Source organism: Semicossyphus pulcher, unplaced genomic scaffold, assembly GCF_022749685.1.
Source record: "Semicossyphus pulcher isolate SPU_LCO1_2020_fin unplaced genomic scaffold, fSemPul1.0.p SCAF_7, whole genome shotgun sequence".
NCBI lineage: Eukaryota > Metazoa > Chordata > Actinopteri > Labriformes > Labridae > Semicossyphus > Semicossyphus pulcher.
Window position 1 is genome coordinate 29,365,146 of NW_027211748.1, and position 288,358 is coordinate 29,653,503.

Below are 288,358 nucleotides of genomic sequence, written 5' to 3' on the forward strand. Positions count from 1 at the left end.
GAGTGCGTTTATATCATGAGGTCGAGCCGGACGGTTAAAGTCAGCATTAACAATTTGATCATTTACAGTGTATTTAAGAGCTGTGATCCAAATGTCACCTAAATGACTGACAGGTGTTTTAATACTGGAATAATTCATGTTTGAGTGCCCGGTTGGATGCTGATGGCGCTCACTTGGACTGTTGCCCTTCCTCCCCAGCTATGACATGCTGTTGGCTTATTATCATGAAGACAAAAAATTAAGAGGGAATGTTGATAACTGAAGTTTGATCAACAAAATTGCTGTTACCAGCAACCAAATGAAAGTTCCTTATAGCGGTTTTAAAATGACACTAGTGCAAAGAAAAATATGTTTTGACATTAAATTCAAACCTTCCAAACATTTGGGTTTTCATCCTATTGTCAATCAGTCTCGCACCACTATGAGGACGTCCATCCATCCATCCATCCATTATCTTCCGCTTATCCGGGGCCGGGTCGCAGTGGCAGCCTACTCAGCAAGGTGACCCAAGCGTCCCTTTCCCCAGCAACATTTTCCAGTTCCTTCTGGGGGATTCCGAGGCATTCCCAGGCCAGACAGGATATATAATCCCTCCAGCGAGCTCTGGGTCTGCCCCGGGGTCTCCTCCCTGTTGGACGTGCCCTGAAAACCTCCAAAGGGAGGCGCCCAGGAGGCATTCTAACCAGATGCCCGAACCACCTCAACTGGCTCCTTTCGACGCGAAGGATAAGCGGCTCTACTCCGAGCTCCCCCCGGATCTCCGATCTCCGGCCCTTTCACTAAGGCTGAGCCCAGACACCCTCCGAAGGAAACTCATTTTGGCCGCTTGTACCCGCAATCTCATTCTTTCGGTCACTACCCAAAGCTCGTGACCACAGGTGAGGGTTGGAACGTAGATCGACTGGTAAACAGAAAGCTTTGCCTCAGGCTCAGCTCCCTCTTCACCACCACAGTCCGGTACAACGCCTGCATTACTGCTGATGCTGCACCGATCCGCCTGTCAATCTCATGATCCATTTTACCCCCACAAGACCCAGAGATACTTGAACTCCTTGGCTTGAGGCAAAGACTCACTCCCCACCCGGACCACCCTATGAGGACGTGACAAACAATATAAAACTAATTATTATTAATTATTACTAATTATTAAGGTGTTTCATCAGTCTCTCTTTCCCTCTTAAATTACTTAATCCCTATTTGGAAGGAAGAAGTAATAAAAGTGGTCCTCCAGTGATTTAGAACTTGCCCCCCATAAAGCCTGTGTTTCGTATGGTGCGTTCACACATGATAAAAAAATCTGCGTTTTACTCATTTTATTTTTATTTGTAAATTTTTTTTTAATTAGCATTTTTAGGAATTATTTAACAAAAAAGAGAAAATACATAAATACCTATACAAAACATAAAGAAACAAGGGTAGTAAATAAATAATGATAATACGTTAAGAAACGTATACATTATTTCATAGGATATTATTAAATAAACCCATAGATATAGATTTAAGTTAAAGGATACTTTATACAACAACTAGGTACATCATAAGCACACACAGATTTAATACCCATGATACCAACATAATCATACATGCTCACACACACATTCATGTGAATGGTATATAAAGAGACAACACTTCTATGCTGTCAGTCACATTATTTCAGCTGTCATCTAATCAAACATCATTAGGAACATCATCTGTTATATAGCTCAACCATTTTTCCCATCTTTCTTCAAAAACACGCACTTGGTTTCTAACTCTCATGGTAATTTTTTCCATTTCATACATCTCCTCCACAAGATCCTTCCATTTATCATTGGTTAAGTTATCTTTTAACCAGTTCCTTGTAATCTGTTTAATTATTGCTACCCTAATTATTAAAAACAAGTGAGAGTCTTTCTTATCGATCATTTATCACTTTACAAGACCAAAATATGTGAGTGTGGTTTGCTGTCTGCTCGCCGCATTCTTTCCAACATCTCGAGGTTGTGTTTTCTTTATACTTACTTTGAATTAGTGGTGTCTTAAAATAACGAATTAATACCTTCCATGAGTATCCTTTCCAATAATTTGAATTAGTTGTTTCATGTATATTTTTACACATTAGTGTATTTTACTCATTTTAATGGCATTATCTCCCACGTGATAACAAAGCTCTGCATGAGATGTGATTTCTAATGTTACTGATAAACTAAGAACTGAAAATGCTGCCGTGCACTTCATCCACCTCATCAGCCTTCAGATGTGGCGCTTCTTTCACTGAATCATTCTGTAAAGCCAGGTGAGCCTTTTCAAATTGATTTGCAACCAAAGCTGTCCGAACTTCCATTAATAATTTATAACACGGCCGCTGTTATCCTGGACCAGGAGAGAGAAGGAGAGGCGGAAAGAAGGTGAAGAGGAAACGTACAGAAGAAGCACGACCATAAATCAGAGATGTCAGTTTGCATGAGACTAAGAACATCGCATGACCTCACGACTCTCAGTAGTTTAATGTTTAATGCTTGCACATAGAGACCAAGTTAAACCAGAGGCAGGTTCCTTGTGTGTGTACATACCTGGCCAACAAAGCTGATTCTGACATGTTGGGCAACATGGTCGGCAATCTGTGGTGGAATTTTAGCTTCACAAATTACAGACATGCAGATTTGCAAGCGGATGATGATCACAGAAGGCCTCAGCATGTCATGTATTTAGTTTTGTGATTAATTGATTTCATTGTTCAGAATCACTTCCTGTTTGATTTTGTCATTCAGACTTCCCTCGTTTTCTTATTGTCCGCTTCGTCTCACCTGGTGAACACACCGTGTGCATTTAGGGTCTTTCTCGTTACATAAGTTTGCACATCCCGCGTCCCTCACTCGCGTCGCTTCACTGTGTCTCAGCTCCTCCCGGCGAGGAATTACATGAGAGACTTGAGGACAGAGGAAGATGCACCGTTAGGCGACTTATTTTTCTGACGACGTGCTGCTCAGCTGTATCAGCTGTCAAACCGATCTTTAGGAAAGTTCAGAGAACCGCTTCCTCACTATCTGAAACCCTGAAGTATCTCTGATAGACGGTCGGACAGGCAGTAACTTGTCATCATTTAATCTTCCTTTAAATCGTCTTCATGTACAGATCAGTGTTTTTATGATTACTGACTCTGTTTTATTTTGTTGCATTTTTATTATCGGCACAAAAATCCAGCAGAGCTGCGAGTTTATTGATTTCAATGTAAAATAAATCATAATTCAAAAGAATAAAAGACCTGCTGGTGCTTTATGTGATGCCACAACACACTGTTAGTAAATGAACCTCTATCTAGTGATGCAGTTATAATGTGTGACATATTTTGCCATCACGGTGCATTAAACTATATTTTCTGTAGAGCCGCGCTGTGAGAATAAACTGTGTGAATAAAGAGTGATCACGTCACATCTTTGGTTAAAACTCTTCCGGGTAGGATCCACCTGTGTATCCTCGGTTGGATCTCCTCCTGGAGCCTCCTCTCTCCTCGTCTCATCCAGGTGCATTTTAGAAATTGGAAGATCCTTCATCGGGAAAGGATTTCCAGGTCAGCTGAGGAGAGAGAGGACGCGAGGATGTGCAAATAAATGTAGTGAGAAAGACCCCTCGATCTCACAGGATCCGTCTCCGGCGCGTTCCGTCAGCCCTTGCCCGCAGGTAGCGTGTCTGGTCCGCAGCGCAGCGGAGCGCTGGCCCAAGCAGCTGGATTCGTGAGAACTACATCATCGCGCGAGAATTGAGAAATCACGCGATAACATCAATGTTAGCCGCGCAACACACAAACTACAGTTCAGCTTGCACCGCCGAGGTTGATTATCTGCTCATTTGGAAATAATTCCGTGATTTTTGTGCTTCTACAAAGGAGTAATTAATTAAAAGTGTTCTTTTTTCGAGATTTCAGTGTGTTGATCCTAAAATAAACGAAATCTGTACATGTTTTTTTTTATTTGAAATGACCGAATGCTGTATGCTGTTTTTGTGTGTGACTTCCTGTTTGGAAAGATCTGCTCTGTTAAGCTTGACGCGTAAATTAGTGGAGCAGAGCAGAGGCACGCTTCTGGGACGCGCCAGAGACAGACCGCGGTGCGTGCTGTGGAATCACGATCATTGACTTGAACGAGCGCGATCGACTCCCGAGGTTGCGCGACACAGAACACGCTGCCTCCGGAGTCCTGTGGAATCAAAGGGTTAGGGCGCTATCAGCGACCCGGCGTCCAGCCCAAGTGTCATTGCTATCTTCCACTCGGCGCAGTCGTAATTTTCACACCCAGCGCCCACACACCCACGGCCACCATTAGCGCCCGTGGGTGTGTTGGTTTTGATATGAGGTGTGGTCAGGAAAACGGGTGGCGCGTTGCTATCTTGAGGACGCAGAAAGCGACTGTGCCACAGACCAACAAAAACCTGGTCTACAGTTTAAAGTCTATTGCGCAATCTGTGTTTGCTATTTAGAGGGCGCAATATGGACGTACATCGGCAAGTTTACCACACGAGTGTGCTTGTCACTCACATGAAGCTTTGGTTTCCCTCGTCTCCTTAAATCATGATGCTGCTTTCAGTTTGTTACCGATCTGCTGACAAGTGCAGGAAGACCAGGACAGCTCACCTGCCTCACCTCAGGGAGATTCGTGCTCGAGCTGTGCACGTGCCAAAAACTACTAAGAGCGACACAAAGCTCTCCATACTGCGCGCTCATTCAGACGCACGCTCTCTATGATACAGCAGAAACCGAGACACACTCACGCACGCAACTAGGAGGTAAATGAATTACCATACTCAAACATAACTACCTGTGGCACCGACAATCGTGCCCACTGATATTAAAACACTGTATTGTTACACATGAAAACACAGCCATGTGATCCAGCAGCAACAACAAGTAAATAAACATTTAAAGCCGACCTTTCTTTGATGGTCAGCACACAGAACTTTAATAAACAGAAGATCCTTTCTGCAACCCTGCTCCTCGTGTGGACTTTCCTCATGGCTCTACATGTGTGTTTCTTACATGTTTCTTACCTGTTTTGTTGGACCGTGTTTTTCCTTTGGATGTTTCAAGGCCTTTGTTTTTTTCCTATTTGTTTGCATTAATCAACGTCATTGACTGCATTTAGGTCTTGTATTGTTTGTGTAAACCCCAACACTTAACAGGTTTCCCCAGTTAGGGTGTTAATCACACACAAAGTTTCATCACATGGATTGTAACAGCCTGTTTAAGATGTTCAGATTTCACTTAAGAGGTCAAATGTCAGAAAGCAGGTTCAGAGGTTCACAGGCAAGAGGAGATGGATGGGGAGCTTTCCCCTCTGACTTTCACAATAATAAATGTCAATAATGACCCTCCTGTCTCTTTCTTTATGTATCTTTTCATTAAGAGAGTGCTGAGAGGTCAATGTCACGCTTGGTATGCATCCCACAGGCAGCTGAGGCATTACAAACACGACGGCGTGCTTCATCGCTCGACTCAACACCCAACAGCAACCCCCTCTGCTCCTCCTATGAGCCATTGATCACACAATCAATGATACATTATCCTCGCAGTGACCTGAGATCATCGAGGAGGCGCGTATACATCGACTGGCACAATAACAAGTCATTACCAGACCATCTGACATTCACCATCAGGCCACCACCGAAGACCCGGGGGAAGGCCAGAGGCTGGGGACACTGATTGATACACACCGTCTGTGTCGACGAAGAACAGCCAAGAGGAGATAGAGAAGCAGAGTCTCGGCTCTCCAGCAACCCCAGGCCCTGTTTCAAATGTCACTTCTTTAATTAGAGACGCGGCACAATGCAGCGAGGATGAAGAGGAGGAAGGATCTGATCTAATCAGGACAGCTGCCCCCGATGACCCGCTATCTGCTCGCCACACTCAAGCGTTTTGTTCGCCGTCAGGTTTGTTTTCAACCGGGTGTTCCAGCTTCCCTGAAGAATAATTAAACGTCCCAGGCAATTATTGTTAGGTCGATGTCTTTCCTCTCCATCTTCATCAGTGAACACCCCCCAAACCGTCTAAATTCTTGCTTGTATGAAAATGTTCTTCTTCATATTTTCTGTTACATTCTCAATCTGGGATTTAATAATCAACCTGATGGTTTGATGTGATAAATGTACTGTGTTCATGTTTAATGTGGTAATCTGATGTCACAGTGTGACTGCTCAGCCTTCGGTCAGCTCCAACACGTCACTGTCACACAGAACAATCCTTTTACATTTCATTAAAGAGCGACAGTCACAGTCTGAGCGCCTCAGCTGCTCTCTGATTGTACAAAGCTCTCCGTCACGCATGGAGCCGCTGACCTTGTTTTTAAACTTGTGGAATTAATATGTTGAGAAGAACAAGACTTTTGATTGGCGTGCATATGATGAATGAATTATCCACTGACGCAGCTCTCCAGAGTGACTGATTGTTTTTTTGCTGCTGAGCTGATGAACAATCTCTGCAGCTGAAGTGTTCGTAAGACAACAGAACTACAGACGTGGTTTTCCATGATGCTGGTTGAGTCAGGTGAAGTATATTAGGGTATAAGGTGGTGTAGTGCACCCCAGTCACATGTGTTAGCATGTCATATAACACAGACAACAATGTAAATGGAGACATTTCAATCAGTGTTTTTCAATTGGGAGTATATTTTGTCTGCTCGACTGCATTTAGTGATTTGGTGCCAAGCAACCGTCAGGGTTTTCTCTTTGATTCAGGAGGTCACTGTCTGTGTCCCGTGTACAACCACAAGTCAATACCTGACAAAATACAGTCGTGGTTCGGTCGTGTTACGTCACAACTGCTTGGAAAACATTGGACAAAAGGAAGTGAAATATGGTACACCAAGGAAATTATAAAAAGGACAGCAGTTAAGTCCCCTGTCATATGGTTCCACCCGAAGACTGTCTAAAAGATGGCCGACAGGACAGCTCCCTTAAAGCGAAGCCAAACCCTCTATCGCCCCCTGCAGACTGGTTGCAGTATAGCTCATAAAGCCCGCCTCCTCCATGTTAACAGATGGGACATGAGTCAAACTGTAAAATCAAAATACATTTTTCTCACACATGGTCGTTATAGTTAGTTCTTATCATGCTGATTTAATGTTTACTTTTAATTAGTTATTTGATGCTATAAAAAGGGGGTGTGACCTCATGATTGACAGCTCTGTGGACAAATGGGGCTCCTGCAGCGTTCTGTTCCCGAGTAGCAGAGTAGAGGAGGAACGGCGAGAGGAGACGTCACTAACACTAACACTACAGTCATTGAACTTTCCATTAGCGTGAATATCTGCTTCAGACCGACACAAGAAGCTGTTCTGCTGCAGACTGAGCCCACCTAAGGGCTCCAACACGCCAAGGACACAAGGTAAAGGTGTGTGTCGGGTAGAGGAAGGGGCGGGACGTCAATGGTGCGGCTCCACCAGCCGATCTCTACTGCATGCACTCTGGATACAGATGAGCAAGATGGCAGCGCTTGCTACTAGTGTCTTTTGGCTTCATTTTATACAATGAGAGGAAGTGGAGACGCATCGTCCATCTTTATATACGGTCTTTGGTTTCATATCACACTGTAGTGACCCACTGTTGGTTTACCATGCTGCTTTTGTAGGATTGTACAACATTACCATATCTATTTAAATGGCTGTTAAAAACAATAGATTTACCCGTTTAAAGTTGGCGTTAGTATTAAAAGACACAATTTTACTTCATCTCAAAGAGCTGTGCGCAAATGCGAATCACTCAGATTCAGCCTCAAAATTCATGAAGAGGAGGATTTGTCTAGTTTCACCTTTAAATGTGCCAAAGTCAATGTTATAATAAGGTGGTGTAATGTTTTATGGTGCACAGGTGCTTTCATGTGTCGGTGCTCAGCCTGCAGTATCAGCAGAGGTCTGCAGAGGTTAAGTCCCAGAACAGCTGAATAAGTCTGCTGGATAACAATACTTTCTCCTTTGATCAGACCCACCAGCATCCTTAATGAGGCGGCGGCAGCGGTGGCTACGGTGCAGTCAGCCGTCTCCCATGGATACAAGTGGCTCTAAATCAGCAAAATGAAAAAGTCTGACACAGCAGGGTGGGGGCTGTAAAATCCTTCCTCTCACCCTCCCAGACGGCCGAGTTGAATCGCAGTGAACAAATTGCAAAAGTTCAAACACAGACACCACGAGGAGTTTTGAGGGGAAGATGATTGGCGCTGTATTAATGATGAAGCAGATGGCCCTCAGAGGAAACTGTCAGAGCCACTACTCGTACATACATTTGTCGATATGGCCTGCATCCTGACATAGCAGTGTTAATCTCCACATTGTCTTTGCAAACCCCCTGACAGATAAGCATCACATTCTTCATGTCAGGCTGTTAAGTGTAACAAAGCAGAGAGTGGCCCAGCTGTGGAACAGAACTTGGAGTTCACTAAATTCAGCACAGAGAGTCATTTGTAATTTGCAGTGATGGAGTTTGAATCCAAAATACAGATCTGATGCTGTGAAAGCAAACAGTTACTTTGCATGAGCACTCACTGGTTGTTCATCTGCACTTTCATTCAGGCAGGAACGCAAAGCAAAAAATACCTTGTTTAGGCTTGATAAGAGACCTGATACCCATCAACTGTAGTTCAGTCAGGACCATTTTGTCAAAATAATCTTTTGATTAAAAACACTTTGTACAAGCTATACTTGGCGGTATGGTTCTGTTCTGGGACCCCCTGCTCTTCCACGCGCTTGGGTGGAAAGCCCGAGGCAGGAAGGGCACACCTTCCTGCCCTTCATGAGCGGCGAAGACCCCGAACAGAATAGCATGAATGACTTGAGACACAGCATGATAGGAGGAGCTGCGGAGGAGGTGGGTTGCAAATTGGCCAGCAGAGGAAGCAGCAAAGGAAGCTTACATCCATACCTTTATATTAGCCGTCAACAGTGAGCCAAGCTAATCCTGATGGCTCAGCTGACTTCCCTTATGCTAACAGATTTTCCGTCAGTCACCTGTTTTTACAGTAACCATTATTTGTGATTTAGACACATTAAAAAAACCTACATTCTGGTTCATCCAATTGTTATCAGTCATTATCGCTCACATTCACATTGTATTTCAAACTTTTCTCAAAGTGACCCATTGTAAAATTGTAAGAATTTATCCTTTTCTTTTATGTAGGTGTCAGAAAACACTTCAGTATCTCTATCATTTTATTGGTTCTTTTGATGTTCTTTTAAACGAACAAAGATGTTTATATCTCACAGGAAATCATGTAAGTTTTAATGAATAATGTTAAATTAATGAGAATGTGAGGATAATACCACCAAAACTGTTTGATTTCAGAGTATGACTCTGAAAACTAGCTGAAAACAAACAGTAAACATGTATATTACATTATGATATTCTTCACCAAATATTAATTCAATATACTTCTTTTATGACAATAAAGCATATTAATTTAACAAATTCCTATGTTTGACAACAGGTTTTTTTTTTAATAACTTCACTGTATTCATACTAACAACCTCATTAAACCATTTATGCAGAAATGTAATGTTTGAATTTGTATGTATTTATTTACTCCAAATTTAAATTTTGCCAATTTATTTCATGTAAAAAATGCGTGGGGGAACCAGAGCATCCTGGAGAAAACCCACAAGGGAAAGGGGGAAAGGGGGGTTGGGGTTGGGGGTGGGGGGGACTAGATGGGGGTTATGGAGGAGTCAGAGCTATCCGGGTGAGGAGTTGAGGATGAGTTCCTCTTCCACCTCTGTGGTTTCCTCAACCCCAGAAAGTCTCTGAACCTCTTCCACAGTGACTTCTTTTTAGTCACTGGGACTGAGACAACATCCTCCTGAAATTCGAGGGTTGTTCTATCAGTTAGAGGTGTCTCCTCCTGGTTGTCGGTTTGCTCTGCAGAGTCGTCGGTGTGCTCTGCAGTGTCATCGGTCTGCAGAGCAGAGTCGTCGGTCTGCTCTGCAGTGTCGTCGGCCTGCAGAGCAGAGTCGTCGGTCTGCTCTGCAGTGTCGTCGGCCTGCATAGCAGAGTCATCCTTATGCTCTGCAGTGTCGTCGGTCTGCTCTGCAGTGTCGTCGGCCTGCATAGCAGAGTCATCCTTATGCTCTGCAGTGTCGTCGGTCTGCTCTGCAGTGTCGTCGGCCTGCATAGCAGAGTCATCCTTATGCTCTGCAGAGTCGTCGGTCTGCTCTGCAGTGTCGTCGGCCTGCATAGCAGAGTCGTCGGTCTGCTCTTCAGTGTCGTCAGCCTGCATAGCAGAGTCATCCTTATGCTCTCCAGTGTCGTCGGTCTGCATAGCAGAGTCATCCTTCTGCTCTGCAGTGTCGTCAGTCTGCATTTGCAGTTCGACTGCCCGTAGATCAGGGAGGGATGACTCTTGATTGTTGGACTCCTCAGAGTCTTCAACCTTCTCCTGAAACTCGAGAGTTAGTACATCAGGGAGGGACCGTTCCAGTGTTGAGGACTTATCTTGACAGTCTTCAACATTCTCCTGAAAATCTAGTGTCACTACGTCAGGGAGGGACCACTCCAGCGCCGAGGAATTATCTTCAGTGTCTTCATCACTGTCCTGAGAATCGAGTGTTACTGCATCAGGGAGATAACCATCCAGCGGCGAGGACATGGAGGAGTCAGAGCTATCCGGGTGAGGGTGAGGAGTTGAGGATGAGTTCCTCTTCCACCTCTGTGGTTTCCTCAACCCCAGAAAGTGTCTGAACCTCTTCCACAGTGACTTCTTTTTAGTCACTGGGACTGAGACAACATCCTCCTGAAATTCGAGGGTTGTTCTATCAGTTAGAGGTGTCTCCTCCTGGTTGTCGGTTTGCTCTGCAGAGTCGTCGGTGTGCTCTGCAGTGTCATCGGTCTGCAGAGCAGAGTCGTCGGTCTGCTCTGCAGTGTCGTCGGCCTGCATAGCAGAGTCGTCGGTCTGCTCTTCAGTGTCGTCGGCCTGCATAGCAGAGTCATCCTTATGCTCTGCAGTGTCGTCGGTCTGCATAGCAGAGTCATCCTTCTGCTCTGCAGTGTCGTCAGTCTGCATTTGCAGTTCGACTGCCCGTAGATCAGGGAGGGATGACTCTTGATTGTTGGACTCCTCAGAGTCTTCAACCTTCTCCTGAAACTCGAGAGTTAGTACATCAGGGAGGGACCGTTCCAGTGTTGAGGACTTATCTTGACAGTCTTCAACATTCTCCTGAAAATCTAGTGTCACTACGTCAGGGAGGGACCACTCCAGCGCCGAGGAATTATCTTCAGTGTCTTCATCACTGTCCTGAGAATCGAGTGTTACTGCATCAGGGAGATAACCATCCAGCGGCGAGGACATGGAGGAGTCAGAGCTATCCGGGTGAGGGTGAGGAGTTGAGGATGAGTTGCTCTTCCACCTCTGTGGTTTCCACAACCCCAGAAAGTGTCTGAAAGTGTCTGAACCTGAACCGTCAGGGAGGGACAACTCCAGCGCAGAGAAATTATCTGTGTCTTCATCACTCTCCTGAGAATCGAGTGTTCCTGCATCAGGGAGGGAACCATCCAGTGCTGAGGAGATATCTTGAGAATCTTGAACACTCTCCTGAAAATCGAGGGTTACTACATCAGCTAGGGACCCCTCCAGCGCCGAGGACATATCTTGAGAGTCTTCAACATTCTCCTCCCGCTGGCGTGGCTCAGTGTCATGCCTTTCCTCACAGCTGGCGATTGTTTGAGGAGGCAGATGTTTCTCTCTCTCAGCCTCGAGCTCAGTGGAAAGCTCAAGGTTGAGTGAGGTCTGGATGCTTAGCTGAGTTTTCAGCTCCTCCAGCTCTCTTGCATAAAACTTCTCCTTCTCCAAAGTGCTTTGCTGTAAGGTACTTATCTCTGCCATCTTCTTGCAGAGGGCTTCATGTTCATCAGTCAAATTCCGGATAACTTGCTGGTCCTCCAACACTGTGTCTGCATGAGACTTGACTTCCTTCTCAAGTTCGATATGAAGGATGTCAAGCTGCTGTGTGACAGCGAGGATCTCAGCGTCTTTCTTTTGGCTGACTTCATGGCATGACACTCTGATGCTCTCCTGTTCTTCTTTGAGAAGCTTGTATTTCTCTTGCTCCTGCTGGAGCTGAGCTGTAAGCCTCTCCTGGATGATTTTCTGTGCCTCTTTTGTGTCCTCATATTCTTTTTTCTCAAATTTAAGCTGAAGCTTTAACTGTTCCAGCTCTGTCAAGAAAACACTTTCTTTTTCAATGGCGGATTGCTTCAGGATGTTTATCTCCTCCGCCATATTTTGACGGAGGTCTTCCTGTTCAGCCCTCAGGTTAGAAATTACCTCCTGGTACTCCAAAACTGCAGCTGCATGAGTCTGGGCTTCCTTCTCTAGTCCTTGGTTAAGGAAGCCACCCTGCTGTCTGACAGTTGGGACCTCAGTATCATTCTCTGGGGCGAGGCCATCGTTTTTTCCTGTGTATTTATCCAGTTCTTCCTGGAGAAGCTTGTTCTTTTCTCTCTCCTGCTTCAGCTCCTCCTGGCCGGCTAAATGTTCCCCATGCAGCTGTTCATACTCGTCAAGAAGAAGTTTCTTTGTCATTCTCCTGACGGATTCCATCACGTCATTGTCTTCCTGTATGACTGCCATAACATACTCTGGACTGTCTGTGGTACTTAGCAGCCTCTGTTTGGCTTTTTTTGCCTTTACTTTGGATTTCTTGTTTTGCTCCATTTGGTTTAGTTTGGAGAAATTAGTTAAAATAATGCTGCTGTTTGTAGCTGTAGTTTGTCTCTGTTTAACAGATGTAGTCTGTATCAGTGGTCAGACTTTGTGATGATCAAGATTTCTCTTTCTTTCAAAGCTGTCATCGCTGATGGCTGAGCTGTATTTATAACTTTCTGCAAATGACCAATGACATCATTCATTTCATCATCATTCCTTTGATGATGTGTTAGGCTTTGATCTTGAGTTCTACACAGTAACGTGCGGTCAGGAGAGGCAGGGGAGGCAGAGCCTCACCTGTCATCATAAATAAAATATATAATAAACAGATAAATTAAATGGTTATATTTATCAAATGGTTTGAACTATAAACTGATTTTCCATTTAGCTTAAACAATTTGAAACGTTTTTTATTAAAAATCGCTGAATTTTCACATTTCCGTTCAAATACGGGGAAGAGACGCACAGTGAGGCAGCAGCAAGCTGAGCCTCACCTTGGATTGCGCAATCCCTCACAAACTGTGCTCTGCCATGCAATGAGAGCGTGTTACTGTCTCTCTGTATGTCGCCAATAAAACACTTTCAAACACTTTTAATATATGCCCCCCTGGCTTTCCATAGTTTAGCTGATGTATATAATATATGTGTGTAACCTGTTTAGTGTGCTCAGCGATCTTACAACGGCAGTGAAGAGGCACTGGGTGAGGCAGGCAGTTTTCTTGCCTCAACGTAGGGGGCGCTGGTGAGCCCAGAAATGTTTATGCTACTCCGCAGCTGCAGAGTAAGTGGCAGGTCAGTGGCAGCTGCCTCAGACACCGGCAACTGGAGTGGAAGGCAGGAAGCAGGAAGTGCCACTACTCGCTGCCGCTGCCACGAATTGAGCCAGCCCTTGCTTTCAAATGGTGAATAATCTACTCTGTTGTTGGGTTCATATATTTGTAAATCTGATTCTGATGGAGTCAGTGCCTCACCAGCCATGAACCTCACCGCACGTCACTGGTTCTACATTCCATTTTTTCCTTTTGTTGTATCACATGTTTACATTCAAAATCTACACTGTTTGGTTGCTATTATGTAAAAAGTATGGTGAAAATGTAAACCACAACATAGAGCAACATATAGAACTGAACAGTTTTAAACGGTTATAATTAAAAGGAAATGCATTATAAATGTGTAGGTATAACAGCCCTTTTCTGCTGAAATAGCATAACCACTGTGTTGTTAAACATATCCTTTCAGTGAGATTTACATGCATTGGCCCCTTATTGTACATTGAATCATTTTGCTATATCACATACTGAATGAATTGAGTTGTTTGGTAGTAAAAACGTCATTATATGAATGTCATTTAACACATTTTTTCTGTGAAGAATGTCATTTAAAGGTATAATAAGTAGGAATTTCCTAGAAAAATAAAATATAGACTTTTACAAATATGATATAATATAAATCATCACTTATAGGCCCTTTATACATGTGTGTTGGTGAGTGTGTGTGCAGACCCTTGTGAGACCCTTCACTCTGCATCTGTTCTGTCTTTTTGCTTTGCGGGGGACGTTTCCAGGAGGGGCGCTGTAGTGGTTCCATGAACCAATCACAGCGTATGGGTGAGTGTGGGAGTGGTTCAAATTAGCATCTGGGTCCCATTCAGACCAGTGAACATGGCGGAAGAGCGATGCAGAGTAGGCCTTCTTTCTGTTGGACAGGTAGGTGCCTCAAACCGGGTAGAACAAGCTAACCAGCGGTTAGGTAACCGCGATGCTTTCGGTGTTACCTCAGCGGAGTGGGCGTGTTCTGGCACGAGAGAGTGAGAGTGAGCTTCTGGTGACGAAGAGCCCAGGAGGAGGGAGTTTGAATGTGTTGTTGACAAAATGCAGGAAAAATCCTACTTATTATACCTTTAAACTGCAATGCCTTATTAAGATGTTTGAAGGACTAAAAAGATCCAGTCCAAGACTTGATTTACTTAAAACCGTAGACCATCTGCCATATATATATTCAGATTATGCATTTTTCAAATATAAGAGTGGCGCAATTGACAAATTATTTATTATCTTATTGGAACTATATGAGTAAAAAAAGGGGGGGGGGCAAAAGAAAAAGTGTAAAAGGCAGAAGGGATGCGAGTTTTTCGGAAATGCAGTTAACCAGTTTTTAATAAAAGTTTTGTACTATTTCAGCTTGTTATTTTTTTCTGTTTTATTATTTGATGGGACTTCTTACTATAATGTGTTTTTTTGCTTGTTTGACCATGGTTCTCTCAATTTGCTGCTTCTCCTGACAGTGACAGAATGAGGTTTCACAAGCTCACTGAAGTATTACTCTAGCTTACATCAAGTTTCAAACCAAATTTGGCCTGCTGCTAAACCACATATTAAACCAGTTTGACACCAGTGATTCAGACTTTGAAAGCTGATCATAAGCTCAAACTTCAACATTGTACAAGTTTATCAACATTAAATTAGATTATCTCTAATTTCATGTGAAATCAAAGAGTGATTGTGATGTTTCCAATAACAGAGAGCACATCAAAGTAGACAGTACCTGAGGCATTTGATTCCAGCTAAAATAGAAACTGAATTTGTGTTATGAAATAAGTAAATGTAAGTAAAATCATTTGAAGTAAGAGTAATGTCTGAAGTCTTTATCAGCACTATTCATTTATGACCACATATTTAGACTTAGTTATAAAAAAAGAGTGCCAATAATGGGCCATAAGTCAGATTTTATAAAACACTAACCTTGTGTTGAGGGTTGGTGCCATCTCAGACATTCTCTTGTCTGGGATCTTGTGCGTTTTCGGTGTCTTCACCTCTTCCAAGAGTAAAATAAACTTATAGCAGAAAATGATGACTGGTTAAGAAAACCAAAAAATACAAAAAATGTTTTTCAGACCTCGAATAATGAGAAGAAAACAAGTTCATGTTCATTTTTAGTATAATGGAAGATTCATGTTTTAACCCAGGAAGATTTCACAAATCAGTATTTGGTGGAATAACCTGGTTTTTAAAGTTGTAATCTCAAAGATGTCAGTTTCAGTCTCTTTGGCGGCACCTATGGTCCACGGTTGGTTCCCCTTGTAACTCTTTCACTTATTTTTGGCTGACAGGGTCATCCCTTCACATGGGTCTCTATGTGACTGACTGAGTAACTGACTGAGTGACAGTACTTTCACAGCTGTAGAGAGAGAGTTGTGACATCGCAATGGCAGATCATGGAGCATATTGGACCTTCACTGATGCGACTCTCTGCCTATACGGCTCTGGATACTGTGTTCGGGGAGTAGGCAGGGCTGCTCCTCCGCTGCTCGTCCGCTGTCCTCACCTAGATCCGCAGCGCGCACCTGCTTTCAAGCAAGTTGTCATCGGCCTCCTAAGGACAGTCCTTGTAACACATTTCCTACAAAAGTGCGCATTGACCTGATGCAGTCAGCCACATACTAGGTTTTGACCTAGTCTTGTTGAAGTTGTATCTGCAGTCATTCATCTTTTCTTTGTTTGTTCAGCCACAGTAGATTACTACTTGCAACACAGCCGCTTTACACACAAGTGTGTTTTTCAGTTACCACGCTGTGCCACGCACGCACACACGGTGTCTCCCCGTGAGACGCACTCATCGTTTCTGCTGCTAGGGGATCACTGTAAGTATTTAAGCTTTAAATATGTTCACATTTGAGAAAATGTCATGAATATTTTCCTCATTAACGAGATGTAATTTCACTGAGCGCAACCATCCACCAGAAAGTTACATTTTATTTCCTGACCCTGACCTTGATTATCCGCTTGTCCGTGGATATAACTGCAATCAACGCATCACAATCATATTTAGCACTTGCATACAGTAAAACCCAGTAAGACCAGAGGAAACTCTAAATGAAAAGCACATTACAGTGGGCCTACATTCAAAAAATGTTGTACAACTGCAAAGTCAAAGTCACTGAGGGAATCAATGCACTCTGAACTGGCTTATATACATTCTGCTCAATTGGTTTGATCACATCCAGAAAGAAGACAAAGACGAGGAAGAGTGTACAAGAGTTAGCCCCTCTCAAGTAACAAGCAGCATACGAGGTACGATTAAGTGCAAGTATCTCACCATCTGACGACGATGCTAACTATCCTAGCCACGTGCTAACAATGATCATATTCATATGCAAATTGCCATGTGGAAGTTGTTTTTTAATGCTTTATGTCAAGTGTAAATTATACAATTTGTATATAAAGTGTTTAATAAAGTGAGCAATTTATTTAAATGGTGCTCCCGCTTGTATTGCGATGTGTGTGTTAGCAATATTCTGTACTATTGTTGGCTTAAGATGCTATACTGTAAAGTCATAGGGTCTTAGATTGTAAAGACAACCCTTTAAATGTTCTTGTGCCTGTTCTACCGAAAAAACTACACCAAAATTAGCGCGTTGATGCGGGTTTTTCAGACACGGGAAAACTCACTCACAAGTGCCGATTGTCTCTTTTACCACTGCCAGTGGAGTATACGCCTTTCTCTTTTCTGCTGCGTCACCGTCTGACGTCACAAACGCGGCGGAAACCTGTGGCCCTATTTTTTCTTCCCCTCTCATGAGAAGAAGCTCTCTCACCTCGCTGCCTCACCTGTGTTGCTGCATCTTGCCAGAAACAAAAAACAAATTTGTCGTTGTATGTTGTTCTACTGTATTAACGTGACAGCGGACGGAACGTTAATGCACATCATAGAATGGCGCCAGAAAGAATGCTGATTGTAACCTTTCCCACAGGATCCGTGTCCAGCACGCTCCGTCTTCGCTGCGGTTCTGGTCCATCAGACGGCGCGAGCCCTTGCCCACAGGAAGCGCGTCTGATCCGCAGCGCAGCAGAGCGCTGGCCCAAACAGTTGGATTCACAAGATCACAAGGTCGGGGAGAATTTCGAAATCACGCGATAACATCAACGTTAAACAGAGCAACACCCAAACAGCTGTTCAGTTTGCACCTCCGAGGTTGATTATCTGCTCATCTGGAGCTCATTCTGTGATTTTTGAGCTTCTACCATGGCTGAGTACACTACTTTATTAAAAGTGTTCTTTTTTCAAGATCTCAGTGTGTTGTTGTTGTGAAAACGGAAAAAAGGAGTCTGTCCCGGTCTGTACGTGGTGTTTTATTTAGAAATGACCGGATTCTGTATGCTGGTTTCATGTGTGACTTCCTGTTTGGAACGATCTGCTCTGTTCAGCTTGACGCGTGCTTGAATCGGCCTCAGTCACAAATAGACCTGGCGCGTATCTTTAGCGGAGCAGAGCGGAGAGACGCTTCTGAGACACGCCGGAGACGGGCCGCGGCGCGTGCTGTGGAATCACGAGCATTGACTTGAATGGGTGCTATCGACTCCGGAGGTCGCGGCGCACACGGAACACGCCGGAGACAGATCCTGTGTAATTTTAGGGTTAGTGGGTGTTAGCGGGTTGTTGACCAGTGGGAAAGGGGCTTTACTGGAGGTAGCTACAGTCAGCGATGAAGTCCATATGTAAGCAGGTACAAATCTGAATCGAAAACCACATCAAGTCCAAAAAAACTAGGAAACATGAGGAAAAAGATACTGGAGAAGACAAAATGGCACAGAAACATGGGAAGACAAAAAAGGTTGGGAGAATTAGGGCAGAGGTAAGAACACCTACTGTGGGGCACACAATGGCAGGAGGTAGAGCTACAGACAAAAGGTAAATGACAAAGTGAAACAGTTTCACCAAACAAACAACTCATATTGGTAGTAGATCATTGATACTGCCACAGGTGAGATGCAAATCAGCACTGATGGAGCTGCTATCACAATGTAGCACAGTTTCAGACAGCACAGAGTCATCCTGGCTGGAGCCGCATGGTTAGGGCATGTTTTAAATGCTTGAGTGAACAAAGGGAAGACAGCAATCTCTCCAGATGTGACAGAACACAGGCGTATTAAAAACATCCTGGTCGTTCAGCCTGGTTCCTCCAGTTTTTAGGGCTTTTACAATGTCAGATTATAATATGTTGCAAAATAAATCTCTTCCATTTGTAGACACAATAACAATCAGAGAAGAGGCCGGAGCTTTGCTAATGATGGCAGGATTTGGAGGCTTTCAGCAGAATTGCGATGGTTCAAGGTCATGAAGAGCAGGAAGAGCTTCAGTTTGCTTCAGTGCTCTTCACCGCCCTGAAATCAGGTCATTACCAAACTGAGGGGGACTCTGTTTCCAAAAATCAGCCAGTATTCACACAGGTCTGATGGTAAAGAGAACATCAGAAACATTCACTAGAGCTTAAGCTGAATTTTAAACCATTAACATGTTGAACACAATCCGTTACTGCAAGCTGACACAAGCTACTGGATCGGTTTTAAAACATTTACTGTTCATATAGACTGAAAAACATGTTGGGTCAATGTTTAAAAATACTCTTTACCCTTAAGGAATGGAGCTGTAAGCACGCGGTGATTAGCTTAGCATAAAGAGTGCAAGCAGGCACCCACAGCTAGCTAGATCCCAATTAAGACAATCACATTTTTTTTGTATAATCTAACTCAGATGCCTCTCTGTTGAGGTTTTCCAGGCACGTCCAGAGCTCACTGGAGGGATTATATATCCCACCTGGTCTGGGAACACCTTGGCATCCCCCAGGAGGAGCTGGAAAATGTTGCTAGGCAGAGGGACGTCTGGGCTTATTTGCTCAGCCTGCTGCTACCGTGACCCGACCCCAAAAAAGCGGAGAGGAGGAAAATGGATGGCCATTTACATCTGTCCTCACTCTGGGTGTGAAGTTTCATTTGTATCTTTGTGTTCCAGGTTCCCCAAATCCGGGGGGAGCTCGGAGTAGAGCCGCTTCTCCTTTGCATCGAAAGGAGTCAAGTTGAGGTGGTTCTGGTTAGGATGCCTCTAGGGCGCCTCCCTTTGGACGTTTTCTGGGCAAATCCAACTGGGAGGAGACCCCGGGGGGAAATGCCTCGGAATCCCCCAGGAGGAGCTGGAAAACGTTCCGTCTGGGTCACCTTGCTGAGCCTGCTGCCACCACGACCCGGCCCCGGATAAGCGGAAGATAATGGAAGGATGGAAGGATGGATGGATGGATGGACAAGTGTTCCAGGTTGCTAATCGTATGAATATGGATAAAATGACAAATCTTTTTCATTTCACCGTGAAAAATCAGCAACTGAAAAGACTATAAAAAGTTAAGATCTGGTTGACATCAAGACTATTTTTCAATGGAAAACTACCTACTTGGTAACCGCTTAGCCACTGTTACACAACTGCTAATATTAGCATTTAGCCACTCCCTAGCTAACCTAACTGTTTGTGCACAATTTCTAGCCCCCTCTGTAGTTATTGGAGTCAGGATTGTTGTTGGCTTTCCTGTAGAAAAGACGGCAGACTGTACCGATGAGAAGACCAGATCTTAAGTCACATAGTTTTTACATTTCTCTCCCATGCGTGATTTGTTACGTGTTTGTTACGTTCGTCATATCTAATTAGCCGGATAATGAATTCGCCCTAGCCCTAGAACTTTGATCACTTAGGGTTGCTGAAAAAATCAAGATGGCGGCGGCCACAATGCCAAACTTGAGGCTTCGAAATGTCTACAAACCAATGGTTGAGGTCATAGTGGCTGCATCCACGACAGTCTTTGTAGAGTGACTACCAACATTAAAGCATTCGCCTGCTTTCAGGACTGAACAGAGACGTCATGAGGGTAGTTTGGATGTTTGCACGTCCATGAAGACAAATAAGTCGAGTACCCTTTCTTCCTTGTGTCATAGGACCCTCTCTGCCTTGTTGAACCCTGTTTGTCATACTGTGCAGCTCCTCGTGCTCACACCCTGCAGCCCTGCACATCTTTTGTTCGCTGACATTTCCTCGAGAGCAGATTTATTGGCCCACATAATTAAAATGGCTGGCGTCACATGCTGCCGCTCTGCTACCTGCTGCCCCATAAACGCTGTCAAAAATGTGACGGATGGGACACCAGAACGTGACACCGAGGCCCAAAACAAAACATCTGCAGCGTAAATCTCTGAAACGGTGACAGAGCGCCAGCAGCCAGCGCACATACATCACGTGGCTGATCTGCATCGATGAACGGGGCGCATGCGAGACAGAGCGTCGCACACAGCGAGGATTTACTGCAGGGAAACAGATATAGTTTGTCAGCCACAACATTAATCTCAATTTGCAGAGCATACATGATTTTAATCTCACTTTGCAGATAGCATGTGTGCCGTTAATCCATCTTTAACGCCCGAGCCGTGTGGAAACAAGCGTACAGTAGTTGGGATCAAATTTTCCTCCAGCTCAGGATCTGACGTGGCGTTCTTCTGTAATGTGAACAGATATGGTTTTCCCTCTGAGGATCATTTCTGTAACTTTGTCACACATTTAAAATGACAATCTGAGCCTGTTAGTAGAAAAACAAGCACATCATTTGCCTGAAGGATTACATTGCAGCCATTACAGCCTGATTGGCGGCTGCTGGTTGAAGCGATCTACTGGTGCAATCAAAAATGGTTTCAGCCTACGAGTCATTTACACACCAAAAAATGTCAAAATAGTTTAAGGCTCAGGTTAGAAAGTGTTTGAATTCCCCTTAAAGTGTCATGTTTCGTACCTGTTTTTTTGGTTTTGTTTTTATTTATACATTTCCTGTTTTAATTTTGTCTCCTTTGTTGTTCCACTTCCTGCCTTTGTGTCTTTTTCCCTCTTGTGTCACCCTTATTGTTTGACCTGTGTTCAGATCGTGTGCGGCGACCTCCAGTGTTGAAATGCAGAAGTGCAAAACAAAATATACATGTTTACAGCCTGGAACAAAAAATGTGTGTTTATCAAACGTTTATTTATGCGTTGGCCAGTGCATAGGTGGACCGTGTTGATGAGAAGATTGGTTATTTTACGCTTCCCATTACGTGTCGTTCACCCGCAGCTATCTCACCGGGTGAGTGAGCGGCGAGTCCGCTCCTTCTTTTGTCTGATAAATGAAACACCTGCAGTCAGTCACCGTCACAAACAGAATCTGTGGGAAACACGACGTTGAACTAGCTCGTTCACCAGCTAATCGATCAGCTACGGGTGTAGAGGCTACTGTTTAGCTTTGCTAACCTGTCGCTCCTCTCCAGCTCCATCCACTGATCCAAAGATGGTCTCTTCTGGCTCCAGAAAACAAACATGGCAGTGAACAAATCCCAAGCTCGAGGCTTTGTTACGCAGTCGAGTAACCAACTAGTTACTGCTAGTTCATCTTTCGTCGTACCTCGTAGCGTGTAGGACGCCTTCCTTGTGTTTTTTCCTTGTGTTCCTTCTTTTCTAGACCTTGTTAATTTTTTGTTTTGGATGTTCGTTTCTATGTTAGGCGGAGCTGGTTTTGAGAACACAGAGGCTGAGGCAGGAAATAGATTCAATGAAGAATTTATTGAAGACAATAAGTTTCTCTTGGCGGGGGGAATGCAGGGGATGAGCTGTGAGCCAGGGAGTGGAGCAGAGCAAAGCAGGTTGTAGGCGGGGGGTTGGGTCCAGAGGTCCACGTGATGGCTGATCCAGGTGGTGTCCACAAAGGTATAGGTGTGGAAGAGAGACAGGAGTTGGGCAGAGCACAACTGCAGGCAAAAGAAAACAGGTATAAATAAATGATGAAACAGGCAAGATAATAATCAAAGGATTTGCCGGAACAAGACTAACTGAAGTATTGGCAATCTGGCGGCGTGGTGGAGTTGAAGCCCAGTATTTACAGCAGAGTTGATGAAGATGGTTTGCAGCTGCAGCCCAGCCCCTGCACACCTGAGGCCACTCCTGTAATCAAGCACACAGACAGAGAGACAAGCTTTTTGTTACTTTGCCTTTGGTGTTAATGAAATCTCCTGACGTCTGCTTGTGGGTCCTCTCCCTGTTTGGTAAAAGTTTGTTCGTCCTTCTTGTCTGGCTTTTTGATCCACACCTGGATTGGAAACTTCCAGTCGCAGTGTGGCAATCCTCCAGCTGAAAGAAACTCTATTAATATTCTATTTAAATCCACTGCCTTAAATCTATTTTCCTTTCTACGACTATAGCTTTATTTCTCATTCACATATACAAAGAAAGGCTGCCATTGGATTGGCAGAGCATTGACGCGTCAGTAGGATTTAAACACCAGTGTTTGCTCTTCTGTGTAAACGCAGATTCCTTAATTATTTGCTCTAGAAGCCGTTCTTCTCACGTCAGCGCCGTGCAGCCTGTTGCCTTCATCTGTTTGACAATCAGCCACCTGCTCGCTGGCTCTGACACAGTTTGACTCCAACCAGAACAAAATGTGTGTGGACAGATTCTCTCTCTCAGCTCTCTGGAGACGACAGCAGAAATATGGAGGAGCTGTGGGGGAGCATGGGGTGCATATCAGAGCTTTGAAACGGCTGCCAGCAGTCAGGAAGAACATTGCTAACAGTGAACACGCTGTGTGACACGAGGCGACAGAGAGTCATGAGTGTGGGGACTGAACTTGTGACCTCTGGGAAGCAGCTCTGTCCATCTAGCGACAGGAAACACAACAGTAAATGAACCTAAATGATATTGATTTTTACTTAAACACCCTCTTATTATCTTTCTGCTGCTCAGTCAATCAGAGACGGATCAATCAGGTTTTCTGCTGCTGACCGCTCATGAATATCAAACAATCAATTACAGAGACGAGCGATGTGGGAGGAGGAGATGATCATGTGGACGCCACAGAACTATTCCCATCACACAGTAAAAATAATCTACACTTATAGGAAGTGTTATGTTTATTATTATCCTTTTTTTGTCTTTTTAATGAACATAAAAGTTTCTTTTTAGGAGACTTGAGTTGCACGTTATTTTCAGATGTTAAATGTATTTATGTTTATGACTTTTATTTCTGAGATTTAAACAGAAAGATCTTTTTATTAAAGAGTAAAATGCTTTTGTCGAACTAGAAGCTTCAAAGCCACAAGACTGCATTTACAAAAACAGCTATTTTGACTCAAGGAACACATGAGTTGCTGGTCTACCACAGCCTCGTCAGGTTTGTTTATCCGTGTTATTGTGTTGTATTAGAGCTAACCCTTTAAAACACCCAGGTTACACAGACATAAAAAACAAACTAAGGCCTGGCACGAAAAGATTTTTCAAATCTTAATAGAGCTTAAAAGAGCCGGAAATCTCACTAAATCTCTGGCGCTCAAACGAGACTTTAGCGTAAACAAACATGGCGGACGACGGGCAGGAAGAACTGGTGATGATAGTTTTTGGACTTTTTACTGAAAATTCAGGAAGAAAAAAGAACAAACTGTGGATGAAGTGGTGGAGACGGCGTGAACACGGGCTGTACACGTTTGCTTTTCTCGCCATGGCTGCGGTTGTTGTGCTTCCTTCTTCAGTTAGCTTGCTTCCTGATTGGCTATCGTTTGGTTCCACGTGACGATCCACAGAGCGCGTGCTCGGCTGTCCTCCGGGTTGCCCCCACGCACAACAGGATACCACGACGTTCTTCCGAGCAGATTGGGGAAGTAAAATCACTCTTTACATCCCTCACAGCACAGGAACATGTGTCATCTTTAGAACCATCAAAAATCGGGACTTCACTTACGATTGTCTGAAGGGGGGAATCGGGCCCAAAATCGGCCGATTATCTTGTAGTGTGTATGCCGCTTACCAGAACAGGCATCTGTAGACCAGCAGAGAAACTGTTTTCTGAGGTAACACTGCTGTTTTTATCAACGGAGTCTGGAGGCTTTGATTGGCTTTGTTTGTGTTCATTTATAATGATCTTCCTCTGTAACACAAAGGTTTATCTCTGTCAGGATCCTTTCTGTAATGATGTCAGACACTATACTATATAGTATACTATAATAACGATCTGGAAAAACAAGAACTTTTAGTGGACAGACATTAAGCGAGGATGTTGCAGCCATTACAGCCTGTTTCAAGGCAAAGTTTTTTGAGGTTTTTAGACATTTACACCCCAAAGTATATAAAAAGAGAGCCCTGGTTGAAAATACTGTGACGATATAAAGAACAATTGTCAGCTGCAGCCCAAAATGTTTTCATGAGGAGCATGGTTTGTTTAGCAAAACTGCAACTTCTTCCAAAAACGTTTCAAAGGCGACGAACAGATGTGGTTCGTTGGACACTTCAGGCTGTCATGCACAGTTTAATTTCCATCTTGACATCTGGTTTCAGTGTAACAGGCGCGCTGGGCTTTTGCACTAGACGGGGGTTTGTCAGGTAAGGTCCTGTATAAGTCACCTCATAGAGGTTAACGCTTCCTGTCTGGATCTAATCATAGACCTACCTGTTCCACTTGTGTCCCGGCTCCCCTCAGGTTTAATTGGCTGACTGCAGACACCCTGAGCAAGCGGACTCATGGCCCGTCAATCAAACCAGCAGGACACACGCAGTGAGAAAAAACTAGGTCAATGCAGGAACAGGAGCTTTTAGATGTTGACTTTGAAAGCTTGATAATGGCTGTTCTGTGTAACGCTGATGGCAGACAAAGTGCAAGAAGAGTGTCGGCTTTCAAAATCACTCCACAGAAATAGAATGAGAGGCTTCTTCCACTTTCCTGCAACACGTCGTGTTGCTTGACTTGAATTGTAAGTTTGCAGGAGATGCTGACTCGTCCTCAGCCCCTCTAAGTGGAAAGCTTTGCCAGAGACACTTTCTTTAAAACACATCACCCACGCACCGCGGCGCTTCAAGCTGAGCTGTGGGGCTCGGGGCCTTGGCTCTGCTGAGTCGAGCTCTCCTCTCTTTTTTGGGAGGACGAAGAAGAAGATAAATTAATGTCCTCTTTGTCTCGCTTTCTAAACTTGGGTTAACAAAGAGGGATTTGGGGTTTTTGAAGTGTACTCCATCCACTTCTTGGTGTAAAATTAACACATTAAGTTTTTGGACTGAGATTAAAAAAAAGCTCTACATATTTGGTCTGATAATGTCAAAGATGCAGAGAGCTGTGTTGACTCTCTGATATAAAACTAACAGGATAAAGGTCCTCACCAGAGCAGACATTAAATGTTATTTGAAGTGTCCACTTGGACTTCATAATGAGGGTCGATTGCACAGGATCATGCAGCTTTTGTGGACGTTAAATTGCGCATATGAGTCACAAAGAACGTCTAATTTCTGTAAAGGAGAAAACGTACTCGTAACTGTGCTGCTAAGAAAGCAGCGCCTCAGTGCTCTGCTGCGGTGTGAAGGTTTTTGAGTCAGCCAGCGGGCCACCTGTACCAACAAGTGTCTCAGGAATAAGTGCAAGATCGTTTTAGTCTCAAAAAACTGGAAAGGTAAAAACTAAGGAAATGGCTCGCTAGCAGCGTGCTAGCACCTATGGAGCATGCTGGAAGTTATGTAAATACTGAACCTGCAAGACACCCAGTGTGTGTAAAATCAGCTGTTTTTTACATTTGTATCTCAGCTATTTGATTGAGTTGAAATCAAACACTTTTACATTTAAAGTGTATTCCTCGACCGCTTTAGAGTTCGCCATCTTGTTTGAATTGGCGCCCAGTGCATCTTGGGATACACTGGGCTGTGAAGGATGCACCCGATGGATCCTTCATGGCCCGGGGAAAGGAGGATGCATCTGAAGGAGGCTTTGAAATGAGACAGCCTTCGACGCGCCGCTGTGACGCAATCGACCTTAAAATACGTCCTTTGAGGGATGCAGCCCTTGAATTGGGACACAGCTGTAGTGTGTGACTAAAATGTCTTGAGAATTGAGTGTTGTCACACTTGAAAGTGGTTTATTGTGGGTATCAGTGTCTTGCACTGGTACAACTCGGAGCTCAAATATAACAAAAGGAAACGTTAAACAGCCACTTTATGAAACTCCGACCACAAACAGTGAATCCACATGTCCTGCTCTCACATCCTCTCCAGGTCTCAGTCATCAGTATTCCTTTTTTAATTTCACTGCTGGATCCAATTTGAACGGCGGCCTGATGTTCCGGTCTCCAGTTCAAACTGAGCCGCACCTTAATTCACCTGACAAAAGCGAACAAAGCGCGCGCTCCCCCCGGGTCTCTTTATCTTTCTTACTTTTAATTGGGCCACTCGATCAAAGAGAGATGTCTCGCCAGTGAAACACTGTGTCATTTTAATTTTGTCTCATTAGCTTTTAAATTACTCAGCAGTCCTCCGACGGGAGGCGTTTTAAACATGGAAATGAAAGAGCGGCTCAAGCAGAGGGGGGAAAAGAGGGAAGACTCAGAGGGTCTCTGCAGAGCTGCTGTATGCCTGCTGATACCCAGACCGCATACGGAAGACCTTTGACCTTTGACCTTTGGATTCTCAAGAACAAATGGATGGATGAATGAGATGAAGGAATCTTTTTGTCTTATTTACAGACACTTAAAAAGAAGTCTCCTTTTATACTCAGTGCTTTGTTTTGTCACAATGTTTTTGTTTCTTAATATAGCAAACAAATAAAATTACATAAAAGCTGCAGAAAAAAATAAGAGAGCACTCCAAATGTTCCTTAAATCAGCATCTCTCTCTGCACGTCACGGTCGGCCCGATCCAGGTGAGAACCCCATTAAAACCTCCTGAATGTGATCACGAGGAAGATGGACGGTCACAAGACATCGAACAAAGCCGAGCTACTCCGAGAGCGGCCGAACGTCACCCAGCAGCTCTGAGACATACTGGAGGAGAGCGTGCAGAGAGCTGTGATTACAGACCAGGTTATCCCACCAGATATTGATCTGCAAACTCTTCCTGAGTTAAAACATGAGTGTTGTGTTGTTTCAACATGAACGTGAACTTGTTTTCTTTACATGATTCAAGCTCTGAAAAACATCTTTTGGTTTCTTCACCATTCATCATTTTGTATGTGTCTGCAGTGGTCTCTCAATTTTTTCCAAAGTTGCATGTCTTTGGACTGAGGGAGGAAGCCCGAGTACCCGGAGGGAACCCATGCATGCACGGGGAGAACATGCAGACTCTACACAGAAAGGCCCACTGCGTCTGCACCGGGATTCATACCAGGAAGCTTCCAGCTGTGAGGACAACCCAGTGTTTCCCATTAATTACCTGGAGGCGGCCTGCCATAGTCTAATTTGTCCGGCTGCAGTTTCATAATGAACCGAAGATACTTTTACACTTCAGTTCTGATGTGCGCCTGTGCAGGACGTATCACAAACGCCGGACGAGCGATTGTGAGGCAATTTAACTGAAACAAGTAGAGCTGCTACTTTATTGTTGCTCGGTGCAAAAAGAGTACTCGCCACTGTCTCGTTTTCCGTCACTAATCCACAACAGAAGTCAGTCTGACATCACATTAGTTCATCCCTTCATCAGAGCACAGAGTGGACGGACCGCTGATCTGCAGTCTGTGTGTCACCTGGCTGCAACCTGTAAACATGCACACGCTGCTACTGTCACAAATAATGTCGACGGGACGATCAGGCTTGCTTTTGAAGCAGGCTGTTAGTTACGCGTGGCGACTTTGGAGTGCGTGCCGTTATCAGCGGCCCCTCGGGATGCTCGTTAACGCTGTGCTGATCACACTGATTAAACTTACATTTGAACACCATTAGAAATGGTAGACGACATTACAGGTAGGTTACGTTACATTACGCACTAGTCCAAACTCAATTAAATCATTATCAATGTACGACAGAAGTCATCATCTTGTTTGCTTTGTCATCACCATCTATAAAAGCAGTTTGTTTACAAGAGCACTCATTTCTAGCCTCTTAATTTCGGTCTCAAAGTGCAGCAGATTGTTCCATTTCACTTTAAAATGTACTACATTCCTCCGGGGGACCATTATAAAACGAGGCGTACTATCGCTGAGTTGATCCAAATGATCCGACTCACTGAAAAGAAGCAGAATCCCCATTTTTACCCCCATGATCAGTAATAATCGGTGAGTGCGTTACACATGAAGAGGACAGACTGGCGAGTGTATTTTCAGCTTCCTTGAACCAGTTTATATCATTTAAATCCTGAATACTAACAGAACAAAACAATCTGTGTAACTTAAACCTCTCTGTGATCTTTCCCGTCAGAACTCTGACCAGCAGCGACACACTCTGCAATCTGAGGTCACGCTGGCAAACTGGGATCTCAGTTAAGAAGCTTAACTTGGGCCCAAGTATCATTCTCTAGAGTTTTATTAAGCAAACGGATCATCAGCTTATAGAGAGGAGTCTTTACCAAATCTAGTGGAAAATAGTTCAGAGGGGGAGGGGGGGGCTTTCAGGGTGGTGTGTGTGGGATTAAAGTGCCTGTGCCTGAGGAGATGTTGGCCCTACAAGTAAAACTGCTAACAGGCTTGTCTGGGCTGAAGCTGCGGGCTGAATCTGATGCTGAATGACACAAAGTTGGAAAGATAAGAGATTTTGTCAAGAGGAAGAGGAGACATGCTCATTGAAAGTGACTGAATCGAATCAATCCCAGCACACAAAGACTCATCTTTGGAGTACCTCGCAGGCTGCAGGTCCTGATGGAAAGCAGATTATACAAAGAGAATCTCATCCATCCATTTCCCAGCGTTTTCCAGCTCCTCCTGGGGGATTCCCGAGGCGTTCCCAGGCCAGGTGGGCATGGCTTTACATTAGCACCCGCCAACCCGCCAAATGCAGGGTGGCATTCTATTTATCTTCAATAAGGAGACTGCATTTAAGTTTTTAATATGGGACGATCCCAAACCGACGCAAGGGAGAGACGGATCCCGAACAGACGCGGGTCAGAGAGAGATGATCCAGAGTATGATCTACAAGCTTAGAATTTGTAATCATGTGATCCAGCAGTGACGTGTCCGTTGGCTCCGTCTGCACCGCGGTTCTGGTCCGTCAGACGGTGTAAGCCCTCCCCCACAGGAAGCGTGTCTGATCTGCAGCTGGATTCATGAGATCAGAAGATCGCGGGAGAACTACGTTTCCACACGAGAATTGCGAAATCACGTGATAACATCGACGTTAAACAGAGCAACACACAAACAGCTGTTCAGTTTGACCTCCGAGGTTGATTTTCTGCTCATCTGGAGATCATTCAGTGATTCTTGTGCTTCTAGCTGAGTACACTACTTTATTAAAAGTGTTCCTTTTTCAAGATTTCAGTGTGTTGTTGTTGTGAAAACGAAAAAAATCGGGAGTCTGTACCGGTCTGAACATGGTGTTTTATTTTGAAATGACCGGATGCTGGATGCTGTTTTCGTGTGTGACTTCCTGTTTGGAACAATCTGCTCTGTTCAGCTTGATGCGTGCTTGGAGCGGCTTCCGTCACAAATAGACTCGGCACGTATCTTTAGCGGAGCAGAGCGGACAGGCGCACACGGAACGCGCCGGAGACGGATCCTGTGGAATCTGAGTGTGAGCAGCGCAGTGATGACATCGCTCTGTGTGTGTGTCTCATGCTCTGCCTCTGACTCAACAGGCTCGCGATCTGTCCCGTATTTCCGTGAACCTTTACAAAGTATAAACTTCATCTCCGCTGTGAATTAGATGAGCCAGAGGTGATCCACGCGTAGGTTATCATTCTTTCAGTCACTCCCCAAAGCTCATGACCACAGGTGAGGGTTGGAACGTAGATCGACTGGTAAATCGAGAGCGTTGCTTTCAGCCATGAGACTGGGTTGAAATGTCCCATCATGTCAAACAACAGTTTCACTTGTAGCAAAGAAAACTACAAAAACTCTCCATCTTTCATGTGTCCAAATGTTTTCTTTTCTGCCTGCCTGGAGTCTGAAGCTTCACCGGCTGCCAGTTCTTATTTTTAGTTTTATGTCTCCCATGAAACATAATAAAGAGGAAGATGATATGCAGTGTGGTGTGCTACTTTCCTTCATTGGAAAGCTGATTATAGCCACTATTGATCGGCTAACTGAGGACAAAAGAGTTTAGTGATGAATAATTGAGTCAGGTGCTCTCGTGTGTCTTGGTGTTTATCGACGTTGTAGCAGATCATCGGCTGATCTGAAGGCAGGACAGAGCTGTAACCTTGGCGCCACATCTCTGTGAACACACACACAGATACACACACATATTTACTGTATATGCTTTTGTTTTGTAAACCAGTGGCGGCTGGTGAAAAATATTCTAGGTGGGTCTGTGCTGTGCCATACTCAGTTTTTAACAACCATCCCACTACGACAGTTTTAAAAAGTAAACACGGGAAGCAAATAGTGCATTTACATGGCTACATCCAGCTAGCTAAGCCTTTCTGGGGCACCAGTTGCAAGAAAATCCTCTGGTGTCGGTTTTACCTTTTTCACTCGCTTGTTGGTTGATTTTAAAATCTGGCTGATCCGGTCCAGTTTCTTTAATCCGTAATTTTTCACTTAAACTTCTCCTCTCGAACGGATTTACACGGAGGGTGCTTTTACGGAGCTTGTTTGCAGTGTCAGCGTCCATCATTGTCATTTCCATCAGTCATAGACTGATCAGACTTCAGGATTATTTTCTACGACGTTGATTGGCCAAATTCACGTTGATATGCGTGTATCTTGCCCCAGCAACAGTCCATAACGCTTGTTTCCCACATTTCCAATTAACTAATGTATATATCTTTTTGTATATATACATGTGTATATATTTCATATTTTATTTTAGTAAATTTGTTAATTAAGTTTATTAAAATAAAATAAATAAAAATAAACACACACTCTCCTCTAGGGAGGGCGGCGCCCTAGCGCCCTCTATGGGCCAGCTGCCACTGTTGTAAACTGTTCTCTGCAAAACTTTGTAATCATTTATAATCCTTCCCCTTCTTCCCATTAGTTTTACAAAAATTATAGTATGAAATAGAAGTTAAGCGTCTTTCTTTTGCTTCCAGAACAAATGCACATACTAGCCAGGAGTACCACTTTTGTCCACAGGGGGCGCCAAAGTCGAGACATAATGAAAGTTCCTCTTTACAGCTTTAAATGGGGATTTACAGTGTTACTGTTATCATACCTATTTTATCTTCACTATCCAACTAAAATTACAAACCTGCTATTTTTAACATTATGTATCTTTTTTATAATCAATTATCACAATACATATTAAATTAATAATTAAACATTATTAAATCAATCCTTGGAGATATATCAGAGAGAATTAGAAGAAGACAAACTTTATTAATCCCTGAGGATTCAATGTTTTTCACATGGAGTGATGTCGGAGTCAGGGCACGTGGACATGCGGCCCGAGCAGTAGTGGGATTCGGAGCTTTGCTCAAGGGCACCTCTCCAGCTACCTGTACCAATTTCCATGCTTGGTCTGTCCGGGACTTGAACAGGCCCAAGTCTCTACGGACTGAGCTACCGTTGACCCCAAAGGTTCCTTTCTTCTTCTTACTGTTGAACTGACAACTTCGCCTTCTGGGTTGGAGAAATTGTTGCTTACTTTGATAGCAGTGTGATAAAAACACAACATATGAATTCCATTTTGCAGCTTCAGTTTGAGGGTCCTGGTGTTGTACATGCAAGCTCATGGTCACACTGTCAGGGCGTACATTGTCCAAGGTTTTCGATTGTATATGTTGTACGTAGCTCACCTCTCAGCCTCTCAGTGTCTTTGCTGCTGTAACGTACATTATCCCTCAGAGATCAATGAAGCTTTATGTTATTAATGTGCAACATATCCTCATGATCGAGGACCTCAGTCCTCCATATATTGATTATAAAAGAAGATTAATACCTCAAAAAAAGCGAAATATACCAGAATATATACAGTATTTCATTCTTTTATTGAGTGATAGGAGAAAGAACAGGACGACTTCCAGGTAACGTCTACATTAAATGCAGGTTATCACTCTAGCTCTCATCCCTTACACACACACACACACACACAGACTAAGTGCTCACACAATGGGAGGTTAAATGGAGCTCAACAAAGCCGTTGATCTTCCTCAGAGAATATCTGATGACCCGTGGTTTTTATTTAGACGACACAAGGACGAGGCTAAAAACAGCCTCAGACAGGCCGAATGCAGCAGCGCTCCACATTTGGAGCCTTTAACTGCCGACGAATACAGAGCTGCAGTTTTATTCTGAAAGGCCAGCAGCTTCCTGCTTACACAAAGTTTTCTATCCGCTGCGTTATCGTTTATGACGTGTGGAAGTACGTAACTTAACATGTGTGTTGACCTCTGAGTGCGATAAGGACGTTGCTTATACACAGTTAAGGACTTGAGCATACTGTGAGGAGGTTCAGATGTTCTCTCAAAGGAAAGACAACAGCGGAGAATAAACATGCAGTTTAATTAAAGTGCAATTAGAGATGAAGCCGAGGAGATAATCATGTCACTTTGACCTCTGACCTCTGACCTGGTTGCTCATGATGATCCAGGAATTAACTATTTCTCCGGGCTGTACGAGAAGAACTTGACTACATCCGAGCCACGTGTTCATGTCCTGCACCGGCCCTTTAAGAGAGCAGCAGGTCCTGAGTTTATTTACTCACATGGCAGAAGGTAGAGCACAAAGAAGTATATTTACGAGACAATTATACATCAGGCATTCTACCAACAAAATCAAACGGACACAGTCTGAAGGGACAACAAAATAATGCAACTCAACAGAGGCCATTTAGTAGAGTTAATAAGTTAAAATAGAAGTTAGAATGTAATTTATTTTCTTGGTATTTAAGTTTCATGTGACGTACAGGCTGCGTAGAGACAACACGTTGTGGAGATCACTGCAAATATCCCTGCATTCACAAAATAAACAGAATGACTCTCCGACTGGGAACGTTTGTGTGAACGCCCCCCCGAGGTCGGAACAGAAATTCAAAAAGACGTCGAATCAATCGAACAAAAGTAAACGTTAAGTTAATGGTAAGACTGTTAATGGTGATATCGTCATATGCATGCTGGGTAAATACCAATATTACATGACAGCTCCCTAAAGTGAAGCCAAACCCTCTCTATCGCCCCCTGCTGACTGGCTGCAGTATAGCTCATTAAGCCCGCCTCCTCCATGTTAACAGATGGGACATGAGTCAAACTATAAAATCAAAATACACGCCAAATACATTTTTCTCAAACATGGTTTCTGTCATTATAGTTAGTTCTTATCATGCTGATTTACGTCCCAAGTGTTCATTTCTCTCACAAGTTTACTTTTAATTAGTTATTTGATGCTATAAAAAGGGGGTGTGGCCTCATGATTGACAGCTCTCTTGACAAATGGGGCTCCTGCAGCGTTCTGTTCCCGAGTAGCAGAGTAGAGGAGAAACGGCGAGAGGAGACGTAACTAACACTAACACTACAGTCATTGAACTTTCCATCAGCGTGAATATCTGCTTCAGACCAACACAAGAAGCTGTTCTGCTGCAGACTGAGCCCACCTGAGGGCTCCAACACGCCAAGGACACCTGAGGGCTCCGACACGCCAAGGACACCTGAGGGCTCCGACACGACAAGGACACCTGGTAAAGGTGTGTTTTGGGGCGAGAAAGGGGTGGGACGTCAATCTCTTCTGCACACGCTCTGGATCCATAGATTGCAGCGGCCACATTCGGGTGCATTTTGGCTTCACTTTTGAACAACAAGAGGAGGTGGAGGCGTCGTCCATCTTTACGTACAGTCATTGGTAAATACTTACCTCTTAAAAACAAGATGTTTAAGTCTGGGGTTGCCTACCATCTTCTTTGACCCTTAAAATGAAGTCAAAATTCAGAATAAATGGAGCAGGATTAGACAGGAGGATGTGTTGGTGTGGACCTCTCTGACCGGAGGAGGACATCGCGCTGCTGGACCGGCTCTCACGGCTTTTGACACGTCGTCCTCTGCAGCTTTGTTCTGTGAAAATGACACATTTCACTGAGCAGCTGTGTCGTTTCTGTGCTGAACAAACAGAGACGGAGGGCTGTTAGCTTTCATTTTGTTTGTCTGCTTTGTCATTTGTCTTTTTTGTCTCCGGTCGACAATAGAGCAGGACGAGCTGCGGCTGCTGGCGGGCTGCCATGGTTCAGCTAGCATGATTTCAGCCTTCGTGCCTTCACACACACACACACACACAAGTTCACATCAAAAGTGATACAGACAGACACACACACACAGTGGCTTATTCTCGCTAATCGTCTTCACATTCGTTCTCACAGTAAGTTGGAAAAATATGGAAGAGATTTGCTCAGCGCAAAGCCACATGTGATAATACTGATCCAGGAGGGCTGAACAGGGGGATGGGAACGTGTGTGTGTGTGTGTGTGTGTGTGTGTGTGTGTGTGCGTGTGTGTGTGTGTGTGTGTGTGTAAAGAGAGGAGGGAATATCACAGTGGGCGACTGTCTGCCTCCCCTCTTTGTAAATGGAAGCAGAGGCGACAATCTGTTCCTCTTTGTCTTGCTTTCCAGCAAAGCCACAGACAGATTAACAGCATTATCAACATCTCACAGTGCAGAGGTCAAAGGTCAAAGTAACTGTGGCGATCAGGGAGCTAATCTGCTTGATGGAGACCACCTTTAAAAACTCGGGAGAAGTAAGTAAAAGGACTCAACTGTGTCAAATCATGTGAGATGATGATGTGTTGCACTGAAGCTGTGCTTTTTTAAAGACGTGAGCGAAGAGTTCCTTTAACTCAAAACATTTGAGGAAACCAACTCTTTCATTTATTGTTAAGGTAACTTAAATAAATGAAGTCAACAGGACCCATTTCATTTAGTGTATTGATCTTAAAATTAGTATTTGGAACTTCAAACTCTCCTGTGTCGACTCATTTCATCTGAGGAAACCCATTACTTTAACTTTGAAGCTGCATTAACACAAAACAAATACTGTAAAATTCGGTCTGTAAGACGCACTTTTACTACATTTTTTTATCTTTTCATAGAAACATTTATATATTTTTTTTTAATAGCTTCCATGTCATGTGACCCACTGTCCTCAGATCAAAAGCTGCGTCCCAATCCACGACCTGCAGCCTTCGAAGGAGGCGGTCCACGGAGGATGCTCAATTGATAGCCTGCGTAGACGTTAAAGCCCAACTGAAATGGGACGGTCTGGTCTACCCTTGCGTCACCAAACGCCGCTCCTGTCACATAGCAACAGGTAGTTAGTGGGCTAACTAGCTTCGACGTGCTTCGACGTGCTTCGACGTGCTTCGACGTGCTTCTGTGACGCAGTCGGCCTTCAAATACGGCCTTTGAAGGCTGCGGCCGCTGGAATGGGACACAGCTAATGTCAGATGTTAACACTCACTTGGACAAATAAGACTCACCTCATTACATTGGATTACATTGCTGCTAACATTTTATATTAATATTTTTAAGTTAAGTTTTATGGTTTCCACGTGACCCAGTGTCCTCAAATCAATGCAGTGTTCATTTTGGCAGCTATTGTAGATTTTGTCTTCGTCCTCAGATGGAAAATTTTTAGCCTTTATAGTTTTAGTCCAGTTTGACTCAATAAAAAGTCATCACATTACTTTTAGTCAAAACGATTTCTCTCTTGAGAAAATATGACACCCCCCACCCTGGTGTCCCTCTTCTCGTTCACCTGTTTGCTTCAGGTAGAATTAAGAATTCCAGCAGATCGTCCATCATCATCAAAGAACGATGTAGACACAGCATCTAAAGATGACTTTTCATCATCGCTTCTCATTTAACCCGTCTGACTGAAGCTCCTTTTTGTGCAGAAGAAACGTCAAATGACGCGTAAATCGCTCCCTTTTCTGTGAGTGACACAGAGATAGTTCACAACCACCTTCGTGATACCCGTCACCCAGTTACTGGAATGCATTGCCATGAGTTATTCTAGTTTAGTTATGTTGTTGATTTGTATTTTGGTGTTTTGATATTATTTCCTGTGTTACCTGGTCACTTTGTCTATCGTCATGAGTTGTCATCGTTTAGTTTTGTATTTAGTTTATTCTGTGTTGTCAGGATTTAGTCTTGTTTAGTTAGTCTTGTATTTGTTTCATTGATTAGATCATTTCCTGTTTTACTTTGTCACCTTGTCTCTCGTGTTGATCCACTTCCTGCCTTTGTGTTTCCCGCTTGTTTGATTATGTGCCCTGCCCTGATTGTTTTCACCTGCCCTTGATTGTCTCACCTGTGTCTGATTAGCCTCACCTCCTAAGTTTATTTAGTCTTTGTGCTCCCCTGTCTGGTTGCTGGTTCACTGTCATCTGTCCATGTGCATCCACGTGTTAGTTTTCCTCGTAGCTCCTCGTGTTCCCTGGATTTGTGTGTAAGTGTTTTTTGCTCTGCTTTTTGTTTTTGCATTTTTGCCTTTTGTTAATTAAACTCATAATATCCAAGTCTGCATCTGGGTCCTCAACATTTGTGAATAATAAAACCTTGACATGCATAGCTTGTACTTTGACTTGATGCTATATAGCAATGTTTCAGGAGCAGGATCACACCTCAACCGCGCCTCTTCCGGCATTCCCATAAAGTCAAACCTAACCCTCTCCTCCTCTTTCGCTCTCATGTCCTGCACCCATCCCTCCCCTGGAACCTTGTGTGTCAGCCCACCTGACCCCGTGTAACCCCGCCTCTCACCCAATGACAGCTGGGATAGGCTCCAGCCCCCACGCGACCTCGAACAGGGTTAGTCTTAAAGCCGCATATATTTATATCAAATGTAGCTTAAGTCATTTTGAATGAAACAAACAATCACGTCAAACAAACAAACCTCACACTTTCATTAAAGTGTTGCCAGAATATATTTGTTATTTGCTCACAAAGCAGGGTTTTGTCTTTCACTCACATTCCTGGATCTGAAAGGTTTCTGCCTACAAGCAGACGTGAGGTGTAAACATGTAAAATGTCTCCCCTGCTATAAATAGCTGCACTTTTCCCTCCAGCCTGCGGAGGGTTACGGGGAAGTCGCGAGGTGTCAAAAAAAACGCCGGCAGGCGTATTATCAGGGCGACGATGAGAAGCACCCGCTGTGATATCCTTATTCAGACCTACTAAGAAACAATTCCCCTTTAACAAACGACAGCGTCTGTTTGCAGGGAGTCAATCTGAGAAAGGTTAAACACTTCCTCCTGTGAGATCTGTGCGAGCCCGGGACATCTGTTAGTGAGTGATAACAGAATAATGTGATTCATATATAGAGCTGGTTGAAACGTTGTGGTGATGGGATGTATTCATAGTCATAATTCAGGTGTGTAATGAGATGTAGCAGCCCTTTGCAGAGGAACCAAAACAGCCTGAGATGTGTTCAAGGACGCGTCCAAAACAAGATATAGGAGTTTCACATCATCCCTCCCTCGATGTCCTTTAATGCTCATTATTTGTCCTGCATTCAATTTTGAATCACAGGTGATGATGTGTCCTCAGATGTCCTAATGTCTTTGAAGGCACCACAAGGACGTTCATGTTTAAAATGACATGATGATTTCACATGATTTAAGAGACGGGGTCCTGTGAATCTACAGATTCCAAATGTTTTCTGGGGATTCATTCCTTCATTCATTCAAGAGCCATTTTATTCTTGAGGAAACAGTGAGAGCAGTAACGTCCAGAGTTAATTTAAAACAGAATAAATACAAACACAAGAGATAAAATAAGGAGTAACAACAGAAGAAACAAGAAACAATGCAGAGTACAGTTTAAAACAGTTACATTCATGAGGAAAATCCTGGTTTTACTTAGACTACTTGGGACAAACTGCAGGCTACATTCACCCCATTCACACGCACGTTTATGCAGCGGCTGCCATGCACGGTAGAGGTCGTCGAAGTAAATCAACATTGAGCGGCAGAGCCATGTGGTGCTGGAGTAGGGATGCAACGATTAGTCGGCATTGTCGTCAAAAATCGATGACAAAAGTTAGTTGCCAACGAATTTAATTGTCAGTAATTAGTTGGTTAAGTTATCTTGAGTGGTTTTCACGCTGTGCGCAGACATCGTCTTCTGGAGCTGAGCTGCTGAGGGGTGAGCGGTCTCACATCCTTACTATCTCTGCTCATGCAAAACAGCGACCGGGAAGCGACAGGTAAACACAACATAGAAAAATGACGGCGGCCGATGCAACACCGTCCTGAAAACGTGTAAAGTCTACGAGCATTTCAGCCTCAGCGCTGCAGAGAGAAGGATCGCCTGCAGGGTCTGTGAAGCGGAGCTTGCTTGTGACGGGAGCACAAGGTTTAAAGAGATGAACGATGACACTTTGTCTGTCGTGGTTTTTAAATGGACAAAAACTTGATGTTGGATTTTAAAGCTTATTAAAGACATATTTCTGAATGAAGAACTTATTGTCTGTATTGTTAGTGAGCACATGCTGAAAAGAACCTCCAACTACACTTAAAGCTGAGAGCTCAATAAGAGACATTCAGTCATTGTGCAATTAATTATCTGATTAGTCGACTCTCTGATTAGTTGCAGCTCTGTGTTGGAGGCAGCGAAGCGGAGGAGAGATGGATACCTTCTTTCTTCCACAACTTGCAATGGCCTGGCGCAATTTGGGGCTCAGTTTCTTGCACAAAAGAAGGGGAGGGGAGATGGTCCACTAATTAATCAATCACACATGGCTTCATATTCTCACAATTATAGATAATTTATTTACAAATAGGAATAAGAAATGCTAAAATGGGACAAAACACATACTCTGTTGGCTTTTAGTAAGAGATTTGTAGGAAACACTGACTGTAAAGTATCACTAAAATCCACTTAAAGATCCTTTACATTACAAAAACAGCGGCATGGCCCTTTAAGCAGCTGCTGTATTGTATCTGTATCACTGTCTCCGCTGCGTAACGCCTCGAGGACAACGCCACGGCTCCACAAACAGACTGCAACATCTAATTCATGCCTTCACGGCGCGGCCCCTCAGACTCGTGTCCCATGCATAGAGCGAGTGCTCTGCCTCCAGGGCTCTGCATTGTGCCATGCTAATCGTGTGCATGTGCCACAAAACGGCGTCTCATCTTCAAAAGAGGCCATATGTTCCCGCTTCAAAGGCCCTCAGAGCCATTCATGTCCGTCTCCCTTTCCAACAAATGGACGTCACAAAATGCAATCAATAAACTAACTGCTGCATGTGTGCCCGGACCGCTGGACCGCTTCAAATGAGTGGGTCGGGGAGGCTGCTGGACTCATCCACATGTGCTGCTGCAGGGAGAGAAACACAGGATGTAAACCAACAGATCATTTACAGGACCGGAAGCATCATAGAAATCCTTCCACTATTGACCTGTTGTTTCTTTGCTTCTGTGTTGACGTGTAACCTTTGAACTCTGGGTCATGTATTATAATTTACTATTTTAAAACATCCCTAACTGTTCCTGTTCTCCTGGTCGTCTGTATTTGGGTCCTTTCCTTACTGCCTGGACTTTTGAGGCCATTTGGCATTATGGCCACCGCCATCTTGGTTTTTTTTTACACCTAAAGCAACCACATCCAGACTAGAGGATAGACGACCCTCTCTGCCTTTTATTTTTACAGGTACAGGAAGTGGGCGTGGAAGAAGGCTGGCAACACCTGGGCCCGGTTCACAGTTCACCCTAGGTTTGGAGTTCAGATAGTTTGGATTTTTGGACACCAGGTTGTATGAATGGTAAATGGACTGTACTTATATCCAGTCCACTTATATACAGTCCATTTAGTCTCTGCGACCACTCAAAGCTGCTTTTACACTACATATCACATTCACCCATTCACACACTGATGGTACGTAAAGTGCCCAACTGTTACCACATACCACCAGTAATCTGGGGTTCATTTTCTTGACACTTCGATATGTAGCCTGAGGGGATCGAACCTCCGACCTTCCGATTGAAAGACGACCGACTCCACCACTGAGCCACAGCCGTCCTATGAAATGCTTGCTCGTAGTGTAGTGGATGCAAAGCTACTCGCTTTCTCACCGAGTCCTGTGGTCAGAGTTCTGACCGGTTCTGAATGTAGAATAAGTAGTTCCGGCGAGATGCCAGGGTCATGAAGCCAAAAAGTTTAACCCTACAAAAACAACACGCAGGCACAGAATCCTCGTCCTACGATTTCATATACTGCGCCGTTCTTTTGGCACTATTTTCTCTCTTCCAGTATCACTACGCCTGCGGGAGTCAGAAAATGTTGAGAGAAGTAGACTCAGTTGCTTGTAGGCTTACTTACAATCAGACTTCTTTTGGCAACCAGTGGAGTCGCCCTCTGCTGGCCATTAGAAAGAATGCAGGGTGAAGGCATTCCAGCTAAGGCTTCACTTTTCAAACCTGGACGTTTCGTCCACTTATTATAAAATGGTTGAAGCTCAGAGTGTAACTGATTTCCGGACGTTTGATGACTTGATGTTTCCAGGTTTTTAGGGTCTTTGGACTTAAGAACACTCAGACTAACAGACCTGTGTTTTATATCAGCAATTGCTTTTTCAAAGTCCACATCACTCAACTCAGAGGGAGGATGTATCTTAAGTGCTGCCAGACAAAGAGATAAAGAACAAATGCATGAAAAGAGCAGGTGCTGTAAATTTCTAAAGACTGACAGACACTGACGACGCTCCTCTTTCCTCATTTATTCCAAAGAGTAACTCTTCAGCTCTGCTCATTAGCCATGCAAATTCACCGCTAACTTTCCTTTCACCCGTTGGATTTCTTATTCTTCTGCTGTGTTTCTTCGCCTGTGATAATTATACGCTGCAGTGAACAATCTATTGTCCCCCGCAAAGGTTTATTCACTGTCCAGTTGTTTCGACCGTGCATTTGAATATCACCCACACACATTTCAAAAGCCATCCGCTGTCATACCCCGTCAATCAGGCTATTGTGGCAGGTTTTTTTTGCTTCACGCTTGGTGTAACCTGTAATTACACTTCATCCATGCAGATAAAAAAAGGGGATACAACGGCGGAGATAAGAGATGGTTCAAACAGTGCACACAGATAAATCGGATGTGTTGACAGGGACACTTCAGCAAGTCTGTAGTTTAACCCCAAGATTTTGGCCATCAGTAACTTTTTCCAAAGGTGTTAATTACAGCCCCACACACCTGTTTCACTTCATTCATTCAGACTGAAATTGTGTTAAAGTGGCAGAGAGGGAGTTCTGTTCTGTTATCACTAATCAGCAACACGTGTTGGAGCTGTCGGGCTACTGTCATCTGTTGAAATAAAAGCTGTGTTTCGGGGTTTCTGCTGCTTTGGGGTCTAAATGACTTGTAGTTTTAGAATAGCTCGAGTAGATTGACTCATAACAGCAGCCTGGAAACAGGCTGTGATGGAAGCAAACAGGCCTGCACAATATATCGTTTAACAAACGCATATGCGATTTGCGCAAGTGAAACATGTCAAGCTGCGACTTTATTGTTGCTCGGTGCAAAACGAAAACTCGTCAGTTTCTCGGGTTTTTTTGACTAATCTACAGGAAAGGTCCGACCTCAGTGCAGCTCTTCACCAGAGCACACAGAGACCTGACTGCTGAGCTGCAGAGACTGTTTGTCACCTGCCTGTAAACTTCTTACTGCAAGCACGAAAAATCACGTCTCCCACTTCCTGTCGGCGCACACACAACCTCACATGGTGTGAACACTCCGCAGCATGTCAGCTCCGTGAACGGTTCGTTTATGTAGCCGCAGCGTTAACGAGCACCGGGACGAGGTGCCGCTGTTAACGGGAATACACTCACTTATTAAGCCACCTCGTGTAATGGAGCCTCGATCATCTCGCAGGAACGATCTGAGACGGCAGCAGCTCCAGGTTTGTAGACAAACGGAGAAACATAGGGGAGAAAGTGAAACTAAAAGCGTCTGATGTGACCCTGACACACAGACCTGCCTCAATTCAACAAGACCCTTGATTGAACATATGGACAGGGCCCAACAGAGTCCTCGAGTCAGGTGTCACTCTCGATAACCTGTGTGCACCTCTTATTGTGTAACAGAGTGCATTTACTTGAACAGAACTTGACAGCATTGTGTGCTTTGAAATGTGACTGCTTCAGTTGACTGTGTTGTATTTTTGTACCTGCATTGTGCCCTGTCTCCCTTATCAGAGTGTTTTGTATCACAGCGATGATGTACCAACATGATGCCATTGTGCACTTGCACTTAGTGTGGTTTAACACACCACAATAAGGCCACTGAGGGGTAAAGTGGCTGTGCAGCTGCCTGTGAAAAGGAGGAGGAGGAGGAGATCCTGTTAGTCTCCGCTCCGCATGATGAGCTGAAATCACGGAGGGGAGAACAAACAACCCTGGCGGCTGCCTCCAAAGCCACGATCTGAGCCTCAAGCAGGTTGGCCCTTCATCTGCATCTCAATGAGGAATTTGATCACAGCTCAGAATTCAGAGGCAACGGCACAATGTGAGGCTACCGGGGCCGCCGCTTTCAGATATGAAAATACGTCTGGGAAACAAATTAAAGACGGAGGGGGAAAGGGGCCGTGTGACGCTCTAAACCAGCATGTAGGCTGTGTTTGATTTAAACTCTGCAGTGTTTCTCCCTCCAGGTTGGTTTGTTTTTCCCGGTGATAAAGATGACATTCAAACTCTGCTCTGAAATGTCTACTTAGTCCCCTGACAACAATTTAGTCAGCGCCCTGAAACTGTAAATATGAATAATCCTTTTTAAGTATTGGGCCTATTAATCTCTTCAGAGACATGCTGGTGTGCTGTAATAGAGCTGTGGTGCAAACAAGGCAGAACATAAAAACCCTGATGTTGGACTGCTGCTCAGATATGCTGTGTTTGTGTTTACACCTGAAGACAAAGGTTGTTTTTAGATCTTTAAACAGACACTACAGCCAGAACCTTTCCCCCCAGATGCCATGAAATCTATAGTTTTAGAGATGCCACCACAAGCTGTGAATAACCTGAATTATACTCGCTCGCATCAACACATTTGCAGGCTTAAGCCCTAAATGCACGGGACTAGTATCACCTGGGGACCTGGAGTAATTTGTAATAATTGCGGAGGTCGTATGTGATCTTAATCGAGTGCAAATCGACCATGTCCGTAATTTGAAAAGTAAAAATTCCAGCGCAAATTGACTACTATATTTTTTTTTGCGAACACAGAGGTCATCTGATAATATTAGTTCCTTGCGTACTGCGCAGTAGAGATCGGTGGTCTGCCAATAGAAATGGCCGGTGAAGCGGCCGTAGCCACTTCCGCTAACCCAAACACACACTTCCCCCTGTCACACGGATCCGGCACGCCGGCGTGTTTGACAGCAGAACAGCTTCTTGTGTTGGTCTGAGGTTACCGTTCACAGGTATGGAAACTTTTTTGTTACGGTTCCTCTCGCCGTTCGTCCTCCACTCTGCTAATCCAGAACCGATCGGCTGCAGGAGCCGGATTTGAGCTGTCAATCATGAGGCCACACCCCCTTTTTACAGCATCAAATAACTAATTAAAAGTAAACTTCAGAAAAATGATCATAAATCAGCATGATAAGAACTAACTATAATGACAGAAAATGTGTTTGATGTGTATTTTGATTTTATAGTTTGACTCATGTCCCATCTGTTAACATGGAGGAGGCGGGCTTTATGAGCTGTACTGCAGCCAGTCAGCAGGGGGCGATAGAGAGGGTTTGGCTTCACTTTTAGGCAGCTGTCAGGTCGTCCGTCTTTTTATACAGTCTATGGTAAGTACACACGGGGTTACCAGTCACAGGTGAGGCTAACAAAACTCAGGTAAGGGGCGTGGCACACAATCACAAAGGCGGAAAAACAGGAAGGCAGGAAGCAAAGCAACACATGGGTAGTGGATGACAGAATAAAACAGGAAATGATACAATACATAACTAAACAATAATCATCCATGACACTTTATACACTTTACAGTGTTTTTTGAGAGGTTTATGGTTTAAACAAAGTGACTTTAGTTTGTATAGTTACAAACAAGCCAATATGAGTTTATATGTTTCTCAAACATTTACAATGTTTGGCTTCTTCTGACCGTGCACTCCTGCAAATGGTTTGCAAGTAACTGCAACTGGACAAGTACGAGATGGTGCTGCACGGTGGTGCAGTGGTTAGTGTTGTCGCCTCACAGCTAGAAGGCTCCTACTTCGAATCCAGGTTCGGCCTTCCTGTGTGGAGTTTGCATGTTCTCCCTGTGCATGCGTGGGTTCCCTCCGGGTTCTTCCTCCCACAGTCCAAGGACATGCTCGTTAGGTTCACTGGCGACTCTAAGTTGCCCGTAGGTGTGAGTGTGAGCTGTCTCTATGTGTCAGCGGTGTGACTGACTGGCCTAGTTTACGGACATAATGGGAAAAAATACTTTTTCTGAGTGTTGAAAAAGTTGAGATGTGTTTCAACATCGTTTTGGACACCATCGAGCAGCAGTAACTGCACTGCAAAACGTTCACTGTTAATGTAACTCTTTAAAGATTCTTTCTTCAGTGGCTAGACAGTTTGCAGAACACCTGAAGCTTTGAACAGGTGCAGAAGCTGAGAGGTGTGCAAAGTGTTTCTTAAACAACACACACACTGCAGCAGCCAGAGCGGCGGGGAGTCGATGAGTCATCACAGTAGCTTTTATACAGGCGCTGCATCAATCACCTTCTCCTGATGGGAGCAGATGGCGCGTGCCGGCTCAACCAGTGTGCAGAAATGTGTGTGCGAGTGTGTGTGTATTAGCGAAGGGGGTTGGCGCTCAAAGTAGCAGCCAGCGAGGGAGAGGGCTGATACAAACAGCAGCGTGGAGTCCGCCGGAGAGCCGCCGCACAGCGCTCAGTGTTCGCTGTTGATCCGGCGGCAGAGAACCAGCGACGACCACAGAAGAGAGAGAGAGAAAGGAGGGAGAAGAAGAAGAAGGAATGCGTTTCTTATCAGTGGAGCAGGAAAAGAGGAGGATGAGGCAGAGGGGCTTCAGGTCATCGTGGTGACCCAGGTGTCACAGCACTCGGTGGTTGGTGGGAATGCAGCTCACCCTGTATTATCTCCTCGCATCACGCTTTGATTTGCCAACCTGTGATGAGCTTTCTATTTTCATTGCATCCGCCTAATAAATCAGTAACCTTGGTCAGGTTTACATAAACACATGAATGAAGACAAAACCAAGAGCAGCTCCTCCCTGCAAACACGCGCACACACAGTGAACACAGACCTGAAGGCAAACAGCAGCACACACACGTATCACCCTCCTCCTCGGAGTGCGACCTCACACTCGCACATGAACGTATAGAAACAAACCAACATGTGGTTTTCATCCCTGCAGCCCTCAGCCTCAGTCCGTCTGCTCGGACGTAATTCAAGATGCCAGTTTTTGTGTCTCCTTTCTCCTCGAGTCAGATATCAGAGCGTGCAGGGCCTCTGGTGTGCGTGCTACACCACAGAAAAATGTAGAAAGAAATAAGAGGAAGTGGCTGCTGGTTGGCGGGCTGCATGTCGGGGGCTTGTTCTGATAGTGTCACAGCCTGATTGAAGCTCTGAGAGGAGAGAAACCTTCACAAAGCTCCAGGAGGGGCAGCATATACTGTGAAATGTTGCTTTGTTTTGCCCTGAGGGTAAACTTCTCGCTATAATGCGTTTATGATATCAAAGTGATTATGTAATGTGCAGCCGCACCGCCAGGGCTGATGGGTTTTCATCATACGATCCTCAGGCTAACAGATAACATCAGTGATGCTGAGAGGAGAAATATAGACGTTGTCTCCAGTGGTGAACTCACTCATGTTTGTGTGTTTCCCGCAATAATATTTTGATAATAACAGTCACTGCATCTCTCCATGAATCAGTGCATGATGCCGAAAGAAAGTAACGCTCAGAAAGCTGCAAGACTCTGTTGCCAAGGGCAGTTTGAAGACAGCCGGTTCCAGTGTGAGAAAGGAAACCTGACGACATTTTCTCATACATATGACTTCATCACTTAATATAACTGTCAATAATGGATCGTATAAATCAAGACAGTTACTCATTTTAGCACATTTTCCCCTGTGCCTGTCTTCAGTCTTTTGTCGATTTGTTTCCCTGCTGTTTGACCATAATGCTCCTGATCTATCTGCCTACCAAAAACCTTCAATATAATTAAAACTAATGTGGACTTTTCTGAGAGAGTTCCAACATCTGGAAGGTCAGAGAGACTGAGGGTCAGTATCAGCAGGTTAGATAACATTATGGACGTATAACAGCTGCTTCCGGCAAATTAAAGAGCATCAAAGAAGAGCAGATTTGTCACATCACAATGACAGACAACAACAGTGCGGTGCTTGTTGAGAATGAAAGTTAGTCAGAGAATGTCAAAGAATGTTAAAAACACTGAATAAACCAGATTAAATAAGTGTTTCTTCCTCTTCCTCAGGTCTTCGACTGTTAGATACGTTTGACTGCATATGTAGTTGCGACTAGACTTGGACTTGCAAGTTAATGACTTGACTCATGGCATGATGTCGGATTTCTTGCGTGTGTTCATAAGTTTGAATGTTAGCTTTTAAATATAAAATGATTAAATTCAAAGTTTCTGTCTAACTATCAGGTATGTGTGCAGATTATGAGTGGACAACTCAAAAAGCTCCCCGGTATGTGATTGTCATGATTGGATGACCGGCTGTCAGTCAAACTCCTCGCTATGGCAACACGCAACATCAAAGCCCCCAAATAGAAGCCTCATCAGTCGTACTCGTTACTACTCAACGCGCTCTCAGAGCAGACCATCATCATGGCTGCGTCTGTGCCGAGATAACACAGATACAATTCACTGTCAGACTTTTTGAACAGGGTATGTAAACTGGCCAATAATATCATTATGAGACGGGCTGCTAACACCTTGTGTTTTCTCTTTATAAAGACCGGATACTACAGGTAAGAGAGCTGGATGTTGGGTGGAAAAAAGTGACTTGACTTGCCTTACCTAAGGACTCGACTTGACTTGATTTAACTTGCCCAAGAAAAAATGACTCGAGACTTGCTTGAGACTTGGACCACATGACTTGAGACGAACTTGGGACTTGAGCAAAGATGACACTGTGTAATGGACATAAAAATGTGCACTAAGTTTAAAAGGTGTATAATAACATTATGCGTTAAAAGACACTGATTCTGATTCATTAATGTTGTAGGAAATTCTCTTTATATATTAACGTTTGTTTAATTCCCTAAGGTTAGTTATCAGTTCCTATCTGCCATCCATTGTTTTTGTCTCATGATCTGTTTCACCAGTAGGGGGAGCATGTTGCTTGCAGCTCGTCCATCACAAATTGAACTTGAAGCCAGGAACACCGTGTCCACTTCATTTCTTTATATTTCTCCCCTTACAGGTAAGAGCAATGTTTGAAATTAGAACTGTGTACAAATGTTTCTTAAGTGACTCGGCACGTTCTGCTGGTGATTTAACCGTGTATAAAGTCATTTAAGCAAGTTCATTCAGTTACACACTGTACATTCTCAGGGTGTCCTCTTACCAACATTCTCCCTGCCTTTCTGACGCTCTCCGCGCTCAACTTACAAAACGTCTGATCTCGTTAATGCCGGCATCACTTCAAATGCTTCGAACTGCCTGAGCTTTAAGAGCAGAGACCGCACAGCACTCAAAGCAGGCTATAAGCCGTTTCAGGTCAGCCGTTCTCTGGTGGAGAAACTCGGTCACATGTTGAAAGAGAGGCTGCCTGAAGTCTTCAGACAGAAGGTGAAAAGCCCTGTTCACAAAGTGTGAAACCTGTGTGGTGTGGAAGAACTAAACAGGTCTGCACAGAGGCCTGACAGGCCTGATCACCCAACATCAGTGTTTACCTCCAGCTGACCCCTGCAGCAGCTTCAACATCGGGAGAGAGGAGGCCGTTAACGAAGCATGTATCTATCTATCTATACATCTATCTTATCATCCTGTCTCGTAAGCTAATAAACCATGAGTTCTCCCTCCTGGCTGTCAACAAAATGATATGTATGTTCTATCTTTGAGATCACAGAAGAGCTCTCTCTGTATCTTGTGTGGGAATACCGACAGTTAACACCCAGCTCAGGTGTCACAATCAGAGCTTCTGAGGTTAACCCTGAATGACAACACACGTGCTAACAGACTAACACCTCGCCAAGTGTTAGCTCCTGCTCACTGCTTCTCTCCCATGTTACATTTCATCGGGGTCTATTTCTGGATCAGTTTATTATCACTTCACCAGCCGACGTCTTTCAATCATAAACACAGGGAGGCTGTGAGAGGAGAGGAAACCCGACTCACACTGAGAGAGAGATGCTGCTTCTCTTTCACTGAGCTACTGTACCAGTTTTAAGAGCAGTGGACGCGGTCAGTGTCGTCTTCTACTGATTTGTAAACCACGTTTTGATACCTCAAGTTTTCCATTTTAGCAATTGCCATCTTGGACAAGTATTTGGCAAGCGGGTAGAAACGCATTGCTATGTCTCTGATGACAGGTTGCTCTGGTTGCAACTCGTCAATCACAGGTAGCACCGCCCTAAACCCTCCCCTCTTTCTGGACTCTGTGACTCTAAATGGGAGCATCACTGACTAAATGAACGTCGTGCTGTGTTGAAGAAGAGAGACTGAGACCATAAACTCATGAGGAGCATGTTTACTGAGGGAATAAAGAGAGAGAGACACACGACCATGGTTCCAACTGGAGTCAGACAATCAGACTGGTGTTCACAACACAATTGCTGTATCAATACACCAATACAAATACAGGCCAGAAAATTCCACATCAGTGGCAGCCATGTTGGTTGTTTATTAAGAAAGCCTGATTGGCACTAAACCCGCCCCCTGTTAGATTAATGTTTGTGATTGGCCCTACCAGAATGAAGTCGAATGGAAATATGTCTGAACCACAGACTGTATAAAAAGATGGACGACATGACAGCCCCCTTAAAGTGAAGCCAAAACATTTCGGGCGCCCCCTGCTGACTGGCTGCGGTATAGGTCATAAAGCCCGCCTCCTCCATGTTAACAGATGGGACATGAGTCAAACCTTAAAATCAAAATACACGGCCTATAAATTATTCTCAAACATGGTTTCTGTCATTATAGCTAGTTATTATCGTGCTGATTTAAGTCCAAGTGTTCATTTTTCTGACAAGTTTATTTTTATTAGATATTTGATGCTGTCAAAATGATGATTGACAGCTCTGTTGACAAATTAGGCTCCTGCAGCCGATCAGTTCCAGTGGAGCAGAGCGGAGGACGATTCGCGAGTAGAAACGTTACTAAAACAATCACTACAGTCAGTGAAGTTTCCATACCTGTGAACGTTAACCTCAGACCAACACAGAGAAGCTGTTCTGCTGTTAAACACGCCGGTGTGCGGGATCCTTGCTGTTTTTTCGGTGAGTTAAGTGTTTGTTTAAGTTAGCGGAAGTGGCTACCGCCACTTCACTCGCCAATCTCTACTGCACAGACTCTGGCTCCGTATGACGTCACCTATCGCAGGGGCTATTTTGGCATCAATTACGTGAGTGGGAGCTTACAATGGGAGCAGATGGAGACGCGTTGTCCATCTATATATACAGTCATTGGTCTGAACAGGAGGGAACCAGACGCAGCTGCCAGAGCAAATTACACATGAACTTGAAGTTTTGTTTCCTGCGCAGAAAATCCCCTGAATTGCAAACATCTGTGGAAAATACGTGTAACCCCTGGTTACTAGTACCCTTATAATGAAAACTTTCCCTACTTTAATCATTCAGACCTTGTAAATGGTGAAAAGAATTGATTAAAATAGCTGAAAATATGAAGATATTGAAACTGAAATGGATCGTAACCGACAGATTTACTATAAGCACACATGTTGTGAAAAACAGCTATTTCGTATTAAACGTAATAAAAGTGATGTGATTGATTAAATCACCTGTCAATCTTAATATCATTTGACTAACCTAGCCAATCACAAAATAGACCCGCCCCCACTCCTCTGTGTCTGGGCAGAGACTCAGTGCGCAGTTCTCTTCAAATGAGACAGAACGGTAGCGGCTGCGTGGCGTTTACTCTCATCAAAAAATTTGTTTTCAGTGGATTATTCCTGTGCCACGAGTTCCGAAGAGCACTGTCCTTTAACCTGATACCCTTGGTGAGTAAAATTTTTAGAGACTTTACAGTAATGAGTGTTAAACTAAACAGAAATAGCTGCTAATGTTAGCCGCGTCGAGTGGCATGCTAGCTTGTTAGCATCTTGTGTGTCGGTGCTGCTTTCATGTGTTGTGACTGACGTGCGGGAGGGAGTGTGGAGCTTGTTGCTGGAGCCGCAGCCTCCATGCGGGCTGTGGTTTTGGCAATGAACTTAGCATTGCCTTGTTGCCTGATGTTGTGGCATGTTAAAGCGGCGCCGGTCACGGTAAGATGTTTGTTTACCTGTGGTGACTAACGCGATTAATGCACACTGTAAAAAACAAACGGTTAAGCTAACTGTGAATAATTATATGTCCAGTATGATTTAAAAAATGGGTGCATGAGAATAGGATGACAAAGGATGTGATATTTAATGTGGTTTATTGAAGAGAATACATGCAAAAGTGTGTTTTTAATGTCTTAGATGACAAAGGAAAAAAAACTAATTAGACTTTTGGCTTTGTTGTCATGGCCGGGTTTTTTTTGTGTGAGTTGAAGAGTTGGATTCCTGGATCCCTGTTTGTCTGCAACCTGCACCATCTTCCTTGGAGTGCTGTGGCTGGTTGTAGTCTGGCGAGCCACCCATCTGAGTAACCCGAGAGGAAGGAAAGACTTTGTTTTATCCTATCGACGGCAGTGGTAGGACAACTGCATTTGTTTTGTTTTTTCTACAATTTGAAGACCCAACATATCGGTTTCAGATAACCACAAGGACTCAGTTAATAACAGATTGGACTGAAATCTATATAATTGTTTTGAATGATGGTTGAATATTTGTGTGTTTAAGAACATAGAAGTGTTTAAGAATTTAAGAAGTTCCTTATAGGAATATTTTGTTTTCGTGTGGGTAAGTTTTCTTTACTGTCTTTGAAGAGTCTGAAATAAGAGTTGAGTTACAAAATAAAGGTCCTGGTTTCAAAATAAAATACCTACAGTAACTAAATGAAAACCACTAACTCTAACTATTTAAATACTGTTAAACACAAAATATAATATTAAAAACAAAACCCTATAATATATTATTATATTAATAACATAAATAGCAATAAGTAATATTAAAATTACAAAATAGACAATAAATAAAACCTGAAAGCTACTGGAACCAGAATACTTTCATGTACAAAACCAAAGGAAAAGGTGTTAAAGGGATTTTATTTCATAAAAGCTTTCCAATTTCTATTTGTCTGAACATTTATACTTGGAAAAAGAAAAGAAAAAAACAAGTTGAAACTAAATGTTTAAAGTGTGTTTTCCCTTTAAATGATCCTGAGTCTGTGTCTTGTTTCACCTCTGCTGTTCAGTATCCGTTTTCTCCTGAGCAAATCTAAAACTTGTCATCACTTGGTCCATATTGAAATCCCTCTTAATCACAGTATATAGAGGATTGATAGAAACCGATTATCGCACACATCTGTGCTTAGCGCTTAGCTAGCGCTGCTGAATGTTACATACAGACTTTTTTTTTGTCACAGTGTCGGCCAAGATTGATCAGAATTTGTTGATTTATTGGCAGAGTGAAGGCGTCAGACTGACACTCTTTGTTTTCAGCGCCAATTTGAGTTCAGCAGTTGGAACCTCGATTTCTCTCACCAGCAGACACTTCGACCATCCAGCTGCTCGGTACAAAGGCTGCTAATAGCAAAGTGCTGTGTGTGTGTGTGTGTGTGTGTGTGTGTGTGTGTGTGTGTGTGTGTGTGTGTGTGTGAGGACAGGGGGTTACCAGTCTGCACACACAGCGCTCACACAGGGAGCCCATTTCCAAATGTCAAGTGTTTGTGAAGTAAATGTCAACTAGCTCAGGGATGAGAAATCAAAGGGCTCCTTAGCGCCGGCTGCAGCCGATACGACACGAAGGGGAAAACGACTGCAAGAAAAAGAAGGAAAAAATACATCATCGATTCTTTCCCCCCCGACGTGTCCACAACAGAAACTAAAGACAGCAGACAGCGTCGTCTTCTTTGGAAAGCGGCTGGAGGAGAATCTTTGGCATTGATGGACTGTCAGGCTGCCTGCCTCGCTCAGAGGATGTCAGCTGATTCAATTTGATGCTGGGAGACCATTGTGACATCGTTTCTGTGCAGCAGACGTCCAAGGAATTCCTGCTTCATTCAGCCTTCAGACGGAGAATATAAAGTGTGCAGCATCTGATTTTTAAAGCTCCGTCTGTTCAACCAAGGGAGAACAAAACATGTGACTTCTGTTGGCATTAAATCACCAAGCTGGGGCTCTTTGTGTTTTTAGGTTCCTAAGTAAAGGTGTGAAACATGTAACACTGCGTTCATGGACTGAAAACTGCACATAGGAAAAGATAGGCTAGCATATGTTGAATGAACCTGCTATAGGCGAACTGACTCCAGCAACTTGAAATAAGCTAAAGTAGGATTTTACTGTCAACGAAAGCGAACCGATTTGCCAGTCACGTTAGCCAACTTTGCCAGCTGCTCCGCCTCACGTTAGCTTGCTGGTATATGTAAAAGGCCTGCAGATGCTGCTGAGTCTGCTCATCTAGAACTGCGGGGCGAGGTTTCACACACGAAGTATGGCTCTCACACCGCTCCTCTTCCTGGAATGAAGCCGAGCTTGATAACCCCTCCCTCTTCTTCCTGCTCTCACACACAGCCAGCTCCACTCAGACTCAGATCCTTCCTTGTTCCCTCCCCTTCAGATCTACAGTTTGAGGATGGGTGTAACCAACCAGAGCTGACACTCACTGTACAAACACATGATGTGTAGATCAGAGCTCAAACTAGTTTTAGTGTTGAGGAAGTGAAACTCAGACTGTCGTTGTCACTGAGAGGTGAAATGGCGCAGAAAGGAGTTCAGCTGGACCGAGAAACCTTCTCTTGTTCGATCTGTCTGGATCTACTGAAGGATCCGGTGACTGTTCCCTGTGGACACAGCTACTGCATGAACTGTATTAAAACCCACTGGGATACAGAGGATGAGAGGAGAGTCTACAGCTGCCCTCAGTGTAGGCAGACCTTCACACCGAGGCCTGTCCTGGTGAAAAGCACCATGTTAGCAGCTTTAGTGGAGGAGCTGAAGAAGACTGGACTCCAAGCTGCTCCTGCTGATCACTGCTATGCTGGACCTGAAGATGTGGCCTGTGATGTCTGCACTGGGAGAAAACTGAAAGCCTGCAAGTCCTGTCTGCAGTGTCTGGCCTCTTACTGTGAGAAACACCTGCAGCCTCATTTTAATGCAGCTCCTTTAAAGAAGCACAAGCTGGTGGAGCCCTCCAAGAAGCTCCAGGAGAACGTCTGCTCTCGTCATGATGAGGTGATGAAGATGTTCTGCCGTACTGATCAGCAGTCGATCTGTCATCTCTGTTTAATGGACGTACATAAAGGCCACGACACAGTCACAGCTGCAGCAGAAAGGACCGAGAGGCAGAGAGAGCTCGGGGTGAGTCGACAAAACATCCAGCAGAGAATCCAGGACAGAGACAAAGATGTGAAGCTGCTTCAACAGCAGGTGGAGGCTATCAATCGCTCTGCTGATAAAGCAGTGGAGGACAGTGAGAAGATCTTCACTCAGCTGATCCGTCTCATGGAGAAAAGACGCTCTGATGTGAAGCAGCAGGTCAGATCCCAGCAGGAAGCTGAAGTGAGTCGAGTCAGAGAGCTTCAGGAGAAGCTGGAGCAGGAGATCACTGAGCTGAAGAGGAGAGACGCTGACCTGGAGGAGCTGTCACTCACAGAGGATCACCACCAGTTTCTACACAACTACCCCTCACTGTCACCACTCAGTGAATCTACAGACTCATCCAGCATCAAGATCCGTCCTCTGAGGTACTTTGAGGCTGTGACAGCGGCTGTGTCAGAGGTCAGAGGTAAACTACAGGACGTTCTGAGGGAGACATGGACAAACATCTCACAGACAGTGACTGAAGTGGATGTTTTACTGCCACAACCACAGCCCAAGACCAGAGCTGAGTTCTTACAGTACTCATGTGACATCACACTGGATCCAAACACAGCAAACACACAGCTGTTATTATCTGATGGAGACAGAAAAGCAACATTAATGAGTAAACAACAGTCTTATTCTAGTCACCCAGACAGATTCACTGATTATAACCAGGTCCTGAGTAGAGAGAGTCTGACTGGACGTTGTTACTGGGAGGTGAAGAGGAGAGGACGAGGAGTTTATGTAGCAGTCGCATACAAGAGTATCAGCAGAGCAGGGAGCGGGGATGAATGTGTATTTGGAAACAATGACAAATCTTGGGCGTTAGATTGTGACAACAACGGTTATAACTTTTGGTACAACAATGTGAAAACTCCTGTCTCAGGTCCTCGGTCCTCCAGAGTAGGAGTGTACCTGGATCACAGAGCAGGTATTCTGTCCTTCTACAGCATCTCTAAAACCATGACTCTCCTCCACAGAGTGCAGACCACGTTCACTCAGCCTCTCTGTGCTGGACTCACGTTTTACTGGTGTTCTCCTGGAGACACTGCTAAGTTGTGTAAAGTGAAATAGACAGAAGTCATGTAAGGGACAGCGGGTTAACTTCTGTGTTTTAATTCTTCAGCTTGATTTTTATTCATGTTTGTTGCTGAGAGCTGATTGTTGTCACATCTTTGTCACCTGTCAATCAAACTTGATGGGCGGTACTTTGACGTCTTCTCATGTGTTCTGTAAATGAGCTCCTTTAAGTGACGCTCCTTCCTGTGTCTGTTTAGCCATGGAGGCTTTCACTGCTCATGATGATCGATGTTCACCTGAACTGACATTTCTCTGCGTGAAAATAGAAACTTCTCTCTGCTCTAAATGTTTGTTGATTGTTTGTATTGATGCGTTGATATGCTGTTGTTTCTGTTGTAATTCATGAGTGTGAAGAGAGAAAGCATCAGACCTTTCTTTAACGGACACATTTTGTTTTCACCACTTTGTACATTTGTAGAAAATCTATAATCACATTGATATGAAAAAGTTTTGTTGCTTTTTAAACGGATGAAAAATGTCCTCTGAGGTCTTTTAAACCTTCAATGATCATGATGAAATCAATAGTTCAGATTGTGGTCAAACAAACTGATGGTGTGGATGAAGTGAATCTGTTGATGAAATCAGGAACAAGAATCATTGAACAGACTTTACTGATGTGATGTGTGAACAAACTGAACTTTGACATCATGAATAAACAAACAGGATCAAAGTGTTTCCTTCTCGTCGTCATTGGTTGGAAGCTGTCCTCGATGCTGTGAGTCTTCTCTTCACAGGCGTCTCTTATCAGTTATCTCATCATGACTAAAACAGTTCTACAAGGTTTAACCCTTTAGACCCCAGCACAGTTTGTATATGTATAAGTGAGATCAGATCACAAGTGGTCACTGAAGACTCATTCGAGGGGCTGGTCAAAGCTAGGTGTGAGCTGCTGTGCTTAGAGCTGACCACTTGTGATCGGATCACCCAGGACGCCAACGATGATGTGGATAACACCAGGTCTGAACAGGTCTAATAATAAGGATATTTGTTTCATAACCAGCTACAAACTCAGAGGAGGTTTCAAACTTCACTGCTGTGATGAAAACTTCACTTCCTGGAGACTTCTTCGACGACAATTGTGACGAAACTAAACGAGCGTGTATAAAACGTCTACATTTTCCAGATTCATCCAGTCAGGACAGTCTGCAGGTGAGCTGCAGGACGAATCATCTGGTGCATTCAGGTCCTGTGGAGATCAGAGCTTCAACCACTTATTTGATAAATGTGCTTAAATGCATCTAAAATAAACCTTTTACTCAAAGTCACATGTTGAATTTAACATGTTCTTCAAATATGCTTAAAGGACTTTATAGGTGAGAAAAGGTTGAGGACGTCATTTCTTCTGCAGCATTCATTTCTCTATTTGTCTTCTATTGTTTTAAATTATCATCATTGAGCCAAACTGTACTTTAAGAGCAGCAGAGGAGCTTATTTTCAAACACAAACCCTGTGATTCAAAGAACAGTTTCCCTCCTGAGGTTGAAATAAGTGTTTTTAAATGAGAAATGAACTCGATGGGAAACAAACACAAAGTATGGCTCTCACACCGCTCCTCTTCCTGGAATGAAGCAGAGCTTGATAGCCCCTCCCTCTTCTTCCTGCTCTCACACACAGCCAGCTCCACTCTGACTCAGAGTCCCTCCCCTTCAGATCTACAGTTTGAAGATGGGTGTAACTCGGGCTGGGTGATATGAAAGCTCCTATGTCACGATATTGGAGCTTTCATATCAGTAATAGACAAACGTTAAACCAAATGTGACTGTGTGAAGGGTGGGCAATAGGCTACTTAAATACAGGCTCAGATAATTAGTATACAACCACATGTACTTTACATATTTCAATAACAATATATATCACAATATGTTTGTTTTCTGGTAATTTAACAAAAAATGAGTCCTTGAATGAAATGAAATGAAAAATTTGGATAATCCTGTGTGAACTGCAAACTTAAAAATTTCACGTACATTTAAGGATGAAAGATATATAAAATAAAACCCTAGCCTTCAATATGAAAATGTAATGCATTGATCTCTGACAGCACTATAAACATATCTTCTGTAGAGTCTGTCAAAGGCTTGGAAAGTAACACTTCAGTATGTTTTTTCAAAGTAAAGTAAAAGCCCGATCTAGCTTTCTGACTCATAGACTGTACAAAAAGATGGACGACATGACGGCTCGCCTCCTCCGTGCAGCCAGGCAGTTCTGGGTGAGCCGAGCGGAGGACGAGCCGCGAGAGGAGACGTAACTAAAACAATCACTGCAGTCACTGAAGTTTACAGACCTGTGAACGTTAACCTCAGACCAACATGGAGAAGCTGTTCAGCTGTTAAACACGTCGGCGTTCGGGATCCTTGCTGTTTTGTCGGTAGGTTAAGATCTCTACTGACTCTGGCTCCAAATGACGTCACCATTGCAAGACCACGCGTCGTCCATCTCTTTATACAGTCATTGTTCTGACTCCCCTCCTTTGTTCACAATGCTTTTATTTTGAAGTGTTTTTCCGGAGCAGCTGTTTATTTATTTTTTTACTTTATTTACATTTCTAGTGTTTGGTAGATAAAGTGTCTCACAAAGCTCCTTGCTGCGGTTCCTGCTTCAAATGAATGGAATAAAACTCACGTGGGCCTTAACCTACATTATGTTAGTAAAACATGAATAACATTACAGACGTAACTCTCTCTCTCTCTCCCTCCGTCTCGGCTCATACAGTTGTTTTCGCTGTGTGTTAATTAAGGTCCCGTTTCTTCTGTAAATAAGATAGTTTTCTGTTTAGACCAACCCCCGGAAACCTGTTAAACCAACACCCAAAACGACCCCTGGATATGGCAAACAGCCAGGTCAAGTAAAGAGTGTTGAATGTATATATTTTATTTATGCTTATTAATTATTTACAGCGGAGGAGACGCCTCTTCATTCTTACCTGTATGTAATAAATCTAAATGACTTTTATGAAGCGAACATATTCAAATTGTTTATGGTAAAACTCGTGTAGAAAGACAGGGCTGGCTGGAAAAGCCCAGCTGAAGCCGCAGCAGACACGCAGTCGACATGCACCCAGCCGTCACGCTCAATTGCCGTAAATCGCGACAGAGGCGACATAGAAAAACACACGAGCTGACACCCAAACAAACGCATGTTGTGTAGGTCTGAGCTCAAACTAGTTTCAGTTCTGAGGAAGTGAAACTCAGACCGTCGATGTCACTGAGAGATGAAACGTTTGGCTTTGAACGAGCAATGTTTTCTCTTAATAAACTTACTCTTGGCTGCATGTTGATGTTCCATGTGAAAAGAAACAGCTGAAACCAAAAATAAGTAAATAAATAAAGGTGTCCCTGTTTTTACTCAGAGTTTCTTTCAGTCCGACGCCTGAGAGATCATTCACCTATTACTGCAGGCTGCTGCTGGATGAAGCTTTTATACACACATACACACTTTGCAGACATACTACATGCTACCGCTGAACGCAGGATGCAGTAAATAGTACGTAGTATGTAGTATATAGTACAGCATTTCGAACACAGCCACACACTGCAAAAAAAGATTCACTTCAAGAAAACGTATGGCTGCTTTCACGCCTAAAGCCCGTTTGTTTGGTCTGAATCAAACACCAAATTGTTACAAAGTTGCATTTTGCCTCCAGTTTGGTTTGTGTTCAGACGGCAGATTTAACCAGCGGACCAAAAGTTTTAAATGCGCGAGGAAACTGCTCTCTGACGGTCTGAATGTCCACGTGGGAGAACTCCCTGAATAAACAGAGAGAGAGAGAGCACGCTCCTCGATCGCACTCAGCACGATCGCAGACTTTAATGTTTATTTTTTTTTTACTTTTAACCGTCATTGTCCCACAGCTCGATCACTTCCATCTCCTTTAGTTGTTCACTGAACAGTTTGAACACCTTCGTGTTCTTGTTTCTCCTCAGCCCATATTTCTGTCAGAGCCCTCGCCTCGTCGCTCCCCCACGTCTGTCCTCTACTCATCTTGCTGCCTGGCTGCGTGGCTGTCTCTGCAAGTGCCAGCATCCGTTAACTTCCCACAATGCACTGTGTTTTGGTTTCCTTCCTGTATTACGTCCTACTTTAAGTCTGATGATGTTCTCACCTAAATCGAACAGGGCCGTGGTTCGTCTGGAAACGGACCGAGTCCCGTCCGGTAGTTTGGTCCCGACAGAGTTGGACTGCGTGTTCTCACCTGTCCAAAGGAACCTTTGCAGGTAAAGTCCGAAAGTGCAGACCAAAGCTATCTGGTGTGACTGCACCCTTTGTCTCCTTACTCCTCTTTAAATCTGGATGCATTTGCAAATTCACCTCAACTTTCAGATTATTAACATGTTACAGAATTTCACCCGTCAGTTTGTGAAAGGACAGACATGTTTTAGCTTGCTGCACGTCTTTCATTTGATCCTTCTTTGGATTCATGCTACGAGCTCGTCATTTATTAACCGATACTCTGAAAATATTCGTTTGCCTCTTTGTGATTTTGTGTGTCAGGCTCCTCCCCCTTTTTCTCCACCACCACCTGCCCTTCATGCCCTACTTTCACTGTAATCCCATCACAGTAAAGACTTCTGTTAGATGTGTTTGTGATGTGATGCAGCGACTCCCAGCAGGACAGCAGCTCAACTCTGCCCTCTAAGGTGAGAAATGTGGTAACTGTCGGTCTGTGCAGGAGCGGGGAGAAGAAGAGGGGGACATCATGACTGAGCAACATTACTGCACATAAACAAACTGCAGGCTTTATCTTTTGGTTAGATTCTCTCTGTTCCTAATCCAGAGCTTTTTTTAACATCTGAAAATCCTCATGCAGCCAAATATGAAGAATTATTTCATTTGTTTCATTAGAACAACATCATGATTCACTGGTGCAATTTCTGCAGCACAAAGACGTCCCTCCGGCAGCTGTTTTCAGGGGATTATGGCACCGTGATTGCTGTTTCTGAAAGTGTTGAATTTAAGAAATCAGACAGATAAAAGCCGGCCTCTGAGGGACATGAGAGTTTGCAGAGAGGAATGGGACAAACTGCAGATATCTGTGGGGAAATCTTAAATCTCATCCACATTTTAAAAAAGATTACAGAGTGCAACACTTTGTTTTACTGTTTGCTGGAGTTTGCTTTCCATATTCTAAGACAAATATGCTTTAAATGCCTACTACAGACAGAATGCGATTAAGTTCCCCGCACAGGAGGGGGAAAAACACACGGCTCTCCGGTTCCTTTGAATACGAAGGTGCTTCCTCGTAACTTTCTTCTGCTTGGAAACAACAGAAATTCCTGAAAGTCTGTGTGTGGAGGGATGCACCAACAATAACCCTGAACCAGAAAGGATCCAAATAAAAAACCTGAACCTTTTTAAGAAGTTGATAAAGGCAGTAAGACACGAGGTATCCGCAGGAAGAAGGGCAAACTAAGAAAGGATTGCACCCACTCACCCTGAGCCGATGAGACAGAAAGAAAAGGCTTATTAAAGGACACACAAAGGGTTAAATGTACCCCGACTGAGGCCCTCTGTACTCCTGTGCTGTTTTTACGTATTCAAATCATTTGGGGTAAAATTGGCCCCTTTTTTTTATTCAAATGAGCCTAATTAAAAATGATAATAATGAAAAACAGCCTAAAAACACACGCAGAGTGAAATTAGGGGAATTATTGCATCCTTAGAAAGTTGGTACTAACTGGAGTGCATGGCAACAGTTCAACCTTCAGAACGCTTAAAATAAAAGTATTTTTCCTCTTGTAAAAACACATTTCATGAAGAGTCTCTGCTCTCCAAAAACATGACATGACTTCTTTCTTCTTTATCTGAACGTGTGGAGAAAACTACACGACCACTGAAAGAGACGCCGTGAGCTCTTGTTTCCGGGCTGCATCTCCTTATTTCATTATTACACAACTAGATTCTTTGATCATTTTCTCACTTCTAGAACAGAACTTCAATTTCAGCTCGCAAGTTTATCCTCTTCTTTTGTCCTCTAGCTGTATATACATTCTGCATGTAGCAGAAATAGATGGCTGAGTGCAATTTTGGGATATTTATCACCCTGAACTGTTAGGATGCTCAGATGAATCCACACCGACCATCAAAGAGTTGACCGTCCTTTTAATGTGCAAAATGTATTCATGTGTTTGTTTTTCATTTTTTTAAACGTGTACTTGACGCTGGTCTTGTTAAAGAATTAATCTTGAAGATGTTCATGTAAATAAAGTCTCTCTCTCTGAATGAGGTAACACAATGGTGACTGAGCCTGTGGCCCACTGATGAAAGCCTTTGCATTTGCAGTATATAGTGTTATTATGGGCTGGGTGTCTGTGGCGACGCGTTCTCCATCAGCCAGCAGTGGTTGGTCTGCCAGAGAGGGTAGGCGGAGCTAAGCGGCTGCTTTTCCGCTCTCTGCAAGTGTTGCGAGTAAACAGTAATCTACTATGGCTGAACAAACAAAGAAAAGATGGATGACTACAGATACAACTTCAACAAGAAGTGAAAATCCAAAGAAGAAGAAACAAACTCGACGCTCAGATGAAGCAAACAGTCTGAAAAGGAAAGCGACCGTCAGCCAGGAAAATCAAGAGTTACAACCGGAGCCGACCGTGGACGTCACACATGCAGCACTGTCTGGATATCTGGGAAGTGTGCTCTTGTAATTACCGTTTATCACCACAGGTGTCGCCAAAGAGAAGGAAACTGAGATCTTCAAGATGACCATTTTAAAGACTTTCTGTGGCATGGTAAGACAACTCAGAGTAACAGTGATTCAGAAAATGAAGCTTTCTGTAAAATGTAATTACTTTAGTGTTTCACTTCATCTTTGATCGTTATTCACTTTCTTATTCATTTTATCTGCATGTTATGTTTGTTGTAAGAGCTTAGCCCTAATAAAATGAACGGTAAAAACAGATTTTGTAGGATAAAAAATACCTCATCTGACTCTTTTTTTAGAGGCACATTACCCTGTAAGTAGAGCACACATGCTTTAACAAGTGAAAGTCCTAAAAAGTCATTCAGATCCTGCCCACCTGAGCGTGGGTGTGAAACAGTGTGACTCTGCAGGTAATCCAACACCCGTCGTCCCTCCACCTGTCTGTTTCAGGACTTCTATCGACACGCTCTGCCATCCTCCCCCCTCCCTCCCTCCCTCCGTCTCCTTGTTCTGTGGAGGATGACTCACTGTTGTCAGAGTTTCCTCGACTCACTCACTAACACACACACACACACACACACACACAGCGATAGGAGTGTGTGTCTCGCTCTGTGCAGTGGGACTCTTCAGCTCTTATGTCACCGATCTGTTTGTCACACTGAGCCGCCTGGGAGACAAAGTCTGAACAGCAGCTTCTGAAAACCAAAACTCTCATAGAGACTTGCCTAAAAAAGCCTTAATACAAGAATACGTTGTTACTGTCTCCTCCTCGGTGTCTATGAGGGGGAAAAACTGCGTCAGACTTGTTGGACTGTAAATAAGTCACCAAGTAATCTCCACAAGGCTCCAGCAGCACAAACACGGCCCAGAGGTTACGTTCAGTGACTGAATTAGCTGAGGGGACACCTAGCAGACAGCTAGCAGACAGCTAGCAGCTCCCAGCTGTCACTCAAAGAGGCCACGCCCCTAATGCTGCATCACTTTAAGCCTTAATATAACCTAAACAGGTGAGTTGTATAAAGATTCTCCCCGTACAGTTGCCCTGAAGAGAGAAATGAGCTATAGAGAACCAAACAGTTTTTTGTACCAGGCTGTAAACATGTTTATTTCTGCTGTAAAGTTTAACATGGGGCTCTATGGGGACTGACTCACTGCTGGAGACAGCCTCAAGTGGACACCAGAGGAACTGCAGCTTGTCTCATCTGTGTTGGCTTCATTTCTCCGCCCAGGAAGATGCTGCTTGGATATCATCTCCAGTAAATGTGAGAGAAGTTGTACAGGGGGGAAACCAGCAGCACATTTTTCATCTTTGTAATTGTTTGTTTACATTTCCTGCAATGAAAATATGCATGTGCTTGTGTGCTCCTTGACTAACACCGCACTTCCACTGGTTGTGTGTCCGTTGCGTAACAGCTGCAGTTTGACTCCGTGCTCCGCTGTCCGTCAACACCCACCGGCTGCGTTTTCAGTGCGCAGCACGGAGCAGCATCGCCACACAGCTGGAGCCGCGACACCAATACGACATGTGCCATAAAAACAATTACCGAGGTTATTGATCCCAACTGAAGAGTTAAAGAAGGCTGGACCTGCTTGGATTTCTCTCTTTTTTTGAGATTTTTTCGGCTTCTTCCAATGCGTTAATAACCCATTTATAAACATGCACTTAAGTCGTTAAGTGAAATGCGACCAGGCGTCAACACGGAGTATTTTATTCTGAAAATTACCCGGATGTTTTAATGTGGTTTTGGTGTCTGATTTCCTGTCTCGCCCGATCAGATCCGTGCTGAAGTTAATTGAAGAAATTTAAGCCCTGCGTATCAGAGCGGCAGAGACGCAGCGCAGCGGAGCAGGTGGAAGCACTGTCTTTGACTAAACTGAAACCTATCCGCTCTGCTGCCGTAACGGAGCGGAGACGGACCGAACAGAACGTCTGGTGGAATTTACGGGTAACAGTTGCACTTTCCAGTCATGAAGCACTAAAGAAATATCAGCCAATATAATTCAGTGTGTAACCCTGCTTACTTCACTTAGAGTAGCAGGCCATCGTACAGAAGAGTAGGGAAATACTTATTATTATAATGATTAGACTATAATGCATCATTAGGCTGCACAGTGCACAGCTAGAAGGTTCCTGGTTCGAGTCCCGGTTCAGACGTAGCGGGCCTTTCTGTGTGGACTTTGCATGCATCTCCCCGTGCATGCGTGGGTTCCCTCTGGGTACGCCGGCTTCATCCCACAGTCCAGACGTGCTCGTTAGGTTCACTGTGACTCATAAATTACCCGTAGGTGTGAGTGTGAGCGTGAAAGGTTGTCTGTCTCAGTCGCCCCTTTTACACTGCCAGTTCATCGTCATCGGTAGTAAGAGAGGTGAAACGGCGTCTGTGTAAGCAGAGGAGCCGGTGTTTGTTTACACCTCGCGCACGTTTTGCTTCCGGAACGCTGTAAAAACACACTGGTTGGCTTCACGCCGGCGTTGCTTGGTCCAATGTAAAATGGCAAAGGCTGCATGACGGCGGAGCTTCGTCACGGCGCTGAGTGTAACCCCGCCTCTCGCCCGGTGACAGCTGGGATAGGCTCCAGCCCCCCGCGACCCTGAGCAGGGGATAGACGATGCATGGATGTATCGATGATTTCGAGGTCTGTTCATCGTTGGATGTGATGACACAAAGACCACGTGTCAGTTAAAATACAGAGAAGGCGTGTGTTTTCATTGCTGATCATTAAAAGTCTAAACTCAGTGCTGCATGATTCAGATTATCTTTCAAACTGCTGTCGCTAAATCTTTCATTATTTCCCATCTCAGGCTCGTCAGCCATTTTTCCTTGTCTGAGGATTTCCTCCATGCAGAGTGTCTGATCTCACACTTACTCTGCTCTCACTCCTCCAGTCTCACCTTGATGTAAACGCTGCTATTCTTAGCCGACTGATGAAGAACGAGGCCCACAGCGGAGAGAGACAGGTGCTGTGGCACCTTTCACATCTGATGGAAAAGGAATGACAGCCTCGACGCCGAGTGCTGCACGGTTTTGTTCTGTCATTACGCTGAAACTTCTTGGGAAGTGTTGGCGGGTAAAGCGAGGTTACTGTCTTTAATGCATTCTGCTCTGCAAGATGCACCTCGCTGCAAAGTGGTCAAAAAGTTGGATAATACAATTAGGAAAACAATCAGCAGGTTAAAACCACCCTTGTTTAAATGATCTAATACAGACGATGCTCCTTGTTTGTCTCTCTGTTTCCTCCTCTGCCCTGCACACCCACTGTCTCTTCTGTGCCCTGGGTGTAACTGCATTCTTATACGGATGAAAATATGTTGAGTTGGTGTTCAGGTTTGCCAGGTCAGGTTCAGACATGACTCTGCACTCATGTGTGACAACCTTAAAAGACATCAGATGTACAGGGATGTGATATTCCAGAGATCTGTGACAGAGAGCGTGTGGACATGAAGAGTGTGTTAGTGAAGCCAAGTGTCCAGATTTTAAAAGTATCTCCAAAACGGGATCTTTTAATACAATGAAGTTACTTGAAACCTGAAATTATTTTGTGCCCCCATTTCCAAGATGCACAGCGAGGGCATCTATCTCTGACGACGATATATCCTCTGGGAGTGAAGTTTTCGGGCATTCCGCTTTATCCAGAATTTAACGTCTTCAAGCGAAAACCTTCCTCCTCCGTGCGCTGCATTGTTTACAGTCCAGTCAGCAGCTTGAGAAGCGACCGTGTGTTCAGATCAAAGGTAAATTCTCCCTCCAGATGTGTCTGCTAAATAAAGCTGTCATCTCTCGGTTCGTCCCATCCCCCGGAGGAGCGCCCGTTCATCTGTCTGTGCTGAGTCTCAGTCTCACTGTAAACAGGAAGTTACACAGAGGCTGCACTCTGGCTTACTGCAGCGGGATGAAGCCCAAACAGAAACAGATTTTCTTGTGATCGACTTTAATTAACGGCTCTTCAGTTTGCTGAAAGAACAACATCATGATGCAGATTAGGAACAACATGAAGCTTTGTCAGGTCTGTCCTCAAGAGGAGAAGAAAACTACTTTAACATGAGACGGAGGGCGGAGCCATCATTTATGATGCATTTGAGGAAGTCAGGAAATCTAATTGCTGAGAGGCTTTCGTGACGCAGCGTCAAGCAGATTTATCTCAAGTTGAATGTTAGCTGCAGATTGTTAGCTGTTAGCATGCAGATGTCTGTTTATAGAGATGAATAAGAAGCTAAATCGTCGTCGGATGAAGCTGATGGGAGTCAGGATGTCATTACGGCGGATTGCGTTACGCCTGCTTTTGCTCTCCACACGTACTGTCCCCTGCATACACCAATGCCTGCTGATACCTTATTGGTCAATACTACTCGGTTACAAACTACTACAAACGGAAAACCGAACATTTCCTGTAATAAAATCCAGTCCCACACTTACAGATCAGTATTTTTATGCGGATTCTGTAAGTTATAATAACCAGATGGAATAAGAATCTTCCACATGTGCAGCAGCCATCGTGCTTGTTTTTGAAAACAGGCCGTGCACCTTTGTGCTGTTATCGTGCAGTCAAACCCCGCCTATATTAGTTGTGATGGGCTCAACCTCAACCAGGTGCTGTCAGAACGAGAGAGGGAAGAGACGCCAAAGAAACAAATGAGCTTGTAGATTGAACAGGTTCACAGTATTTATACACGAGAGAAACAGCAACATTACTGAGGAACAGTTTGGTGGCTTTAGTGTCCTTTAAAGTCACTCTCATCTTCGTGAATCCCCCCCGCTCCTGGTCAAACACATAAAGGTTCGACAACATATTGATCGGAACTCTGGGACCGTTGACCTGTCCATCAAAACGCCCGGCCTCCTGCAGGCTGGGTGTGAAACATGTGTCAGAGTTGCTCTTGTGTTTGTCGGACGCTGAGGTCGTTTGGGTGGAGGTTAAACTCCAGCAGCCGCTGCTTTCATGACTCTGCAGCAGCTCACAGCGGGCGCCTGCCTTCCTCCCACACAGCCCTTTGAAGTGCAAACTGAGGCTTTCGACAGCACTTTTCACCTCCACCTCTGGGCACTGCAGAGACGAGTGTGTGTGTGCGTGTGTGTGTGTGTAGAGAGATTTATAAAGCGAGAGACAGATTGATTAAATGCATTATAGAACGCACAGTCTTCTATGCCCTTTCATGTGTTTACAGGTAAACCTTTGAAGAAAATACGTGTTGCTCTCCTGACAAACACACAAAGTGTTTCAATAAAGGAATGAATTGCGGATCACTCTGATCATGCTTGTCTTATTTCCTCTAATTAATACAAATTGAGGCTTTAAAGTAAAATTGTCTCTTTCACCTCTTTTAAAGAATAAATCCTGCAGTGTCCTAAAGTTCTTTGCAGTAAGGATCACTACTTTGTTACTTCCTACCCCTCACTTCCTTGACTCCACTTTCTGACCTCTCCTTTCCTCATTGATTGGTTGTTGTCTCCACTCTTTGCATTCTATCTAACCCGATGCCCATGATGATAGCTAACCTGTAGATTGAATCTCCTGCTTAACAGTCTTTCTTCCCTAAAGTTGTTTTAACTGAGCTGACAGGCCCTGACATCTCATCAGTCATCATGTCAGGTCAGGACAGTTCGCCTGTACAAGTTTGGAGCATGATCTGCAGCTTCAGTAGAGAAATATATGTGGTGAACATTGTGGTAAATCAACACTTTCAGGAATGACTCACACATAAAGTGATAATCTCAAAGATCTCAGTTTCGTTCTCTTTGGCGGCACCTGTGGTGATAAACGGTAATTACAGGAGCACACTTCCCAGATATCCACACAGTGTGTGACGTCCACGGTCGGCTCCGGTTGTAACTCTTGATTTTCCTGGCTGACGGTCGCTTTCCTTTTCAGACTGTTTGCTTCATCTGAGCGTCGAGTTTGTTTCTTCTTCTTTGGATTTTCACTTCTTGTTGAAGTTGTATCTGTTGTCATCCATCTTTTCTTTGTTTGTTCAGCCATAGTAGATTACTGTTTACTCGCAACACTTGCAGAGAGCGGAAAAGCAGCCGCTTAGCTCCGCCTACCCTCTCTGGCAGACCAACCACTGCTGGCTGATGGAGAACGCGTCACTAACTGGGCGCCGCCACAGACACCCAGTCCATAATAATACTATATACTGCAAATGTAAAGGCTTTCATCAGTGGGCCACAGGCTCAGTCACCATTGTGTTACCTCATTCAGAGATAGATAGAGACTTAACAGACATTTATTTACATGAAAATCTTTAAGATTATACCTTTAAAAGTAAACAAACAAGTACAGGGTTAAATGTTTATAGTTTTAATAGGTTTCTACGGAAGCCCTAAGAGGACATGCATAAATTAGTTTTATTTATTTTTCTCGAGATAACAAGTCATTTCTGGTTGTTTTCTCGATTCAACTTATCTCAGCTTATTAACTCATTCATCTCCAGATAACAAAGCTGGTATTGTCGTGATAACGGGACAATTTTCTGTCGATGTAGAAAACAGAACAACAGGCTGCTCACGGTGATGTTACAGAGCAGGACGTGCCATGCTGCCATCGCCCACGCTGATGAGGTCAGTTCAGCCTGTTTTATGTTTGTTCGGTGCTTTTGCAGCTCTGAGGAGTTGTGATCGTCTGACGTTACAGTGGTGCAGCGTTGTTATCTCGAGATAATGAGAAGTCGAAAACAACCGGAAATGACCTGTTATCACGGGAAAACGCAGTAAATAAAATGTATGTACCTGGATGTAGTCACAACCAGCGCAAGCTAAAAAGCTCCCAGGGCGCTGAGTAGGAAGGATGATGGTAAGACTGCTTCATCCGCCCATTTCATGGAAGTCTGCAACATGGATCTCCTTCTGGACTCCACTCTCATTTAAATCCAATCCTGGCAGCGAGTCTGGTCTAACAGGTCATCAAACTGACACTGGTCAGCTTCATGCTGCTGCGATAACGTTCATTTAGGAACACTTGTGTGCTTAGACATGATGGTGTTTGATTTTCTGACATATCTGGAAGTTTGAACGCAGCTTTACGACTATCAGCTGTTCTGTCTCTGATCCCTAAATGAAGTTGGCCTACAGAAAGCTCGTGGAGATGAAGAGCCTGCCTGGTGTCAGAATCCACTCATCAACAGGTAAACTGGTTCAGACTTAATGCACCAACAATCCCCACAGCAGCCAAACAGTCAGCAGCCATTTTCCTGCTAATGAGAAAACTGTGCCTGTCTGAGCGTTTCATTGACTTCACCTGTTCGCTGATAACACTCGTCAGTGTTGTGCTGAGGATCAGTGCGCACCACTGAACACACCACTCCGAACTGAACGAGATAGTTTGTCCTCTCTTTGAGTTTATATGCATTTCTTACTCATACACGTTCATATCTTGATGTATCACAGATTTTTACTCCATTATGGCAGTTATTGAAATTATAGCTGTCTGAGCGTTTCTTGAAAGGCCTCAAAGAACCCGAACAACCACTGTCGTCATATCACAGGTGTTAACCTGTCATAATCATAAACAGATAAGAAACCTCGCACTATGCTTTCTGCAAACAGCTTCAGAGGTTGTGTCTTTCAGTTGCTTCATAAACAAAAGCACAAGCTCGCCAGATCAATTTCTTCATGTGATGAGGCTACCGTTTTTGTCCACAGGGGGCGCCAAAATCAACACAAAATTAAAGTCACCCACAGCTGCTTTAAGCTGTGTGTAACAAGCGTTTGTTAAAAGTGCTATGAGGAGTTTTTAACAGGTTTCGAACTGACTCAGTTTAAAGTCGAGCTGAAACGGCATTTCGAGAGTATCTAGCTTCCGTATCGTGACGTATTTCCGAGTGAAACAGGACGTGCAGGCGGGACATATCATTAGAGGGATTTGATTTGATCGTTGAGAAGTGGGCGTAGACAGACGCTCTCCACAGTGCAGTAGCTAGCTAACTGACCGAGCGTTCTTGGTGCTCTGCGGCTAAATGTTGCAGATTGATTGGTTGAAATTGTTTTGTGCTAACTTACGTAAGCACGCGGGAAATTTAGTTTTACCGGAAGAAAAAATGATCTGATTTTGACATAAGAATACGAAGAAATGGATTTTCTGTATTTTTTTTGGCCTATATTGTCAAATAGATGCACAATATTACCGGGGATGTGATGTAAAAGGATTTAAATGACATTTTTAATTTCACCTCGACTTTAATACCGATGCCTCTATATGACCTTATAAAGCAAAACAGAACAGCTGGAAGTTTGACTATTTCTCAGTAGTTTCCAATCAGCCTTTATTTACATTTTATCCAACAAAGTTTCACAGAAAGTAGGACAATAAAAAGCAGGAGGAGATTTTTATTTAGAGAATAAACACATGTATACAGGAGAAAATCAGCAGATATAAGATGCATGCTTTGTCCACAGGGGGGCGCCAACATGGAGACAAAATAAAGGTTCCTCACAGGAGCTTTAAGTAACATTTAGTAACATAACACGTTTGCTGTCCACTGACATGTGCGCTACGTTGCAATATTAACTCAGGTAATATACTATTAATCTATGTTAATGCATACATTATACTTACACATAAAATTGATATGAAAAAGTCTACATATATTCACACAGTGTCGCATCCTTTGCGGCCCAGCGTATCCTGAGATGCATTGCGTGCCAATTCAAACGAAATGGCGGACTTTTACGCGGCCGAGGAATACACTTCAAAATGTAAAAGTTTTTGGTTTCAACTCAATCGAATAGCTAGCTTTACACATGTTTATAGTTAGTTCTTATCATGCTGATTTATGTCCAAGTGTTGGGGTGTGGCCTCATGATTGACAGCTCAGTTGACAAACCGGGCTCCTGCAGCGTTCTGTTCCCGAGTAGCAGAGTAGAGGAGGAACGGCGAGAGGAGACGTAACTAACACTAACACAACAGTCAGTGAACTTAACTTCCTTAACTCTTTCTGATATCTGATTGATTATAAATTGAAATGCCCCCCTCCCTGTGTGAATCCCCCCCTCATCCAGTTTCACAGTAAATATACATCTCTTCAGGCTGATTGAAACACCTCCCTGGTTACGTAACATGACTATGACAAAAAAAAGCCTCTGTGTTCCTGTCTGCTGGTTTACAGTGAAGTGTTGCTCACTGCTTTCTGCTGCTTAATCTGTTTATGTTTGCTCATTAGACGACAACATGTCCCCTCCCCCCTCTGCTTTATTTTAAGCCTGTGTACAGATCCACTTCATGTGAACATCCCTGCATTAAAGTAATAACAAAAACAGGATCTTTTTTTTACCCATATGTATATATTTTGTCATGTATTTGTCGTCAGGCAGGGGTGCCGCTGGCTGCTCTCAGTTGACTCTAACAGACGCTTGGCATACCATCTGTGGGGCCAAAGCCTTTAATCAGCTCTAAGTCCACTGACCGGCCCGGCAAAGGTCCTTAAGAGCTTAAAAAGCACAGCCAGCACTTTCACACACATTCAGACACGTTCAAACATCAGCTCTGAGATCAGACTTTGAGAGTTTTAGTTATGTTCTGGATAATTAGCGTCTGCTAGACACTTTCGGTGTCACTGCCGATCTTAATGACAACATATCCTCCTGTGCCTTCATCAGTGATGTTGCAGCCTCATTTGTTTTCTTCATTAAACTAACTGAGTATGATTCAGTCCAGTGGCCCTAATGAGATTAAATACATCACAAGTGTGTACAGCTTTAACATGAGCTGCCTTAACATGGCAGTCTGACTGGTGTGATTGACATGCTGAGCTACAGAACAGACTGCTACACAACGAAAGAACTTGAAACTCATCAAGATGCATTTCTTCATTTTAACCTCAGATCAGTGTTGCACCAAAGCCTTTATCATCAAACAAGGTGACAGATTAAAGTCTGTTCAGGATGTTTTTGTTTGTTCGTTTAGCTCAGCCAAACTCAATACTCAGAAAAGAGACATGAAGATCAGCATTAATGACGTAAGCGTTCTGATACCGCCCTGGGTTGCAACCGCAAGACAGAAGGCTTTACCTTCATCATAAGTATAAGTCTATTCTTTATTTTGAACATTTTGAAATTATTGTTAAAATGCAAAAATAAAAAAAGAGAGAAAATTGTCCTCACACATTTTTTTCTTATACCATAAACTTATAGGCTACTGAATTTCTGTCTTGAATCATGACATTACAATTCTACTACCTTTGTATTTTGCCTGTCCCTAACACCCAAATTGCTCTTGCTGAGTCTCTTTTTTTTAATTCAACACAGTTTTAAGTAGTCTAATACTGTTATTTACCCCTTTCTATTCTACTGCTAAAATACTAGAATTAATGAATTCCTCTGGAGATCTATAAAGCACTATCTTCATTTTATCTTGAAAATATGATAAATTCACAAATACTTTTACAAAGAAAAGAAAAGGTTTTCAAACATATAGGTAAATGTTTTCATTATTGACACCTTCGCAGTCACAGTGAAGGTAATCATATTGGCAGTACACCTTGCTGCAGGCAGCTATAATTAGCTGTCTCTCGGCTCCCTGTGTGTTCCACTGAAGCTGCTCCGCTGCTGCACACACTTCCGTGTTGTCTGTCACCGTAAAGCAGGAAGCACTGTAGTAATGTGTGGGAGTTAATCAGCCCGTCTGCTGTTTACCTACAGGTATGTCCACCAGTTCATGTCTCACTAATGTCTCTATTGTGTGATTTTACTGTGACCGTTTGGACTTTAAGCTGTTAGCTTCTGCGGCTAATTCCTCTGTGTAACGTTCACGGTCTGTCCGTTAGTGTCACAGCGGACAGCTTTAGCCCGTTAATGAGGCTTTATATCTCACTGCTCTGACTTAAAACAGGTCTAACACGAGTCGTGTGAACTCATAAACAGGTAAATTTAATGTTAACAGTGTCGTCATTCCGATGCCAGGTGAAGAGAGACAGCAGAAGAAGCTACATGGAGGCTAACTAACACAGGACCAATCGGGGCTCAGCACACAAGAGGAACTGCGGTACATTAGCAGCAGGATGCCAGCCGGTAAGCTGTCAGTGAGTGTGTGTATGTGTGTGTCAAACTGACAGAGGATGTGTGTGTTGACATGTTGAAGAAATGTCACAACAGGTTGAGTGTGTGAGTGTTGCGTTTAATGTCACCGAGTTAAGGCTAATTACATGGACACGAGGATTGAAGTTGAAAAAAGTGCAGTGATGCGTTCACTGTCACTGCTGGCATTTGATGCGTTTATTGTCTCTGTGTCGCCCGTAGTCCTGCAACGAACAGATCGATTCATGTACATAACACTGTCTTTATAAACTGATTAATCATTTGGTCCTTAAAATGTATTTTATTACAAAGAAACAGTTTCTCAGAGGTCTTATTTAATTAAACTGTCAGACCTACAGACCAAAACATGAAGATATTTAGTTTATTATTACAGAAACAAGGCAAGCAAACTTATATAAACATTTGAGAAGCTTCAAGAATCATGTTAAAATCAATTAATCTCCTATTTATTTGTTGCTGTTTGACTTATCATTAAGTTCTCTAATCATTTCAGCCTGTTACCTGTGAGCCCTTCAAGGAGAATGGTTTTTCTTAACTTTTCTATTACCCCAGAGTTTACGGACAGAGAAAATATTGTGTTTAAAAGCAATAGCGCTGATATAATTTCTCAAATGTGATACTGATGCAGATATTGATTTTTAGAGGGGAAAAGTTCCCTGAACACCAACATGGTGAGCTTTTATAGTATGTTGTTGTGGCTTATTGCTGCTGGTGCCACAAAAACAAGACTTTTAAAGCTGTGACTAAAGGCTTCGGTGTTGTGTTTTTTCACTATTTCAGTTTATCACTTGATAGACTGAACATTTTATGGATTAATCAAAGGATTAGTCCATGCTGAAAATCTTTGTTACCACTTTGGACAAACTGGATAAAACTCACTGTTGTGCTGCATTAAGGGGCATTTGTAATTTTGAGCGTTCACTATAGAGGCTTTTCAGAGTTGCACAAACATGCCTCGTAAACCTGGCGCTGATCTCTTCTGCTATTTGTGGGAAATGAAAGTATGACGTCTGTGCTGAGTCTGCAGCACTTTGCTGTCACTTGTTGTAAGATACAATAAGACCAGATTTGTACAGATGAAATTTACCCACGTTCCCCGGTGAAACGTGGGTGGCACTTTTGTAAACAAACAGAGGACAAATTATGCAGCTTCTTATCAAACCGTTTATTGTCATTCCTCTATCATAGCCCTACATGCACTGCCGTCACACAGCCCCCCCCGCCCTTGTAGTTGCTGGTTTAAGTTGACTGTGCAGGTGCAGGTCATGTGATTCTGAGTGGGATCAATCATTTGTGTCATTGCATGTATCTTTTACAGTACAATCTGTTTCTCTGTATCAAACAAACATGTCTTCTCACATCTGGAGAACAACATTTGAGGCGTCTCTGCAGAGCTACAGTGCTTTATTATAACAGCGTTATGTCGCACTTAATCGAACATTTTAACTTCTGCTGTTTAGATATTTCTCTTGGTTATATTGCGAGCACAGTCTTGAGACTGCACAAGTCAAAGTTCAGTCACAGTTCATTTCAGTGAGAGGATCCGTTTGAGACGAGCAAGCGATGTTTCTCATCACTGAAATAAGAGGAAAGCAGGTGTACAAAAGTGTGTGCAAAGCTGCATGCTGTGTGCCGTGTGCCATGTTAAAAGACACTTGAAGGAGGGTACATATAAGTTAATTGTTAATTAAAAGCTCAGTGCTGCGTTTATGGTCACCTGTTGATGCGGCTGTTTGTGAATCATTAATTTATCACGTGTCATTAAATAGTTGGTGTTTGTGTTATGTGACTCACGTGCAGTAAGATATTAAGACACAAAGTCCTTCAAGGAGCAGCACACTTGTTTTTACAGGAAACCTTCATTTGAATTCTCCAGTGTTTCCGTCACTGCTCTCTGCAGCTGCTCGTGAACTTGTGAAGTTTGCAGCAGTTTGCATTTAAACCCATGAAGTGAACATTTGAAATCAATCTTTTTTTTTACGCTTTGGAGCAGCTGTTGACATTGTGCTTTTACTGCAGCTGGGCAGTAGTCCTTCACACACATTATTCAGTCATTTACACATTGTATTCTGCAACGCTCTGACTTCCCTCTGTTTAACACAGCTGCAGACTGCTTTACCTCCTGTGTGACGTCTTACCTGAACACACACGCCCTGCATTCACCTGCTCCTCACATGAACTATTCCAGATATCTTTGCAGTGACATCATCTAATGGTAACAACCTAATACTCTAGTGTGAGCTAAAAAACTGTATGGAAACCGACCCAAAATGTACTTTTGCACGCCATGTTTCTGCAGGATTTGACTTCAGGTTCATTAACTTCACAAGTCATGAACCAACATTTCTAAGAGACTGGAGTCTTTGTTCGGCTTTGAGGGGAAGTTTGCATCGAACATTTTCTTCTAGCAGGAGCAAGACATTGATATATCAGCGTTATGATTCTTGTTGATGCATCAGAAATCATCTATCCAAACTCCATTCAAAAAATGAGCATTTTTAGACTAGTTTTCTTGTCATCTTGCAGACAGACCTGACGAAGCATGAATTCAGCCTTTTCACAAACTTGCATCATGATGTAGTTATTTCTGCAACCTTTTAATTGTCATTTAATCTCAGTAAAACAGTTTACCTTGGCTTCATAGCGCTGTAGTAAGGCAGATCTCAGCCCACGTGTGACTTGATAGATATAGTGAAACTGCCACTCAGCGGAGACAGATGGACAGGCGCTCCACAGCTGAAACAGAACGCCGGTAGTTGGTGTCCATCAGAGAAATCCTGGTACTGATCCGAGCTTACAGCTCATCACACTGGGCACTGGTCAGCCTCGAGGAGCTGGAAGCAGCAGGAGAGTTCATCAGACACAGCTCAGGAGGAGGAGGGAGGTTAACACAGCTGTGTGCACCTCTGATGTTATACTCAGAGAAGACAGCGTGTGTCTTTTTTACTTATATTTTTAAAGGATGCATATTTCCAAACATTAGTAACCCTGCAGTCTAGGTGGCGCTGGTTACGAGAGGTGAAAATGTGCTTCACTTTCAACTGAGCGCAGCTTAAGCAGCATTGCAGTAGATTTATACTGGAGCTTCTCCAAGTGCTATAAAAAGCCTGTGATGTACACGCCTTTTGTTTTTACATCCAAACCCCTTCCAAAGAGAAAGATCAGTCACATGGAAAATGTGAAGCTTCAGTCTCAGGGAGACCACCTGACAGCAGTGTTGTTGTCTGTATCGTGTAGGTGGAACCAGTCAAAGTCTTTTTAGGTAATGCTGTGTCGGCTGTGCTCACTGCAGCTGTATGACATTAGAGGCTTAATGAAAATCTAGCATTTGTCAACCTTCTGATAACCCGTGCCCCTGTCCTGACTTTAACCTCTTTAATCTTGAACCCCTGCCGAGTAAGACGTGGGGTTAATTAACCAGATATGAGGCTTCACTATGTGTGTGCGCTGTCATGTCTGTCAGTGTTTCTATTTTAGGAAAGTTGCACTTTCGGTGCCCTCGTCTTTCTTCTCCTCCAGCAGCTGCTCTGACAGGTAACCAGCTGCTGTGTCCTGGAGAACGATGCTCCTCCTAATAACGCCGTTAGCTGCTGAGGCCCGATGAGAATCAGAGTCTGCAGACCGAGCGGTTATATTCTGGAGCGGTTGTTGGAGATGTTTCAGACTGCAGATGTGTTTCGCTGCAGGAGGCGTCTGCAGCTTCAAGGACTCTGCAGGCCTCCTGTCTGCTCTGTAATTACTCCCAGTGGTAAAGTGCTGATTACATTAGCGGTAATGTGACACCTTCAACATCGATCGCTGATGAGCCGATGCGACAGAATGGGGCAGTGTGTATGCATGTGTGTGTGAATATGTTGACACTCATGATGCGAGCTGACTGTGATTTTGCAGGTTTTATTGGACTATTGCTACATTGAATAATTTGTGCACATTTTATTGTTACACATTGCATAGGGATGCTGATGAATAAATGTATTCGTATTTGTGAAACCCTAAATATAAAGCTGTGTAATGTGCTTGCACATTACTGCGTGTTATACGGTAACACAGTCTGCAGCTAAACCCAGGAGACGAGCATGTTCTCGGAGGTACATAGGTGTGTTCAATAAATATAGCTGTGGCTGAAGTTGTTTTAAACCGCCTGCAAAAGTTATAGCTTCCTAAGATGCTCCGCGCTCCGCACTTTAGCGCAGGCGGCTGGCTGCTGATCAACGCAGAGCAGAACTTGAGTGAGAATCATTTCATCGTTCTTTCCAATCAGCAGAAATGATCATTCAGAGCCGATACAGATATCTATTTATAAAGCTTTTATCGTGCATTGTAATAATAAATAAATATGTGTTTATTTATGATAGAAATAATATAATATTTAATTTGTTGCTGTCGTCTGATTTCCTCCTCTTGCTTATTAAACGTGCACAGTACAGGAAGTCTGAAAACACTTACAAATCTGGAGCTTTCAGTCCTGCGACACACTCCTCCTCCCCTGATACATGTTGCACATAATCACAAATGAACATTAAAATATTTAAATGTTGAATATCCAAATGTAACTTTCCCTGAACCCTTTGAAAATCCTCAGACACCTGGCTGTTGTGTTCGCTGTCACTGATGGATACACGTCTGTTACTTGAAAATAGAAGTGGATTTGGAGCTTTCGGTTTTTGTTGCTGATGTTTAAAAGAGTGTTTTTACAAATATAATGAACATGAAGCGTCCACCTGAAGCGATGAATGTGGTGTGTTTGAGTCACGCAGACAGACCTGCAGCGACTTGGTTGAGTGCTGCGTTTAGTGCCGCTGCTATTAATAATCCACACTGATTTCCTCTGCGTCTCTCTGCGTGTGTGTGTGTGTGTGTGTGTGTGTGTGTGTGTGTGTGTGCTGCTCCATTTCGTAGCCCTCACTCCTGGGTCTGTTGTGGTCTAGAGGCTCTCATTATCCTCAAAGTGTTAACCACCTCAATTAAGTCATTATGTAGGACAAACCCGCCGTCTCTGCCGTCACTCTCTCTGCTGCTGCTCCTTCAAACTGAAGGAGAAGTCAGATAAGCACATGGTTACAGATATGCACGGATTAATGGATGGATGGAGCGAGGCCTGCTGGGAAATACTCTTTTACTTTCCACATTATTGTGCTGAGACCTTTATGTTTGCTTCACGTTGCAGCAATCTACGAGGAGCCGAACCGTTTACACTCGTTTCCATTTGCATCCTGAAACTGTTCCCGTGTTTCCCACTGGGACACTCAGTCTGCACAGTGTTATAATTAGCACTTAAAGTGACACTTTACTGACAATACACGGCTCTACTTCATTCACCATTGTGTCATTCGTATTGGATTTGGTTCCTTAAAACAAAGCAACCGGATTTGAATACAGGAAGTGTTCTGGTTTCCGTTTGTAGTAGGCTTGTGGTCTGAGTAGTATTGACCAATCATGTATCAGCAGGCTGAGGCGTATGCAGGAGAAAGCGTCCGTGTGGAGAGCGAAAGCAGGCGTAACGTAATCTGCCGTAATGACATCCCGACTCCCATCAGCTTCATCTGATGATGAATTATCTTCTTATTAATCTCCATAAACAAACATCGGCATGCTAACAGCTAACAATCTGTTCTAGAGCTAACATTCAACTTGAGACAAATTCCTTTCACGCTGTGTCACAAAAGCTGTTCGGCGTTTAGATTTCCTGACTTCCCTGAATGCATCATAAACGATAGCTCCGCCCTCCGTCTCATGTTAAAGTAGTGTTCTTCTCCTCTTGAGGACAGACCTGACAAAGCTTCATGTTGTTCCTAATCTGCATCATGATGTTGTTCTTTCAGCAAACTGAAGAGCCGTTAATTAAAGTCGATCACAAGAGAATCTGTTTCTGTTTGGGCTTCATCCCGCTGCAGTGAGCCAGAGTGCAGCCTCTGTGTAACTTCCTGTTTACAGTGAGACTGAGACTCAGCACAGACAGATGAACGGGCGCTCCTCCGGGGGATGGGATGAACCGAGAGATGACAGCGTTTATTTAGCAGACACATCTGGAGGGAGAATTTACCTTTGATCTGAACACACGGTCGCTTCTCGAGCTGCTGACTGGACTGTAAACAAAGCAGCGCACGGAGGAGGACGTCGGGCTGGGAGTCGCTAAACGCTGGCTACACCAGAAGCCACGAAAACTTCACCGTCACTCCCAGAGTCTAAATCGTGGTCAGACTATAGCCGATGGGTTCTGAGATTAAGATCTGCATCACTCCAAACTTCAGCCTACACGAGTCTCATTTCTCATTCAGGGAAAGTTGCAGCGGTGTGAACTGGTTAGTTGCAGAGCGTCTGAAGCCGTGACGTGGCGTAGGCGCCCTGTCTCTGGCGCTGCAGCAGCCAAAGACGGCTCCAGATCCTCTCTTTCCAAACTCTCTGTCTTCAGCGTTCATTAATCAGTGTTACAGCTAACATCGTGAGCACGTCACTGTCACTGTCATCCACTTCTTTTTAAAACGATAACAGAAATCCAGCTAGTTAATACATGTAACCTGGGCCTAATACTAACGTTATAGTATTAGCACAGAAGTAGTGGGGTATGTCAGTGTGTCGTTGCTATGGAGACGGTTGCTTTGATGTGAACGGCCCAGTATTATAACGTCTACCATCAGATGTCAGCCCTGGGATTCTTTCGGCAGTTGCATCCAGTCTCGTAGCGAACCTTTGATCTGAAGACGCACATTCATGAGAGGCTTAAACACACAGCCGACTACTTTCTTAGTGTTTCAGGTCACTTCAACGTTTTTCACTTAACCAGAGAATATTTAACATTTTTATGCATGCTCACAGTGCTTAATATCTTGTCCTATGCCTTCAGAGTTTGCATCCACATTCTTCTGTGTATCTGTTTATAGAGATAATTTAAGCCACACACAGATGTGGTCTGTTGCCGAGTCTGGCAGAATGAGGTTCATTTGATGAAACGAAACGTCATCCTGTTCTCTTTCTCAGTCTCAAATGTTTACTTCCTGTCATGTCACACATGTGACACGCGAGGTTTCTGTGAGTTCGGATCTTAAACGTTGTGTCCGATGAGACCCCAGTCTCCCAGCATGCATCTGTCTCCCAGGTGGAGCTGGAGCATTTAGGATGCAGAAGGAATCAAAGTCGATCAAACCCGGCGGGTCCGTGTTGTTTTGATGCTCCGCAGACTAATTGTACGTGTGCAGCCGCTTCCTGTGCTCTCAGGACGGTTGCTCCCTCAGTTGTTGGCTGTGATTTGTATGCATAGTGGAAGACGGTTTGTTCTGCAAAGGAGGATTTGGCCTAAATATAACTTCAAAGGAGAAGCGCCTCCCTCTGTTTCCTCCGCCGGTCGCATCTTTGCAGAGAGAGAAGCTTTTATCTTTGTCTGCTTGTTGTGTGACACTCGGCTCACTGCCTCTCCGCACCTCTGGAAGGATTTTACAGTTTCCTTCTGTTTTGGCGTCGGATGCTTCTTGTGTCTCTATCAACATGAGACAGGTGTCTCTATACGGAGAGGTTGAGCAGCAGAGCGACACAGGCGTGTGAAATATAAGAGCAGGAAATAACAGATTTATTCTGTCAGTCCCTTTTTGTGTTTTCACTCAGATACTGGAGGCTCCTGTATGTTAGAATTAAAACACACCTTCATGTTTCATGTTTCATCCTGATAACTGTAAAAAAGCCTTTCTGGAGGAGCTCTTCAAATGATTTACTCCACCAGCTGTGTTTCAGTGCTTTTGTTGGTCATCATTTGAAATGACAAAAACAGGATTTTTCACACTTTAAATACTGAAATATTTTAATTAAAACAAAAAGAACTGTGGCCAAAGTATATGGACATCAAAACTAGGGCTGATTGTGGCCAAAATGATAATCAAGATTATTCTGACCTACATTTAGATTTATTCATTTAAGGACGCGCAGCAGAGTTTTCTACGGGCGGAGCGTTTGAAACGTCAACATTTGTTTATTTAATCGTAAAAATCAGGATCAGGATTAATATTCGATGAATTGTGCAGCTCTACTTCTAGTTAACACTCCTGCTCTTAAAATAACTACAGCTCCCACAATCCCCTTCATCTCAGTGTAGTTTTTTAGTCTTTTCCTCAGTTAGAAAAGCACAGATCAGGTCATATGTAAGGATCCATATTAGGACTGAAAGTGGGCTCCTCCTGGTTCCTCTTCAGTGTGTGCTGTATTTGTTTTCAGAGCGCGTGTGACTCAGACTCGGTGTGATCCCCTCGGCTCTGCAGTCTGCCCTTCTTTGGATGTGAGACGATGTTTGTTACAGTCTGTGGACAGAGTGTCTGAACATGCCGAGCAGAAGGTTTCCCACCAGCGGGAGGAAAAACCCAGAGCTTCACTGGAAGTTTGATTTGATTTATGTTTTGGTAATTATTGTATAATCAGCAAAACGATGAAACAAAACACAGATTATGAAACAGGTGGAATTTTGCAGGCGCAGGGACAGATCCAGGTCGATGTTGGGACTGTGATGGAGCTGCAACGACTGGTTGGTTATTTAAAAATAATCGACGGTGTTGATTCGATCAGTCATTAATCCTTTAAGGTTTTGCGCCAAATTTAGTATTTTGCAGTTTCGCCTTGTAGCACATGAGAGAACTGGCCCGCCTTGGTCTGTTAGTTCGCTCTTGTTTTTGGAGTTTGGTGGCTTTGAAGAGCGCGATGAAAAGGGAGACTGCCAAAACCTTACTTGCAACATAACCTAAAAATATAGGTGCCATTTAAGCTGGCTGTTTCTTGGGGCCTGACCTCAGTGACTCATGTATAAAGACACAGCGTTCTAACTTCATCAGGTTACAGTGAAGAAACGGGATCACGTGATGCTGGTGAGGAGCCGCTGCTAGAGACAGAGTCGCACAAGGGGCCAACAAACCATGTTCAGCATCCGTCTTCCTAAACACTGGCTGGAAATGGACTTGATAATACTTTAATTCTCTTATCTTTGACATTACTGAGTTCAAACCCTCCATTTTCCTTTTCTCTAAATGTCCTCGCTTTTGAAAGATGTCCTAATTGTCCTGAAATGTTCTTTTTCTTTATCAGATATTCTTTCTTCTTTCTAAGAAACGTCCTCCGGCTCGAGGTCTGGAGGTAGAATTGGTCCTCACAAAGATAGAGGCATGAGCACGTACACACACCGAATACAACTTGTGTTGTTGCACAACCACAGAGGAGTGCTGTCACACACACACACACACACACACACACTCTCATTTTAACATGCTAAATTCCTTCAACAGCTGTCCCTCTCTGTAAATCTGCATAATTACGCTCCAATCAGGATGATTAAAACACCTTCAACCCAACACACACACACACACACACACACACACACACACACACACACAAATGCATATACTCTGGGATTTTTTGCTTCTGTGTGTGTGTGTGTGTGTGTGTGTGTAGGCTGTTTAACGTGTTCCCCCTCATCTTTCGGGGGGTGGGGATCGGTTCTGACGGGGTTTCGTAGCCGTTTGGACTCGACTCTGCAGCTTCACCTGCAGCCTCCAGCTGATCTGCTGCTGCCGGCGAGGGGAAACACAAACACTGCAAGGTCAGAGATGAGAGACCGTGTGTGAGGGGGGGAGAGAGAGAGAGGGAGAGAGGGAGAGAGAGGGTGGAAACAAGCAGAGAGAGAGAGACAGAGGAGCCGAGGTCCACCTGGCAGGCCGTCCTCCACTTCGCCTCCAACAAGATGGATTCAGAGAACAACGAGTCGGGTAGGGGGCTGTTTTGTCATTTGTGGCTTGCCTTGTGTTTGTGTGTGCGCTGCCTTGGCGTTCCCTGCTGTGTGCGTGCGTGCGTGCGTGCGTGCGTGCGTGCGTGCGTGTGTGTGTGTGTGTGTGACAGTGACAGAGTAAGAGAGGCTAACAGAGTCCAGGTCTGTGTGTCGGTGAACAAGCCTGCACGGCGGCGGCCATTGATCTGCTCCCTGTCTGAACCCTCAAGCCCACTAGAGCCGATCGTCCAATCAGCAGCCTGCTCCTGCGTGACTGACGCACCTCAGGACCAATCAGTGAGACGGCACAGATTTCATGCTGTCATGGCGAGTGAGGGATGGGCTGCTGTGATGCTGCTGATCTGAGGCTGTTTTTGTTGTTGTTTTTATGAATTAAAGCTGCTGGTTCACCTCAGCAGCAGCTGTCAGGGATGAACTCATCGCTGATAACAGGTCCTCATAGTGTAAGCTCATAGTGTTTATACTCTGCATATATATCTATAGTTAAATATAGCTTTTAATTCATGTATTTCTATCTATATATGTTATGTTTTGAATGAAATCAGCCCACATGTGCAGGTTTTGTCTTGATTGACTCTTTTAACCTTGAGGTCAATATTTAATAGTGTTTAAGGTGTTTTTTTCTCAAGGTTTAGAATTATGGTATTTCCTATTAGTGGTGTCAGAATTGGCCAGCAACGACGTTCGATTATTCCTTTTAAAAAAACACAAAGGTTCGAACTATTCGAATATCTATTTTATGTCCACAAGACGACACACTGATACGACGAGAGAGACGAGAGACGAACTTGCAAAGATTTAAACATAAACATGTAAAAGATCAACATTAGCTGTGTCCCAATCCAGCGGCCGCAGCCTTCGAAGGCCGTATTTGAAGGCCGATTGCGTCACAGAAGGCTGGCCCCTTTTCCAAGGCTCCTTCAGATGCGGCCGAGAAATGCGTCCTCTGCTTCCCCGACCGCGAAGGAGCAATCGATTGCATTCTTCGCCTTCATATCCCGAAATACATTGCGCGCTAATTCAAACAAAATGGCGGACTTTTACTCGGCCGAGGAATACACTTTAAAATGTAAACGTTTTTGGTTTCAGCTCAATCGAATAGCTAGTGTTCCACATGTTTAAGAAAACAATAGGGCCCTTGAAACTAATTATCTTTAAAATAATAGGTTATGTTACACGACGTTAGTTATGCTAGCTAGTTAGCCCGCTAGCTACCTGTGGCTAGGCGGTGTGTTGCTCGGTGAATGGAGCATCCTCCGTGGACCGCCTCCTTCGAAGGCTGCAGCCCGTGGACTGGGACACAGCTATAGGCAAATAAACAAAATAATTCGCTGACGGTAGAACGGACATTCAGCACTCCGAGCGAGCTTTGCTGTGTTATTTGAACATACCTAACTGTACCGATGTGTTACGCTGGGGGTGAGAATCTCTGGGATCAGATTTCTCCGCCATCATTACCACACGCCACACGGTTGTTGTGGTAGCTTGTTTCAGCAGAAAGTTATTTATTAACGTATCAAAGTTTAAAGTGACGTTGTGATGCTTTCAGAGATGCTCCGTAACCAAGAGCGTGCACGCTGGTGCTAACGAGAACACACGAGAGCTTGCGAGTCAGCCACAGTAGTGCTGATTTTTTTCACATCGAATATTTATTTTAATATCTGAATATCCGTTTTATTACTATTCGGTTATATATTGAAATTGAGAATATTAGTTGACGGCCCTACCAACTACTGAATAGTTTTGGACCAGGTATCCCACTGTTACAACCCAGTAAAGATTTAGTAAAACAAGGGAAACAACATAAACCAGTTCCTGTGTAAAAACTATAAATTAGAAGAATGCTAAATTTATAAGCTTCCGTCATCACCAAGATACAAGAAGAAGAAGAGTGAGATGAGGCAGTCCCGGCGAGTGCACGGAGTGGTTCTTTGGTAGATGAGTTAACGAATATAACGAAGAACGAAACAATCGCACTGGAACCTGAAGCATCTTCACAGCTCCTGTTACTTCATACGTGGTTTGACCAACATGTCTAAACCTCAGGGGACCGCGTGGTTCTCCGTCATCTTCTATCTAACATCATCATCACAGTCTGACGACTGGGTTCCATATTGGCTCCATTTGTAGAAGAACAAAAACTTTTAAGGGCTGCCCCTCAAAGAGACAATTGGAGTCATCCGTCCCCAAAGTCTCAAAATGACCCTCTGCAGCTGAATTATTCTCACAGCTCTCCTCCTCTCCAAGACAAACAGATGGGGTGATTGAAGTGTTAAAAACAGAAGAAAACAGTTGAAATCTGTTTCTGACTCGCTGTGTGACGAAGCTTTGGGGGCAGCAAGCTGAGCTGCAGGAACCTCAGCGATAGCGCTGACAAAAACCCTTCCTCCGGTTATATTACAGAGTTAAGAACCGCACTGAGCTGACCTAAACAATAAGAAATGAGTCTGCTGGACATTTAATATCCGGCACACAGCTGGTGCTTTGGGAAAACATGATAAATGTGCATCCTGCAAGTAAAACATGAGACTGGTGAAAGTGATTTGTGTGTGGCTGAACTGATGAGTACAGTCCTCCAGTTTATGCATTCATCTTTACAAACATGAGAATATTTGTAGGTGAAATAGTTTAAAGTTTCAGCTAATGCCTGGTACACGCTGCAGGACTCTGACATCTGCAGACCGCAGACAGAACAGCAACTGATTTGCAGGATTTGATCATAAAGAAGTACACCGCAGACGATTCAGGACAACACGACTCACCGTCGTCTGTATTCAGAGGTGACCGTTCACACCTCCTGACATCAGCATGGTGCAGAGTTTTACAGCCAGTGTCCACAGGTGAACCTGGGCATGAAGGACTGTGTGAGGCTGTGCTCATGTTTGGGTGGTCTGCGGTCGTCCTTGAGCCTCGGGCTGGCAGATGTTTGATTGGCAGCAGCACTGAAGCACCAGAGGTCATCTGTTGTCTTTCATGCTCAATTAAATCCCTCCCATTCTAGTCACACACACCCACACACACACACACACACACACACACACACACACACACACACACACACACACACACACACAGGAACGGGAACAACGCTCACGTGTCCTGCTGTCAGAAGAGCTGACTGTAATATATACGGCCATGGACACGCAGTTACCAAACATACACAACAGTCAGCTGACTGAGCAGGACGTCTGTTTGCATGCAGGCACAGCGCTCGCAGCACTGCAGGATGTATTCTTAAGCATTATTCTGTTGTTTTTATTGAGTTAGCAGGCAGGTTTTATACCACTCGCACGACTACATTTCACTTTATCCTCATTTTAAATGTTTAAACTGCTCCTGTGTCTCTGTTTTAAAGGGGCAGTTAACCAAAATAACCCCCAAAAAACAAATGTACCCTCTTTGCTGCGCTGGTCACAGTTTTATTATGCTTTATGTTTGCTGTCTGTTCCACATCTTGTTAACAAGATACCGATTTGGTCCCAATATAAGACGACCCTGATTATAATAATTTGATCGAAAAAGACCAAATTAGTTTTTATAAAGAAAACAATTTTATTTGCGCTTTTAAATAAAAACATTTTAAATATCTTCTACATTAAATTAACCATCAAAGTGAGGTCTGTTTATAGAGCCGTCCTGAAACAGCTGGATGTCAGCTCAGGTAACGGGCAGACCTTCAATCTGCTCAGTAACACACTCACACACTCTCCTGTCAGTCTCTTGAAGCGGTCGCTTTGAGGACCACGGTACGACTTTCTCTGTTAGCATCTGTTAGCGAAGACTGTTAGCATTTTTAAGACCGTCTTTTGGGGCTCGTCGTCTTCTGACATTACCCTCTGTGACACCGAATATCAGACGATCCCACTTTTTCAGATGTATGTATGAAAAAAAACTCGTCTTTAGGTAAACCTGAATTGCCCAGTGAAAATCTTCAAACCGTCCTTGAGTCCAGCATTAACTGATTTGACGTTGAGGGTAAAATGACACAGTTGACATTTTTAACCCAAAAGGTCAGAGGTCAACTTCACTGAGACTTGACAGTGTCCTGGATAAAACCCTTTCCTTGACATAGCTCCCGCTCCATTCTTGTGATGCGATATCTCAGAAACACCTGCGGGAAATGTCTTCAAATCTGGCACAAACATCAACTCAGACTGAAGGATGAACTGTGTTACATTTTAGTGGTCAAAGGTCAAAGGTCAAGGTCACTGTGGTCTAACATCTGATCTCTGCAGCACCTGGAGGGAGTTTTATCACATGTGGTGTTTGTATTTTAGTCTTCTCTCTGAGAGAACAACGCTATCTGCTCTTGATTTATCGACGATCTCAGGTCCCAGTTAAACTCATCTTGTGGGACATTAATGGACGTGAGCTGCAACTTGTGTGGTTGGCGGAGGCTTAAAACCGAGAGGCTGTAAGTCTAGTCCAGGTTTTAAGGATCGTTTTCTAGATCTTTGCTTCCACAATGGATTTAAATTGTTCTGTCTTTGGCACAAAAAGCTTGCTAAAAAAAAACAATCCTTTTGTTTAAAGTGTTCGATTCAAGAGACCTTTTTATTTTACTATCACCATAATAGGCACCTGGACTGTGTGTTCGGCTCTGAACATACTGAACACACGCAGGTCCCGCCCTTAAAGCAAACAAAGGAGGGAGGACAAAGTGTTGACTTCAAATAGAGATGCTGTTGAGAGATGAATGTGGTTGATGCAAATACTGACTGGAGTCCAAATAACTGCTGGAATGATCCATGTTAGAAGCTTTTATCTGACTCTGTTGTCTGCATTTCAATAGTTCCTGAGAAAGAGACATTTTCGTCATCTTATATAGAAGTTATTTATGATATTATGGGCCAAGTATATCTTACTGTTTCCGGAGAGATCCGGCTGTTGTCTGTTTGTGTTTTTGGCTGGTTTTCAGAGCCCTCCCATGTTGGTGCGTCCTTCACAGACAGTGAAATAGTGCAGGAGTAGCTGTGAAGTAGAGCAACTGTAACTTATCTCAAAACAAGAGCAGAAGTTTGTGTCCCGAAGACTCCAGACATGTGATCAGCGGGTGAAATCAGGGCCGAGCTCGAGGGGGAAATCAGCAGTTTGGTCCGTGCAGATGGGATCAAAATTAAGTGGCTGAAGTTAAAATTACAATTAACCTACTTTCCACGGATAAACTGTCCAAATGGGGCTTGTGACGAAAACTGACCTTTACTGTGGAAGTGATCCTACACACACAAACTTTGTTGGCATGTGAGGGGAACGGGGTTCAAAAGAGCCAAACGCTTTCAGACAAAAGTATCAAAGTCTGGATTTTGTCACGTTACCTGAAGCCTGGCCTTCACTGACAGAGGTTTAAAACCTACACATGACGACCAACACCACCAACAACCAGAGTCCGACTCTCACAGCGGGAAATCTCACTAAATCTCTGGCGGCCAAACGAGACTTCAGAGTAAACAAACATGGCGGACGACGGGCAGGAAGAACTGGCGATGATAGTTTTTGGACTTTTTACTGAAACTTCATGAAGACAAAAGAACAAACTGTGGATGAAGTGGTGGAGACGGCGTGAACACGGGCTGCACATGTTACTTTATGCTGCACGTTTGCTTTTGTTGCCATGGCTGCGGTTGTTGTGCCTCCTCCTTCAGTCAGCTCGCTTCCTGATTGGCTATCCTTTGGTTCCACATGACGATCTACAGAGAGCGTGCTCGGCTGTCCTCGGGGCCCCCCCCCACACACAACAGGAGATCAGATCGTAATTATTGAACATGTTTATGATTTGAAAGTAAAGTCACTCTTAACATTGCTCACACCACGGGAACATCTGGAGAGATCATCTGTAAAACCGTCAAAGAATCGGGACTCAAAATCCGCTTCATTATCCTGCAGTGCGTCCCCCCCGCCTCAGATGTGTTTGTGGTTTTTTGCAGATATCGAGCTTCAGTCAGAAGTCAAACATGAGCTGAAGTCTGTGAACGATCAACACGTCTCGTCCTTCCTGTTTAAAGTTTTCTCTTGTTGACTTTTGAAAATGAAATGTGATTGTTTTTGTGCAGATTGTGAAGAAGTCCCTCCGGCTCTGCCTCAAGCTCCCTCCTCTTCTTTTTCCCCTGACCTGAATTGAACATTAATATTTTCAGACATTTTGCTGACATTTAACTTACATCTCCAGACATTTAGCTGACAATGAGCTGCGATTTGTAGTCTTTTACCTCAGGTGACTTCTACTGAGCCAGGCTGCAGTCAGAGGAGGATAGTATCAGTTGCTTTATTAGTTGTACTGGAGTAGTTTTCAATCTTTTGATTCAATTGAGTATATTTTAATAGAAAATCAAGAAAGAAGCACCATTAACTGTATATAAAGATGGACGACGCGTCTCCGTCTCCTCTGGTCTTACAGAAGTGAAGCCAAAATCCCCCCGGAGCGGGCGCTGCCATCTTGCTCATCTGTATCTGAGCGTGTGCAGTAGATATCGGCTGTTGGAGCCGCAGCATTGACGTCCCGCCCACTCCCCCCCCCGACACACACCTTTACCTTGTGTCCTTGGCGTGTTGGAGCCCTCAGGTGTCCTTGGCGTGTCGGAGCCCTCAGGTGTCCTTGGCGTGTCGGAGCCCTCAGGTGTCCTTGGCGTGTTGGAGCCCTCAGGTGTCCTTGGCGTGTTGGAGCCCTCAGGTGGGCTCAGTCTGCAGCAGAACAGCTTCTTGTGTCGGTCTGAAGCAGATATTCACGCTGATGGAAAGTTCACTGACTGTAGTGTTAGTGTTAGTTACGTCTCCTCTCACCGTTCCTCCTCTACTCTGCTGCTCGGGAACAGAACGCTGCAGGAGCCCCATTTGTCAACATAGCTGTCAATCATGAGGCCACACCCCCTTTTTATAGCATCAAATAACTAATTAAAAGTAAACTTGTGAGAAAAATGAACACTTGGACATAAATCGAGAAGTAACTATAATGACAGAAACCATGTTGGAGAAAAATGTATTTGACGTGTATTTAGATTTTATAGTTTGACTCATGTCCCATCTGTTAACATGGAGGAGGCGGGCTTTATGAGCTATACTGCAGCCAGTCAGCAGGGGGCAACAGAGAGGGTTTGGCTTCACTTTTAGGGAGCTGTCATGTCGGCCATCTTTTTACACAGTCTGTGGTTTAAACACTTTATGGCATCTTTAATTATTGAGTCCTTTTATTCATCTGTTTCTTATTTTGTCTGCTGCCGGCCTCCGTAGCTGCCGGCCGGCTCTCTGAAAACAGGAGTGTAGTTGTTGTAGTTTGTTCCACTTATAAACAGAGTCAGCAGTTAAAGACAGCCAAGTTGACTCACGGCTCTTGAACGCAATTAAGGCGGTTAAAGCAGCAAAATAATTCTTCATGCACAGGGAATGCACCGGACCCTTTGTGCAAATTGTAGTTATTCACCCCAGACAAGACATCAGCTGTAGCTATGGCAACAGACGCAGAAACCTGTGTGTCTGTGTGTGTGTGTGTGTGTGTGTGTTAGCGAAGCTTCTGAATGAACTCAGCATTCAACAACACCAGTTCTGTCTGTTTCGCTCTGATCACTGCATGTTTCTGAAGCTGATTCATAAAGCCTACAGATATATTGTCTCTGTCCTCCTGAACTCGGTGTAAGACGTTCAAACCCTGACACACATCACACATCGTAAAGATCAGCCTTTATAATATAAACAGTCAGGCAGCTCTTGAGTTCAGATAGCCTAGTCGACTGGGAGTCCTTAGTTCAAGCCATCAGTCAGCTAGTCGACATTTGTTATGATATTTATTTAATTATTTAAATGTATTTTATGGGGTATAAGGAAGTGGACATTGCTAGAGATTAAACAAACACTATAATGAGCCTTTGAAATATTGATTTTACAAGCATGCACTCAAAGCAAACTCCCTGCTGGAACAGCGCCATCATTAAAAGCAGTATTGAGTCTGAATGTGTCGGAACAATGAGTCAGAAGAACACAGTAAAACAATCGCCGTGTCCCAATCCAGCGGCCGCAGCCTTCGAAGGCCGATTGCGTCACAGAAGTGTGTCGGAGGCTGTCCCAGTTTGAAGGCTCCTTCAGATGCGGCCGACGAATGGACCCGGCCGCCAAGGATGCACCTGACGGCCCACCGTATCCCGAGATGCGTAATGGCCGACGAACAAACTTTAAAATGTAAAAGTTTTTGGTTTCAGCTCAGTCGAACAGCTAGTGTTACACATGTTTAAGAAAACGAAAGGGCCCTGGAAACAAATTATCTTTAAAATAAGAGGTTAACTTACGCGACTTAGTTATGCTAGCTAGTTATCCCGCTAGCTACCTGTTGCTAGCCGACAGGAGCGGCGTTTGGTGACACAAGGGTAGACCCGACCGTCTTGTGTCAGTTTGGCTTTAACAGTCTACGCAGGCAATGAATGGAGCACCCTCTGTGGACCGCCTTCGAAAGCTGCAGCCCGTGGATTGGGACACAGCTATTCCCTGCCTCCGTTAACTTTACCCTTGCTAGCTTAAAAGATGCTACATTAAACCCTGACTGATACTACGCTTGCTGTCGCCTTTCCAGCTTCAGTCCTCTGAGCGGTGGTTCGGAGACCTCTGTAGGAAAACTTCTAGCACGCCTGAAAATGTCCCGACATTGTCGGGGTGGGCTGCATGTGTGAACGCAAACGGCCAAATTTTTCATCCCGACATACTGCAGACTTTTTCAAGCCAGCCTCCGAGTAAAATGTCCACAAGAATTCGGGGTGAGGCGATGTGTGAACGCAGCAGGTAATACAGGAACATTCACTGCGAGCGAACGGGCGGGGTGGTGACGTTTATATCAGGCGACCGGGGTTAAACCAGAAGAGCGACACATGACAGGATGATTAAAAACATCTGAGGTTGAAGAAGAAGGATCATTAAAGATGTCTGCAGACTGGAGAGATGAAGAGATGCAGGAGCTGCTCATCTGCTTCTATGTCTCCAACATGAGCTCAGCCCAGACAGCCAGAGCAGCCAATAACTTTAACAAGAAGGCTGCGTGGGTGTTTTAATCTCAGCCTTTTAATTTTGAATATTTGAAATCACACAGACTTGCAGACTAGACTGGCTGAATCAATAAAAGCTGCACTGCAGACGCTCTGTAATAAAGGGCTGTGTATGCAGGGACTGGTTTGCATAATGATGTGAGTGTGCTTGCCATTGCTTTGATTACTAAAGCTATTATTGATGATGTATTTGAGTGAAGTGATTAGGTCTGCTGTTTAGCCCCGCCCCCTCTTCATACCTCACTTAGACTCCTCAGTGATATCTCCACATCTGTTTTTAAAAGCTTCTTTAAACCTGCAGCGTGGCACTTTTGTCTCCCCCTCCTGGCAGTGAGAGTAATTACACAAACACTGTCCACACGTGCTCCTGAAGTGTCCCTGATTAATTTGATCAATATCGAAATCACGATTCTTAATTACAATTATTTATTCGTTTTAGGGACTTTTTTTATTGTACATTTAAATAAACAAGGCAACGCTTTCAGCTCCATTCTGTGCTGCATTCAGGGTCAAATTCTGCATCAAACTGAGGCAGCATTCACACCTGAAGTCTGTTCTGTCTGAATCAAACACCTAATTGTTACAAAGTTACATTCTGCCTCCAGTTTGGTTTGTGTCCTGCAGCTTTAACCAGCGGACCAAAAATGATGATGCGCGAGGAAACTGCTCTCTGATTGGTCAGAATTTTCATGTGGGAAAACTCTCTGAATGAAACGAAGCAAGAGAGCACACCGATCAATCACTCTCAACACGATCACAGAGTTTTTGTACTTTAACCGACATTGTTCCACAGATCGATCAGTTCCATCTCCTTTAGTTTCTCCCTGAACACTTTGAACACCGTGTTCTCGTGCGTTTCCACAAGTGTTTGTGAAATTGTTTGTTCAGCCCATATTTCTGTTTCCTCACAGCTCCCTCACGTCTGTCCTCTGCTCATCTCGCTACTACAACGCACAGTTTAATATTTGTTTCCTGTATTTGGTCCTTTTACGTTCTCACCAGAATCAAACCGGACCGTGGTTCGTTTGGAAACAGACCGAGACTCGTCTTTTCTAGCGGACCACGGTCCGGCTGTTTGGTCCGCACCAGAGTTCTATCCCGGCATTCGCAACGACCTAAACGAACCTCACCGAGGGGACAAACGCTCCAGGGTTCTGTTCAATCGGACTAGGCTGTGATCCCGCCCTTAGACTTAAAATCAGGTTCTTTACCTGAGTGTGGTGCATCATGGGTAATGTCAGAGTGTCTGAGGGAGCTGGGTGATAGGGTGTCTCTGTGCAGCGTCTCTGTTCTGGATGTCTGACGTGACGCTGGAGGACGGGGAGCAGCTCGTTCTTCCTCTCGGCCTTCACACACTCATCATGCTGCACTTTGTTCTTTCAGCTGCTTCAACAAGTTAGTCGTGTTGCTTTGCGGCGCAGACGCAGGTTTCATGACCTCTCTGCTGATCATTGTTTCTTCTTCACATCACTTAAACCTGAAACACCTCCAAACAAGCGCTGACGAGCCGTTTCAGGGGACCAGCTCTTCGTCTTCTGCTCCAGACGTTTGACTTCAGTTTCTCCGACCGTCTCTGTTGTTTACTCTTACACGCTGCGAGGTAGGCGCTCGTCACATGACATGCCAGCTCCCCCAAAAGTGAAGCCCAAACCTCTCCATCGCCCCCTGGAGGAGGGGCTGTTAGTTTAGGGAGCGCTTGATCTGATATGCAGCAGAGTTTTCTACGGGCGGAGCGTTTTAAACGTTTTTATGCACCTTCAAATTTGTTGGAAAAACAATGTTTTGCTGATGACACCATTTCAGCACTTTTTTATTGACCGAACCTTTCAGCTCAGGTTGTACAGATTCTCAAGGTATGTAGAAATTGAAAGTACTCCTAAGAAATGATGTCAGTCCGTTTCTATCTCGGAGTTCTGATTCTCGTGTTCACAGCATCACAGGAGAATATTAAAACCCTGACGGCTCACGTTTCCACATGAAATCGAGGTAAGCTGAGACCGCTGTGCTTCCCAGAATACCGAGTTCCTGGAGTCTCTTTCTTTGCCGCAGGATAAAGTGATATGCCCACGGCTGAAGTCCTAACGTGATCACTTTAATTCAGACTGGAGCAGATGTGATGCTGATAGAGATTCATTCAGCGGCAGTCACGATTAATTGGATTTGCTTCGGCTTAAAAGACACACGACTTCTTTTTAAAAGGCCGTTTCTGACTGGAAAGCCTCACTGCTCATAGACGTCGCGGACACGTGACCACAGACACTGAAACATGAGACCGTTAATGTCTTCCTGTTCAGTTTGATTCATGAGAGAATTCCTGTTTTATTAAGATCAAAATGAAGCAATATAAAGACAGATATGAGACTAATGTGAAAAGATTGAGTTGGATCTGGACCCTCTCCCGTGCCTCCCAGCTGCTCCGTATTTATAGTTTAAATTCCAGCACAAACACACCTGACACCCGGCTATCGATCGACCATACCGAGATCCAGCAAAGCTATGAGGAGCAATCCGACTTATTCCACTGAATATTGATTCAGATCTGTTTTTTTGCATATTTTAAAAAAAACTAATTCTAGAAGAAAAAAGAGAAAATGAAAAGCTGGTCACATCAGTCTGTAGTCACAACACTTTTTAATTAATATGCATCTATAAATGTTGTTTTTACAAGTCAATGAGATGATAAATACTTGGTTGATTTTAATGAACGTCGGTTTTAATGAACACAGTTTGTGTTCGTGCTCGTGTGAACAGTTTGGAGACAGAAACTGAGCGTCTGTTTCTGCTCAGTCATCCAGAGCAGAGCCACAGTTTCCACTAAATCTTGTTTCCATACATGGTGGTCAGGAGCAGCGTCACATGTCGGACAGTTCTGTGAGAGTAAAATCCCTAATTTAGATGTACCTCAGCCCCTGGGTGAAGTGTTAATCAATGTAAATGTACTGTACATCCATGTTTTTCTCTTTAAATACAGAACACTGCACTTTTTAAACATGACCCCTATTAGTTTCATGGATCTAAATGACCAATAGATACGAAACGCTTTGAACTGCTCCAATAGATTGCTTCAGCCAGCAGGTCCTGGCTGCAACAAAGTCAGTTATTATAAATAATAACAGAAGCGAACCGATCGAGGCAGCAGACCTGCAACTTTCTTGTGCTGTGATGTAAAATTACGCTTTTTGTCAATGGAGTGTGGTGTCTTTGAAGAGAGCGATGTAACGTCTGTCAGTGGAAACAACAACCTGGATACCTTGGTTAAAGCAATCTACCTGAGTAATCACAGTGCTGTGAGTAAAATTCCCTGACTGAGAGACAAAGCATGTCTTCATAGTTGTTGCTCTAAACGTAGCGAGCAGTATGCGGTGTTGTGAAGTAAACAACAGATTAATTAGTCCAGATTAAAATCTGCAGACGTCGTGGCTTCGGGGCTGACTGCGACGCTCTCTCTGCTCCGCGAGCTTCAGACCTGAAGGCGTCTCACTGTGCTCAGTATAGCTCTGTGGCAGGGCTCCATAAATTGTATGGTATATGGTAATTACACGGTCCACTGCCTTGGTGCTGGACGCTCGCCATCTCTCCTCTGCAGCTGCAGTCATGTGATGCCTGTCATGATGCCTGTGCTGTCCTCTCAGACTGTGGGAGGGATCAGTCTGTCCTCCTGATTGATGGATACCAAAAACATCAGATTAAGATTCAGATTCAGATCTCTGGCTCTAATCCAATGCTAACATTATCCATAACATTATGAAGCTGCGCTCTGCATTCATAGATATATAAATATTAAAACATCCATTCTGATTTAGATGATTGGAGGTCTGCAGCAGGATGAAACCAACATGCAGTGCAGTCAGTCGTCCTCTGCACCTCTGTACCTGGCTCATTGTACAGAGCAGTGCAGCAGCATGACAGGCCGTAAACTTCACAGAGTGACCCTTCAGTGTTCATTGCTAACAGGGTTTGCAGGAAACTGTGATTAAAAACAGTAAAAATCCCATCTTTACTGAATAAAGCGCTTTAACGTTAAAAATGAGATGCTCCTCAGCAGCCACAGCTCGTCAGGAGAAGCTGCTAGCTGAGCTGCAGCTAGCTCGTATGCAGGTGTGCTCACCTTTTCATGAGGTCTCTGGTTGGAGCTGAATTATCTGCAGAGTTCTCCTCCTCTCTGAAGCAAATGACCCAGTGATTAAAACCACTGAAATCAAAGAAAAGGGCTGTTCACATTACAAATCCTCTCTGGCACGGCTTTGGGGGCTGCAAGCTGAAAGGCTGCTAACGTTTGCTCAGCTTGTTTCTCCAATAACATAAGATGCATCCGATGACCACTCCCAAGCTTCTTGCTACCATGTGTTGCCTCTGTTCTGCAACTTTTCCTATTGCTCGTCAGTTCCTGGAATAAACGGCACTCATCAAACAGCTTTACAGACACAACTCTGATCTTTAATTAGGCTAAATGCTCCTTGTTGGTTAATTTTCCTTCGCACTGAGCCGTGATTTGGATGTTGTGGGATCAGCTCTCGCTCGTCGGGATACCGCTGTGCGGAGCAGATGTGTCTGTTTTTCAGCACAAGTAAACTCAAGTGTTGATGCGTAAACAGCGCCATATGTCTGCACATGCTGTAGATCCCTTGCTGTAGTGGCATTTGGCCGTCTGCTCGCTGCCTCGTTGACACAGTGAGACCGTCGGTTAGAAGAGGAAGCAGCAGATTTCTGAACAGGAGATTTAAAAATGCCCAGTTTCCTGGCAGAGCAGCGGTTCATGAACTGCTGTCGCGCCTTTCAGCGAGGAACGTTTTAGTCTTCTTCCATATGAGTTTCATGAATTGAGTGCTCAATGCAGAAATACATCCCAGCTTACCTTCCATATTCGTTAGCCCTAAAATAATTCAGTTAATGTGTGTTTCTGTGCAGTTTCTGTTTGGTGGTTTGATGGTTTAAAAGGTTTTTACAGCATTTCAGAGGTCATGTTCGCTGCCTTCTGAAATGGTTTTCTAATAAATCCAGCCCAAAATAACTAAATGTATTTCTGACCCACTACAGAAAAATAAAAATGGCTCCATTTAGAGTTATTAGCCATTTGATCTGAGTGAGGAATCGGCTACTAAAAGGATTAAGATTGAGTTCTTGCTGTGCTTCCCGGACTCGACAACGTCTCATTTTTTCCTGCCGTTCCAGTAAAATCTGTTCAGCCGACCAGCTGCTCCAGCTGCTCCAGCTGCTCCTGCTGCTGCTTGGAAGAAGCGTTGTTATTGGTCGTATGTCATTCTCAGGTTCAGGAATCAAACTTTACCGAGTGGATCTGGAGAGACGGCGGTGGCAGAAAACCTGTTTCACGGTGATTCTTCTTTTTCTTGGGCTTTGACAGACGCGTATCTGAGCAGTGTGGGGAAAAGGAAAAACGGGTTTGATCCCTTTTTCCCTTTTTGGAGGTTTTTGATGATCACAGTGGGGTGCAGCGCCGGAGTCGCTCAGCCTGAACTCCCATTGTGAGCTGACAGGAATCTGACGGCTTGGCAGATAGGAACAGGAAGACGTCTTTTGATGTTCTTAGCGTCGGCGGGGTTGTCCCTGCTGACTGTTTGTCCTGAACTCAGATGAGATACAGAGATGCAAATAAATGTTTTTGTTTGGAGAAGCTGGAGAGACACTGATGGTCTCCTTCCATCACCTACTCGAAGGTTTGTGTGAGGACACCAAGTAGATATCGAAGCACACTTTCTATTTGCAGTCATACCTTCGTTGAGTTTGAAACCCTATGAAATCAGACGTTCTGCGAGCGGCTGTGGGAGATCATTGTTTACAGAATCCTGTTGAAACTAATCTAAATAAAACCATCATAGCGAGAGACTTCAGTCTCTCTGTAATACGCATTAATGATGTCATCATTCAACGTTACGTACAGGTAAAACAAACGTGGTGGTAACACGCAGATGGCAGGGGGCGGCCCTGCCCTGGCAGTGGACGATTGGTGTTTGCATATTCCTTAACAAATTGGTTTGTAGACTAGAAAACGTAAAAGCTAGAGCACAAACATTAGGCGTGACAGATTTAAGTGAGTGAGCATTGGTGTCTGTGGCTCGGAGGAAGTGTTGGTCACCCTCTAATCTGAAGGTTGCCGGTTCGATCCCAGCTCCTCCCGTCTACATGTCGTAGTAAGATACTGAACTGCCTGAATGACGTGCAGTCCATTTACCATTTACATTACACTAAGCAAAAATAGGTTTGCAGTAGTAAAGCTCATTTGAGAATAAAACAACTGAATCAGAATCCAGTGTTGTAGTCGAGTCGAGTCTCGAGTCCCCGGTGTTCAAGTCCGAGTCTGAATCCGAGACACCAAAGAATCAAAGTCGTGTTTCCGTTACCTGAGTCCAAGTCCAAGTAAGCTAGCAGCTAGCTCACAGTAACTTTATAAACAGCATCCTGGACAGATGTGAAATAAGGGTGGGGCAAAATATCGATGACGCAATATATCGTCGTCCCAACTGGTGCGATACAATTATCGCATCTCTGGCACCAAATATCGATATTTGCATTTGAATCTGCACTTCACCTTTTTAGGGCCATTTTGTGTTCTTCAGTTAATCTGGTATCGTGATGTGTCATTATGTGATGGTCTTGCAATATATCAATTATTGCAGAATCGCTGCATCATGATATTATTGATATCGTGGGCTGCATATCGCATTGTATCGTATCGCATTGCGTATCGTATCAAGTATTGTATTGTATCACTTATCGCATCGCGTATCGCATTGCGCATCATATCGCATTGCATATCGTAACGCGCATCGTGTATTATATCGCGTATTGTATCGCATTGTATTGTATCATATTGTACCGCGTATCGTGAGTTACCCTGCAGTCCCACCCCTGCTGTTTGAGGATGTCCCCGTCCTTTCCTCGATGGTTCTTTTACATACCGAACATGTTGCATTGCTCTTGCAGCATTTGCTGTAAAATCTGTGAAAGCAGAACGCACCATTCCGAGCGACTCATAAGGCGTGCTGACGGGAACTGTTGCTGAACAAGACGGCGCGTGAGCGTGCATGCAGGTGGACACAGCCCTCGCTCAAAACTGAAAAAACGAATCGAGCCTTACGTACGAAATTGAAATAGAAATGAGACAGAATCATCCTTTATGTGAACGAGTTTTCTACTTAGTGAAATGTTACTACCATCAAGTGCTTCATATTTAAAGATGTCGGCCCTCTGTAACTCACCCTCCAGTGAAGTGTCTCATAGCTGCATCAGTCTGCATCAGTGTTAAGTAACAGATATTCCTGAGTCCTCCCTCAGCTCACACTTCAGTGCAGCTTCATAATGAGACTGACACTGCGTCATCATCACTGTGATCTGACTGTGAACAGCCAGCGGATGACAATCTGTTAGCTCCTGATATGAGACGTGTCTTTAACTCAGGCTTTTCACACACCAAAACTAAATCACACAAGCATTCAGGCGTCCTGTTTTAGATCGATGTTACGCCTGTTTCCACTTTAAAACAGAAGTCCATCTTTTTATCTACCTTTGTGAAATGTTGTCAGACACAAAAACAAGCATTACGATCAAGCGCATTAGATAAAGCGATCTGACGTGGAGACTGACGTGTGGTTTGTACGACAGAGATTTAATTAGCAGAGGTCAAACGGCTGATAATCAGTTATTTTGTCTGGGTTATCAGAGTCCCGTCAGATTTAATAACTGAATCTGTGGCGCTCTGCTGCTCTTTATGTTCCGCTGTGGCACTCCAATTATCTCTCCTCCCCGAGCCGGGACACTTTCTCATCATGTCTCTGTCACCGGGTCTCCACAACACTCTTACACCATGTGATAACACAAGGACCGAGGTAGAGCAGGCGGTACACGCGGAAAGAAAATAAGGATCAGGGCCTCCTGTAGGAACGGTTTTACCAGCTTCAGCAGCGTCATTATGAGATAGTTGTGCAATGACCTCTAGGGGCCGTAGTAGCTATAACAGGAGAAAAGCAGGAAGTCAGCTGGCGTAGTACTTGAGCGATGAAGTCTGATTGGAGAAGCGGCGAGTGGTGACAGGTAGGTGAAATGAACACAGGACTTTCACCCAGGATACTGGAGGTGGAGTCTCATATGAAACCAAAAGTCAACCATAACTATGTTCACCAAATTAAGTGATGTAAGCATCCCCTGTTTTAAAAATCCACAACCACTATCAAGTTGTTTCTTTCCCATGTTCTGACCCTTTCACAGGTTCACCACCGGTCTGTTAAATCGAAATCTAGGTTGGCTCACCTACGGACTGCCATGAAGGTTGTGGGGAGGACTGAAAACCCCTCCCTGCAGTCAGTATATGAGCAGTCTGTTCTCAGGCGAGCCCAGAGAGTTCTGTCTGACCCGTCTCACATCCTTCACTCGGAATATGAACTTTTACCATCGGGCAGACGATACAGAGTCCCCACATGCACCGTTTAAAAAATGTGTTTGTGCCCGCGTCGATCAAAGCTCTAAATGCTTCCTGAGGTTATAGTGGATTGTGCAATAGCATCGTGGTGTTCCTTTTATATCTTTATTCCTTTTTCCCCCTCTGACTTCATGCTTTCCTTTATATGGATCTGTGCAATATGGGTTACCTGCAATACATGTTTGTGGTCTTTCACCGGCATGTACTCTTGTCTACGTGTGGATTGTGTTGGTTTCTAATGTCTTTAATTTACTGATCCTACTGTATTGGGAGCGAAGTGTGTGCAGCATTGGAGTCCAAGACAAATTTCCTTAAGGGGACCATAAAGTGTATCGTATCGTCTCATGTGTTTGTCTGGTACGTACGTGTTGGTAAAATGGTTGTTTTGAAACCAGAAAGAACCCCCACATCGCCAACTTCAAAGCTACCAAACTTCAGTGATAAACACAGTAACTTTACACTGGGAGCTGCTGGCCTGATTGCTTAGCTTGAGTGAGCTATTGAGTGACTTTAGTGTTTTAAAAGGTTAGTTTAGATATAACACAATATTTGTGTAACACATAATAACACAAACAAACTAACCAATAGAGGCAGCGGTAGACCAGCAACGTCTGTGTTTTGTGAGGTTAAATCACTGTTTTTGTCAATGGAGTCTGGTGGGTTAAAGAAAGCAACGTAACGTCTGTTTCTGGTTTCATCTTCCTCTGTAACAAAAAGCTCTGTCTCTGTAGGGATCCTTCCTGTAATGGTGTCAGACACTTAGAATAACAATCTGAGCCTGTCAGTGGAAACATTGCTGGCAGAAGTAATCTACTGGAGCTACTCCAAAACGTCTTGTACCTATCAGACAATTAGACCTCAAAATATGTAAAAATACTGAAATTCCCCTTTAAAGTTTGATTTAGAGCGCCATCGACCCCTACCTGGTTAAAGTCATAGAAGGCTATGTGTGAAATAAAGAAACCCTGGCTGTTGAGAGGGAACGGGTCGGTAGGTGTGGATACATCACCTCTGAGTCCACGGTATCTTCATTTTACCAAGAGTGACAGGGTGAAATAAAATGCATTTATATAGAATTGTTAAACCTCTGAAGGTTCTTGAGCTCCCAGAGGATTTATGAAGAGGACTCTCCAGCTAAATCCTCTCCTTCCTTCCCCCTCCGTCGATAAAAGGCTTAGGCAGGTAATTGTGTCTCTGCGCCGGATTGTACGGCCTCCCTCCCTCCTGGACGCCCACCAGCTTCAGTTTTATCTGCTCACATGTTTCTAAGCTCCGCCCCTGAGACGGAGGCTGGTTTGGGGATGGAGAGGAGCGATACACGTCCGTTTCCCGTGTTAAAGTTTGGGGGGATGGTTGAGGGTCAGGACGCTTTGTTAGTGTCAATAAATAAGGCAGTGTTGTTTTTATAGTCCTCGGATGAGGTGTTGTCTGCAGAGTCGGGGTTTGTTCTGGATGTCACATTGATGATCGATGTCCCCATCCTCAGCCTCTTCAGAGATTCATCGTCTGGAGGTGGAGGGCGAACAGAGCAGGGAGAATGGACTGAATATTGGGCTCATTTGTCACCTTCCTCCTCCCCTCCATCCATCCATCCGTCTATCCTTTCCTGCTCCCCTTCCTCCCTTTTCTGACACCTAGTTTCGTCTCTTCCCTCCACCTCTTCCCTCCTCTTATGATCCATCGTATTTTCTTTTCCCTCCTACGCTTCATCTGCCCACATCCTCCCTCCCATGTTTCCTTTAATGTCCTCTCCTTCTCAGTCTTTTTATGCATCGAACACTGTTTATTTTTTCCTGCTTCTTTCCTTCCTCCATACCTTTTTCTATCTCTTGATTCCCTTTTCTCTCTTTCCCTTCTTTCCTTTCCTCTTCCTTTTCTCTCTCCTCACTCTTACTCTTTCTCCCCGTCCACCTCTTCTCTCCTCTTCCTCCTCCTATCTTTGGTTGATTTCTCCCTGGCGGTGGCTGTAATTTGCTCAGAGATGGATGGGCTGGTGCCGCAATCATCCCCCTCCCCCGCTGCTTTTGATGGATCTCCCGGCTCGGCCGTTTGGAGTCATTCTTCGAGCCGCCCGGTGCTAGCTTCCCCACGATGGCAGACTGATGAAAGAGCCAGCTGGAGATAGGGAATCTTCTGTTTTAATGAGTTTCTAAAGGCCCAAATGTCACTGGATGAACTCCCAGGGTCCACATTATGAGCTAGACCTCACTTGTACTGAGTGGGACCCCTGATGGTCTCCAGCGCGGAGTCATTACTGAGGGGTGTGGACCAAACAACTTGTCATCTTGCAGCTCTGCAGACTTTTTGGAACAGCACTGTTTGACCTTGTCCTCTGTCGTGCTCAGTTCTGCAGCTGTTGTTGCTCATTCAAGTCAGCTGTGATGGCCTTATGCTACTGCTAGCATCCTTTTTCATACATGTAAAAACAATGGAGACCTGGTCGTTGTCCCCTGTAGCATGTTCCTATATAATTAATTACAAGCTTAATCCAAGGGGGGCAACTGGACTTAGTTGAAGTTCCAGTTGCCCCTTTGGATTAAGCTTCAAATTACCATGACCTGGATGACTGAGAACCTTCACTGATGTATAATGAATAAACAAATAGACAGTCAAGGGAGCAGTAGATCAGCAATGTAAAATGACCGTTTCTGTGAGTGGAGTCTGGTGGCTTTAAAGAGAGCGATGTAACGTGGTGTGTTGAGAGCCGCGTGTCCTTCGTTAAACAGGAGGACACTCAAAACTCAGTGTTTTTACTGAGTTGTAGCCTTGTTAGCCAAACAGCATGAAGACATAAGATGTTTATAATGTTTCGTCTAATCTGCGAGGGTACATGAAGTCATTTTCTTCAGTGTGAATGATCTGTCTTTTCCAGTGTGATCTATGTTTTATTTTATAGTGCTCTCTCTGGTGGTCTTAAATATATTCAGTGGTTATAAGAAACTTTTTTTCTTCGTCTCTTGGCTGTAACAAGATTTCCGTTGTGCATTATCATCTCATACCTTCCATCTCAAGTTTCTTGCGACGCCCTCCCCTTCCTCCTCTTCCTCCTCTCCGTCTCGGAAACGTGAACCCTGGGATTTCATCTGACTCCGTTTCCATTTCCTCCCTTTGTCTACCCTCCATGAATATTTAAATGAGAAATACTGAGCTTCCACCGCCTCCAACACAACGAATCCACAATCTACAGTTGGATCATAATTCACTTTGAACATAACACATTTATCACAAGGCGCAGAGCGTTTTCTGGTCGCTGCTTAAATGTTTATAAGGCGGTGCCACAGGGAAGGTGAATGTGCTGAGCATGATACCATCTGAGGCCCTGTAATCCATCTGGAATCACTCCACGGGATGAATAATAGGAAGTGTTGAGGAACAACCTCAGCGTGAAACAGATCTATATGTATCTGTTCCCCTGAATAAGAGACTGGACACAATCACCAGCCCTCACACAAGATGTTAACCAGTGTGATGACCTCCGTGTTTCTTCTTTAAACTTGGGGACTTGATGTGCTGGAGCACGTTCAGTGGCTGTAGTGTTAGTGTTAGTGACGTCTCCTCTCGCCGTTCCTCCTCTACTCTGCTACTCGGGAACAGAACGCTGCAGGAGCCCCATTTGCTAACAGAGCTGTCAATCATGAGGCCACACCCCCTTTTTATAGCATCAAATAACTAATTAAAAGTAAACTTGTCAGAAAAATTAACACTTGGACATAAATCAGCAGGATAAGAACTAACTATAATGACAGAAACCATGTTTGAGAAAAATGTATTTGACGTGTATTTTGATTTTATAGTTTGACTCATGTCCCATCTGTTAACATGGAGGAGGCGGGCTTTATGAGCTATACTGCAGCCAGTCAGCAGGGGGCGACAGAGAGGGTTTGGCTTCACTTTTAAGGAGCTGTCATGTCGGCCATCTTTTTATACAGTCTGTGGAATAAATATTGATAGCAGACTCTGTAGCAGGTTTGTGTCGTTTTGGGTGAATATAAAGATGCCTCCAGGCTGGAACACAGAGACCGATACAGCACGCGCACACGCACACACACACACACACACACACACACACACACACACACACACACACACACACACACACACACTAAACTATCCACAATCTATCACAGATGATATCACACACATGTATTCATCACACATGGGTGGGATGGCAGTGGAGTCCTTAAGGAGAGTGCCCTTGAACTGGATCACCTGGATAACAAGCAGCTGCTTTTCGCCTGAAGTGTAAATGTAGAGCAGCCTGACGGCGAACCCGGCTGCTGTAAAGTGGATTACAGGATTCGATGGAAGCAGGTGTGTCAAGGAGATTTAAAAACAACCTTCAAACAGGGTTTTTAAATGTTCAGACTAACAACCAAAATGTGCAGTCTTATTATTCTAACCAGTCTAGTCACAGTCTGTTGTCTTGGCACGAGTTAAACATACACATCAAGTTTGTGCTGATAGAAAAAATACATCAAATGAAGAACACAGTCCATCGTGCTTCTCGTCAGACGCTCGCACATTCCCGACGTGCTCCCGTGATAAACGAGCTCCTCTTCACAGACAGGTGATCCTTTTCTCTGCAGCGCTGAGGCTGAAATGCTCCCAGACTTTAGAAGCTTTAGGATGCGATGGTGTTGCATCGGCTGCCGACATTTTTTGCACGTATTTTGCGAGATAGCTCACCCTTAAACCCGGAAAATGAGCATGCACCCCTAATCCTGAAGAACCGGGAAAGTGAAAGAATTTAGGTTACGGTGGATCGAGACAAAAAAGCTCGCTGTTTTAGCTCGAGCCAATGGATGCATACCGATTTTACAGTGGGGCAAATGTACCTATACATATCATATATACAATTACGCTGATGCAGATGTATCTGTGATGGGCCGATAAGACTGGTCAGCTCTGGTTTTCACTTGTTTCCTGCTGGAACTGCCAACATTTACAATAAGTGAACAGTGTAGTGTCACAGCAAAGGAGCGTGCACGGTCAGGAAGCCTTCTGTTGACCAGTGCAAGGCACAAAAAGACACCGAGGTTTTTCGTTTGCTTCCTGGCTGAGGTCAGATAATCCTGCGGACGGAGCAGAACCTCAGAGAGAGAACAACACCTGATTTTTAAACAGTGTAAATTTAGACATCCGTCCGGCCGGGACCGAAGCAGAGCGACGGGGGAGGCTGTAAATTTATGGGTCATCATCTGTTTTTGTGCATGCGCCCTTCAAGGTTCAAAAGCAGGACGTGGTAATGCAAGTCAATGAGCCCACCAGCCATTCAGAGGCATGATGTTCAAAGCCAGCAGACACTCAGGCCATTTGGAAAGCGCATAAATAACCCTTTTAACAGATATTCATGTGTACATGTGTAAATGTAACAGACAGACTCAGCATGTATCATCAGAACAAAGCTCTCTGTGTGTCTCAGCCGTCACTGTGATAGATTTAGGTGTTAAAGTTGCTCTTTCCTTTGTAACTCCAGAGTCACGGGTCTTTATATTTACTGCTCCTCTGAGTCTCTGACCGTCACAGCGGCCGTTGTCGAGATAGATGTGGAAGGTGGATCATTTTTTAAACCCGACGTCGGCCGTTTAGTCGTCTGAGTCCTGTGTGGGTTCAGTCTGGAAACTCTAGATGTATCTGTATAGACCTGGTATCATATAGAGTTTCTCAGTGGGCTGTCTTTGTTAGAAAATCTTTAAAGGAAGACACCTGTCGCTCCTAGCTTGAGACAGTGGTACAGCTAACAAACAACTAACTGGTACTCTCATACTTCCCATTATAGAGCAGAAATTAATTATTTTGCCAACTGATTGAAAAGACAACAAACATATTATTGACATGACGTTCATGTTGGGGACTAGAGGACATTGTCTTCCTACGCATGCCATGAAGTGTACTATGTCAGCTGTTGGGTCAGAAAGTGCCGCGGCTAGCACCGACTGAAACCAAACGAGCTCTCGGCAGTCTGAGGGCGCATGCGAGGAGAATCTGCTCTCTGATTGGTCAGAAGTAAACAAAGAGAGAGAGCACACTGATCAGTCACACTCGGCATGATCGCAGACTTTAATGTTTTGTTGTTGAGTTTTTTCACTTTTAACCGACATTGTTCCACAGATCGATCAGCTCCATCTCCTTCAGTTTCTCACTGAGCACTTTGAACACCTCCGTGCTCTCGTGCGTGAAATTGTTTGTTCAGCTCATATTTCTATTTCCTCGTCGCTCCCCGTCGTCTGTCCTCTGCTCATCTCGCTGCGTGTATCTGCAAATGTCAGCACCCGTAAACTACAACGCACAGTGTAATGTTTGTTTCCTGTATTTGGTCCTACTTTAAGTCCGTTTACGTTCTCACCAGAATCAAACCGGACCGTGGTTCGTTTGGAAACGGACCGAGACTCGTCTTTTCTAGCGGACCACGGTCCGGTTGTTTGGTCCGCACCAGAGCTTCATTCTGGCGTTCACACCACTTAATCGAACCGCACCGAGGAGACGAACGCTCCGGGGTTCAGTTCAATCGGACTAAACAAGGCTGGTGTGAACCCGCCCTTAAACAGAACTGAGACAGCTCCACATCTGCACCGAATGATCCAGGGGCCGAGCTGACTGTTGACCTCATACAACCCCACTTCTAAAAACCTGAACTATCACTTCAATTATTCTGCATCAGCTTTACTCTTTAAATTGTCTGTGTAGTCTTAAACAGAAGGTCTGTGAAGGTTCTCAGTCGTCCAGGTCATTGTAACTCAAAGGTTTAACCCAAAAGACTGGACGTGGTTGTTCTTGGAGACGTTTGGACGCTCGTCTGAGAGGGAGGAGTTTTCAGCACCGCTTTGCCTTTATAAATCTGAACCAGGAAGTTCTCCTCCGCAGAGTGCCGCCCATCACTCTCAGATTTAAATCACACTTCTATCCTGCAAATTCACCGACTCAACTTCATCTATTAATGTTCCTCCTCAGCGAGGACGATGTCGCGTCAGCCAGCGTTGTCGCCCTTCAGGGGCGTGTTAACAATCTGCACACTCGTCTCAAACCCTGGAACACTGGAGCTGAAGGAGCTGCCGAGGAGGCGCTGAGAGAGCGGTGTTGTCAGGCGACAGATCGACAGCGTGGAGTGAGAGCGCTGTTGTGGCTTTCATCTGCTTGTCAAAGGCCAGAGAATTAATCAGGAGGGCTGAGGGCACTCTTTAATCTTGTAGATTACGCCTCACAGACACTTTAGGTGTAGATTAAAGTACACAGCGCTGCCCGAGGTGAGATGTACGGCGCGGTGTGTGTATTTGTTTTTGTACTTGTGGCTGAATGAAAGAATGGATTGCGTTTAGGAGACAGGAAATATAACGACTATCAGCATCTATACTGACCTAATATGACGCTGAATTATCCAAAGAACTACAGAAAGGTCTGTTTGATTAACGCAACGTACTCAGACCTGCTGCAGCTTTAATCTGCTTCAATCGATCTAAAATAAAAACCGTTAAAGGAACAGTATTCATTGTTTTTGCATCAGTTGGCTAATTGGCATCTTTATATGACGTTACATGCATGTTACTGCCGCAGGCGCTCGCCTCATTTTGTTTCTTCACGTTGGACAGCATTGATAACGTCAAGCGTCAGTGTGCTTAAAAACATGGTGGCAGCACGTTGGCAGCAGGAGGCAGCCACGTCTCATACGAAGTCGTTTATATAATCCTGTTCCTATTGATTTTTCTATTTTTGGGGCTTTTTGCCTTTAATCGACAGGACAGCTGAAGATAGACAGGAAACGTTGGGAGGAGAGAGCGGGGGATGACATGCACCAAATGATCGGCAGACCGGGAGTCGAGCCTACGATCAGTGCGACGAGGACTACAGCCTCTGTACTCGGGGCGCCCGCTCCACCAACTGAGCTACACCAGCACCCCACCTTGCAATCGATTCATAATAAAAACCATAATTGCTCGTGCATGACTTGGAAAATGTCCATGACCTTCTGGTTGCCCAGATTTTAGGGATATGAAAGAATGACACCACTGTGAGCACAAACATGAATGTAGGCACTGAGTTTGTGCTGCAGACCAAAACCACCAAATGTTCTGAGTGTTGAATACTTTGTTCCTGCTTCTACTTTCAGATGATGGTCCAAATCATTATCAATTATTCAGTACTTTTAGGGACATTTTTTTATTGAACTTTCACATTAAAATACACAGAGCAACGCTTTCAGTTCATTCTGTGCTGCATTCAGGCTCATGTACAAATAAGCATCAAACTCAGACTTAAAATCAGGTTCTTTACCTGAGTGTGGTGCATCATGGGTAATGTCAGTGTGCCTGTGGGAGCTGGGTGGATAGGGTGTCTCTGTGCAGCGTCTCTGTTCTGGATGTCTGACGTGACGCTGGAGGACGGGGAGCAGCTCGTTCTTCCTCTCGGCCTTCACACACTCATCATGCTGCACTTTGTTCTTTCAGCTGCTTCAACAAGTTAGTCGTGTTGCTTTGCGGCGCAGACGCAGGGGTCATGACCTCTCTGCTGATTATTGTTTCTTCTTCACATCACTTAAACCTGAAACACCTCCAAACAAGCGCTGACGAGCCGTTTCAGGGGACCAGCTCTTCGTCTTCTGTTCCAGACGTTTGACTTTAGTTTCTCCGACCGTCTCTGTAGTTCACTCTTCCTCTCTAAACTACTGCTGAGAGGTCGGCGATCATCACATGACATGCCAGCTCCCCCAAAAGTGAAGCCCAAAGCTCTCCATCGCCCCCTGGAGGAGGGGCTGTTAGTTTAGGGAGCGCTTGATTTGATCTGCAGCAGAGTTTTCTGCAGGCGGAGCATTTTAAACGTCAACGTCACCGTCAGTCGTGTTTCTTTAATCGTGAAGACAAAATCGTGATCAGGATTCATATTCAGTTGATTGTGCAGGCCTAGTGGACCACTATATTTTATTATTTAGAAAAATTGTATGAAAAAAAGGATCCAAATGTTGTAATTTTTATATTTATGCCATAATTTCAATATTATCTTCAACATTGACCACAGACAGCCAACAGTGAGCGACACTGTAAAACATTTAAAGACTTGCGTCATGATGACATTAAAGTAAAAACCTTTTATTCGTCTCTCTGAGCTCTTGGTCGTGGGTTCCTGATTTTGCAGAAACCTGGAGGTTTTTCTGGCTCCAGGTTTTTGTGTCCGTCCGTCGGTTGGATCACGTTTTCCTCTGCACACAGAGGCCGGTAACCCGAGCCGCTGCTGACGGGCCCACATGAGAGCCGGCGGCGTCTCGTCTTCTCAGTCAGAGTGAGGGGTAATCCCAGGTGATGACAGACACAACTCCTGCTGACGTCCCATTGGCTGTACCTGTTGTCTGCCGGAGAACCTGTGGCAGAAGAATCCAGAGAGGGGTGAAGACGGGATGTTTTAGAGCCCTTTGTTTTGTCTCACCTGGGCAGGTGTAGTGGAAAAAAACTACTCTAACTTTGAATGTCAGCCTGACTCTGCTGCTGGATTCACTCAGAAGAACTCGTCGTTCCTTTCTGACTCCATGTCTGGGCGCTGAAGCTGTGCGACCCGTGAAACAACAGTTCGGATACGTTTAAAGTCCGGTCATGCCGTCTTTTTGTGCCTACGTGAGACGAGGGATCCTGAGGAGGTACAGGCAGGTGCCACGGACCGAGGCTGACGGAGCCTTCAACTACAGCCGAGCCTCGAACAGGAGAGGCCTGCTCCACTCTGGTATGTCTGTAACTGTGAGCTGTGTGTCCGGAATTGTTCGTCAGATTTTGCCAAAGAAACGCACAGAAACATATCGAGACCTGGACAACAGTTTTGATGTTTGAGATCTGATTTCAGGAATTTAATCTGCAGAAAAACTCAAACTCAAACACAATATGAGAAAACTCTGCGACGGCGGATGACATCGTTCGATATGAAGTGCGATGAATGAACAAATATTAAATGGAGCATGTTTTACACAATAGCTGTGTTTGCAACATGTCCCTCCAGCTTCCAAAATAACAGCTTTTTTATCACCACTAAATTGACACCAGTTGACCTGAGGGGAGCGGAGAGCTGCTTGGGCTTCATCTGGTCACATGCAAAGGTTGTGAAGCGCGGCCATTATACCCAGGGCTCCATCCAGTCGGTAAAATGTTTGCATGCTTCAGTGATCACTACATCTTCTTATCCGTTGTGATAAATTCAGACTTTCACCATGTGTTCATTGGGAATGCTCAGACTGCAGTAACGATGACTGTGCAGCCCTGAAGCTTACATTGATATTTGTGCCTATTGTGATGTAAGCTTTGGAAATATCATCAAACATTTCATACGACAGCATGTTAGAGCTGTGAGCCAGAAGAGGAGAGTCATGTTCCCAGAAGAAACCCTCTAATATCTGTGGTCTAGTCTCAGGACCCGCCGCCTCCTTAAGGACGAGCCGCGACCCAAATGTATCAAATGTCTTTGATGCAAATCTGTGCAGCTTGCATGAGAACATATGCCCTCTACAATTCATTTAATTAACAGCCTTTATTCAACAGAGATCAACTAAAGAACTTCTGTGGGCTCGTCAGGTTTCAGGAGTGTAAGTGTAGCAGAAGCTGGGATCACCCAATCAGTCAATACATTGAGTGTGAATAAGCTTCACTACTTCTCAACGCACGTTAAAGGATGTTCTTCAACATAAAAACGCAGCATAGACTTTTGACCACAACTCCGCGACTCACTTTTGGGTCCCAAACCACCCGTTGAGAACCAGGGTCTTAGATTAAAGTTGTAAATTTGGCAGAACAGATTGCAAATTTATGAGATTATAAAGTCAGAAACTTGCAAGAAACAAAAACTAGTCAAATCATGTTAATAGGAACCGCTTTGAGCAGCGACCCCCTCAAACAGCAGGCTGTGGTTCACGGCCCCCTCCCTCTGATTCACCTGTGTCTCTTCTCTGCCCTGTTGGCTCTGCTGCTCACACAGGCGTGCATGGCTCGGAGCTCGGAGCAGATTTAACCTGTTTTCTCTGCACACAAGAAGCAGACTTCATAGAGGAGAGAGACTGAGCGACTCTCTGCTGCAGAAACACGTTTCTATGCTCCCCGTTTGCCCCAGAGGTTACATCACACATGAGAGTTACCCTACGACCTCATGACGGAGACTGACAGGAAACAAACCTGCACAACAATCAATTCGGCTTTACAGAAAGAATGACGGTTCTAGCTTGCATGTTTTCCATTTTAAACAGGCTGGTCAGTCGGGGAGGTTGGTTTTCAAACTGTCTGTGTACACAAACTAAACAGGAAACTTATGCACTAATTACACAAGCTGTACATCTTCAGTTTGCAGCACACGGGCTGAGCTTCAGCGTCTCACGCCAGGCTGCGTGTGTTGGTCTGTTTTTCCTCTGTCTGTTTGTTCAGTGTGCGGTGCGTTCGGGGGCCATCGGCTCTCCTCTGCAGGAATCGATAGACAATAAAGATTATGTCAGTACTCGACTCGAGTCTGCTCCCTGATGAAAAAGCTCTACCCAGCATGCAACTCTGATGAAAACACGTGTTAACAAGATGTTTAGATCAGTGACGATGGAAGAACTGGATAAAGAGTCCAACGCGGTGTCTTTAAACAGTCTGTATTCGTCCTGTTTGATCTGTACAGAGTGATATGTCCGTGCGTGTGACAGTGACATGATGTTAACTCCTCTCTGCCTTTGGGTGACGTCGCTGCAGCATGATGATTTGACCGCCTGTAATGGCATCTTCTCAGCCAGCTGAGTTAGTTGTGTTGGGGTGTAATTTCTCAGTCGTGTGCCCACCGAAATCCCTCCATCTCCGGCCCGCTCTGCGCCGTGATTATGCAGCCTTCTCTGCAGATCTATAGCTGGACGCTCAAATTGATGCATCGCCTCTATCATTGTACTGAAGCCGCGATGCTCTTAGCCAGAATGGGTTTTAATGTAATTTGGAGCTGCTGTCATTCATTTTCGGCCACCGGTGCCTCTGCACAAACAAACAAGCTGACCGGGCTGGTCGCAGTCAGGAGATTTATTTAAATGCCACAGCTTAACGAAATGCTCAGATATTCCTGCACAGGACACGGCCAAGCATGATGAGCGAGAGTGGACTTTGAAGCTCGGCTTTTATTTCTGCTTAGTGTATTATCTTCGATCCTAAACTGCATGTACTTCTGTTTTAATGTAGATTTTATGACGTGCGATCAATGCTTCTAAGATATGCAATCAAACCAGAGTTCCCACGGCTCCTAAAATATTAAAATCAGGGAAATTAAGGAAATAAATTGTCTTAAATTTACCGTAAGTTTGCAGAAGGTATTAAAGCTTAAGGCTGATGGGAGAATGGTCACGCAGCGGTCTGACATTACCGTAACCAACAGAATAGAAGCAGTTGACTGTAATGTCTCAGAGACTCCACAAGCTCTACGTGTTCACGTTACGTTGCTCAGCCACAAACGGTAACGTCTGGCTGCGTGACATCGTTTTGTTGTCGTGTTTTGTGGTTAGATATAATAATTGAGCTGATGCAGGTTTAGTCAAACAGTGGTTGGAAGAAGAGGTTTCGGAGGTGGTTGGCGCTAGCAGGAAACAACGACGCAAGGTGCAATTTATGCTGAAAGACGTTCTGGTGGGGGAAAGCTGTTGAATCTCACATGAGATCTCAAAAGCAGCGGTGCTATGCAGCAGCAGCAGCTGGTGATAGTGGGGCTGTGCCTTAAATTGTATTTGTTGTCTTAAAAAGGTCTTAAAAAACAAGATTCTGAAGATGCTGCAAGAACCCTGTCGGTACCACGAGGAGGCAGAATTCACCTCGAGGCAGCGATCTTCTGCCGTTATTTCACTCACATTCTCACAGTCAGATTCTTAAGCTGATTTAAGGCCACGGAGGAGCGAATCAGACGCAGACGATGGAATTCAAAATGTAAAGCTCCCACATGACCTCCGTCTCCGCCGCTCTGTCCTCAGGCCGGGCCGATCCATATGCTGTCCCTGAACGCACCGCACAGGAGGAGCCGCTGCCTCCCAGCTGTTTTCATTTCATCTACGACGTCTACACACACACATGCTGTGACTCTGCAGGAGCCCAGCGTCTGTGTGTGTGTGTGTGTGTGTGTGTGTGTGTGTTTACATGTGTGCGCGTTCGTCCATGCATCGTCACCTTTTCGAGTGTGAAGGTTGTAAGTTGGTGACTTCGGTAAGATATTTATAACCCGGCGCTGTTTTAATTTGACTTCACGCGATATTTAGGCGACTTTCTGGCTGATCAGCGAATTATAGAGTGACTTTGATTGATTCCCAATCTGATGAACACTCCTTGCTTTCCAGATTTGACTTAATTTCTTGCCAAAACCTCGTCCTACCTCTGTAAGGACAAAACTGAACTGTAGGAAGCTGGTATTTTATCAGGGCTCCTTAGCTGTAGTGAGCAAATCTACATCCTGCAGGTGCAAACTGCTGCAGCTGAAGTTTGCACAAGCCGGACTGAACCTGCAGTGGCTGGATGGTTGTGGCTGGTCGTGGTTTCAGTTGTGTCCTTGTTGTTTTCCTGTAAAGTGACACCATGTTGTCAGACAGACGGCCTGCAGCTTCACTGTTCATGCTGCTCATGTTTCAGTCACTTCCTCTGGACCTGGTGGCTCTTACAGAAACCTGGACTGACTCCAAGAGAGTCGATGGATCATGTCTGGGTTTATGTGCGCTGAGGAAACAATAGAGCTCTTGAACAAGTTTACAAAACAAATGAATGGACACTATAGTTCATATGAAGGCTGCATAATCTTTAGCCAATAAGACGTCTAAACCCGTGGAGGACTTACACTCACCACTCACTTCACCATGATGTGTTACTGAACGTAACCATGCGCCTAAACTTAACCAACAGACTGTTTTGTGTCGATGATGTTTCTTGGTACCTCGATACAAATAGAACCAGGTGCTACAGAGGAAAACAGACGCTTAGGGGGAAGTCACTAAGAATGAATTGCACGCCCAGACAGTCTCACAGCTCCGTGATGTTTGCTCTTGTTTTGTGTCTGATTGTGGAGAGAAGCTGTCTGCACCTCCGCCCTCTGCTGCGCTCTCAGCTGAGCTCCACACTGACGGAGCTCAGCTCCATGCACAGATGGATGACGAGCAGGGAGAGGAGGGGGCGGCTCTGTAACAGTTTACTTTAAAGACTCGACAGGACTCGTTTCACTGTCTGTGACGCAGCTTCAATTCTTGAGCGAGCGTGCAACAGCCGCTCGACCAGATAACAATCCCCGCCCTGCGTGTCGGCTGCAGACCGTCTCCACGCGTGGACAAAATTGATCTCCCCATTACATTAATAATGACAAAATATTATTAACAGACTGTATTTGCAGATTTGATGGAATTATTGATCATGATCAGTGTCAACTCAGAGCGTGACAGCCCTTATAACACTGAGCCGCAGTTCCCACCAGCTCTCTGCAGGCGGTGATATTTTCTCTCTAACTGCGCGGTGCTGTTAGCGCTGCTGTTTGTGAATGAGGTGCTTTTTACCACGAGGCTCATTTGCATACAAAGGGGCTAAATTCGCCCCGAATGTCTGCATAATGACTCACTTAGGTACCTGCAAACGGCTCCGGAGCACAGACATGCTGTGTGCTCTGCAGTGCACTTTGGGGTGCATTCAACCCTCTGTGCGTGCTTGGAGTCTCTTTGTGTCACTTGCACAGGATTAGTGGGCATAGAAGCCATGCAATCCTTTACTGAATTAGGCCCTTGTGTGGTCAAAAACAGATGTGTTTGAAAGTGAACTGAAAGACCTTAAAGCAGACTCAAAGGTTACCTTGAAACAGATCTCCCAAGTGTTAGTCAGGATATAAAAACAGATGCTAAGGGTACCTAGAAGCAGACTTCTGTATCTGTTGCATTCACAGGATTTCACACACAAAAGAAATGTGCATTGTTAGGTATCATACGGGCCGTTGTTTCAGAGGGTTTTGTATGGTTCAGTTCTTTTTGAAGTACAGTCTTTAAAGGCGTCCTTAAAGTTAGCTACCAGTTCTGGTTTGTACTTTAGCTCTGCCACATTACACAGCACCCAGAAGCCGTCAGCAGACGTCTGGTCGTCTGTTTCTGGAGGCGCTTTCCTCACATCTTCACGTTCAGAGCTGCCTTCCATCACACACGGTCACACTTAACGCTCACACAGCAGCCTGCTCCCCCGCCGCTCTGCGCCCTAATGCGGCAGGTAATTGCAGGGTCCATAATGAACGCTTCGCTCTGGAAAGGCTGCTTTGGCGACACACCGTTGATACGAGCCTTAATGAGGTTGATTAATCCACAGACCCCCGGGGGCTAACTCAAACTGTGCTGCGAAGTCGAAGAGAAATAAACTCCAGAAGTGTTAAGGTGACCTACCGTCGCCTGAGAGCTGCGTGCGTACCCTGGGAGTGTTTGTGTCGGTGGCGTTTTGGTTGGATGACATGAGTTGGCGTCCTTCCTTCGGCCCTGTGTGTCTTCTTTGCTTGTTTTGTGTTTGTGTTGCTCCGGGTGAAGTTTGGTTTCTCATGCTAAAAGCCACTCTGCATTGATCGCCTGTCAGAGGAGCTGAACGCTGCCGTGACCTTTCAGCTGTGGTCTGCTGCTCCTTCGGACACTGAAGCGCTGACATTTCAGCCAAGACGCTCACTTCTGACGGTCACGGTCATTGATCAGGAACAAATCTCTGCACGCAGGAAGTAAATATACATTAAGTCATGATGGTGATTTGATCTGACATTTTTATTGTGTTTCTGGGAGCTTTTTGCACACGTTGAATGAAATAGGATTTATGCTGCAGCCCCAGCACAAGGCCCTGTTAGGATCACTTCATGCGGATGTATCGGGTCATGAGGACCTAATGACTGGACTTTATCTGGAGAAGGGCAAAGACGTCTTGGACTGCAGTGAATTGATAGTTTAGACTTTAAAGGACAGACCCAGTTCAGAGCCCTCACAGTTTTCTCTCACTGTGAATGTACGAAAGCACAAGTTTATTTAAATGTCAGTGAACACATCGCAGTCAGACGCTCCTCCTCAGTGGCGTCTGCATCTTCCTGCTGGACGACCGGTCGGCTTCTCTGTAATCGTTCCCGCTGTGACTTTGACTTACTCGCCCCACACCCTCGAGCCGGAGTCTGAGGCTGGCTCAACAGGCTGCTGTTGGCAATACTAATTCATGTCCGTCAATAGGAGACGACCTATCACACCACCTCTTGAATCCAGAGTAAACTCGGATGGTCTCAGCCAATCAGAGAGCCCGGAGGAGAGGACAGATGTGTCTTGCAGCCGGTTGCGTCATCAGGTCGTCTAGCTTCGTCTAAGTTGTGAAAATAAGCTCTGCTGGAGCCGTGCTGGCCGGACATCTGTACACCTGTTTTTACAGATACGTGTGGCTTTTGTGTTAAAAGGTTCAGGGTCATACAGTAACGGTCCCTTTATTGCACAGGTGGTAAAGAAAGCAGAACATTTGAAGGGTGCAAAGAAACTACCTGATTGTGGGGGGAAAAAAGGCTGGAGTGCATGAAATAAAAAAATGTCTGTGCAAGCGACAGTCGGGGCCGTGTACGTGCAGGGGCAGAGTATTACTACATGTATACATGAATCATGCTCTCACACTGTAACTGAACTGCAGCAGTTTATTACAGACTGTCAGTGAGTCAGTGCTGTCTTTAACGGTCACGTCTCGGTTGTTTGTTGCAGGAGTCTGTGGCTGCTGTGGGCCGCTGAGGCCGAGGTACAAACGCCTGGTGGACAACATCTTCCCTGAGGACCCCAAAGTAAGTAACACATCCTCTATTATATCAAAGGGTATTATAGTAATCAGACTTGTCAGACTTAATTGTGCGTAAAAGGCCACCGTACACCTTCACTGTTTGCTGATGCTTTGGTCAATAATTTCCTCTTGATGTTGCTCGTGTGGTCGCCTTTACTGTGTTGTTATCAAAGTTCCCCTCAAGGGACGGCAATGAAACCTGATACAAAGAGCTGGGCTGTCGCTGCTGTACAACTGCCTTCAGAGTGACAATCCAATGAGATGAGAGCCATGATCCCAAAAGATGTTAGAAGATTAGCACCATCTGAACGACTTTGTCTGAGCTCCAGTCAAATTGGGATATTAGCGCTGAAAATGTCTTTCTGTAACACTGAATAAAAACGTAATCAGATCCCTTTAATACACAAAATAGAAATGGAGGTTATACGTATGTTTAATATGATTTGTACTTGAACCCACAGAGTCAGTCAGTATCTTGAGGCAAGTTTTAGGTATTCTTCCCGATCCTTGTGAATCAGCTCTGCTCATTGACATGCATGTGCATAAATCACGGTCACACACATGGAAATACAGACGGATCGTGTCTGTATTTATTCAGTGAGGAGACTGCATCGAAGTTTTTAATACGGGACGAGCCGACACCAGTTTATCTGACTTTATAATGTGATGGAGCACTGAGCAGTTTATAACCATGCAGCGCGGTGAGGCGTCGATCTGTGTGTGTCTCTCAGGCTCTGCCCCTGACTTCATAGCGTCGCGATCGGTCCCGTATTTCCGTGAAAACCTTTTATAAAGCATAAAATACGTCTTCACGCTGTGACTGAGAAGAGCCGGAGGTGATCCACGCGGAGTTTATCAGAGTTATCACGCCGCGTGGGGAGGAGGCGGACGTGAGGAGGCGGACGTGAGGAGAGGAGCAGATGTGACGCAGACCTGTGTGTGTTTTGATGCTCATACCTGAATCAATAACGTTGCGATCCGTCCGTATTTCTGCGCACAGTTAAAGTATAAATGTCGTCTCCACAGGCTGTCACGTGCCCGTATGCTGTGTAGTTCATATATTTCACTGATAAACACAGAGCTGTAGAGCGGCATCAGGCTTCTTGATCAATGTTTCACGGGTTGCCAGGTCTGCGCTTTTTCCAGCTGAATTGGGCGACTTTTGAGGTGTCTTTAGAGGCGCGAGGCCCTGTGCGGCTGCACACGTCACACAGCCCACACGACGGTTCTGACTCCGCATATGTTTGGATTGTCACAGACAGCTGTTTCGCGGCCCGGTACTGAACGACCTACGGCCCGGTACCTGTCCGCAGACCGGGGGTTGGGAACCCTACTCTAATTGAACGCGTCCATATCAGCGTTTCTATAAGAGTCTGTAAGGTGTGTTTAAAGATCCTCGCGCTGCCCACAAGCGACCAAAAAAGAATCATTGCGTGTTTAGATATTTTCCTCTGAATAGTTTACACACCAGGTCACATGAGTTACAAGTAATGCAGAACTTTCATTGCAGTGTTTAACATTATCATTAATCAGAGAAACAAGAAACAATTGGAGGACGGAGGAGCCACACGAACGCTTGAGTCTTTGATAAATCCGGTTATTAAATATGACACGACTTTAATAACAGGACCACGACAACTTATTATCACCCGTTTGATTCCTTCACCCTTGTTAATTAATTTGCTAAATGTGTACGTGGTTTGTCCCGTACACAAGAGGGTTATTTTTTTACATCTCTCAGCCATCCCTTTAATATTTCCTCAAGGGCCTCTGGTGTAAGCAAACAGGTGCGGTGGGGAATCGAAACGCTCGAATGGTCGAGACCTTGTCAGATTAATTATCACTCGCTGAGAGCCGGAGGAGCTGGAGACACTCGGGGGACAGCCGGTCTCGAATTAACTCCCTCCTCTTTATGACACCTGGCAGCTCCATCTTTATATTGATGATGCTGAAGTTCACGCTGTGTCCTTTACAAGTTTACAAAGTGCAATGCATCTAAAAATAACTTTCAAAGTAACAGTTCTGTGTTGACCTCCAGGAGCCGTTTGATTAGTTTCAGTGGAGCAGAAGGGATTCGGACCAAAGCAAAGAGAAGTTTTAGTGGTTTTAGTGGTTTTCATGGTTTTAATGGTTATATTTCCAGTTTGACATGTGTTTGTTAGATTCCTAATAATGTATGTCTCAAATAAACCAAGAGGAGGAGAGACAGTAAGTCTGGACCGTAAACTTAATCAGCATCTTGATGGACGACAAAAGATGGGAGGAGATACATACTGCAACAGATGCACACTGGAAACAAAGCAGTGTTACCCCAAATAAAAAGGTCCCCCTCCTGCTGCCAACACGTCTCTCACCTGTTGAAACATGGACTCCAGAAGACCTTTGCAGCCGGAGTCATGTCCCCCTCCTGTCATCTCCGTCTTTTGGTGTAAGGTGGTCTTAAAATGTTCCTCGTCTTCGCGTTATGATCAAATTAAACGGGTTTATTATTATTCTAAGTTTTCTAGTTTTGGCTCAGGCAGGTAAAGAAGTTCAATGACTTTCAGAATATCAACAACCAATGGGATCGCTCTCTCCAGCACCAAACAGGAAGCAGCAAACCAGGTAGAGAGTAAACATGCAGGCGTTCTAAGGAGGACTGCTTTCACCACATCCTGACTGAATGTGACACTCGCTTGCTATTAGTGCAGCTTAGCGGTTAGCACGGCAGCGGTTAGCTTTGGTAAACTGGTGAAAGTGTGAAGTACAGAGCTAGCAGTCTGCTAGCTCGCAATGCTAACCCAGCCAACATTACAGCCTGAAGCACCTTAGATAACACAAACTACTGCACACAAGGACAGCTGCTTCTGTTTCTGCTCCATTGTTTTTTATTATTCTTCTAAATTTCCACCTGGTGCATGATGGGAAATGATCTCAACAAGAATCTAGTTGAATTTTCTTAATAGTGACCGTGCAGGATACCCGGTCTTTGTAAAGTCTTATAGTCTGTGGGTGTAATGTGATTAGATCTCTTTAAAGTCAGTTTTCTGTCGGGAGACTCCAAACTTCAAACGTGGAAATAAACAAGTGGGATCAAGACAAGTAAAGATCCAGTCCAAAACTCTTCTACTGGGCATGTTTGGATAACTAAGTAACTGTCTGTTTTCCTGCAGGATGGCCTCAGTAAATCCGACATGGAGAAGCTCACCTTCTACGCCGTGTCGGCTCCAGAGAAGCTGGACAGGATCGGAGCGTACCTGGCCGAGAGGCTGAGCAGAGATGTGGTGCGACACCGCTACGGGCAAGTGACGACTGACCTCCACTTTTCTTCTTTCACACTTCAAGAGAAATTCAAGCTGTTTGAAACTCAAATTGAAGCTTACGTAAAACATACAGAATAGGCAATTTAATGCAACTAAACACAGCCCTCCTTACGTGACACACATATTTTCAATTAAAACTCAAGTTGTTTGGTGCATATATCTTCTCTGCTCTTAGTTCAGCCTTTTTTTTTTACCTAACTTTTTCTAAAACAAAACCTAAACGTGACAACGTAATCAATAAAAGAGTAAGAGTCGAGGTCTGCTGTACACTTGGATTATTGATGGTGCAGAAAAGAACATTTTTTCCCTTCTAAAAACCCAAAGGTAACCAGAATAGCAACCGACACAGACGTCCAGGTGTCCAGTGTGCTTCGCCTGCTCAAGCTCTTTCCCTGCTGCAGAAGTTCGATGCCAGAGAATCGGGAAAGCTAGTGCAAAAGAAACGGGATGTTTGTAAGGCTGCTGTCACACCTAAAGTCCGCTTGTTTGATCTGAATCAGACCAAATTGTTGCAGTGTTGACTCGAGTTTGGTTTGTGTTCACACGGCAGCTTTAACCAGCGACCAAACGTTTTGATGTGGGTCAGAATTCCCACTTGGGAAAACTCCCTGAAGTAAACAAAGAGAGAGAGAGAGCACACTCCTGTTCATCTATTGGACAGAACATTTGTGAGGGAAAATCACATCGTCCTGGATGGACAGTGGAGCGATATAATTTGTGTTGCAATCAAAGAAGAGGTTTGGGGTTCAGTGTCTTTCCCAAGGACACCTCGCCCAGTGGCTGTAGCAGTCAGGGATCGAACCCCCAACCTTCCGATATAGAGACGAACGGCTCAGGTCCTTCTTTAAGTCTCATTCAGTTCTCACCTGAATCGAACTGGACCGTTGTTACTTTGGAAAAGGACCGAGGTGGTCCACGGTCCGGTTGTTTGGTCGGCACCACAGTTCAAATGTCTCACCTGTCCAAACGAACCCTTAAACTGTAATGGTGCCAATGCTCTCAGTGTGAGGGTAAAACTTTGTGGCACCAGGGCGTCTCTTAAATCTGATGTTTTGTGCCCACAAACCCTGTCACCATTCACGGACAACTTAGAGTTATGAAGGGTTGATTTAAATGTAACAGCACAAATGGAGGGAGCTCTTTAGACCTAAATGTGTTATTAGAAGTCTGGTTCAGTCACATGTCCCTGAACCATCTATTCCTCCTGCTCCTGGAAAGTCATTTAAATGAGTTGAGAGACAAAACTATCCCTCATGTATTTCTAAAAGGCAACTGGCAGCACCAAATCAATGCAGTGATTACAACGTCAGAATGGTGTTTAATTGGCTGTGACTTTTATTCCCTGAAGCTGACAGTCAGAGAACAAACACATCCCTCTCTGTCCCATCTGTGGTCGGTCATGTGTTGTTATAAAACCATTTGGCGTCTCCTAAAAAACACTCGGTCCATGCAACAGAGTGACATGTCCGTATGCTCGCGTTCGTTATGTCACTCAAACCCCAAAGCTGTCGTTAGGTTTGGCAAAGCTCTCGCCTCCCAGATGGACTAAACTGCCCACATCTGAGCGATGGGTCCATTTGAGCTCTAATAAATTCATAGCATTACACATGCTGTGTCCATTATGCCCACGGTAACACATGAACATGGTTTCTTGCATTATAATTATCCACAGTAACGCTGCTGAGTCTCCAGGCTGCACTTCTGCATCATTAAAACAACAAAGAGGGCAGTGAATGTGAACGAATCATTCCACTTCCAACAGATGGAGACCAAAATGCTGCTGGTAGCGACAGCCAATCAGAGCAACGACCGTGTGATGTAGCGCTAGGCTGCAAGGTTAGCTAGTTCTAACATTGGATTCACATGGCTTCAACATCATTCACAGATATTCAGCATAATGTGAGTTGGAAGCCAACAGTTTGGTCATGTGAACTGGCGGCCATATTGGTTGTTGCTTTAACAGCTCTCCTCTGCACGATCACAGTATTCACTCGTAGAACTTTATTTCCTGAAAATGTTAACAGTCTAAGCGCAAAGATTATGCAAGTAAAAAAGCGGACAGCACAGATGTTAAGATGTAAATACGTTGTCTACGCTGGTGTTTGTGCAGCTAGCTCATTACCTGCTAAGTGCAGCTCAAGCCTTGATGCCGAACCACCCCCCTCCTGTGTACAGGTACGTGGTGATAGCCATGGAGGCTCTGGACCAGCTGCTGATGGCCTGTCACTCTCAGAGCATCAAACCCTTCGTGGAGAGTTTCCTGCACATGGTGGCCAAGCTGCTGGAGTCCAGAGAGCCAGACCTGCAGGTCCTGGGAACCAACTCGGTGAGACAAAAACTCACAGGAGGTTTTTTTTTTCTGTTTGTGAAATGCTCACTTTCAGCAGGTTGCTGTTGAGAGCTTTTCTGATACGTAAGCAGGAACGCAGGCAGATGATGACAGTGCATTTAAACACACTCAGTGAGAACAGCTGATGGCTCTCAGGAAGGCTTCAGATACAGCGCCATGAGGAGGAAGAAGATAAGAGCCAAGAGAAGGAACTCTGGTCCCTCATGGCCTTTTTACAGCACTTCATTTCCACATGTAGACTTATTAATGTTCCCACGCTCACTGTACACACAGTAAAGTCAATAAGATGAACTTCAAATGGTAGCAGAGTTTTTATGACACGGTGACTGTTTATCCTTCTGCACTTGAACAGAACTTAGAAACATAAATTCATAGTGTTTGAGTTGTCAAAGATATGACTGAATACATCGTCGATAGTTTTGTTTGTAAAGGAGAGATTTTTTTTCGTAACAGGACCAGCAGTTACATCCATCCTTTTATCGATCAATAAACTAGAGAGCGGACGTTCGACTCTTTTTACTCCAGTTTGTATGAGTCACTCACTAAAGAGAGGCGAGTCACTCGAGGCAGTTCCCCAGAGCTTGAATCCCCCACAGGCCCAAGCGCCCATAGAGCATGTGCACTAGAGACTAGCTTCTGGTTTAGCACTACGCTAACACTGATAAATTTGCAGCATTAAACAACGTAAACCATCTCTGAGGTGAACAAAAATAACTCTTGTACAGAGTAGTGGTGATAAGATGATTTTATTTGGAACTGTGTTGTTGTTGAAGTCCGTCGTGCGGTGGGGGCCCAGTGGCATGTTGGCGGAGCGGGTACGAGTGAGTGATTCAGTGAGTGATTCCTGTAACTCGAGTCAGACCTTCAGCTCAGGGCACGGAGCGAGCTGCGGGTGTTTTTCTCACCGGGCTCACGCGCTGGTCTCGCCTCAAACTTGCCCTTCGCAGTGGCTAGGAGCGGGTAGGAGGGGTGGGTCAGTGAACGAGTCAGTGGAGATGAGGACTCGTGACTCCCGAGTCATTAAGAAGAGTTGTTCATTTTGAAAGGATTGATTCATGACTCGCACATCACTACTTCAGACAGATCCTGCAAATCAGTGGTGTACTCAGGAGGGGAGCGGGGGGGCAATTGCCCCCCTTGAGGCCCCCATGTTTGAAAAAATACCGTGGAAGTGCCCTCATGATGCCCCTGTAGTAAATAAGAATGATTAAGCGCCCTCTCAGGTGCCCTTGTAGTGTACTATTGACACATGTTGGAAAACTAGCCTCTGCACCTACTACATGTGAGACAATGGCTGCTTCCCAAGTCTCTTATTTGATAGCTCCTCGCTCCTCGCTCCTCGCCCGAACCGGAAGTAGTTCCAGAGCCGCCATATTGAGGACCGTCTCAAAGCTCTTATCGCTGCTCGGAGGAGCGAGGAGCGAGGAGAGAGGAGGGAGTTCCGAGGAGCGATAAGCGAGGATACACGAGAGCAGCCTCCAAGTCTTTTACTGGCCGACACGCCCCCTTATTACAGATCAGTTAGTGATTGGACGCAGCAGCAGATCGGACTTATGTGAAACTTCACAACATCACCGGAGTTTCATATCGCAGAGAGGAAGAAGCGGACCTTAAAACAGACTTTACAGGGCGCCTTGAAACCGACGATAAACAACGTTGGTATAATGAGTTGGTATTTGACAACCTGTGATCGTTTAGAACGAAATATTGATCATAACTTGTCGTAAAATATATAAAATGCAGTGACTAACTGCAGATTTGATTTGTTTTCTGAGTCAACATCTGAGTAAAAATCATCTAAAAATCAAAAGTAGCAAAAACAGATTCATTTCTATTAAATGTAATCTAAAGAAAAACCTCTCGTCATGATCAGTTATTCCCCTGCTAACTTTTATTACAGATGAATGAATGAATTCAGAGGGAGCAGGAGAGTCTCTCTGTCAGCAGGTAACACTTTTTACGTGTGAGAGTGATCATCAGGTCGGTTTGATCAGCGTGACGTGATTTCTATTTATCCTGAAACTTTGAGCCTAATCAATAATGTTCATAGCTCATGAGCAGACAGTTTTTGGGCTTATTAAATAATTAATTCAGATCAGATGATCAGAGATCACAAATGTAAATAATGAACAAATAATATAAAGACATAGTGCTGGTAAGAAGTGTCCGTATGGCTCTGCAGCAGGAACACAGACTGCAGCCTGTTCTTCATGTGCAGGTGTTTGTTACACACGTAACAGGTTACAGAGAGGAAACACTGTTACTGTGTGTTTATTAGAATGAATACAGAGCACATGTGTGCAGACACAAACAGCTGTTAAAGCAGACTGACAGCTGATCCAGCCGTGATCAGCTGACGCGATCATCACAAACGGACGTCGCAGCACATGACGCTTCATCGGAAAGGACATCTCATGTCTCTTAAAAAACATTCCCTCGTTTCCTCTCTCCTCTCTTGGTTTCCAAGTGAACCACGCAAGTGAAGGAAACATGGATGCAATTTAAGAGACTTGGGAAGCAGCCAATGTGCCCCCATGGGATGCCTATAGTGGACTCTAGTCGCCCCCATGGCATACAACTGGGGCTCTTTTTATTTTATTTTGGCCCCTGCCCCTCAAACAGCCTGAGCACGCCGCTGCACTGAGGGATTAAAAACTGGAAGTTTGCAGTTCTTCAGATGAAACGGGGGCAGAGAGGATGGCGCCCTCTGACTCCCCTCTCTGTCTTTCTCTTACCGTCTGGAATCTTAAAACAGCACGGGGGAGTTTGAGCTGCAGAATCCAGAGTCTCTTTTCAGGAGAGACTTTGAATACTGCAAAGATTTCAAAATAAGATACCTGGGCTTTCAAACTGCAGGAACATATACAAACTGTGCTGGGGTCTAAAGGGTTAAACCTTGTAGAACTGTTTTAGTCATGATGAGATAACTGATAAGAGACGCCTGTGAAGAGAAGACTCACAGCATCGAGGACAGCTTCCAACCAATGACGACGAGAAGGAAACACTTTGATCCTGTTTGTTTATTCATGATGTCAAAGTTCAGTGTGTTCACACATCACATCAGTAAAGTCTGTTCAATGATTCTTGTTCCTGATTTCATCAACAGATTCACTTCATCCACACCATCAGTTTGTTTGACCACAATCTGAACTATTGATTTCATCATGATCATTGAAGGTTTAAAATACCTCAGAGGACATTTTTCATCCGTTTAAAAAGCAACAAAACTTTTTCATATCAATGTGATTATAGATTTTCTACAAATGTACAAAGTGGTGAAAACAAAATGTGTCCGTTAAAGAAAGGTCTGATGCTTTCTCTCTTCACACTCATGAATCACAACAGAAACAACAGCATATAAACGCATCAATACAAACAATCAACAAACATTTAGAGCAGAGAGAAGTTTCTATTTTCACGCAGAGAAATGTCAGTTCAGGTGAACATCGATCATCATGAGCAGTGAAAGCCTCCATGGCTAAACAGACACAGGAAGGAGCGTCACTTAAAGGAGCTCATTTACAGAACACATGAGAAGACGTCAAAGTACCGCCCATCAAGTTTGATTGACAGGTGACAAAGATGTGACAACAATCAGCTCTCAGCAACAAACATGAATAAAAATCAAGCTGAAGAATTAAAACACAGAAGTTAACCCGCTGTCCCTTACATGACTTCTGTCTGTTTCACTTTACACAACTCAGCAGTGGATCCAGGATAACAGATAAACCAAAGTCCAGCACAGAGAGGCTGAGTGAATGTGGTCTGCACTCTGTGGAGGAGAGTCATGGTTTTAGAGATGCTGTAGAAGGACAGAATACCTGCTCTGTGATCCAGGTACACTCCTACTCTGGAGGACCGAGGACCTGAGACAGGAGTGTTCACTTTGTTGTACCAAAAGTTATAACTGTTGTTGTCACAATGTAACGCCCAAGATTTGTCATTGTGTCCAAACCCACATTCAGTCCCCCTCCCTGCTCTGCTGATACTCTTGTATGCGACTGCTACAAAAACTCCTCCTCCTCTCCACTCCACCTCCCAGTAACAACGTCCAGTCAGACTCTCTCTACTCAGGACCTGATCCCATCCAGTGAATCTGTCTGGGTGACTAGAATAAGACTGATGTTTACTCATGAATGTTGCTTTTCTGTCTCCATCAGATAATAACAGCCGTGTGTGTGCTGTGTTTGGATCCAGTGTGATGTCACATGAGTACTGTAAGAACTCCGCTCTGGTCTTGGGCTCTGGTTGTGTCAGTAAAACATCCACTTCAGTCACTGTCTGTGAGATGTTTGTCCATGTCTCCCTCAGAACGTCCTGTAGTTTACCTCTGACCTCTGACACAGCCGCTGTCACAGCCTCAAAGTACCTCAGAGGACGGATCTTGATGCTGGATGAGTCTGTAGATTCACTGAGTGGTGACAGTGAGGGGTAGTCGTGTAGAAACTGGTTGTGATCCTCTGTGAGTGACAGCTCCTCCAGGTCAGCGTCTCTCCTCTTCAGCTCAGTGATCTCCTGCTCCAGCTTCTCCTGAAGCTCTCTGACTCGACTCACTTCAGCTTCCTGCTGGGATCTGACCTGCTGCTTCACATCAGAGCGTCTTTTCTTCATGAGACGGATCAGCTGAGTGAAGATCTTCTCACTGTCCTCCACTGCTTTATCAGCAGAGCGATTGATAGCCTCCACCTGCTGTTGAAGCAGCTTCACATCTTTGTCTCTGTCCTGGATTCTCTGCTGGATGTTTTGTCGACTCACCCCGAGCTCTCTCTGCCTCTCGGTCCTTTCTGCTGCAGCTGAGACTGTGTCGTGGCCTTTATGTTCGTCCATTAAACAGAGATAACAGATCGACTGCTGATCAGTACGGCAGAACATCTTCATCACCTCATCATGACGAGAGCAGACGTTCTCCTGGAGCTTCTTGGAGGGCTCCACCAGCTTGTGTTTCTTTAAAGGAGCTGCATTAAAATGAGGCTGCAGGTGTTTCTCACAGTAAGAGGCCAGACACTGCAGACAGGACTTGCAGGCTTTCAGTTTTCTCCCAGTGCAGACATCACAGGCCACATCTTCAGGTCCAGCATAGCAGTGATCAACAGGAGCAGCTTGGAGTCCAGTCTTCTTCAGCTCCTCCACTAAATCTGCTAACATGGTGTTTTTCAGCAGGACAGGCCTCGGTGTGAAGGTCTGCCTACACTGAGGGCAGCTGTAGACGCTCCTCTTATCCTCTGTATCCCAGTGGCCTTTAATACAGTTCATGCAGTAGCTGTGTCCACAGGAAGTAGTCACCGGATCCTTCAGTAGATCCAGACAGATCGAACAAGAGATTTTTTCTTCGTCCAGGCGGCTTCCTCGTTGTGCCATTTCTCCTCTCAGTGACGGTCAAATAGTTCCTCTTTCTGTGGATAGAAACAGGTTCTGAGCTCTGATGGATAACAACTCTCTGCTCTTGTTGACTTGCTGCAGTGAATGAGGTTTTTCAGCTCCAGCGTTTCACATAAAGGTGTTCACAATGAGGGGGAGGGAACAGAGAATTATCTTGATGGGTCAGAGGTCGCTGTCAGGGAAAGAGGAAGAGTTTTCAACGTGTAACAGGGTGTGTTATCTTCATTTACAGTGTGCAGTAAAAGTAGTTGAACTTAGAACTCTGACACTTTGCTCTCAACAGTTATTCATAAAATGCCCGTCCTCATACCTGCAGATGAGTGAAGGGGAGGGAGCAGAGAATACTTTGATCAGGTGGAGCCGCTGTTTGATAAAGAGGGAGGATATTCAGGTTTTACTGCGTTCCTTAAAGAGCAGGAGACAGGGTGTGTTCGCTCTCAGGAACAACAACAGGTCATTATAGTTGGACTTGAACTTTGACACTTTTTAGATCATTCATAAAGATTTGTAACATCACATCAAACGGTCACATGAAGAAGTTTATAACAAAGTGCAAAGAACAAAACAAACACATGAACAAATGTCTTATTAAATTAAATACATGTCATATTTCCTCCTTAACTCCTGCATCATCTGCAGGAGGTCGGAGCGTGTGCAGCTTCTCTGTAGCACGGAGCGCGTTCAACATATCCAGGATTAAGTTTGATATTCTGGCTTCACTAAGCCTAACAAAAAGGATCAAACGACACAGTCGGAAATCTGTGGTGATAAACTAAATAAACCCAGGGTTTCCATGATGGCCTTCACATAGAAGGGGCGGGGTTTGCAGCATATGACCAATCACAGACATTGACAAAGCTACTGGCAGCAGAGCAGCAGATTTTACAAACTTGGAGCAAACTCAAATATGAGACAAATGCCTCGAAGATGTACACATAATCAAGGGTGTGGACTTGGGTAGGGACGGTGGGGACATGTTCCAAACAATGTCCCTGCTCCTACATCGTCCCCACCGATAGTTCGATATAACAGACAGATCTCTGAATGCAGGTTCAACCTGAGGAGGGATGGTTTGTGTTGGTTACAGCGTGTTAGCGTGATGAAAAACCTCCGACATGCTGAAGTATTAATGAAGTATTAATGAAGTATGATGGAAGAATACATATTGATAATTAACGGAGTGTGAACCGCTCCAAATTTTAAGAACTGTTTTCCAGGCCTGTCTAAAGTGCAAGGAAACATTTTGATACTGGATCTACTAAAAACTAAACTCTGAATACAGTCAGGAAGTGAGTTTTTGTACATTTGTGCTGTTTTAAGATGAAATACAAAAAATCATGTCAGATAAACTTTAAGAAATTGAATTAATCAATAAAAGAACATATATGACTAACTCAATTAGAGGTCGACCGATTGATCGTGTTGGCCGATTCTATAAAAAACTATAATCATTGGCGGATCTGGGCTCCGATAGTAGCAGATGGCTGTGCAGCCTCACCCTTCGATTCCACAGGATCCGTCTCCGGCGCGTTCCGTGTGCGCCGCGACCTGGAGACGATCGCGCCCATTCAAGTCGATGCTCGTGATTCCACAGCACGCGCCGCGGCCCGTCTCCGGCGCGTCCCAGAATCGCCTCTCCGCTCTGCTCCGCTAAAGATACGCACAGGGTCTGTTTTTGAGGCCGCTTCTAGCACGCTTCAAGTTCAACAGAGAAGATCGTTCCAAACAGGAAGTCACACACGCAAGCAGCATACAGCATCCGGTCATTTCAAAATAAAACACCATGTTCAGACCGGTACAGACTCACGTTTTTTCAGTTTATTTTAAGATCAACACACTGAAATCTCGAAAAAAGAACACTTTTAATTAAGAACTATGTACTCCTCCATGGCTGAGGCACAAAAATCACAGAATGATTTCGAGATAAGCAGATAATCAACCTCGGAGGTGCAAACTGAACTCTAGTTTGTGTGTTGCTCTGTTAGCATTGCTGTGATCGCGTGATTTCTCAATTCTCGCGCGATAACGTAGTACTCCCGCGATCTTATGATCTCGCGAATCCAGCTGCTTGGGCCAGCGCTCCGCTGCGCTGCGGACCAGACACGCTTCCTGTGGGCGAGGGCTCGTGCCGTTGACGGACCAGAAACGCGGCGCAGACGGATCCTGTTGGGATCGAGGGGTCAGGCGGGGACGTACATCGCGTGCATTTGCCTTTTTAATGGAGTCTCCATACGTGACATACAGGTAATGCAGGTACCTGGGATAATGAATTAAAGTTAACTTTATAACAGCTTTATTCACAAATTATGATCATGATAAGGTTGTTGTTTATAGTATTGCATCAGTAATGAATTAGACTATCGTTAACTTTCACTGCTGTTCTGCCGAGCTCATGCTGCTGTCTCTGTTTAGCTAGCAAGCGTGCTACAATTTGGCTAGCAGTGAGTGCAAGCCTAGCACAACTAATGGGATCATATCTGATCATTTGAGGGGCACTTCTGCTAAAATATAAGTTTGCGTGAGCAACTCCCGACGATACTCTGAACAACTGTTAGAAAACCATGAAATGCCACTCGAACGTGGAGACCGTGAGAGGGGTGGGTGGGGGCTAAACCTTTGCTGCACCGGGGAACAGCTGACAAGTGGTCCGTGATTCATATTATATCTGACTCGTTTCAGTTTATTTCTCCCCTCAAAAGTTATCTCTGGAATATAACGTAACAATATCAGCTGTCCGCGATACAAGACAGGCAGGCAGGGAGGAAAATAAATCATTTAACTGTTACTTAAATTACTTACCAATGTGGCGTTCTCTCTTCTAAATAATCCAACCACGTAACGTCAACTGTCCATTCATGACATGAAATAACACTTTTTATCCTCCTCACTCCGGTAATGTGCACAAACACTAATAGTTTGTAAGAGTGACGCGCAGCATCTGGCCTGATATACGCCACGGAAGAGCGCATCGACATGTAAACAAATCCAACATATTTCCAACGATGTAATCCAGCAGATCACACTTCAGGAAACTCTCCGTACTTATTATCAAAGTCCAAGTGGCAAAAAACGGGTTTATTAAAAACCTGCGTTTGCAGAAGGTTGCTGTAGCAGTAAAGCACGTCACGGCGTCAACACAAACTGTGAATAACAATGTGTAGGTAAAGTTAAAGGAAAGGAGCGAGAGACTGACACAGGGGCGATACATTCGCTTTCTATATAAGATTCTGATGGTAACTTCTTTGATGCTACTTGAGTTGTGTCTGCTGATTTAGTGTTTCTATTTTTTACTCCCAAATATGCCAGAAAGCTTCCGTGATGATAATAACCATTCATTTGTAACTTTAGTAAAACTTTACTTTATCAGAAAGGTTTTATTAAACCAGCAACTTTAAGAAAACAACTGCAGCATCATTTCAATTTGAAAATGATTCATAAAGTGCAACTTAAATCATTCATGTAGATTGAAATAAATATTAAATATATAAAAGTAAACAATAAAGTTATATATTTATACATTATTTATTTGATAGCCTGTTTAGTTAATAGCTGTATTGAATTGATTTACATGTTTGTTTCTGACATTAGACGGCAGCTGGAGGAAACACAGTCCCTCTATGGGAACAATGTGGGCACAACAACAGAGTTAGATGTTCATCTGCAGATTATATTTTCTTTACTACTTATTTGATCTATTTAGGTATTGATTACTCTTTGAGATTCGTGTTCTGTTGTTTTTATGTGTTTTATGTTTTTATTTTGTTATTTATTTGACATAGACTTTCAGTTCAACAGTTATGTGTCAGGATATGTAAGAAAGACAAACATTGTTCAATTAAATTAGTTTCTTTTTTTTTCGTGGGGTAGGGAGATATCGGCCGGTTAATCGACCTTCAGCTTTTTCAAACTATCGTTATTATATCGGCCTTTAAAAATCCACTATCGGTCGACCTCTAAACTCAATGTAAATGGATAAATGTATTCACAGTTATGTTTATTTTGAACTCCGTGCAAACTTGTTTCTGAAAGAGGAAAAAAAACAGGGAGGAAACGCCACAACAATCAGCTCTCAGCGACAAACATGAAGACAACCAGTAAACCCAAAGTCCAGCACAGAGAGGCTGAGTGAATGTGGTCTGCACTCTGTGGAGGAGAGTCATGGTTTCAGAGATGCTGTAGAAGGACAGAATACCTGCTCTGTGATCCAGGTACACTCCTACTCTGGAGGACCGAGGACCTGAGACAGGAGTGTTCACATTGTTGTACCAAAAGTTATAACTGTTGTTGTTACAACGTAACGCCCAAGATTTGTCATTGTGTCCAAATATACATTCATCCCCGCTCCCTGCTCTGCTGATACTCTTGTATGCGACTGCTACATAAACTCCTCCTCTCCACTCCACCTCCCAGTAACAACGTCCAGTCAGACTCTCTCTACTCAGGACCTGATCCCATCCAGTGAATCTGTCTGGGTGATTAGAATAAGACTGATGTTTACTCATTAGTGTTGCTTTTCTGTCTCCATCAGATAATAACAGCAGTGTGTGTGCTGTGTTTGGATCCAGTGTGATGTCACATGAGTACTGTAAGAACTCAGCTCTGGTCTTGGGCTCTGGTTGTGTCAGTAAAACATCCACTTCAGTCACTGTCTGTGAGATGTTTGTCCATGTCTCCCTCAGAACGTCCTGTAGTTTACCTCTGACCTCTGACACAGCCGCTGTCACAGCCTCAAAGTACCTCAGAGGACGGATCTTGATGCTGGATGAGTCTGTAGATTCACTGAGTGGTGACAGTGAGGGGTAGTCGTGTAGAAACTGGTTGTGATCCTCTGTGAGTGACAGCTCCTCCAGGTCAGCGTCTCTCCTCTTCAGCTCAGTGATCTCCTGCTCCAGCTTCTCCTGAAGCTCTCTGACTCGACTCACTTCAGCTTCCTGCTGGGATCTGACCTGCTGCTTCACATCAGAGCGTCTTTTCTCCATGAGACTGATCAGCTGAGTGAAGATCTTCTCACTGTCCTCCACTGCTTTATCAGCAGAGCGATTGATAGCCTCCACCTGCTGTTGAAGCAGCTTCACATCTTTGTCTCTGTCCTGGATTCTCTGCTGGATGTTTTGTCGACTCACCCCGAGCTCTCTCTGCCTCTCGGTCCTTTCTGCTGCAGCTGTGACTGTGTCGTGGCCTTTATGTACGTCCATTAAACAGAGATAACAGATCGACTGCTGATCAGTACGGCAGAACATCTTCATCACCTCATCATGACGAGAGCAGACGTTCTCCTGGAGCTTCTTGGAGGGCTCCACCAGCTTGTGCTTCTTTAAAGGAGCTGCATTAAAATGAGGCTGCAGGTGTTTCTCACAGTAAGAGGCCAGACACTGCAGACAGGACTTGCAGGCTTTCAGTTTTCTCCCAGTGCAGACATCACAGGCCACATCTTCAGGTCCAGCATAGCAGTGATCAGCAGGAGCAGCTTGGAGTCCAGTCTTCTTCAGCTCCTCCACTAAATCTGCTAACATGGTGTTTTTCAGCAGGACAGGCCTCGGTGTGAAGGTCTGCCTACACTGAGGGCAGCTGTAGACTCTCCTCTCATCCTCTGTATCCCAGTGGCTTTTAATACAGTTCATGCAGTAGCTCTGTCCACAGGGAACAGTCACCGGATCCTTCAGTAGATCCAGACAGATCGAACAAGAGAAGGTTTCCCGGTCCAGCTGAACTCCTTTCTGCGCCATTTCACCTCTCAGTGACAACGACTCAACACTAAAACTAGTTTGAGCTCTGATCTACACATCATGTGTTTGTGCAGTGAGTGTGAGAGCAGGAAGAAGAGGGAGGGGTTATCAAGCTCTGCTTCATTCCAGGAAGAGGAGCGGTGTGAGAGCCATACTTTGTGTTTGTTTCCCATCGAGTTCATTTCTCATTTAAAAACACTTATTTCAACCTCAGGAGGGAAACTGTTCTTTGAATCAGAGGGTTTGTGTTTGAAATAAGCTCTTCTGCTGCTCTTAAAGTACAGTTTGGCTCAATGATGATAATTTAAAACAATAGAAGACAAATAGAGAAATGAATGCTGCAGAAGAAATGACGTCCTCAACCTTTTCTCACCTATAAAGTCCTTTAAGCATATTTGAATGTTGAATGTTAAATTCAACATGTGACTTTGAGTAAAAGGTTTATTTTAGATGCATTTAAGCACATTTATCAAATAAGTTGTTGAAGCTCTGATCTCCACAGGACCTGAATGCACCAGATGATTCGTCCTGCAGCTCACCTGCAGACTGTCCTGACTGGATGAATCTGGAAAATGTAGACGTTTTATACACGCTCGTTTAGTTGGTTGTGAAACAGACTGACATTAATACTGACGCCTCTATCGCCCTGTTCAGACCTGGTGTTATCCACATCATCGTTGGCGTCCTGGGTGATGCGATCACAAGTGGTCAGCTCTAAGCACAGCAGCTCACACCTAGCTTTGACCAGCTTCAAATGGTAGCAGAGTTTTTATGACACGGTGACTGTTTATCCTTCTGCACTTGAACAGAACTTAGAAACATAAATTCATAGTGTTTGAGTTGTCAAAGATATGACTGAATACATCGTCGATAGTTTTGTTTGTAAAGGAGAGATTTTTTTTCGTAACAGGACCAGCAGTTACATCCATCCTTTTATCGATCAATAAACTAGAGAGCGGACGTTCGACTCTTTTTACTCCAGTTTGTATGAGTCACTCACTAAAGAGAGGCGAGTCACTCGAGGCAGTTCCCCAGAGCTTGAATCCCCCACAGGCCCAAGCGCCCATAGAGCATGTGCACTAGAGACTAGCTTCTGGTTTAGCACTACGCTAACACTGATAAATTTGCAGCATTAAACAACGTAAACCATCTCTGAGGTGAACAAAAATAACTCTTGTACAGAGTAGTGGTGATAAGATGATTTTATTTGGAACTGTGTTGTTGTTGAAGTCCGTCGTGCGGTGGGGGCCCAGTGGCATGTTGGCGGAGCGGGTACGAGTGAGTGATTCAGTGAGTGATTCCTGTAACTCGAGTCAGACCTTCAGCTCAGGGCACGGAGCGAGCTGCGGGTGTTTTTCTCACCGGGCTCACGCGCTGGTCTCGCCTCAAACTTGCCCTTCGCAGTGGCTAGGAGCGGGTAGGAGGGGTGGGTCAGTGAACGAGTCAGTGGAGATGAGGACTCGTGACTCCCGAGTCATTAAGAAGAGTTGTTCATTTTGAAAGGATTGATTCATGACTCGCACATCACTACTTCAGACAGATCCTGCAAATCAGTGGTGTACTCAGGAGGGGAGCGGGGGGGCAATTGCCCCCCTTGAGGCCCCCATGTTTGAAAAAATACCGTGGAAGTGCCCTCATGATGCCCCTGTAGTAAATAAGAATGATTAAGCGCCCTCTCAGGTGCCCTTGTAGTGTACTATTGACACATGTTGGAAAACTAGCCTCTGCACCTACTACATGTGAGACAATGTGCCCCCATGGGATGCCTATAGTGGACTCTAGTCGCCCCCATGGCATACAACTGGGGCTCTTTTTATTTTATTTTGGCCCCTGCCCCTCAAACAGCCTGAGCACGCCGCTGCACTGAGGGATTAAAAACTGGAAGTTTGCAGTTCTTCAGATGAAACGGGGGCAGAGAGGATGGCGCCCTCTGACTCCCCTCTCTGTCTTTCTCTTACCGTCTGGAATCTTAAAACAGCACGGGGGAGTTTGAGCTGCAGAATCCAGAGTCTCTTTTCAGGAGAGACTTTGAATACTGCAAAGATTTCAAAATAAGATACCTGGGCTTTCAAACTGCAGGAACATATACAAACTGTGCTGGGGTCTAAAGGGTTAAACCTTGTAGAACTGTTTTAGTCATGATGAGATAACTGATAAGAGACGCCTGTGAAGAGAAGACTCACAGCATCGAGGACAGCTTCCAACCAATGACGACGAGAAGGAAACACTTTGATCCTGTTTGTTTATTCATGATGTCAAAGTTCAGTGTGTTCACACATCACATCAGTAAAGTCTGTTCAATGATTCTTGTTCCTGATTTCATCAACAGATTCACTTCATCCACACCATCAGTTTGTTTGACCACAATCTGAACTATTGATTTCATCATGATCATTGAAGGTTTAAAATACCTCAGAGGACATTTTTCATCCGTTTAAAAAGCAACAAAACTTTTTCATATCAATGTGATTATAGATTTTCTACAAATGTACAAAGTGGTGAAAACAAAATGTGTACGTTAAAGAAAGGTCTGATGCTTTCTCTCTTCACACTCATGAATCACAACAGAAACAACAGCATATCAACGCATCAATACAAACAATCAACAAACATTTAGAGCAGAGAGAAGTTTCTATTTTCACGCAGAGAAATGTCAGTTCAGGTGAACATCGATCATCATGAGCAGTGAAAGCCTCCATGGCTAAACAGACACAGGAAGGAGCGTCACTTAAAGGAGCTCATTTACAGAACACATGAGAAGACGTCAAAGTACCGCCCATCAAGTTTGATTGACAGGTGACAAAGATGTGACAACAATCAGCTCTCAGCAACAAACATGAATAAAAATCAAGCTGAAGAATTAAAACACAGAAGTTAACCTGCTGTCCCTTACATGACTTCTGTCTGTTTCACTTTACACAACTCAGCAGTGGATCCAGGATAACAGATAAACCAAAGTCCAGCACAGAGAGGCTGAGTGAACGTGGTCTGCACTCTGTGGAGGAGAGTCATGGTTTTAGAGATGCTGTAGAAGGACAGAATACCTGCTCTGTGATCCAGGTACACTCCTACTCTGGAGGACCGAGGACCTGAGACAGGAGTGTTCACTTTGTTGTACCAAAAGTTATAACTGTTGTTGTAACATTGTAACGCCCAAGATTTGTCATTGTGTCCAAACCCACATTCAGTCCCCCTCCCTGCTCTGCTGATACTCTTGTATGCGACTGCTACAAAAACTCCTCCTCCTCTCCACTCCACCTCCCAGTAACAACGTCCAGTCAGACTCTCTCTACTCAGGACCTGATCCCATCCAGTGAATCTGTCTGGGTGACTAGAATAAGACTGATGTTTACTCATGAATGTTGCTTTTCTGTCTCCATCAGATAATAACAGCCGTGTGTGTGCTGTGTTTGGATCCAGTGTGATGTCACATGAGTACTGTAAGAACTCCGCTCTGGTCTTGGGCTCTGGTTGTGTCAGTAAAACATCCACTTCAGTCACTGTCTGTGAGATGTTTGTCCATGTCTCCCTCAGAACGTCCTGTAGTTTACCTCTGACCTCTGACACAGCCGCTGTCACAGCCTCAAAGTACCTCAGAGGACGGATCTTGATGCTGGATGAGTCTGTAGATTCACTGAGTGGTGACAGTGAGGGGTAGTCGTGTAGAAACTGGTTGTGATCCTCTGTGAGTGACAGCTCCTCCAGGTCAGCGTCTCTCCTCTTCAGCTCAGTGATCTCCTGCTCCAGCTTCTCCTGAAGCTCTCTGACTCGACTCACTTCAGCTTCCTGCTGGGATCTGACCTGCTGCTTCACATCAGAGCGTCTTTTCTTCATGAGACGGATCAGCTGAGTGAAGATCTTCTCACTGTCCTCCACTGCTTTATCAGCAGAGCGATTGATAGCCTCCACCTGCTGTTGAAGCAGCTTCACATCTTTGTCTCTGTCCTGGATTCTCTGCTGGATGTTTTGTCGACTCACCCCGAGCTCTCTCTGCCTCTCGCTCCTTTCTGCTGCAGCTGAGACTGTGTCGTGGCCTTTATGTTCGTCCATTAAACAGAGATAACAGATCGACTGCTGATCAGTACGGCAGAACATCTTCATCACCTCATCATGACGAGAGCAGACGTTCTCCTGGAGCTTCTTGGAGGGCTCCACCAGCTTGTGTTTCTTTAAAGGAGCTGCATTAAAATGAGGCTGCAGGTGTTTCTCACAGTAAGAGGCCAGACACTGCAGACAGGACTTGCAGGCTTTCAGTTTTCTCCCAGTGCAGACATCACAGGCCACATCTTCAGGTCCAGCATAGCAGTGATCAACAGGAGCAGCTTGGAGTCCAGTCTTCTTCAGCTCCTCCACTAAATCTGCTAACATGGTGTTTTTCAGCAGGACAGGCCTCGGTGTGAAGGTCTGCCTACACTGAGGGCAGCTGTAGACGCTCCTCTTATCCTCTGTATCCCAGTGGCCTTTAATACAGTTCATGCAGTAGCTGTGTCCACAGGAAGTAGTCACCGGATCCTTCAGTAGATCCAGACAGATCGAACAAGAGATTTTTTCTTCGTCCAGGCGGCTTCCTCGTTGTGCCATTTCTCCTCTCAGTGACGGTCAAATAGTTCCTCTTTCTGTGGATAGAAACAGGTTCTGAGCTCTGATGGATAACAACTCTCTGCTCTTGTTGACTTGCTGCAGTGAATGAGGTTTTTCAGCTCCAGCGTTTCACATAAAGGTGTTCACAATGAGGGGGAGGGAACAGAGAATTATCTTGATGGGTCAGAGGTCGCTGTCAGGGAAAGAGGAAGAGTTTTCAACGTGTAACAGGGTGTGTTATCTTCATTTACAGTGTGCAGTAAAAGTAGTTGAACTTAGAACTCTGACACTTTGCTCTCAACAGTTATTCATAAAATGCCCGTCCTCATACCTGCAGATGAGTGAAGGGGAGGGAGCAGAGAATACTTTGATCAGGTGGAGCCGCTGTTTGATAAAGAGGGAGGATATTCAGGTTTTACTGCGTTCCTTAAAGAGCAGGAGACAGGGTGTGTTCGCTCTCAGGAACAACAACAGGTCATTATAGTTGGACTTGAACTTTGACACTTTTTAGATCATTCATAAAGATTTGTAACATCACATCAAACGGTCACATGAAGAAGTTTATAACAAAGTGCAAAGAACAAAACAAACACATGAACAAATGTCTTATTAAATTAAATACATGTCATATTTCCTCCTTAACTCCTGCATCATCTGCAGGAGGTCGGAGCGTGTGCAGCTTCTCTGTAGCACGGAGCGCGTTCAACATATCCAGGATTAAGTTTGATATTCTGGCTTCACTAAGCCTAACAAAAAGGATCAAACGACACAGTCGGAAATCTGTGGTGATAAACTAAATAAACCCAGGGTTTCCATGATGGCCTTCACATAGAAGGGGCGGGGTTTGCAGCATATGACCAATCACAGACATTGACAAAGCTACTGGCAGCAGAGCAGCAGATTTTACAAACTTGGAGCAAACTCAAATATGAGACAAATGCCTCGAAGATGTACACATAATCAAGGGTGTGGACTTGGGTAGGGACGGTGGGGACATGTTCCAAACAATGTCCCTGCTCCTACATCGTCCCCACCGATAGTTCGATATAACAGACAGATCTCTGAATGCAGGTTCAACCTGAGGAGGGATGGTTTGTGTTGGTTACAGCGTGTTAGCGTGATGAAAAACCTCCGACATGCTGAAGTATTAATGAAGTATTAATGAAGTATGATGGAAGAATACATATTGATAATTAACGGAGTGTGAACCGCTCCAAATTTTAAGAACTGTTTTCCAGGCCTGTCTAAAGTGCAAGGAAACATTTTGATACTGGATCTACTAAAAACTAAACTCTGAATACAGTCAGGAAGTGAGTTTTTGTACATTTGTGCTGTTTTAAGATGAAATACAAAAAATCATGTCAGATAAACTTTAAGAAATTGAATTAATCAATAAAAGAACATATATGACTAACTCAATTAGAGGTCGACCGATTGATCGTGTTGGCCGATTCTATAAAAAACTATAATCATTGGCGGATCTGGGCTCCGATAGTAGCAGATGGCTGTGCAGCCTCACCCTTCGATTCCACAGGATCCGTCTCCGGCGCGTTCCGTGTGCGCCGCGACCTGGAGTCGATCGCGCCCATTCAAGTCGATGCTCGTGATTCCACAGCACGCGCCGCGGCCCGTCTCCGGCGCGTCCCAGAATCGCCTCTCCGCTCTGCTCCGCTAAAGATACGCGCAGGGTCTGTTTTTGAGGCCGCTTCAAGCACGCTTCAAGTTCAACAGAGAAGATCGTTCCAAACAGGAAGTCACACACGCAAGCAGCATACAGCATCCGGTCATTTCAAAATAAAACACCATGTTCAGACCGGTACAGACTCACGTTTTTTCAGTTTATTTTAAGATCAACACACTGAAATCTCGAAGAAAGAACACTTTTAATTAAGAACTATGTACTCCTCCATGGCTGAGGCACAAAAATCACAGAATGATTTCGAGATAAGCAGATAATCAACCTCGGAGGTGCAAACTGAACTCTAGTTTGTGTGTTGCTCTGTTAGCATTGCTGTGATCGCGTGATTTCTCAATTCTCGCGCGATAACGTAGTACTCCCGCGATCTTATGATCTCGCGAATCCAGCTGCTTGGGCCAGCGCTCCGCTGCGCTGCGGACCAGACACGCTTCCTGTGGGCGAGGGCTCGTGCCATTGACGGACCAGAATCGCGGCGCAGACGGATCCTGTTGGGATCGAGGGCTCAGGCGGGGATGTACATCGCGTGCATTTGCCTTTTTAATGGAGTCTCCATACGTGACATACAGGTAATGCAGGTACCTGGGATAATGAATTAAAGTTAACTTTATAACAGCTTTATTCACAAATTATGATCATGATAAGGTTGTTGTTTATAGTATTGCATCAGTAATGAATTAGACTATCGTTAACTTTCACTGCTGTTCTGCCGAGCTCATGCTGCTGTCTCTGTTTAGCTAGCAAGCGTGCTACAATTTGGCTAGCAGTGAGTGCAAGCCTAGCACAACTAATGGGATCATATCTGATCATTTGAGGGGCACTTTTGCTAAAATATAAGTTTGCGTGAGCAACTCCCGACGATACTCTGAACAACTTTTAGAAAACCATGAAATGCCACTCGTACGTGGAGACCGTGAGAGGGGTGGGTGGGGGCTAAACCTTTGCTGCACCGGGGAACAGCTGACAAGTGGTCCGTGATTCATATTATATCTGACTCGTTTCAGTTTATTTCTCCCCTCAAAAGTTATCTCTGGAATATAACGTAACAATATCAGCTGTCCGCGATACAAGACAGGCAGGCAGGGAGGAAAATAAATCATTTAACTGTTACTTAAATTACTTACCAATGTGGCGTTCTCTCTTCTAAATAATCCAACCACGTAACGTCAACTGTCCATTCATGACATGAAATAACACTTTTTATCCTCCTCACTCCGGTAATGTGCACAAACACTAATAGTTTGTAAGAGTGACGCGCAGCATCTGGCCTGATATACGCCACGGAAGAGCGCATCGACATGTAAACAAATCCAACATATTTCCAACGATGTAATCCAGCAGATCACACTTCAGGAAACTCTCCGTACTTATTATCAAAGTCCAAGTGGCAAAAAACGGGTTTATTAAAAACCTGCGTTTGCAGAAGGTTGCTGTAGCAGTAAAGCACGTCACGGCGTCAACACAAACTGTGAATAACAATGTGTAGGTAAAGTTAAAGGAAAGGAGCGAGAGACTGACACAGGGGCGATACATTCGCTTTCTATATAAGATTCTGATGGTAACTTCTTTGATGCTACTTGAGTTGTGTCTGCTGATTTAGTGTTTCTATTTTTTACTCCCAAATATGCCAGAAAGCTTCCGTGATGATAATAACCATTCATTTGTAACTTTAGTAAAACTTTACTTTATCAGAAAGGTTTTATTAAACCAGCAACTTTAAGAAAACAACTGCAGCATCATTTCAATTTGAAAATGATTCATAAAGTGCAACTTAAATCATTCATGTAGATTGAAATAAATATTAAATATATAAAAGTAAACAATAAAGTTATATATTTATACATTATTTATTTGATAGCCTGTTTAGTTAATAGCTGTATTGAATTGATTTACATGTTTGTTTCTGACATTAGACGGCAGCTGGAGGAAACACAGTCCCTCTATGGGAACAATGTGGGCACAACAACAGAGTTAGATGTTCATCTGCAGATTATATTTTCTTTACTACTTATTTGATCTATTTAGGTATTGATTACTCTTTGAGATTCGTGTTCTGTTGTTTTTATGTGTTTTATGTTTTTATTTTGTTATTTATTTGACATAGACTTTCAGTTCAACAGTTATGTGTCAGGATATGTAAGAAAGACAAACATTGTTCAATTAAATTAGTTTCTTTTTTTTTCGTGGGGTAGGGAGATATCGGCCGGTTAATCGACCTTCAGCTTTTTCAAACTATCGTTATTATATCGGCCTTTAAAAATCCACTATCGGTCGACCTCTAAACTCAGTGTAAATGGATAAATGTATTCACAGTTATGTTTATTTTGAACTCCGTGCAAACTTGTTTCTGAAAGAGGAAAAAAAACAGGGAGGAAACGCCACAACAATCAGCTCTCAGCGACAAACATGAAGACAACCAGTAAACCCAAAGTCCAGCACAGAGAGGCTGAGTGAATGTGGTCTGCACTCTGTGGAGGAGAGTCATGGTTTCAGAGATGCTGTAGAAGGACAGAATACCTGCTCTGTGATCCAGGTACACTCCTACTCTGGAGGACCGAGGACCTGAGACAGGAGTGTTCACATTGTTGTACCAAAAGTTATAACTGTTGTTGTTACATTGTAACGCCCAAGATTTGTCATTGAATCCAAATATACATTCATCCCCCCTCCCTGCTCTGCTGATACTCTTGTATGCGACTGCTACATAAACTCCTCCTCTCCACTCCACCTCCCAGTAACAACGTCCAGTCAGACTCTCTCTACTCAGGACCTGTTTATAATCCCTGAATCTGTCTGGGTGACTAGAATAAGACTGATGTTTACTCATTAATGTTGCTTTTCTGTCTCCATCAGATAATAACAGCAGTGTGTTTGCTGTGTTTGGATCCAGTGTGATGTCACATGAGTACTGTAAGAACTCAGCTCTGGTCTTGGGCTCTGGTTGTGTCAGTAAAACATCCACTTCAGTCACTGTCTGTGAGATGTTTGTCCATGTCTCCCTCAGAACGTCCTGTAGTTTACCTCTGACCTCTGACACAGCCGCTGTCACAGCCTCAAAGTACCTCAGAGGACGGATCTTGATGCTGGATGAGTCTGTAGATTCACTGAGTGGTGACAGTGAGGGGTAGTCGTGTAGAAACTGGTTGTGATCCTCTGTGAGTGACAGCTCCTCCAGGTCAGCGTCTCTCCTCTTCAGCTCAGTGATCTCCTGCTCCAGCTTCTCCTGAAGCTCTCTGACTCGACTCACTTCAGCTTCCTGCTGGGATCTGACCTGCTGCTTCACATCAGAGCGTCTTTCCTCCATGAGACGGATCAGCTGAGTGAAGATCTTCTCACTGTCCTCCACTGCTTTATCAGCAGAGCGATTGATAGCCTCCACCTGCTGTTGAAGCAGCTTCACATCTTTGTCTCTGTCCTGGATTCTCTGCTGGATGTTTTGTCGACTCACCCCGAGCTCTCTCTGCCTCTCGCTCCTTTCTGCTGCAGCTGAGACTGTGTCGTGGCCTTTATGTTCGTCCACAGAGCAGAGATAACAGATGGACTGCTGATCAGTACGGCAGAACATCTTCATCACCTCATCATGACGAGAGCAGACGTTCTCCTGGAGCTTCTTGGAGGGCTCCACCAGCTTGTGCTTCTTTAAAGGAGCTGCATTAAAATGAGGCTGCAGGTGTTTCTCACAGTAAGAGGCCAGACACTGCAGACAGGACTTGCAGGCTTTCAGTTTTCTCCCAGTGCAGACATCACAGGCCACATCTTCAGGTCCAGCATAGCAGTGATCAACAGGAGCAGCTTGGAGTCCAGTCTTCTTCAGCTCCTCCACTAAATCTGCTAACATGGTGTTTTTCAGCAGGACAGGCCTCGGTGTGAAGGTCTGCCTACACTGAGGGCAGCTGTAGACTCTCCTCTCATCCTCTTTATCCCAGTGGCTTTTAATACAGTTCATGCAGTAGCTCTGTCCACAGGGAACAGTCACCGGATCCTTCAGTAGATCCAGACAGATCGAACAAGAGAAGGTTTCCCGGTCCAGCTGAACTCCTTTCTGCGCCATTTCACCTCTCAGTGACAACGACTGTCTGAGTTTCACTTCCTCAACACTAAAACTAGTTTGAGCTCTGATCTACACATCATGTGTTTGTGCAGTGAGTGTCAGCTCTGGTTGGTTACACCCATCTTCAAACTGTAGATCTGAAGGGGAGGGAACAAGGAAGTGTCTGAGTCAGAGTGGAGCTGGCTGTGTGTGAGAGCAGGAAGAAGAGGGAGGGGTTATCAAGCTCTGCTTCATTCCAGGAAGAGGAGCGGTGTGAGAGCGATACTTTGTGTTTGTTTCCCATCGAGTTCATTTCTCATTTAAAAACACTTATTTCAACCTCAGGAGGGAAACTGTTCTTTGAATCAGAGGGTTTGTGTTTGAAATAAGCTCTTCTGCTGCTCTTAAAGTACAGTTTGGCTCAATGATGATAATTTAAAAGACAAAGAGAGTTTAATCTCTGGACTCTGGAGGCTTTGTAGGGACGGATGTCACAGCCTTAAAAAACCTCCTCCTCTGTAACAAAAAGGTCTATCTCTGTAGGGATCCTGTCTGTCATGTTGTCACACACTTAGAATAACAATCTGAGCCTGTCAGTGGAAACAACAAGAACTTTTAGTGGACGACCTTTGACCAGGAGCATTTGCCACCGGGGATGATGTCGCAGTTATTACATCCTCTTTCACAGCTGCTGGCTGAAATAATCTGCTGGAGCAATTGTAAAACTTTTGTGGTCATTTAAACACCAAAATATGTCAAATCGATCCCTTTATTGAGTTTGTGTTTGTGGAGCCTCTTAATTTAAATGAGGGAATCAGTCGCTTGTAATGTTGCTGTGATGACAGACCAAAACCAAGCAGAACATTAAACACATTACTCAGCTGCAGCCCAGAGGTTGATGTCGGTGGTTTAATACCTAATTTAACTTTGACTCTGGCGGTGGAAATGGCCGTATACAATATCCTGTGACAGATCCTGATTATTATTAGCCTGTTATAAGCCACCAGCAAATGTCAGCGCCATTTCTTTCCTCCCAAAGTGATCCCAAAGTTTATTTTTCATGCCTCCCATTCCGAGCCGTCGTCCTTGCCATTGTTGGCGGTTCATCTGAGCAGGAAACGAGCCGCAGGTTTAGATGGGAAAGCCTTTGCATTATTTATGTGTGGTATTTAGACTCTGACAGAGGAGCAGAGTGGATGCAGAGACAGGTAGGTGAGTTGGGTTGTGGGGGGGGGGGTTGTCGACATTGGCACAGACCGCCTTTAGGTGCAAGCTGTGTTAATTAAATTTCCCTCATGGTGCCGGCTACAAAGCGGAGACGCTCCCTCCGTTTAATGTCGCCGTTTGTTTTTACATGGTGGCCGAGGAAAAGGAAGCACTCCTGTTTGTTCTGTGGGGTAATCATCAGTTTAATGAGTTTGTTTGAGATGTCTGCAGAACAACACCAACACAGAGCTCCGCAAATTATTGCCGTTTTGTTGAAAGACTGTTTGAAACCAGCCGGCTGCTCTCAGCGGAGCCTCAGCGGGGACTAATTAGCTCCAAACATCACACAGTTGGGCTTTTTGTGGACACTCCTGCAGACCTGCTCACAGTGGATGAAGAACAGAGTCAACTGCAGCCCGTCAGAGGTCAGGGGTCACAGCTGCTAAAGGGTCATTTAATACCTGGGCTCTATTTTTTACATATTTTGAGTCTAAATAGGTACAAAGAAAAAAACATGGGAAGGGAGGTTATAAATCAATCTGTAGATCAATCACACAAAGGTTCATACACTCACAATAACACTTCATCTTTCATGTACTTTCCCCTCTCGCAACAGCACAGCCTTTTAATCCTATCCTGCCCAGCGTGTGTGTGTGTGTGTGTGTCTCTCCTGTGTGTCGCTCCTGTGTGTGTGTGTGTGTGTGTGTGTGTCTCTCTCCTGTGTGTCTCTCCTGTGTGTGTGTGTGTGTGTGTGTGTGTGTGTGTCTCTCCTGTGTGTCTCTCCTGTGTGTGTATCTGCCAGTTAACTTTGCCCAGAAGTTGGCAGACTGTGACAGCTGGAAGTGTCTCTTCCTGCACTCCATCTCAATAAAAGAGACACTCATCAGTCCGCTCTCCGGCAAATGAAGCCACTGAGTCAGACCCGGCGGGGAGTTTATACGTCTGCTGTTTACACCCCGTGAAGCCAGATGTGCCACACATGCAGCCAGGAGTTGGTAGAGAGTTTAAGAAAGTCTGTGTCTCTTTCTGTCAGTTCAATCTTCTTCCATTTTCCTACGTCTTTTAGTTGCCCGAGGCCTAAGGCTTCTTTCACCCCATCACATTACATGTGCCTTGATGATGTCACGTCAGTAGTTTGCGTGTGGTGGAAAAGGACGTGGACATGTGTAGGCAATCGTGATCCAGCAACAGGAGATAGGTTTGGCAATTGTAATTTAATATCAAAAGAATTATGAAAAGTATAATTTGCATAATTTTTTTAATCTTTATGTTGATCAGATTTTGGGGATATAAAGCGTACTCCAAGACATGACATCAAAATAAGCATGAATACAAATGTAGGCGCCGTTCTATAGCTGATGAGCAGCCTGAAGGCCTTTGCACTCTGCTCATTAAAATGAGCACTGATGGAAAACTAGAAAAAGGGAACAGAGTTTAAATAACTTCTGGGATATTAAGAAATCATTTCTTTATGTTTCTACATTCAGAATAGTTTTTGATACGTATAATTTATTTGTTTACTACGACAGCGAATTAGGGTCAATGTAAAAACAAACAAACAAACAAACAAACAAACAAACAAACAAACAAACGAGCCGGAGGAGCAGAGTTATATTCCAGGAAAAAACTAGAAAATTCCTTAAAGTCGTAAATTTGCCAGAAAAAAGGCAAATTTGTGAGAAAGTTTTCAGCGAATTTATGAGATTATAAATTAAATTTAAAAAAGGTAGTAAACTCGTGTTCATAGGAACCTTTTTGAGCAGCGACCCCCAAACAGCAGGTCAGGGTTCACGGCCCCCTCCCTCTGATTCACCTGTGTCTCTGCCCTGTTGGCTCTGCTGCTCACGCAGGCGTGCATGGCCCGGAGCTCGGAGCAGATTCAGCCTCTCTGCACACAAGAAGCAGACTTCATAGAGGAGAGAGACTGAGCGACCCTCTGCTGCAGAAACACACGTTTCTATGCTCCCCGTTTGCCCCAGGGGTTACATCACACATGACAGTTACCCTACGACCTCATGACGGAGACTGACAGGAAACAAACCTTCATTAAGGACAAAACATATACAAAACTACTTTAAATCAGTGTTTCAGTCATTTTGTTGTTTGTATGGAGGCTAATACAACAAACAAACACCCCGAGGTCACGGCTGACGACTAGATTAAGTGCGTTATGTGCTTGGGAATGTGTCCAGAGAGGATTCGTGCACAAACGTATGACTACAATCTCTCAAATTTGAGTTATTTTCTCACAAATTTGCCTTTTTTTCTGGCAAATTTCCGACTTTAATCTAATCTTTTATTACTCCTCTCCTAGTACGTCTTCGGAAAAATCTGATATGAACAATAACATATTTTATTAATGAGATGTTTACAATAACTTTATCACTTATATTGGTTTACATTGCCTTTTAGCTTAGTACAGAGTCTAGGAATGTGAGGCATTTGAAAATACTGTCATAACATGTAGACACTGTAGACACTGCTTGTGTGTTTCTTTGCCGAGCTGTAAGACTTGATGCTTTTGGGCTTTATCAACAGAACGTTCTAATCTGAGTAAACTCTGTCTGTCCTCCTCCTTTACTTTCCTTCTGTTGCTTCACTGTGGCCTTTGTCGTCCTTCTTCACTTGTGATTTCACACAACAGTTCGTTCACAGATGGCCGCTGAAGGCTCGGCTCCTCCTCTAACAGAGGGACCTTCATTAGTCCACAGTACAGTCTTTGTTTTTGCTCCTCTGTTTGAAGCCTTTTCTAAAGCTCGGACCCCAAAATCAGAAGCTCATGAACTGCCCAAAGCCAGTTCATGACTCTGTGTTCCACATCAGATAAAGGCTTCACACATGCAGGGACTGATTAACCCGCGCGGGGTCATGACTTCAGATATAAGCTGTTGATCCCCCCAGTTCCCAGATTTGGTTTGATTCTAATTTTGATCATTGAAGCACAAATCTTACTGTTCGAAGAACTAGTTTGACATCGCCTCTCCAGCTTTTCCAAAAACCTTGTAACAGGTTGAACTTCTGAAAATAGACCTTTAGTCAAAATGTTTTATTTAACTGTTTAACTACAGCCACGTTGAAACCTTGACATCGGTACTAAAGGATACCTTGAAATAGCTTGTAAAGGGTACCTAAAAACGGACCCAACCAAGCGTTAAAAAGGAATCAAGTAGAACACAGCTAGAGAACCAGGGGTCTCAAACTCAAGGCCCGTGGGCCACATCCGGCCCGCGATACAATTATATCTGGCCCGCGAGAGAATATCATATGTGTATCATAACTGGCCCACCGGTTTACAGCATGCACACGGCTGATACTACAAATCCCAGAATGCACTGTAACAGCGGGCGCGCCAATCAAGACTTGCGAGCACTGGCTGTGTGAACCTCGAGCTTCAGGGTCGGGACCGTGTGATCAGGCGCAGTGAGAGCTTTCCAAGACGAGCCGCGCCTGTGGGAGAGTCAGGTGCAGCGAGGAAACTTGGGTCACTTTTCCTGTTGCCAGACAAACCAGGTCTCCACCGCTGTGTTCCCAACAGAACAACTGCGGACCTGGCACAGTTCACACGGCTATTTGCTGACTTTGGAGCTCAGAAATTAAAATTGGAACTGCCCAGTAATCCGTCTGTAGTTGACGTGGAAAGAGCACCTGTAAACATCCAAATGCAGCTGCCAGAACTCCGAAACAATGCCCCAAGCTCCGCCTACAGCTGCTCGAATGCTCTGCATGTTTGGAAGCGCATACCTGTGTAAGCACACCTCCACTCCACCCTGAGTGTCCACAGCTCCGAATCTAAGCACAAACATTAATGAACCTGCAGCCAAGAAAAGATGCCAGGCATCTGGCTCTGGCAAATAGGAGTAAATAGTAAAAAGTTCTCTGGCTGTTTTTGATGCCTGTGACTTTTTTTTGGAAATGACTCAGTGAAAAAGTGCTGATAGAGAGGGAGACAAAAAACAAATTAAAGATGCTGATTTATTTTATCTTTAATTTGGTCTCATGTTTTTGATTCCCTTGGTTTGTTCTGAATTCTATAAGATGCCTTTGGAGCAGTAAAGTTCATATTTCTGTGTGACTGATTTGTCATATTGCCTCTGATAAACACGTGGTTCATTTAAGTCTGTTGTCCAAATAATGTTGACCCCGTCCGGCCCTCGTCTTATACCCAGTTTTAGATTTCGGCCCCCTCTCTGACTGAGTTTGAGACCCCCACTTTAAACAAACATTAACCAGATGCAGAACAGTAGCTGGAAACAGTAGCTAAAGGGAACCTAAACAGACCTCTCCAAGGTTTAGAAAGGAACAGCGCAGGTTCCAAACAGACTAAGTAACCACTTGTTAAAGAGGAAGAAAACTGATTTACTAACAAGAGTTACTCAAACATTCGAGGTTACTCAAAATAGACAATTAAGGGTGCTTAAAAAACGCTAAAAGCTTCCTTTAAACAAAAACTAAATGGTAAAGTGGAGAGGACCTAACCGCATGTTAGACACTTAAAGGAACCTCACAACCGACCTTACGACGTGTTAGAATAAAAGAGCTGTTAGACGGCACCTCAGACAGACGCTAAACTTCCTTGTGTATGAGATGACAAACAGGGAACATAGCAGAGATAACCAGGCCCTGCAATGCATTGAATTCACACATCCTGTAGTTTGTGTCCACCCGTCTTCTTTAACTCTGCTTTCTCCACCAACTCCTGATAATATCACGTGGCCCTTCGGCTGCTAGATGTTCCTGTGTTCCAACACCTGTCCGTCAGCCGTTCACAGTCAGATCTTGATTACTGACACTCATTAGGGAGATAAGAACAGAATGCATGGCGGCATTAAATCAGTCGTTTTTGTGAAACATATTGAAGCTCTGTAAAATAAATATTATCCTCCCTGTGAGCCCTGAGACAGACCAGTCGCAGCTGTAGGGGAGGCTTCTGATGATCATTCAGCACAAACGAGAACTGAGGGGCAAGTCCCAGTCCGACAGTTAGCAGGCTGAGAAGGTGTTCGTCATCATTACCTGAGTCAGGACTCAGGTGGCAGCAGCCCTTTTTTACTGTCTGCAGCAGAAGACATCAACACTTCCCTGTGATGAACTGCACATGCCAGGAGTTCTGATGGTTTCCTCCAAAGTGCTGCTCACTTCGTGTGTACGTTCACCTGACAAACTGTCACCCGCTGACGAGAGGGAGGAGCAGAAGCGTCACATATTGTGGGGACATTTTGCTGCTTTAGTTCTGCACATTTGTAATCAAAACTAACGCAGAGACAAACTTCTTAAATCGCTTCAGGCTACAGTTCTAACTTCTTGGCTTGAGTCAGCAAACAGTGCGCCTCCTCCCCCTCAAACTGTGAAGCAGACACGCCAGCAGGGTCAGCAGTAAACCAGCCGGCCAGAAGCAGCTCCTGAACAACCCTGATCTGTTTGTAACACCCTCTCGCTTTCTCATTGTTGGTGATGCAAACTTTTATTGGTGAGGCATGGAGCCTGTTGCTATTTGATCAGCCTTCATTACATGACGGAACCTTAAGTCTTAAGCTGGCTTGTTATCCATTTAAAGGTTCTCTTTTTAAAGGTTCTTTTTAAAGGTTCAATTAAATCCTCTTATTTTTTACTTTGTTTATATGTGATCGTTCCTGTTGTTTTAAATGCTTTACTGTAAATCCTTTTGGTCAACGCTCATACATACCGAGAGACTCCACGTGTGTCTAACGCCTGGGTTCGGTCCTCTGCTGCTGGAACATGTTTGGAAAACTGATGGGAAGCCACTTTCCTGTGCACCAGCTGCCGGTGGACCTCCTTCCGTCTAGGCCATTACCCCCGGGAGAGGTTGGACACAAAATGGGAGGAAATTACCAGGTAGAGCGGCGGGGTTTTGCTCACCAATGTCTAACTGTACAGAGGCAATTTGATGCAGTGGACAATAATAGGGTAGTGAGGAGCGCTACTCGAGCACAGCTGACTGTGAGGAGAGAGAGGAGGCCTCTCCAGAGGACACTCTGCGCGTGTTTGGAAGGCAGAAATTATAGGCTGGACAAAAGGGGGTGGCTCTCTAATCGTAATTATCACTATCACCATCATTTTCAGTTCATTTCCATGCACAGATATGACATATTTTTACTTACTGGAATCGTGCATGTCATTGCAGATGTCGGGTAATTATGCGTCTGCTTTGTCTCCATTGTAGAGAGGTAAAAAGTCACTCAATTAGTAGCTGCACGGCCGTTATTAGTTCTGATTTGAGGAAGCTGAACTTGAGTGCAGGCTGTTCGAGGTCGACTGAGGACAAGTTTTCATCGTCATCTCATCTTTGTCTCATTGTAAACTTCTCTCTCTCGCTGACTGTGCTGCTCTTGCTCGGAAAGAACTGATCGTAATCATCCAGATGTTAAACCCTAAATATCAAACATGTTTGAAGTTTGAGTGGATCTGTCAAACCTTCACGTTTCCAGATGATTCGGGCTGAGCGTCATTACAGGAATCAGGTGCTCCTCTGATTTTCAGGAGGGCTGAATTCATTATCAATCGGCCCAAAACCCCAAGTCCTTCAGATAAATAATAACGAATATGTTCCTCCATCTTTCTGCCTCTTTCTAGTTTGTGAAGTTTGCCAACATTGAGGAGGACACGCCGTCCTACCACCGCCGCTACGACTTCTTTGTGTCCCAGTTCAGCGCCATGTGCCACTCTACCCATGAAGATACTGAGACCAGAACCAGGTGAGACCACACTGTTCACCTTTGACCTGTTTGTAACGAAGAATGCTCCAACAAAGTAAACTCAAATCTTCAAAATCAATTAATATCGGTGATGCATAAAACCTTTAAACTTGTAGAAGAGTCTTTTTTGGCACTCTGACCCCACACTCTCACTCAATACTTGTTGGTTGGTATTAATATCATGGTTATAAACAGTTTTTATACTTCTGCTGTCCTTTACTCATTAACGTTTGTAGGAATTGAATCATCTTTCCCTCATAGCATTCTGTGTGGAATCCCTCAGGGTTCTATTTTGGGGCCTCTAACTTTGCTTTGTACACGTGCTAAAACAGCATCTTGCAAAATAAAATCATCTTCCTCTGTAACAAAAAGGTCTATCTCTGTAGGGATCCTTTCTGTCATGTTGTCACTCACTTAAAATAACAATCTGACCTGTCAGTGGAAACAACAAGAACTTTTAGTGGACGACCTTTGAGCTCTTTCTGGCTGCTGGCTGAAGCAGTGAGGTAATTTGGAGATTGATTCTCATTGTTAGAGAATTTAGAACGTTTGTTCCTGATGAGGAAGTCTCCTGAAGTTCATGTTTTTTGAGTCAAGTTAGACTTCCTCTTATTTTTAAATAATATGTGTTTGGCTACGTTGGCTTGGCCTCTGTTGGGAATTTGCATGTTCTCCCCGTGCATGCGTGGGTTCCCTCCGGGTACTCCGGCGTCCTCATTCCGTTGGGTTAATTGGTGTGAGAGTGAGAGTGAAAGGTCGTCAGCCCTGTGATTGACTGGTGATCAATCCAGGTGTAACCCGGCCTCTCGCCCAATCACAACTGGCATCAGCCCAAGCCACCCTGCGACCCTGAACAGGATAAGCGGTATAGATAATGGATGGATGTGTTTGGCTTGGTTGGTCCATCAGATCGAATTACTGTCGGGCACAGCAATAGTTCATTCTTACCGATGCCTTCCAGTTCAGGACGACATATTGATTAATGATTAGAGGGACGTCATCAGTTCGGTAAACTTTTCCCTCTCTCTGTCTGTGCAGATTCACTCATTATCTTAATGTTAAGATCAAAATTAATCTTAATAGAGTCTCAAAAGAGAAGCCTTAGGCAACATAAATGATCTATTGCTCTATTGATCATTCATGAGCACACAGGTCCTCTGATTGGTTCTCTTCATGTGATGAAATTGAGCTTGAGTCGGAGAAATCAGCTGCTGAAGTGTCCTTGGATTACCTGTATCCTCCTCACTTATTCAATTTAAGTCTAACCCTGTCAGAGATGCTGTCCACTGCTGCATCTTTCTAAACACAGTGAAGACATTTTGCACATCTGGATCCTCAGTGATGGATCGTACCAACAGCACATGCAACGGGGGGGAGGGGCTGTAACATGATCCCCGCCATCGCAGGTCTCGTCCCGCTTGAATCCAGTGAATAAAGAATCAAATATACCTCCTCCTGATCCATATGTCATGGCCTTCTCCTCCCGCTGAGACCTCATGGCACATTAACACCACCGCAGGAGAGCCTTGCTGCACCCGCTGGATTGTAATACGATCGTTTGAAAGACGTATTGATGATGAAATGAAGAGAATAACTTAAATAAACTTGAATTGATTTGCAGAGTAACGGGCTTACCTGCCTGTAATGTCTCATTGTGCTATCAAGCAAAAAGTGTGTTTCTTTAAAGAAACATTTATCGTTGTATTTTTTTATTAATAATTATAATTCTGCAGCTGATTCCAAACACAGGAAGCAGCGTACCTGCTGGAATAAGCCCTCTGAGTTAACTACTTAGATCCCATTCAACAGTTTTGGTCTTCGTATGATTGATTTGTTGTTTGCATGTCTCTGTGTGTTAATGTTTTATGGACATGCTGCTCGAACCAATTGCACCTTGTGGAATAAAAAAAAAGTTTGATTGCTTTGATTGATAGCCAGACAACATCCAGTGAGGGAGCGAGCCCAATTTGAAGAGATCTGTATGAAAATCCAAATAAGAAATGTGATGGAGGAAAGGAGCCGGTGGATTGGACGGAGCCCTTAGTAAAAGTAAAAACATGCTGTATTACTCGCCTTGCATGCCCAGTAATCTAAAATCTGCGGTTGTTTATTTGATAAAAGAAAAATGAGCGTGTTTGGGGAGCCAGACATCAGGCAAACACAATCTCTCATTGTTCTGAGGACAGAGACTCTCGCTGCTGCCAGCCCGAGTCTCAGGCGGGTTAAAAATAGCTCGGCGACGGCGGCGGCGGTGGCGGCAGTGAGGCTCAGGCGCTGACACCACACTTAACAAGACCCCTTCTCCCGCTGAGACGCCCACCCTGTGACTCTCATACAGGTTAGCAGTATATTAAAGCAATACCTGAAGACTTCCCTCTCAGTCATCGCAGAAATGAGTTCCCTCCTCCGGTGTTTCTGACCTGACTTGCAGAAATAGCCGCGCAGCAGCTGGGACCTGTGTTTGTGCATAGACATAAACAATCCATCTGTATGTATGAGTGAGTGTGCACGCTGGTGTGGGGTGGAGGTGTGAGGTAAGGTGAGAGCCAGGGAATTATTTCAAGTCGTCTTGATAGCTCGCTGCCGTCGCCGCTGCGCCGCACACGGTGCGACTTTTTTTCTTCCTGGTTTTCATTATTCCATTCGGCAGCGTCTCGCTGTAGGTGGAGAGGAAGTCCCTGATAGAATTTCTCTTGGTTATTGGATTAGGACTGAGGCAGGTCAGCCGCCTTGTTTATCATATTGCTGCTTGTACAGTTGTTTGTGTAATAAACAGAGCGAGAGAGAGAGAGAGAGAGAGAGAGAGGTAACACAATGGTGACTGAGCCTATGGCCCACTGATGAAAGCCTTTGCATTTGCAGTATGAAGTATTATTATGGGCTGGGTGTCCAGTGAGTGACGAGTTCTCCATCAGCCAGCAGTGGTTGGTCTGCCAGAGAGGGTAGGCGGAGCTAAGCGGCTGCTTTTCCGCTCTCTGCAAGTGTTGCGAGTAAACAGTAATCTACTATGGCTGAACAACAAAGAAAAGATGGATGACTCCTATTGAAGATTGTGATATATAATGCTGGGACCATTTTATCCACAACAGTAACTCCGGTCAGAGAGTACAGGCTGGCACAGAGAACAGTTCTATATGTATATATTGTTGACTGCAGCACAGATCAACGTTGAGTCAACGGTTTCTGTAGACAATTAAACAAATGCCAAAGATTTACAAATAATATCCTCCAGCTTAACTACTCCAATATCTTATTTTATACTCCAGCCAAATGAGACAAACTCAGCTGATGTTAACAAAGGTGGCTAATCAATTAGCTTAATTGATAACTGTGTCAGAAACATGCTTAAAAGGAACACAAATAATCACTGAATCTATTTATAACTTACTTCAGTTTGTATTCACCGGAATGACCCGAGCTCTGCAGCTGCAGCGCACTTTAGGTTACGGCTGTAACTCCCATTCTCCGCCGCGCTACACTAGGACCCTGGGTAGTCCAACAAAGTGCCTGACTGAAATTAACAACATAACAAAAAACAGTGTTATCAAAATAACGGGGAATTTACAACAACCACAGATACAACTTCAAAAATAATCAGGGATGCACCGTGATACCGATACCAGTATCGGAGCTTAAGTATTTGTACTCATACTCGTAAAACTACGACGAGTACTGCACCCGAATTCCACCTCACAGCCTGACGTTAGCCTCCCGTTAGATAAGCAGGTAGGCGGAGAAGCAAAGTTGAGTGTTAAAATGTCAGCAGCAGTTGCAGTTGCATCATTATGTCTATTTACTTTGTTACAGTCAGAAAGTGAAGAACATCTGATAGAACGTGTTTTTAAAGTCATTATGAGAACCGTAGAACTGTACTCGTATCGGTACTCGGTATCTGCAAGTACCCAAATGTAACTACTTGTACTTGGTCTGATAAAAAGTGGTGTCGGTGCATCCCTAAAAACAAGTGAAAATCCAAAGAAAAAGAAACAAATTCGACGCTCAGAAAGTTCAGAGTTACGACAGTTACAAAGGGAGCCAACCGTGGACGTCTGGTTATCTGGGAAGCGTCCTCCCGCAGGTACCGTTTATCGCCAAAGAGAACGAAACTGACATCACTCGCCCTAAACCTGAAACACCTCCAAACAAGCGCTGACGAGCCGTTTCAGGGGACCAGCTCTTCGTCTTCTGTTCCAGACGTTTGACTTTAGTTTCTCTGACCGTCTCTGTTGTTTACTCTTCCTCTCTAAACTGCTGCTGAGAGGTAGGCGCTCATCACATGACATGCCAGCTCCCCCAAAAGTGAAGCCCAAAGCTCTCCATCGCCCCCTGGAGGAGGGACTGTTAGTTTAGGGAGCGCTTGATTTGAGTTTTCTACGGGCGGAGCATTTTAAACGTCAGTCGTGTTTATTTAATAGAGGGAGGAAAAAAATAATGATATGAATTAATATTTAATTAACTTTGCAGTTAAGTTAAGTGTAGTCAGCTAGATCATTGGTTAAAAGAAACCAACGTTTATGGAAGGAGAAAACAAACGCCCGTCTCAGGTGTCAGGTATTCTGTTAACACACCAATCCAATCCAAATGCAACCATTCTTGCACCAGAGATTCTTTCCAAAGCAGGTTTAATATTATTACAATAGGAAACATCACCAGAGTGCTGCTTTATTAAAACATCTTCACAATCAAGTCTTCAGAGTTTTCCAAACTGTTCACTTAATAGCACTGCAGAAATCAGGTGTGAACAGCCCCCAGTTTGTCTGTGTGTAAGGGCTCTGGTGTGAGTGTTTGTTATCAGGACACGTTGATGATATCTGACGGTTGCTGTGTGTCCCTGTCAGGATCCGTGTGGCGGGCATCAAAGGTCTGCAGGGCGTGGTGAGGAAGACGGTGAACGATGAGCTGCAGGCCATCATCTGGGAGCCTCAGCACATGGACAAGCTGATCCCGTCCATGCTGTTCAACATGCAGGACAGCGAAGACCTGGACAGGTACCCGCACACTCACACGACACACAGATATATACACAAGTAAGGACACATACAGAGGTTAGTTTAGGACAGCTGTAAGCAGACTCTCTCTGTGATTTGTTCTTGTTGTGACTCATTCTTCTGTCCGCGAGTTTGGAAGCCAAGTGACGGCGAATGTTTGATTTTCTGTTGTGAGAGCCATTCCAGTCTGGAGGTGACCTTATTAATGGGCCAAACCTCCACACACACACACACACACACACGCACACACACACACACACACACACACACACACACACACACACACAAGGTCCCAGGCGATCAATTATACATACGGTGCTGCTGCTTTTCCCCTGAGGCAATCAGAAAAGTAAATCACTTCTCCTGCAACATCAAACTTTTCTCCCCTCCTAGAATCAGGGTAATTTGTTACCGTTCTGCAGCTCAGAGCAGCTCTGATATCCCAGAATGCACCTGTGACCTTCAGTTTTTTGCCAAAGAGCTCCGCACTAACAGGGTCTACAAATGAAAACTTTGACTGTCCTGTCGGGTAGAGTGTATCTCTGTGCTGATCAGGTCTGTATCAGTTCATTTCTTCAGACCAACATTAACTGCTGCACTCTTCTCGTGGTGCCCAGCAACTTTACCTCACTGAGATATGGTCTAGCGCTGCCAATGCTTGTTTGTTTTTTACTCTTGGGGGGAATTCACTAAAGGATTGCGCCTGAGAAACCAAATGACACAAAAAGACTCCGCCTCATTCTCCAAGCACGCGCAGAGGGTTGAAAGTGCGCTGCTCATCAAACAGCGTCACTGTGCTCCGCTTCCATTTGCATGTGTTTAAATGAGTCATTATGCAGACATTTGGGGACAATCGGGGCCCCTTTGTATGCAAATGAGCCTCGTGGTAAAAAGCACCTCGTTCACAAACTGCAGCGCTAACAGCAGCGCTAACAGCAGCGCGCAGTGAGAGAGAAAATATCACCGCCTGCAGAGAGCTGGTGGGAACTGTGGTGCAGTGTTTACAGGGCTGTCACGCTCTTCCACCTTCTGTGTGATCAAAAGTGTATTTGTCTGGAAAAACAGTCTGATAAAAATATGTTGTCATTATAATTCGAATCGGTCAGTCGGGGGCTGTGTGAGGCTCAACCTCAGCACACTGACTGGAGCTGTTACACATGACGTGCTCATGGACGAGCTGCTGTTGCACACCTGTCGAGTCTGGACTTCACAAGAAGCTGTTAAAGAGCCGCCCCCTCCTCTCCCTGCTCATCATCCATCTGTGCATGCAGCTGAGCTCCACACTGACGGAGCGCAGCAGCGCGCAGCAGAGAGCGGAGCTGCAGACAGCTTCTCTCCATCAGACACAAAACAAGAGCTAACTACACGCAGCTGTGAGACTTTGTGGGCGTGTTTGCGCTTCAATATCATCAGAGCGATTTGTTTTGTGAATCGGACCTTGAGACGGAGCAGACAGCTGCGCAAATGATGCGCAATCTATGGAGCTATCAGCGGCCACCCTTCATTAGTGACTCCCCCCTTAGTTTGTGTTGGTACCCAGCAATAGGGCTGAATGATTTAGAAAAAATATCTAATTGCGATTATTTTGACTTATATTTCGATTTCGATATGATTTGCGATATTAAATTGAATGATAATTTTTACACCTTTTTTGTCATAAAAACATATAAAATGATTATGGTGTGATTTCTGCAGCGATCAGTACCAAGCAAAGATATTTGTTACTCACGTCTGTGTCTGATGGGAAGGCCAGAACATCTCTGCTGCACAACATTTCACCTTTAATAATTAATGCCTGTGATTTGAAAGTTGCAGTTCATTGTTCAGCCCTAACCAGCAACAACTCTAATACACAAAAGTCACAACACAAGCCAAACAAACGAACAGATCAGGCAGCGGTAGTTAGACGATACTCCTGCATGCTGCAAGGTCCAATGACTGTCGGTGGAGTCTGGTGTGAAGAGATCTATCTTCCTGTTTTTTTGGCACAAATTAACCATCCTATTCTCAATTTCCAAAACAAGAAATGCAAACGTACGTCGATCGGGAGCATTTTCCCCCGAGGATGTTGTACCAACTTGGAGCTTTGATATTCAATTACAAATCACCCCTAGCCTCGTATACAAGGATTGTTACAAGGACGTTTCTCAGGTTATAGTTAGCACAGAAGATGACACAAGTCTCCTAGCAACTCCAGCTCTCAGTCAATCATTGCTGTAGGAAATTACTTTTCTTGAGGCTCCAAGCTCACAGTTTCATCCCGAGAAAATCTGTGTAAGAAAAACAGTTTCATCCTCTTTAGAAAAACATGCAGGAGCCGAAGTATCATGATTAACATCAAGATACAATGGACCGACAGGTGACATGAAATCGGCCTGTTGTGAGCTGTTTCCTGTCTCTCTGTTTGACCTTTTACCTTCTGAACATGTGCTACCTGTCTGCAAGAGGAGTCAGGATCTAAAGTAAATCCTGCTGTTGGATCTGCTGTAAGTCGCTCTGGATCGAAGGAATTAAACCTTCGCTTGAGCGCGATCCTGGGAATTACAGCCTTCGCTCTCCTCCGCACACCTCAGACCTCATTATATCCGTTCAATCCTCAAATCCCGGCCTGGAGTCCAGGTGAGGGAGGGAATCCTGCCGATGTGTCACACTGATGAGTTTTTCACCACCCTGCCGCTGAGAAAGCTGCTCTGCTCCCACTGCTCTGCTCCCACTGCTGTATGAGGCCGGGAAGATTTATGGCAAAGATCAACGAGGCCGGACGGGAAGCTTTAGTCTCGGCTCACCTTTAGTCCTCCAGATCTTTATTCTTCACCTCCCTTTCTTTGTTTCATCCCTTCCTTCTCTTCCTCTCATCTCTCTCTTTATCTCATTCCTCTCCTCTGTATTCAAAACATGTAGAAAATGCAGTAACTTGCATTTATTGTTTAAAAGGAAGAAACTAACAAAATAATAACTTGCAGATATGTTTATGGAGATTGATATTTGTTTTGGAGATCAAGAGAAGACGAGAGGAAGAGAAGAAGAAAACAAACGAGATTCAAAGACACAAAGAGCTGAGATTCAAAGACAGTGTTTACAGAAAATGAAATGTCCATAGACCTTTTAAGATTTCAGTCATGTTCACTTTAATGCGAGATACAACCGTTACTGAACAGTTCCTATGGATGCATTTCCAACCGTATAATCCCTCAGACTGTATATTTAGTCTTTTATTTTCCTGCTCATCTTCTCTCCTCCTTACTTCCCTCTCTTTTACTTTACATCCTCACATTCTTCCTCTTTCCCGCTTCATCCCTGCTTCCTATTTCCCTTTTTTTTTTTTTTAATCACCCCACCTTTCTTCCTCGCTCTCGCCGTGGCTTCCTCTCTCCTCGCCGTCTCATTCAGGTGGTTTCCATGTGAACAAAATGCTATTTTTGGATCCAGTTTTCTTCTTTGTCTTCTTTGTTCTTCTTCTTCTTCTCCTGCTGCCCAAAGTACAGCACGTTCCGACAACTCTCTTCTGTCACATGTGGAGGAATGTAGGGGGGTTAGGATGTGATCCGACCCGGGGAACGTCTCGATGTCATTATTTGGTGTGACGACGAACACAGGAGGCTCCTCTCAAACCCGCCGTCTGTGTCGCAGTCCAGCCTAAACCGAAATCAACAGCCACGACTATTATTGTTTCATGTCGTGTTTTACTGCACCGAAACAGCAGACTGTCTGAGAAAACTCCCACAACAAACACATGAAAATATGATTAGGAAGCTGAAGGTGTGTTCAGTGTTACAAAGCTGGTTCAACACCCGCTCGTAATAAAAAGTGCTCTATACTTCCACTACCTGTTACATTTTCCATGTAGTACCTTTACTGTTGCGAGTTTAGAATATTCCTCAGCGTTTGGAGAGCAGCGTTGTTAATGTGGTGAAATGTGTCAAACATGCTGAGACTCTCTGGTACAAGTGTCAGAACTCTCTTTTCCGCTGTGCATTCACATGGCCGGCTTCCCTTTAATGTGTCACGGCACACATCAAAGAAATCACCTTGAGAACAACCTTCACCAGCTGTGGACTTTATTAGCACATGAAAAAGACATTTCAGCTTTTTAAACTGTGCCAGTGCTCCCCGCCAGCGTCCCTTTGTAGTCGGCTTGAGCTGAATACGTTTAAATGGGTTTGACTCGCACATGAGAGCCCAGCAGGGTCTGAGAGGATACAGGAACGTGTCCCTCAGCAAGACACAACCTGGCTTCAAATGCAGACCTCCAGAGTTTGTCCTTCAGACGACACGAGAGTCAGACTGAACCTGCAGCTCCTCAAAGTAATGAGACGCTCAAATCCACACAGGAAAGTGTGTGTCCATCCGTGTGTTTCCTGATGTTGCCCCTCTCTGCTTTGTAAGGGTAAGACACATAAACCTGTACTTGGCTTTGGTATTGAACAGGTGAGGTCTTTGTTCAACGTCGTTTTGCAGTGTTTAACGTCACCCAGCTTCTGCCTGTCCTCAGAGAGACGCCAGTCGATATTCTCGGGTCTCTCTGTCAGGAAGTATAACCATAACAATTCTCAAACACACCGAGGTTTAGGTGCGTCTTCCACCATTCAGTCTTTTTCTTTGGTCAGGATCAGGCGATGTGTTGACCTCCGATCAATGAACCTCTGAGGGAATATAACCCTTGACACGGAGCAACCAAATGCTCCTTGCGCGTCTCCGCCTCTCCCTGTGCCTCTGAAGCTCGACTTGCTGGCCGCTGTGAGGAAAGACATAGCAGAGCTTTTTCAAACCGAACTTCAGCTGGCACTTACAGATGCTATGTCAACTATCAGCCTCGGCCTGCAAGCTTTGAAAACACAACTAGCGACCAACAAGGCTGCTGCTGAAGCTAAGATGTTAGCGCTACTGTTGGGGAAATGGAGCAGTCGCTCACGAGCTGTTCTGATGACATTACCGTCGTGCAAACCACCAGATATGAATAGAAAACAATTAAATCTCAGAAGTCTTCAGCTATCATCTGGCAAAGATGTAGCCTCATGGAGCAACTTCTGCGGGCGTCTGGTGTAGCCAGTGTTTGGCGGTAGAAGACTTCCAGCCAGGACTTCCTTCTCCATGCGCTGCATCGTTTACAGTTCAACTTGAGGAGCAGGAATGCAGTTGAAGTTGAAATATGACACGTACGAGCAGATTATTAGCTGCACTTGCATGCAGATATGTTTATGGAGATTGATATAAAGCTAAATACTTATCGGATGATTGTCGATTGGTTCCAGGATGGCATCACGGCTGATGTGTTCCACCTCCTTCGCTCTCCACACGGACTGTTTTCCAGCATGTAACAAATTCCCGCTGAAAGGCTGTTGGCGGATACTCGGACTACAAGCAGACACCAGAACACAGAACACCAAAAAATCATGTCACATGCCTACAGAGTCCGTGTGCAGACATTAGTGCAACTTTAAATTGCACGATGCCTGTGTTTACATCTTGTCATGGTTATGGGTTGGGCGTCTGTGGCTCACATGGTAGAGCCGGTCGTCTTTCACTCAGAAGGTCAGAGGTTCGACCCCCAGCTTCCTCAGTCTGCCTGTTGAAGTATCCTTACACTTGTCCTTTGCATTCAGAAAGCTGCATCATGATGTACATTTAAGTCCGTTAAATCAGCTTTATAACGTTAGACAGATTTCAGCTCACGTGTGACTTGCTAGATACGGTGAAACTGCCACTCAGCGGAGACAGAACGCCTGTAGTTGGTGTCCATCAGAGAAATCCTGGTACTGATCCGAGCTAACAGCTCATCACACTGGGCACTGATCAGCCTCAAGGAGCTGGAAGCAGCAGGAGAGTTCATCAGACACAGCTCAGGAGGAGGAGGGAGGTTAACAGAGCTGTGTGCTCCTCTGGGTGATGTTATAAAGCTTAACACAACAGTGTTTAGTTTAAACAACACTAATGTTCCTGCAGTCAAATGAAGGTGGAAACACAAGGTGAATATCCTCTTCTCTTTGGCTCTGAACACAACCTGCGGCCTGAACAAGAAACTTCCATCCTCTGAATCTGAAGAAGAAAAAGAAGCACGTCCTCGTGGGACTGCACAGTAAAAAAAACACCCAGCCATCATGTTCAGCTGATCTCTCTCTTTAATCGTTTCTCCTGCTCCAAACAGTCCAATCAACACTTCTGATCTTCCTCCATTTAAATGGAAATACAGCAATCATGTAATCCATACATAATTACGGTGCACATGTATTCCTTCAGCTGCCGTGTGTTCATCATCTCTGCGCTCATAGCAACATCCCGGCCTGTTCTCCTCCTGTGACTTAATGAGCAGATCCTTCAGGCGGATCTGAGGCTGGGAGTGTTTGAAGGAGGAGAGAGGCCAGAGTGTGAGATGAAACGGGAAGGACACATCGCTGGATCGTTGGACTTCAACTCCTGAGAATATATTCTCTTTGTCTGCTCATGTAAGACTAAAGAAGAGCCACAAATCTGAAGTTCTAAATCACATCACCGCTGACCCGTCTGGAGAATCATGATGGACATCCTTCAACGTCCGTCCTGATGTTTCTGCAGTTTGACAAGATTCTCGCTCTTTTACTCAATTAAAGGTCAGATTACCTGAGTGCACGGCTGCACGATGGCTGAAATGATAATCACCATTAATCACGATTATTTATTCAAGTTAGGGACTTTTTTAATTGAACTTTCACATTAAAATACACAGAGAAACACTTTCAGTTCATTCTGTGCTGCATTCAGGCTCATGTACAAATGTAGCATCAAACTCAGACTTAAAATCCGGTTCTTTACCTGAGTGTGGTGCATCATGGGTAATGTCAGTGTGTCTGTGGGAGCTGGGTGATAGGGTGTCTCTGTGCAGCGTCTCTGTTCTGGATGTCTGACGTGACGCTGGAGGACGGGGAGCAGCTCGTTCTTCCTCTCGGCCTTCACACTCTCATCATGCTGCACTTTGTGCTGCTTCTTCAGCTGCTTCAACAAGTTAGTCGTGTTGCTTTGCGGCGTCAAAGTGTCTCTGTGGGGATGTGAACAAACGACCTGTGCTGAGAAAATCCAGGTGTCATGTCTTCTTTAAAGAGAAACCACAGACGAGCCGAGAGACGACTTCCTGAGTCTGCTGTGTGATCCTTAATGTTCCAGAAAGACACTGAAAATCTTCCTGAGCAAAATCTGTCGAAGAAAAGCATCGCCCCCCCATCATCCGAGCAAAGAGTCCAAACTGCACAATAATCCCCCCGATCGTCGTGTGTAATCACGCAGCATACATCACATTGTCATGTCGCGCAGGTTCTGCAATCACACGCAGCTCCGTGCAATCACAGCGAGTCCCGCTGAAGGCACATGACGGGTCATTTCCTCCTCTTCTGTCTCCGGTGCCTCCTCCTCTTTAATCAGGATTTTCTGCCTGAATGACAAAGTTGTTCTTTTCAAAGCAGCTCTTTTCAAAGCAGCTGGAGAAGACTTCAACATTTTGCCGTGTCATTTAACATCACTGAAACATTTTAGCGTTAAAACCAAACCGGTGGATCGTCAGTTTGTGCTATTATTCGGAAATCCTTCCTCCTGCGTCGGTTAGTTCGGCCGTGCAGCTCTGTGACAGAAAGCATCCTGTAAGCGGACGGTGGACTCTCACGACACAGAGTTCGTCCCATTCAGAAGCTGACCTCCCTCCTTGCAGCCGCTCGGCATCAGTGCAGTCCAGCAGCCTCCTGTCAAACATAATGTCCATCAGCACAGTCGGGGTTTGTCACTTTAATAGTGCTGCTCTGCACTCGCCAGAAAAACACAGTGAGACGTCGGCCTCCGAGGGAATAACTGCAGCGGAGGAAGAGCCGTTTTTGGTTGTGTTTCGTGTTTTTTCTTCCCCCAAACACAATCTGCTTCTGATAATGTTGTTCTTAAACACGGCCGTGGTCAGACTTCCCCGTGGCGGCGTATTGTGGGATTTCTAATCGAGCCTCGGCGGACCCGGCGGGAAGCTGTGGTCAAGGGCGTTTGATTCTGTTAATTGCTTCTCAGGGAGGGCGGACGTGGGCGGCGTACAGAAACCAGAGGTGGAGGCTGGGAGAATGAAGAAACACTCTCCTTGTTTCACAATGAAATGCCTGCTTGTGTTGCAGCACACACACGCACACACAGAGTCTTGTTTAAGGCTGCCACCTTGAAAACGCCTTCGACCTCTAACAGTGTTTTCCTCATTTCTCCTCATTAATTACGTCACAGATTGCAGCCTCTTTGCACCTTTGTTTATGTTAATCCCTCCAGAGCTTCCCGCCTGATTGACTACACGCATGAATTATTTAATTTCTCTGAACATTCCTTTACTCGCTGTGAAATACAGAAGAGATATGAGGAAAGTCAGGGGAGCGAGGGATGGATGCAGCGAAGAATCCCTGACTCTGTTGAGTCTATGGCCCGCATCCTAACCACCTCTTCATGAGGGGAAGCCCTTCTTTACCTTTTATTAACCTACATACACAAACATAAGATCATCTTTTGCATTATAACCTGAGCTTGGGTCAATTGGAGGTAAATGTTGCCTGTAAGCTGAAGTTTGGATGTCTTAGTAGCAGTAGTAGAAGTTGTTTTCAGTGAGAGGGAAACGCTCTGAGCGCTTTGAAAAACCTTCAACTCAAAGCAGAAAAGCGCCAAAAGTCATTGCCGTTTTTTCTCACTGTCCAATCAAATGAATGGAGAGGCGGGCCTTCTGTGGGGGTGACGATGTCGAGTGATCGCCGTGATCTTTCCTCTCTCTGAGGGTCTCTTGTACCCACACGGGTCTCTGTGTCCCTGTGTTTAGTGTGTTTGGGAACAGCCTCTCAGGGCAAAGTATTTTAGCTAGCCAAAATAAAAGGGAACAGTCGGGGTTAAATTGGCAGCTAATGATTCGGTGGTTGCCTTAACAACAGGAAAAAAAGCCGCTCCCAGCTGCTAAAACGCGCTCTGTCTGATCGCGATGTAGGCGTCAACAGAAAGGGCGGTGCGGTGCGCCTCGCGTTTTGCAGGCTCAGTCTGACCTTAAGGTGTATTTGGATCAAAAGCACATTTTTCTTCCCAGTACGAGTGCTTACAAGTTCAATGCTAAGACGCAAATAGAAGCAAATTTGTTTGTTTTTTTTCAACTCAAGCAAGAAATTGTGCGATGATGCGTCAGAAAAAGAGACGTGTTCCTGACGTCCTGATGTTGCAGACTGACTGACTGACTAAACAGACTGTTTAGCCTCAGAAGCTGGAAGCAGCAGTAAAGTTAATGCAGACACAGTTCCTGCAGAAAGAGCTGAAGGTTGTACATCTTTTAACTGATGTTCTGAACCCAGACACGAGGGTGCATGGATAAACATAAATGTGTTCTTCTTACAGCGGGAGATGATTGATGATTGATGATTGATCCAAAATAAAAATCATAAAAGCCAGGGCACAAGTTACAGTAAGTTACTTAACTTTAACGTCTGCAGCAAAACGCTCCACATGTTTCATCGTCTATTGTTGCGGGGTGCAGCAGCACAGCAAAGGACGCCAGCAGACTGAATAAACTGATTAAAGAGGCTTTCAGTATTTTGTGTTTTCATTGTAATGTAGATTTTTTTTTTTAAAGCTGCTGTAACAAAGTCATTTCTTCTCAGGGTTAAAAAAAGTACCGACAGTGAGCAAAAATACGCGGCTGGTGGACCATGTCTATTTCAAGAGTTCAAAGGGTTCACAGCTGCATCATCACAGTATACTGAACATTTCTAAACATCCTGTGCATCATTTCCGACACATTTCCTTTCATCCATTAGAACATGATGAGTATGGATCCTGCAGGATCTTGTCTATAATGTAAATCACTCTGTGTCTGTCTGGTTGCAGCATCTCTGCTGCACAGAAACAATCTCCACTTTCACTAAGTTTGTTCTGGTTACTACATTAAACAGAACGAGCCCACTGTCTATTACAGGAGAGATCTCCATGTTTGTATCTCTCTTGTCCCTCCTCCTAACAAGCAATAAGCATTTAATTTCCCCTGAACCGCCTGTGTGGGCCGACAGTAATTGCATTGTTTCCCTCCTGAGACCCGGCTGCCTACAGTCCATCTGTGAGCGGGCTTATTGCTGCGGAAGTGATTTACTATTGCATTATTTTATCAATATTACACATAACGGGAGGCCTGCTTGGGCTCCTGCCAGGACTGTGGATTCTTGGCAGCTGTGCAGGAAATGACAAACTGGAGCACAAGAAGTTTAATGTTGTCTGAAGAGCTGCAGGATCAACGAGGTGGCAGAGGAACAGAGAATGAAAGCTAATTGACTGAGTCTTTCCAGAGAGATGACAGCACGGGTTATGTGTTGGAATACTTAAAGTAAGCTCATGCTAATGTGTCGTCTCTCAACAGCAAAGAAGTTATTTACTACTGCAAAGCTTTTATGGGACTAGGTCAGAGCGGATTCATTTGCAAATACAGTCTTACTGTGCGTAACAACTGAACTCGAACTGACACGGCTACAGATTCAGCCCCTTTCATCGTGTATGACAAGTAGCTGCTCAAAGCATGCTGGGACACCTAGCGACCGCACCAGGCTGTAACAGCTTTCTCCCTCATTAGGGCCTGTGTCCACTGACTGCGTTTTTTGAGCTGGCAGCGAAACCAGTGCAGTTCGATGCTTTCAGCGCTCGACGTCCTCAACGCAAAACACCCTCGGTGTCAGCTGTTTTTTGTCGCTGCGCTCTCAGTTGAAAAAAGGTCAACTTTTGGAACAATGCTACCTTCGTATGCCATTATCAACTTTGTCAACAACAATGGTGGAGGAGAAGCTAATCCTTTCCTTTTTCCTGGGTACAACTTCCAAGTGTAGAGCTGCTGCTAATGTCAGGACGCGATTCCTTTCATCGTTTTCTTTGTAAACTTTCCGTGAATAAAAGCAAATAATCAGCTTGCAGAGCGATTTAAAACAGACAAACCCTGTTAGTGGGCACAGGCCCTTATACGGTTAAGTAAGCAACCTTGTGGGGAGCTGTTAGGATTGAAAAGACTCCTCAATTCACGGCAACAACTGACCAGCGAGGCTGGGCAGGCGCGGGGGTGATTAGTCGCGTGCAGTGGGTCCACACCGTTAGGCTAGGAAGTCCAAATGATCTGTTCTGCTGTTGAATTGTTGAACTTGTTGACCCACATTTCAGCATTTAATAATTATTATTATAATAATTTTTATTTATATAGTGCTTTTCATGGTCACTTTGCATTAATAAAAACAGGAGGGGGGGAGTGTGGCGATGGAGCAGGTCTGTGAGTTGAGGAACAGGGAGCCAGTGAAGGTTCTGGAGGACGGGGGTGACGTGTGGGAGTGGGTGAGGAGGCGGGCATCAGAGTTCTGAATGTGTTGGAGTTTATTGAGGACTTTGGAGGATGAGCCATAAATGATGCTGTTGCAGTAGTCGATTCTGGATGTGATGAAAGCATGGATCAGAGTTTCAGCAGCAGGGAAAGAGAGTGATGAACGGAGACGAGCGATGTCTTTGAGGTGAAAGAAAGCAGTCCTGGTGATTTGATTGGCGGGTTGTTCAAAGCTCAGGTTCCTGTTGAAAATGACTCCAAGGTTGCCGATGTGTGGTGATGGAGACAGAGTTGTCCATGGTTAGGCAGAAGTCTGGGTGGTTTCAGTGAGGGATTTGGGGCCGCTGATTATGATGTCAGATTTATCGCAGTTGAGTTGGAGGAAGTTTGCTTGCCTCCATGTTTTTATTTGGGTGAGGCAGTTGGTGAGAGTGGAGCGGGTTGCTGTGGTGATGGATTTGGTGGAGATGCAAATCTAGGCGTCGTCGGCGTAGCAGTGGAAATGGAGACCATGTTTGCGTATGATGTTACCGAGGGGGAGGATGTAGACAAAGAACAAGAGAGGGGGTCGTAAATGTACAAGCTTGTAGGGGCTAACACAAGTTTTTACTCCCATATAAACGTGGCAATAGTACGAAATAAGACTGTTACAGTCATCAGGGTTTGAGATTGGAAGTTCATCTCTTAACCCATAGGCAGGAGATCCATTAGTAGCCTTTCTGTTTCCCTTGATCTTCTTCTGGTCCTTGTGTCGGGATGTAACGAGGACATATGTTGTCCCTCTGTCTGCTTGCTGTCCTTGCCTGATAAAGATAACTTTGGTTATGATTTGGCGCTATACAAATAAAATTTAATTGATTGACGTACACGCAGAATTTTCTCTGCTGTTCAACAAGACATTTTGACTATTCTTTTGTGTTTCCAGACAAAACATGTGTCATTTAACCTCATGGATATAAATCAACCAGACGCCAGGGTCTTTAGGTTGAGCTAAATTTAGCAGCAGCTCAGCTCGCAGTTCGTAAAGCCCAACTGAGGAGCGTCAGAGAAACACTAACAGGTGTTTGTTTTGGAAAGGAGGAAACAATCCAGGTAAAACCCACGCACTCACAATCACTGAAGGAATCCTGACCTACGAACACGCTGAGCTAACGTGTCGGGCCTGCGGTGTCAGCGGAAGAACGTCAGAGACACTGATTTTAACCTTCTCCTATCCAAGACCACCTCTTCAAAGCTAGAACTGACGACTATATTTTTTTATACGATGTTTTTAGCGATAAAGTGTCCAAACATAGAAATGGCGATATTAAGCATACGAGTGTGTTTGGGCTTCTATCATTCATTTCGCTTAAAAATAAATGTATATTGTAATTTTGGCCAGACATTTTTAGCAGTGTTTCTAACTCCTTGACGACTGAGTCCACACACACACACACACACACACACACACACACACAGACACACACACACACACACACACGTATCTGATTGAGTCTGGTCGATACTCTTTCATTTGATTTCTCCCTTTTTTTAGCCGCTCTGATTGATTTCTTTTCAGTCTTTAGTCCCTCTTTCTCCCCCTCCATCTCTCTCCATCTCTTTTCCTTTCTTCCTCTCTCCTAATGTTATTGCACTCTGCACTCTCTCATCCCCCTCTCTCTCTTCACAGATTCTTTGAGTGCGATATGAAGAATCGATTCTCGGTTCAGCCTCACATTCAGACTCATTGAGTTTCTTCAAGATTCTTGTATTTTCTGTTAAATTGAGTGCTACGATGGATAACTCATCTCTTTCCAGTCCCTTTAACTGGATTTCAGGACATGGTTAAATTATATATATGTGATATGCTAACACAATCATAATCCAGCTCGTGTCTGTGTGGTGTCTTTGTCCCGCTGCTCAGGAAATAATGCGAGCAGGAGTCTCTTGATTTTTATGGATGTACTTTCTAAATCCTGTCTCTCTCTGTGACAGGGCGGGGCACCCCGGTACACCCTCGGGGGCGGGTCAGGATGGTGAGGAGAACCCGGCGGCGCTGGCAGAGAGCTGCTTCAGAGAGCTGCTGGGCCGGGCGGCCTACGGCAACATGAACAACGCTGTCCGACCCGTGTTGGTGTGAGTACCTGAACGTTGTGTGATTGTCTCTTTAATAATGTGTCAACTCTGAGCTGAGGCTACAACCTTTCAGAGACATTACTATATGGAGCGGGGTCAGTTCTGGGTCTGGGTCTGAAACATGAAGCCTGCGTGGAAGTCCCAAAAGCTGCAGTTCCTCTGGTGTCCACTTGAGGCTGTCTCCAGCAGTGAGTCAGTCCCCATAGAGCCCCATGTTAAACTTTACAGCAGAAATAAACATGTTTACAGCCTGGTACAAAAAACAGTTTGGGTCTCTATAGCTCATTTCTCTCTTCATGACAACTGTACGGGGAGAATCTTTATACAACTCACCTGTTTACATTATATCAAGACTTGTGACGCAGCATTAGGGGCGTGGCCTCTTTGAGTGACAGGTGGGAGCTGCTAGCTGTCTGCTAGCTGTCACCTCAGCTAATTCAGTCACTGAACGTAACCTCTGGGCCGTGTTTGTGCTGCGTTTTCTGTTCTAACAGACTGTCCAGGAAGCGTGTGCTCCAGCTGACTAAATTCTAGTGTTCATTTATTTATATGTTAGCACTAATCAGCAGGTATCTGTGCCTGCGTACCTGAGCTGATAGCTCGTTCAGTGTTTGTCAAACTCTGATGTATCTGTGGCGGCCCGTGCAGGGAGTCAGGATTGTTGTTGGCTTTTTCCAGCTTAGAAGGCGGTGCTCTGTAATGATGAGAAGACCGGTTCTTTTTGTTTACCTGGCTTACCTTCACAAGCGGCAGGTGCATTCCATAAGCTCTCTTCTGTCTCATAAGTGAACAGCTCTCCTCGCTCCTCTCTAGCTCCACCATATCGTCCACTTCTGGCCCCAAAAGCCCAAGCAGACTTTGACCAAAATGTTAAACTGAAAACGAATGGCTGTCACGGTGGCTTAGTCCACTTCGGGTGCGGTTACAGGACAGACAGTAAAACCAGTCGGCCCTCCCACCTTATCATCTTTAGAACTCATCTGTCTCACCTCTTATCTCTCCTATAAAGCCCCCTCCCTCCATACAAAGCTAAATAAGAACATGGTGGACCCTTTTTCTGCTTACACACATTTGTTGTCATTTCCTGTAGCTGGCTTGGACAGTATTTGCGTTCATTGCGTCTGAGGAGAGATATAAATTTCTATTTGTCTGTGTGTTGTTTTAAATTTAAATCTATTTGATGATAATAGCAGGGTTGATTAAAAATGCTGCAACATCCCTGACGTGAACGCGGCCTGAATGCCACAGTGTTTTATTCTAAATGAAGGCAACGTACGCAGAGAATCACTGCAGCATTCAGAGTCCTAATCTGCTTTATTACATGTTGGAGTCGTGATGCACCCAGCAGGAGAGGGGACATTACAGCAAATAACCCTAACCCAATAACACACACACACACACACACACACACACACACACACACACCTCCAGACAGACCTGAAACACATGCACACAGAAACACACTTTCCCTCTCCCTCTTCTTCTTACATTCATTTTCTCTCTCTCTCTCTCTCTCTCTCTCTCTCTCTCTCTCTCTCTCTCTCTCTCTCTCTCTCTCTCTCTCTCTCACACACACACGCACACGCACACACGCACACACGCACACACGCACACACGCACACACGCACACACGCAGACTCCCAGCACACAGAGGAAATTAAATGAGCTCTCTTATCGCACAGGCGGCTGCCGTGTGAGCGCTGCACACCGCCGCCACCCGGTGACCGTCCATCCCTCCTGGGATTTGAATATCCTCATCGCTGCTCCTATTTCCCCCGCGCTGCCCCGCCACTCAGCATGGTTCGCATAAATTGGACAATTACCAAGCGAACGGCCAAAGGCCCGCTGAGATTTTCTCTGTCACAGTCTGTTTCTGCTCCGCTGAGCCGCTCTGAGTGCCGGCTTCACTTTGGTCCTTTTATCCCCGGCAGCTTCGGGAGGAAAGGCTCGTGCAGAAATTTTAATTTGTGGGTTTTTGTGTGTTTAGTATTTTTAGCCGTGTTAGCAGTGAAGCTCCAGGGACGGAGTTTGGATGCTGGTCCAACTGAAAATGCCAAACATAACAGTAAAGTACTTTGCTGCATTCACATGGATCCAAGCAGACATTGGAGACAAACCAGATATACTTTCATTGTACGACAGCGGCACAGTAGAGTCAGACAGACAGAAACGGTAGGCCGACTTACCATCCATTGACATGTAAAATAAAGGTTCTGCATGGTCCTGAGCGGTTCTCCTGAAACCTAAATCCTGTCCTGTTTGTACTGAAACAGCCCTTAAAGTATTCTTTATAAACACACATCTGCATACGACTGCAGAATCTGTAGACGAGGGGAAACTTTCTGCTTTCACTTTGAAGGAAAAGTGACAAGAACCTTTCAGCTCTTGTCTTACTACGCCTTAGCTTTTAATTAATCTTAATGAATAGATATCTAGATATAAGTACAGATATTAATCGGCCGTTTTATCTCCAATCTCGCGTCTCAGGTTGCTAGTCGGACTACACACTGACCAGCTCATGGAAAAGGAAGTTGTTACCTGGTATTGCTTATCCGCGTTACCGCTAGCTACACCAGAAGCCCTGAAAAGTCATCCTGCTTCCACAGGCTATGTCGACGTCAGACAACAACCGATGGATTCCAACATTGCAACAGACACACAAGGGCTGTCTGTATGCACGGAGACTCCACTTGAGACTTATAAGCAGGAAAGCTGATCAGACTTGACTTGGTTACAGTCATCTTGCGAAAACGCTGCACTGAACATGCTGTGAATTTTGGAGCGCTGCCACATTTGAATTATTAATAACATAACAGATCACAGCGAAACGCTGCAGCTGAACTGCAACAAAGAAGACTCAAGTGAGAGAACCCTTTCAGTCAATAATCATCCAGTCTTTACTGCCGAGAGATATTTAACATGACCATGTGACCATCCCCACCCCAACTGCCCAGCCCTTAATTTCACCCATTCTCATCTGTCTATGTCAAACTTTCATGCACACGTATAACAAGTATTCTCAAAGCTCTATCAATTATCATGCCACTCTTAGATAGTACGATGAGTGGCAGCAGTAGCAGGAATGACACGAGTGATATCGAGTGTGAACACTCAGAGGATGGTGTTGCTGCCCGGGGCCATTCGAGTCGAGGAGTCATTATTGGTGTGAACATCATGGGCTCCCAGGGGCCTGTTGCTCGTAACGCTGGGACCATGTTTGACTCATGCTGTTCAAGCTGCTTTTAATGTTGATGTGTCCTCATACGGTGCTGAACACACACACACACACACACACACACACACACACACACACAATTGTGTCTGACTCGTTCAGAAAGAATTACATCTACCCTTTGTTCATACCTATTTAATACACTGATTAATACAGTATAGCATTAATAGGACAGGAGTAATAGTGAGCCAATATGGGGGTGTTACTCGAGGCAGAGGGAGGCTGGCTTATCAGGAAGACTAATTTAGACCGTTTAGGGTGGCAGTCGGGAATAATGGATGGGCCACACAAATTAGGATGTGCTTTATGGGATCCATTCATCATCCCCCCATCACTGAGCGTAAACTGTACTCAGCCCAACCAAACACAATGGTTCATGTAGCCACATCTTACACAGGAAGACATCAACAGATTGTACAGGGTGTTTTACAGCAGACGTGAGAGTACATTCAAACAGATTCTTAAGTGTATCTTAAAATAAATACTTTGAAGAAATGTACCAAAGTTTACCTCAGAACAAACACTGTGTCTGCCCCTTAAAACAGACACAGGAGATGCTAAAGTCTACTCTAAGACGGACACAAAGGGTACCTTGAAACAAACACTGGTTACCTTTACACTGATGTTAAAGTAGCTTTAAACAACTGACAATGGAAGAGTCCCTTTTAAAAGAGATGCTCAACTGTGCCTGTGGATGGATGGATGGAGAGAGAGAGAGAGACAGACAGATTTGATGGATGGATGGAGAGATGGATGGATAGATTGACAGATGGATGGACTTTATTGATCCAATATTGGGAAATTGTGGAGTTACGGCAGCAAGCTATCAGATGTCAGATGCTTAAGTGTACCTTAAAACAGAAAGTAAAGGAGGTAAAAATGATGACCTGGGACATTTGTAGGATAACGTCACAAATCGTGCATTATTTTTTGTACGATATGATACAAAATATTGAACAAATATTTGTATGTGGATGAAAGGATGATATGTCATGTATTCTATTATTATTCTTGGTTGACCAGCTTCCAGTGCTTTCTTTGGTCACAGATAAACAAAGAATAATTCTGAGACCAATAAGAATGAAGTAAATATCATGAACGATACATCAAATCCACCAGCTATAAATTTTAAACTAAATCAACTGCCGTAATTATCAACCAGATGTTGATTAACCACCGACAGTCACACCAATAAATCCTCAGTCAGGACGAACGAGCTCACTCCTCCCTCTGAGGTGTGTCTTAAAGACAGAGAACGATTATTCAGTAAACAGGACGTATACTGAGTGCAACAGCAGAATAAGCTGCAGTTCCTACATCACTTACATGTTACAAACAATCAATAGTAAGGCGCCTGGAGGTCTGAGCCATAATGACACTTTACCCAACGTCTGTCACAAGAGAGAGAGGGAAGAGAAAGACATCAAAGCAAGAAGAGACAAAGAAAGTAGAAGCTTGTGCTAACAGGTCTGCTGCTCTACACTATCGGCTTTGTTGGTATTTTAGCATGAGAGCTGTACCCTTGGATGGTGCAGGACTTTCCCATACATTTCTGTGAAGCTGTAAGATTTCTAGACAGTGCTATGTAGAGACTAGAGCAGCGTATGTCCCTGTCTCCTCCGATGTACTGGTCCATTGTCCTTGTCCGGACACGACCTTTGAAGGTATCAGTCTTTTCTTTGACACATCTTTATTCGGTCTAGTCTTGGTCTCAAAAAACGTCACTCAGACAATATTATATCAAGAAAAGAATAATTTATAAAAATTGTGGGAATAAAGCTCAATTGTCTGTACATTATCTGATTTATTTGTTTAAATCATTAACTTCCAATATGGTACGATACGATACGATACGGTTCGGTACGGTACGTTACGATATGATACGATATGATATGCTACGTTAAGATACAATATGGTACGATACGTTACGATACGATACAATATGGTACGGTACGGTACGATACGTTACGATACAATATGGTACGATACGATGCGGTATGGTACGATTCGATACAATACAAACGATATGATCCGATCTGATACGATACGATACAATGCGATACCATATGATATGGTACGATGCGATGCGATATGGTACGATGCGATGCGATACAATGCAATATACTTTTTGTCCCAGAGGGACATATGCACACATAGCTGTCATCACAGTTGTATATTTTTGTGTTGTTTTTTAATAATACAACATAAGTAGCACATACTAATGACATCTACTTAATACTTATATTGCACTTTAAACGTATCGTGCATGTTCCTTTTATACAAAACAATCGAAAAGTGCAAATGCAACCAATAGGTTGACTTGTGTTGATGGCCGTCTTGTTCTGCTCTGAGGCGATGCAACTGTCTTTTATCCATCGTGAACCATCTCATGACTCCTGCTGTCTGTGGTTTGCGCTCAATAATGATTATCTGATTGAAATCCAGAGCTTCCCAGTTACAAAGTACTATTTGATTTTAGTATTCTGAATATCAAGGAACTCACCTTTGCTCTTTTCAGCCTTAAATCGGAGTGACAAGTAGTAAAGAAGTTGATCTGTAATAACAGTAACGAAGCCTGCTCGGGGTTTCAATCAGGGGGCCTCTTAATGCTGCCATTAACACTTAATTACATCGTATTAATGTGACTGCTTGACTTCTGCAGCGTCTCTTCAAGAACCGAGCTGCATTTAATTATTTCTCCTCTTCTCACTCTTTCCGTCCAATTTGTTTCATTGCGTTCCTTCTTGCCTCAGAGCTTTTTCACTTAATTGGTTTAAGGCTCGCCGTGTTTTCCTCTTCATTCCCTCTTTTCTCCTTTCTGACAGCCGACCTTGAGCTGACCTCAAACACACGCAGTCGCTCAGCGCTGCCTTTGACTTTTCAACGACCTCAGATTAACGACTTTCTTTTTGGTATAAAATGCATCATTACCTGTGTGTTTTAATCGATATACGTTTACTGTATAGGTTAGATGTAGACTATGGTCTTTATTTGTTATTAACCCGCCAAAATATGTTTTCTGCAGCTCCTCTTTCATTATGACATTTTCTTTTACACATTTGAGTTTAAACTGGTGCAAAAAAGCACTGGAAAACAAACTGCTTTTATTACATGTCTTTACACTGCTGTTTCCCAGGTACAGCAGGTGTTTCTCCTCTTCCTCTACACCTGTCTGTCAAACTCCCCCTCCCCCTTTCTTTCCATCCAGGCTTTATTAAACGTCTGTTTGAATCACTCTGTCGCTGTCCGTCTCGCAGCAAAATTACTTCTTTGCCAGAGTAACTAAATCACCAGGAGGAGGAGGAGGAAAGGTTTTAATCAAACGTGTTTTATGTCCAAATGTTGCATAATGTGAGAAACATTTGGTCTAATCATGGCGAATAATAACTGAACCTGCTGGACCCACTTGTTACATACAGCAGCTTGGTCAGCGGCCCTACGCTTCAAAATAACCCTGGTGTCAGTTTTACACATGCGAGCCTCCACGGTCAGTAATAATAACTATGCTGCGTCTGGTTAGACTTTCAAAATAAGGTTCAGTGAGAAGCATTTTATCTCAACAATAATGAACACGTGGTTTCCAACATTTGGAAAGGGTCGCAGTTTGGGAAGTTTTAGACACCAGAACGACCTGATTACACGAGGAAACAAAATGATTTGGGTTAAAATAATTACAACGTCTGTTTGTGGTTAAATAAATCATCTTCCTCTGTAAGAAGAAGGTCTCTCTCTGTAGGGATCCTTTCTGTAATGTTGTCACACACAGTCTGAGCCTGTCAGTGGAAACAACAAGAACTTAGTGGACGCTCTTTGATTTTGCGCGTCAGCCCCAAAGGCCGATGTTGCAGCCATTACAGGCCGTATCAGAGCTGCCGGCTGAAGCGATCTGCTGGAGATATTCCAAAAGTCTTTCTCCCTGTTAGTTATTCAGACCCAAAATATGTAAAAAGAGGGCGCACACTGCAAACATCTTTAAATTGTTGTGTGCAGCCCTGACAGCTGTTCTGCAGTCAGGTCTGTTTCAAATTTTACCCAGCAACACCTGAGCGCGTATCTCAGGTCTGACACTCGACACAGGACTGTGTGTCATCCTCACACTCTCAGTCTGTTTCTGTAAATATGTGTGTTTGTGTTCAAGCAGCATGATCTCAGAGTCACCTCCAGCTCTGGCCACTGACTCACTGGCGTCCTGCGCCCCCTGCAGGCCAGGCGAGGACATATCAGTTGGTGCAGTGAGTGCAGAGACCTGCTCTGGCTTCTGTGTTGTTTCTTCCTCTGTAAACCCTCTGAGTGATGATATTAGAGTGACAGAGGAAGGCAGAGGTGTGTGAACAAAGCTCTAACAGTGAGTGTCGCTGAGGACACTTGATAGAAACTAGGGGACCAGACGGAGTGATCCAGAAAAGTGACAGCAGGTTTGCAGGACTCTCAAAGGTCATGTTTTATTCAGCTCATCTTATTTTGTGATGCAGGCTTTAAATATTTTACTGTGCGAGGTGATAAATATGTATAAACTTTTGTAGTAAACAAAGAAGCGGTGACGAACACACTGCCCCAGGGGAAGAGAGACCAACAGGACACCTGTGGTGGACCTGATTGGATGGATTTCGAGAAGCAGCTTTAAAGTGTGTTTTTGTCTCTTTAACACGTCACGCATCCTCTGTGAGCGACCGGGACAAGCACTCCAATAAAGCCATCTATTGGCTGAGCGAGATCTTTGTTTTCTGACATCACTTCCTGTTGATTTCTGTGACGAGACCAAAAATCAAATGTGTAAAAATCTCAATGACACTAAAGTCAATAGCCATGCAGTTCTCATTCCGCACTGCAACATCAGTATCACAGCCTCTGGTTGGTGGAAAGTGAGGAACACAGCCTCTGATTGGTCAATAGACTCGACACAAGGCATCAGGAAGAGGCTAAGTGGAAGGCTAACAGTTTTCAGCACAGAAACATGGCCGGATTAGGAAGCTCGGGAAAGTGAGACGATCACATCGCAGCCTGGTTTGAACGGATCAGCTGTCAGTCTCGCAGCAACTTCCTGGAGGGACTGATACATGCATTACCACAGAGGATGATGTAGATTATGTTGGTGAGTTTCCACAGCCCTAATGTGTCTCATATACACTCCTATATCCACCTGTGACCTTCTTTAATTGAAACTTTGTTTCAAGTTACTGTCTAAATTAAACGTTAAAGCCGTTATAAGTTAACAGTAGAAAACAGTAGAAGTCAAAGACAGCAGTCAGAAACTGGTCGATAAAAGCCTGTGGTGACTAACACAAAACTACCCGTCTGCTTAGCTGCTGGATTGGTGGCTGTTATGTTGCTTAAAACAAGTCTCAAAAATAACAGGTAAGTAACTAACATCAGCTAACAAAGGTCAGTCTAATTGCTAACAGGAGATAACTGATGTCAAAGATAGAAGTCTAGCTGCAAACGAAAGTCGAAGCTAACAGTCGGGAAACAGCATCTCTGGTAGAGATAAAAGCTGCTGAATTAAGCCAAAGACGGGAGGAAGGAAGATTAAAAATAAATGAGTAAAATCAAAGATCGCTTACTAAAAGTGATAATCTGGAAGACTTTCATGTAAATAGATGTCTGTTAGGTCTCTGTCTGTCGCAGAATGAGGTCACACAACGGTGACTGAGCCGATGGCCCACTGATGAAAGCCTTTGTATTTGCAGTATATAGTGTTATTATGGACTGGGTGTCTGTGGCGGAGGCGGAGCTAAGCGGCTGCTTTTCTGCTCTCTGCAAGTGTTGCGAGTAAACAGTAATCTACTATGGCTGAACAAACAAAGAAAAGATGGATGACTACAGATACAACTTCAACAAGAAGTGAAAATCCAAAGAAGAAGAAACAAACTCGACGCTCAGATGAAGCAAACAGTCTGAAAAGGAAAGCGACCGTCAGCCAGGAAAATCAGGAGTTACAACCGGAGCCGTCTGTGTCCTCCTGCAGTTACCGTTTACCATCAGAGGCGCCAGAGAGAACCAAACTGAAATCTTCTTACAGCTGTAACTCTAAGTAAACAGTCTGGTTGGATTATTTGACCAGTTTTGTTAGCTTATTTTAAGCAGCATCCTCAGTACTGGAACATATAGCAGGCATCTTGGGTATATGTTTCTCAGCAGGCTCTCCTGAAAACTGTAAATGTGCAGATGGACTCTGAGGCTTTATTAAGATGCACTTTGGCCACATTCGTCACTGCAGTCCGTTCTTTAGTTTTTCTCCCGATCAAACCGCCGCTGCGCTCCTCGTCTGTCTGTCTGTGGGTGAAACCAGTTTTCCTCCTGCAGAGCTCCTGCAGGGACGAAGAGGAGGAGGAAGGGGGGGGCGTCTTCACACTATAAATAGCAGGGATTGGGGTTAAGGGGGGGGTTTGGGGGTTTGGATTGACGTCATGTTGGTGAACTGTTCTCACACAGCCAGCTTCCAATCCTCTTTATCGCTGTCCTCTGCTTTTTCTTTCCTCTCCGTTCTGCCTTTCTCCATCTCTTCCTCCCACTCTGTTCTCTCATGTCTCTCTCTGAATGCCGTCCTTCTTCTTTCCCAAGCCGTTCATTTACTGGCACTAGTTTTATCAGCCCCGGCAGACTGTTAAAGACGGCCGCTGCGACGCTTTATTTTAACTGAATCCTCCTCGGATGTTTACCACAGTTGGTCTCAACACAAGTTTGTCTTAAGAGCTGTTACGGTACACGTTTCTGATCTGACACTTAATAAAGAAAGTACCTTACCTTAGTGTGATGATAAAGGTTGTGCTTTAAGTGCCACAGGAGATAGTACTACATGAATCCTGCAGACTGATAACAAACCATGCAGAATATAAACACTGCTAACTTTTAAGAGCAAAAGCAACATTTCTTTTTACAATCAGTGAAATGTTACATGTTTTCTTTAAACAATATTGGCTTCATGAAATAACATTTAAAACGTACTCAAGATGTCGGAAAAGGTGACTGCATCGCTAAGCAACTCATTACCACCACAAAGGGGCGCAATAAGGCCACAGAGAGACACAAAACTACCACAAAGGTGCAAAGACTGTCGACCCTGAGAATCAAAACGACCTTAAAAAGACACAAAAGAGAAAAAACATAACGATGACGCTGCCGATCGTTGGCTCTGCAGGTGAAGCCCTGATCAATTCTGGGTATTAATATCATGATAATATCTGTGATATGTAACGTTTTCTTATTTAACCTTTATTTGACCCAGTTTGTCCCACTGAGATCAGAAATGTCTTTGACAAGGGGAGCTAAACAAATCCAGCAACACATAGTTTCAGCAATGAACAGGCATAACCTTATACAGCAGGTGATACGCCAGCGTGGACTCGACAGATTCACCAAAGATTTAAAAGCGTTCGGGGATATTAAGAACTGATGTCGCTGTCAGAAACAAGCAGTTTCATTCAGAGTTTACTATTCACAACAACAAATGAGCTGCTGACTCGAACCTCTGACTGACGTGAGGCCCTTTCAGTTCAGCTTGAAAGATCTGCTCCGCTTCAATCAGCCCATCAGTTACAAACAATCCTGCAGAAACATGGAGGTACAGTCGGCCAGACACTGTGAGAAGAGAAAAACCTTTCGATTGGGACTGACACAAAGTCGATGCCAGCGTTTGGCCAGGGGCCGTGGGTTACTCTGGCAGACATGAATGAGGCGTTAATGGTGTGTGGATCAAAAAAAGCTCCTCAAGGTCGGAGAGCAGAAAGATGAGAGGGAGGTTTGAAACGTTCCTGATGACCTCCTGGGTTCCAGAGCTGCTCCGACAGCTCTCACACCAATGAAAAGTAATAACATTCGACTCCTGAAAGACAGGAATACAAACAGTGCTCGTGGTGTATGAAAGGTCTGATCTGAACATGATCTGTGAAGGTTTTAACCCGCTGACCTTTGATTTTCTTTGTCAAACTTTTGACCAATTACAAAAAATGTGGTCTCTTTCAAGTGATCAATCATTGATCCCGCCTCAGCGCCTGGAAGGTTTCTAAAAGGGAAGGGGAGGTACATTTTTTAACTTCTAAACTTGTAAAATTCACTATTTTGGCCGCCTTTCAGTCCATTCGACCGGTTGTTGTCGCTTCCTAAAAGAACAGAGGTGGTATTTTTGATAGCGTCCGAGCGGTTTGAGTCATAACAACATTGTTGCTAAGTGACTGACTGCAAAGAGTGCCTGGTTTCTTCTTTGAAACATGGTTAATGGTGAAACATTTAAGATTAAAAAGGTAACCTCAGTGGGCTCTGACATTTATAAAAATGTCAGTAGACGTCATCGCTTCCAGAAAATCACAGCGCATCATATTAACACGTGAAGCCCCGACAGGTTGAGCTGCTAAAGCGCAAACTTCAACTGATGAAGATAAAGATCCTTTTGTATACGCGTCCGGTGGAAATCTCCCTTCCTCTCTTATGTCTTTGTGGTTATTGTGTCGCTCTTTATCAAGCAACACTACAGCATGCCTTGCTCATCTCCAGTCCAGTAGGTGGCACTAATGTTTCCAGCTACCATCATACGTTAGAGAAGAAGAAGAACATCAGGACTGAGGGCAGGTGAGCGAATGCAGTCAGGAAGTTTTCTGGTTAAATCGTTCACGATGAATTTCAGTTGGTTCAGGAGAGCTTATTAAACCTTTTCATAACACTGGCAAAAGAAAAATACTTACTGGGCCCGTTTAATCTGTTTGACCTGTTTATGTGGAGCATCTTCAATCTGTTTGTTTCAGTCTCAGACATCTTCATTTATCCCAGAGGGCAATTCAGTTTCACAGCCTACCGAGTCACATGAAGAAAGACGCAACAACACAGCAGTCTCAGCAGCATTCACACAATAACAACATGTCAGGGACGACAGAGGAAGGAATCTGAGCCAGACCATGAAGGCAGACACACAGGTCACCAAGTGAGAAGCCAGAGCATGTCTACAGTGTGACGGAGTAACAGAACACAAGTGCATGGGAACTGTCCAAAAATCAATTACTGCTGTCTGCATTGATCAGGAATACAAGTGTTGGAGGATCTGTTTGTTCTCCAAGGTGGGTCAAGATAGCGCCACCCTGAGGGCATTAAAGAGAACTCAGATGACAGAATGTGGTCCGATTGACTTATGATCCTCTCGGCTTTCTGTAGCACATGTTTCGTCCAGAGGGAGCTCAAGGAGCAGACTTTAACGACGTAGTTCAGGCTGTTGTTGTCCTTCACAGACAACACACTAAACCAGCCAACGAAAGAAAAGGTTAAAAGACTTTCAATAAAAGATAAAAGTGACGTAAAAATGTTCTCAGAGTTCAGCGTCCACATCAAATGAAGTCTTTGTTGTCCATGTTTTACACTTGACTCTGTGTTTTCACTTGTATGGGCTTTTTAACTATATATGATCGTGACGGTAGGCTCTGTGTATAACTGCAAGTGTTGCCCAGAAGATGAATCCTGTTATTGACTTTGGTGGTTTCCTAATTTATCTTCTCGGCTACCAGTAGGTCAAACTTTTCATTCATCCTGTAAAATGTCTCAGAATGTAACAGGCCGATTGGCAGCAGATCTTCCTTAGACGATAAATCACAGTTACTGTGGTGACACCTTCACTTGTCCTTTGGTGCCACTATGCATCCTCAATTTGAAGGCCAATGTCTTGACTGTTACGTGAGTTGTCATTAAATCTGGTACAGATGTGCTCTCCTCAGATAATGACCCTCTAACTTTTTATCTAGCTCCTTCACCAACACTTTAGTTTATAACCGAATACATAATGAACTAATGAATTCCTCAACTGTATTTCGTGATAGTTATGAGAAGCAGATATTTGGTTGCAGACATTGATCTGGGTACGATGTTAGCGTTGGCATTTGAGGACGTTAGCATGCTCACATCAGTACCTAGCTTAAACAAAGTCGTTGTTCAGATATCCCAAAGTAGGGTTTGGCTGATGCAACATGTCTTCCTCCATCGCCGATTACTGGCAGGCATCGGCTAAAGATGAAGACATTCACATTGAGCAGGAGAGGAGATTGTACAGAGTCTGGATTAAAGTAGACGAATTCTCAGACGGTCATCACTGGCGTAGAGAGTGTTGGAGCAGCCAACCGATTGGACGTCTTCAAACAGCGATCAAACCTTCTATGACAATGTTTCACTCTGGACGTCGTCATATCCACAAACCCTGTTCTTAATGTGGGATAAGAGTTACCGACCTTACCGGCTGTTTACGGACCGAACCTGAAAGTCTCTTCTAAAGTCTGTTTGGTGTGCTAAAGCTCTGAAGTCTGTGATGTTGCTGACGCTCCTCTTGCTGTAAGTAGGTGGGTGAATAAGGCAACCTCCTGCCCGTGTGTCGGTTTGTGTTTGCAGACATAAATAGCAGATGTATGTAATAGATGATTTTACCTTGAGGCTGCAGGTCGGCTCCCACGGAGATTAGTAAATCTGTCATCCTCCGTCACCCACTCACACTCATCTGTACGTCTTCTTCAGCACCCACATGATGTTTTAGAAGACCTCTGACCTGATGTTTATCTCACCTCTGTGGCTTCAGAGCAAAGTTCCAGATGAATAACATGGGTGTACCTAAGATCAGTGGTGGGATGTCTCAGGTTTTCTCTTCTTGTTTCCCTACATTTTTATGCTGCTCGTCTATTTGATCCTCCTCTGCATTATCTAATTATATCTGTCTATCTTTATCCGAGAGTCTGTGGGCAACTCCTTCTTATGATTTGAAAGACATGATGACGACTGTTTCTTTATCCTCTATAGTTTGAAACAATGTTGGATGTCTATACTAAACGTGGGTGAAGTTTCTAATCTGTAGGTAAAAGTATGTTGGAGTTAGCACCAGGCAGGCCTATAGGGGCGGGTCTTCTTAAAGGGACAGAGCTGACTGAGTGGTTTCAGACAGAGGCTGTATGAGGACCTGCACAGAGCACCTGTGTGAGAAAAGTTAGGAGTGTTTTTAAATGTAAATGATGCTAAACTACGGGTGTCAGATTGAAATACGAAGGTTAGCATAATACCCCCCTTTAAAGTCTGGCGTTATTGTGAACCAGCTGTTCACGATAACCACAGTGTGCCTGTTTGAGACGGGCAGAAGAATCGACTTCATGCTGCTGTTGATAACGGGTCAGTATTAATGATCTTCTTCTTTTGTCTTCTGTCGACAGTCACCTGGACAACCACCACCTGTGGGACCCCAATGAGTTTGCCGTCTCCTGCTTCAGAATCATCATGTACTCCATCCAGGTACGGTACAGCATCTCTCATTCTTCAGATGATCAAACCTGGGCCCTATTGTTTTATATTTTTGAGACTAAATGACAAATGGGTACAAAAAGGTTTTTGTGTTTGCCGCGGACAGGTTCATATTGTCAGATGTTTGCAAACGACATTACAGACAGGAGCCCCACAGAGACCTTTTTGTTCAAGAGGAAGATGATTTCGTTAAACCAGAAACACACGTTTTATTGCTCTCGTTAAAGCTGCCAGACTCCATTGTCAAAAACAGTCATTAAACCTTGCAGAACATGGGAGGTTTGATTTTTGTTTCACATGACTTTGATGTTTTAAATAGTTAGTTTGGACCCAACACAATCTTTTTGTAGCACACATAACAGAAACATACTTTGGAGGCAGCAGTACACCAGCCACATCTGTGCCCAACAAGGTAAAAGGTAACTGCTTTTTTCATTGGAGTCTGGTGGCTCTGAAGAGAGCGATGACACAGCTATTTCTGGTTTTAAAAAAAACATCTTCCTCTGTAACAAAAAGGTCCATCTCTGTAGGGATCTTAGTGGACGCACTGTGATTGGCCGTGTGTCCTCCTGAGGATTACATTGCAGCCATTACAACCTGCGTCATGGTGTTCAACGTTTTGTTCGTGATTTAGACCCCAAAATATGAAGACATAAGGCCCTCCACTCTTTGTTTTAAAGCACCCCATCAGCCTGACTTTAAAGGTTTGCCATGCAACTTCTTTTTAGACCTTGCACAAGATGTACTGTTGGCCCCGCCCTCCTCTTTCTCTTTGATCTCGCTCCAGCACCTGTCAGTCATCTTGATGAGCTGTCATCCAGCCCCAGGCTTGGAGTCAGCGGCGTCCCTGAAGCCTCCACAGGCAGATGGAGCTCACAGCTGATCACTCTGACATGGACTCTCTATTTTTATATTCCTGCTCGGCTCCTCTGCTGCTCTTGTGGGTCTTTGGGGTTATTTTTTGCCTCTCAGAAGGTCCTTTTAGGCTGTGTCAACCTGCTTCTCTCATTAGGACTGGGTGATTCCCCAAACATGGCCATCACTTGTCATTTATCAAGCTTGGTGTGGGCTTAGAGTTCTGCCTCAGGAAGTGTTTTATTTTACAAACTTGTGGCACAGAGGTTCAACTGACAATCCCATGCTCTGCAGAGAAACACAAAGAGAGAGAGGGATGATCTCTGGTATTTCGTCCCTCCTGTAAATAGGCTATAATAGCACCTTATCGGTCGCTCGTCCCGGAGCTCCCAGGAGACACAATCAGAAGTTCTGGGGTCCAGGTGTGTGTGTGTGTGTGTGTGTGTGTGTGTGTGTGTGTGTGTGTGTGTGTGTGTGTATGCGTGACAGGAGTTGTGTGTCTCTTGTGTGTCCCAGGAGGGGTTGGTCTGTCTGCCAGGAGACGCAGCGGGCGTCTGTTTGATCTAAGTGACAAAAAACAAGCGCACCCCCGTTTGTCCAGCAGAGACACAGTCCAGCGTTCTGCTGTCAGGAGGAAACAACAGAGCTCGGACCATTTTTAAAGAGCAGTCCATCCTAAAGAAGCTGCTGCTGAAGATGTTCTTTACCTTTCAGGGTGTAGCTGAGATCCAGCAGCTTTCAGTGATCTAAAACTTTACAGTTAACATGGATATTCTTGTCAATAGTTTGGATATAAAGTCATGAATTTGCACCAGTTCAAGAACTGTCCTAAAAAGGGGGAAATCCATTGAAGTATACTTCACAATATGATACCAAACGATACGATACGATGCGAAACCAAACGATAAGATGCGATATTATATGATACGAAACTATACGATACTAAACAATATGATGCCATGCGATGCGATACACTTTATTGTCCCTGCAAGGAAAAATGTCTTGGACTGTAATTCTGCATTCATTTCGCTGCCCACTGAACATTTAGCTACATTTTGCACGCAGTTAGTCCATTTTTTATCCCATTTCAAGTGTAGATACGTTTTAAATCGTCTTCGTCTCTCTGTCTTTGTCACCCTCCAGGCTCAGCACTCCCACCACGTCATCCAGCAGGTTCTGAACCACCTGGACACTCACAACAAGAACACGCCGCGGGTCAGAGCCGGCATCGTGCAGGTCCTCCTGGAGACGGTGGCCATCGCGGCCAAAGGCTCAGTGGGTGAGTTACTCAGGAGGAGAGAGAGGAAATGTCAGAGTGTCAGCAAAAAAGTTTTGTCATTTGTAGACAGAAAATAGATCCCCAACAATCAAGCAAAAACATTCATGTTTTTTGTGATGTGTCTTTTTATACTTATTAATACTTTTCTTATCAGTAGACTGATTTAAGGTGTTTTTTTACCTCAACCTCTTTAATACTGTCTGACAGTCAGAACAAGTCGTTTTTAGACCTCATCTTGGAGAATATGATTGACATTTTATAGACTAAACAAAGCATTCAGTAATAATGTGTTTTACTGCCTCTCCCTGGACAAAAACACAACCTTCCTCCTGCTCAGGAATGATTCCTGAAGAGTCCAAAAGAAGCGATACGTTCGCCTTTGAGAGTGAAATCACGACTCCTCCCAATCTGTGGCTCGGTACAGTATGACAGTGTGCTTAGACTGTGAGGTGAATATGTAGAGCAGCTTCCACTGACCCCACCCGACCCCAACTATAAAAGATCTACAGACTTGAGTTCATTCAGACATGCTGGTGTTTCTGCGTCTTCATCATCCAGGTCACTGTGATATAAACTCACGATGTGTCTCCTGTAGCGAGTCTGAACGTGTGGGGGGTGTTGGTGTTGTAGAAGAGCACAGTAATGTGATGCTGTTTAATGTGTCCTCAGTAGATTAGAGTAGATTCAATGTTAAAGCATTTCATTTACTATGTTACAGCTGAGTGTCATTAGTCAATCCCACAGGATGCATTTAGCCTAGCTTAGCACAAAGACTGGAAGCAGAGGGAAGCTGTTAGCCTAGCTAAAAATAGCCCTTCCACCAGCTCCAGGGTGTCTGTTTCACATGCTGTGTTTTTAATCAAAGGGTTGTAGAAGCAGAAATATTTGAACAGGTTTCTTTGAGGTGCTGGATTTATCGTCTTGTTTTTTTACCATAATGACCTCAACCTTAACCTTTCAAAGAAATGATCTCTAGCAATTGACTCTTCGCTAAGTCCCGCCCCCTTTGGTTACTGATGTCACGCCCGTCAAGCTCTCTCACCTGCGTGTGGATTATTATTTTAACTATAACAGGAGAGAAATGTCTGTAATAATAGTTCCCAAATATCAGCGAGAAGTCGACAGAAAGGACGACAACACGCATTAGAAAGCTACATCCAGAATATAATGTGTCAGCGGAGTGTTGAGAATGAAGAGGACATAAAAATGGAGGCAGAAGCTCGGCGGCCCCAATGTAAGCGTCAGGCACCACGCGTCTTTACAACTCATGTTAAGGATACAGGAACAACACTGTTCTTGCACAGCAGGGTACGTCAATATATTGTTTTATTTTAAGCTAATGTTTAGTAAAGACTCCCTATAACTTTATCTCATATGTTTTAGCCCACTGCTAGCAAAGCTAAATGATCCCACTTTTTCCTTTTGTTTAAAGCGCGTCAGGATAATGATCGCGTATCTGGATCTGGATTAACTTCTAATTAATATTCAACCGTCTTTGTTTGCTACCATGCTAACCTAGCCAAGTTAGTGAGCGTCTTACCTTGGAGCAAACAAAGGAGTTTTTGTTGATGTTCGATGGATTAAGCTGCGAGTGCGGTCTTCTGCAATTTATAATCCATGTCCGACGTCTCTCCTCTCCAGTTTTTGGCTCAGAAAAGTGAAAAATATGACCCCTCCCTCTAACCTTTGAGGAAATCGGCTGTCGGACTTGCAGATTCAATATGCACACCGTTTTGGTATTTGTACTTGTTCTGAAAGCTTGACAGACCTCCCTCGCCTAGTTACGGTTGCTAACGTAGGATTGGACAGTGGCCGTTCAAGGGAGGGGCTTAGCGAAGGGTCAGTTGTTTTGTTTGATGTTAAATGTTTTTGTGAAATGCCACACACGTCTGTAACTGTTCCAACTTCTTACGTTTGATTATTTTATGACAGACGTTATTATTGAATTTTAATGTATAATCTATCTATAATCTAAAGATTAGATCTTACATGTCCATCTTGTACTTTGGGGGAAATCTAAGAAAGAAAACATTTAAAACCAAAAGGAAAATACTTTCCAAATGTTGAGTGTTTCCGAAAGGTTTTCCCAATGTTTTGTTTTTTCGTAAACATGCCAAAGGCAGGAAGTGTGGTTCAGTAAGCTCTGACGTTGTCATAATCTGAGGTGTTGCTCATGTGACAGAGTGAATTAAAAACACTGGAGGCCACCAACAGCACAGATACAGATGTGTGGTTGGGGGATGCATTTCTCTTGTAGTTTATTCATATTTAATGATTTGATGGAATCGTGTCTTTGCTCTTAACGAAAGCATCGTACAGCGTCTATGAGGACTTTGAACAAGCTTCAGACAGTGTGAAATAGGAGGATTTATTTTAAATCTTCATTCTGCTTCAGTGGAAATAAAAAGGGGAAGTCAGATGTGAAAGGCTAAAAATATCAAGGATGTACCTTCAGATAAATCAAATTACATTTCAGCCACTTTTGTAGAGGACGGTTCGACTCTCACCGGCTGCCTCACTGTCGTTTGTCGCACAGAAGTTGGTAGTGTCCCTGTACTCATAGACATTATATCTTCAGCTCAAGCGTACAAGAAGAGACCGACCTGGGTCCTGTATTTATGTACTGTATGTTGGGTTCTGATTGTTTGTATAGACACAAAAGGTTTTGGATATGCTCCAGTAGATTGTTTCATCCAGCAGCCACATCACAGGCTGTAATAGCTGCAACGTAACCCTTTAGTTTGTTTTGACTTTTGTGTCGTAAACTGTTATTTCAGATCCAAAACAGTATTTGTGAAACACACAAAACAAACTGATTGAGGCAGCGTTAGTCCAGCTGCTCCCGTGCTGTGCAAGGATTACATTGCAGCCATTAAAGCCTGTTTGGGATGTCGGCTTCAGCATCTACTGCAGCGATTCCAAAACATGTACCTCTCCTTCATTAGACCCCAAAATATGTAAAAAGCTCTGGAATTCCCCTTTAATATTCTTCTTCTATGGTGGCTGTGTGTGCATGCATGTGACTGCAGGTCCCACAGTGCTGGAGGTGTTCAACACTCTGCTCAAACACCTGAGGATGAGCGTGGACTTTGAGCTGGGCGAGAGCTCCAGGAGAAACTCCAGCACCAGCGTTTCATCCGGCCGCGGCAAAGAGAGCGAAGAGAGAATCGTCCAGAACGCCATCATCCAGACCATCGGTACGACAGCGCCTGTTACTTCCTGTCTCATTATGGGACAGGGTCAAGCGTTTCCAAATACTCTGCTCACACGTTCTTCTGTAAAGACTTTATTAGAAGAAGTAGAAGAGGTGAATCGTGCTGTTTTCGAGTGTTGACTCATCCTCTGCCGTCCTCCTGCCAGGCTTTTTCGGTGGAAACCTGCCAGACTACCAGCGAGCTGAAGTCATGATGTTCATCATGGGCAAAGTGCCAGTGTACGGGACCCCCTGCCACACCTTGGACACAGTCAAGATTGGGTGAGTCACACATTCATTAACCAAAGAACCAGGGGGGTTCCACACACTGCTGCAGCCAATCGGCCCAGAGCTCCCAGAAGCCCTTTCACCTGCGTGTCCAAACAGTTTGGCTCTGAACACGTTGGCTCCAAATCCTCTTTTCTCTCTCAGCTAATTAACACAAACACAAAGCATACTGAACTCTTTCAGGTCATAACATACTTAAACTCTGCACGAGGAATGGTCCACCAGCGCTTAAACTGCTGTTTGTGCTTCTTGGGATGTTACATGTTTCATATCCCTGGAATCAGTACAACCTAAGCTTCAAGGTCACCTCACGTTTGTAATAGTTTGACATGGTTATTGCAGCAGAACACAGCTTGTGTTTGCCGTCGAGGCTCCGACCTCATGACTCCTCGCAGATTTATTTTACATGCAGACATCTGAGGAGTGATGAGATAATATGAGCGCAGTACTGGTGCAGGGCAGCGGTGGCAACAACAGAGCAGAGGGAGAGAGTATAAATCTGGCAGCTTAAATAGACGCCACATTGGGAGGAAGTGTTTGTCAGGTGATTGTGGAGAGTGACACATGTCAAGTGTGAATCAGTGCAGCTCGAGTCCTGCCTGAACTAGCTCGTGATTTTTGTGCTTCTACCTCCAAGATAAACGTCTGGTCGTCCATGGCGTAGAAAAACCTCTGGGACCCTCCGATTGATTGACTCCTGACTCCTCGAGCCACCGGTTGTGACGTAATGTTGATATGGTGATAGGATATAAAAGCGGGAGTCTGTACATGGTGTTTTATTTTGAAATGAACGGATGCTGTATGCTGTTTTTCCTGTTTGACTTCCTGTTTGGAACGATCTGCTCCGTTTGGCTCGACGCGCGCTTGAAGTGGCCTCCGTCAAAGAGCGGAGACACGCTTCTGGGATGCTGTGGAAACACAAGCATTGACTAGAGTGGGCGCGATCAAATCAGGAGGTCGCAGCGCACACGGAAAGCAGCGGACACGGATCCTGTGGAATATAGCAGTTACTGTTTTGATTTTATTGCAGATCCATTGAAGCAGGATAATGCTTAAACTATCTGCCAGGTGTGACCATGTTTAAGGCCGCACATACCACAACAAAATGACATCATCATGACATCAACAACTGATGTAGAACAAATTGCGGGGTATTTTCTTTATCCTGAGAATGAATGCTTTAGCTATTATGGTTTTTATTTATTGAAACTGGATTATGCAAAAATTATTTGAGTGTGAAACATCTGTTACATCGCTCCCTTCAAAGCCACCAGACTCCATGAACAAATCATTTCCTCTTGCAGGATGGGGGGTGCTGATCTACTGCTGCTTGTTTGTTCTTGTTTTGTGCTGTATATATTTAGTGTTGGATGTAAACAAACTGTCTTAAACAACAAAGTCACACAATAACACAAACAAACTCAGCAGGAGAGCGAGGTAACGTCTGGTCAAAAAGAAGCTCTTACTCTAACAGAATGATCCTTTCTGTAATGATGTGGGAGTTTTGATAACAAGCTGGACGTGTCACATTGTTTGAAAACGAGTCCAGTAAGATGTGTGCACTTTTATAGGTAATTGCAGGACGAATAAAACGCTGTTTTGCATGTAACAGACTCTCAGACCATGCTGGAGAAAGAAATACAATTTCATTGTGTTTCATTGTGTCCTCACTTCACCTCCCCTGACACCCTGCAGTGAATTCAGCTCCGGGTCACTGAGAAGACTGCTGGCGTTCCTAAAAAAAAAAGAGAGAAAGAAAAACAAGCTAATCCCTCCGGCCTCAAGAGTGCAAGAACAGATAATCCCAAATCAAACGAACACTGTCCTCCTCCTCCTCCTCCTCCTCCTCGCAGACCATCAGGCTCACTTGCGCTCTTATCCTTTTTCGGGAAATTGCCGCAGAGAAATTTGACTCGGTAGCTCGTCTGTGTTACTGAGTGGAAGTCGAATAGAGCCGCACTTTCATAGCATTTCAAACTGTCAACTTCAAGAGCTGCTGCTGCTGCTGCTGCTGCTGCTGCTTACAGGACCTCTACTCCTCCTCCCCCTGAGTCACACTGAGGTTAAACTGATGCACAGGTCTGATGCCAGTCTTCTACAAAGTATGAAATATGACACAGTCACTCCGTTATTAGACTGCAGCTGATAAGATGCAACAACGTGTTTGAAAGACATTTTTCTTTTCACTTTTCTGTATAAATTTACTTTTTTAATGGAGTGTTTGTTTTGAGAGGTTATTTTCTTCATCCCGCCCAGCAGAAAGCTCTCATTTGTTTTTCACAATAAAAGCTCAAATTTAAAGGTTGCAGGCTTAATTTAAAAGCACTTTACAGTCCTGTCACCTTCCTGGCTTTAGTTCCTCTGCACACACTTAACCAGACCTCCCGCTCTCTAAGCAAACATCAAGCAAATCACTAACACTGCAAGATCAAGTTAATGTTTTTTTCTACCTTAACCTTTATTTAGACTTGAAAACTATTTTTAAACCTCGGTCCTATTTAAATATTTCAGGGTTTAAATGAGTAAATACGGACAGCTCAGGAATGCTTTCAGTAGATTCTTTCATGCTGCAGCGGTGAAACAGGCTGAAATGGCTGCATCGTGTTCCTTTGGGGCAAATGCTCCCGATATAAGTTCATCCACTAAAAGTTGCTTCCACTGACAGGCTCAGATTGTTATTCTAAGTGTGTGACAACATGACAGAAAGGATCCCTACAGAGATAGACCTTTTTGTTACAGAGGAAGATGATTGTTTTAACCACACACAGACGTTACATCGCTCTCTGCACACACACCAGACTCCATTCATAAAAACACTGATTTTACCTTGCAGAGCACAGGAGCTGCTGGTCTGCTGCTGCCTCCCACGTTAAGTATTTTTCTGTTGTGAGTTACAGAAATATTGTGTTGGATCCAAACTAACAATTTAAAATATTAAAGTCATTCAATAAGACAAAATAAACAAACCAATCAAGTTCCTCTCATGTTCTGCAAGGTAACGTTTTTAACGATGGAGTCTGGCAGCTTTGAAGAGAAACCATAGAACAACAGATAGTTGGTCTACCGCTGCTGTAATCGGTTGGTTAGCTCGTGTTATTGTGTGTAGGTTTCAAACTAATCAGTTAGGACACAAAAGTCACACAATAACACAACCAAACCAACACGTCGAGGCAGCACTGTTTACTGTTGTTGCAGTGGTGCACAAGTCATGGTGCCTGTCTGTCCGTCTGTTTAAGCTCACCGTTGTTGTGTCGTCGCAGGTAAAACTGAGGTGTAAAAACATCCAGCAGTTTCTTCATAACATACGTCAGCAGACTATCTTTGTGCTGGAAACTCAGACAGCAAAGGGCTGAAGGAGCATTTGAGTTTCCTGAAAAGTAGTTCCTGGTTCTAAAAGTTCTGAGTGCTTTGGGTGTAAATGCGAGTTCATCCAGAGAGTGAAGCTACCGCCGCTGTACTCGCTGCTGAGCATGTCTTTATACTGAAGGAACCAGAAAGGCTTTTAATGTGGAAACAAAAGGAGACACTTGTTGTAGCTTTGGTTCTTTGATGCTCCTTTTCTCTGATGTGTGATTTTGTTTTGTCTCTCAGGCATCAGGGAACCAAGCGGATCCAGACCATGCTGCTCAGCTCTCTCATCATGGTGAGTCCTTCTCTTTGACCTGTCCATCCTGTCTGATGAGCAGCAGCCAGCCCGCCCACTGGTCCGGACGACAGGTTGTTTTATAAACTCAGCTGACGTTTCCTTGGCAGAGTCTTAGAGGGAGGATTATAAGAGGTTCATCTCGGACACATTTGTCCTTCTGATCAGAGTTTGTTTTCATGATGTGTTTTCTTTATCTCAGTTGAATAGACGCAGAATTCTGGCCTCACATCAAACAGGTATTCAAGCAGTTCCACTGTCACCGACAATTTTCCAAATATTGCAATCAATTCATGAGACTTTAGCTGGAGTTGAGGCGCTCTTTGACCCTTCATCATCAGGTGCAAGTTGCACATAAAAGTCAAACCAAGCTGTCTTAAAAGGCCAGTTTGCAGATTTTCAACCTAATGCCATTATGGTAGAAAAAATTCACTTAAGCTCTGTGCGTTTGGAGGACGCTATCCGCTTCTCCAACGGGCCCTGGAAAACCAGCGAGCTCGCTTAACTACACTTCCTCAATGTAGGACGCCCGCCTCCGATGTCGTGTCTCGTTCAGAATCGTCAGGTTTGAAATGTTTTTTTTAAGAAGAGTTTTCAGACGATGCACCGGTATGTTCTCGTCGTATTTCTGATACTGCTCTGAGCCGCTCTGAGCCGTTGCCTGCAGTGAAACAGTAGTACTTCACTCCAGCGTCTCTCGCTGGGCCATTCCTTTCAGAGGGAGGGGCGCAATGCATGCTGGGTGTTGTAGGAATGTAGAATGGGCGAAACCACAGCTATGGCACAAATTTCAAATATTATTGCTTCTACCGGTTACAGAGAACACCAGCTTTGACTGACAGCGGCTTTTTCCAGGGGCGGACTGCTCCTTTAAGTCAGACCTTACTCCCGTCATGACGTTAAGAAATCAAACATGTTTATTAGCATATATTTTTTAATGTTAGGTCATGCAAATAGTGAAGTTCAATGTGTGAAAAATCAACAACCAATGGGAGAGTTACCTCGCTAACCAAACAGGAAGCAGCAAACTGGGTGGATAGAACACATGGAGCTGGGAATCTGGGGAGGGCTGAGGTCACCGTGTCCTCACTGAATGTGAGCATCAGTGACTGAATGAACATCATGCTGTGCTGAAGGAGACTTGAAACTAGAGACTGAGACCATGAAGTCATTAGGAACATGTTTACCGAGGGAATAACTCAGGAGAGGAGGAGGAACATTTTCTCATAGACTTCTATAGAAGACTTCTTTTTGCAACCAGTGGAGTCGCCCCCTGCTGGATATTGGAAAGAGTGTAGGTTAAGGCAGTACGTCCATTTTTATATGCAGTCTGTGACCCACACTGTTGGTTTGAACATCAACATGACCAATAATCAGTAAGTATGATGTTAGGAAAATAAATGCTTTTGAACAGATACAGTAGAATATCTAATGAACCAATAAATGATGAAGGTATCGGGGCTTTAAGGCAGCTCTTTGGTATCTGATCTTTGTGTGTGTGTGTGTGTGTGTGTGTGTCTGAGCAGCCATTTCCCCTCTCTGGTTACGTCTGTAATTATTAACTTGATATCGGCCGTTTTACACTTCTGGCTTTCGAGGGTTAACACTTCAGGCCGCTTCCTTCTCCTTCATTATCTCCCTCTGTGAGAGACCCTCATGTCACTGACACGAGGAGGCACAGGTGGCACCGACACACCCAGCAGTGATGCACACGCTTATGTATGCCTCTAGAAGCCACACACACACACACACACACACACACACACACTCGCTTTCCTGTAGCACCCGTGTGCAGTGCAGTCGTCTGTGTACGTCTGTCCTCATCTCCCCTCTGCTCGCTCCCCTCCTCGCCACCACCTGGCTTCTCAGTGCAGCTGGGGGAGGGGTGAAAGGTCTCAATATTTATAACAGCACGCAGCTGCAGATGGGGCCGGGATGTGTGTGTGTGCGTGCGTGTGCGTGTGCATGTGTGTGTGTGTTATGGGTGCCAGCATGTGATCTCCTGTGACACTGCTGACTGTCAGGGCAGATGTCTGAAGGCTGCTGCTCAGGGTGAAGGCGGAAGCTGAATCACTCGGTCTCTACATCTGTGAGGTGTGAACGCAAGTAGAGACAGACAGACAGAGAGAGAGAGAGAGACAGAGAGAGAGAGAGAGAGAGAGAGAGAGAGAGAGAGAGAGAGAGAGAGAGGCATGTTTATAGGTTGTCTGTCTGTCCCATTCTTGTGAACATGATATCTCAGAAACAGCATTTGGCACAAACTTCCACCTGGACTCAAAGATGAACTCCTTGTGACGCTTCTCCCACTACCTCTCACTGCAGGAGCCCCATTTGTTCACAGAGCTGTCAATCATGAGGCCACACCCCCTTTTTATAGCATCAAATAACTAATTAAAAGTAAACGTGTCAGAAAAATGAACACTGTGACATAAATCAGCATGATAAGAACTAACTATAATGACAGAAACCATGTTTGAGAAAAATGTATTTGACGTGTATTTTAATTTTATAGTTTGACTCATGTCCCATCTGTTAACATGGAGGAGGCGGGCTTTATGAGCTATACTGCAGCCAGTCAGCAGGGGGCGATAGAGAGGGTTTGGCTTCACTTTTAGGGAGCTGTCAGGTCAGCCATCTTTTTACACAGTCTGTGGATAAAACGATGAAGTACCTGTTTGCTCTGCTGTCATTAGAGGAGCATACTGACATGATCTCATGACCTGTGGAGCAACACAGAAAGAGACGTTCTCTGGTATCATCCGTGCAAACTCTGTTTAATGTTGGGCAACTTCGTCCCCTTGGTCAGGGGGTCCTCCCACTCTCTGACACACACTTCAAATCAGATGGGTCCTACAGTTGGCAAGCCCCTTTCTCAGATCAAATCCTACACTAAGCACTGTAGCCCCTGCGTCCACTACACCCGCTCATCACCTGCAGTGGTGCTCGTCCTCCTGCAGAGCCACTTTTTTCCTGCTTCATGTATAATTACGCTTTAACACATTATTGCACAAAATAAAAATTAACTTACTTAAGCGATGAATAAGTAAAGGATCTTTAAGGTGTGAGTTGTTTTAAATGGACGCCCTGGTCCGTCTGCTCGTCTGCATGCAGAGCATTCAATATCACATCCAGGTAAAAGTTTCATGTACGTCACAGCAGACATTTTCACAGCTCGTGCCTCTGTTCCAAATCAGATCTTTGACCCCCTGCTGTTCACGCTAATCTGAAGTCATCAGATCAGAGTCACGTAGAAGGGAAAAGGTCAACTTTTGGACAGTTTCAGCTGCTTGTGAACGTAACCTTTAAGCCCTGTAGAAGCAGTGTTTCTCAACGACCCTCCCTGTGGATTAATCGCATCACGCTGAGATAAGTCGGCTCACACTTCCCCTCCCTCCTCTCTGCCTCAGGTAACCTCCGGCTTTAAGTCCAAGTCCATGGCTGCTGCGCTGCCTCCTCCCTTCCTGGATCCGCTCTTCTCCATCTCTCTGATGGAGGACAGCGAGCTGCGGCAGCTGGTGCTCGAGATCCTGCACAACATCATCGACCGGCACGACAACCGCGCCAAGCTACGCGGCATCAGGTACAAATTACAGATGGCAGACTGCATCGCCGTATCACTGCTCATGTTGTTTTACACACAGAGCGACTGATCAGCGTGTGATTAGAAGCACTCTATGGTTTGCATCAGAGTCTCTGGTTTAACTGGTTTCCTCTAACAGCTGGTGTGAGTTTGATTTTGTCCGTCTTCGTTGCAGAATAATTCCTAATGTTGCAGCGCTGAAGATTAAAAGGGAGAAGATTTCCAAGCAAGACGTTGCATTCATGAAGAAGGTGAGATTCCAAGTTACTTTAGCGATCCACTGTTAAAAGTGTCAAACCTGCGTACCTGCGTCCAGCGGATCGAAAGATGAGGCCTCCGTCCAAGTCTTTATATAATATAATTCTAAACTTTATTTATAAACGCTTTTCTTAACAAGGTTACAAAGTGCTTGACAGAAGATAAAAAGGAAAGCAGATAAAAGCAACACAAAGATAAGATAAAAATACATTAGATTAAAAGACAGAAGATCAATTAAAAATTCATGATGGTTTTTCTATGAAGGTCTTCAGAGAGGATTTAAAGGAAGCTGAAGTGGTGACCTGTCTTATTGTGATGGGCAGGGAGTTCCACAGTCTGGGGGCGCAGAGAGCAAAAGCCTGTCCCCTTTTGTTACCCGACAGACTGCATCCTCTGACCTTAAGGAACGCCCAGGCACATAAGGGGTTCTAAAAATCTTAAAATCAATACAATAAAAATATTTCTTTGATAAAATAAAATAAAAATATATCACAAAACAAAACAACGAAACAGTGAAGCGTCTCTCTGAGCTGCGCAGTGCTGAATAAGATAAAATCAAGATAAAAAAAAGACGAAAGCGAGAAGAAATGGTTATAAAAGGTCAGCTGCTCGCTTACACGCAGTGTTAAAGATAGAATCCAGACGATCTCAGTGTCCTTCTCTTTGGCAGCACCTGTGGCGATAAACGGTAACTGCAGGAGCACACTTCCCAGATATCCAGACAGTGCTGCATGTGTGACGTCCACGGTTGGCTCTGGTTGTAACTCTTGATTTTCCTGGCTGACGGTCGCTTTCCTTTTCAGACTGTTTGCTTCATCTGAGCGTCGAGTTTGTTTCTTTTTCTTTGTATTTTCACTTCTTGTTGAAGTTGTATCTGTAGTCATCCATCTTTTCTGTGTTTGTTCAGCCATAGTAGATTACTGTTTACTCGCAACACTTGCAGAGAGCGGAAAAGCAGCCGCTTAGCTCCACCTACCCTCTCTGGCAGACCAACCACTGCTGGCTGATGGAAAACGTGTCACTAACTGGGCGTCGCCACAGACACCCAGCCCATAATAATACTATATACTGCAGATGCAAAGGCTTTCATCAGTGGGCCATAGGCTCAGTCACCATGTGTTACCTCATTCAGAGACTTAACAGACATTTATTAACATGGAGATCATTGTCCTGTGAGAGAAAGGATTGTCTAGTGCAAAAGTCTGCTTGTAATGAAAGAATGATCTGTTCAGTTCAGACTGTCAGTGGTTGTCTGTGCATTAGGTGGTGGGGGGAAGGGCCGATGGACAGGACAGGATGGGAGGAGGGGGACTGACTGCTTGGGGGAAAAAACTGTTCATCATCCTGCAGCTCTTTGCTCTCATGGACCAGTATCTTTTTTGGTCAAAGACAACTGGGAGGAAACGTAGACCCAGTACTTGCTGTGGGATCTCATTTGACCTGGTAGAGCTTGGGATCACCCGGGAGGAACTGCAGGGGGTCCATGGATGGATGAATGGATGAGGTATTTAAAGTGAAAAATGTCTGCAGCTATTGCCGACGTTCTCTCTCTCTTTCACAGAGAAGCAGAACCTGTTGTTCTTCCGGTGTTAGTGTCGCCACTGATGTAGCTCGTGACCTGGAAGAACTGTAGGCTATTTCAGCTTGTATTTCTAGTCTCATTCTTTTTAATGATAAACTATCTAGAGACTGTCGGCATGAGTCCAGAGGATGTTGTGAAAGAGGACACGTTTAACAGTGTTTTCTTGTATATTCAGATTTATTCCTGCCAGAGAAATGAAGCAGAGCTAAGCTGCTCCTGCTCCGGTGCAATGCATCCTGGAACTTATCATTTTAACTTTATTTAAAATAAGCAATGATCAGATACCGACACAAACAGCTGCAGAACTGCCCTTTACTGAAAGCCGTTTCAGGTGATTGCTTTGGTTCGATGCGGCTGCGTCTTCAAGGTTTTAGAAAAATGGACCCTGACAGGAACAGCCCGGTCCCCATCAGCACATGACATTTCCAAAAAGAGCCACAGTTTAAGTTGTTCACCTGTGAATCACACCTGAGCACTAACCTTTACCCACACATCAAACACCTGAAAGGGCCACCGCGGGGCGCTAACCGTCACCGGGCCATGATGCAGCCACCTCGGCTCTCATTCAGCGTCAGAGCGTCAGCATCTGATTGGTGTTCATTAGTGGTGGAGAAAGTCACTGGCCTTCTCTTTCCGTGAAGCTCCACGTCGAGCGGATAAACGCAGGAGCGAGGCTCAGTTTTATTTGTTTTATGAAGACGCTCTCTGCAGGAAGAGGCTGCTGACACGCTGGGTTATTTTTAGGCCGATTCAGAATTAATGAGATTCATCTTTTCAGCTCGGTGGCGTTTAATTTGCATCTTCGAGCACAAAAACATTTTCATTACGGTCGTGGAGAGCCGAGCTGCTTCCTTATAGGTCGACAATGAATCATCATTTCCAGAATGGTTTTTTTTTACCTTTTTGTCAATAAAATGTAATTTATAATTGTAGAAGGTTTTCACAGGAGTTTGAACCCACAATGATTTCTCTGTAGTTGACTTGTTAATGTTAGTTAACTAGTCCTCTCATGTTTTTGTAGATTAGGGCGCATCAGAAAATGGTTTGAGCTCCAGAGCTGAGACAGAACCTGTCAGTAACATCATTTACTCAGAGCCACAACAGAGACAAAACAAACCGTAATAAAAAGCTTGAAGCTGAATCCAAAAGGAAACTGGACTCAGCCTTTCGGATGAGAGGTGAAACGTCTTCAAGAATTCAACCGACTGGTGGACAGAGCTGGAAATATCAGCCTCTGTAGGTCGTTAGTGTGCTAACAGACGTGTAACCATGGGGGAGTCGATAACCTGAGCTGTTGACCTGATGGCATCAAGCGGCCTCAGCACCCACTGGTGTTGATGGGTCGTTTTTCATATATTTTAACAATCCTGTTAGCAACAATGCTAAAGCAGTAATACATCTGAATGAAATGCTTTTAGCATGAGCACTATGTAAAAAAGAGGAGCACACCTGAACTCCACCAGGTGTTGAAGAAAGCTGCCAGACAGACCTGAGAAGCCCGAACATGCTGTGAAGGTGAACAGGTGAACGTATGGCGGTGGTTCCTGTCAGCGAGGCCTTCGACTCCCACACCCTGAGGGTTACTCTGAGTCATGTTCAAAGCCTCCACGTGGACGATAGGTCGTACTTGCTTGTCGATGAGAAAACCCAGGAACCTCCTGGACCTGAGCCGTTGAGAAGATTTTATTTGTATATGGCCGACCAGAAGGACCCCAGCTTTAGTGCGAGCACAGATATGAAGTGGGGTTTGGGAGGAGTGTGGACACCAAAGGAACGCTGCATGTCGGCAGCAGTCAGATACCAGAGGAAGGGAAGACATCGTCTCGCTAAGTCTTCTCTTACACATACTGGGAAACGAGTCTGCATGCCGACACTCACCAGTGGTCCACTCAGCAGCCTGTCCACTCGGCCAGCTAACTCGGGCAGTATAAATACTCTGCCCAAGCTTCGATGACGATGTATGACTTCCGTCTTCTACTAGAAAGCTTAAATCTCTTGCAGTTTGGTTTTAAAGACTGTGTTGTGCTTCTTCCATCTTCCTCCATCTCCAGCACGGCCAGCAGCTCTACCGCCACATCTATCTGGGCTGCAAAGAGGAGGACAACGTCCATAAAAACTTCGAGCTGCTCTTCACCACCTTGGCCATTCTGACCATCGAGCTGGCCAACGAGGAGGTGGTCATCGACCTCATTCGACTGGCCATCGCTCTCCAGGTACCCTCAGTGTTGTATTAGAAACATTGCTCCTCTGTAATCTGGTTCGTTACTCTCACTGAAAGTAATTAAAAATACTTTTCTTTGGACAGATACGGCTAAAAACATAAACTAAACGTGTATTTGGGATCAATGATAAAGTAATAAACGAGAAGAACTCTGACTGGACTAACAGCTGCAGTATCACAAAGCTAAAATATCTGATTACAGCCGAGTGAACGTTTTTAATCTGCGACGAAACTGATGAAGTTGTTTCAAATAAAATGTACTGAAAGTGTAAGAAGACGGTGATGAGGTGAGCATCACAGTGCAGTCTTTGCTGCTAAGAGATTATTGAAGAAAAAGAAGTTAAAAAATAAACGAGGAAACAGCAAAGAGACAAAAAAGACGTAAAGATGAAAGTCAAGAAGTACGACGTACAGCGTAAAAGGAAGACGCAGGAGAGTACAGTGCTAAATTAGCCAGAAATAAATGGCAAATTCACGACACAATGAAGTCATAAATGACCTACGAAACTTTAATTATCACAGACTGCACTGTCCTGCATACGTCAGCATGTTAGGGCTGAAAGCAGGTCAGGGTTCACGGCCCCCTCCCTCTGATTCACCTGTGTCTCCGCCCTGTTGGCTCTGCTGCTCACACAGGCGTGCATGGCTCGGAGCTCGGAGCAGATTCAGCCTCTCTGCACACAAGAAGCAGACTGAAAGACTGAGCGACCCTCTGCTGCAGAAACACACGTTTCTCTGCTCCCCGTTTGCCCCAGGGGTTACATCACACATGACAGTTACCCTACGACCTCATGACGGAGACTGACAGGAAACAAACCTGCATTACAGAACATATACAAAACTTTAAATCAGTGGTTTCAGTTGTTTTGTTGTTTAGATGGAGGCTTATACAACAAACAAACACCCTGAGGTCGTGGCTGACGACTACATTAAGTGTGTGACACGCTCGGTGGGGTCCAGAGAGGATTCGTGCACACAAATGTACAACTTTAATCAAATAAACAAGTAAAAAGAAGCTATACAAATCTAACAAAGCAGGAACCGTCTGAAAACAAAGCTAACATGTTGTCATACGTCCGCACAAGATAAAAGGGGAACTCCAGGGCTTCATTAAGATAACAGGTAATATTGCATCCTCACATACATGACGATTTGTTAATGTGTCTGCTGTTGTGTGACCGCTCCGTGCAGGACATGGCTCTGACTAACGAGGAGAACATGCCCATGTTCATTCGCTGTGGCATCATGGCGCTGGTGGCGGCGTACCTCAACTTCCTGAGCCAGATGATCGCAAACCCTCCGTTCTGTCAGCACGTCAGCAAGGTGCAGCATTTCCTGCTTCTCACGTCACTGTTCCCTGCTTCAGAGTTAGATACTTCAGTTTATTAATATGCTGCTGATGCACCGCTGTGTTTGTTATATTGTTATTTGCGTTCTCTCTCCAGGTGATTGAGCTGAGGAACATGGATGCTCCGTACCTCCTCCCGGAGCACATCTTCAGGGACAAGTGTCCGTAAGTATCCACTGATTAGCAGATGGAGGTTTGGTTTTTTGATGGGTTAACACTGAAGAACCAAGTTTACGTCACAATAATAAACTTGGTGACCATTATAACAGAACAAGAGCTGCACAAAATGTAATCTAACAACCACATTCGTAGTGTGACCGGGGGACCTCGTGTGATTTAAAGATCCTGGAATCACAGATTGAATGGGTTAAATGTGAACACATCGTCCTGGAGCTCTGCAGATAAAACCCGATGTGAGATTAAGAGAGCCAGGGTTGCTTTAAATCCTTCTTCTCACCCTCAGCAGTGATAGGCAGGGTTTCAGACAGCTCTGTTGCGCTTTATTTTAATGATATGACGCCGAGCGTTTATAAGAATCATCACCGACCCTGTTTTTGATGGAAGAAGCTGATCGTGCTCTTACCTTCTCTTTCCCAGACTCCCTGAGTCTTTGGACAAGGAGGACAGACTGCTGTACTTCCAGACGGCCGACATGGCAGAGTGTCTGGCAGGACCGGGATACAACGCAGAGAGACTCTCGATTCCCTACGTCCCCCAGGTCACAGGTACGACCCGCCGGGTCACACTCAGCAAACTACGTGGAATTAAAGACGCTCTTTTGTGGAGACAGACAGAGAGACAGACAGAGAGCAGAGAGACAGACAGAGAGACAGACAGAAAGAGAGCAGAGAGACAGACAGAGAGACAGACAGAAAGAGAGCAGAGAGACAGACAGACAGAGAGCAGAGAGACAGACAGAGAGACAGACAGAAAGAGAGCAGAGAGACAGACAGAGAGACAGACAGAGAGAGCAGACAGACAGAGCAGAGAGACAGACAGAGACAGAGCAGACAGACAGAGCAGAGAGACGGACAGAGAGCAGAGAGACAGACAGAGAGCAGAGAGACAGACAGAGAGCTTAGAGACAGACAGAGAGACAGACATGTTCTCATGTGGTCCCGACATGCAGACTGACGGCTGAGCTCCAGGCCTCTGCCCGGCGCTGGACGTCCGGAAACGTCCCAAACAGCAGAATGTTAATAAGAACAGAAACATGAACTCCTGTAAGATTATGTGAACAGTCACGTCTCCGTCAGCGCTCCGTCCACCCGTTGAGCTGGTGAAATTCTGACATCAGGTTTGGGAAACCGCTCTTTGATTTCCAGGAAATGTTTGTTTGGTTGTTTGTATCTAACTCTCGGGGCGCTTCTCTTTTCTTCCCTCTGCCTCGCTTTCATCTCACATCAGTGCTTTACACAGTCGGAAAAATCCTCCACAGGTGCAAGCAGACGTCCAGAGGTAACCAGCGAGAGTAGAGCTGTAGACCCGGTTACCCGCTGTCACTGATCTCCTGCCTTTATATCTGAGATTATTGAAGCAGGAAATACTGCAGACAAACTATCAAATCATTAACTTCAGTTTGGAGGAATTTAAGGCACTGACTGTTTTTACGCTGGACACAAACCACCATGAAAGACACAGTCTGAATGATGGGGAGCAGGGTTAGGGCAACTTGTGGAAAATCTGTTTCTGACGTTAAAGTCAAAGTCGGGACATTAAAAAAATCTGACTTTTATCAAACATATAATAAAAAAGGTTTGAAATCGAGAAAAAGTCAGAAATTCTAAAGAAAATATTAAAATTTGATATTTTAAGTCAGAAATCTAAGAATTAAGTCAAAATTAGACTCAAATTTTAATTCTCAGTAGACTCAAAAGTCCCAATTCTGACCTGTTCTGTAGAATTACTTAGCATACCACTGGTTTAATGTAAGAAACTTTACTGTTCACAGACTGCTCTGCTCTGCATACCACGACGTGTCAGGGCCGAGCCAGAAAAACAAAACTCTGATATATCTGAGATTATAAAGTCGTAAACTTGCAAGAAACAAAAACTAGTAAAATAGTGTTTATATAAATAGTGAGCTCGGAGCATATTCAGCCTGATTTCTCTGCACACAAGAAGCAAGAAACACACGTTTCTACGCTCCCCGTTTGCCCCGGGGGTTACATCACACATGAAGGTTACCCCACGACCTCATGACGGAGACTGAGAGGAAACAAACCTGCACTACAGACAGAACATACAAACTACTTTAAATCAGTGTTTCAGATGTTTCGTTGTGAACACAGAGGCTTATACAACAAACAACCAGCCCGAGGTCGTGGCTGACGACTGTATTAAGCGTGTTAAAAGCTTTACAATTAACGTGCTTTGAATTTTAATTTATCTGACAGGAACAAATTCTGTCAAATGAACTTGTGTCAAACTGCTCAGTGCAGGTCACGTCCACGCGCAGGGGCGATAAGATGAGACTCTTTCATTGGACGGAGACTTCAGATTCGTGCTCGGCTGTCTTATTGTGGCAGTGAGATCAGTGAACAGCCAGTACAGCTTTTAGCCGCCCCTGTGACGAGATGTTGTTCTGTAGCTGTGAGGGAAGCTGTGAGCTTGTGTTACTCCTCCTGATGACAGAGTCCTGTGTAGAACCCTCGACCCTGCAGCTTCAATGACGCACAGAAAGCACACACTGGCAGGAATCTATCCCCCACCTGAACACAACTCCAGATAACCCCTGTAGCTGCTTAGATTTCCAGTGTTAGCTCTTGTCAGTCGATGTAGACCTCACACTGTGTACTGAGATTGAACGGTCTGATCATTTTTAATAACATTTTCTTGCATTGCATCTGGAAATGTTCTGGTGAGTACATGCAGGAGGCACGTGTAGACCATGCAGCTTGTGTTTGTTACTGTGCCTGGTGCTTTTGAAGCTCGGGTAGTTCTAACAGAAAAACAGGCACCTTCTGCAAAACACATGAATGTGCTTTACCTGTGTCTGCTCTCCTTTGTAGCTGCCTTGCTAGCTTCAGCTGTAGCTCTTTTCACACAAGCAAGTCCTGACCAAAGTATCGGCTTCGATGTCGTCTTGTAAACGATCCTTCTTCTTCAGCCTCTGATGTTTTTAATCGTCCTGTTCTGTGTCGCTCTCCTGGTCTCGCACCGGTCACATGACATAAACGTCACCACGCCCGCTCGCTGTGAATGCTCCTGAGTATTACCTGCTGCGCTCACACATCGGCTCACCCTGACTTCTTGAGGACATTGTAGCAGGAGGCTTCAGGAAAAAGTCGGGGTATAACATCTGCGCTCAGACATGCAGCCCACCCGGACAATGTCGGGAACTTTCCAGGAGTGCAGGGCATGTGTGAGACGGGAATACATGTCCTCCTCATTTGAAGGAAATGAGTGCACGGGCAGATTCAGCAGGTAGACAGGCAGGTGACCCATCCAATCATTTCTTTCAGTCCGAATACGTCCGGTCTGAACGAAATGATTGGATTCATTATCTGTTTAGGTGCAAGGGGAATTTCAAACAACAAGATTCATACAAACAGAAATTAAAGTTTAGGGGTACAAGTGGATTTAATTCTTTGTAAGAGTTAAACTTTGGTGAACTTTGACCTGATAATGGAGGAAGCATCAAAAGTGAAGAATGAAGCTTCAAATGAGCAAGCTAAAACGATGTTCGCTCTGCTGCTTGCAAACGCTTGGAAATGAGCACATTTGTGAGCTGCTTTCCCTGAAACAGATCAGTTCTTACTGTTGAGGGCGGCACGGTGGTGCAGCGGTTAGCGCTGACGCCTCAAAGCTAGAAGGTCCCTGGTTTGAATCCCTGTTCAGACATAGGTGGAGTCTGCATGTTCTCCCCGTGCATGTGTGGGTTCCCTCCGGGTACGCCGGCTTCCTCCAAAGACATGCTCGTTAGGTTCATAGGTGACTCTTAACTACCTGTAGGTGTGAGCGTGAAAGGTTGTCTGCCTCTCACCCAATGACAGCTGGGCTCCGGCCCCCCTGTGACCCTGAACAGGATAGGTGGTACAGATGATGGATGGGTGGAAAGACTATTGGACATCAGATAAAGGAAAACAAGAAGAACAGAGATCAGAAAGAACAAAGTGTTGGTGCACACCTGCTGAAGTGTGCCGAATGTCCTTTACTAGCATCCTCAGTGTAAGCGCTCCGTTTCTCCAAATTAAAAACACATCGTTTCATTTCTAATTCTTTTAGTTTATTGTCTTTCTGTAGTCGAGTTCAAACACTGAGTATTTGCTTTTGTATTAGCTTCTAGCTAACAGTTCATCTGGGGGCAGAAAACCGAGTTAAAGAAGTTTTTATTCTCAGAGGAACGTAAGCTCAATTTTAACTTCATGTTTAACTGAAGTTCTGAACAGTCGAGGAGTGCTGGGGATCACGGCTCTTTGAAGGGAGCCGAATCTCATGGCTCCGTTCCTTTCCGACACGTCACAACACTACGAGGTAGAGAGTGAGCGTGCCTGCACTATATTCTCCTGCGTCAAGACACGCTGGTAAAATGTGAAGCAAACAGCAGAATAATGTAGGAACAATTAATCATCGTCTTTGATTTGCCAATAATTTATGATACAGCTCTGTATGACTGAAGTCAACGAAAAACCAAAGTTGTTGGAGGGTTATAATGTCGCTCACCGTCGGCACTATGTTGTGGTGACTTGATTCCGCTGCACATGACGTCGTAGAGCGGAGCTGCAGTCGAACAGAGCTGCCCGTGGTAATTCAGCATGAAGGGGAGTCGCTCTGGTCTCTGCTGGTCGGTTGTTTCCCGAATGATCTCTAAAGTGAATTGAAAATGTTTTGTTTTATACATCAGATTGTGAGCCAAAAGCTGAAACTATGACACAAACATCCGTCACTGGATCAGCAGCATCGCTGCCCTCAGGCCGGCCGCTGAGTCACACCTGTTCAAACTACACAACAAAGGTCGCTTTGACTCCGACACAGCGATCAGACAGCATCACATGTTTTCTGTCTCTGCATCACACTTCATCTGATCCCTAACTTTCCTCACCAGATGACCTTGACGCTGTGCTGTCCCTGGAGTTGATAAAGTAGTCCTGTGGTGTTTATCTTCTCCGGTGCGGTGTGGATGAGTCCTGGAGTGTTTGAGGCTGTGGGTTTAAGACGGGCCCTCCTGAGGGACCAGGGACCAGAGGAGTGGGTCGCTCTGCAGGATCAGATGCAGTTGTTCCTGGTTGTGTTAAACTAGAGCATGAAAATAGAAGCCTGGCCCCCGTCTGAACAGCTGTTATTTTCTCTTTCATAACTACTTGTGGAAATTCAGTTTACAGGAGAAGTTTTATACCTCTAATTAAAGTATGGATGTAATGAAGCTGTATGTGAAGCTGGAGACACGTCAGACTTTCGACGTGCTTATTGATAACATAAAGGACCTTAGACTAAAATGTTGACAGACTTAGGGGTTGATGTGTTCACCATGTGAAACATGGTCACATACATTTGGACTATAACAGGCTGGGTATCTGTGGCAGCGCCCAGTTAGTGACGCGTTCTCCATCAGCCAGCAGTGGTTGGTCTGCCAGAGAGGGTAGGCGGAGCTAAGCGGCTGCTTCTCCGCTCTCTGCAAGTGTTGCGAGTAAACAGTAATCTACTATGGCTGAACAAACAAAGAAAAGATGGATGACTACAGATACAACTTCAACAAGAAGTGAAAATCCAAAGAAGAAGAAACAAACTCGACGCTCAGATGAAGCAAACAGTCTGAAAAGGAAAGCGACCGTCAGCCAGGAAAATCAAGAGTTACAGCCGAGACAAAGAGAGCCAGCCGTGGACGTCTGGTTAGATTGGAAAGAGTGCTCTTTCAAATTCTGATTATCGCAGAGTGTTGTGGGAGGCGCTCAAGAGCACAAGGATTGATTGTGGTAGTTACTTTAAGTCAGATTTTTGTCTATAAAGTCAGAAGTCTGACTTCAGTCACAGGCTGCTTTCAAACCTTTGTTTGGTCTGAATCAAACACCAAATTGTTACTAAGTTGCATTTTGCCTCCAGTTTGGTTTGTGTTCAGACGGCAGCTTTTACCAGCAGACCAAATGTTTTAAGTGTGCAAGGAAACTGCTCTCTGATTGGTCCGAATTTCCACGTGGAAAAACTCCCTGAAGTAAACAAAGCAAGAGAGCACACTGATCGGTCACACTCAACAATTTTTTGTCTGAGTTTTTTCACTTTTACCCGACATTGTTCGACAGCTCGATCAGTTCCATCCAAATATTCCAGTTTCTCACTGAACAGTCTGAACACCTCCGCGTTCTCGTGCGTTTCAACAAGCGTTGAAATTGTTTGGTCAGCCCATATTTCTATCAGCCCTCCCCTCGTCGCTCCCCCACACTCGTCTTGCTGCCTGGCTGCGTGGCTGTCTCTGCAGGTGTCCAAACGAACCAGACTTTCAGAGTAAAGTCTGATAGTTCAGGACCAAAGTTGTGAGCTCTGACTTAAAACTCAGATCTCAAATACATTTTTTACATGTGAACAAAACCTCGTTCATAGTGTCGTGGCATGAAACAAGCAACTGCACCTGAACGCATCATGAAACGTAAAGATTGCATGTTAGAGATCAAAAATACCAAGTTAGATTTGAATGCTCTTTTGCTCTTTAAGTTGCCTGTTGTGCTGGAGTGTGCACTCATTGTTTATCCAGTTTATGTGCATATAAAGCTGGTTTACATTTCATCAGTGTCTCTCGTCCTGCAGATGAAGATCGTCTGACCAGGAGGAAGAGTTTTGTGGACACCATCTCGCTTCAGGTCGACATCATGTCCAACAGCCTTCCAGACAAGGTCGGTCTCTGACACACACTCAGATGCTGCTGAGCACAGACGTTTTCAGGGGGTAAAATCTCGTTTAATCTCGTTCCTTTGTTCCTGTGCAGTCCCAGCTGGCAGAGGAGATCACGTTTGAGACCCTGAAGAAGGCCATCGGTGAGACACGTTTCTAAGCTACACAACTTTCCCTTTAAGCCCCCCCTCACCTCTCTGTGGCCCCGCTGAAGCTTCTCCCTCAATACAAATAAAAGATATGATTTGGATTTTTGTCAAATAGTCCCGTCTTCCCTCAGGCCTTCTCTGACAAGCAGGCCTAACGCTGACAGCATCGTCCTGTGAATTCTAAAGATGTACCGACTGTCAGCACTCGGCTGACAGATTAACACTGATATTTAAATCACCGTTAACATCCAGCGCTGCCTGTGTTCAGATACCACCGGCCTGGAGGAGCAGGAGAGAGAGAAGAGGCGTCAGGTGATGGAGAAGTTCCAGAAAGCTCCGTTTGAGGAGATTGCTGCCCACTGCGAGTCCAAGGTACAAAATATATAAAAATAATAATAAAAATATGTGAAGGATTAAATTGATATCATCATGATTTCAATATGAACGTCGTCTCTCTCCAGGCGAACATGCTGCACGACCGGCTCGCACAAATCTTTGAACTAACAATAAGGTAAGTCATATTTATTAATATAAAGCTTTGTTGTAAATGAAACACAGTTGTTTGGGCTTCTTGTTTTCCTGCAGAGTGCAGCATGTTGTCTGAAACACGTCGTCTTGCTAACCAAACCGATGACATCTCAACTCAAAACTCACATTAAGATTAACGCTAACATCGTATGCTAACAAGCTAAACTTTAGAGTTACACTCAAACACGACATGTCATCATATTCCCATGCATATTTACATGGAAACATGCTAATCAGATGAACATCACATGTCAGATGCTAACATGTTTACGTACTGTGTACACCCGTCATATTTATGGATACTTTCAAGTTATTTTCTAGTTTTTTCAGTTTAAATTTGTTTTTACTTTCGACTCATTGAGGGCGATTATGAGATAGCCTTGTTAGCAATGCTAATATGTCACCTGAATTTCCCCCCTGGGGATCAGAAAAGGATTATCTTATCTTTACGTATAAATCAGCAGCATCTTAAAGGAGAAATAAAGTCTAGTTAGCACTGCTAGCATGTAACTTTTTACATGCTTAATGCCAGCATCTTCTTCCTGAATTCCCCCCCTGTGGATCAATAAAGTATTATCTTATTATCTTAAAAGAGATAGGGACATGTCAAGGGGCAAGTCTTGTTAGTCGTGCTACCTCCTTATTGTAAACATCAGTGTTTGTAAGAGAGAAATCTGTTAGCATTGCTAACATGTAAAACTCCAATCTTCAACGTTTTAAATTGTTGTTAGACATTTTAAAACATGTTAGACATCATGTGTTGGCAGTGTGCGTGTTCAACATCCACACTTTGACTTTACAGGCCGGTTAAGGCACCTGGAAGTTGAGACAAGGTCTTATTTTATGAAGCTACCGTGCATCAGTTTAAACGTAACCTTTTGCATTAGTTGCTGCTTTTAGACACTTTGCAGGAGAATCGAGCTGCCAGTTTTAACATCTCTCATTACCCTCCCTCCATCCTCCCCCTCCTCAGGCCTCCACCCAGCCCGTCCGGAGTGGTTTCCATCTCAGCGGGACACACCCAGCACCAGTCCGTCCCCGTCTACGAGATGAAGTTTCCAGACCTGTGTGTCTACTGATCACACCGCGGACATCACACACACACACACACAGACACACACACACACACACACACACACACACACACACACACACACACCAAGCCGCCACACAAATAGATAAAATACAAATTAAAAAAGTAAAGAAAGAACTACACAATCACAATCTGTACTCTAGCTTCCACTTTATGTCAGTTAGCACAGAGGTAACAGGGATGCTAACAGGAAGACAAAATGCAGCCGAAAAAGTTACATATAAAAACTAAACCGACTCAATCTGACGTCTTTCTCTGAATCCAAACCTTTAACTTGTTCGGAGCACCAGCAGCGCGCTGTCCACTCAGTGTGAGAGCTTCAAAGGTGGAAATAGAGCATCTAAATTCATTATGATTATCTAAACTTGTGCAATCTCTTTTTCCGCTCTGATTCTCAAATCGCCTGTACCAATCCCAGCAGCTCCAAATGAACTGAGTTGCTGCACTTTGTTTGCTGATTCACATCCCTGAAACTAAAAGACAACACGAGTCAGCACGAACAACAACTGAACGTTTCACTCGGAGATCTCGCTGTACAGATGCCGTATGTGACGTTGCTTCTCAGCATGACTCTGATCCAGTGTGTGATCTCTGCTCCAGCCAAAGCTGCTCACCTCGTACTAACGCTGTCGTCTCAAACTGAACTCTTACAACCAGATTAAGGCTTAAAATCTAACGCTAGTTTTAATGCTCCTGCTTCTGCCTCTTAACTGTCCTCATGTTGATCAGTATGCATCAGTAAAAACGTACAGTGTTTTAGCTCTCAGCTAGAGTGACTGAAATACCGTCACTGGTTGTAGAAGGCAGAGTAGATTTAGGCTCACAGCTGTTTCAACCTGCTTCAGTCTTTGCTCGTTTTAGGTGCAGACGCTGCAGAAAGGTCTTCAGGAACCAGCTACGCTTCGTGCTGGGAGATGAAATGAAAGCAATGCTTCGGCTTCAGAGCGCGATGAAGGCAAGCCGAGGAGGGTTTAGTTCTCAGCGTTGTTCAGTACAAATGGCTCATTGTTGGTGATTATGTGTTCGGAGTGAAATCCTGGAAAGCTGCAGAGTAACGGAGAGAAACTCTGGTTGGTTCTTTATTCTTGAAGCTTGTCAAAGTTTTTTTTAGAGAGGTGTAAATGGAGCTACTTGATTCAGGTCAGAACAACTGTTTGGTAAATGGCTCCACTTTAATCTTATTAAGTTATCCTCATGGTTGGCATCATAGGACGTACGATTGGAGGGACGTTCTGAAGACAAGATGTCCACAATTCCCTACGTATATATGAACAATGCAGAAGCCTTACGGCTGCTTCCTTTGGATATTAGTTGTTTTATGTTAAGCAGAAAGGAAAAGCTCCACAGTCAGACTGCATTACCGTGCTGTTTCACTTTAATCATCGTGATTTGTTGTTGGAAGAATCCAGCGACGTACCTGTAAGTGATCGCAGAAGCTGCAGTGGAAGAAACATTTCTTATTACTTAAAGTCTATCGCACCTGTCCCGACTTCTCTGTCCCTTTCTTCCATGGATGTAGTTACACCTAACGCTGCATGCAAGACCCTGTTTGTATCACATCAGCCAGTCAGAGCGAACTTTGTGAGGACATGGTTCTGCAGACGGTGTTTCCAAGCATCCTAGCCCTGAGGCTAACGTTAGCTAGCATGCTACTGTTGAAAGGTAAAAGGTCTCAGCCTGTGTCGACTCCTTCAGCCTGCTGCTTTGATGTTTCCTCACTGCAGAATTTCACCACAGCAGGCTGTTGCACCACGTCTCTGCTTCCTGTGAGATTACACAGAATCATGTGAGCGATGTGCTGCTTCCTCTGGTACATACCATAATCTTAACAGTGTCCTGCAGTGTGTGATCCTGCAGTGTGTGCGTGTTCGAGATGTGATCAGTTAGGATTATTTCTCCTGTAGTCTGCGCCCGGTCTGTAAACCGGCCTATGATGGCTGCATTCAGGAATCATCTGCACCCAGTGGATATACTTTGACATCAGTTCAGTGCACGTGAACACAAGCAAGTGTGTGAACTGTGTCTTTAATGTAGGTATAGCGCTCTTATGTTGTGACATTGAATGTACGTGTATCTGGAGGTGTTGGGCTCCAGAGTTCTTCCAGCGGTGTCGCCCGTAACAACCTGTCTGGTGCTCGTCGCTCTCTGCCTCTCAGCCAGCGGCTCGTCACTCCTCGGCTTCTTAAAGAACACAAAACATGTTTCATTGCCAAAGACAGAAGTCGTTCCCTCCCCGCTCCCTGAAAATGTCTTGTACTAAAAAACACTTATCGGAGGCGGCGTCCAGCGAGCAGCCATATGGAGAGTTTCACTCCAACGTAAGAGAGCAGCACCTGATCAGAGAGAGAAGCTCATTGATCGCTGCCTTCACGCGCTCGATACAAAGTGGTGACATTCTTTAGGATTTAATCACCTGCACTTTTTCCACCACAAGGCCACGTTTTGTTTCCGAGAGAGGTGCAGGAGGCGTTTTTGGAATGAGATGCTTCGTGTCTGCCGGAGCTGCAGCTGTGATCAGTAATAACAGATGGTTATCAGCACTTCCTCTGATCCGGGCTCAGAGCAGGAAGAAAAATCCCTCCAGTTGGAGGCAGATTCCTGCTGCCACCGTTTGGCCCGAGCAGCTGTGCTCAGAACATCAGTCGCTTCTGCTTTAGTCAAACTTTGAAGGTCGCTTACTTTCACTCGGAGGTGGTCGGTTTGTTTATCCTCTGAAGATGAAACTTTATCTAGTTGGTGGAGAGGACTTGTGTCATCAGATCCGGCTTGTTTGGATCCAGATGTGAGCCTGTTGCATCTTTTCTCTGCTCGCTGACGCTTTACAGAGAAGATGGAGAACTAAATGTGTGCTCAGCAGGGTGTGGAGGCTGTTCTGTACGTGTGGTGGACGTTTCAGATGGTTTTGTATGTTAAAAGTTGAGAGAGGTTGTCTATGTGTGCTTTGTCTGAAATCACCAACATGAGCCTGATATGTTCGATCTGCTCCCGGTTTATTTGTCTTGACAGCTAAGCAGCGTCTGACCTCTTTCCCGCCTGGTATCAACACACGATCTGCATCTGTACGTCAGTAAAGGTTCATGTTAATGCAGCAGAAGGCTCTGCAACCAGAGTAATGTCTGGTGAGAACACATGGAGTGATCTCAGCCAGGTGTAGATGACATCTGTGCAGTTTAAAGGTCATATCTGGAAGATTTTCTGCTACATTCTACGAGTTACTTTCTGGCTCGGAGGAGGAGAGTGACTGCAAAGGCCCGTGCTCAGACGCTGTTGTTCAGATACAGATTGCGGCTTCATACCAGGTGTGAATCTTTCTAACTCTTCTTCTTTGGCTGTGAAATGGAGCTCGGATCATACCGCAGTCGGCTGACAGTGTGGCTAAAGAGTTCATCCATTCGTAGAGTTTGTTTGAAAATAAAAGGACAAATTTAAGAGCAAAGAAGCATCAAAAATACAGTATAAAAATATGCATTATGTTTTGTGCATATCGCGCCGCGTATCGTCTTAGCTTTAAATGCTTATGATTTAATATCATAGTACCATAGCTCGACTTGCATTATATGAACTAACTGCATGATATCTTAATGGGCTCTGGGATTAAATATGCTGAAACAAACACAAAAAAAATGCATCCTTAACTTCAGACTCTTCTCCAAACGGATGAGACCCGAGCCAGCAGAGAAACTCGTCTGGAGAACCGTCTGACGAGAACAGGCGATGAACCGTTTGTTGGGATGTGGCTGGAAGACGAGATCACTTCCTCTCATGAATGTGTCATTATAGCAGTAAATCATATATTTTTGTACATTTTATGCATCGTGCATTGTTGAATTATTGCCTGGTAGAGATTTAGAGATTTATTGACATGGGAAAAAAGCTTGTTTTTATTTTTAGATTTCATCGTTTACTTCGACGGTTCAGGGTTTCAATGGGATTGTGCAGTTCTTATCAGCGCGGGAGAAACGTTCATTATTAGATGATTATTTTTATTGTACAATCCGTTTTATCATTTCAAACATGCTGAAAGATGAATAAATATTATACCAATAGTCAGATTATATAGTCAGTTCTTTCTGCTCACTGCAGAGACGCGAGGAAATCAGTGCAATCTGCTAATTTTAGCATCTAATTATCTTCTTTCTGCAGAAGCTGCAGCTTCAGCTCCGACTGTCATCAGCAGAGATTCATGGAGACGTCTCAGCTCCAGATTCACCACCTTTCTTTAGCATCAACAGCCACTTCACTGCAGAACAGGCTGCTTCGTCTTCTCCTGATACTAAAGAAAAAAGCTCATTGAGGCAGAAGTTTAGCTGACGTTAGCAGCCAGATGTGTGTTTCACCTCGTCAAAGTCAAATGTAACACAGAAGTGATGCACATGCACGTGACCATTAAACTCATAAGTCCTCTGAGAACCACAGACAGAGATGTTCCTTATGACTGCAGGAGCTGCCTGAGAAGAATCCGGGTTTAAGTTTCCGTCGGTCTCAAAGTAAATAAATGCTTTTAAAGTGTTTTTCGTTGCAATACCGCGAGTGGCCACTGGGCGAAATTGGAAGCGTGACTGAGCCATGGCACCTTATTCAGGTCTTAATAATAAATCAATGGGAGACAAACATTCAGCGTTTTAACAGAGAAGAGTTCACCACTCGGGTCACGCACGTCTGCATTTTAACTTTGTTATTTTGAGGACGAACGTAACGTAGAATCGATATGTGTGAGACGATGACAGATGAACATCAGCAAGTGAATCTGGAGCTGAGTCTGCAGCTGCATAAGGTTTAAACTGATCTCAGAACAGTCTGAAGTTCAGCTCTTTTATAAATCGACAGTTCGTTTAATAGATTTCGGTCGATCTGCACATATTCAAATAAACGCTGCGTCGTAACGAAGCGTCACGATAAAAGGAGACATCGTGTTTGCACTTTGATCACTGTGTACCTGGTACTACAGCAGACCTGAATCAGCACAGATGACTGTTTGGTACAAGATGATCGTTCGAGGTATTTTTCTCCAGATGTTCAGTTTGTGAAATGTTGTATGAAAGAAGAAGTCTGTGTGAAGCTGTAAAAACGTCCCTCCTGAACAGTGAGGAAAGTCGAGTATTAAAACCTTAAACTAGGTCAGGAAGAGAAGCCGCGTGTTTGCAGAAAGATTTCACTGCCTTATTTCAGAATGCTGGACACAAAAACACTTGAAAGCTGCTTTTCTTCACTCTTTGAGACGGGCTTTTTTCAGTTCACCGGCTTCGTTCTGCAGACGGATGAGCAGCGGAGAGCTTCACACGACGCTTTCTCATGTTTGTGATGCAACACTTTGTATTTCTGTGCCAGTTTTAGAGGTCAAGTTGTCTCGTCTGTGTTCAGCCGCCACAGCGACAGACTCTCCGGCGTCCAAACTGCTAAAGCTCGGCTTTGTTTCAAACACACTGATGATTTTAACCACTAGAGGGCGCTGAGGCTCTGCTCCCGCTGCACCATCAGGAAATGAGATTCAGTTTGACTTAAGATCTGAAAGGTTCCACATGTGCAGAAGCCCTACGTTTAGCTTTGACAACAGTAAGTTTGATCCAGAGTGCAGCTGTTCAAAGACTCCCTACATGCTCCCATTTTCAGGTTTCAGTCGATCAGTCTAAAAAAATGATTTCCCTTTCAGCTTAACAAGCAGCAAATCCCCACATTTAAAACCTTTCTTGCTTGTAAAATGACAAAAGATCGTGCAGATAAGTCACATTTTTGTGGATTCAATTAATCGTACAAACGAGAGGCAAGTGAGACGCTCATTTTTCAAACAGTCTAAATCGTTTTCTGTGATTGTGACTTGAAAACGAGAGAAAAAAAGTGGGAAAAGTTTGTTTTGGCACGAAAAATGATTGTTTGTTGTTGTAATACTTATTTTGACCACAAGAGGCTGCAGTGCACCACCGACCCCATGTTCTAGCTCCAATACATTTATAGCCAATTGAAAGACTAAACATTCAGGGCCTGTGTCCACTGACAGCGTCTACTTTCTGTACAAACCACCGCAGTGTGGCGTTTGCTGCGCTCAGCATCAGCTGTTTATTGTCGCTGCGCTCTCCGTTGAAAATAGTTCAACTTTTGGCACACCGCTGTGCTCGTCAATCATTTCTCCCTCAATGACCAATTGAAATAAAGAAGGGGCGGGACCTCCGATATGAACTTTGCCAACAACAATGGTTGAGGAGAAGCTAATCCTTTATCCTTTCGCTTTGTCGACGGTGCAATTTCCAGGTGCAGAGCAGCTCTAACGCCAGGACACGATTCCTTTACATGGCTTTTATGTTTTCTTTGTAAAGTGAAGTGAACAAAAGCCAATATTAAGCATACAGAGCGATTTCAAATAGACGTAACGGTCGCTACCAAGGGAAGCAGGAGTGCTGCCAGACAACATCTGTAACCTAGCAACAGTAAGCGCCGGCGAGAAGCGCTCTGAAAGTGAGGTTGTGGGCGCTGCCAGAAAAATGAGCATTTCTTTTGGGTGCATGAAAAATGAAACGTTGGTGGACTTCAGCCTTTTGTGGCCAAAATGAGGATTACAACAACGACCACGAAGCATGCAAACCCTTTCTGTCATATGATTTCTCAATCAAGAAAATAACTTCAAATAAAAGTTTTCCCTTGAAAACTTTGTAAACCTGTTTTAAAGAAAAAGGAAGTTAGAAAGATTCCGATTGTATTTTTTGTTCCTGTTCTGAAACCAGAAATGATCGTTTCCTCCACAGAACGACAGCCAATCGTTAAAAAGCAACAAATTATTTCAGTTATAATGTTTCTGTTTCTAAAAACAGCGATACAGAACTTGTTTTTCTAACATGTGGAGCCAACAGCCTGAGCACCGCTCCGTTTCCTGCAGCAGCAGAGCCTCAGCGCTCCTTTACGAAGCCTCTTTAATAGTAAACTGTACGTTGAGATTAATGTTCCAGATAAAATAAAGTGTTTCTATCGATACCTGCGAGCTGTGGTGTCTTTATTTCTGTTCTCTTCAAGGATGAAACCGACGAATGTTTGTGCTTTTATTTTATAGTCACACATTCTTAAAGAAACAACAAGAAAATCTACGTAAACATTTAATTTCTGTAAATTAAAACTTATTTTTCAAACAATGATTCCATAAAACGACTTCTTCACATCCTAAAGCTGCCTTAAAAAGAAACACTTCCACGTCTAGTGTCTTTTCCCCTCTTCTTCCTCCTCTCCTCCTCCCTCCTCCTCCTCTCCTCCTCCCTCCTCTTCCTCCTCCTCTCCCCCACCCTTCACCCCCGTCTCTCCTGGTCTGCCTCCTGGTGTCCTCGCCGGTCTGGGTCTTTGGCTCTGCCCTGCGCTCGGCCTGTGGTTGTGGGTTTGAATCCCACCGTGTGTCGGTGGCTCTCTGCTCTCCTCGCTGGAAGGAGGAGGAGGAGGAGGAGGAGGAGGACGTGTGGGCGGTGCAGCAGGAGGACGTGACTTCTCTTCATCGCTGCACACAGACAGAAAGAGTCTCAAATTGTTTCAAAACGTGTGAAAAGCTTTGAAACAGATTTTTTAAACTTTTATTGAAAGTTTGAGACGTTTATCAGAACAAACACTTAAATACATTTAGACACAAGAGCTGCCGGGTACTTCTTTATCTTGCACTAAACTTCTATCTTGTGAGATTTTTAGAAGTCATTCTTACTATGAAAGGAGTCTAACTTTATTTATAAAGCGTCTTCAGATACAAGCGAGTGACTAAAGAAACTAATGAACACCAGGACAATGAAAGAAGTGAACTGAACAACTCCAGAATAAAAAAAGCAGTTAAGATAAGAGTAATATTTCAAGACAAAACTCAAAAATTCAGAGATTAAAGTCGTAAATTTTGCAAGAACAAATTGGACATTGTGAGAAAATTATCAAATTTATGAAATCATAAAGTCGTAAACTTGCGGGAAACAAAAACTAGTAAAATCGTGTTTGAACCTTTTCGAGCAGCGACCCCCAAACAGCAGGTCGGGGTTCACGGCCCCCTCCCTCTGATTCACCTGTGTCTCTGCCCTGTTGGCTCTGCTGCTCACACAGGCGTGCATGGCTCGGAGCTCGGAGCACATTCAGCCTCTCTGCACACAAGAAGCAGACTTCATAGAGGAGAGAGACTGAGCGACCCTCTGCTGCAGAAACACACGTTTCTCTGCTCCCTGTTTGCCCCAGGGGTTACATCACACATGAGAGTTACCCTACGACCTCATGATGGAGACTGACAGGAAACAAACCTGCACAACAAAACTACTTAATTACTTAATTTACTCAAATCCGACAGCACAGCTCGTTCTGAAGGAGACAACACGACTGCTTCACACACAGATCAATGACAGAATGCAGAAACTAGGGCCAGGACAATCTCACTTAAAGGCCTTTTTTTCTTGTAAATTTCCGACTTTAATCTTGGAAGTTTCAAGCTTTTTTGTTGGAATATTTCTGTTCTCCTCCGGCTCAGTTTTTATTTTACAGTTGCCCTAAAACACCGTCGTTCAAACACACATTTCTTCTCTTAAGGCTTCCGTAACCTGAGGCTTTTTTATGAGATATCATTTTTCTGTATTTAGAACACAATTATTCCAAACTCAACATTTTTTTTACTTCACGGTCAATAATCCAAACTATGGCTGAAGACAAACTTCTAATGTGGCTCCAAGGAGGCAGCGAGGTTGTGTCCTCACGTACTAAGAGTGTGTCATTGGTTAAAAGCTGATCAACGGAGAGTAAAACAGTTCCCCTTAAAAACTTGCAAGATTCTCAACTTCGTATTGACTGTTTTCAGACCAGTTTAAATAAAGTTCTGTGGGTTTGAACAACATTTAAATGTCACTCTTCTCACCTGTTTAGCGGGCGTGGGGGCGGTGTGGTTGTATCTGTGTACGTTTCCTGCTCTCCGTAGGGCTTCTCCGTGTCCTGCGGCTCCTCGCTCTCCTCACTAGACTGAGAGGAAAGCCGTGGTTTGGGGGGTCTGCTGGCCCGGCGGCAGGGAGGTCCGGGCCCGTGGCACCGCTGCGGCGGCAGGCTGTGGTTAAAGTGAGCGGCTGCCATACACTCGGCGGTAGCTTTGTCGCACACACACTGCAGCTTGTCACACACAGCGAGGCCCTGACCTGAGGAGGAGACAGGAGCGGGTCATGTGTGCTGCAGATGAAGGTAAAAGTTAAGAACGACTTAGAATTATATTCATCTCATCGGGGAATCGCAGCACTTTTCAACCTGGGCCCTATCTTTACTTCTTCATACTCACATCGAGGCTTCCCGTTCTCACACGAGATCTGAGCGTTGAGCTTCCTCTCTGACCTGCAGCCCATGGAGCTGATCTGCTTCAGGCAGCAGTGATGGAAGAAGCAACACCTGAAGAAGAGCAGCAGAGGGAGGGGAAGAGAGCGCAAGGTGAGCCTGTCCTCATGGAGTCTCCTTGTTTAGTGTCTGCACATGCACGCTCGCAGCAAAGAAGCAACAGTGATGAAATGAAACTGGCAGATACCTGGCTGAACACTATTAGACCTCCAGGATAAACACAGCATAAAAAAGACTCAAAATCTACTCTGCACGTTCTTCTTCCCTTTGTTTTCCCTTTAATGTGTCATCACTTCCTGGAGCTGCTGACCTGTCCAGCTGGTCCTGAGGTTGCCCCCCGCCCTCCTGTCCGCAGTAGCAGCCGTACATCTCGTACTCGTGTGGGCATCGTCCCGTCAGGCAGAACAGCATCTCCCCCAGAGCCGCCATCTCCCGCCTGACTCGCCCGTCGCTGCCGTATAGGATGAAGGAGTGACTGCATTCTGATTGAAGAGGGAACACAGGGTAGTGCAGTGCTTACCTTTTCTACATAAAAGGGGTTTCGACCCTGTAAAAATGGGGTTATGCTACAAAATGAAACCGGGAAACAGAAATTCTTAAAGGGGAATTCTGGTATTTTTAAACCTTTGCTCTGCATTTCATATTTTGGGTCTAAATTTCTGAATCCTTGATGGGTCAAAGGTCGTCCACTAAAAGTTCTTGTTGTTTCCACTGACAGGCTCAGATTGTTATTCTAAGTGTGTGACAACATGACAGAAAGGATCCCTACAGAGATAGACCTTTTTGTTACAGAGGAAGATGATTGTTTTAACCACAAACAGACGTTACATCGCTCTCTGCAGACACACCAGACTCCATTGAAAAAAACAGTGATTTACCTATAAGAACACAGGAGCTGCTGGTCAGTTAGTTTGGTTTTATTTGCAGTATTGTGTGACTTTGGTGATTTCAAGAAATAAGTTCTGATCCAACACAGTTTTTGTGTAACAAACAAACTAACCTACCGAGGCAGTGGTACACAAGCAACTCCCGTGGTATGCAAGGTAGAATTAGTGTTTTTATGAATGGAGTCTGGTGTGTGTGCAGAGAGCGATGTAACGTCTGTTTGTGGTTAAAACAATCATCTTCCTCTGTAACAAAAAGGTCTATCTCTGTAGGGATCCTTTCTGTCATGTTGTCACACACTTAGAATAACAATCTGAGCCTGTCAGTGGAAACAACAAGAACTTTTAGTGGACGACCTTTGATCAGAACCAAAGATTACGTTACAGCCTGTTTCACGGCTGCTTGCTGCAGCAGTCTACATGAGAGATTTAAGGGTTTAAAATAACTAAATCGTCCTTTAAGTCAGGTCTGCAAAGCTTAGCTTAAATATGACATTTCAAAGATGGCAGGCGGTTAGTCACACTGTGACAATCAGGTGGGACAGAGGACAGAATAACGCAATGACATTATAAAAGACGAGCCAAGTCCTTTTTTTGCCGTGTCACCTTTGCTGTCTGGCTGCAGCTGTATGTCAGTCAACCCAACAGACTCCAGCAGGGACCAGGCGAAGAACGGCACCGTCCTCTTCTGAGCCACCTCCCAGCCTGCCGAAAGACACACAGCAGATTCCAGGAAGTTTGAGCCATTATCAACATATCGTTCTCAGTGGCAGCATGTTTGTGCCGTGTCACTGAGCTGACAAAGGAACAACAGTTGGAAGGACTCTGGAAGGCCTGTAAACCTCCTAAAGCTTCGGCTCTGAGGGGAAAACAAGAAAGAAAACATCCAATACATTAGAATGTTCCGGCACAAAGCTCTCTGTGAACGTTTCTAATGATGCAGTTTCATCCTCCATATTGTGACTTGTTTCTGCAGGCTGTCATTAGAGCCCATAGATTACTTAATCTAACTTTTATAGCCCTTTAAATGACCAGTAACTTTGTTGAACCAGTGAGAGAAACCTGCTTCATTTATTCATTCTACTTTGATTTCACTGAGCAAGTTAACGCTGAGCACGGAGGCTGAATGAGAAGAGGCAGAAGGCTTCTTGATGGGGAAGGTATGAACTGCAGCGTTTGGACCGAACTCTACCATCAGTGTCTCTCTCCTGCGAGCTGTCTGCCGGCTGTCCGTCCTCACACGGAGGTTCCTCTGCTGGTTCTGGCTTCCCCTGCTCCTCCTCCTCGGATTCAGCCTCTGTGGATGCCGGTGTGGGTACTGGTGGGGTTCTTGTGGATGTGGTTATCTCAGACCTGGGTTTGACGGATGTGACTCGCCTCGCTGGTGTCGACTGAGAGGCAGTTCTCACGGAGGTTGATGGGGAGGTTGTGGATTGTTGAGTTGACTGTCCTGAAGCAGATTGAAAACCATAGTTAATTATTAAATATCAAATTATTTTCTTTGTAGAGTTAAAACTCTTCTTTTAACCGTAAACAGGTGTTACATCGCTCTCTACAAGGCCACCAGACTCCACTGAAAAAAACAGTAATTTTACATTGCATGACATGGGGGTTAGAGGTCCTCACGGGTCAACCGGAACCCTAAGACCCCGGACCAGAACCAGTTTTATGTGGGAAACCAGTTCCGGGTCCAGACTCGTTCTATAACTCTGGCTTCCAGGTCTGTTCAACATTATGAGTAACCCCCGAGTGGATCCGAGAAAGCCCTGCCGTGACTAGAAAGCGTCATGATGACAGAGAAAGTGCAAGCAAAGGACAGCTGTGGCGAGTGCTCCAGCTGCTCTTGCTCAGGAGGTGAAGGGTCAGATCACAGGTCAGACTCGGACAACACGGATCATAGCAAACTAGAAATGCTAACGTTAGCAGCCGTGGCAGAGAGTGATCGTTATCATTGTTCAAAAGCACAAATAGTGGAAGTTATCTTTATGATGCTCGATGCAACAAACCAGCAGTGCTGCTTGTAAACGAGCCGCGCATTCGTCATCCGTCTGCGTGACGGCAAGTGGACTTTAAATCTGAAATAACTAGTGGATCAGCTTTGTGTTTTTATCAACACGACATGAAGGAAACCTGGATGTGTTTTATGAACTTTCTTAGCGGAGGATGGATTATACACACGGCCAGGCACCGGGGAGAAGGCTGCGTCACACAGGTAGGACAAACACACGACATTTCTCAGTTCTGCACGGGTCCGGGTCCCAGCTTTCAAATATTAGATGGATCATTTACATTTCCGGGTCTCTCACATTTTGGACCGTTGAAAACCTCTAACAGGAGTTAAAAATACACACAAACTAATTTCTATTCACCGACGTTGCATTGACGGGGATTCACATCTTTCCTGCACAAATAAAACTGTATGGGAAAACTTTACCTCATGCAAATGTCACATTAACATTTAAGTGATTCCAACACTTTCTAATACAGATGCAAATTTCCAAGAGGGTGCAAACGTTCAATTAATTCCACTCGCCCGTGTGTCAGTGCTAGGCTGAGTAATTTCCACAGATTTCTCAGAGTGAAGAGCTGCCGCGCCCGGAGCTGCCTCACCTGTACTCAGGAGACTGAGAGGAGCTGCAGCAGGTGTGTGCGGTCTGATGTCTTTCTCCTGTGAAGCGTTGGGATCTGTGGGAGAGACGGCAGCGGGTTTGGCTGGGCTGCTTTGTGGTCGGGAGCTTCTTGTTGAGGATCTCTCCGTTTCCCTGGTGGTAACTTCTGGACCTGAAAAGGGAGCCAGTTTCTCAATCATCAGTCATCAGTCTTCAAACAAACTTGACGTCATAGATTCACTCTCAGTCATTATAGTTAGTTCTTATCATGCTGATTTATGTCCAAGTGTTCATTCTTCTCACAAGTTTACTTTTAATTAGTTATTTGATGCTATAAAAAGGGGGTGTGGCCTCATGATTGACAGCTCTGTTGACAAATGGGGCTCCTGCAGCGTTCTGTTCCCGAGTAGCAGAGTAGAGGAGGAACGGCGAGAGGAGACGTAACGAACACTAACACTACAGTCATTGAACTTTCCATCAGCGTGAATATCTGCTTCAGACCGACACAAGAAGCTGTTCTGCTGCAGACTGAGCCCACCTGAGGGCTCCAACACGCCAAGGACACCTGAGGGCTCCGACACGCCAAGGACACCTGAGGGCTCCGACACACCAAGGACACCTGAGGGCTCCGACACGCCAAGGACACCTGAGGGCTCCGACACGCCAAGGACACCTGAGGGCTCCAACACGCCAAGGACACCTGAGGGCTCCAACACGCCAAGGACACGAGGTAAAGGTGTGTTTGGGTCTGTTCAATCTTTATCGGCTCTACAGTCGATAAAATCTAGATTCAAACATACTTCCAATATTTTTTCACATCCACGCCAGGTTAGCTGTTTCTCCCGGTCTCCATTTATTGAGCTAACCAGCAGCTAGCTGTAGCTTCATATGTAGCATACAGACAGAGATTGGCGTCCGTCTTCTTCTCTAACACTCTGTCAGAATGTAAATAATGATGCTGGACTTTTCCTCAATGTGTCAGTTAACATAGTAAGAGTTGAATAATTGCCTGCTCTGAAAACTTTCCAAGCTTACGGTTCAGACTCTGGTTCACGGTCAGATGAACATTTTTTTTCTTGAGCAAACAGAAGACAGAACTTTATTTTGAGCCGACCTTCAGTCGGCCTGAGAAAGCTTGTGTTCTCACTGTTGCTCTTCTCTCCTCCCTCCTCTGAAGCTGAAGAAAAGGTGACGCCTCCTCCTCCTGCAGAGAGCAGAGCACAGACATCCACAAAGAGTCAGACATTCATATTCCACCTGATGAAACCAGGCATTAAAGAAAAAGCTAGTACATCTCCTTTTCATTCCTTGAATTAAAAATGTAGGCTACACGGTAATTCATGTACAGAGTGAGCCCCCGCCCCACCTCAGGTCTCAGACACCTGTCAAAGCCGCAGTGTGTATCGTCAGATGCCTGTGAGCATGGAGAGGAGGAGAAGCACTTTGGCAGTAACATGTTTTTTGTCTGTTTGACAGCAGCGACGTGAAACTAAATCAAATCAGTTTGCTGCTCGTGTGTACCTGAAGTCTGGTATTTTTAGGCACAGGCCGTATTTTTTACATATTTTGGGGTCTAAATGACAAACGGACAAAAAGAATATGCTTCATTCGGCTGCTTCAACCGTTAGCCATGAAACAGGCTGTCATGGCTGCAACGAACTCCTTTGGGGCGACGTCTGTCCACTAAAAGTTCTTCTTCTTTAAGAGCAGGATGCTTTTTTTATATATATATATCAATCTCTTCAAAGAAGCCAAACTCCATTGACAAAAACTGTTATTTTACCTCACAGAACAGGGGAGTTTGTCAGGGGGTCCAAACTAACCATCCAACACACCAAATTCACAGGAACACAAAGGAGCAAACCGAGGCGGCGGTGGATCAGAAAGTCTGTGTGCTGTGAGCTAAAGTTGCTGTTTTTGTCAATGGAGTCTGGTGTCTTTGAAGGAAGTGATTTAACAGCTGTTTCTGGTTTCAAAGATCTTACTTTAAATAAAAGGTCCATCTCTGTAGGGATCCTTTCTGTAATGTTGTCAGACACTTAGAATAACAATCTGAGCCTGTCAGTGGAAACAACAAGAACTTTTTGTTGACGTAATTCGTTGTTATGTTGCAGCTATTGCAGCCTGTTTCACGGCTAATGGCCAAAACAATCTTATGGATCAATTACAAAACTGTCTGCACCAACCTAGTGGCCCAATCATTGTTGCTCGAATCTGGACAAGATTAGATTTCAGGAACTGCAAATACCTCTTAAACTAGATTCTTTCCCCTCTGATGCTGGACCAAGTCACCGAATTTATGAAAAGTAAAGAACAGACAATTTCTTAACAAACTCTCGCTCTCGTTACGCTTTGACTACTGCAGCTCCCTCCGGGCAGGCCTTCCTGCATGCACATTCAAACCTCTGCAGATGATCCAGAACGCAGCAGCACGACTGGTCTTTAATCAACCCAAAACAGCACCTCACTCCACTGCTCGTATCCCTCCACTGCTCGTATCCCTCCACTGCTCATATCCCTCCACTGGCTCCCAGTCGCCGCTCGCATCAAATTCAAACCCTGTTGCTTGCTCACCAAACAGCAACAAAAAACGTCTCCTGCCTACCTGAACGCCCTCATCCAGGTGTACACTCCGTCCCGCCCACTACGCTCTGCCAATGAAAGGCGCCTGGTACTCCCATCACATCAGGGCTCTAAGTCTCTAACTAGACTCTTCTCCTCAGTCGCCTCCCAGTGGTGGAACGAGCTACCAAACTCCACTCGGTCCGCAGAGTCCCTTTGACCTTTCAGAAGAAGCTACAGACCCAGCTCTTCATGAACACCTCTGACCTTAATGATATTGATGATATTGATGCTATTGATGATGATGACGTTGAGGATGCAGCTGATGTTGATCAGGATATTAATGATGATGATGTTATTGACCTTGTTGATGCTGCTGCTGATGATTATAAAAAAAAAGAAAAAAGTGCGACCTGTCAGCTCCAGTGACCGGTCGCACTTGAAGCTGTTTGTTGTCTCGTCCTGACTTGGTTCGCTCCTGTCTCGATCGTTGCTTGTGTTGTATTAACTCTCAGATGTACGTCTGCTAAATGAAACTGTAACGTTGTAAACTGACCTGTTGGAGAAGCTGTTGTTTTCTTCGCTGACGGAGTCGAGCTGCCGTTCACCTCATCAAACTCCTCTGTGGGTGCAGTCTGCGCTGGTGTCGTTGTAGTTTGTGTTGTTGCTGTTTTGGCAGTTGTGGTTGTAAACAAAGTGGTGGGCATATCAATTTCTGAGGCAGAGGAAGAACAAACAGGTTTAAATGTTCAAATGTTCAAAGCAAGGAAGGAATTACATGTTCAAGACATTCATCACAGCTGACATCAACCCCATCATGAGTACAGATTCATGTTACGTTCACCACTCTGCTGCTCACCGTCCTCATCTGAAGCTCTCTGTTCCCCTTCCTCCTCCTCCTCCTCCTCCTCCTCCTCCTCCTTCCAGTCTTCATCCTCTTCTTCTGATGATTTTAAGCGCATTGCACTAGATGTGGCAGTTTTTTTCTCAGATGAACTGATTTGTGGTTTTGCTGGTGTTGGTGATGAAGTTGTGACCAAAACTGAAAAAAATGTTTTTTCTATTTGATGTTAAATGTAAAAAATAACATAATAATTAAGAGAAAAAAGAATCATCCATCATTTGAATGAGAAACTGTTCAAAAGACAGACCGCCGACTCATTTCTCACTCACCTTCCTCAGATGACTCTTCCGGACCAGTTGTTGTTAACTCTCTGGGATTTGTAGTCTTTAGAAGTGTTGTAGTCTGACGTGATGGTGTGACGGCAGCGTGTGGAGTCGCTGGTGTTGAAGATGTCTCCTTGTTTTCAGCTCCAAAGCTCGGTGAAGAGAGTTTGGTCGCCTCTGATTCTGCTTCACTCAGTGGTTCTCTGTCTCGGACAAACGAAACTGAATCTGCAACAGAGAATTTCAAAGTGTTTATGGGTATTATATTGTGATGTGTTGGGTTATATCTTCTGAAGGTTTTAAAACACACAGCCTGGGACTACATAGGTCAACTATTGTAAAGCTGTCATCTTGTTTCCTCAGTTAGGATCAAGGTAAAGTAAATGTTTTATTCAAAACTTTGTTGTTGGTTTTTATTGCAGTATTTCAATCATAAACTTTATTACTGACAGCTATAAAACCCTCGACTCTACTTGAAATATCTTTGTGATGGATTTTGTGGTCATGAATACTTACAGTTCCCAACCAATCACCAAGTTAACTCAATAAAAAGTAAACAAAAATGCATATTCTTGTATTGTTTAACTGTACGCCTATAAAAATATAATTATATCAGAGTTGGATAAAAAGAAGTTGCTAGAGGAAATCAGATGGGAGAAGAACGTGTTAAACTTTGTAGTTAAATCTTTTCTGATCGATCAAGTTGTTGCCGGAAGCACTTAAAGTATATCTAGCTGATAATTACGGGAGGTTGGGAAGCTTTTGTGGCTTTTAAGCTAACTGATAACATGCTAGCTAGCCAGGACCATTCTAGCGCAAGCCAGCCATAATAGAGACTCTTAACTAGTGACTCAAACTCTTAACAAAATGTGACTACATTGTATTTTAGAGATGTAATAGCTGTCTCAAGGCTCCAGTCCTCTGAAGGAAGTGGTAAATATAAATCAGGTCGGACAGCAACTCTGTGTTCAGTTACAAAGCTGAACTCTATTCGCAACTCAAAATAGTTGGTGCTGGAAGTTTGGTGAAGTAAATCTGACTGGGGAGGAGTTAGCTTATTTATGTGGGTGTTGAGCTAACGGATATCATGCTAGCTAGCCTGGAACATTCTAGCGCAAGCCAGCCACAATGCACTACTAAGCTAGCAAGCTAGCTGCTTGGTATTACTAACTAGACAAATTCTATAATAGTTTGTTTTGGAGAAACATTTGTACCACTGATGTCTCCTGACTTGAGTCCTTGAGTCAGAGCAGGGTTTTATAAAACTACAGAAAACAGCCGCTGTACATCGAAAGCGTCCTCTGATTTGAACTCTGCAGCACACCGGTCTTTGTCGGGCGAAATTCCCTAAATTTGAAATGTGCCGAAGTGGTTCCAAGAAAATTCCACTTATCTTGGTAGTAAATTGATGCTGACCAAAATCCTGCTGTTTAAAACAGAGGACTAGATCAGTAATGTAAGTTAAACAACAATATTTATCTAAATGTTGCTTACATTAGCTTCCATAAGCTACTAGTCCTAAAATCCAGCTTTTCCTTTTTTATAAAGGTTGTGCTATTTTGTCGTTCAGAGATTACATATTCTTGCTTTTGATTTATTTTCTAAACTGTTATAAAGTAAAAAAGCAATAAAGCAATGCAGGACAGCGTCACTGCCTCGAGTTCAAACCAACAGAAACGATATGTATCACTTCCTGTGTGGCCGTTCAGAGAGGCAGCACTCAGGAAATATTTTATAAATAGGACATTGGGTGAATCACTGCTCAGTTATAGGCATCATGTGATCACTATTATATCACTGATATTAAAAAAAACTTCACCAACTGCTCCTTTAAAAAAAACTTGAGTACATTCCTCCCATCAATCGTGATCGAGACAGACAGGGTTATTTCCTCACCGGGGCTGACTGCAGAAGGATTGTGGGCCGTCTGATCCTTATTTATCTTGTCCAACTCGAGTCCCTCCGCTGTCACTGCTCCATTCAAATCTGTAAAAAGCAAATAAAAACAGCGACAGGAAACGTCTGAGCCAAGTGAGTCATTGAGCAGCAGGAGACGAACAGCGGGGAAATTATTTCCGGTGTTTTGGAAGCTGCAGATCGGTCAGCTTGAGCCAAATGTAATTATGAGCAGCTTGGAAAAACACAAGTTTGGCAGCAAAGTACTTCAGAGAGGATCTCAGTAAGTACGTACAGATGGAAATGAGAGGGTGAGTAATGTAACTGTTTTACCTTTGGAGCTGAAACTCGTCTTTTCTTCCTCTTCTACCTCCTCTGCACCGCCTTCGCCTTCCTCAAACTCCTCTGAAGAGACAAACCACAGAGAAAGACCACGATTAACACAGAGCTAATAATTGCTATAGCTTTTGAGATAAAAGCCAAACATATCAACCTCATGGATATTGCTAGTGGAAGAATCCAGGGTCCACCAAAGCTAGTAGGCTTCAATGAAGGCCTGCACAAAATGTTAATTGTAGTTTAGAAAAATCAACCTAAATCTATAGGTGTTATCCTCTGGGAACCCTGAATGGCTGTACCAAATGTCATGGCAAGCTAGCCAATAGTAGTTCAGATATCTCCCAAAACTCAGATGTTTGCCTCATGGCGGCACTACAGGAAAAATCCAGGTATCAACCTAAATATATGGGTGTTAACCTCTGAGAACCATGAATGTCTGTATTAATATTTATGGCAAGCTATCCAATAGTTGATGATATATTTCACTAAAAGCTAACAAGTCAACCTCAAATCGGTCCTCTGGGGACCAAGAATGGCTGTACCAAATTTCATAGCAAGCTAGCCAATAGTAGTTCAGATATTTCATTAAACACCAACAAGTCAACATCATGGTGGGAAAGTAATTAGTAGGACACATCCTCTGGGGACCGAGAGTGGCTGTACCAAATGTCATGGCTTCTGTTCAAAAGTAGTAGACAAGCAATGCATTCTGGGGAACAAGGCTTATGGGAAAAGAACAGCGCCCTCTACCAGTTGCTAGCTTTCTTGGTTGGTATGCTGTATGACATCACTCCATCAAATTTAGCACTTAACAAATGTAGTTTTAGGTGTTCTCCCATTCCATATGTCAGTAACCAGAATCGGATCTTTTTCTCCTGGATTCACAAATTCAGGCGATTTCAAAACTCTTTTTTTTAGGATTACACATCAAAAAATCAACATGACTAAATCACTGCATGCACAAGAAGGATAAATATGAACAAATATAAATGTTTACAGCATGGACAACATATCCAAAGAGGTTACATGGTGTGTACTCGTGGGTGTACAGGAGACCCATCTGTCTTTAAATCACCCAGGTGTTGCCCTCTGTTCGTCCCCGTGTTAAACCTCTGACCTGCGAGCCAATTAGAGAGCGCACCATCAGGCGTCAGCAGGAGGGGCGGGCCCGGCGGTGGGGTGATGAGGTCACCATTCATCCCTGCTGTGTGACTCTGGTTATCCAACCTGCTGGTCATTAGCGGGTCCATCTCTGCCGGCCAGACACAACAACAGCTCACACAGAGTCACACTGATCATTGAACCATGAGTCACAGCTGGAGAGTAGAAAGTTGTTATTTAGACACATGTTGTGATTGGAAAGTAGCTTTAAATGTTATTTAATAAACAGATTTTCAGGTAAACCAGACAGCCTTAAACATGGGGGGGTCTCTTAAAGGTAAAATACATTCTGAAGAAATTTGACAATCAAAATCAAATGTCTTATTTTACTTTGAAGATGATGGCAGACTATGGATTCCCCAAAATACTGAAATGGTTGTTTACAAGGAAGTAAAAGGTTATACATGGTCGCACTCTGACAGTCTGCCTGAGTAAATCATAGAGATGTCATTCAGCTTTGCTTCTCTGTTTCTGCTTTTGCATCCATAGACCTTATTATTACATATTTCAGAGTTTAGTTTAGCTTCAGCTAACGGCCACAAAGCAGCTGTAATGTCTGCAGTGTAATCCTTTAGGGGGGGAAGGCTCCCAATCAAAGGTCGTCCACTAAAAGTTCTTGTTGTTTCCACTGACAGGCTCAGATTGTTATTCTAAGCGTCTGACAACATTACAGGAAGGATCCCTACAGAGATGGACCTTTTTGCAAACCCGGAAACAGCCGTTACATCGCTCTCTTCAAAGCCACCAGACTCCATTGACAAAAACTGTCATTTTACCTCGCTGAACATGGGAGTTGATTTTCTGCTGCTGCCTGCTAAAAAAGTCATTTTTATGTTATTTTGTGTTGAAATAAAGATTGTGGTTGTTCCCGACTAACTATTTAAAACATCAAAGTCTAACAATAACACACACACACAAACAGATCCAGGTAGCAGTTGTCCCGCATTCTGGAGGGTACAATTGCTGTTTTTGTCAATGGAGTCTGGTGGCTGTGAAGACAGCGGTGTAATGGCTGGTTCTGGTTGATTGGCTGGCCAGAAAAGTGCTCTATAAAATGCAAAATAACAATTTATTACATTCTGTTTGGATAAACTGCTCAACATTCAAAAACATGTTATACAAAATTCTTTAGAGGACCAAAGCCTCTATAAGAGGGCTTTAAATATTGGATTTTACATTATCAGTAAGTTTTACGATTGAATAAATAAGTAAAATGTCAGAAAATAGTAATAAGAAAATAAGAAACACCATTTTAAGTATTTAAGTTTAGATTTAAGTATTTATTTTTTCATGTTTTGTTATTTTCTTTAATTGTTCCCAATGAGGACAGAGGGTATGCTGCTGCATGCAGCCGCCTAGAGAAAAACTGTTGCACCCAGCGCCTTTTTTGTGCGGCCGAAAATCTCAGTACTCACCGCTGCTTTTTTCAGACAATCAATCAGATGGGGCGCCACTCGTCACCGTGGTTACCACCAAACATGGAGGAGCGATTTGTTTTGGCCGTTTCTGTCTACCTGAGCTCTACATATGACAAACAAACAATAGAGACCGAAAAGCCCGCTGGTGGGAGCAGATCAGCCGGACACTAAATGTAGCTGGTAAGTGTTTTACCAGCAACATTGTTAGGGCAATTCTATCACCCTACGCGCTGTTAGCTTGTTGTTAGCTGTGTAAGTGAAACTTATTGTTGTCATAGAAACAAAACCTGCGTGCAGCGTTTTTTCTCTCCCCTCACAAGCGCTTCATCCCAGCACTTTCCTGCCTGAAAAAGGTGCTATGTGGACGCGGGCCCTTACAGTACTCAAAGCTTTGAAAGTAGAAATAAAGAAAGTATATAACTACGCCTTCGTAACAGTTTTATCCGAACAACATTATTTTTTGTCTCTTTATACCCCAGATGTTGCTCACAGAAAAGGAAAGGAGGCCTTTTCGTACCGGGTCCTCTTACTCAGCCTCAAGGACTCTTACATCAGAAAACTCTCACAGCAAAATTGAAAGTCCACTTCTTTGCCCTCCTGAGACGCAGTGATGCTCTGAGTGTGAAGAAAGAGCTTTACAAAGTGAACTCAAGCACAAACAGGGCTTTTTACCTGCAGACAGGAGGGACGAGTTGAAGAGCTGGTGGCCCACAGAGTCGTTTCCTGCCGAGGGAACATCTGGAAGGGAAAAGGGCGAGGATTAGACCAGCAGTGCAGTCAACCTCTCTCTATAGAAATGTACTCCAAAGAAGTCAGTTCAACATAATGCTATCTCCCCTCCCCCACCTTCCCTGTCTCTCCTCCTGTTTATAAAGAATATATAATCTTAAATAAGTTATTTTCTTAGCTTTAGATCCAGTAGCTGCTATTATAGTTTATATTTAGATCAACATTAACAGGATTGTGCATGAATGATATCCCTCTGCTGCCCCTGGGAGATCCTTGTTCTCGTGCTGAAGTTGATCCAGAGTTCACACAGAGGAGGGCTGCAGGAAAATGTTCATTCTAACCAAAAAACTCAGCTTGAACTGCCTCCAACAGGCTTTACACACTTCTCCTCTGAAGTTGACTGCTCCACTTTAATACATAAAACTTCCTGTGGTTGTCTCAGACAGAGAGCAGCTCAGCTGGGACAGAACATCTATATTTGGACCTGACGGATCAAAGGTACTCTCCACAATCCTTTATTTTTCATCCCGGCTGTGTGTGGGCAGAAAGCTGCAGGATTAAACGTCAGGAGGTCATTGTTTTAATTGGCTCAGAGCCACAGAGGTGTGACTCAGCCTTCTGCCTTTCCACCCAATCAATCGCCGCCTCGGATACAACATCGCTGACCCCCTTTGGAAGCTGACACACCCCGACTGACGTGCTGTCTGGAGAAAGCTGACGTGGACAGTTCAGTGTTGCCGTCCTCAAAGCCCCCTGACTCGGCGTCATTTGATCAGATGAAGTGTGCTGACGTCACTCGGACTCACCTGCCTCTGAGAGGGCCTCGCTGGTGTTCAGGGTGCTGCCGAGCAGATCTGAAACACAGAGCAAAGCTATCAGGACTGTTCGTAAATATAACGACATGTATGTGTGCAGTGTTAATGAAGGAGAACACTGACACACAGGCTGTGAAACGTGAAAAATAGATTAATTAGGGCACTATTTGATCTACTCGTTATCATTCTTTCTTCTTGTCCAGAGGATTCTTTGAGGGGCTAAATGTGCTGAAAAACTCTGACATACATGTCTGAACTTTGTCAGGCAAATGTATCATGTCAAGAACTACAAAAAAAGCCTCTTGAAGCTTTAACCAAACCCCAACTTTAAGTCATTGTGACTTTATTTTGAAATTTCCGTGTATTTTTGCTCAGTTCCAGAGGTCATACTTGAATGAACTCGTCCTCTGCCTTTCATTCGATCAACCTCAAACTTGTTCAGTGTTTGTAAGGACATTAAAATAAAAGGTCGCCTAAATCTTGAGGTGAAAAGTCACTTTGAATGGCGTGGCGGCGAATTTCTAAAACAGGAAGTTGTAAGTCTCATATACAATGTTTAATCCACCCCATGTAAGTAATAGTCCAAGCCTGAAGACATCTACGTACACTACACTACTACTTCATTCGTACTCATAGCGCCACCTGCTGGTCCTCACTTGATGTACAGCAACATCGTGCATGATTTCTGCATGTTATCTAGTGGACAAAGGAAGTGACGTGTAACTCCTTCCTGCGGTGTCTGAAATGCATTATAATTCAGAGCAGCGTGGGCAGAGATATTCTCTGAAAGAAACAATATTAAGAGGAATATGTTGTAATCTGATCCCTACCTCCAGGCTTTATCTGCACTTCAGTCTTTTTCTGTGATTATACACAGAAAGTAGTTTGAAATGAAGGAGCAGCCGGTGTCCTGGCTCTCTGCGGTCGCTCCTCTGATGAAGTTACCTGTTTGGTTTGAAGCAGCGCAGGACGACTCTGCGAGGCCTCTCAGTGTTGAGTTGTAGGAGCTCTGAGTCATGCAGTCGATGGCAGCCTGGTCGCATTCACAAAACCTCCGCTGACACCAATCACCAGCGTCTCCAAGGTAAAAGAGAGACCACGGGTTAATGTCAGATAGTACCGTCGACAGACGTGTCACAGCTTCCTTTTCCTCTGGTGTAACAGCAGCAGGACACTTGACTAGAACGATCTATTTGTATGTCGTTTAGCTTCATAAAACCTACACATGTAGATCTAAAAGTGAGAGGGAAATACACGTAAGAGCTGTGGCCGAACGTTAGATGAGAAGAGTGATACTTCTTTGAAGTCTGTATGCTCAATAAGAAGCTATGGCCGGCAGCTTGGTAGCTTAGCTTAGCACAAAGACTGCTACAGAGGAGCAAAAGCTCTGTCAGAGGGTTACGAGATCTACCTAACAGCATCGCTTAGCACAGATATTTACATGTTGTATTAAAGGACAAAAAACAAGGTTTCAGCAGAAGCCTCGAGAGTAATGATTCGTTTTCTTGCCACCATAATCTTCCTAAGTTCTAAGTTAAGCGTTTAGTGTAATACTCATTTTGACCACAAGAGGCAGAAGTATTAAATGTTCTAAATAGGACTGAACACATTTTTCCTGTACAAAAGCATTTTGAGTTTTTAAGATGGACAATGAGCCAGATTATTTCCTAACCAGTCGCACTGTCAGCGTTGTCAGGCACTCGTTGACTTCTGCCTGTTGGAGCTTCATATTCATGTTCAGACACACGAGTGGTGCTGATTTTTTTTAATCATCAACAGTAAAGCAAATCTTACCACAGCTACTGTTCGCTGCTGAACAGGTGAAGTTGTTTGGGAGGAGAGGCGGCTCCGGCCTGCAGGGGGCAGCGCTCTGGTAACACAGCCTGTGAGTCTCACAGCAGCTACAGCAAACAGGAAATGAGAGATACTTCTAAAACAGATAAAGGTTCAGTGACGGTTTTAATCACAGACTGTACATAAAAATGACGCCATCGTAGAGACTGTTTTGTAAGCCTTGGGTTTGTGGGCTGCCGTTTTCAGTCTCCACCTTTACTGGGACCAGAAGTGACCATATTTGGACGAGAGAATGAGGCTTCATAGGAGGAAGGGGTAAGCCAACGCACAGTTATCAGATAATGCTAATGCTAGCTTGGTCAGCAGACCTTGTTTTTGCAACCAGTGGAGGCGCCCCCTGCTGGACATTATTATTTATGCAGGTTGAAGACATGTCTGCATTGGCTTCACTTTTGAACGTGCTGTGTGGTCTCTACCAAATTGAGCGTACTCCTTATGGATACTACCATTTTATAAGAAGAAGAAAAACGAGGTACTTTATTAATCCCCGAGTGGAAGCTCAATTTTTCCACTCTGTGAGTACAAACATGCTACACACACAAAGGCCCGAGTTACACACGTGCACAAACAGGAACCAGTGGACATGCATCAATGGAGATGTCAGAGGGAGGGGGCTGCACGTGGAAATGCGCTCCGAGCAGTCGGGGATCCGGTCCAGCTACCAGCCCCAATTCCACGACTTGAACCGGCCACCCTCTGGTGCCCAAGATAAGTCTCTACAGACTGAGCTACCGTCCACCCTATACATACAAGACATTTAAGGTTTTTGTGCTTCAATCATGGTACCTGCATCTTTCCCCCCTCAGGAAAGCACAGGCATGCCGAAGGGAGATACCCAGCTAAAAGGCATGCACACAAGCAAGTGTAGACGCAGAGAGGCCGACGTTGACTGTCTTATTTCTTGAAACCTCACTTAGGGGCTGGTAATCAAAAAATCTTCCTGCTTATTTGAGTTTGAGACTCTTCCAGCCCACTTTGCACATGCCTACCTCAAGCCTCGGATTCGATTAAGCCACCATGCTGTATTTTAAATTCAGCAGCTGCTTCCCCCCGCGACTGCGGTCTTTACTTACACATCCAGAGGATCCACAGGGTTCCCAGCAGCCACATATCTGCAGGAGCAGCCGTAATCTTCCAGATCGCGAGGACAGAGCCCCGTCGCACAGCGCAGCTCCAGAGCGAAATTCAGCAGCGAGGGGAAATTATCAAAGACTGAGTGGAGCCACGTGAAGCGCAGGCCGAGACAATCTGTGCAAAGAGCAGGAAAACAAGATGGCGGAGAGACAAACACACAGAGGAAGTAAGAGGAACAGGCATAAACAATTTAGCTCTTCCTCCAACTCGATTTGCTCCATCTTGCAGGTGGAAGGCAGTGTGATTTAATCATAGATAATCCTGTTGGCAGGTTCCAGTGACACGAGTCCAGAGAAGCACTCAGGGCAGAAAATGATTCAGGCCACAGCTCTCCACATGCCAGATGTACCCACAGATCTGATTAGGACTACAGGTGTCCCAGAACATCACAGCTAGTGAATCAGTCGACCTTGATGTCAACAACATCAGGAAACGGGGCAAAAAGTCAGCCGGCATTAAAGCAGCTGGAAGATCGTCGGGGAAACAAGGTGTCAGTGTGAGCAGTTACGGCCTGACGTGGACGAGAAGCTGCAGCTACCTTCCACTTTACAGCAAACAGCAATCAGTTTATCTTTTCTTGAACTGTTGATACACTTCTACCACTGAGGTTACTAAATGTGCATGTTGTAAAGTGGCTGTAAGATGTTAGGCCTTATTGGGACGACAAAGATCCTTGCGATTAGCTGATGAGCATATGGCTGAGATATTTGTCAATAGATAGTAAGTGACGGTTGGCCCAGATATTAAGCCCGCCAGCACTTTGACCTTTGTGCAGAGGAAAACTGTTCACAGCACACAGACGAACGAGCGGCTTTAATGAACTGATTCATGACTTCATATTAACAAAGACATTTTGTGGTTCAGCCTCACCGATCATGTGATCTGTGTTTCGGTCGCTGGCCTCGGGGTCCTGGCAGAGGATGGAGCTGGCAGAGAGCGCTGAAGACGAAGAGAGTGATTAACACATGAATAAACCATCATGTGGCTTCATCATGACACATTAGTGTTTTTACACAAAACACATGAAAACATCGCAGAGACACTTAGAGCCTGCTTTACACACAACATGTACGAGATGCTGACGTTTGAGACTTCCTGTTTCCCTTTCCTCTGACAAAGATATTTGGGCACATACTCGGCATATGTATGAAAAAAATTGACAAAGACAAAAACATTTTCTCTATCATGTTCTTGTATTCGAGTTAGTTTTGTAAACACACAATACAGTTTCAGTTGTGATTTTATTTTAGTTTTTGACAATCTAGTGTCTGTTATTTCGTTTTCGATAATAACCTTGGTACTCACAGCTTCTTCGGTGGAAGTAAGGAAACGTTTTAGTGACGAGGCTTAAAAAATAACCTTTAACTTGTAAGATTAGGAGATAAGGGAAGGAGATAACGGCCTCATACGAAACATTTTTTTAGATTCAAGTCAAAGTTCAAACTCGAAATCCTCATTTAAAATATGTTTTCCTTCTTCAAATGAACGCAAATTTAATTTAGTATTTCAAAAATAAAGTCAAATGTAGAAATCATACTGCCTATACTGGTCATTTGTAAATAATCTTATGTATACACATTTTGTTGCATTGTACTCTTATTTTGTATTTAACTTCATTCTTGCAATTCTATTTAAATCACCATAGATCCACTTCTCAGCATTTAATCTTTATCTCTTATTTTATTGTAAATAGAATGCACATATCGGACTTTTTTTCTTTCTTCTATTCTATGCTATATATTCCTCTATGCTTTCGCTGTGTCAGAGCAGCTGTCAGGCCTGGTTTTCCCCGCAGGGATTAATAAAGCTTTTCTGATTCTGATAATCTTCCTCCTCCTCCCTCGCTCATATTATTTCTTTCAGCACAAAAACTGAAAGTTTAAATTCATTCTCAACATTTCAACTCAAAATTAACAAACAACAAACAAAAATAAATCTTCCTCTCATTTTCCCCTCATGTCTGCCACTCTCTTTCAGATGTGACTGATATGCGACTCGCAGGCTGGAGATAGTTAATAACAAAAATAGTCACCTAATTTAGAAGTCTTTAATAAACTGATTCTTAAATCAGCAGTTGTTCTAGTAACACATGTTGCTTGGGTGCATGATGGAGGAGAGGTCTACGTGTTTAAAAGGGGACTCACCTCGTGGAGCAGCAGACAGCATGAAAATCCACACCAGAAACATGACGTGAACCTGCAACCAGAGTAAAGACTTCAGTAGTGAAACCAAGTAATTATTGCAATGTAACTGGGACTCCATAAAATAAATACATGAATGTAAATGCTCACTGTGGCAGATTTTGGACCACGTCCCAAGCAAGGTTAGAGCCTCTACGATTTAATTCCCTGTAGTGAAATGAGCTAAAATAAGTTATTGCCTTAAATAAATAAAACAAGCAGTCCAACGCAGACAGCAGGCTTTGAAAAATAACTGGAAATAACTTTTCATTCAAAGCTTAAAAAACATTCTTTTCACCATTAAAGAAAAAAAGTCTGAAAAGTGAAGCCGACCAGACGTGCCTTAAACCTGCATTCTTTCTAGTGGCCAGCAGGGGGCGACTGTGCTGGTTGCAAAAAGAAGTCTGATTGAGGGGAATTTAACTTTTAAACATGTTCCTAATGAGTTTATGGTCTCAGTCTCTAGTTTCAAGTCTTCTTCAATACAGCATGATGTTCATTTAGTCACTGATGCTCCCATTTAAGGTTCAATCGACGATAAAGATAAACAGCAAACAGAAAAATGTCAAATGTCTAAATGAAGTCTGCTGTTCATTTTATTGGTAAGTATAGTTAAAGCCTGTTTTTCTGCGGCTTAAATTAGCATCCTAATTAATATACAGTTACATAAATAACCATTTTTTCTTGCTAAACAAGCTAGCATTAGCTGATAAGTGGGTGTTAGTTAAGAAAACAAGTTGGCGACAGCTAACATCCCAAACTTGACCCTCCATATTGCGAGGTAAAACAACATATTTGGTGACCCATCAAATGTTGACGGCTAACGTTAGCATTCAACCGATTTCTAACCTTCTAACATTAATGTTGGCTAGGAGTTTACATCATTCCTGTCGTCTCCTGTAACAATACAAACGCTAACGTTAGCCAGGCAGTAAAACATGATCAGAGCATGACATGAAAAATGGCTGCCATGTGAATCGATGGTGTCATGGAAGCTACATTCACTTCCTTTAGCTGTCTACGGTTGGTAACAGTCACTTGCTGCACAAAAGCTCTGCTGCATTTTACAGAGAAGTTTTTATATCATGTTTTTAAGCAAATTTCCCTCAAATAGTCTTAAAGAATGCAACGAAAACTTTCCTGAGGGCTGAAAAATATGAACTATTACGAAATAAATTGTGCATTAAATGTTTTTGTAATTGCACTGCAGCAGAAATCCTGCATCTGAGGCTGAAGCTTGAAAGCGTTTAAGTGACTTGTTTGATTCTAAACAGGACAGAAGGAGGGAGTGAGCTCAGAGGGGGATGGAAGGACATTACAGCCAATCAAAGCAACCATCGTGCTCATCAGACAGGGCTGAAAATGTCACTTCTTTTACTTTTCTCATGTTGGAGACCTTCACCACGACATCGTCTGTACAGCTAGAAAAATGACCCTCTGCAGTACAGTGTTAATTTCTGCTGCGAGAAACGAGACGAACAACCCTCCCCGCTCGCCGTTTCAACGTCTTTAATGGCTTCGAACAGCTCGGACCACCTGCGGCTCAAAGTGCAACATTACTGCCGAACAAGCCGCGCGCACATTTCTGTAAGAGCCGACTTTATCAGTGCTTCTGATGTCGATGCTGCTTTGTCATTTATGCACTTACATACACGCTTGATTTAAAGTGGAAAACTGCACATAATGGATCCAAATAATGACCGAGTCCAGTTCTATAACATGCAAAGGATTATACCAGAAATACAAAAAGCTCATGATGAGGGGATCAATTAAAAGAACACTGAACCGTAACTGCAGACTTATCTGTAATTAATCCTAAATCTAGAAGTAAACGTATCCAATACATTAAAATTCCTTATTTTTAACTAATTTTTAAGCCTTCTGATTGGATGTTTTAAAAAGCAACAGCTTCAGTAGCTAGCAAACTTGGCGCTGATCATTGCCAGCTGGAAACCTGTTAGCACTCTGTCCAAAAAGTTCTCTTAGACTGACGGGGTCCTAAACCACACTTTCATTAGCTATAGTTTATTAGTTAATGATTTGGTCTCAGTAGAGCTGAAAGTTGTCAGGAGGTTTTGCAAACAGCTGCATAATTCTACATTCAGCAGACACAGAGAGCCATGCGATGAAAGTAACATCAATAATGACTCCACTTTTAGCTCCGGATTGGTCTCCTCCAACTCCTTGGAAAAATATCGGCTATTAAAACGTTCCAGGTTTTGTACAGCAGCTCTATCAGAGCCTGTTTGCTGCAGCTGGAAACAATGAGACTAAACCAGGCGGGATATTTGCTGGAAAACCAACACAAGGAGCCAAAAGAGGCTAAAATTCTTTGTGGAGCTGCAGAGCCGTCGGTACTTCAGAAGGGACCTATTCACGGTGCACAGAGGCTTTTGACTCAATGTATTTCTGAGAATAAAACTCACACTATTCACATGTTGTGTAATATGCTCAATAGTCCTTACTCCTTGTGTCTGATATGTGTCTGCCAGTGGACACCAAGCAACAACGGAATGGGCAACATTATAAATACTGTAGGATTAATATAGATCATGAAATGTAAAGACTATATAATATCGCTCTTGTTTCATTTGCAGTTTGCTGAGAATAAAATGTTTGAAGTTATTTTTGAGGTATTTGGTGCATCGCCTTTTCCCTCTACCATTGTGAAACAATTAAGCAATATCACACTCGAGGTCGTGATGTTGCACTGAATAATCTTTGGCACGAGGCCGCAGGCAAATAGTAGTAAACAGGAAAAATCAACAACAGATTCTTTTTTGTTCCAGCTGAACTAGTTCCACAGTTTAACTGAAACTGGACTTTTGTTGCCAAGCAACCCAAACATTCTCCTGCACTCCGTGTCTACAGGTGACCACAGATCAGCTGTTCATCACGTACATTTGTCTGTTTGTTTTAATGTATCATCAACCAGTGAAATGAGAGTCTGCTGTGTGAGTCAGAGGTACCAGCTTGATCAGCGTAGACATACACAGTCTGCTGTGGTGTTCATTAACAGTATTCAGAACATCTGCGAGGCGGAGTGATGCACACAGTGAAAAGTCCCAGTGATGTTATTCTCTATATCGCCACTCATGGAAAGCCTCTTGTCCAATCAGATTACTTGGTAGGAACTAACTGTTGTATAAACAATTTTATCATATAGAATTGTTGATAACACTTCGCTGGTCCAGAACAAAGTGGTTCAGACATGCCATGATTAAAAACATGTGGACGCCATGCATGAAAGGGTTAATAAAATGTCTTATATGTAGTATTCATAGATCCCATCTCTTAGCCTTTACTTGTTTTATATTGCACGTTTTTACATATTTGACATTTTGTATTTAAAATTTGCTACGCATGTTGTCGTCATATATTACAGTATGATGCATTCCCATGTCTGTGGAATGTACAAATTTTAAATGCTTTATTTTGCTTTGCTTACATGTCTATTTTATTCAACTTCTAAATCCGACTACCCAACCCTACTTTCACTTAAATCAAACTGTAGATCATATCGACGAGTGTCCAAAGCCTGCGTGTAACAGTAAACCAGACGGAACTTCAAGCTGTCATATAAATCTTGAATGCAAGCGGGTGGATGTGGCGATGGCGCGGTGGAGGGAAGCAGTGAGTGGACACTGTTCAAACATTTATGTCTGAAGGACGACGAGAGGACATTTGGCAGTGGTACGACGGACATCTTGCTAATCTTATTGTTAGTTTTGTTTGTTACAGATACCTTACAGATTCTATCTTTATTTTTCATTCTTTTGCCTGGTTTTGTTTGGTTCTGTATGTTGTGGATTTGTGTTTTTAAAAACGTATAAATCAATAAATTTTAAGTCATTAAAAAACCTGACACGTGAATGTTTAAGTATTAAAGCCAGTCTTACCTTGTTTGTGGCTTGGCGGCTGCAGACGTGGTGGTTTCTTCATTGAACAAAGGTTGGTGTTAAACTGTGTGTCATTGTAGAGAGACGAGGCTCTGATGGACATCAGCAGCCGACAGAGAGGGTGGAAGCCTTTAATGCTTTTGTTGTGACCCCACAGAATCAACCCTCAGATCCACTGACTGTGTTTATCAGCCGTACCTGAGGAGGGGGAGGCACCTTTAGCCCCTTCAGTCTTATTGGCTATCAGGTGACACCTGAGCAGGAGCTTATCATGGTTTGGTTCCTGTGCAGGTATTTGAGGGTTTAACACTGGTGAGGTCCTGACAGGGGGGGACCCACAGAGTGGTCTTTGTCCTGTAGGGGGGCTGGATCTGTGACCCGGGGGTCGACCCGGTCTTATCTGATCCTCACAGGAGTTCAGATCAATGACTACCTGCAGGGAGGGAAGGGTCAGTGGAGCAGAGGGGCTGGTGGTTTAATAACAGGGGGGCTGATAGTGGGGCATTGTGAGGGACAGGTGCATGTCTGTGGGAGGATGGTACACAGGTCGATGTCAAATGTCATGTTATAGACAGGAAGTGGATCAAATTACAGAAACACCTACACTACAGAAGTCGTTCAGTAACCAGTTTGTTATTTATGTATCTTTGCCTTCCACAGGTGTTGATTTGACTGTTTCTGTTAAAGAGTTTGCGTGCACACACGAGTGCACTTCAGTGAGGGTGGGGGTGAATGGTAAAGACACATGCAACATATTTTAGAGAGAAATTCCTGTATTTTTAAACTTGGGCCCTATTTTTACATTATGAGGTTTACAATAGGGGGGTAATAGGGTTACAACGTTTTGGAATTGCTGCAGTAGGTTGCTTCACAGGGCAGCGGTGAAACAGGCTGTAAAGGCTTCGATGTAATCCTTTGGGGCAAATGTGCCCGATCAAAGGTCGTCCACTAAAAGTTCTTGTTGTTTCCACTGACAGGCTCAGATTGTTCTTCTAAGTGTGTGACAACATGACAGAAAGGATCCCTACAGAGATAGACCTTTTTGTTACAGAGGAAGATGATTGTTTTAACCACACACAGACGTTACATCGCTCTCTGCAGACACACCAGACTCCACTGTCAAAAACAGCAATTCTACCTTGCATAACATGGATGCTGCTGGTTTACCTCTGCTTGTTTGTGGTATTGTCTGACTTCGGTGTTTTGAATGGTTAATTGGATCCCACCTATGTTTGTGTAACACTCAATAAAAAAACAGTATACAGCTGTTTGAGACAGATGAATACAGGAAACTCTGTTCTGCAATGTTAAATTACTGTTTTTGTTTTCTTTAAATTAAACCAGATTTTAAAGTCAGGATTCTGTGTTTAAATAAAAGTAAAATTTTCGCATGTGGCTCTAAAGCCCAGTTCAGATCACTGATTAGCATAGCAACAAAACAGTTTTAGAATGTTGCAGAGAAAGTTGCAGCGGTGTGAGCTGGTTAGTTTCAGAGCATCTGAAGCCGTTGCGTGGCGTTGCAGAAGATTTGACTTGTCAAATCTCCAAATGCAGCTTTAGAACTGAATGATGTCACTGTTTCACTTCAGCCAATCAGGAAACAGCATAAGTTGGCGTAGGCACCCTGTCTCTGGCGCTGCAGCAGCCAAAGACGGCTCCAGATCCTCTCTTTCTTAACTCTCTGTCTTCAGCGTTTATTAATCAGTGTTACAGCTAACCCTGTGAGCAAGTCACTGTCACTGTCAGCCATTTCTTTTTATAATGATAACAGAAATCCAGCTATTAATTCATGTAACCTCGGCCTCATACTAACGCTATATAGTATTAACTAACATTATAGTATCAATGCAGAAGTAGTGGGGTATGTCAGTGCTTCGTTGCTATGGAGACGGTCAGCTGCGTCTGTGTGTGTTGCGTTGCTTTGATGTGAACGGCCCAGTATTAGAGCGTTTATGATCAGATGTCAGCCCTGGGATTCTTTTGGCGGTTACATCCAGTCTCGTTGCGAATCATTGATCCGAATTGGCCTTAAGGGCCCGTGTCCACTCACAGCTGGCAGCACCTATTTTCTTTACATAACCAATGCAGTTCAGCATTTTCAGCACAAAAACGTCCTCAGCACGTCCTTACTGCGCTCTCAGTTGAAAATAATTCAACTTTTGGAACATGGCTGCGCTCGTCAACGTCACTTCTCCCTCACCGACCAATCAAAATCAGGAAGAGGCGGGACTTCTGATATCAAGTTTGTCAAAAACAAAGTCGGAGTAGAAGCTAATCCTTTTGTTTTTCCGAGGGTACAATTTCCAGGTGTAGAGCTGCTGCTTACGCAGGACACGATTCCTTGACATTGTTTTTGTTTTGTTTGTAAAATTTCCTTGAATCAAAGCAAATATTAAGCAGAGTGATTTAAAATAGACTTAACGGTTGCTACCAAGGAAGAGGAAGTGCCGCCAGACAACAACCGTAACCTAGCAACAGTAAGCGCCAGTGAGAAGCGCTCTCAAGTGTAGGTTGTGGGCACTGCCAGCGCTAAAAACACCTTTAGTGGACACAGGCCCTAATCCTCGGCCATAAGAGAGTAAAGGTGTCAGTCTGACTGAAAGGAGCGTCAGAGAGATGGACCAGGGGCAGCTGGGAAAATTAGCCATATTTTTATTGACAAAAAAAGTCTAAATCTGTTTCTTGGAAAACGTAAATTCTACATGCGGATATTCCAGACCTTGAAAATATTGTTAAATGTGACTTTAATAAATAGTCCAAACCGGTCCAGTTTCCACTCTGTCTCCAGTTGTTCCAGACGTGTACTCAGCTGTAGTTTGTAGTTCCAGTCACTTCCTGTGATGATGAACAGCTCTTTGTTTTCCTCCTCTTCCACTCCGGTCACAGTTTATTGCACATCTTCATCAGGCATCTCTGTTTCAGATCTGAGGAGGAGGGAGGAGGGGGTTTCAGTCAGTAACTGACACAAGAGACCCTCTTCTGTCAGCTGTGGCTTTAATGATCATCTTTATAGTAACAGGATCAACTTCAATCCAAGGTCTCAAGTTGTTTCATCGTTTTAAGGATGAGAAAATATGCACCTGCAGAATCACATTTATGCTCAAGATGTTCAAAGTATGTTAAGACTGCAGGTAACCATAGTAACTTAACTGATGCTACAGGCTCTGCCAGGAGGTAACTGACAGGTGAAACTAACCCTACAATGATTCTAAACTGACTACAAACACTTTTAAACACAGCCAGCCTTTGTTCCTTCAGTCAGTGGACATGTTCAAGACACAATGACCTCCAGTGTGAGGAGCTTTCTTCTTTTAACAGGGCAACTCACTGTGCATTTATCATTTCGAAGGTTTTAATTTCAATGAAACAACAAACTTCTTAAAGGGGAATTTAAAGTTAAAGTATTTTAAACCAGGACCCCGATTTTTTTTATTGTATGTATTTCTTTACATATTTTGGGGTCTATATGACTAAAAGATACAAATTGGAATTGCTCTGCTAGATTGCTTCAGCCAACAGGAATGAAACAGGCAGAGGAAGATGATTGTTTTAACCACAAACAGACGTTACATCGCTCTATGCAAACACACCAGACTCCATCCACAAAAACGTTAATTTAACGTCGCAGAACATTGGGGTTGCTTTGTCCTCTGTGGCCTTGATCAGTTCGTTAGTTTGTGTTATTGAATAACTTTGGTGTTTTTAATAGTTAGTTCTGATCCAGTACAATGTGTTTTTGACATACAATAACACAGTAAATGATCCAATTGAGGCAGAAACTCCTGTCTTCGGTAAAGATATAATACCTGCTTTTTTCAATGGAGTCTGGTGTGTGTGCAGAGAGCGATGTAATGTCTGTTTGTGGTTAAAACAATCATCTTCCTCTGTAACAAAAAGGTCTATCTCTGTAGGGATCCTTTCTGTCATGTTGTCACACACTTAGAATAACAATCTGAGCCTGTCAGTGGAAACAACAAGAACTTTTAGTGGACGACCTTTGACCCATCAAGGATTATGTTGCAGCCATTACAGCCTGTTTCACTGCTGCAGGATGAACACATCTACTGGAGACATTCAGACACTTTTTGTACCTTTTAGTCATTTAAACCCAAAATATGTGAAAATATGTAGAAATGCAAAAAAAAATACATTTAAAGACGTCAACTTTGGCTTGAGGAAAGTTTTATTATATATATGAATTTTTATTATATTTATTAAATTATTTATTATAATTTAGAAATTTAGTCAACAATTTAGAAAACGTATTTGGACTTGTAGACAGACGTAAATATCAACTTAACATCTTTGTGATCACGAATCTGACTTGTACAAACGTGTCATGGGACGTGATCTCTGACTGCTTTTAAGTTGGTGATTTTAGGTTTGTTTCACTTCTTCACTTGTCAATTTCAAATCAAACTAATTTAAAACTGGGTCTAAAAATACACAATGAGGGCTAATTAGAGCCGGAGGAAGGTCAGATATGACACATTGTGGATAGATGATCGGCTGTCAGCGGCTGTGAGAGAGGCGTCTCTCTCTGCGACCTCTCGAGCCCATTAGCTCGGAGGATTCATGGTTTCAGCTCAGGGGCTCCTGCAGAGCTGCTGCCCTAATGAGCTCTGATACCGACTCGCAGCAGCATGGCTGACACGTCCCCATCGGTACAGGTGAAGTACAACTGTGCTCCTCTTATTATTTCTGATTCATTGCAACAACTCTGTTTGTAGTCGGCTGTGTTTTAAAAGAAATAACTTCTCTTGGAAAAATGGAGATCTCTGTTATTTTTTAATACTTTCAACTAGGGATGCACGGTATTATCGGCATGTTATCGGTATCTGCAGATAATGGCTTGAAAATGACATATCGGCATCTGCAGATATGTCATTTAAATCAGACATAAAATCGTTTTCCGGAGCCATCTCGCATCCTCACTGTCTCTGCTGAGAGTTGCTCATGCAAAACAGCGACCGGGAAGCGACAGGTAAACAAAACAATGTTGGCAGCCGATGCAACACCATCGCGTCCTAAAACTTGTAAAGTCTTGGAGCATTTCAGCCTCAACGCTGCAGAGAAGAGGATCGCCTGCAGGATCTGTGAAGAGGAGCTTGTTTATCAAGAACTTTATTGTTAGTTAGCACAAGAACCTCCAACTACATTTAAAGCTGAGAGCTAAATAACAGCAGCTGTTTCTTTGAATGCTTTTGGTGATAATTCAAATTACAGGGACAAAAAGGAACGGAAAGAAAAATAACTAGTTAGTTACAACTTGATGAAAGTGCTCAACATTTCTGTAGCTTAACCATCACCGCTTTTTGTTATGTGAGTTTAAATATTTTTCAGGTTATGTGATTCAGCATTGAAACATAATCAGTTGACAGAGATGTTCCTTATAAACTGGGAACTTTACAGTTAGTAGATACCATAGCTGCCTTGAAGCTCATTGATCTGGGATGTCTTAATAACAGGAGAGACTCCAGCGCTAACGGAGGTGAGGAGGATTTGTCTCACGGTGCTTTCAAGGCCGCTAAGTTCGTCACCGATCGATCCTTCCTTCCTCTACAGTCCACTTACTTCTGGAGAAGGAGACTCTCCGGACCCGCCGACACACCTCAGACGTGTGTTTTTCATACCAGAGGTGGCTGTCGTCACAGTATCTGTAGGACCAGAAGATTACGCTGAACATCTTCACATCAACACAACAGTGCTTCAAAATCAGCTCAACATACAGAGTTTTAACTCATTTTCCTCAGTGAATTACAGTGCATATAGCCTTATTATGACTGTACAAGTTCTAAGACATCTGTGGGTTGTGTGTCATGAGCAGTGTTTGGGGTTACACGACAGCAAGTAATCTGTTAGAGTACTCAGATTACTTATTTGTTGTAACGAGTAACGTAACGTGTTAGTTCTGCAAGTCATTTAGTTACCATTGCATAAAAATGAAAATAAATCTCCGTATGTCTCTTCTTCTTTCGTCGCCACAGAAACAGAAACTCTCTGAAGCTCTGTTTCTGTTTCTCTCCTCCTTCTTGGCAGGTAGCTGTGTACCAGCAGGAGGTAAACACAGCTGTGTCAGTGCGCATGTGTAGCTTGCTAGCTCAGCTAGCGAGCTGTCAGAGAGGACAGCGTTTACTTTGTGGAAATATTCACATTATTCTGAATGTTTGGGTGAAAGGGACGAGAACAACATGACGGTGAAATGTAAGCTGTGTCTGGAGGAGAAGTGCTCGTCAGCTGTGAAGAGCTCGACTTCAAATGTGAAGAAGCATCTGCAGCTAAACACAGCTCCACAACACTGGTGGGACTAAGAGCCTGTGTTGTGTTGTTGTCATGGAAACAGCTGTATGCCTCTGCCCAGTTCACTGTCAGACTGTTAGCATCATAAAGAGCTGTAAAGGTTATACTGCGTCTATCAGTCCTGTTATCAGGCTGCAGAGTTACAGATTATGGGCCGTAAACGAGGCGATGCAGAGACGGTAGAGTCGACACATTCAAAGGTAGACGTACAGCAGGCTACACGTCGTCCTGACGACATAACACACGTGTAATGAGTTGCTGAGGGGGTTTGAGTTTAAGTAATCTAAACCGTTACTTTTCTCAGGAGGTAATGCAACGAGTTACTTTTAAACGTAACTTTTCCAATCACCGGTCACGAGATATTATAACTTGTTTTATAAAATCTGAGCGTGCGAGATTTCCCGTCTCTGCTGGCAGATCATTTCCTAGTTTTAAATTAGGGTAAGTTTCTGGTAGCGATATTCATGTTTCTGACTGAGATGCAGCAACAATTTAGTTTTCGATAACCTAGAAAAGCATCTTTTCCCCCTACAAGGCTGGTACAAAATAAAAAGATCACTTTGGTTCAGTGCTGACATTAGATATCTGTTTATAGAGTGTTTAATAGAGTAAAGTTTGCTTCATTTAATTTATTGGGAGTTTTTAATTAACAGTATTGAGCCTGTTTACACCCCAAAATGTTTTCTATTCTACTTTTTAACTCTTAAGTGGAAAATTAATTTAGAAAGACACAAATATTTATGCAGAAATGTTGCAAAAGAGTCCACACACTCTCAATGGAGTTAAATCTGTTCATTATACTCCAGTCTCACTCAGCCCCTTCTGCTGTCTGGATCTACAGCGTCAGTATGAATCGTCTGCAGCAGTGTCGTGTTAAAGTGCAATCTGCGGTGTGAGAACCTTTTCATGCGTGTCTTGTGGCTGAACGGTCGGCAGAGGCACTGAGAGAAGAACTTGCAGAGCTCCAGGACGCAGGGCTGCAGCTTGTGAGCGCTGACGGTCGTCGTGCTTCCGGAGGCCGAGACGTCGTGCAGCTCCGGCCGTCTCCAAGGACAACCTCTCAACAGACAGAGTGAGAGGTCACGTCAGTCATAGACAAGCTCTGTTTAAACCTCTGCACACCCAAACCAATCCTAGTTCAAACTCTGATTAATTACTTGGAGTATTCTGCCAAATACAGCCAAGTTCTGTTAATTTAATGAAGATAAAAGACTTTTGAATGTTTGAATGTAAAATACTAAAACAGACGTCATAATTAACCTGTCGAGCCCACACATTTAGAGACTTTGTGTGCAAAATAAATCATCCTCACACCCATTCTTCAAATCCTCTCATTGCATTCATTTTGCATAATTTCATGCTGATGCATTCTAACCATAATTACTGCACTGCAGGTACACAGGCTCCTTATTACCATAGAAATACAAATTTAAATGTGAATTTTAATTAAAGACGTCTCCTTATTCTGCACTTATTTGCTTTATTGTTGGGACATCCAGAGCAGGAGCTTGTTTTCAATCAGACTTTGAAACATTTCTGATGCTCAGCTTGGAAATTTAAGAAGTTAGTTGGTTTATTTCTTTCCACACATTTTATTATTTCACTCAGCAAAGCACCCGTATGAAAGAAAAGCATATAAAGAATTTCACATGTGAAGTTCTCGGGAAAATCATTAGTTTTTAATTGTAATTTAAAGATTTTTCACATGTGAGAAATGAAAATTCACATGTCCAAGTTTTGTCCGACACATCTAAATGTCTTCAAACTGGAATACATTTTTCTGATCCAAAGAAGTTGAAAAAGTAAAAAAAGGTCAAATGTATTATTCATATATCACATATTCTTCGTGCTTGTCAAAACCTAAAAACAATGCACCTGGACTTCAGACAGTTCAACTGGAGATTCACAGGAAGCTAGCGAGCTAGTAGCAGCTAATGAAGCTTGGACCCCCAAGCCACATAAGGGTTGACACAGCTGTTTTACTTTGAAGTGAAAAATCAGAGCGGTTTGCCTTTAAATCACCTTTCAGTGTGAATTTTAGAAACCCCATGTGTGATTGTGTTTCCATATGTGGCTTGTTGCATCGTCGCAACAAAACAGTTGAAAAAACAAAGAAACTAAACAGACTGAAGTACGATGGTGTGTTCGGTCATGGTAAACAAAGAGGAGAGTAATATTCTGAGAAAAAAATTGCAAGAAACAAAAACTAGTAAAATCGTGTTTATAGGAACCTTTTTGAGCAGCGACCCCCCCAAAAAGCAGGTTGGTGTTCACGGCCCCCTCCCTCTGATTCACCTGTGTCTCTGCCCTGTTGGCTCTGCTGCTCACACAGGCGTGCATGGCTCGGAGCTCGGAGCAGATTTAACCTGTTTTCTCTGCACACAAGAAGCAGACTTCCTAGAGGAGAAAGACTGAGCGACTCTCTGCTGCAGAAACACACGTTTCTATGCTCCCCGTTTGCCCCAGGGGTTACATCACACATGAGAGTTACCCTACGACCTCATGACGGAGACTGACAGGAAACAAACCTGCATTATGGACAAAAATATACAAAACTACTTTAAATCAGTGTTTCAGTTGTTTTGTTGTGTAGGTGGAGGCTTATACAACAAACAACGACGCCGAGGTCGTGGCTGACGACTGTATTAAGTGTGTGATGCGTTTGGGTTGGTTAGTTTAGGAGCCCAAACTAAACTAAGACAAAATGTCACCCTGTTTTCTGTGTTTCTCTGGTACCAACGTGTTGGTATGAAGACGTGTTGCCTTCCATCGGTAGCTGTGCTAATTAAAGACAAACTCCTGTAGGTAGTATCAGAAGGCCATTGTAGAACTTGTTGGTTTAATTTAGTTCATTTTATGATAATAATTTGAATTTGAGTTAAATCCTGACGTGTCTTGTTTGTCGGGGAGGGGGAAGCTTCATCACCAGACCTGACATCACCTTAAAAACCTGCAGCTGTATCCATATAACAAAAAGCAGGACACATGACATGAAGTGATCTGCAGCGCGCACAGAGCTGACACACATCAGCCGCTTGTGACACAGTGAGCCAGAGCTTCGTATATGGTGTGTGAGGCAGAGTGCAGAGATGTGCAGCTGGGCGCCAAACGCTCATTTTACCGCACACTAATGACTCGGTGACAAATTGCACAGGATGCTTAGGCCTTCTGTTTGTTGCTAGGCAGAACTCAGTAGGGGAGCAGCTGCTGTTTGTACAGTGTGATGTTACTGCCATCTAGTGTTGCTCCTGGGAAATGCGTTGAAGAAGTCGGGGGTATCTTCAGGAGCCAGTTGTTCAAAAGTAATCTGATCCAATAACGGATATCAGATTGGATCAAATCTTGAGAACAGGTTGTTCTAAAGAAGAACAAGGATTCTGAACTGGGATCAGGTCAGGTGATCCGGTTTGTTTTTATCTGCTCAAACCAGTTTGTGTTCAAAGTTTTGAGCAGGATTGTGAAAACTTGGATCCAAACATCAGGATGATGCTGATCCCAGCAGAGGAGGACTCAGGCTGGACTTCAGGAGCCACATGTGATCAAACACAACCTCATGTTCACAGTGTAGTTTAGACTGGAGCCTTTTTAATGACTGTATCTCTACAGAGACAGAGCAGATAAAGTAAGCATCAGGGCTGTAAAAAAATCCTCCAAACAGCATCAACATGAAATATTTTATTTAAAGCAGCTGTGAGGAACTTTCAGTGTGAGGATTTCGGCGCCCCCTGTGGGCAAAGTATGCGGTGTGTAGTCTAATTTAGAGCTCTGGTAATCTGGATTGATCCAGTCCAAGATGAAGAAGAAGATGGATGATCTGATCCTGGATAGAACTAGAATTAGAAGCGGTGGTCTGTTTGGCTGCTTCCGTAGCCGGGCTAGCACACCGGCCCTGCAGCCTCGTTTCTGCTTCTCTCCCTGAACCCCTGAGAACATTTTCTAATCAAGAGGATTCTGATTCAGATTAAATGTCTGAAACAACTCGGCCACGATTTAACTATTAGAGTAAGGCATATGAAAAAATTATGAGAGGAAGTTAATTTTTATTTGCATTTCGAGAATAAAGCCTTCGTGTAAAAATGTCAAGAATGAGAACGACAGTAGAAAGACAAAATGTCGAGACTGAAATCTGCGTATTTTTTAAATAACAAGAAAGGAGTCAAATGTGGAGGATGAAATCAAAATGTCAGGAATTAAGTCGAAAAGATAAGACTTAAATTGAAATGTGACCAACAGGAGTCTCTTTCCTGGCCGATCATGTAGCAGAATATTTGGCCTTAATTTGCTTTTAACTTTTGCAGCTTTCAAACAAAGATGGCTGCTTCTCGATACCATGGTAACTATCTCAGCCTCCCGTGTCTCTCTCTCTCTGTTTCCCATGATCCTCCACACATAACGCACACCTTTCCCAGGGTTAAAATTCAATCTGTAGCTGTCGGTGTGTGCAGAAATGACACCGACAGAATGGATGTTGTTTTCAGAGAGCAGGTCAGCAGTCAGAGTCAAACTGTTCCTGCACAGCAGAGCGGAGCAGCTTATTGGTCATAGACGCTTAAACCTGGGTTTAATGTCTCCTTAATGGCATCTGTGGAGTCCAAGGTCATTGATCCCTACTTTGCTTTTTATTCACAGGGAAACAGAAGATATATTGTCCTTTACACAACAGTGACAGGAAGTTAAAGCTTTAAATGGACCTCTGTTTGTGTTTTCTGTGAGGACGCACCTCTAATAGGAAAAAGAAGGAAGTAGCATGACGTTGTTATAGCGCCCCAAAACCTTTAGGTAGTCTAACTCATGAGGGACTTGTCACTGCAGGTACAAAGCAGAAAAAGACTCTAAGGTGGAATGAAACTCTGGTGTGGACTAAACAACCGGACCATGGTCCACTAGAAAAGACGGGTCTCGGCCCGTTTCCAAAGGAACCACGGTCCGGTTTGATTCTGGTGAGAACGTAAACGGACTTAAAGTAGGACCAAATACAGGAAACAAACATTAAACTGTGCGTTGTTACGGGTGCTGACATTTGCAAATACACGCAGCGAGATGAGCAGAGGACAGACGATGGGGAGCGACGAGGAAATAGAAATATGGGCTGAACAAACAATTTCACAAACACTTATTGAAACGCACGAGAACACGGAGGTGTTCAAAGTGTTCAGTGAGAAACTAAAGGAGATGGAACTGATCGATCTGGTCCGCTGGTAAAAGCTGCCGTGTGAACACAAACCAAACTGGAGGCAAAATGTAACTTTGTAACAGTTTGGTCTTTGATTGGGACCAAGCTAACAGACTTTAGGTGTGAATGCGCCTTAGACTCAGAGGCAGAAGCATCGGAAAAATATTCATGTCAACTGGTCACTGAATCTTTTGCTGTCATAGTTAGCACTTAGCATACACATGCTACGTTAGCCTGAGATGTACTTAGTTGTTCACAAAGCTATGAATGCAATGCTAAGGGATTGGTTGTGTACTGTTAGCTTGCGCCGTATTAATGCAGAATCATAACGACCCACATTCAACTCCTGAAGCTGTAAAGAGACAACTGTGTTCAATAATCACAGTCTGCTTGAAAGACTGTCGGTCTGTCTGTGGATTATGTTCATGCTGGGTGTAAATCAGCCCAAGAGCTGTCTATGATTGGTTTGTGCTATTAATTGCATCATTTCCATAATAAATACAAAAGTATAATTACACTAAATTCAATCCAAATATCAGGAAAGTTTGCAGAAACCTCACTGAATATTTCAAATTTGTATTTAAACTAGTTTCTAATACTTTTTTCATGCTTTCTAAAATGTCATAAGATCCTGAATTACACAGTTAGAGGGCTGTAGTGGATTTGGGTTTTCAGTGGCTGTTAATCAACATCTGCACAAAAACCCTCAGTCTATAAATACGATGTGATCACTGTGAGACTTCTGAATGGACAACTTTTTCCCCACAAAAATCCATCTAATGTTTTTCAATTGAATGTCTATTTCTCGCCTGCAGCACAACCACAGAAATATGTCGGGGGCAATAATTACGTGCCGGCAGCCTTCAGGGCGCTCTCTCTCTTACACTCAGTTTGTGTCCCATAGGGAAAACAGTAATACCATAAAATCTATAAAATAGAACAAAATTTTCAAAACACTCAAAACACAGAAATTATAGCATCATTATATCATCCGTTTTCACCATGTCGACTTTGCAATCCTGCGTGCTACCAGTGCGGTATTTGCGCTCAGCCTACAGTAAGGTTAATTGACTGATTGGCTCTGAAGCCAACTTTTCAACGTCCAATTGAGGACTTTCCATGAGTCTGAATATCTGCAGATTTGCCTTTTGTAGTTGAGTTCATAGCACGGCGAATGTCCGTGACGAAGCTTTAGCTAGGTTATCGCTCCATCAAATGCCTCTCTCAGCATTTTATACTGGTATATTGGTCACACCGGTATATAGGACGTACCCCACTTTTAAAAAACGATGAAGAAACTACATTTACGCTCAGCGTTAACATACGAGGGGAGACCATGGCATATAATTCTGCATTTCGTAAAAACCCGGAGAAGAACACAGAAGGGTCTTCTTCTGACTGCCATGCACAGATTCAACCGACAAAATGCCGGTCCACTAGGGGTCAGTTTTTAATTAATAAATATTTGTATTGTAAAGTTGGACACATGATTATCTTCAGACTTGACATGGTGGGTTGAAACTATTCATTTTAGTCTGTGTGCCTTACAAGAGCTTGAATAAAAGCAGACATCATAGTAAACCAATGAATCTTTACCTGGTTTTTCTGTTTCCAGAGACCTGCTGGGTATTGTAGTTCTCCTGCTAAGAGGCCCTGTAGTCCTTCTAGCCAGCGTGGGTCCTGCTGTGGGACGGGCAGGCGACAGTCTTGTTGGAAAAGCTGTGGAAGTCATGTGCCGGGTTGTTGTACTTTGATGCTGTGTGTCTGAAGTCAGGCGGGTCTGGCTAATAACTGGTGAGGACGCTGTGGGTTCGGTTGATGCTGTGGTCGTTTGGATGGTTACTGTGGTTGAAGCAACAGATGCAGTGGAAGCTTGTTGGGTGGTTGTTGGTTGTGTTGATGTAACTGGCTGTAAAATTGTCCATGCTGATTTGTCTGCATCTTTTGTTTGGGTTGTCTTGACGTCCTGTGTGGTTGCTCTTTGTGTCGGCTGTATTGTTGTTGCCGTCTCCGGCCTGTCTGCTGTAGTTTGACTTTGGGGCATGAAGGTTGCAGGTTGTGGAGATGTTTCAAGCAGGTCTACAGTGGTGGTCCTTGGTGTTGTAGCAGCTGTTTCCTCCATGGTTGGTGGTGACACTAATGAACCAAACAGAGACCAGGAGAAAAGGAAGCTATCTGTCAGAGTAAGTCAGTTATTTGATCTGTTGGTTTTGGACTGTCGGACAAATCTTCAATTTTGACGAAACAGAAAAATGGGAAATCTGGTATTTTTAAACCTGGGCCCAATTTCTACAAAACCTGTGGGTCTAAATGACTTACAGACACAAAATTGCAATTTGTCCAATAGATTGCTGCAATAAGCCTGTAGCCGTGAAACATTATCCTTCAGGAAATTTGCTAAAAGTTCTTGTTGTTTCCACTGACAGGCTCAGATTGTTATTCTAAGTGTCTGACAACATGACAGAAAGGATCCCTACAGAGATAGACCTTTTTGTTACAGAGGAAGATGATTGTTTTAACCACAAACAGACGTTACATCGCTCTCTTCAAAGCCACCAGACTCCATTGAAAAAACAGTGATTTTACCTCAGCAAACACCAGAGGTTGCTTGTGTACTGTTGCCTCAATGGGACAGTTTTTGTGTCACAAAAATGTTGTGTTGGATCCAAACTAATGATTTAACAACCAAAGTTGAAATATAACACAAACTATACAAACTAATAGAGGCAACAGAAGACCAGCAACTCCTGGGTAATGAAAGGCAGAATTACTGTTTTTGTCAATGGAGTCTTGTGGCCTTGAAGAGAGCCCTAAACAGTTTCAAAGTTACCTTTTTTAATAGGGATCCTTTATATTATCAGACACTTAGAATAACAATCCAAGCCTGTCAGTGGCCAAAACAAGAACTTCAAGTTTAACGTTCAGTTTATTGTCCTTCATCAGGGTTACTGAAGCCAGATAACCAAAAGATACCCTGGTTATGTTGGACTTGCGTCGTAGTACAGGCCTCAGGTCTTTGTTCAGGTGTCAGTCATCGTCTTACACAGGACATCAGGAGCCGTAAACGAGGGGACTATATTTTAGAAGTTAGTTTCTTGTCTGCAGGAATCAGATTTAACAGAATGATCCGAAGCTTTCACAACATAAATCCAACATGAACACCAGCCTCCTGTAGAGACTCACCATGTGCGGTAGAATGGACTCTGCTGGTTAACATGGAGCTCATCCCAGATGGAGAGATGTGACTCAGATTCGTGGGCAGTTGGTGCCATTCTGAGGTTTAAAATAGATAATTGGACACAAGAATTAAATGGCTCTTTAGTTTTTCTGAAGATGACAGCAGATGCTTGAAAGAGCTTTTTAAAGACGCTGAATTACTCACCCACAGGAAGTCTGATGGAGGAGACGTTGCCTAGGAGAGGAGGAAGAAACGCTCCGTAAAAGGCAAAGGACATTGGATGGCTTATATCTAAAATTAAGAACTTTTTTTTTTACATAAGGTCCTTGCAAATAGTTTAGTTATTTGTAATAAAGGTGGTTAGAAAACATGTTAAAGTCAAATCAAAAATACAAAAACGTTAGCTAGGCAGGTAGTCAATGTAGCATCCAAGCTAACATGAACTGTGTGTAAAATAACAGCTTTAACAGGCTTTAAGTGAATTATTAATTATTAAACCTTAAGGTCTATATCCATGACGATGATGTGATGAAGACTAAAAAGCACTCTTATTAGCGAGCTAACGTTAGCTTTGTCAGTTGGGTTCCGTTAGCCTGACAACAGTTAGCCTACACCTGGCAGTTACTGTGTGACAATATTTAGTTATAGCTAATCTATATGGAAGAGGCTAGCCTGTTATTTATTTGGTGGTAAATTACAATAACCAGGCTTAGTTTGAATATGAAATATTAGACTACAGTAAGGGACGGATGTATTTTAGTAGTTTGAAGAGTTTAAGGAGATTAAACATAGTTGGAAATGAAAGTCTCATTGATAGGATTTACACATGCTGAAGGTATCCTGCTAGAACAGTTGACAAACGCCGCTCCCGTCACCTAGCAACAGGTAGCTAGCTGGCTGACTAGTTGTCATAACTAACTCCATATAACTTAACCTATTATTTTAAAGATAATTTGTTTCAAGGCCCCTTTTTTAAAACTATTTGTATCTCTCGCTATATGACTGAGTTGAAATCAAAAACGTTTACATTTAAAGTGTATTACTCGGCCGCTTGAGAGTCCGCCATTTTGTTTGAATTGGCGCGCAATAAATCTTGGGATACGTTGGGCCCCGAAGGATGCACCTGTTGGATCCTTCGTGCTTCATCTGAAGGAGCCTTTGTAATGGAACAGCCTTTAATGTGCTGCTGTGACGCATTCGGCCTTCAAATACGTCCCTCGCAGGATGCAGCCCCTGCACAGCTACTTGTCGATTTTAACCCCTGCCATTTTTTGGCTACAAACAAGCCATAAAGAGCAGTGAGAAAGTTGTTAAAACCCAAATAATTGAATCAATATTAATGATATCATTATCTGATATTGAATCGAAGAAACAAGAACATAAAAGTTAAACCTAATTAAAAACTAATTAAGCCAGCAGTCAGTTTGGACGTGCCATCAAACTGTCTTTAACACTAGAACCGCCAACAGGTAAAATTTACCCGCAGCTGTCTTTTGATTGTATGTAACATTTTTGACCCAGCGGGTCAAATTTACCCAGATATAGAACGCCGACATTTTCGCGCTGGTCATTTCGCGTGTCTAGATTGATACATTGTATGTTGCTATGGCAACGCCTTTTTTCTGCTACTGTGTGTCATTAAGTTGCTCATCAAGTCATAAACTCCAATTCAACATGGACAAGAGGAAGAGATGCATGAATGTTAATCAGGCCTTAGATTGACTCAGTGAGTGCAGGTGAGTCTGATGGTGGGAGGTCTCTGGACTGTATGCTGCCTTTGTTTTTTGTTTTCTGCAAAGCACCTTGTTCAGAAAGTGATTTGCCAATAAAGTTTATTGATATACATTTCATTGTCATTTTGTCATTTTGTACGCTGCATAAAGACACCAACAAATCTTAATGAATTAATCTGTTACCTCAGACTCGAACACAGAGAGTAAATCCAACATGAGTGTAGAACACAGGCCTCGGTCTTACAGAGCTCTGATATGAACAGTGTTTTTATGATGCTACAAACGTATGCCCAGTGGACAATTCAGTATATGATACACAGGTTTTTTATAAGTTTGCTATATTTGGGCAGCAACATCTTAGATTCTGAGTGTCAAGAAACCAGAATTCAGATGCTATCCTGTGTTGCTGCTGCCTCCCAGTGGTTCTCTACCATACTATCAGGTGTTTAAACAGCAGTGAACTGAAAACAAACCTCGGTGTGGTCCTTCCACGATGGTCTGGTTGAAGAGCGGAGTGATGGAGTCGACCTCCCACAGCTCCGGCACCTCTCTGCCTGAACAAACACACACATCACAATCAAACAATGACGTCATAACTTTAACACAAAATCTCTTCTTCCTTTTTCAGCTGGTTCTGGTTTTGTACCGAGCTCACTGGGTTTACACAAATCTTAATTACCCCTTATTTTATAGATTTTATAAACGTAGGAAGCATTCAATTTGCTACACAACAAAAGATGCAATCTATTCAATCTAGTTTAGTTTCAAGTCTGTGAATGGTCTCAATTTTGGTTTCTAAATATTAAGATATTTTCAAGTTATGACAACATACAAACTTTTCTTTTTATGTTGAACTTTTATATGTTATATTTTTCTACGTTGAAAATTATATTATTTTTATTACAAGATATTTTTATGCTGAAACAAGATATGTTTCACGTTATAAACACAAAGAGTAAATATCAAGGAGTCAACCTCCGACTACGTCAAACTTCTCGTTATTGTGACATTTTTTGTGTCCTTACAACATAAATGTGAAAAGTTTATATTTTAAGTTACAACATGACAAATGTTATGTTGCTATAACAAGGAAACTAGGATATCATTATCGTAGTTTCATGATAACTTTGTCAGGAACCTTCTAGCTGTGAGGCGACAGCGCTAACCACTGCAGCCAGTACCTCCTCGATGGATGTAAATTTAAAAGTGATTAATTTAAACGTACACATAGACGGAGCATATTAAACACATCCTCCACTTACCCGTCTTACCTGCCATCACACAGATGTAAATACAGTCCGAGTTGTTCCTCTGGCTTACTGAGACACACAGACACAAAGCACACTGTTGGTATGTCACATTATGAACACTGGCGTGTAAACATTAGTAACTAGTGGCGTACTCAGGAGGGGGGCAGAGGTGGGGAAACGGCCCCCATTGGTGCCCCCATGTTTGAAGAAATGCCGTCATGGATGCCCCTGTAGTAAATAAAAAAATGCCCTCTGGGTTCCCTTCCAGTGGATTACTGATATATGTCGGTGTTGGAAGTCTGGGAGCCTTCTAATGACGTGAGCATCTAGAGATCATCAACGGACACAGTAAAAATGTCTTGGCACCCTTCAAGCTGAGAGGCCTCACAAAGAGGGGATAAACCTGCACCAGCACCTGTAATGAACTTTGGGTTATCTAACGACAACTCATTCCCCATGAACCTTCATTCAACTTGGGACAATCTCCACATGAACACACACCTCTGTGACGAGAGGGAGACGCCTGTGAAGAGAAGACTCACAGCATCGAGGACAGCTTCCAACCAATGACGACGAGAAGGAAACACTTTGATCCTGTTTGTTTATTCATGATGTCAAAGTTCAGTGTGTTCACACGTCACATCAGTAAAGTCTGTTCAATGATTCTTGTTCCTGATTTCATCAACAGATTCACTTCATCCACACCATCAGTTTGTTTGACCACAATCTAAACTATTGATTTCATCATGATCATTGAAGGTTTAAAATACCTCTGAGGACATTTTTCATCCGTTTAAAAAGCAACAAAACTTTTTCATATCAATGTGATTATAGATTTTCTACAAATGTACAAAGTGGTGAAACAAAATGTGTACGTTAAAGAAAGGTCTGATGCTTTCTCTCTTCACACTCATGAATGACAACAGAAACAACAGCATATCAACGCATCAATACAAACAATCAACAAACATTTAGAGCAGAGAGAAGTTTCTATTTTCACGCAGAGAAATGTCAGTTCAGGTGAACATCGATCATCATGAGCAGTGAAAGCCTCCATGGCTAAACAGACACAGGAAGGAGCGTCACTTAAAGGAGCTCATTTACAGAACACATGAGAAGACGTCAAAGTACCGCCCATCAAGTTTGATTGACAGGTGACAAAGATGTGACAACAATCAGCTCTCAGCAACAAACATGAATAAAAATCAAGCTGAAGAATTAAAACACAGAAGTTAACCCGCTGTCCCTTACATGACTTCTGTCTATTTCACTTTACACAACTCAACAGTGGATCCAGGAGAACAGCAGTAAAACCAAAGTCCAGCATAGAGAGGCTGAGTGAACGTGGTCTGCACTCTGTGGAGGAGAGTCATGGTTTTAGAGATGCTGTAGAAGGACAGAATACCTGCTCTGTGATCCAGGTACACTCCTACTCTGGAGGACCGAGGACCTGAGACAGGAGTGTGGACATTGTTGTACCTAAAGATATAACTGTTGTTGTCACATTGTAACGCCCAAGATTTGTCATTGTGTCCAAATACACATTCCTTCCCGCCCCCTGCTCTGCTGATACTCTTGTATGCGACTGCTACAGAAACTCCTTCTCCTCTCCACTCCACCTCCCAGTAACAACGTCCAGTCAGACTCTCTCTACTCAGGACCTGGTTATAATCAGTGAATCTGTCTGGGTGACTAGAATAAGACTGTTCTTCACTCATTATTGTTGCTTTTCTGTCTCCATCAGATAATAACAGCCGTGTGTTTGCTGTGTTTGGATCCAGTGTGATGTCACATGAGTACTGTAAGAACTCAGCTCTGGTCTTGGGCTCTGGTTGTGTCAGTAAAACATCCACTTCAGTCACTGTCTGTGAGATGTTTGTCCATGTCTCCCTCAGAACGTCCTGTAGTTTACCTCTGACCTCTGACACAGCCGCTGTCACAGCCTCAAAGTACCTCAGAGGACGGATCTTGATGCTGGATGAGTCTGTAGATTCACTGAGTGGTGACAGTGAGGGGTAGTCGTGTAGAAACTGGTTGTGATCCTCTGTGAGTGACAGCTCCTCCAGGTCAGCGTCTCTCCTCTTCAGCTCAGTGATCTCCTGCTCCAGCTTCTCCTGAAGCTCTCTGACTCGACTCACTTCAGCTTCCTGCTGGGATCTGACCTGCTGCTTCACATCAGAGCGTCTTTTCTCCATGAGACTGATCAGCTGAGTGAAGATCTTCTCACTGTCCTCCACTGCTTTATCAGCAGAGCGATTGATAGCCTCCACCTCCTGTTGAAGCAGCTTCACATCTTTGTCTCTGTCCTGGATTCTCTGCTGGATGTTTTGTCGACTCACCCCGAGCTCTCTCTGCCTCTCGCTCCTTTCTGCTGCAGCTGAGACTGTGTCGTGGCCTTTATGTTCGTCCACAGAGCAGAGATAACAGATCGACTGCTGATCAGTACGGCAGAACATCTTCATCACCTCATCATGGCGAGAGCAGACGTTCTCCTGGAGCTTCTTGGAGGGCTCCACCAGCTTGTGCTTCTTTAAAGGAGCTGCATTAAAATGAGGCTGCAGGTGTTTCTCACAGTAAGAGGCCAGACACTGCAGACAGGACTTGCAGGCTTTCAGTTTTCTCCCAGTGCAGACATCACAGGCCACATCTTCAGGTCCAGCATAGCAGTGATCAGCAGGAGCAGCTTGGAGTCCAGTCTTCTTCAGCTCCTCCACTAAAGCTGCTAACATGGTGCTTTTCACCAGGACAGGCCTCGGTGTGAAGGTCTGCCTACACTGAGGGCAGCTGTAGACGCTCCTCTCATCCTCTGTATCCCAGTGGGTTTTAATACAGTTCATGCAGTAGCTGTGTCCACAGGGAACAGTCACCGGATCCTTCAGTAGATCCAGACAGACAGAACAAGAGAAGGTTTCCCGGTCCAGCTGAACTCCTTTCTGCGCCATTTCACCTCTCAGTGACAACGACTGTCTGAGTTTCACTTCCTCAACACTAAAACTAGTTTGAGCTCTGATCTACACATCATGTGTTTGTGCAGTGAGTGTCAGCTCTGGTTGGTTACACCCATCTTCAAACTGTAGATCTGAAGGGGAGGGAACAAGGAAGTGTCTGAGTCAGAGTGGAGCTGGCTGTGTGTGAGAGCAGGAAGAAGAGGGAGGGGTTATCAAGCTCTGCTTCATTCCAGGAAGAGGAGCGGTGTGAGAGCCATACTTTGTGTTTGTTTCCCATCGAGTTCATTTCTCATTTAAAAACACTTATTTCAAACTCAGGAGGGAAACTGTTCTTTGAATCAGAGGGTTTGTGTTTGAAATAAGCTCTTCTGCTGCTCTTAAAGTACAGTTTGGCTCAATGATGATAATTTAAAACAATAGAAGACAAATAGAGAAATGAATGCTGCAGAAGAAATGACGTCCTCAACCTTTTCTCACCTATAAAGTCCTTTAAGCATATTTAAAGAAGAACATGTTAAATTCAACATGTGACTTTGAGTAAAAGGTTTATTTTAGATGCATTTAAGTACATTTATCAAATAAGTGGTTGAAGCTCTGATCTCCACAGGACCTGAATGCACCAGATGATTCGTCCTGCAGCTCACCTGCAGACTGTCCTGACTGGATGAATCTGGAAAATGTAGACGTTTTATACACGCTTGTTTAGTTTCGTCACAATTGTCGTCGAAGAAGTCTCCAGGAAGTGAAGTTTTCATCACAGCAGTGAAGTTTGAAACCTCCTCTGAGTTTGTAGCTGGTTATGAAACAAATATCCTTATTATTAGACCTGTTCAGACCTGGTGTTATCCTCATCATCGTTGGCGTCCTGGGTGCCTGTTAAATTTTAAAGGATGTATGAACTCAATATTCATGAATTATGACAGAAACATAAAATAAACGGCATGTCTCTGAGACACATTACAATAACTCCAATAAACTACGCGTGGATCGCCTCCAGTCTATCTCATTCACAGCATGCGGAGTGTCGGTCTGTGTCTCTACCGGAACCCGAGGTCCCGGAACCCAGACGGGTTCGGGTCCACTTATGAGGTCAAACGGGTCCGGGTCGGGACTTGTTCTGTAATCCTCGGTTCCGGGTCTGTTCAACATTATGTGTAATACCCGAATGGATCCGGGAAGACCCGTGATTAGAATGTGTTCATGATTAAACGTTCTGTGTGTGTATTTTAACTTGCAACAATGTGTCATTCGCATGAGAACGTGCGGGAATTAAAGTGGAACAAAACGGAAGAAAGAGCAACAACGAGCCGAGTGACGTGTCACGTGACTGCAGGTTCAGAGAGAAGTTGAAGCCAAAGCCGGTAATGATGATACCTTCCTCGCTGATGGGGACAAAAAAGCTAAAAGAAAATGAATACAAACAGGTAAATCCTTGTTTATGCAAACTGTGGACAAAGACAAGAAGAAAGTACGCGCAGTTACGTGCACACGTGTGTGTGGCTTCTAAACGAGCCGCGTGTTTGTCATCCGTCTGCGTGACAGCAAGTGGACTTTTAATCTGAAATAACTAGTGGATTAGCGTCTCTGTTTTTATCAACACAACATGGATACCAGGAAACCTGGATGTGTTTTATGAACTTTCTTGGCGGAGGATGGATTCTATGCACAGCCAGGCACTGCGGAGAAGGCTGCGTCACACAGGTAGGACAGAAAGGTTTGTTTTGACAGCTGACTAACGACAACTTGTTAATAGTAATCAGCTGTGAAGTCGGCGCTGATCGGGTCTGTTTCGTCCAGCCGGGGTCGGGTCCGACATATCTCCGTTCTTCACGGGTCCGGGTCCCAACTTTCAAATAATAGACGGGTCCGGTTCGGTTCCGGATCGCACAATAACAGGTCTCTTAGGGTTCGGGCACAAAATTTTGGACCCATGAAGACCTCTAATGTGAAGACGTAGTTTATGCTTTACAAAGGTTGTTCACGGGAACACGGGACAGATCACGACCCTGTTGAGTCAGGGGCAGAGCATGAGAAACACACACAGATCCAGTGGTGCACTCAATTGCCCCCCACTGGTGGTCATGGATAAAACATTGATAAAGTTCCCCAGTGGATAAATGATACATGTGGGGAAATGAGTTCTGAGCCTCTGCACAAGACAATGTGGGATGCCTTTATAGTTAAAATGCCCACGCTGTTGTTTCGCATCACAACTTTCTGCGCCCTGGTGCCCCATGGCATACAACTGGTGCCCTCCCTTTTTTTGCCCCTGCCCCTCAAACAGCCCGAGTACGCCACTGTTAGTAACCATATGATATCATTACTTTTTCTATTAACACCTGCCCACCTGATAATATGGAGGCAGATTTAAAGAGCTCCTGTAGGTAACTTGTTGAGTTTCCCATCACGTCCAGCAGTATGGCCGTAAAGTCTGATGGAAGACATTTAGAAATTAAACACTAAATACTCTGAATACAATCTTATACTTTTGTTTGTTTGTTTACCAGTGAGATCGTTGGTCTCATTTGTGACACAGTAGCAGAACCTTCTCCTGAACACGTTGCTTTCTAGACTTCTAATACTGGAAACTATAAAACAGACAACAGTGTTAGAGAAGGAAAAAACATCAGTTTAGAGTCTGAAAGACACATGCAGCATCTGACGGATCACAAAATGTTAAATGACCGCACGAAGAAGAAGCAGCTTCTGTGCTTTATGTCTTTATGTAAATGCTGATTTTAATTGAATATGTCTATTGATTTAAGAGTTAAGGCACTGACAGACTGACACAGACATGATTTAATGTATAATCTGGGTATTTTTAAAGCGGGGCTGTATTTCGATTTATTTATTTTTACATATTTTGGGTTCTTAATGGCTGAAAGGAACAAAAATATTTAGTCGGCAGCGGTAGCGAAACAGGCTGGAACAGCTTTTCCTTCAAAGCAAATGCACCCAATCAAGGTGCGTCCACTAAAAGTTCTTGTTGTTTCCACTGACAGGCTCAGATTGTTATTCTAAGTGTCTGACAACATTAAAGAAAGGATCCCTACAGAGATAGACCCTTGTCTCAAGCGTACAATGCTTTATTTTGAACCAGAAACAGCTGTTAGATCGCGCTCTTCAAGGCCACCAGGCTCCATTAAGAAAGACAGTAATTTTACCTTGTGGAATACATGAGGTGCTGGTTAGTTAGTTTATGTTATTGTGTGACTTTTGTGTTTAAATACTTTGTTCAGTTCAAACACTACATTTGTCTATCATACAATAACACAATCAACGTAAGTGATAGAGGCAACAGTAGACCAGCGACTCCTGTGTTCTGAGAGGTAAAATCACAGATTTTCTCAATGGAGTCTGGTGGCTTTTAAGAGAGCGATGTAATGTCCGTTTCTGGTTTCATCTTGTTCTTTAACAAAAAGGTCTGTGTGCAGTCTGATAATACTGTTACTTGCGTGATACAGGGAACAGCATTTTCACATATAAACCATTAGATGGCACTAGCGGCAAAGTTATATTTATAGTAGAAATAGACACTGTAATGCTGATTTATCTCAGTACACTGCCAATACCATTACATTAAGACTTAGAACAAAGAGTAGCAGGTTTCTTATCTTTTGTTAATGAAGAGCTTCAGAGGAGAGAAAGGTTTGGATGGAGTGAATATTTACTGTTGTAGACCAACAGGGTGAGTTTATGGAGAGCCAGAGAGCTGTAGGACGTCACACTGAGGAGGGAGAAGAGCTGACGGGAGCCTGAAGACAAGAAGAGACACAGGATGAACATGTGACGTATCTGCATGAAACCATGATTAAACTACAGACATCTTTGGTTAAGTCCCAGAAAAGTATTCAGCAATAAAAATGTCACTGATGACTGGACAGTAAAGATAATGAAGCGATGTAAAAACAAACACAAATTAGGACTTAAAAATGGTTTGAATTGAATGAAATACAACTTGAATCCAGAGAAAAATAGTTCGGTGTTAATGTTAAAGAGCTTTTTTGGCTTTGTATTCTCTAAAAGAGAAGATCTTCAATTCACAAAACAAAAACAAATCTAGTTCAGAGATTCTTTAGACTGCAACATAATCCTCTGGAGAAAATGCTCCTGATCAAAGTGCGCCCACTACATGTTCTTGTTGTTTCCACTGACAGGCTCAGGCTGTTATTCTAAGTGTCTGACAACAGATGATTGTTTTAACCACAAACAGACGTTACATCACTCTCTGCGAGCACACCAGACTCCATTCACTAATTTGACTTTGAGAACACACACTTTGCTGGTCTACTGCTACTTTGACTGGTCAGCGTTTGTTTTAAGGTATTGCGTCATTTTGGTGTTTTTAAATGTTGGCTTGGATCCAGAAAAGTAATTTTGTAACACAAACAAAACAATGATTGACGCAGCAGTAGACCAACATCTCAAGCGTTCTGTGCAAAAGAGTCTGGTGGCTTTGAAGAGGGTGATAAAAAATCTGTTTCTGGTTAAAACAATCATCTTCCTCTTTCACAAAAAGGTCTATCTCTGCAGGGATCCTTTCTGTCATGCTGTTAGTCACTTAGTTCGCAGGGTTTTTATGGAGAGCAGAATTTTCACAGACAGACACAGTAATCAAAGACAGAAGAAACAGTGAGTCAAAGGGTCATTCTGATGGGCTTCGTAGGAATAACTGACCTTGGCTCCTTAGCTAACTAAAATCCTTCCTCTGGTCTGACACGTTTTTATCACTGGAATAAATGCTATGATCCATTTTACAGGTAAAACATGAGGCTTGTGTAAATTGATGAACTAGTCCTTTAAAGCTGACATTTCCTGAACCTAAGCCCTCCTGCCTGCAGTTTGACCTCTGCAGAAAGAAAGAAAGCGAGGTGCAGATTGGAGCTGAGGTTTAATCACGACACACATGAAAGATTTAAAGCTTAGAATTGATCTGCACATGAATGATATTATGACAACGTACCCGATTGGCTTGTATTTATTAAAGTATTGACCAGGGGGGTGAGGTCGATGGCCGCTGGATCGATGAACTCTGCAGGGATTTCTGGGAAAATAACAGCAGACAGTAAAGTCAATGGGAGCTTATTCTGGTTTTAATCTCTATTATGGAATTAGCAGCATCAGCGAAATGTGGATGAATAAATGCAAGATGTACTAAAATGACATTAAAGCAACAATTACTCAGAGGGATAGGTCCAAGGGGAGGAAGTTGTTTGACTAACAGGAGGTCAGAAACGAGGCGAGTCTCATTTATCGAACTGAAACTGGCTCTTTATTCAATATGATTGAGATATCGTTCAACTCTTATATGATCCACTGTGAACATGGGAGGATATTTATATGTTATATGGAGAACGTTTGTTTTTAGTCACATTTCTTTGTCAGCTGCTCGGTTTGAAATTTGAAAAGTTGGTGGATAATTTAACCCCGGCGTCAGGGACAGTTCTCTTTCTATAAATCTGAAAAAGGAAAATGTCATTCTCTATTAATATAAATCAGGATAAGTACAACAAACGTTGACATATTTTCTCTAAAATATGAAACAAATTGTGAGGTTTGTGCAGCTGAACTGACGGGAAGCTTTCTAGTTTCTTACATTTTTTTAATCAACAAATTAATAAATCAAAGTACTTTATAATTCCCACTACGGGCAACTGGTTTGGAGCAGCTTGCACATAAAAACAGACAACAAATGAAGCATACGAGCTAAAATATGGATGAGATTTAAAATAATTCTGATGATTCAGTAGAACGATAAATAAACTCGATAACTGGATATTTATTCAAAATATGGAATCACTTCTATCTTCTGCCTTTAAGACTGACAAGAATTAAATCTATTATTTAACAGCTGAATTTTTATAATCTGTTCTGACATAAAAAAATATGTGAGCATCATAGTTCTTTAAAAAGAAACTTGCACATCATATAGGTAACTAGTCAGTGATGAGCAGAGATTCAGATCTTTTTTAGTTAATCATAAAGATGTTAAACACAGACATCTTACTGGGCAGTCAGAAGGAGGTCTGCCTCTTCAGGCGTGTGGAGTGAAATCTCAGCTTTTTACTGTACAGGTGAAGCTGGGGCAGGTGGAGAGTGATGCAATGAGGACTACCTGTGGAGTCCAGGAGGTGGTCCAGGTCCCTGATGTGCCTCTCCTCCTGCTGCCTGTCTCTTAACGCTGCAAGACAAGAACAGAAAAGATTAGAAAAAAGAAACTTTATTGATTCCACATTGAGGAAAGTTAACTTTATGGGTCTGTTGAGAAAACTGATTAAACCTATCTGAGTTTAGTTTTAACATCAAAGCTGCAGCAGGTAAGATGGAGAAGAGAGTGGACTTGGCTTCAAAATTTGAAAGAGCACAACCAGGTCCCTTCCCTTCTCTCTCCGCGGCGCTGCCTCCAAAGCCTTCCCCGTAGAGGAGGCGGTCATGCGCGCGCAGGCTAGTAACCACGGCAACTGAAGAAGCCAGATAATGGCGGACAACCCGGTAAAACGTGAAATGACAACAACTACAGCCGTTGTATTACACCCCCAACACTATCGAAGCAGAAACACACCAAACCAGCGGAAATCAGTGTTTCTGCTGTGAACGGCAATCTACAGCTAATTCTAATCGGCAAAACCACAAGCACTTAGTTTGCTAACAGAGACTGTAGAAAATACAGAGCCAACTAAGCAGTAACACACTGATGTTGAGAACATTTAGCCGTGAGAGCGCAGGCACACAGAACTATCAGGAGAAAGTCTGACATGGCCACACTGTCACGAAACAAGCAGCAGACACGGGAACAAGCTAACATTAGCCCGACTGCAACATCAATGTAACACAGCGTCACAGTAACCGCAGACATCTTAGCAATGTGAAACAAAGACAGCAGAAATGAAGCTGGGGTAATTACCTGTCGAGCAGAACTGTCTAACTCGGCATCACTTTTTTATCCTCTCAGCTCCCGTAGCTCTCTCCACCTTAGAAATGCCGCTGCAGTGTTTACGCTGTTTTGTTTCGGTCTTGGTCCAAACTCTTTCTATTTAGGTTGCTTTTCCTCTTTGTCTTCTTCGGTTTAACGGTCCTGTGGTGTAAGCCGTAGTTGGCAATGGAGGAATGGGCAGTTTGTTCATTCCCTGTGGTTGTGTTTTTTAGCCGTTGTGGTCACAAACCGGCTGACGCCGCGCACACTGAAGAAATTGAGCTTGACCATGTGAGCATGCGCGCAGGAGTGGTGCCGCGCAGCGTGTGATTGACAGCAGCCTGAGAGACTGCTCGGTTCTGATTGGTTGTTGTGGTTCGGTAGAGTTGGATTCTTGCAAATACCATTAGGAGCAGTAAGAGGAGCCAGAGGAACATGATTTTTATCACAGATTATCTCTCTCATGTATTACTGCATGTTTAAAGTGACAGTTTGAGCAAAAAGTTAATTTTAATAATGTTACCTACTGCATCTTAAAGGGCCCCGGTCCACTCACAGCATTTCTTTTTTCTTTAAGAAACCACTGCAGCTCAGCGTTTTCAGCGTCTTCAGCACAAAAACACCCTCAGCATCAGCTGTTTTTGGTCGCTGCCCCTGCAGTTAAATATTGTTACAGTGGGAACGCTGTCTGTCACTTCTCCCTCACCGACCAATCAAGAAGGGGCGGGAGTTCTGATACAAACTTTGTCAACAAAACAATGGGGGGGGAGCTATTAGGCTCTTTTAATATGAGGCCTGCACAGAATCGATCGCCGCCTTGCCATGCACATTGCATGACGGCTAAACTGTCCAACTTGCTCTGAAAACCCGACTGCGCCCCCACAAGGTTTTAAGTCTCGAGGGAGCAAGGCGGTCGCAGTCTTCGGGGCCAGACGCCACAGTTCCTCTCCCCCGACTGCACAACTCCACGCATGATGGGAAACGACCTGCTCTGGTTTGAAAGAGCCTACTGGCTGAAAAAAAGCCTTGACACCCCACACAAAGAAGTGATGAGACTTCTGTCCTATTCATCATTATTCATTAAACTTCATGAAGTGTCAGACTGACACCAAACCGTTTTTATCAAAGTACTGTCATTCACAATGTAATGCTTTACACATTCCCCATGAATGCTGTCTTAACGAACATAAATGCAATGTGTTTATATGGAAATAACTATCAAAACCCCTGAATAAAATACAAGGATGAGTAATTGAAGACAGCCTTGGTATACAAACTCTTGTATCCAATTGAAATAATAATGATAACAACAAATGAAAACTTTATTCAAATCAATTTACAGTGCGGTGTTAGTCTTATTGATGCTTGACGAGGCGAGCAGCAAGCGGGTCAACAAAGAAGTGTCTGACATTAAGACCCCCCCCCCGACTGCAATCGTCTACTCTGACCTATTGAGGCGAGTCGGAGGTCATCTCAATCATGCTTAATCCTTTCATTTTTTCGAGGGTACAATTTCCAGCTGTAGAGCTGCTGCTAACGTCAGGACACGATTCCTTTCCATTACTTTTATGTTTTCTTTTTAAAATGTCCATGAATAAAAGCCAATATGAAGAATACAGAGCAATTTAATACAGACTTAACGGTCACTACCAAAGGAAGCGGAGGTGCTGTCTTCGTAACCTAGCAACAGTAAGCGCCGGTGAGAAACGCTCTGAGCGCTGATAGCGCAAAAAAAAGAAACAAACTCGTCCAATGGTGTTAGTGGACGCGGGCCCTCACTGTTACTGGTCGCAGGCCCTCACTGTCACTGGACGCAGGCCCTCACTGTTAGTGGACGCGGGCCCTCACTGTTACTGGACGCAGGCCCTCACTGTTAGTGGACGCGGGCCCTCACTGTTAGTGGACGCGGGCCCTCACTGTCACTGGACGCAGGCCCTCACTGTTAGTGGACGCGGGCCATCGCTGTTAGTGGACCAGGCCCTCACTGTTAGTGGACCAGGCCCTCACTGTTACTGGACACGGGCCCTCACTGTTAGTGGACGCGGGCCCTCACTGTTAGTGGACACGGGCCCTCACTGTTAAAACTAAATAAAGAAAACTTAAATGAGTAACGCTCTTAAAGCTCAGCAGATTCACTCTTTTTATCCAGTAAATAAGAGTTAAAAAAGCTTTTACTGAGGGAGCATATTTTTTAACTTAACTGGATTTCAGTGAATTAAACGTTGCTCATAATACTTTCTTTTCTTTCATACAAAACAATAATTTCAGAAACATCTATAATGCAATAATACAAACTTAATTGCTAAGGCTCAGACACAGGCCTACCTTGGCTGAACAGGATGAGGAGCAAACTGAAGCAAACACAGATTGTGAAGCAGAAGCGTGGATGCTGTGCAGCTCTCTGTAAGACGGCCATGTCCTCGCTGAGGCGCCGCTGTGCCCGAAAACACAAGAGAGACAAACAAAGACAGGTCAGCTTACAGGACGTGGTTAATGTCGTTACTCTGTCAAACTGCTGCAGCATGTCCTGGGCCCTACATGATGATGTCATCAGGCCGAGTCAAATACGGTCAAATATATTTATATTTATATTTTTTCCCATCTGTCCTCATCTTGCATCCAAAAAATGCAATAAAGGTGAAATAAATAATCGATTCCTCGACTGAAAGAACAATAATTGCCAATAATTTCAATAATTATTTAATTGTTTTGGTGATTTTCTAACCGAAACGTCAAACATTTATGAGACTTCCTCCCACAGTCCAAAGACATGCTCGTTAGGTTCATTGGTGATTCTAAAATTGCCCGTAGGTGTGAGTGTGAGTGCGAAAGGTTGTCTGTCTCTGTGTCAGCCCTGTGATTGACTAGCAACCAGTCCAGGGTGTACCCTGCCTTTGGCCCAATGACTGCTGGGACTGAGCTGCGTTCTTTTCTAATTTTTATTACAGTTTGTTTTAATGAACAGCTGCAGAGGATCTCAGAGGCCGGAAAGGATGAATAAAACACAAAGAGTTGGTAATAAAGTCAAAATCATTAGGAGCTTTGTAAAGCAGTCAGTTATAGCCTAATACAACTTTTGATAGGTGCAATAAAACATATTAATTTCAGGCTATTATGTTATATTATGTTCACTACCATGTGCAATAAAACGTATCATTTTCAGGTGCTCTATTTACAGTGTGTATTAATACTACTACTTTCTCCGGGGATTAATAAAGTTCTATCATATTGTTAAATAACTTTAAAATTAAATCCTAAAGACACAAGCAGACGGTGCAGGCAGAAAAAAAAAACAAGGTAGCATCCATTTAAATTCTATGAAATAAAACACGACGACAAATTCTGAACTATGTCCACGTAAAAAACCCCAAAACGATTTACTCAAAGAGTTCCCAGGCACATTCAACATTGATTTGTAACTCTTAAATTAAGGGAAACTTCATCATCATTTTAGCATCATTGTATTTTTTATTTTATCTTCATCGAAGCAGAAAAAATGCTCTTGCTCTTGTCCTGGCCGAGACAGGCAGCTGCACATTAACAGCAAAGTTTCAGACAAACGATAAGCAGCCAAACATACGAACATAATACAGGATACATGACTGTAATACAATAAAAGACATGAAATAACAAGTAAGACCAGAACATACAGCCAGATGTGTCTGCCTCCAAGTTATTAAAAGCATCCAATGAGACCAGTTCCTTTAGTTCCAGGTCTTTCTGTAATTCGTTTCATGTACAGGGAGCAGCAAACTTAAACCTCCTTTTCCCCAATTCCGTTCTGACCTTTGGGACACACAGTAAGAACAGGTCCTGGGACCTAAAGCAGCCCATCCAACGCGTGCATACAGCAAACAGTGATGAGTGAGGGCTTTAAAGTTAGTGATGAACCTCAGTGCTCCACAATACACAGTGTCCAGAGCATGCAAGCTTTGAGAAGAGGTGTGCATGTAAAGCATCACCTTAGTCCAGCACAGACAAAGTGGCAGCAAACAGACTTTTTTAGACTCGGAAGAAAGGCAGGATTTGATTATAAAATAAAAACTCAATAAAAAACAACATGATGGATTAAAAGAGGTGTATCAAGAGTGAAAAGAGTTTTCATGCTAAACTACTATTGAAAGGTTATTTAAAAACCCTCTAATCTACAGACAGAGAACATCCAAACATGACCCACCTGCTCCTTGAATCCTCCTGGAAATTGTGCAGCATCAAACCTCGCCCAGCGTGTCACACACCTACGGCCAGATAAGGATTCATCGCTGCCTGTTTCCCCCTGTGAACAGCTCAGGTGGGCAGCAGGTTGGCAGCTGACTGAGCTCTGCACAAAGAAAAACAACAAAACACGGTGTCTGGCTGCAGGCTGGGCACTGATCCCTAACCACCACTCCAGCAGCCACACTGCAAAAAATATCAGGCTCCAGGTGTTCACTCTGATGTTGAGCTGCACTTCACCACCTGCAGGGTAAAACTCTGCATCCAGACAGGTATCATTATATTTGTGGCAATAAATCAGCTTTATTGTACAAAACTTTCCAGTGTATTTTGGTATTTTTATCATGTTAAATATATTTAACATGTATGTATATATATATATATATATATCTATATATATATATAGTCATTCCCTCATAATGTTGAGTTGTTACACTATAAATATTAGAATCAGAATCAGGTTTATTGCCAAGTAGGTTTACACATACAAGGAATTTGTTTTGGTGGTTTTAACACAGAACTAGAATAAAATAAGTAAAAGACTTGAATAGAATATTCCGCTATCTTGGATCGAATATGCATTGAAAAGTAGCTTATTTGTACTCAAATGTAAATACTTTATATAAATCTTACATTATTAAAATGCATCGTGGTTATTCCTCTGTCATCCGGCTGCTCTTTAGCGAGTTAGCCCAGACAGGAAGCTCTGAGCAGCAGGGGGCATGGTCAATATTGTGATGACAATGTGACATATATTAAAGAGTGCATATTAGCTTTGACTTCCTGGTCATTATGTCTTGAGCAGTACCCATGTTTGTAGCATGTTGTCTCTCCCAAATCCAAAATCACTCCAACTAGCAGATGATGTTCTTTGTCACCACAACGTCTCCATTAACACCTATTTATGTTTTATTGTGAAAATGTTGTATGCTGCTTCCTGTTTTCTTTCGCTGCTTATGTTAAATCAGGGCTGTGCATTGAGGTGTTCTTCCCTCACTCATATCCTTACTTCATATTAATCCATATTTAAAGTGAGAATCTCAAAAATCTCAGTTTCATTCTCTTTGGCGGCACCTAATGGTGATAAACGGTAATTACAGGAGCACACTTCCCAGATATCCAGACAGCGCTGCATGTGTGACGTCCACGGTCGGCTCCGGATGTAACTCTTGATTTTCCTGGCTGACGGTCGCTTTCCTTTTCCGACTGTTTGCTTCATCTGAGCGTCGAGTTTGTTTCTTTTTCTTTGGATTTTCACTTCTTGTTGAAGTTGCATCTGTAGTCATCCATCTTTTCTTTGTTTGTTCAGCCATAGTAGATTACTGTTTACTCGCAACACTTGCAGAGAGCGGAGAAGCAGCCGCTTAGCTCCGCCTACCCTCTCTGGCAGACCAACCACTGCTGGCTGATGGAAAACGCGTCACTAACTGGGCGCCGCCACAGACACCCAGTCTGCAATAATACTATATACTGCAAATGCAAAGGCTTTCATCAGTGGGCCACAGGCTCAGTCATCATTGTGAGCTAATCCTCTCATTTATCGAGGATACAATTTTCAGGTGTAGAGATGCTACTGATTCCAGGACACGATTCCTTTACATTGTTTTTATGTTTCTTTTTTAAATCGCTCTGTGTGCTTAAAGGTTCAGTTGGGAAAATGATCAAAACTAACTTTTTGTCATATTTGTTCAAACGGTCACTTTAACCGTGCAGCAGCACATGAGATAATCTGTGAAAAAATCATGTTCCTCTGGCTCCTCCTACTGCTCCTAATGGCATTTGCAAAAAATCTACCGTCACGGAACACAACAACCAATCAGAGCCGAGCAGTCGCTCAGGATGCTGTCAATCACACGCATGCTTAAACGGTCAAGCTCAATTTCTTCAGTGTGCGCAGTGTCAGCTGGTTTGTGTCCACAAAGGCTGAAAAACAACCACCAGGAATGAACAAACAGCCCTTTCCTCCACTGCCAACTACGGCTTACGCTGCAAAGACCGTTTCAGCGAAGAAGACAAAAGAGGAAAAGCAAGCTAAAAACAAAGAGTTGGACCGAGACTGAAACGAAACGAGAGTAAACATTGGCACGGCATTTCCGTGGTGGAGAGAGCTGCTGCGTTAGACAGTTCTGCTCGACAGGTAATTACCCCAGCTTCATTTCTGCTGTCTTTGTTTCACATTGCTACGATGTCTGCGGTTACTGTGACGCTGTGTTACGTTGATGTTGCAGTCGGGCTAATGTTAGCTTGTTCCCGTTGCTGCTGTTTGTTTCATGGCGCTGGGCTGAAAATATCTCTGTGAAGTGCTCAGGCAGTGTGACCGTGTCAGACTTTCTCCTGATAGTTCTGTGTGCCTGTGCTCTCACGGCTAAATGTTCTCAACATCAGTGTGTTACTGCTTAGTTGGCTCTGTCTTTTCTACAGTCTCTGTTAGCAAACTAAGTGCTTGTGGTTTTGCCGATTAGAATTAGCTGTAGATTACCGTTCACAGCAAAACACTGATTTCTGCTGGTTTGATGTGTATCTGCTTCGATAGTGTTGGTGGTGCAATACAACGGCTGCGGTTGTTGTCATTTCAAGTTTGTACCGGTGTGTCCGCCATATTGTATACCTGGCTTCTTCAGTTGGTTATTAGCCTGCGCGTGCATGATGGCCTCCTCCGCAGGGAGGGCTTTGGAGGCAGGACTGAGCGCCGAGGAGAGAGCTAATTCAATGAAATTATACAGACTTAACAGTCACTACCAAGGGAAGCAGATGCGCCAACAGACAACTTTAAAATCCCAGCAACAGTAAGCGCCGGTGAGAAGCGCTCCGACATTGAGGTTGTGGGCACTGTTAGTGAACACAGCTAACTGGTGCTTCATGTGATTTGCAAGATTGTGCAAATTCATTCTGCCTATCCTTATGCCCTTTTTGTTTTTTCTTACTAATTCCGATTCAGGTTGTCATTAGAGATGTGTTTATTGAGAACGTTCATATTGCAGTTACAATGAAAATGTTATTTATTGTGCAGCTCTACTTTTGACTGCCAGGAAGAGGAGGTTTTGAAGCCCGGGGTGGAGGAGGACAACCTCAACTTTCACTTCTACATGCAGTTTCACTACCAGTCAGTAGTTTAACAGCGATGGATAGAAGCTTTAAGAGAGCACAGAGCACAAAAAACCAAGGAGGAGAGGAAGAATGGAGGCAACAAACGGCACCACCAAAGTCTTTGGTTGTCGGTTTGAGTCTTCTGTCCAGGAGGACAAGCTGTCCGAACCGATGAGAGATAACACTCAAAGAGCAGCTGCTGGACGCTGAATACAAGCAGAAAATGTTTTATTGTCTACAAGTAGCTGCAGAGAGAAGAGTGGAAGAGCTTCAGTCCCAGCTGGAGAAGACTTGCACAACTCAGAAAAGAGAGTTGCAGCTTTTGAGCAAAAGATGGACATGGCAAAGCACCAACGGTACTGCAAAGGCAGCCAAAAAGTTCACCCAGACCGAGGACAGAGACACCTCTGAGTAGAGCTGTCAACGAATATTCTAAATTCAAATATTTAATCAAATTGTAATAAAAAAACGGATATTCAGATATTAAAATTAATATTCGTTGTGACAAAAAAATCAGCACTACCGCGGCTGTTTGCGACCTCGCAAGTTCTCGTAAGTCCTCATGCGCACTCTTGGTTACGGAGAATCCTTGAATGCATCACAACGTCACTGTGATACATTAATAATGAACTTTAGTCTTTTTTTTTAAAGGCTATGTTTGAATAAATATACCTGTCACAGCACAGCTCGCTTGGAACGCTGAATGTCCGTTTTACCGTAACCTAATTACTTAATTTGTTTATAAGGAGTAGGATCTTTTAAAAGGCACGTGTCTGTTTAAATCAATATATCTTTGCAAGTAAGTTTGTCTCGTTGTGTTGGTATGTCCTCTTGTGGACATATTGTGCAAAAATAGATATTCAAATAGTTCGAACATTTGTGGGTTTTTTTGAAGGAATAATCGTACGTCATTTTTGGCCAATTTTGACAGCACTACCTCTGAGTTCATTCTGCAGCTGTAGACAGCTCATGAGGATCTGGAAAGGTGCACCACAAAGCTCCAGTCGACTGACAACGAAGACGAGGAGGCTGAGCAAGAGCAGCAGCCGAAGGTCAGAGCGCTGAAAACCGGCATCTTGAACCTGGGTGTGGAGCTGCAGCAGAAACATGCAGCTATAATGAAGAAGGCCATCATGCTCGTTCCCTGCACCTCTGAGGACGAGAGGACCAGCCAGAGGACCCCGTCTGTCCACCTGCAGAAGCTCCAGATCGATCTCATGAACCAGGCCCTGAGTCTGAATACTGTGTCCAAGGAGAAGAAGACTGAAGAGCTGGATGAGACAGCAGAGAGTTAGTCCCACTGGGACCAGGAGAAGCAAACTGAAGAGCTGGACGAGACAGCAGAGAGTCAGGGTGCTGACTCCGCTCTTCCAGAGCCGCAGATGCAGCTCGAAAAAGAGCAACAGATTAAAGAAGAAGCTCAGCAGGAGATAGAAAAGACCCGAGCCTCCTACATGGCTCAGCTGGAGCACCTGAAGAAGGTCAATGCTGACATCACAGCTGCCCAGAAAAAGGCGGAAGAGCAGTTGGAGGTCCAGCTGAAGATGTGGCAGGAGGAGAGGAGCTCCCTCCAGAACACCCTTCAGCTCCTCCACACAGCGCTGAAGGAGAGGAAGGAGTGGGCAGAGAAGGAGAACAGCATGGCCTCCAGGACGGACAAGACTGAGAGCAAGATGACAGAAATGTCAGACAAGAAGGCCAAGAAGAAGAGAGGCTGGCTGGCTGGCTGGCCGGCCAGGATCTTCAGACGCTCCGGCTCCACTGCGGACTCTCAACGCACATGTGCAAAAAATGTCAACTGTAATTTGCAAGTTACAAATAAATGAAAAAAAAAAAAAAAATTCATGAATGTGTTGTTTTTTCAGGTCTGAAGAGACTTTCAGTCATACGATCATGTTTCAGGGATCCCATCATGCAGGAAAGGTGTCACGATTTTTCTATTAAAAAAAACATTTTCATCCTTTCTTTGTGTGTGTGACTTTTGAAAGACTCTTTACTCATCTGTACTACAATTCAGGTGGAAATACAAACAAACAATCCTAAGACGTCAGGTAGAATGTTCGTAAAAGCTAAGCTAGAGGCGCCCTCACCTGCTGAAAAGTAGTAACACTGACTTTAATCTGAAACTGCTTGTGGGTTTTTTTGTGGTATAAATCACAGGGTCTTCTGTTTTAAAGAGGAGGAGGCCTCTGAAATAATTGGGCTCCAGGTTTAAATCTTTTGAATGATGAACACTGAAAGATTCCTGACATGAAACTGCTGAATTAAATGTTTTTACCGGTTTTATTCATCTTCAAGGATACGAGCACACAATCAGATTATATATAGCGATATATATCAATAGAGTAGCATTGTTATTGTATCTAAGAAGTGAACTGGATGAGTACAACCTCTGACTCTGTGGGTTTGTTGGACAAAAACCTGAAGCCAACCTGAACCAACGTTAGCCTAAAGTAGCTAATGCTAGCAAAGCATTTTGTGTAGCCAACATGAGCTGGTTTTCTTATCGCTCGTCTTACCTGTTGGAGGGTCAGTCATCATGTCGACAGCGGATACAGATGTAAGACTTGTGTTGTCTGGGCTCATACCTGTTTAGTTCCTTGTTTCAGGAAGCAGCCGTCCAATCAAATGAGTGGCACCTGACCAAAGTGTGAAGATCCTCTGCTTAGCGTAATTAAAAAGCTTTTAATTGATTTATTGAAAATATTAGAAACCCAATTCTGTTAAAATTCCTACATTCTTTGTGTGTTTGTTAAAACCACTTTCTCTCAGTTAATGTGAATGTCCATTCACTTGTACACACGTCACTACTGTGAAAAAGCTGTTTATTTTTTGGAAAGAACTTAAGTCAGATTACCGTGGTGCCAGTTGAGAGGGACATTTTTTGCAGTGTTGGTAAATGGCCGTAATAAGCCGCAGGAGTGACATACGAGCCGTGGGGAAGATCAGTGAATAAGAGGAGTGAATGCCGGTCTTTAATGACGGGGGATTGGAGGGCACTTTGGTCGTCTTGGCCTTCACATTCAGACACATTCAGGCACACAGCAGTTATTGGCAAAGTAGAGAGCAGAGCTGCTGAGGGCCTGGGAACAGTGGCCTCCTGGGAAAGAGTTTTTTCTAATCATTTTAGCAAGAATTAAATTAAATGATATAAGGAGTTTAAAAAAATGATCTGGACATATTTAAATTATAGCTCTGCCAGCCTTCAGACTTAAAACATCTTGATTTGCACGTTTTCTACTGGTGACAAACATGTAATAGTTCATACAGCTGGATGTGATCAACGTTCACGAGTCATTGGGGGAAAACAACCTCATTTGTGAGACTGACAGCATCAAAAAAAACATGTCACAGAAGAATTGAAAGTGATAAAGTCTGTTTGATTGGTTGGCAGGGACGATGGATGAGACCCAGAAAAACCACTTAACTTTTACCCAGGTGACCAGATGTCCTGTGAGTGAATCAAATAGTCAAAGTGTACTTTAAGCTTGTGTGTAAAGTAACTCATGTACATAATCTCAAATCTGTAATTATATAAAGGGTATGCGCTGACGTCACTTTCCCACCAGAACACGCCCCCTCAGTTAGACTGATACCCTTTCCCACCGAAATTAGCGCGTTGACGCAGGTTTTTTTAGAACCGGGAAGACCAGCTTATCGATGCCCATTGTCTCTTTTCCCATTGCCAGTGAAGTATCCTCCTGTCGGTCTCTTTTCTGCTGCGTCAGTGTCTGAAATCACATACGCACGGGAGACAGGGTTAGTAAACCGTGAAGATGTTACGGTGGTTAGGTCTTGTGTATCTATTACTCATTCAGTTGTTGATCAAACTCGGTGCCGACCAATTTGGAATGATGTTCGAGCGCTGCTCGGACAGAGACGGGCGGTTTGTAGCTGAGATGACGAGGAGTCGCAGAAGTTACCGACGGAGCATAGCATCGCGCCGGAAAGGGGGTGGAGATTAGCGCGTCGACACGGGTTGTGTGTTCCCATCATTGCCGATCAGAACCGAGGTGATAATTACCCGGGTCTACTGCAGAGTCATTTGAATGCATGTCTGAATGCCGATTGTTGGCTTTCCCACTAAACAAAAAAGCCGGGTGTTAGCAGGTATTTTGACCAGTGGGAAAGGGGCTTGAGTGGCAAAACATGCTGCAACATGGCCTTCAGTAGGGGAAACGATGTAAACAGGACTCCCTACAGTGTACCACACAGCAGTCCATGGACATGTGGCCAAAAAGCTGGATTACCTGACATTTTTATGTACTTGATTTCAAAGCCGAGGAAGTCCACAAAGCAAAGCCTGACGGCATACAGAAGCCTTGACGCTTGGTCGTACTTAAAGGCAGGATTTGTTGGCGAAGGTAAAGTTGATTTATTTTTATCTCTGTACAGGAAAGAGACATAATTTCATCAATACTTTCAATATTTGAGCCATGTATGTGGAGCCTAGTAGAAGTAGTAGATTCAGTCACATATAAGGATGCTAATGATAAACAGACCAATCACCTTTACATAACATCCACTCGTACAATTTTCAATTCAATACTTTATTAATAACTGGTGCAATTGAAAAGACAAAAAATAAAAAAATCAAGTAAGAATACATTTGCATATTATATCATCAAAACATAATATTCAAAGTGGTCTAATACAGAATAGAAATGGTATTTTTTTTTTTTTCAAACTGGAATGAGAAAAATGATGCACAGCTCTGAAGGCCACTAGTGTAAAGTTGTCCAAACTTCCCTTAAATGAATCTTAAGAACATCAAAACTGCTTCTGACCCAAAAAAAGCTGCTGTCAATTAACTCGCACAAAGCTGTCTGTGATATCGTATCGCTACGTTTATAAAGAAATATTGTTGTTGTTGATTTTGTGTAACGGCTGAGTTCTCTCTCCCGTCATATTTCCCTTTATATCTTTCTGTGTGAAATTAATCCTCCACTGGGCCAAAAAGTTGGACCAAAGCCCTTTTCAGTAAGCTCATAATATCTGGTTAGCTAACCTCACGTTTAATCGCAGTTTCCAGTTTTTTTGGCACATTTTTCAGCTAGCTCTCCTCAAGGTGAAAGGTTTCAGGTTTAGTTTCAGAAGTAAGAAAACTGAATTTACTGAAATCCTACATACATTTACCTACTCAGAGATGAAACACAGGTTTTTAAAAGTATTATTTGTTATTGGAAATTGCCTGAGACTGTTGCTAACATCCTGGCAGACTAAGCAGATATTGCTAAAATGTTGGTTGGCTATCATCATGTTAGCTTTGAATCAAAGATTATTAAACTTTGTGAAAATCACAAAAGGGTCACAATTAAAACAAGGGCTAAACTGGAGACTAATTTATGGAAGGAATGTGTTACTTTTTGATAACAGAAAATCAAATTCATTCTTCCGTTAGCTCACGGCTACATGGAGCAGCTAGCTTAAGATGTCTTCAGGACTTCAGCTCCCTGAAAGTCGGGGCTTGTGAAACCACTTTGTTGTAAATCCCTAAAATGTTTTTACTTCCAAAAATAAGAGTGTGTGTAGAATCACATGTTGAAATATCTGATTTAGACACATGCTAATGTAGCTTATATATGCTAGCTTTTTTGTGTTGACCAAATCTGTACCAGTTAAAGTAGCTAACGATATTTGGTTGATGTTAACAGAGTAAGATAAGAGTTCAAACAGTTTCAGTTTTATCTCTGCATGTGCAAACTAGGATGTGTTTAGCCTAGCTTAGCACACAGACTGGAAGCTAAGGGAAACTGTTAGCATGCTTCACCAAAACACAGCTTCCAATAACTAACTAACTAAAGTGAAGGGGAAAATCTGTGTATCTTTATAAATGCAGCCTTCCATATTACCGACAGCTTCGTGCTGCATTCTGACAGCCATAGCAAGAAAAGCATGACCAAATTAAATTTAAAATAAATAAATACATCCAAAAGAACCGTACTGTAAAAGGCCAAGGCACAAATAATTTGTAGCAATTAAAATGTCCATAAAATTACAGGTTATGTAGAATGTGTGGATCAGTGCATTGCTTGGTATGCAGTTACAGTGAGTACAACCATCATTAACAGAATAATCACAGCAAGCAGTATTGCCCTCTTGACTACACGGATGCCATAAAGTGCTCCTTTTCATTCAGAAATGACGCCCATACAGACGAGTTGACTCACAAGAGAGATGAAGAAATGACTGACACACATGTAAGAGGGCGGAAATGTGAGGGCCAGGTAATGGCTTTGAAAGACACGGAAGGACTGTGATACTGAACTTTGACATGTTTTTAGATTCAGAAATTAACAAAATATTGTAATTTTGGTCCAACAAGTCATCATTAAGTGGTACAATACATTTTAGATACACTACCTATTTTTATGTAGCGTACGGTAACTGCGGGAAATATCAGAATTTCATTGAAGCATAAAGGACGACTGAGAAAAATTGGATATTAGTTGTGTTTTGGCGCGCTACAACCAAATCAGGTAGTGTATGCTTTAAAAGTGACCTACAATAAGTATCAGAAATATTAATGAACGTGCCGTGACGAGAGAAAATTATTGGAAAAAATTGAACAGCGGTTTCTACGGTAGCACTGCTGTAGTTCAAACAAAGTAACATGAAAATGCAAGAATTGAATTTTAATGGGAACCAAATTCTCAGACACTTCATGGATGGTTTGAACAGATTTAGATATTTTCTTTTAAAATATTAAAACTTATAAACAAGATGGCCAAAGACAAGTCAGTAAAAATAACATCAAAATGCTGATTGTCAAATTAATATTTAAAGGGGTCTTTCCAATAAGCAGGACTACATTCTCGCTACTTAGCTACTGACGCCTGCGGAGGCGATTTTGAAGAGTCGAAATAGAATGAATGTTTGCAGAATATTGTTTACCACCAGTCTCAGGGCAGTGTGTGAAAAAGTCAAAAAGTATGATCCAAAGACTTTCGCACACGGACACGTTTTCCCCCTTTTCCTATTGTGTCATTCAGCAAGAATTTCAGGCGAATGTCAGAGCAAGTTTAAGTCCAATGAAAGACCAAAAGTCAAAGTTGAATTGTTTTAACTGAGAGACGTAATGTCACTCATGTGACGTAACTTACCAATTTTAGTTTTACCCAAAACCAACATCTTTAACCTGTAAACTTCTTTCTTTAAACCCTGTTGGGTTTGGTTACCAGAACCACCTGGTTATGGTTAGTAAAAGATCTTGGTTTGGGCTTAGATGAGACTGAGATTTTTGGTTTAACATGATGCATGAACAGCGATCTCCAGGGTGAAGGAGAGAAATATTTTCAGCAGAAAGCCTGGATGGATAGCTCATATTTTTGTACCATCACAACCAGGTGATTGCATTCTGCTGTTTGATTAAAGATTCTGTAGATTCAATTTAACCACATTAGTTGTAAATTGGTGCTCACCAACAGAAAAAAGGTACATTGCTGTCCATGCACACGTTTAATATCCTGATTTTCTTGACTATTTCACAAACTGTTCTGTGTATAAATATAATCCTCACATCGTCTGTGAATAGCCAGCTGAAGTCATACATGGAGGTTAAAACAGGTGTAGATGCAGATCATACTGGTGTTTCCCATTGTACACAACTTATTCAAGACTCAGGATGTTAAGGTCTTCCAACTACTCTAATAAATCTGTACAAGTTGTACAATTGTGCTTAAAACGAGTAGATTTCTGTCACATGGCTTGGATTTTTTTTCAGTTAACCAGAATTCTGCCTGCAGGTTTTGACATAGTAACGTCAATGGAGAAGGTTCGCAAAGTAGAGTTGGGAGTAATATTTAAGTAAACACAGAACGACAGGAAGCATCACGTTCGGGCGTAATTCCAAACCAATCTCTACAGTTCGTGAGCTGGTCACAAAAACAATTAATAGAGTCCTGTCCATGGACAAATTTCCTTGGTGAGTTTTTCGTTGCAGTCAGCACAAATTTGAAACGAAAGAGTGATCTGAAGGACATTTGGTGCCTGAAACATGAAAGCCTTTAGTGTCCGTCAGCACGACCTCGTCACGTGGTGGCACGTTTAAGTGCGCGGCAGCTTTCGGGGCTCAGGAAATATCCTTCCAGTTAAAATACATTTTATTGAAATTCCATGTAGATGGTAAATAATAAAGTTATACGTGTCATAAACAGTCTGGTTTAGATTTGCCCATATCACGTGAAACGTTATTTATTCACGTTGACAGAAAATGAAATTGAACTGGAATCAGAATAACACTAAAAATAATGCTAGCACTTCACATAAGTCAACAAAGTGGTTTAACACAATTTCTGTCTTACAATGAGAAAGAAAAATGGTTTAAGTTTTGGGGGAAGTTGTTTCCCTTGAAAGTTTTCTGTTGTGAACGTGTGTCACACCTGTTTCCAAAAAGGACAGGTGTGATCATTTTTAAATGCTGGCAGAATTTGTTTTCGGATTTTCAAGAAAATAAAAATGTCTTTTGTGGCGGCTCGTTAAAATATTTTTTTGTTTGTTTATATTAATTCACAAAAAAATAACTCAAGCTTTACGTTTTTCAGTTATTAAATGAATCAGCTTCATTTGCTAGCATTACTTTCCCCCTCAGTGTATCTTCATGTCTTGGAAGACAAATTTAAAGCAATTTACAAAATATTAAAATGTTTGTTCTAACAGTAATTTGCCTTTTATTAATGTGGTTATTTCCAGTGATGCCTGTAAATGTTGAATGGAAGCAACGTGAACATTTCTCTGTAATGTAACTTGTGCAAAGCATCAAACACAGGATGAGAATAGATGTCAGATGTTATACACATGAAGAAATAAACAATCAGTGAACCATTACAACCTTAATATTTCTGTGCAGCTGTCATCATGTTGAGTCTGAATTAAATAAATGAGCCAAAAGCTTCAAAAAGCTACAAATCAGCATTTTACAAAAGCAAGGTTTTACTGTGCGGTAGATTAAAAACAGAGAGACTAAAGGAGGAAACAGAGTTCACATTCATAAATGCTGTGTGGTGTGTTTGCCGTGTGCTGAGATGGAGTGGCACTGAAACACTAAATACAGAATGACGATGTGGAGTCATTCTGAGGGATGTTTCTTGCTTCAGAGGCACAATGAACGGACGTCTACAGGGATATATCATCCTGTTATGGTTTAATATCTATATGGTGACTATTTCTGTCTGCATCGCAAGATAATTTATTTCCAGAATATATCATTGAATTGGTTTCAATAGCAGAAGATAAGTTATAGTAACTGTGATACAATAAGATTAATAGGTAATTATAATTGATTGGTTCACCTCGTTCGTTTCACAGACTGCAGCTGCGTCCACACCAGGCTCCAACAGAGCTGCAAACACAGTTGAACTGCTTTTTTAACTGATTGGAGCAACAGTTGTGCACACTGACAATTCAGATCCAAGTAGTCGAAGTTATTAAAAACTCAAACCTTGTTTCTCTTAACATTTAATCCCAGTTTAAGCCAATTCCTCACATTAATAAATGAACATCTCAACGAAAAATCAAAACAAAAATAACCTTTTTAGCAGATAAAACACAACTGACATTCTTTGTCCCCTTCTCTCCGCTTCTTTCAGTGCGTCAGGGCCTCTTGTTGCATTTTGTCACATGTAAATCATGCTGGTAAATTTCGTAGGGATATCATCTTGTTCCACTGCAATCGCTTAAAAGAAATGAGAAGAAACTGTCTTATACTTTAATTTTAGCTTACACATAAGTCTTGACAAGATAAACCTCAGCTGGGCAGATTTTTTTGTGTGGCCTTTTTATGCCTTTACTGATAGTGAGGACAGTGGATAGTGTCGGAAACAGGGGGAGAGAGAGTGGGGGATGACACACGGCAAGGGGCCGAGGGCGGGGGTCGAACCCGGTGCCACAAGACTATCGCCTCTGTATATGGTCGCCGATTTTAACCGCTGAGCCAAACTGGCGCCCTGAGCTCAGCAGGTATGACTGTTTCGTTCGAAGGCCACGAATTTGGTATGTTCAGAATTTGCAGCTTCAGTGTAAATGGAGCGAAATTTGAGCGGTCTGAGGGGGCACTCACGACTCTTAGGGTGCTTTTCATTACACTACTATGCATCTCTGCGTCGTGTCCTGGCTCCTCCCAGCAAGGATTCGAAAGAGAGACGCAATGTCGTCGGAGGTGAGTCTGCCAAATGAGAAAGCCTCGTTCCCACAACGCCATCCGAAGCAACGACAGGTACTGATGACGAGCTGAAAACTGTTAAATTGATACTTTTAGCTTCTTTTATAG

At 43.9% G+C, this 288,358-nt stretch overlaps 8 protein-coding genes, 1 long non-coding RNA gene and 1 pseudogene across 11 annotated transcripts; 2 read left to right on the top strand and 8 right to left on the bottom strand.

Moving 5' to 3' along the window:
- Positions 1–53,287: 53,287 nt before the first annotated feature.
- LOC138611280 (tripartite motif-containing protein 16-like) lies at positions 53,288–55,492 on the top strand. The gene has a single exon (XM_069684278.1). It carries the CDS (start codon positions 53,303–53,305, stop codon positions 54,980–54,982), a length of 1,680 nt encoding a protein of 559 aa, XP_069540379.1. The 5' UTR covers positions 53,288–53,302; the 3' UTR covers positions 54,983–55,492.
- Positions 55,493–72,169: 16,677 nt separating this feature from the next.
- On the top strand, positions 72,170–218,301 carry efr3a (EFR3 homolog A (S. cerevisiae)). 3 transcript variants are annotated; one of them, XM_069684296.1, is made up of 24 exons: positions 72,170–72,253; positions 72,515–72,622; positions 116,545–116,621; positions 119,770–119,897; positions 122,095–122,245; positions 151,479–151,600; positions 156,439–156,588; positions 169,871–170,011; positions 184,409–184,487; positions 186,495–186,630; positions 189,660–189,827; positions 189,991–190,105; positions 193,703–193,754; positions 197,162–197,334; positions 197,510–197,585; positions 201,226–201,387; positions 202,587–202,718; positions 202,841–202,908; positions 203,341–203,468; positions 209,485–209,570; positions 209,663–209,711; positions 209,986–210,089; positions 210,179–210,228; positions 211,219–218,301. In XM_069684296.1, the coding sequence occupies exons 2-24, from the start codon at positions 72,613–72,615 to the stop codon at positions 211,322–211,324; spliced, it is 2,463 nt and encodes an 820-aa protein (XP_069540397.1). In that variant the 5' UTR covers positions 72,170–72,253; positions 72,515–72,612; the 3' UTR covers positions 211,325–218,301. The 3 variants fall into 3 exon arrangements, with proteins under 3 accessions (XP_069540397.1, XP_069540399.1, XP_069540398.1); XM_069684298.1 differs by having other exon boundaries at positions 209,491–209,570; XM_069684297.1 differs by having other exon boundaries at positions 72,183–72,253; positions 72,495–72,622.
- LOC138611353 (tripartite motif-containing protein 16-like) lies at positions 125,287–128,193 on the bottom strand. The gene is made up of 2 exons (XM_069684413.1): positions 127,959–128,193; positions 125,287–127,820 (listed from the first exon to the last, which is right to left on the bottom strand). Exon 2 carries the CDS (start codon positions 127,625–127,627, stop codon positions 125,936–125,938), a length of 1,692 nt encoding a protein of 563 aa, XP_069540514.1. The 5' UTR covers positions 127,628–127,820; positions 127,959–128,193; the 3' UTR covers positions 125,287–125,935.
- LOC138611148 (tripartite motif-containing protein 16-like) lies at positions 131,191–133,436 on the bottom strand (annotated as a pseudogene).
- LOC138612127 (tripartite motif-containing protein 16-like) lies at positions 135,615–138,521 on the bottom strand. Its single transcript, XM_069685441.1, has 2 exons — positions 138,287–138,521; positions 135,615–138,148 (listed from the first exon to the last, which is right to left on the bottom strand). Exon 2 carries the CDS (start codon positions 137,953–137,955, stop codon positions 136,264–136,266), a length of 1,692 nt encoding a protein of 563 aa, XP_069541542.1. The 5' UTR covers positions 137,956–138,148; positions 138,287–138,521; the 3' UTR covers positions 135,615–136,263.
- Positions 142,193–143,702, bottom strand: LOC138612128 (tripartite motif-containing protein 16-like). The gene is made up of 2 exons (XM_069685442.1): positions 142,313–143,702; positions 142,193–142,224 (listed from the first exon to the last, which is right to left on the bottom strand). The coding sequence occupies exons 1-2, from the start codon at positions 143,700–143,702 to the stop codon at positions 142,193–142,195; spliced, it is 1,422 nt and encodes a 473-aa protein (XP_069541543.1).
- Positions 218,302–218,517: 216 nt separating the features above from the next.
- Positions 218,518–221,058, bottom strand: oc90 (otoconin 90). The gene is made up of 4 exons (XM_069684790.1): positions 220,958–221,058; positions 220,595–220,701; positions 220,187–220,457; positions 218,518–218,809 (listed from the first exon to the last, which is right to left on the bottom strand). The coding sequence occupies exons 1-4, from the start codon at positions 221,056–221,058 to the stop codon at positions 218,518–218,520; spliced, it is 771 nt and encodes a 256-aa protein (XP_069540891.1).
- A 1,675-nt stretch (positions 221,059–222,733) lies between these two features.
- LOC138612202 (uncharacterized) lies at positions 222,734–227,356 on the bottom strand. The gene is made up of 4 exons (XR_011309624.1): positions 227,259–227,356; positions 225,255–225,344; positions 224,142–224,312; positions 222,734–222,981 (listed from the first exon to the last, which is right to left on the bottom strand). It is a non-coding gene; the product is annotated as an uncharacterized lncRNA (long non-coding RNA).
- Positions 227,357–245,984: 18,628 nt separating this feature from the next.
- Positions 245,985–270,310, bottom strand: LOC138611613 (HERV-H LTR-associating protein 1). The gene is made up of 14 exons (XM_069684791.1): positions 270,217–270,310; positions 269,992–270,057; positions 268,840–268,920; positions 267,548–267,631; positions 266,381–266,464; positions 266,224–266,307; positions 260,937–260,997; positions 260,152–260,228; positions 258,150–258,179; positions 257,951–258,040; positions 256,364–256,903; positions 250,495–250,651; positions 248,869–248,951; positions 245,985–246,218 (listed from the first exon to the last, which is right to left on the bottom strand). Exons 1-14 carry the CDS (start codon positions 270,308–270,310, stop codon positions 246,175–246,177), a joined length of 1,575 nt encoding a protein of 524 aa, XP_069540892.1. The 3' UTR covers positions 245,985–246,174.
- LOC138611125 (tripartite motif-containing protein 16-like) lies at positions 261,795–263,889 on the bottom strand. Its single transcript, XM_069684076.1, has one exon. The coding sequence runs from the start codon at positions 263,868–263,870 to the stop codon at positions 262,191–262,193; it is 1,680 nt and encodes a 559-aa protein (XP_069540177.1). The 5' UTR covers positions 263,871–263,889; the 3' UTR covers positions 261,795–262,190.
- Positions 270,311–288,358: the final 18,048 nt, after the last annotated feature.

Bases quoted from the DNA above. Each gene is read 5' to 3' on its own strand.
- LOC138611280 (XM_069684278.1), top strand. From the start codon at position 53,303: ATGGCGCAGAAAGGAGTTCAGCTGGACCGAGAAACCTTCTCTTGTTCG.
- efr3a (XM_069684296.1), top strand. The intron at 116,622-119,769 runs GTAAGTAACACA...GTTTTCCTGCAG, and splicing joins TCTTCCCTGAGGACCCCAAA to GATGGCCTCAGTAAATCCGA. The intron at 201,388-202,586 runs GTACCCTCAGTG...CGCTCCGTGCAG, and splicing joins GACTGGCCATCGCTCTCCAG to GACATGGCTCTGACTAACGA.
- LOC138611353 (XM_069684413.1), bottom strand. From the start codon at position 127,627: ATGGCACAACGAGGAAGCCGCCTGGACGAAGAAAAAATCTCTTGTTCG.
- LOC138612127 (XM_069685441.1), bottom strand. From the start codon at position 137,955: ATGGCACAACGAGGAAGCCGCCTGGACGAAGAAAAAATCTCTTGTTCG.
- LOC138612128 (XM_069685442.1), bottom strand. From the start codon at position 143,702: ATGGCGCAGAAAGGAGTTCAGCTGGACCGGGAAACCTTCTCTTGTTCG. The intron at 142,225-142,312 runs ATGAATGTATAT...CAATGTGAACAC, and splicing joins CAGCAGAGCAGGGAGGGGGG to TCCTGTCTCAGGTCCTCGGT.
- oc90 (XM_069684790.1), bottom strand. From the start codon at position 221,058: ATGCTGTTCTGCCTGACGGGACGATGCCCACACGAGTACGAGATGTAC. The intron at 220,458-220,594 runs GTGAGTATGAAG...TCTCCTCCTCAG, and splicing joins TGAGAACGGGAAGCCTCGAT to GTCAGGGCCTCGCTGTGTGT. The intron at 218,810-220,186 runs GTGAGAAGAGTG...GTCTGTGTGCAG, and splicing joins CCCCCACGCCCGCTAAACAG to CGATGAAGAGAAGTCACGTC.
- LOC138611125 (XM_069684076.1), bottom strand. From the start codon at position 263,870: ATGGCGCAGAAAGGAGTTCAGCTGGACCGGGAAACCTTCTCTTGTTCT.
- LOC138611613 (XM_069684791.1), bottom strand. From the start codon at position 270,310: ATGACCGCCTCCTCTACGGGGAAGGCTTTGGAGGCAGCGCCGCGGAGA. The intron at 248,952-250,494 runs GTTCTCACACCG...CTGGTCCTACAG, and splicing joins CACAAGACACGCATGAAAAG to ATACTGTGACGACAGCCACC. The intron at 246,219-248,868 runs GTAAGTGGACTG...CCTCCTCCTCAG, and splicing joins GAGAGTCTCCTTCTCCAGAA to ATCTGAAACAGAGATGCCTG.